The sequence below is a fragment of the Eschrichtius robustus genome, chromosome 2 (assembly GCF_028021215.1).
Source record: "Eschrichtius robustus isolate mEscRob2 chromosome 2, mEscRob2.pri, whole genome shotgun sequence".
In the NCBI taxonomy this organism is placed as follows: domain Eukaryota; kingdom Metazoa; phylum Chordata; class Mammalia; order Artiodactyla; family Eschrichtiidae; genus Eschrichtius; species Eschrichtius robustus.
This window is the reverse complement of record NC_090825.1, coordinates 53,038,942-53,327,299: the sequence shown is the minus strand read 5'-3', so window position 1 is coordinate 53,327,299 and position 288,358 is coordinate 53,038,942. Positions and strand designations below refer to the sequence as shown.

Sequence of the window (288,358 nt, the reverse complement as noted above, 5' to 3'; positions counted from 1 at the left end):
GCTAGAAGGCTCATGCTAAGAGTCTACAGTCTTCAGGCTGAAGGTGAAGAAGCATTTCTTGCAGGGTCTAGAATCCTTCCTGGGACTGTTGACATTGTTTTAGTCTGTCTGGTTTGAACCAAAGCCAGCTGAATCTCCTCCAAGTTCCAGTCTTGGTCAGATCTCAGCAGACAGCCTGTCTGGTTGTTCAAAAAAAATATCTGCCTGAATAGCCACCCCAACCTGGAGTCATAGCAGATCACTGATGCCTTGTGAGCCCAGCAAGTGTCCCTATTCATGGTGGAGGGGAGGGGCAACAACATTAAATCCTGCAATCTCCACATCTTAGGTTACTGAAGCCTGAATAAGAAGCCCTATGAGCAGACAGTGAGGCTTCAGGGCCCGCTTCCATCTTGCACAATCAGCCTCTCCTGCCAGGCATCTATGTCGTCTTCATTTTTTCCCCTCTTTACTCATGGGCATCTCCTCTCAGGGCCTCAGAGCACTTTTGATTGTCCGCCACTATTTAGTAAGCATATAAAGGGTCTGACCATGATCAGTTCCCTGAAAAGATAGGAGAGAACTAGAAAAGAGGTCTCCACTCACAAGGAGCTTATAATCCGGAGATGGAGATAAAAATGAAAACATTAAAAATGGATATGGGAGTTCCCTCCCTGTTGGTTGTTTGGCCTGAGATGACCCAGCTGGAGCCTGCAGGCCCTTTGGTGGGGTTAATGGTGGACTCCAGGAGTCACACCAAGGAGTACTAACCAGAACTTCTGCTGCAGGTGTCCTTGTCCCTGCGGTGAGCCACAGCCACCCACTGCCTCTGCAGGAGACCCTCCAACACTAGCAGCTGTGTGGCTGACAGGGTCTTGGTGCTCTGGCCGGGTGTCAGGCCTGAGTCTTGGAGGTGGAAGAGCCGAGTTCAGGACATTGGACCACCAGAGACCTCCCGGACCCACGTAATATCAATCAGCGAGAGCTTTACCAGAGATCTCCATCTCAACGCTAAGACCTAGCTCCACTCAATGACCAGAAAGCTCCAGGGCTGGACACCCCATGCTAAACAACTAGCAAGACAGGAACACAACCCCACCCATTAGCAGAGAGGCTGCCTAAAATCATAATAAGTTCACAGACACCCCAAAACACACCACTGGACACGGTCCTGCCCACCAGAAAGATAACATCCAACCTCATCCACCAGAACACAGGCACCAGTCCCTCCACCAGGAAGCCTACGCAACCCACTGAACCAACCTTACCCACTGGAGGCAGACACCAAAAACAACTGGAACTATGAACCTGCAGCCTGCGAAAAAGAGACTCCAAACATAGTAAGTTAAGCAAAATGAGAAGACATAGAAACACACAACAGATGAAGCAGCAAGGTGAAAACCCACCAGACCAAACAAATGAAGAGGAAATAGGCAGTTTACCTGAAAAAGAATTCAGTGTAATGATAGTAAAGATGATACAAAATCTTGGAATTAGAATGGAGAAAATACAAGAAACGTTTAACAAGGACCTAGAAGAACTAAAGAGCAAACAAATGATGATGAACAACACAATAAATGAAATTAAAAATTCTCTAGAAGGAATCAAGAGCAGAATAACTGAGGCAGAAGAACGGATAAGTGACCTGGAAGATAAAATAGTGGAAATAACTACTGTAGAGCAGAATAAAGAAAAAAGAATGAAAAGAAGAGAGGACAGTCTCAGAGACCTCTGGGACAACACTAAACACGCCAACATTTCAAATTATAGGGGTCCCAGAAGAAGAAGAGAAAAAGAAAGGGACTGAGAAAATATTTGAGGAGATTATAGTTGAAAACTTCCCTAATATGGGAAAGGAAATAGTCAATCAAGTCCAGGAAGCACAGAGAGTCCCATCCAGGATAAATCCAAGGAGAAACATGCCAAGACACATATTAACAAAACTATCAAAAATTAAATACAAAGAAAACATATTAAAGGCAGCAAGGGAAAAGCAGCAAATAACATACAAGGGAATCCCCATAAGGTTAAAAGCTGATATTTCAGCAGAAACTCTACAGGCCAGAAGGGAGTGGTAAGATATATTTAAAAGTGATGAAAAGGAAAAACCTGCAACCAAGATTACTGTACCCAGCAAGGATCTCATTCAGATTGGAGGGAGAAAAAAAAAGCTTTACAGACAAGCAAAAGCTACCAGAATTCAGCACCGCCATACCAGCTTTACAACAAATGCTAAAGGAACTTCTCTAGGCAGTAAACACAAGAGAAGGAAAAGACCTACAATAACAAACCCAAAACATTTAAGAAAATGGTAATAGGAACATACATATCGATAATTACCTTAAATGTAAATGGATTAAATGCCCCGACCAAAAGACACAGACTGCTGAATGCATACAAAAACAAGACCCGTATATATGCTGTCTACAAGAGACCCACTTCAGACCTAGGGACACATACAGACTGAAAGTAAGGGGATGGAAAAAGATATTCCATGCCAATGGAAATCAAAAGAAAGCTGGAGCAGCAGTACTCATATCAGATAAAATACTTTAAAATAAAGACTATTACAAGAGACAACAAAGGACACTACATAATGATCAAGGGATCAATCCAAGAAGAAGATATAACAGTTGTAATTATCTATGCACCCAACATAGCAGCACCTCAATACATAAGGCAAATGCTAACAGCCATATAAGGGGAAATCGACAGTATCACAATAATAGTAGGCGACTTTAATATCTCACTTACACCAATGGACAGATCATCCAAACAGAAAATAAATAAGGAAACAAAAACATTAAATGACACATTAGACCAGATGGGCTTAATTGATATTTATAGGACATTCCATCCAAAAATAACAGAATACACTTTCTTCTCAAGTGCACATGGAAAATGCTCCAGGATAGATCACATCTTGGGTCACAAAGCAAACCTCAGTAAATTTAAGAAAACTGAAATCATATTGAGCATTTTTTCTAACCACAATGCTATGAGACTAGATATCAACTACAGGAAAAACAACTGTAAAAAATACAAACACATGGAGATTAAACAGCATGCTACTAAACAACCAGGAGATCATTGAAGAAATCAAAGAGGAAATCAAAAAATGCCTAGAAACAAATGACAATGAAAATATGACGACCCAAAACTTATGCGATGCAGCAAAAGAAGTTCTGAGACGGAAGTTTATAGCAACACTATCCCACCTCAAGAAACAAGAAAAATCTCAAATAAACAGCCTAAACTTACACCTGAAGCAATTAGAGAAAGAAGAACAAAAAAAAAACCCAAAGTTAGCAGAAGGAAAGAAATCATAAAGATCAGATCAGAAATAAATGAAAAAGAAAGGAAGGAAACAATAGCAAAGATCATTAAAACTAATAGCTGGCTCTTTGAAAAGATAAATAAAACTGACAAACCATTAACCAGACTCATCAAGGAAAAAACGGAGAAGACTCAAATCCACAGAATTAGAAATGAAAAAGGAGAAGTAACAATTGACACCGCAGTAACACAAAGAATCATGAGAGACTAAAACAAGCACCTGTATGCCAAAAAAATGGACAACCTGGAAGAAATGGACAAATTCTTAGAAAAGCACAACCTTCCGAGACGGAACCAGGAAGAAACAGAAAATATAAACAGACAATCACAAGCCCTGAAACTGAAACTGTGATTAAAAATCTTCCAACAAACAAAAGCCCAGGGCCAGATGGCTTCACAGGCGAATTCTATCACACATTTAGAGAAGAGTTAACACCTATCCTTCTCAAACTCTTCCAAAATATAGCAGAAGGAGGAACACTCCCAAACTCATTCTACAAGGCCACCATCACCCTGATACCAAAACCAGACAAAGATGTCATAAAAAAAGAAAAATACAGGCCTATATCACTGATGAACATAGATGCAAAAATCCTCAACAAAATACTAGCAAAGAGAATCCGACAGCACATTAAAAGAATCATACACCATGATCAAGTGGGGTTTATCCCAGGAATGCAAGGATTCTTCAATATATGCAAATCAATCAATGTGATACACCATATTAACAAACTGAAGGATAAAAACCATATGATGATCTCAACAGATGCAGAAAAAGCTTTTGACAAAATTCAACACACATTAATGATAAGAACTCTCCAGAAAGTAGGCATAGGGGGAACTTACCTCAACATAATAAAAGCCATATATGACAAACCCACAGCCAACATCATTCTCAAAGGTGAAAAACTGAAAGCATTTTCTCTAAGACCAGGAACAAGATAAGGTTGCCCACTCTCAGAGCTATTATTCAATATAGTTTTGGAAGTTTTAGCCACAGCAATCAGAGAAGAAAAAGAAATAAAAGGAATCCAAATTGGAAAAGAAGAAGTAAAACTGTCACTGTTTGCAGATGACATGATACTATACATAGAGAATCCTAAAGACACTACCAGAAAACTACTAGAGCTAATCAATGAATTTGGTAAAGTAGCAGGATACAAAAGTAATGCACAGAAATCTCTTGCATTCCTATACACTAACGACGAAAAATCTGGAAGAGAAATTAAGGAAACAATTGCATTTACCATTACAATAAAAAGAATAAAACACCTAGGAATAAACCTTCCAAAGGAGACAAATGACCTGTATGCAGAAAACTATAAGACACTGATGAAAGAAATTAAGGAAAATACAAACAGATGGAGAGACATACCATGTTCTTGGATTGGAAGAATCAACACTGTGAAAATGACTATAATACCCAAAGCAATCTACAGATTCAATGCAATCCCTATCAAATCACCAGTGGCATTTTTTACAGAACTAGAACAAAAAATCTTAAAATTTGTTTGGAGACACCAAAGACCCCGAATAGCCAAAGCAGTCTTGAGGGAAAAAAACGGAGCTGGAGGAATCAGACTCCCTGACTTCAGACTACACTGCAAAGCTACAGTAATCAAGACACTATGGTACTGGCACAAAAACAGAAATACAGATCAATGGAACAGGATAGAAAGTCCAGAGATAAACCCACGCACCTATGGTCAACTAATCTATGACAAAGGAGGCAGGGATATACAATGGAGAAAAGACAGTCTCTTCAATATGTGGTGCTGGGAAAACTGGACAGCTACATGTAAAAGAATGAAATTAGAACACTCCCTAACACCATACACAAATAAATTCAAAATGGATTAGAGACCTACATGTAAGACTGGACACTATAAAACTCTTAGAGGAAAACATAGGAAGAACACTCTGACATAAACCACAGCAAGATCTTTTTTGATCCACCTCCTAGAGTAATGGAAATAAAAACAGAAATAAACAAATGGGACCTAATGAAACTTAAAAGCTTTTGCACAGCAAAGGAAACCATAAACAAGATGAAAAGACAACCCTCAGAATGGGAGAAGATATTTGCAAATGGATCAATGGAAAAAGGATTAATCTCCAAAATATATAAACAGTTCATGCAGCTCAATATTAAAAAAGCAAACAACCCAATCAAAAAAGGGGCAGGAGACCTAAATAGACATTTCTCTAAAGAAGACATACAGATGGCCAAGAAGCATATGAAAGGCTGCTCAACATCACTAATTATTAGAGCAATGCAAATCAAAACTACAGTGAGGTATCACCTCACACCAGTTAGAATGGGCATCATCAGAAAATCTACAAACAACAAATGCTGGAGAGGGTGTGGAGAAAAGGGAACCCTCTTGCACTGTTGGTGGGAATGTAAATTGATACAGCCACCATGGAGAACAGTATGGAGGTTCCTTAAAAAACTAAAAATAGAACTACCATATGACCCAGCAATCCCACTACTGGGCATATACCCAGAGAAAACCATAATTCAAAACGACACATGCACCCCAATGTTCATTGCAGCACTATTTAAATAGCCAGGACATGGAAGCAACCTATATGCCCATCGACAGACGAATGGATAAAGAAGATGTGGTACATACATACAATGGAATATTACTTAGCCATAAAAAGGAACGAAATTCGCTCATTTGTAGAGACGTGGATGGATCTAGAGATTGTCACACAGAGTGAAGTAAGTCAGAAAGAGAAAAACAAATATCGTATATTAACACATATATGTGGAACCTAGAAAAATGGTACAGATGAACCGGTTTGCAGGGCAGAAATAGAGACACAGATGTAGATAACAAACGTATGGACACCAAGGGGGAAAGTGGTGGGGGCGGGTGGTGGTGGTGTGATGAATTGGGAGATTGGGATTGACATGTATACACTGATGTGTATAAAATGGATGACTAATAAGAACCTGCTGTATAAAAAATTAAATAAAATTAAATTTAAAAGAAAAGAATATACAACGGAGAAAAGACAGCCTCTGTAATAAGTCGTGCTGGGAAAACTGGACAGCTACATGTAAAAGAATGAAATCAGAACAATTCCTAAGACCATACACAAAAATAAACTCAAAATGGATTAAAGACCTAAATGTAAGGCCAGACACTATAAAACCCTTAGAGGAAAACATAGGCAGAACACTCTATGACATAAATCACAGCAAGATCCCTTTTGACCCACCTCCTAGAGAAATGGAAATAAAAACAAAAATAAATAAATGGGACCTAATGAAACTTAAAAGCTTTTGCACAGCAAAGGAAACCAAAAAGAAGATGAAAAGACAACCCTCAGAATGGGAGAAAATATTTGCAAATGAAGCAGCTGACAAAGGATTAATCTCCAAAATATACAAGCAGCTCATGCAGCTCAATATCAAAAAAACAACCCAATCCAAAAATGGGTGGAACACCTAAATAGACATTTCCCCAAAGAAGATATACAGATGGCCAAGGGGCACATGAAAAGATGCTCAACATCACTAATCATTAGAAAAATGCAAATCAAAACCACAATGAGGTATCACCTCACACAGGTCAGAATGGCCATCATCAAAATATCTACAAACAATAAATGCTGGAGAGGGTGTGGAGAAAAGGGAACCCTCTTGCACTGTTGGTGGGAATGTAAATTGATACAGCCACCATGGAGAACAGTATGGAGGTTCCTTAAAAAACTAACAATAGAACTACCATATGACCCAGGAATCCCACTACTGGGCATACACTCTGAGAAAACCATAATTCAAAAAGAGTCATGTACCACAATGTTCACTGCAGCACTATTAACAATAGCCAGGACATGGAAGCAACCTAAGTGTCCATCGACAGACGAATGGATAAAGAAGTTGTGGCACATATATACAATGGGATATTACTCAGCCATAAAAAGGAACAAAATCGAGTTATTTGTAACGAAGTGGATGGACCTAGAGTCTGTCATACAGAGTGAAGTAAGTCAGAAAGAGAAAAACAAATACCATATGCTAATGTTCATATATGGAGTCTAAAAAAACGGCACTGATGAACCTAGGAACAGGGCAGGAATAAAGATGCAGATGTAGGCAACAGACATGAGGACACAGGTGGGGAAGGGGAAGCTGGGACAAAGCGAGAGAGTAGTATTGACATATATACGCTACCAAATGTAAAGTAGACAGCTAGTGGGAAGCAGCCGCATAGCACAGGGAGATCAGCTTGGTGCTTTGTGACCACCTAGAGTGGTGGGATAGGGAGGGTGGGAGAGAGACGCAAGAGGGAGGGGATATGGGGATATATGTATACATATCGCTGACTCACTTTGTTATACAGCAGAAACTAACACAACATTGTAAAGCAATTATACTCCAATAAAGATTTTTTTTAATTATTATACTGTATACACATATTTGGAGCCTTTTGATCATTAAGTTTTTCTACAAATGGCTGAGATCATCTTCAGACTGTCATTTAAGACCTGTCCATGAAGGGGGCAGAGGTGGAGTGGGATATGATTCAGTACTTTAAATAATCTACTTTTAAGACATTTTAAAACACTGTGGAATTGAACTATAGTGACTTCAAATATTTTTCATTTAATTGCAGTCTAACTTTTAAATTTACTGAAAAAATCCTCATCAAATTTACCATTTCAAATTTATGTTTAAATGTGCAAAAATATACACATTTTATTAACACAGGCTTTTCTCTTCTCTTTCTCTCCTTATTGCTATCTATTATCTATCTACATACGTGTGTGTGTGTGTGTGTGTGTGTGTGTGTGTGTGTGTGTGTATGTTTCTCGTTCTACCAGGAAAACGTAGAGAAATTTTTAATGCTGATCTCCAAACACTAATATAACTGAGATATCTGGTAATTAATATTACAAACAATTTAGTAAAGAGACAGATAAGTGTGGTAGAAAGAGCTTAGGCACTGGAGAAAGGAAGCATCAATTTAACCTGCTCCTTTCTCATTATATGGACTTGGAAAAGAATAATAATCCTTATCTCATAAGGTTTTTTATGGGGGAAAAGGATTAATGTACATAAAGTATCTAGCACAGTATTAAATATGCTGTTTTAAGCTGCCTTGTATACCTTTGGGAATTAGGTATAAACCATTAAAGTCCATGATAACTTAACTCTCTCTTTTTAGAAGTTAATAAGCATTTATTAATTAACTGTATTATCTTCAATAATGAAATCATGCTTTCAAGCCTTATCTGGAAATGTGTGATAACCAGGACCCCTGCACGTGGACAGTTTAATCAAAGTCAGGTTAAGGTTTACTTAGCAATAGGAGGAGTTGTGTGTTAAATGGAGGTTTAATTAGAAGGTATACATTCTGACAAAGGGAACGGAGAGGAGATTCTGCATGAGGAGCACATGAGTGAGAAAGGAAGAACAGAAAAAAGCTGGAGACAAGAGAAATCAAATCCATCAACTGAAATAGAAACTCTGGAGTCCCTGTGGAGTGACAGCGTGATCTAGTGGAATGCTCACAGGCTTGGCAGTCAGCTGGTTCCAAATTCCTAGTCAGCCACTGGTAGTTGGGTGACCCTGGGCAAGGCATGTGACCTTTCCGAACCTCCACCTCATAGTGGCAAAATAGGTAAGATATTCCCTACCTGGCATGGAAGATTAGAGGTGATCTACATAGAACGCATGACACAATGCCTGTCCACAGAGACATCTAATAAGTAGCTCATTATTACCTCCTAGTTATCACCTGCTATTGTCATCGCCTAATGCCAGTGCGAAGCAGATCCATAACATAACAAGCTAAAACTAGTCAACTATCCAGGTAAAATAAGAGCAGATACTGATGAGCTAGAAAACAAACAACAGACAACAAACAAAAAATCTTTTCGTAGCACTAGCAAGATCAACCAAGAAAAAAAAAAAAAGAAGGAATAATAATAGTATGAAAAACAAATGTTTTGATGTGCCTACAAAGAATGAGGTTTTAGAAGACCTGGTAGCTAAATATCAAGAAACCAGAGTTCACCAGCTACACCTTATCACCTTCAGTAAATGCAGCCATGTTCCAGCGCAGAGTTGCCCAGGTAGAACCAGAAAGAAAGAAAGCTTGGCTAACAAACTAGAATTGCAGACATCGGATCAAGAAATTCAGTATGTACCCGATGGAACAGCACCGGGTGATACCCTTTCTGTGGAGAAGATTAACATGCTGATTTGGGAAGTGGGATTCTGGCCCTTGGAAGGGGGAGGTGGAGTCAGAGAGGTTTTCTTTCTCCCAGAGTTCCCCGACGATGGCTTCCAGTACAACAGTGATCAACAGTAGAAGGACAGTGCTTAGAGGCTGACCGCTCCAAAACGACAAGGGAAATAGGTAAAATCCCAACAACGGGGACCCACGACATTCCTTAAGAATTTCCCTGCAAAATTTCAGTTCCTGCAGGGGCCAAAGAGTGGGATCATTTTAGGAAAGACACATCCTGCTCGTGGGTCCTGGATGCCAGAGCCTGAACAGCAGCAACGGCATCCCAGAACACACAGGAAAACAAAGGAGCAAAAACCATAAGCTCCAGAATCCTTTAAAGTAGTAACACCATATCCTAAATCCTATAAAATAAGAATAAATATATTGTATGCACTGATTATACAAGGCCTCCCTGTGTTCTCTAAACAGCTCTACCGTGTAGCTTAAAAATGTATATTTTAGTTACAAGGAGCTTTAAACATGTAACTGACAATAATTGTCTTCTTGGAATTCAGAAGAGTCTTTGAGGTAATGCTACAAATGGCCTAGCTCTCCTAACAAAACTAAACAAGTACAAACTCCAACCCAAGAAGTCTGTGCTGCTGCCTTCTTATTCTCATCACATTCGTTAAATTAATTAAACAAGGAGGCCATTAGACCAAGGTGACTCAAATGCTCCAATACAGCTCTAATGCTTGGCACCTACATAAGCAAACCAAAATCTAAGCCTGTAAATGCCTCAGGGTTAAGAAATCGAAACCTAAGTAGAACCAATCACAAACAGCCGACTAGGCTTTCCCAAATGAGGCAACGGCTTAAGCTACAGCCAATCATATAATTTCCTTGCTTTGCTTCTAAGTCTTCTCTATGAAAGTCCTGCCTCTAGCCCCTAACTACCTCTGGTTTGTCTCTGCCTGATTAGCGTCCATATTTGCTCAGGTAAACGCTTAAACATTTTAATATGCCTCAGTTTATCTTTCAGCACACTGAAACTCAGTCCTAACTACCATCCTGGCTTATTGTCATGTTCTCTGACATTTAAAAGAGATCACCTGGCCCACCTCACCCCCACTCTCACCCCGCCACAGTTTAAAATAAGGGAAGTAAGACTCAGGGAGGTTGAGGGACGGTCACAATCATAATGATGCCAGCGTTTATCCCTCCATGAATGCTAACCAAATCATTTTAATGACACCTATTATATCCACGTAGATTGCCAGTCCTCAGCATGCATGAGTGACTAGTGTAACTCAGTTATGACTGATAGAAAAACTAAAATGAAAATTAAGGTGAGGTATCTTGTTCAGTCACATGAGAAATTATTTTGAAGGTTGCCACAAATGCACTGCAATTTGGATGTTCATATCAGACCAAAGACAATTTGGAGTGTTCTTAGTCATGTGAAGCTTATAGTGACGGTCAGTCCTCCAAGCAATTCACACATTGCAGAAATGCATTTTTAATCATAATTTTATAGGGCTGTATTTTTAAAAGCAACTTTAAAGATATTTCATTGAAACGAATATGTCACTAAAATGACTAGAATTCTGAAATCCAGTTACAGCTTGCTTCACTTCCTCTCCTTCCCCACTCCCTCCAAGCCACCATCAGTCCACACTCGATTCTGACCCCACTTGCCTGACATAAGCCTGCAAGAATCATCACTGCGACACCCTGCTGGTCTCCTGAGAAAAGCATTCTGGTCTCTCCCTTTGTCTCTCTGCCACAAATCTGCAAGTCCCTCCCTAAGTCTTGGTGGTCCTTTTGTTTGTCTTGAATAGACCTACTTTCACATCCACTATAATACCAGCAGCAAACTGATTCCATATTGCAGCCTAAATCCTACCCAAATCCACAAGAAGGATTGGGCCATCCAAGCACCCATTACAGATACCAATTTATTAGGAACGTGCACTAAGCCAACACAGGAATGTCGGCAACTTGCTGCCAGTGAACTCAGCTGTCCACATGAAACTTTTCACATAACTGGCCAGACATAAGCCCACTCCTGGCTCCCACCAACATATATATTAAAGCATCCTGCAAGGCACTGCCTTTTCTCTACAGTGCACTTTAGCAAGTTAGATGGTTTGCCCGCAGAGTCACAGATCTTGAGATCAGCTGATAGAACAGCCGAGGCCAGCACCAAGGGACCAATGACATGCTGAAACTACAGGATGCAGATTGTAGTATTTATCAGTAACAAGTGGTTCACATTATTATCTCAATTTTAAGACTTCCATGAAGTTGTCTGGTTCAGAAAAAAAAAAGAAACTCAAAAAAAAAGAGAGAGAGAGAACTAAAGAAAAATGAGATCTGTTTTGCTATCATGTAAGTCAGGAAAAGAAACTTTTAAATACATTTTGAACTACACTTTACTACTATTCATGTATTCAATACATGAACAGTACACTTCCCCTATACTTAGTAAACAGGAGTACTTATCACTACAGAAAATATGTGATGTGCGAGACAATTTCAACTAAGTGTAAATGTTATGCTACATCTGGGTCTGTAATAAACCCCAATTTCTAAATATAAACATAGGCATGCAATTTTTTAAAGAGAAAACCAGCTTCTCTTTGCCATAAAAAAATGACTACTAGATAAGTATTTAAGGAATACCACTTCAAGACTGCCAAACTATTGCCCTGCCCCGAGAATTACCCCACCGCCCCATAACATGCTGGTCTGGCCCTGACCTCAGGCCCATTTTATTAGCCCACCCACACATAACATGAATCCCAGCTCTTCTCCTGCAATCCCTCCTCTCCCCCGCAAAGTTATCCCCCTTGTTATTTCTGTCTGTGGCTTCTATTTCAAAAGCGGAGAGGTTCCTTTTCTTTCCAATCTTGCTTCTTACTCAGTTCCCACATATAATTTTGGTTTTATCAATCCCTTCCTCCCCCACCTCTTCAGTCTCCTCTTCTTTACTTCAGTCCTTCCTCTTGGGTCACACCAAAGGGAGCGCGAGTCTCCGTTACCCTAACACACCCATTCTTCTCCTCCCTGCTCCCCTGACTAACCATCCCGTCCTCTTCTGCACGTCATCTCCAATCTTTCAAAGGAGCATTCTACTTGAAAGAGTAAGTGACCTCTATTTCCTCACCAGTTCCACGTGCCTTAACCAAGTGCAAACACACTGACAGCAGAACTGCAACAAGGAGGCTGGGGGCAGCTGCGGCAACCTGGAGGGGGCAATCCCGCCCCCCCCCCCCCCACCTCTCACACTCCCTCCACTGCACCGCCGACACAGGGCCTCCAGCCAACATCCAACCCAAGAGGAATGAGGGCTATGGGTGGTTTGAAATTTGGGATTTTTATGTGAAATCTAACAATTTCTAAATATCAGCTATTAATCTGATTTTTTTAAACACTGAGGATGAAATGAATTACCTTCTTATGGTTGGATTCAGCCTACGGCCCTGAAATTTGCAAACTATGCTTTAAATCTAAAAACAGTTTTAAAAGTCATCAGTGACCACTTAGCTGCCATAACCAATAGCCTTTCTCACCTCATTTTTCTCACCCTTCCGTGAGTGTTGGTGGGGGGGGGGCGTTTTATCACCAACTCCTGTGTTAAACTGCCATAGCCAAGATTCTGTGACTCCATTCTTTCCTTACTGTTCTGTCGTCACCTCTTTCCTTAGCTTATCTTGCTTGATCATTTTCTTTTTTCTCTTTCAAAAACCCCTAATTGCAAAATCATCTAATATCTGGGATTCAACTATTCCCACTACAGAGCTCACTCTCCCCGAAAAACTCCAGCTTCTCCCCCAAGCTCCAGTCTCAAACTTCTGTGTATAGGGTACAAGAACCCCCCAAATACCCCCTAATTCTCTTCCTTAGCATTGTTGCCACCAAATCCACTTATTCTATCCCTTTCCTTTTAGCCAACCAGCCTCAAAACTCCACCAACTGCTCCCTCACTCCTGACACCCAATCAGTCATCACTTCTCTTCTGTGCCCTTTGCAAAATCTGTCATGAATGTCTCCACCTTTTCTTTCTTCCTCCTTGACTCTCATTAGAGAGTCACCACCTCCCAGGCCCAGGTCCTTCATCTCTTCACCTCCACCCTGCTGCAAGATTCATCTTCCTGAAGGACTCACGTCCTGGCACTCCTGTGCTCAGAACAATTAAACTGGTCCCTGTCGCTTACCCAGAATGGAACTCATCACCCTACCTGATATTTTCAGACTGCTCCTCCTCCATTTCTTTCAAACCCTGTGCATTTCAACCAAGCTTACTCACCTGTTCTGCAAACACACCTCACCTTCTTTACTTAAGCCACTCTCCTGCGTGAAATATCCTCCCTTCCTTCTACCAAAATCCTAAGTGGCAAGCACAGTCCTTTTTATAAATGTTCGGACTGCCTCCTGACTAATGTAATCCTCTTTTCTGAAACCCCATAACTCTGGATCTATTCCTCTGGTGGACTTAACACAGTGAAGCCTCCATTAAGAGCTCATGATTCGTGTGTTATCTCTGTAAGATGATGGGTTCCTTGGAGTGGCAGGTTTGGCGTCTCATTTGTCTTGGACCACTCACAATGCTAGCAGTGACTTCCATCTCCGTATTTGAGGACCAGATGACTGGGCCAGTTTCCTGACTGCCTGTAACAGTAATAATAATCACAGTATAGGTTTTCACAGGCTGGGGTGGAGCCTAGCAGTATGAGAGAGTTGAGGACCGCCTGTCTTTCTGGCTGAGGCAATTTTGGGATTAGGATGATATATAGTGGCATAGTGGGCCAGTTACAGGTTCAATCTCATATTTCTTACTTTAGCTTGACATTGGTTCCTATCAAGTGAACTTTAACTGCTATTTCCAATTCTCCTTCCAGTTTGAGATTAGAGCTGGTGTTTAGTCACCAAGATAGCAAGCTCCTCTGTGGCCAACCAGATCTCCTCAAAGATCCCCCCTCCAGGGCTTCCCTGGTGGCGCAGTGGTTGGGAATCTGCCTGCCAATGCAGGGGACACGGGTTCGAGCCCTGGTCTGGGAAGATCCCACATGCCGCGGAGCGGCTGGGCCCGTGAGCCACAACTACTGCGCCTGCGCGTCTGGAGCCTGTGCTCCGCAACGAGAGGCCGCGATAGTGGGAGGCCCGCGCACCGCGATGAGGGGTGGCCCCCGCTGGCCGCAGCTAGAGAAAGCCCTCGCACAGAAACGAAGACCCAACACAGCCAAAAATAAAAAAATTAATTAATTAATTTTTTAAAAATGGATGCCATTATTTGGCATCTATATTAAAAAAAAAAAAAAAAGATCCCCCCCTCCATCCTGTCCCCTGGTTCTCTATCCACTGTACTACCTTGGACTTGTCCTTCTCCAGGATTCAGCCCACAGCGCCTGATCCGCAAAGTTGCCTTGGACTACAGGGTTTTCATTTCATTCTCCTAAAAAATAAATGTAACATTTTTTATTGAAACATCCCAAATGGCTAAAAGAATTCAAACAGAACAAAAGTGTACTAAATGAAAAGTCTCCCTCCCACACCATAGTTCCCCAGTTGAGGAGTCTCTCAGTCTCCTAAGGACAACTGCTAAACCATTTCTTTGGGTACCCTTCCAGAAGTTTTCCCTCACCTGCAAATATATATAACATATAATCACTTTTGCATAGGAACAAAAGAACACAACGCACCCTAGTGTGCTACTTGGTTTTTGTTCTTCACGATATTCAGCAATTGCAAATATTCAGTAACTTGTAAATCTAAGTTAATACACAGAAAGCCCTTCGAACAGTACCTGGCCCCCAGTCAGTGCTCAATGACCCTTCACATGGAACCTAGCAGCGGACATTCCAAGATTCTAAAGTTCATACCAGTTAGACCCTAGGAGCACACAAAAAACCACTGCAGTTCTGCTGCACGAGAGCTCAGAGGTGCTTCTTCCAGCCCACATTCCAGAGACAGGCTCCTGCAGACTTGGCTGTCACCTCTCACACTGCCACCAGAGCTCATGCTCCTCTCAACGGAGACACACCTCCCTTCCTCGGATCCCACCAAGTCTAAGCAATCCATGCAAGAATAAAGGCCTCATAATGGGTTTCGCTGCAACCCCTTTCAGAAAAGTGAGAAAAAGCCGCTTCTTGCCCTTTAATTTGATTACATGGCGACGAAAGATAAATTCACCCGTATACTATGCGCCGTGTGAAATCAGCACCCCCGGTTTTGCCCAGGCTGGCTCAGCCCCGCACCCCGTCACGGTAACGTGGAGCGTCTCCGGCCTTCGGCTCCTGTCCCAAACCTCTCCCACCAAGTCCTCTGATTAGAGCAGAGCTCCCAGGAGGTGTAAATTAAGAAGTTAACCAGGACCAGGGCACAGAGGCGGGTTGGAGCGCCCTTGGGAGACCACCAGAGAAGTCTGTGCTCCCCTCAAAAGCAGTTTTCAGTTTAAAGCTCTGAAAAATTTCTCCCCACCCTCTCATCCCCGCCGTTTTCGCCATTTTCAGTCCTCCCCTCCCCACCGCGGAGGCCTGCAGGACTTCCCGTTGTTTGGTTCACACACCCGAGGCGCCCCTCACTTCTGCTGCTGCTTACAGCCAGCCTACCCAGCATGCACCGCGGCAGACCGCGCACCCCCGGGGCCGGGGCGAGGGGAGGGGGGAGGGGAGGGGAGGGGGGAGGGGAGGGGGGAGGGGAGGGGCGGGGGGAAGGGCAGGGCCAGAGAGTTTGGCTCTTGAGGTTTTGGGGGTGTCTGTAGAATTGGGGAGAGCTTGCGTTTAGGGAGAAGCTGGTGACCACTGCTCCTGAACAACGAGTTGAGAGTCCTTTTAAATTCCATCCCCCCTAGAGACTTTTCTTTCCAAGTACACGCGGGTTTATGGGCTGGAGGACACAATGTGCACACACAAACGGGGTCCCCCAGCGACTGAAAGTGGGGAGAAATGCCATCACGGTGGCAGCTTGATTCTCATTAGGGGAAGAAACATGAGATGCTTGACCCTTTCATGTTACTTGCTGAGAGGCTTATGTAGGGTGAGAGACTGGGTCAAAACAGGCCAGCCGTAGACAACTGTTTTGCCACTGACTTTGCAGACATTTCCCAAAGCCCTGTAGCACCCGATACCCGCACCGGCATAACTGCACACACACAGGGAGAGTGAGCCTTCTTTCATAACAGCTGCAGCTTCTTAACGGAATGGCCTTTCCACTGAACCTGTCATGGAGACTAGCCCAAAGCCCCTGCCAACAAGAATATTAAAAATTCAGGAAGAAGTTGAGTAAACAGGGCACTGTTACTTAAAGTGGCACTTGGTCAGGCCACCCCGCCCAACAGAGATCCAGGGGCTACTGAATGACCTCAACTGTTCTGGACCAGAACAAATGAGGAGAAACTTCTGTGAGCAAAAATAATAACCAGGCCAACCTCCTAGAGCCCTGGGTGTGAACAAGAGGCTAGGGTCAGAAGGGTACCCCAAGCAGTGTGTCAAGGCTCAGAACAACCTCGAGAGGAACATCCAAGGATGCCCTGGGATTGTGTCACGGATGGAATGTGGGCTGCAGGCTGAGCATTGTGCTGAAGGCAAAGCGACGGAGTCCCTGTGCACGGGTGTGAGAGAAGCGCGGGGCGTACGTTTAGGGGAGGGACCAGACACTCTCCAGGGGAGGACGGATGGCAGCTCTGAGCAGCTGTCTGCAAAGTTCAGGACTGCAGAGCCGTTCCAGTGGCTTTAGGGAATTAAGATGTTTGGGGCAGGAGTTCCAGACAAAACTCTGAATTTAGTCTAGCTTCCAGTTGCTTCCAGCCAAAAACCTGGGCGTCATTCTTGGCATCTCTCTCTCTCTCTCTCTCTGGCCCCCACCCCACGTCCAGTCTATCAGCGAATCCTACTGGCCCTGTTTTCAAAATATATCTCAATTCTGCCCAGTTCTCACTACCTCTGCTGCTATCTATCACCCTGGTCCAAGCTATACCATCTCTCACCTCAATTACTGAAGTAACTTCTCCAGGGTTCTTATTTCCACCTTTGCTCCCCTGCAGTCCACACAGCAGCCAGAGGGATACAATTAAAATGTGAGTCAGACGGTGTCCCTTCTCTGCTGGAAACCCTCCAATGGCTCCCCATCTTACTCAAAGGAAAAGCCAAATCCTTCCACTGTCTTACAAGGTCCTGCACAGCCTGGCCCCATGGTCCCTTGGTCCTCATCTCCTCCTGCTCTCAGCCTCACTCCCTCACTCCAGCCGTACTGGCCTCCTCATCCTCCTTGAACTGACCATGTCCACTCCTGCCTCAGGGACTTCCTCCACTGTACTTCCCTCGGCCTGGGAAGCTCCTTCCCAGGATATATTCATGACTCACCCCTCAGCTCATTCAGTCTTTTCTCAAATATGAAATTCTCAGAAAGCTCTACCCCATCCAAAATTACAAGTGCATCCCCTTTGAACTGCTCTATTATTTTCATATCATTTATCACTTTCTAATGTGATATATAAGCACTATATATAGAATGCATTTATTACACATTTATTATACATTATCCTTCCTCACACTAAAATGCAAAGTTCCATGAGAGCAAGGAGCTTTATGTAGTTTGTCATTTGGTGGATTTTTTTGAGGCTACTAGAATGTCTGGCTTACAGATGGCTCTCAATACAAATAGTTTAAATGAATAAGTAAAGTAATTTAGGGTTGAAGCCACCGAATGGCCCCTTCACCAGACTAGTAGCTCCTCTATGGCAGGAAAGGTACCATCCATCCATTCATACATGTGATACATATTTATTGAGCACCTAACCTATACAAAGCACTTTGCTAGGGTCTAAAATATAATGGTGAAAAAAACATATACGGTCCTACCTTCAAGGAGCTTACAACTTAGTGACTGGAGACAGATATTCAACAAATAACCCTGCAAATAAGGAGATAATTACAATTGACATAACTGTACTATTAAAATAGTCCAGGAAAGACATTCTGTTTTGAGTTAGGTTGGTAGCAGAGGAAATGGAAAGAGCCGAACTGATTCGAGATAACTTAAAAGATGGAAAATACAGGCGTTGTCAATGGATTAGATGGGGTTGGGGAGAATTTTATGACAAAGGTGAGTCCTGAATTTCTGGTTTAAGAAACTGGGTGGATTAAACTGCCCTTTGCATGGGTTAGTGTAGGAGGCTTGATAATGGACCCTCAAAATATATCCATGTCCTCAACTCTGGAACCTGTGAATGCTACCTTATCTGGAAAAGGAGTATTTACAGATATGATTAATTTAAGGGTGTTGAGAACGAGACATTATTCTGGATTAACTGGATGGGCCCTAAATGCAATCTTCCTTATAAGAGGGAAGCAAAGGGAGATTTAAACACACATGTACAAGAAGGCAATGTCAAGATGGAACAAAAAGAGATTTAAAGATGCTGCCCTTGAAAATTGGAGTGATGTGGCCACAAGCCAAGTCTGATAATTAATTTTCTGTGTCACCTTGACTGGGCCATGGGATGTCCAGACATTTGGTCGAACATCATTCTGGGTGTGTTTGTCAGGGTGTTTCCTGATGAGATTTTGTTTGACTCAGTCGACTGAGTAAAGCAGGTTGTCCTCCCTAATGTGGGTGGTCCTCATCCAATAAATTGGAGACCTGAATAGAACAAAAAGTCTGAGAAAGAGGAAACTTCTCCTGCCTAACTGCTTGAATCAAGACAGTCCTCTTCTCCTGCCCTCAGACCGGAATTTACAGCATGGACCCTCCTGAGTCTCTAGCTTGATGACTGCAGGTCTCTTCTCACCCTCCATAGTTACATGAGCCAGTTCCTTATAATAAAACTATACATACACACACACAAACACACACACACACACACTACTGGTTCTGTTTTTCTGGGAAACCCTCACTAATACACCAAGAAATTTTGGCAACCACCAGAAACTGGAAGAATCAAGGAACAGATTTATCCCTGAAGCCCCCAGAGAAAGTGTAGTCCTGCTGACACCCTGATTCAGCCCAGAGGAACTAATTTTAGATTTCTGGCCTCCAGACTGGGAGTATAAGTGTGTGCTATTTTAAGCCAATCCATTTGTAGTAATTCATTACAGAAGTCACAGGAAACTAACACAATGGGAGGCAGTGTAAGAGGATCATCTAAGGGTAGGGGGACATCAAGATTCAGTTTGGAATATGGGATCTGAGATGCCTGTCACACACCTAATGGAGAAGCAGGCCAAAAAGGGATTTGGATACGCAGGTAGGAGACTGATGGAATGGTCTGAGCAAGCATTATCAGCCCCACGGTCCCAGAGCCTGGAAAGCATGAGAAGTAGAGTGAAAAGGAAAGATGGCCAAGCACCATGTCCTGAGGAACTCTCAAGATTGAGAGGACAGGTAGAAAGGTAGCCTGAAAAAGAAACAGGAGAACATGGAGTCTTTGAGGCCAAGAGATATGAATGTTTTTGAATGACAAGAGTGATCAATTCTGGAGCAGAACCCAGTCTGGAGTAGATTTAAGATTGAATGGTTGATGGGAAAGCAGAGAGAGCCTGTGTGGGCAACTTATTCTTGAATTTTGTTTGACTTGGAACGTACATAAAGAGAGAGGATAGTTGCTATGGACAATGGATCCAGGGAGGATTTTTCATTCTTATTTTCAGATAAAAGAGTTTCAGGCATTGTGTATGACTTGGAAATGACCCAATAGAATGGAAACAAATAGAAATTCAAGTGAGGGTGAGGTTACCTGCTGAAGCCTGAGAAGGGGAGCATACAGAGATCAGGTCTCAATCCTGGCTGTAGTTTAGGTGTCCCTGAAGACATTTTAAAAATTCCGATTCCCAGCCTGCACTCAAGACCAAAGACATCAGATTTTCTGAGTTGGGACCCAGACATCAGTCATTGTTAAAGCTTCCCAGGTGATTCCTATGCGTGGTCCGTGGGATTCAGAGCACATCTGGAAGGAGTGGCATTGGGTCCAAGGAGGATCAGGTGCAGGTGCAAGTACGTTTGGAGGTTTGGTGGGTGTAAATTAGAGACTTCCCAACTTCACCTTTATATTTCCAAAATTCAAGACAAGGTCAAGTGCTAAGCATGTGCTGAGTGTATAACGGAATAAGGAGAAGACTGAGAGCTGAAGAAAAAACGACATTGTTCATACTGAGAGTGGAAAGGGGAAGATGCCTCAACTGGAAAAATGTGGGAAGAGTGTGGAAAGGGCTGTGAGTTTATAGCTATACCTTCCATCCATTCATTCAACTGGCATTCGTCAGACAGACACCAAACCAGGCTGTGGGGATAAAACATAAGCAAGACATTGTCCCCAACCTCACAGCTTTCACAGTTCAATGGAGGAGAGGGACATACAAGGAAACAGAACATTCAAGAGCTGTAATAGAATCAAGTACAAGGGATAGTGGGGACTTAGACCTTTGTAGGGACAGAAGTCACCTCCTCCCATCACAGTACTTGGCACACGCTCTTGAGACATATTCATTGTACTCCAAGCACCTTATCATTCCGAGGAAACAGAGGAGGAAATGACAGCTCAGCTCTTATTCTGCAGGTATGACTAAAGCAGCCCTAAAACTGTAATGACATGTCAGCTGGTCAGTGCCACACGGGGTCTCTAAGCAGGAGAAAGTCTCAGCTGTCAGGCAGGGTGGTGGCAATGCTGAGGTCAAGATGGGATGTTCTACATCAGGGGTCGCCGACCCCCGGGGACGAGGACCACTAGCGGTCCTCAGCCTGTTAGGAATGGGCCCCATTCCCACAGCAGGAGGTGAGCGGTGGACGAGCGAGGGAAGCTTCATCTGCTGGTCCGCATCGCTCGCATTACCTCCGGAACCATCCCTCCCACCCCCACCATTCCCCCGCCCCCGTCCATGGAAAAATTGTCTCCCACGAAACTGGTCCCTGGTCCCAAAAATGTTGGGGACCGCTGTTCTACATGGTAATCTTCCAGGTGACATTCAGAAAGTGGTCACTAGGTGGCAGGGTTAACATTTGCAAAATAGCTGCCAATAGCAGTCACTACTAGCTGGATACTCGCTGGAAACATTTTTTGTTTCCATCCCCAAGGGAAAGTGGAGCCAAGTCCTGGGGGCATAGGATGCTTGGGTAGAGTTTCTCGAATTTCACCCAGAGCTCCCTCCATATGCAATCCCTCGCTTCTAAAGCTGGACCCCTCTCTGCTTTAGGGACACTGGCCTCAGTACACACCCTGTCCTAAAGAGCAGTTTCAGAGTGGGGCTTGCGGTGGGGAGGGGGAGGAGAACAGGCTGCAAAGTTTTCTTCAAAACACTGGGGGAAACAAGCGCCTCTGATGTTTTTTTTCCCTTCTTCAGATTTCCCTGTCCCCGTCTTTCTCCTGTTTTATCTGGTGCCAGGCTCCCTAGGTTCAAGCCCTACCTCAGCCACAGAGCCAAATGACCTTGAGCAATTTACTTAGCTTCCTTGTGTTTCTTTACCCAGAAATGACAGAGTGTAGTCATAAAGATTAAATGAGTTAAAATCTCTAACTTACTTAGAACAGTACCTGGCAATAAACAGTAAGCACTATGTACTAAATATTATTATTATTTTCTCGATGAAAAAAAAAGAACTTTTTTCTAAATTCCTTATGAAGATGGTAAATAGTTGGCACTCTAAGTTGTAATTTAAAAACGTAAACAACTTCCAATCCCAATTTTTCAGATGAAAGTATAAAGAAAAAAGTGACAACACAACAAAAGGTACATCTATTCTGGAATGGTGAACCATGGTCGGGCTCTTTTCCTGGTAGAATTCTGGACTGGAAATGGGCCACCTTCTGCCAGGGAAGCATCTAACCCTCCAGGTATCCAGCTTTCCACTCCCTTCCCTACAGAAAAACAAAGCCTGAGACCCCAGTGTCAGCAGGTGCTTTACAACCTGTCCTAGGTCTTGACCGTGGTGGTGGTTCTCTCATTCCCCATGTGAGCACAAAATTCTGGCATCACAGCCAGCCTCTCCAGACACTCCAAAACTGCATTGCCCCACCAAGCCTATACATTTTTTTTTTTTCCGAAAAAAAAAAAAAACAAACACAGCTTGGGATAGCTCAATTTCAACCTTGGTTATGACCTTATCAACTCATATAAAGCAAATTTTTTTGTCATTTGTTTAGTTTCTAATTGGCTCTTGAATAGTGACTGTGCGTGTGTTTAAAAGCTACAAGTCAGCCTCATTTTTCACAGCAGATAGACATGTAGTTAAATTTTGAAAAATCTGGTCATAAAAACTGCACGAGATTTGGTTACAGGAATTCTACGATACAGTGTAGTCACAAATAAACTGAGTTCTTTGATAAAATAAATGCTTGTATTTTATCAATCCTGCAATTTTAAGTTTTTATGCTTGATTTGTTTAAAGCAAATTCAACTCTATTTAGAAAGTAGTAAGTTTTAGAATTTCTTCCTTCTTTTTTTTTGTTTGTTTATTAATAACAGACTACAACAGGAACAGACTGTGTTCCAAAGAGGAAGACTATGCTAGAATTGAAGCTACAATCTTATAATTTTCCCATAATTAGCCACTGCTGATTGACTCTCCATGTAGAGACTTTTTCTCTTAACTTGATGTTAATTTATGGAGAGTCTTATCACAATATATGTTTATTCACAATACAAAATGGATTTTTCTCTCTCTTGTTGAAAATCCCAAGATGCCCCAGTGCTTGGCTTCCTGTTGTCTTCCCCCAAAGACTCCACATATTTGCATCTCATATGAAAAAAAAAAAAAAAAGGCCAAAACTAGATTGGTACCATCTCAGAGGTGAACTGCCTACTATGTTGGTCAATGTCAGGGCTGTGGGCTATGACACACGCCAGGTGTTTAGGGCTTCCCACTCCATGACTTACCTTCAACCAGGCACATCCCATCGACCAGGCTCAACTGACCACTGGGTCCCAGTCCCAGAAGTGAAGGTAGCTCAGAGCTAAGATCTCCAACCATCCTGGCTGCTGACCCGATAGGCACCTGGGCAACCCCACAAGGACTTGGAATAACTGGCACCCACAAAGTTCTAAGAGGAAAGAACAAATGCATGCTGCCTGGGCCCTCCAGAGACCAAGAAACACGATGATCCTACAGAAAACAAGTTTTGACAAGTAAGGGACAAAGGGGGGTGGGTAGGATGATGAACAGCCATTGCTAAAGGTGAGGTTCAAAAATAAAATATGAAAATCAGAAGGAAGAAATGTTAGAGAGAGACACAATTGAAGCAAGAACCAAATGCTAACAAAACAGTGAGACCTGACAAGAAAAAGATTTTCAGAAAGGAAATGCAATAGAAGTGAAATGGGAGATAGGCAAGGAAAGAAACGCAGCCTATAACAAAGCCAAGGAAAAGAAAGAAGAGGCCTTTTCCTGAGCACAGAGGCCAGGGAGATTATAAGGTATGGACCAGCTCTCCAGCTATCTCCATCTGAACAGACCTATTCCTACCACTGGGGTTGGTTTGGTTTGGTTTTTAAGTCAGAAACAATAGTAACTTGGTAAACACTTATAGACACAATTTTTTCATGATTATTAAATTAAAAACTCTCAAATGTCAATTGTCCCAGACTAGCAGATCTTCCCTCCAAACCCCAAAACCTTCAATATGTTCCAACTATGCAGGAGCTAAAAAGAGAAGTATTAGGAGTAGGTTTTATTACTGCCATTTACGGGCATTGGGACTTCAGGAGTTTACCTGGGGCAAATAGCACCTCTGTCAGGGGGAGGTAGAGGGAGAAGAGTTTGGTTCCAGCTGTGCAGAATTCAGTGGCTTATTGGAGGGACCGTCTCTGCTTTAAAACAGACAGAAGCTGGTGTGTGAAATTCAAGCCATCTCTAGAAATGTGTTTAGAAAACGTGTTCTGATGTTGCCACATTATAAAGGCCCTCTGTGCAGAATCTTAACCTTTTTCTTCTAATTCCTCAGCTTTTCCCCAAACCCCTTCGTCCTCCACCCAGGGATGGTTCAAGAACTCCTGTGACTTGAGAGACCCTCCGTCACAGGAGGAAGCAGCAGCACTAAGCACAGATTGGGTATGCAAACCCGGTGAGCCACCTTAATTATCTTCTTCGTATGTACAAATATTTCCTCTCATCCCTACTTAACAATCAGCAGTCTTGGTGGGCTCTAATTACAACGATAAATTGGGCCTCGGACAGCCACCTCCTGCTCCATCGTTAAAGGGGACTATTTACCGGGGCCTTTGCAGTCAGTCCATCTCCTTAGTACTGGAAAGACACCACGGCTCACAGTGGTCACTGGTTCTGAGCAGGGAAGCACTCAGTGGCCCCAGCAGTAGCTCATAGCCATGGATTCTGTACAATTAAGAAAACACATCTGCATGAAATGAGGAGTGGACCAGGGGCCTGGGGACCAAGTCAGCATGTCCTTGGCATTTACTAAGTCCAGATGTCTTTATCTTCTGGGCTGGAAGTCAGAGTCTGTCCAGATGGCATCGTGATTGCTTTCGGCTCAGCTAATTAAATTTCTAAGGCTGACATCTCTTCCAAATACCCTCTCCATTCTATGAAAATGTGGTTGTCAGATAGTGCCAGGAAGAGTCATCTGAAGATGGCAGACTGAGAGGGCCCAATTGAGAACCTGAGTGCCTGGGACATAGAGCCAGGCAAATTTCCTGCCACATGTCTGGGACTCTGGGATTCTTTCTGCTACAAGCAAGGGAATTTCTGGAGAGGCAGTGCTGAGGGGCAAGATCGTGACTGGATCAGAGATCCAGTTAGGAGTCCTGGCTCCTCCACTTTCTCACCTGTGACCTTGTGCATGTTCCTAAGCCACTCTGGCCTCAGTTTACTCACCTATAAATCTGGGATAACAAAAGGAATCACTTCAACAAGCTGTTCTGAAGATTTATGAGATCATGCACATCAAGTGCTTATAAGAGAACCAGGCACGTGGTAAGGGTTCCCTGCATACATTTTATTAGTACATTTGGCCCTCTGTATCCACAGGTTCTGCATCGATGGATTCAACCAACCATGGATAGAAAATATTTGGGGAAAAAAATTCTAGAAAGTTCCAAAAAGCAAAACTTGAATTTGTCACAAACTAGCAGTTATTTACACAGTATTTACATTGTGTTAGGTATTATAAGTAATTTAGAGATGATTTAAAGTATAGGGGAGGATGTGTGTAGATTCTTTGCAAACACTATGCCATTTTATATGAGACTTGAGCATCTGTGGATGTTGGTATCCATTGGGGTCCTGGAATCAATACCCCACAGATACTTGGGATGACTGAAGTCTTGTTAATTTTTGTCCCTGGCTTTACTTTGCCTTCTGAAGAGGTGCTCCTTAAAAACACAAACCTGCATGAGGGCAAGGGACCAGCCTGGTCACTTGCACATGCTTTATACCAGAAATAATAAATAATTCTTTATAGTCCTTTGTGGGTTACCTTTCTTTCACAAGCACTCTTGAGAGGTAAGCAAGGCAGACGGTATTTCTCTTCTACTGAAGTTGAGACTCTAAGAGGGTAATGACTTGTCCAAGGTCAGTTCGGTAGCTGTGTCTGAAGATGGAAACCCATAAAGGCTGTTGAACTCCTATCTGCTACAGATCCTACTCATACGAGGAAGTCAGTGCTGCAAATGGAGCAGAGGAATGAACACGCTCCCCTCTGACCACCACCATCCCACCCCCAACAAACACTTCTGGTCATGCCAATGGGACACGCAGGGCATCACCAGGATGAAGAAAGGAGGCCATAGTGATATTTACAGAAATTGCTGCCTACATCTGCTACTTTAGAAACTCCTTTCCTCCTATGCTTCCTTCTAAAGGGCTGTGGGAACTTAATCTAATACTATGTTCACAGGAAGAAGCCTGACAAGAGACAGGATGTGGAAAATGTTCCAGAAGGCCTAAAAGTCAATGGCTTAATAATAATGTACATAATCTCAACTCTTAGGATGTTCGACTCACAGTATTCGTTTACATTCTTAAAGGAAAAAAGATGGCAGGGTTGGATTAGGTTATTTTAAAGCTTATTTTTAGCTTTAAAATTTTTGATTTAATGGACCACTATTAGGAAGGACCCCTTTATTTCAGAGTGGAGAGTTTATCTGAGAATCCCAATTCCCAGTCCTGTGCCCCCATATCTGACTGCCTGTTAATATCATTAACTTAAAGCTTGAGAGAAAAGCCCTAAGGATGCTTTTAAAATGTCTGCCTTTATAAAATACACCAGGTGAAAGAGAAGTTAGTAGATGGCACTTACCGTATGGTTAATTAGAAGTTAAAGCTGGACAAATATTCTATTTTTTTTTTAGTATAAATTTATTTATTTATTTATTTATTTTTGGCTGTGTTGGATCTTTGTTGCTGCACGCGGGCTTTCTCTAGTTGCGGCGAGCGGGGGCTCCTCTTCGTTGTGTTGCGTGGGCTTCTCATTGCGGTGGCTTCTCTTGTTGCCGGAGTATGGGCTGTAGGCACACGGGCTTCAGTAGTTGTGGCACTCAGGCTCAGCAGTTGTGGCTCACAGGCTCTAGAGCGCAGGCTCAGTAGTTGTGGCGCAAGGGCTTAGCTGCTCCACGGCATGTGGGATCTTCCTGGACCAGGGCTCGAACCAGTGTCTCCGGCATTGGCAGGCGGATTCTTAACCACTGCGCCACCAGGGAAGCCCCAAATATTCTATTATGTTACTCATATTTCCAGAACCATATATGTGTAACTGGATGACCACAGAATAGTGAAACCTAGTTTGGGGGAAATGTCCCAAATCTGAGAGTTTTTAAATTGTTATAACATGGGCCCCAGGGAGTGGATATTTCCAGTATCAATCATCTTGGGAAGAGGGTAAATCCTGGGGCAGGAAATGCAAGGAAGAACCCCCCATTTCCCTGGGTACAAAGCCAAGAAGGCTTGGACTCTGGGATGTGAAAAGGGCCGTAGTATTTTTTGTGATGGAGAGGAGCTGGTGATGCCATGGGAAGACACTGTGTCTGCTTTGATGGTGGTGGTGGCAGCAGTGCCATCAATTACAGGGCAGAGGAAGAGCCGGTTCTGGAGCAGCAGGATCAAGGCTGGCCTCTTGAAGCCGTCAACACAACTGAGTTTGAACTCAAGCAGGACATGAGAAGAACCATGTCCCCTCTCCAGGTGGAAGAGGCCCGTTAGCATCACTTGCTCTGTCTAGCCCGGGGACCTCACAAGAGCCATCAACTGCAAGGCAGCAGTTAAACAGCATGGCAAGCAGGCTTGAGGGCTCTGTTTACGTGTGCCCACAGGGTAGCACACCCTCAGATAGAAGTGGGGACAACTTCCGGCCTTTATGGCTCTGAACCTTGTGTCATAATAATTTGGTAAAATAAATAAACAAATATGGAGAAATACAACGATAAAGAGGAAAACTGGGGGCTTCCCTGGTGGCGCATTGGTTGAGAATTTGCCTGCCAATGCAGGGGACACAGCTTCGAGCCCTGGTCTGGGAGGATCCCACATGCCGCGGAGCAACTAGGCCCGTGAGCCACAATTGCTGAGCCTGCGCGTCTGGAGCCTGTGCTCCGCAACAAGAGAGGCCGCGATAGTGAGAGGCCTGCGCACCACAATGAAGAGTGGCCCCCGCTTGCCGCAACTAGAGAAAGCCCTCGCACAGAAACGAAGACCCAACACAGCCAAAAGTAAATATTAAAAATAAATTTTAAAAAAAGCACAATACAACGGATACAGTCAGCCCTTTGTATCCATGTGTTTCGTATAAAATTAAAAAAAAGTAAAACTGACCGTAAAATGCATTTGAATATTCAAGTTAAAGTAGCATTTTAGATGCAAGTAGATTTAACCGTCTGGAGACAGTGGGGAAAGCAGGCGTGACCCAAAAAGCAGAACAAAAACTAAATGTACAAGAAGGAAAAAAAAAAAAAGGACAGTTTAATACCAACCAGTGCCCATAAGCTAGAACAGATATTAAACATCTAGTTCTTTGCTAAAGTTGGATCACGAAAGCATATTTTGGTTTGCACACCCTTGGAAGAAAACAAACTAGCCATTGGGTCATTGCTAAGAAAAGGCATAAAGAGCCAGACAAGGTATCCAAGGACCTCACATCGCTCCCCAGACTATAATCGCCTTGAAACACAGAAAAGTGAGTTCACAGGTCTCCCAGACATGAAATTGGGGGTTCTATGGAGTCACCCATGGGTGACAGCTGACCCTAGGGATGAACTGCATGGAAACCTGGTGCAAAACAAAACAGAATACGACAACAACAAAGAATGGTTTGGGGTTTGTATGTAAATATGTAATATAAGGGTCCTTGAACTTTATGAAAACTTCTGGGGTCCACAGATCTGTTGTTTCCCCACTGACATGGGTACCAGTCTGTAGAAATAAATGAGTTACCGGTGCCTTTTCTCATCTTCTCCTTTCCCTCTCTTTATCTCTGCAAGACCTAGTCCTTGTAACAGGTAACAGCAGTCCATCCCTAAATGGCACTGGGAATGAATTAAGATTGCAGCAGTCATGATATGATGCCCATAGCTCCAGCCAAACCTCTCTCTCTATTTTTTATATTTGTGGAAGGGGTAAGACCACCTCCGTTAGTAAAGAAAGAACGATTGTCAACAAAGAACCAGTGTAACTCTATTTTATTGGCTCAAGCCAATGACTGTTAGATAAGTAAAATGGAAATCATTGCTTTGAAATAGAATAATGGGATTTTTAGATGAAGAAGTGCCTTATAAATAGTTCAACTCCATCATTTTGCAGATGAGGAAATTTCGCAGCCACACACAACTAGTTAATGGCAAAGCTAGGAACAGAATTCAACTCAGTGCCTTTCTTGGGAGATTTGGAAAATATTCAGATAAAGAGACTGTTAGGGACTATAATGCATGAACTTGTGACACAGCTGAAGGAACTAGAGATTTTTAACCTAGAAAGGGGATAGTTCAGGTACATAATAACCATTTTCAAATACCTTAAGGACTCGCAAGTAGTAAAGGGTCTTGAACTTGTCCTGCTGGACTGAGGAAACAAGGACAATTGTGGGGAAGTTAGAGAAAGACTTTAGCAGTTCAGCATAATATAAAACCTTTTAAACGGTCAAAATTTGCCAAAATAATTCATTGGGAGATAGTAAGCTTTCTGTCACCTGAGGCAGTTCAGGAAAGACTGGAAGATAATGTAGTGTGTATGTTTTGTCCACGGAAATGAGTGGGGTAAGAGGTGTGGAGGAGAAAATTCAGGAATGAAAATCATTTGGATGGGGTGACTTTTAAGAGTATGTGATTCTTTACAACCTGGGATCAAATAAGGGTTTCATTCTTGCCTCCAAACTCGACAACTTATCTTCCCATCTGTTTGCAATAGTTTAAATTTTAATCTATTTCATATTTCAGGGTATTATGCCCTGAATATTTGATTTGAATGCTGTGGCAGAAGGTCACTCATATTCATTTATTTTCTTTTACTCTTATACACTTGCAGTGAGTCTTTTGAATTCATTATGCAAACATATGCAAATCATATGCAGAATGTGTGCCCTCAGAAAATGACATAATCTTATGGCCTTAACTGAGCCATCAAACCTTTCTTTAAGAGGGAAAGTAATATGCCTTTTGAATGTCTCTGGAGCAGGAGACAATTTCCTGAGAGTGATATTTACATGACGTTGGAATTGGTTACTCAGAGGAGTCTTTGCCTCACATTCTTCACATTTATGTAGGACTTTGAGGTTAAGAAAGTATTGTCACGTAAATGATCCCATTGGATCCTCATAATTACCCTGTGATGTTGGCAAGACAGGAATTGGAATTCTTGTTTTATTATTCAGATGGGAAATAGACTCAGAAAAGTCAAATGACTTGCCCAGGTTTGCTCTGTTGGTAAATGATGGGTCTGAGGCTTCAAAGTAGATCTCTTTTCAGTCCGAGAACTCTTCCATGGCACTGTGATGCACGTCTTCTTCAAAGCAAGGTGGTTGTCATCAGTCTGGGTTTGCTTGGACGGCGTTTTGCCAAAAGCATCTTTGAAGGTGTTTTGTTGATGAGGATGGCATTTTAAGGGTGACCAGAAAAGTCTAATTATTTGTAGTAGCCCTAGCACAGTGCCAACTACATAGTTTCTCTAACCACCCCCTGCTTTTTCACATCTGCTCTGAAATCTCCAGATGAAGAACTTTCTTCACACCGTACACTCTTCAGCTTTTTCAGGAGGCAAAATTCTTTCTTAAACTATCGGGAGTAATAGCACAGTCTCTGCAGTGAGACTGTCTGGATCTGAAGCCCCAATCTACTACCTTCTACTTGTGTGGTCTTGGAGAGGTCATTTATTCCTCTAAGCATCAGTTTCTACATCTATAAAATGGGGGAAATAATAGCACCTCTTTGATAGAGTATATGATAAGGAGATATCTATAAAACAAAAGAAAACCTACTTAGACACATAATATGTGCTCAATAAATGGTAGCTACTGTAATTATCATATTAGTGGTTGTAACACAGTAGTGGTAGTAGTATTATTATCTCAAGGTATTGTGAACTCTGATGCTAAGAATTGGCTCTTGGAAATGAAATGGGAGGACAGTAATACCAAATATCTCCTATATGTCAAAGGACTGGAGGACAGACAATGTCTGAGGTAGCCAAATTCAGCCCAGTGAGGAATACATGAACTTTAACTTTCTTTAGTCACTACCACACCTTGCATCATAATGAGGGTAGTTGCAATCCTGTTTCGAAGGTATTTCTAAGAAAAAATAGAGCCAAGGCTGGCACCCTTAACTCTTCTCTCTCTTAGTCAGACTGCTCTGTATATGGCAGTGGCCTCTACTTCCCTGGGTCACCTTGGGTGGGAACAAGAGGGGATTCCACTCCAGCCGCTTTAGCAGGCCTGAATCACGGGGTCAAGGGATGGATTCGTCCTCCTCCTGTACCAAGACCGGAAGTGGGTACTGTGACGGTGGCCAAGGCAGCAGCTCCACTCCCTTTATGGGATGACCATGCTCCCTCTTGCCCTAGTTCCCAGCTCCAGCAGGTGCCCCTGCAGGGCACCTTCCCTCTGCCCCCCACAGAGTGCTCTGCCCTTCCAGTGTGCCCCAGCACCTCTCCTGGTCACTCACCTAGGCCAGCTAACAAGGTGGCCTCCTCCGTGAGGACAGACTCCTGCTCCCACAGCCTCTCCGATGGAAAGGGACCAGAAGCTGTTGCTGGCCAAACCGTTGAAGCTCGCCTAGGGTCACTAGGAACCATCACCCTGAGAGTCCATGTGACCAGCGCAAAGGAACTGCACCACTGATTCATGTTGGCCAGGAAATGCACTGGGCCATTCTGAGGCTGGGTGCTCAGCTATTTTTGGCAAGAATGGGTACTATGCAGAAGTGACTTCCCCTTTTTTGCAGCAAAAAGCCACCAAATGCTGAGCAGTCAACAGCATTTCTTGTTCTCAGATTACCCTTCTGAGCACTCTCTGGCTGCCAGATTATCCAGGCCATCATAGCTTGATTCGATTTCTCAGCTCCAGGCAGTAGCTAACCCTGCCAAGCTGGGTTGCCTCGGTCCTGTGATGGCTCCCCGTGTCGGCTGCTTCCTGTTGGCGGTGCTGATTTCTGCCAGCTGTGAAGTCATCACCTCCTCAAATCCAATGTGCACTGAGGTGAGTCCAAACTATTTGTCTTTGTCCAGATTAAACCACCTGGAAATGTTGAGATTCAGCATGCAGTCCTATCTGAGCCTTAAAAGGGCAACGAGGTGTGTAGGAGTTTTTCTTTAGAGTGAAAAAGGAACCAAAGGGCTCAGCCGGGGAGATGATCTTACTGATTCATAGTAGGAAGAAGTGAGAGTTGTTTTCCTCTGCAAACAATTTCCCCCAAATAATCCCAGTTGGGACATAAGATGTCAACAGGGTCCCAGTGCAAAGAGCAGACCTCCAAACCTGCTCCCTAGCATGGAGGAGCGTTTGTCCAACCTCCCAGCACATGGCCACTTCCCCAAAGAGTCCTTCAGTTTCCTGGCATTCAGGACAGAGACTAGTAAAGACCACCTGTGCCAGGCTTTAGAGCATATAAAGATCACTCTGAATGAGTCTGGCTTTCTCCTCGAGTTCGACAGCCCTCCATCTGTTTCACTAACCCACAGGAGAAGCATCTGAGCATAGAGCCAAGTTGCACCTTCTGTTTTGGACCATAACAGTATTTATCAACCTGTGGGAAGTTCTTGGGGAGGGTGGTGAGAGAGAGAAAGGAGAAGGGCTCATTCTCTTGCCATCCTCCTCCCATTACCTCTGATCCCAGCTGGTATCCAGCACCATGTGGCCTGTCGGACAAGTGCTGTAAACAGGAAGGACCATCAGTCTTGGTGGCTGAGTGGGCTGCTTTCCTAGGTTGGAGCTGAATGATGACAAAGAGGCAGGAGTAGCAGGATGGAGAAAGGCAGGGCTTAGGAGCCAGGGTGAGGAGAATAAGGGAGAGCGGAGCAAGGACCCACCAGACAAGAGCAAGAATCAAAGCTAGGACTGGAACAAGGCCTAGAAGCAGAAAGCAACAGAACCTTGTTAGTCTGGTACTGGGATGGAATCAGGATGCACGCTCAGACCAAAAGGAGGTACGATGCCCAGGGGAAATTTCTCAGTCTGCTATAACAAAGTACCACAGACCAGGTGACTTCAACAACAGAAACTTACTTTTGTACAATTCTGGAGTCTGGAAGTCCAAGATCAAGGTGTTGGCAAGGTTGGCTTCTTCTGAGGTCTCTCTCCTTGGCTAGTTGATGGCCTTCTTCTCCCTATGTCTTCACATCATTTCCCCTTTGTATGCATCTGTGTCCAAATTTATTGTTCTTATAAAGACACCAGTCGTATTGGATTAGGGCCTACCCTAATGACCTCACTTTAACTTAGTTACCTCTTTGAAGACTCTATGTCCAAATAAAGTCTCATTCTGAGGTACCGACGTTAAGACTTCAGCATATGTATTTGGGGGAGACACAATTCAGCCCACAACAGAAGGGGGCAAGTAAAAGGCTTTTATCAGCTCCAGAAGGCTGTATCCTCATCATTCAGGTTGAAAAATCAACTGCACAGAGGCCTGTAGGTAACATGTAAGAGGGTAGGAGTGGAGACACCATCTCCTCAGTAATCAGGTAGGGTATGCCATCCACCTTCTAGCAACATCCTCAGATGGGATAATATTACCATTAAATTCCAGCTCATTGGGAATCAGTCCATGTTAAACATCTTACTCTTAAGTCTACCAGTTCACTTTTTAAATCCCCACATTGCAGCAAAGTCTGTGCAGCCTTTCTGAAGCCCACAAGGGCCCTCACTGCTGGGAGATTTTGGAAATCCCTGAAAATATTGGACCAGTCTAGATTCCTATTGAAGACACCAGGCCCTAGAGTCACCAGTTGCTTTTTGCAAATGGTACCTGCTTTAGCAGAGGGAAGGAGAAAGAGGCAGGAAGAGCTAGTCCTTTTGCTGCCTATTCAGAGGACTTCCATGCCATTCAGGTGGCAGGAGTGACACTGAGCATCCCAGGACCTCCAGGCCTGCCCTATGCTACAGTGAGAGATTTCCTTTTTGGAGAAGTCAGGTGAGACTGAAACCTTCCAATATCACATCCTCCCTGCAGCCCTGCCTCTGAAAGGACTCTGATTTTAAATGCCTTGGGACCTATTCAATTAATAGTGGGTCTATATTTTCCTTTACCTCTTCTATCATGTTTGAGTTCATGATAGCAGGATTCTAAGGCTATTTATAGAGCCCTCACTTCTATGTCAATACTGGGGAGGGAACTGGGAGATACGACTTGTTCCTGAAGGTAAGGACCGTCTAGGCTTCAGAAAAGTGGGATAAAGTAGAAGTGGTAGGAGAGGATGCTTTTGATTTAACGGTTTGGCCCTTTTTCAGGTGAAATTCACTCCAGCTTGCCCACTCCTTCCTCTTGTTTTCCTTTCCTCATTCATTCTTCCTATTCCATTTCAGCAAAATTAACACATACTGTATATATGTTCATGTGACCACCATGAATTTATCAGGCCCTATCCTGAAAACAAGGGTTTGGTTTTGTTTTGAGTTCAGTAAATTTTTTATTGAAGTAAAATATACATACAGAAAAGCTCACCAATCCTAAGTGTAGAGCTCAATGAGTTCTCACCAAGTGAACACATCCATGTGAACAGCACACAGATCAAGAAACAGAACTTTCTCAGCACCTCAGAAGCCCTCTCATGTCTCCTCTCGGTCACTAGCCCCCAAGACCATCCAGTACTCTCATTTATGTCACCAAAAATTGACTTTGCCTCTCTTTGAATTTTGTGTACATGAGACCATACAGTGTGTACTCTTCTGGGTCTGGCTGCTTCCGCTCAATATCAAACACGTGATATTTATATATGATGTTGTGTGCAGCCATCATGTGCTCCATTAATCGCTGAATGGTATTCTGTTTTATTAGTGAAACTATTTATTTATACATTCTACTGTTAGTGGACATTTGCATTGTTTTCAATTTTTTGCCTATTATGAATGTTGCTGCTTTGGATATTCTTACCTAGGTCTTTAGTAAACAAATATTTATTAGATGTATAATAGAGAGTAGATGTATTTGGTCATAGGGTACACATACGTTTAACTTCAGTAAATATTGCCAAACAGTTTTTCAGTGGGTTGGTACACATTTATTCTCACCAGCAATGGATGTGAGTTCTGATTGCCCTACAGCCTCACTAACATTTGCTATTGTTTGTTTAAGAACATTAGCTCTTCTGATGGATAGGGGTATTTCACTGGGATTTTTTATTTTCCTGATAAATAATTAAATTGAGTATATTTATGTAACCTTGTGTGTGTTTGTGTGCGTATGTGTGTGTGTAAGTGCCTATTTCAAGTCTTTGGCCCATTTTCTCTTATGTTGTCTGTATTTTGGTTTTTGTTTTTTGTTTTTGTAGTGGTTCTTCATGTATTCTGGATACAGGTTCTTTATCACATTACAAATATCTTCTCCCACTCTGTGGCTTGCCTTTTCACTCTCTTGACATTTTTGGATGAACAGAAACCCTTAATTTTAACATTGCTTGATTTATCATTGTTCCTTTATTTATTTTCAGTGCATATCTGTTCTGTTTAAGAAATTTTTGCCGGGACTTCCCTGGTGGTGCAGTGGTTGGGGGTCCACCTGCCAATGCAGGGGACGCAGGCTCAATCCCTGGTCCGGGAGGGGCCCACATGCCGCGAAACAGCTGGGCCCTTGTGCCACAGCTACTGAGCCTGCACTCTAGAGCCCGCGAGCCACAACTACTGAGCCCACGCGTGGCAACTGCTGGGGCCCGCCCACCTGGAGCTCGTGCTCCGCAACGGGAGAGGCCACAGCAGTGAGAGGCCCACACACAGCAGCGGAGACCCAGTGCAGCCTAAATAGATAGATAGATGATAGATAGATAGATAGATAGATAGATAGATAGATAGATAGATAGATGATAGATAGATGATAGATAGATAGATAAATAAATAACTTAAAAAAATTTTTTTGCCAACACAAGGCCATGAAGATATTATCCTATGTTTTCTTCTGGAAGTTTTATAATTTGGTATTTATTTCTAAGTTTCACATGTAAATTTACAGTCCACTTGGAATTGCTTTTTGCATATGATGTGACGTAGGAGTCAGGATGAATTTTTTAATAAAACTTTTTGTTCGAAAAAAATGTCAAACCTTGACAAATTCTAAAATATTCTAAAAATATTATAACGAACACTCGTAAATACTCCACACAGAACCTTCCATGCTTAAATGCTCTGTGTGTGTATTCATGCAGGTGTGTGTATCATAAGTAACAAAATTAGATCTATGACCAGGTTTTTGGAGGCTGACCAATATGCAAAGAGTAGCTGGAATTCAGTGTTCTGTGATTCGGACTCAGGTAACATTTTACATGTGCTCTTGAATAATTGCTTGGGACTGTAGGCATGCCTCCTCATTTCAAATGGGCTCATCTTGACTATTCTGTCCCCTTAAAACCACAGTAGGAGACAGTCTTTTGGGTCTAGGTATGGGGAGAGTGTTTACGTAGAGCTACGTTTTAAGAGAACTCCAAGTTCATGGATACAAGGGCTTCCCAATAGCTCTAGACGATGACAATGACGTTTTGATGATCCAGGGAAATGCTAACTTTTCTTGTGAGAGTGACGTACATTACCTCATTAATCCTCAGAGTTGGTCTGTCAACAGGGGTTATTACCCTCGATCTACAGCTGGGCAAAAAAGGAAGCTCAGAGAACACAGCTTGGTAGTTGAGAGCTGGGATTTGAACCTGGGCAGTCTGCCTCAAGACACAGGAAAAGAACCACTTATAATTGGAGTGCCCTTTGCCTGGAGGAGTTAGACTGACAGCAAAGTTTTAGGGCTGTGACCTCTTGGGAGTGTTTTGTTTCATTTTCAGAGAGTAATTATGACTCTGTGATTTGGCTCAGTCAAATTGCTATCTCTGGATAGAGGAGTGATCACCGAGGGAGGGCTGGGGTTCAGTGTCCCAGACTCCTCGTGCCTGGAGGAGCTGGCTGCTGTGGGTACCAAGTGCAGAGGAGACATCCCAACAAGTGGGATCAGCACTTGCGTGAAACTCAGAGAATTTGAAATCAGAAAATGATCTCAGCACTTGTGAGGAGAGAAAATATTGTGGAATGGCAGGGGGTTAGAGATGCAGCAGAAAGAAGCAAAAGAAGATCCTGATTGAAAAAATGCAAATGAATACCTGGAGGGAAAAGGGATTGCAGACACAGATGTAGCACCTGGGAGTCCTGCTCTGTGTAAAGGCACAGCTCTGTGGCGGAGCTGGAGATGAAGTGACCGGCACAGGTCCCAGTGCAAATGCCCATGATATGGAATAGGGACGGGCATGGGGCAGTTGTCCTGAATACCAGCTGGCTTTGTCTCAGCCCTGCTGGCTGCATAAGTTCACATCCAGAAGGGTCCTGTCTGCGATGGAATGGCCAAAGCAGAAGAATGAGAAAGTGACTTTGGAAACTGACCCTAGACTGAGGTCTAGCGATGAAGTCTGGGTCTATAAGAAGTGGTCATGTGGGGCTCAGAGAAACCACAGGAGCTGCAAAAGCGGTGGTGGGTGTCTGCCTAGAAAAGCAACTGAACCCGTGATCCTCACAGCTGGCCCAGCCCTGGGCAAAATGGCAGTGGCTACACAGTCAGGACCCAGCAATCCTCTTTTACCCCCTGTCCTTTCCTGCTCCGTTGTATTATCATTCTGCTGCCCGGGAATCCTGTGCTATGCTATCAGAACTCACCCCTAGAAAGTTTTGCTGTGAAAACTGACAGTGAATAAGATACAATCTCATTGATGTAGTTCTATGAAAAATGTATAACCTGAATCAAATCATGAGGAAACATTCAAACCCCAAAGGAGTAACATTCTGCAAACTATGAGCCTGGATTCTTAAAAAAATTAATCAATGCCAGGAGAGACCAGGAAAGGCTGAAGAATCATTTCAGATTACAGGAGACAAAAGAGACATGGAAATGAGATGCAGTGATTGTACGGGAGTGTGGCTGTGAAAGCCGTGGCAGAAGAGCCCAGAACAGTCTCTGAAATGTGTTTGGTTTTCAGATTTTCTCATGAGCTGCAGTTCTTGTCATTTGCGTCTTTCTTTAGGAATCAAGGGCAGAGAGCTCATTGCAGTTTATGTAACTAGAGATTATTGAGTGTTACGACCCAGGCTCGTGGTGGTGGACTTCTCAGTACTCCTGGGAAGTGTTATGCACTGGTTCTTGGGTTTTCACTGGGTTGAAATTGAGCTATTCCTTTCCATTTGCTAGGCGCTCCCTCAGGCCACTGGCTCAGGGGAGCTAGTGTTCCATTCCAACTTTGGGAATCACATTAATGCAGTGAAGTGCTTAGTAAAGCATACAACTTAGTTGTCACGGGCACGTTATATTCTGCAAAAAGGAGGGAATTGCCAGTGTCGAGCCTTTTGCTAAAGGACCAGAAGAGAGTGAGATGAATTGAGAAAAGGCCCCCTTTCTCCACGTATATATGACATCAGCTATGCCAGTGGAGACCAGAAGAGAAAAATGTGTCCTCAAAGCGAATCCAGACCTTAGCAGCTGCACATACATCTTCTCTCTAGGTCTTCCATGTTCAGGGGGACCAAAGAGGGGTCTAGCACCATGTGTTTCCCCCACCAGTCAATCAAATATGTTTTAAATGCAAAGTGTGCATTTCAAGGGCATTATGTAGATTTGTGGCAGTGCCTGAAGGGCTTTGGGTCTATGAAACAATTATGGATTACAAGAAAATATAAATATGGCAATTTCCTCAGTGACTTTCTTAATATTGCCACAATATAGAAGAAAACCAGTGATTTCCTGTAAATGAGCATGCTCACTGTACCTACAAAAAAGTGCCCAACTCAGCAGAAGTTGGAGTGAATAAAGGAAAAAGCAGTTAAATTGGCAACACCTCTAAAATGTCACACTTCAGAACAAAGGCGGATGTGTGCCATCTTCTGTTTCTAACTAAGCAGACCTGTTTGCAACTCAGGATGAGGACAGCTGCTGATTTATACTTTCATGGGGCAGGTCTTTCCCAGTCCAGGGCAGTCTCAATGGGGCGTCTAGTGAGACCAACTGTGTGGCCCAGAGAAAGCAGGGCCTGAAAGGTTGGATGAAATCACGTGGAGCCTGAGATGAGCTGAGAGATGGCCTATGGTTCTGGGATGTCTTTCTTCTTTGTATCCCCAAGTGTACTTTTCTTGGAGATCATTTCTTTCTTTCCCCGGAGCCTCCCCATGCAAAATAAACCCCAACAGACCTTCATACCTGCCCCACTATCCTTTATCCTAAGGCATCATCCAGATAAGTTATGAGCCCACAGTTCTATAGGCTTCTAACTAACCCCTTCTCATTTTCACCTAGTTAGTCCAAGATCTATAACTTGAGTTTGCACTTCTAGCAAGCAGTAAACAACAGACGTCAGAACACTTGACTCTCCTGGGGACCCAGAATGAGGAATCCTCTGAATTTATGTGCAGGGCTGTGCCCAAATGTTAGGTCTGGTATCAGCAGCCTGCAGTTCCAGAGATTTAAAACTCAGTCATTCTTCAAGATTACAAGACCTATGACCTAAGATCTGTGCCATGCTGTTAGTTCTTTTTAAAAAAGATTGTATTAAGAAAATTTCTAAATATGTACAAAAGCACTTAGTTACAGGGAACCTTGCGTGCATCACTCCACATTCAACAACCATCAACGTTTTGCCTACTAATTTCCGCTATCCACTCCTTCCTTTCTTGCCAAAGTATTTTAAAGCAAATCCCAAGCATCATGTCATTTTGCCTCTAAATCCTTCAAAATGCAACTTAAAATAAGAACATTTCTCCTACATAACGGCAAGGTCATTATCATTAACAAAAGTCACAGTTTCTTAGTATTCTCTAATATCCTGTCCTCATTCAAAGTTCCCTGATAAAATGTCTTTTCCCAAATGCTTTATTTGAATCAGCATCTAAAGAAGGGCTACTCTATGTCATATGATCCAGAAATCCCACTCCTGGGCGTATATACAGACAAAACTATAATTTGAAAAGACACCTGCACTCCAATATTCATTGCAGCACTATTTACAATAGCCAAGACATGGACGCAAAATAAATGTCCATCAGCAGATGAATGGATAAAGAAGATGTAGTACATATATACACAATGGAATACTACTCAGCCATAAAAAAGAATGAAATAATTCCATTTGCAGCAACATGGATGGACCCTAGAGATTATCATACTAAGTAGATCATAAAGAGGAAGACGAATACCATTGATTTCACTTACACGTGGAATCTAGAATACAACACAAATGAACTTATTTACAAAACAGAAACAGACTCACAGACATAGAGAATAGACTTGTGGTTGTCAAGGGAGTGGCGGTGAGGGAGGACTAGAGTGGGAGTTTGAGATTAGCAGATGCAAACTATTATATATAAAACAGATAAACAACAAGGTTCTACTGTATAGCACAGGGAACTATATTCAATACCCTGTGATAAACCATAATGGAAAAGAATATGAAAAAGAATGTATATATAAAATATATATACACACATACATATATGTATAACTGAATCACTTTGATGTACACCAGAAACTAACATGACATTGTAAGTCAACTATACTTCAATACAACATTTAGAAAAGAAGGGCTCTTCTATTATTTGTTGGTTATGTCTCTGAAGTAGCTTTTGTATCTGTCTCTTTTTATAAGAGCAGCCTCGTCTCTCATCTCACCCCCTTGCTCTCCACGTCCGCCAAGCATCAGTCACATTTTGATAAAACGAAGTCAGTCATGCTATGGAATGCTCCACCTTCTGCCTTTGGCTGACTGCTGCCTTGTGGTGCTGTTTACCTGAAATCCCCCAAATCACTTATAGACTGAAAGTTAGGCCTAAAGTCTTGACTGGATTTAAGGTTAAACTTTTTTTGGCAATACTTCATAGGTGGTGCTGTGTACTTCGTACAGCATCACATCACAAAGTATGTAATATCTGATCGTATTCTTTTGTCGAAGCTAATCTAGAGTTGATTTGTTTGTTTCAAAGTGAAAGAGAACATTTCCATGCGTCCAAAATCAAAACTATAAAACAAATTGCGTTCAGAGAAGGCTTGTTTTCATCCCCGCTCCTCCATCTGGTTCCTTCCTTTCCCTTAAATATAACCAGTTTGTGGTTTTCCCCCAGGGTTTCTTCTTGTAAATGTAAGAAAATACACACATACCTTCCTTACACAAAAGGTAGCATACTGTATACCATATACCATATACAATATATACTAATAGACGTTCTGCACCTTGCTTTTTTCACCTTACAGTAAACCTGCATATCACTCAATTATCCGTTTATGGAGATCGTGCTTACCCTTTTTTCAGCTACACAGGGTTCCATTCAGTGAATATACCATATTTTGTTCAAGTGGTCCTATATGGATGGAAAATCTGATTATTGCCAATCTTTTGCTATTGTAAAAAAATACTAAAATGAATAATGTTATGCATAAGTCATTTTGCGTTTTTCCAAGTATTATATTTGGTGAAGATTCCTAGAAGTAAGACCGCTGCTCAAAGGATAAAACATGTAATTTTGCTAGATAGTCAACCATACACCATATACTGTCTGATACTAATTTACATTGTTTCTCTCATCAGAAAGAAGCCAACAAGACATATAACTGTGAAAATTTAGGTCTCAGAGAAATTCCTGACACTCTACCAAATACAACAGAATTTTTGGAATTCGGCTTTAACTTCTTGCCTACAATTCAAAATATAACCTTCAGCAGGCTCATAAATCTTATCTTTTTGGATTTGACCAGGTATGTATCTGAGTTCTTTGCGTGTGCTTGATGTTTTACTTAGGTCAAAACACAACTTGCATTCAAATTGTTTCCACGACCTTCTTTTGGGGCACAGGGACAACATGCTTATTCTGCATGTTTACCCTTTCCCATGAAATATTTTTATACAGGTAAAATATAATTTAAATAAGCACCAATCAATGGAGAGGAAAGTGGCTTGTTCTCAAACTAGATTGTGTCAGCAGTGCCGTTTATGAAGTTCTAAGGATTATCAATAACAAAACTGAAAATAAATCCTCTACTAAATCGGATGCCATATCATACTATATTTTAGCACAGTTGACTATTAATGGGTGTGACATTTTAAGAAAAAAATTATAGGAGAAATACATGCCATCTACTAATTTTTTCCTGAAACTTGGTAAAAAAAGAGTTCCATTATTTGGTTTTAGAGGCAGAATTAGGATTCTAAATGCTGAACCAGTGCTTGTGAACCAGCAGGCAGAAGTATCATAAGAAAATAAGGAAGAGAGTGAAAGAGAAATGCAGCTGGGGGGTGTGTGTGTGTGTGTGTGTGTGTGTGTGTGTGTGTGTGTAATGGGGGAAGGGCTCCGTATGTGGATGAGGTCTGCACCCCTTGCAACAGCTCTACTTCTTCTACTTTGGTCCTTCAACTTAAGCTTCTACACAGCAGGAGAGTATTCACATACATAGAACTGTACGTTCACATCTGCATAACCACCACTGGGAGGTACATACTGCCATCCCACTCGTGTTGGATGGGAAAACAGAGGTTCAAGGAGATTTTATGAGCTTGCTTAAGGTCACACGGGAAGGAAACTGGGACTCTGCTCTCCTGACTCCCAGTCCAGAGTCCCCCAAATAACCCTAGGCTACCTCCCAGCCAAGACTCCGTGAGATACAATTGAGAGAAAGCCTTGCCCTTTCAGATCTTTCTGTTACCTACCTAGTTTTGCCACAAAGAAATTTACTTTCCCTCTCCTTTATCATTTCTCATTTTCAGATGAGATGAGTTTGACCACATATTTAAGAAGTGTTGGGCCAGGATAGCTTTTGTAGCTGAAAGACTTTTAGTTTCCTCTACTGCTATTTTGAAAAAGTGATAAAAACAGGACCTCATACTTTCTAAAATCCTCCTCCTCTGCTGCCCTCCCCACCTGTAATCTGGCTACAAATGAGGCACTGTTTTTATTACTTAACACAGTCGTGGTTTCCTTAGCTTTACCAACTTGCTTTCTATCCCCTTTTCTCATTCTTCTGTCTTGCTTTTCAGACCTTCCTCTCTGGAATCATTTTCCTTTCTCCTAAAGCACCTCCTTAGACATTTCTTTAGTGAGTGTCTGTTAGCAGTCAGCTCCCTCAGTTTTTGTTTTTCTGAAGATATCTTTATTTCACTCTGATTCTTGAAAGATAGCATTTTCTGGCGTATGATTCTAGGTGGACAGTTGTTTTTTTCTCGGCCCTTTGAGTCTATCATTCCAGTCTCCCACTGTTGCTGTTGGGAGGTCATCTATCTGTCTAGTCGTTGTTTGCATGTTGGCAATCTGTCTTTTCTTCTCTGGACATTTCCAATAGCTTCTCTTGGTCCTTGGAATTCTGTAATATCACAATGATGCACTGTGTAGATCGTCAGGCTCCTTGAATCTGAGATTGGCGTCTTTCATCAATTCTAAAATATTCTAGCCACTATCAATTTGAACTCTGGTTTGCCCCCATTCACTCCTGTATCTCCTTTGGATTTCTGATGAGACTTATATTGCATCCTCTTATCTGTCCTTTATATATCTTAATCTCTCTTTCTTGTTTTCCAACTCCTTGTTTTTTGGACTACATTCTCGGTAATATCCTCATATTTACTCCTAGTCCATTAATATCCTCTTCAGCTGTGTTTAATCTCCTGTATAAACTATCCATTGGCTTATAATTTCAATTATTAACTTCCCTCATTTCAATAAGTTTCACTGATTTTTCATTTTACAAATATATGAGATCACTTTTAATATTTTTTCCTTCATCATACTTTTGGTTCTTGGTGTTACCTTTAAACATATCAAACATATGTTTGACAAAAGCATATTTATTATATGTTCTGATAATATTCAATACATATAAGTATTGTAAAATGTATATCTCAGAAATAACTAATTTTCTTGTCAACTGCATTATTATGAACTTTCATCAAATCTTTGACTGTGGTCATTTTTAAGTCTTTTGTCATTTACAGACAGTTCTGGGTGTACTCTGATGCTTTTGCAAATATGTTCCTATAAAAGGGTTTCATCTTCAAGAAATTCATGGAAAAGACTCTGACAAGTACAGGTTTCTGGTAACTGACGGTACTGCTGAACTGAATGAATAAGCATTTTCAGAACTCTAATGAAAAACTGATGAACTCAAAAAAGTGCTAACAAAAGATCAAGATGAAAAAAAAAATTTAATTACATGGGACTGAGTGAACTGATGAGGATGAGTATAATTTTTGTGACTTTCTGTCTGAATTAAAAAAAAAAAAAATCCCACAAGGACTCAGAGGCAAAGAATATACAAATCAATTTTCACTGCAAAGTAAAGGAGCTGTTACAGTGGAGGATTACTGGACTGAATGTCAATATTATGACACAGTATGAGTGTGTTTCAGGTTTGGTAATTGCAATCATTGTTGCTTTTGTTGTGGTCATCCATGTACAATGCTTCGTGTCAGTCTATTTATCTCTTGTAAAAATAAAATACAGTGTGTGTGTGTGAAAAAAAAACAAAACAAAAAAAACATGTTTGACAAAAGCATATTTATTATATGTTCTGATAATATTCAATACATATAAGCTATATAATATATTCTTTATATATCATAGATATACACATATATATGATATATATACATACACATTATCAGATATATCTGATAACTCTGGCATCTGCTACCTTTTTTTTTTTTTTTATAAATTTATTTATTTATTTATTTTTGGCTGCGTTGGGTCTTTGTTGCTGCACACAGGCTTTCTCTAGTTGCAGCGAGTGGGGGCTACTCTTCGTTGTGGTGTGCAGGCTTCTCATCGTGGTGGCTTCTCTTGTTGCGGAGCACGGGCCTAGGTGTGTGGGCTTCAGTAGTTGTAGCACGCGGGCTCAGTAGTTGTGGCTCGCTGGCTTAGTTGCTCCGTGGCATGTGGGATCTTCCCGGACCAGGGCTCGAACCCGCGTCCCCTGCATTAGCAGGCGGGTTCTTAACCACTGCGCACCAGGGAAGCCCATGCTACCTTTTTTAATCTGATTCTGTAGAACTTTTTTTTTTGGTTGACTTAAGCTATGTGTTTTCCTTATGTGTTTAGTGAATTTTATTTTGAGCTCATTTATCATGTGGAACTTTGTGTAAATCTTTGTTTAAAATGTTTTCCTGGAACTAGATAATACCAATGAATTATTAATATTTTCATGTGTGACAATGGCATCATGGCTGTAGAAAATAAACCTATTTTTTTGGAGATGCATACTGAAATATGTATGGACACCTAGGATTTGACATAAAATTATTTAGGAGAGAGAAGTAGGTATAGATGAAGCAAAGAAGCATATATGGCAAAATTGTGAGAATTGTTGCATTTGTGTGAAAGATATATGGAAGTTCATCGTACTATTCTCTTTACTTTTATGTAAATTTGAAAGTTCTTCTTATAAAAATTTAAGTAAGTACATGACTCCAGAAAAGGTTTCTCTTTACTTCTGCTAGTTACCTGAAGTCACTACCATCCTGGAACTGTTTTAAGCTAAATTTTCCACTTGGGTTTCTTTGGGGAAGTCCACAGAGGTAGCATAAATTCAGGCTACAGTTCTCATAGGTGGAAGCTTCTGGTTAAAGGATCTCAGAGGAGACTTTTCTTGTTGTTCTTGTTGTTGTTGTTCTACCCAGAGCCAAGGCCAAGACAAAAGCATATCCTAAAGGTCTCCCTCTGTGAGTTTTCTTTTTTAAGGTCACCCATTGAAAGGATCCTTTGAGGGTATTGGTAGTTTGCAGGTTTTGATAAGACCTCCTATCCTGTCCCCAAGTTTGTCTCCTGACACTGGTCCCTGTGGCTCATTAACACCCAGGCTCTAGGCCACTAGGGATTGGCAAATATTGGCAGATATGACAAAACTAGCTCCAGAATTCCCTTGGTTCTACGGATTCAAGCTTCCCTTTGACAATGCATTTCTAAGTAATTCCCTTACTGACCTTCAGGGGAGCTCTGTGTGTGTGTGTGTGTGTGTGTGTGTGTGTGTGTGTGTGTGTATAATCCAGTATTTTTAGGTGTACTATCAGGATGGGTTTCTCTGAACCTCTAGTGTTCCATATTCCTATGGGGCATTTTCATATATACCATTTGAATCACAACCATTCTACAAAGTAATCATTGTTACTATAATTTAGAGAAGAAAAAACTGAGGTTGAAAAAAGTTGTGACTTGCCCAGGATGGCACAGATTCATATTTTACATAGCATATGTTATATATTATGCAGTATATAAGACATATTTTATATCACTTATAATAGTAAATAATAGTTTGATTTTGACTACAATCAAACCACTAAACTGTTCCAAACACAAACCTCTGAGAGTTCAATCTAAAATATCTGGAAAAAAATTCTAAATCAGAGTGTTCAGATCTGAGGCTAGTCATTAACTCAACAGGCCATCTGTGGGTACTAAAGAAAGTTTATTATGTTTTACTTTGAATAATAATGTACACTGTTTTTACTATACACAAAAGATGGCTTTGTTACTACAGGTCACTGTGACAGAATTTTTTTCTTTTCCCTAATTAACTCTTATTAAATACTGTTATCTTTTTAAGGTGCCAGATTAACTGGGTACGTGAAGATACTTTTCAAAACCATCATCAACTGAACACCATTGTGTTAACTGGAAATCCCCTGATATTCATGGCAGAAACATCACTTACCGGGCCCAAGTTGCTGAAGCATCTTTTCTTAACCCAAACAGGAATATCCAATCTTGAGTTTATCCCAGTGCACAACCTGGAAAACTTGGAAAGTTTGCATCTTGGAAGCAACCATATTTCCTCTATTAATCTCCCAGAAAACTTCCCAACACAGAATCTGAAAGTCCTGGATTTTCAGAATAATGCTATACACTACATCTCTAGTAAAGACATAAACGGTCTGGAACAGGCCACGAACCTAAGCCTTAACTTCAATGGCAATGACATTAAAGGCATTGAGCCTGGGGCTTTCAATTCAAAAATCTTTCAAAGTTTGAAATTTGGAGGGTCTCTCAACTTATCTGTTATATTGAAAGGTCTACAGAACTCTACTATTCAGTCTCTTTGGCTGGGGACATTTGAGGACACTGATGACCAAGACCTCACTTCAGCCACATTTGAGGGACTTTGTGACATGGCTGTTGAGAGCATCAACCTACAAAAGCACCATTTCGATGGCTTCTCACCTTCTACATTTCGGTGCTTCACTCGACTCCAGGAGTTGGATCTGACGGCAGCTCACTTGAAAGGATTACCCTCTGGGATTGAGGGCATGAACTCTCTCAAGAAATTAGTTCTCAGTGCAAATAGTTTTGACCAATTGTGTCAAATCAATGCTGCCAGTTTCCCATCCCTTACAGACCTCTATGTCAAAGGTAACATGAAGAAACTTGACCTCGGTGCCAGGTGTTTGGAAAAACTAGAAAATCTTCAGAAACTTGATTTAAGTCACAGTGACATTGAGGCTTCTGACTGTTGCAATCTGCAACTCAAAAACCTGCCCCACTTGCAATACTTAAACCTGAGCTACAATGAGCCCCTTGGTCTCGAGGATCAGGCATTCAAAGAATGTCCTCGGCTAGAACTCCTGGATTTGGCATTTACCCACCTGCTTGTTAAGGCTGCACAAAGTCCCTTCCAAAACCTCCATCTCCTGCGGGTTCTGAATCTGTCTCACTGCCTCCTTGATACCAGCAATCGGCACCTTCTAGAAGGCCTGCTGGATCTCCGGCATCTGAATGTACAAGGGAATCACTTTCAAGATGGGAGCATCTCAAAGACCAACCTACTTCAGACAGTGAGCAGCTTGGAGATTCTGATTTTATCCTCTTGTGATCTCCTCTCCATAGACCAGCAAGCATTCCACAGCCTTGGGAATATGAGCCACTTAGACTTAAGCCACAACAGCCTGACAGGCGATAGCATGGATGCGTTTAGCCCTCTTAAGGGGCTCTACCTCAATCTGGCCGCCAATAACATTCGCATCATCCCACCCCATCTCCTCCCTGCCTTGTCTCAGCAGAGCACCATTAATTTAAGTCACAATCCCCTGGACTGCACTTGCTCAAATATCCATTTCATAACATGGTACAAAGAAAACCTGCATAAACTCGAGGGCTCGGAGGAGACCGTGTGTGCAAATCCCCCACCTTTAAGGGGAGTTAAGCTGTCTGATGTCAAACTGTCTTGTGGGCTGACGGGTATGGGCATTTTCTTTCTTGTAGTATTTGTATTCTTGGTCATCATTCTGCTCATTTTTTCAGTTAAATTTCTTCTTAGGTGGAAATACCAGCACATTTAGTGCTGAAGATTTCTAGAGATCGAAAATAAATATGTTTAGCAAAATTGCCCTCAGTAAAGGAACTGTTGTTTGTTAGTGACCAGACTTTTCAGATGGGTTCCTGGAGCCGGGTAGGGATTCACTGTGCTTTTCTGAGTCCCAGAACTAATAAGCCTCCTGGGAAGGTAAACTGACTAGGGCCAGAGGGCCAGATGCATCTGTGAGAGACACAGAGCCTTTTCCTCACATGGACGGTGGCTAGAAGTTGAGGAGGACCCATGGCAGGGAAAGGCCAGGAGAGTAACCTACTAGGAGGCCATCACTTCCATTCATGAGCATCCTTTGAAGCACCTCCCACCTTGACCCTAAAAGGAGGTCATCAACTCCCACAGCTTGGCAGTGCCAAGGACCCCAGCTCCCCAGCTCTCTCTCCCACAGCTCGGGCATTGTGCTTGGGTCTGAGTTCTCAGTAATGTAGCCATTTGGGAAACAAGTTGGAGACAAAGTCTCAAAGCTTATTTTAAATGACAAAGAGAAAACAAAGAATTTAAAAGAAGAGGCTGAAAAATGAATCTTGCCATCAAATTGACTTCGTTAACCTCCTTAATCCTTACTTCTCCAAGGATTCTACAATGCCTCTGCAGTGCAAATAGCTCCAAGGAAAAAAAAAAAAAAAAAAAAAGACACCCCTGCCAGGATGCCCCTCCCCCAGGGTTTAGGAGTTTTGCACATTGGCCACCCTCACTTCAGAACCAAGGAGACTTTTTCTACCTACCTGGTGTTCTCGCTCTTATTATGTTACAGATCCTAACTTACAGGTGGGCTGTGGTCCAAATGCTCTTCTCATTTGAATGTCTGGTCCTTAGAAGCTTCTTTCTCACAGGAACCGTGAGATAAATGGTGGTTTGGTTCCCAGGCCAGCTCTCAAAAGCCTATTCACCGGGGATAGCAACTGAGATAGCACATTTACAACGAAAAACTAGTGGAAGAAGGAAAGCATCCCGGCACACTCACCGCTGGGAACACAGTAAGCTGCCTTAGTGAGCAGTAGTTTCTGTTGAGGTTGGGGGTACTGCAAAGATTACACCAGCAACAGAGAGGGGGCAAAATCATTAAATGCAGATAGACAACAGGGAAGCTGGCAGTGTAATGACTTAGACCTTCTTCTCAAGGTCCAAAGGGTGACACCCATGCAGGGCTTGATCTTCTGAAATCTGCATTGGCAGACAAGAGAGTTGAGCTCTTGTACTCAGGCGTTGCATTTATAAGGCCTGGATTAAGCTGAATAACCCATTTTAGGCTAGAGATAGTAGCTTATAGTTATATAAAATTCTGATTGGATGCCAAAGTAAAAATTGATAAACATCCAATGAGAATTGACTAACCCTTAGGTTGAGGGCATATTAGTGGAACAGAGTAGAAATTGGGGACCAACTCTTTACCTGTGTACCCCCCGGAAAAGCAGGAAAGACAAAGGAATAGTGAAGGAAAGCCATAAACCTTCACTGCAAATGCTCTGTCAGTCTTAGGGGATTTTTTTGTGTAATACTACACAGGAGCCTAAGTTTTCCCAGATGTTCTTGGTTAAGGACACAAGACAGGGGCTAGGGTAAGGGGAGTGAGGCACTTGATTTGGGTGCAAAATTTAAGGGGGAACCAAAAAACTCAGTAATCAGGCAAAAAATTACTTTTAAAACTTTAAATTAATGCAAAAAAAAATCCATGATAAATATCAAAAGTTTTTAAACATAGCCAGGATCCACAACGGCACCATGCGGAACCATATTAGAGCCTGAGGCAAAAGGAAAATCACTAGTAGCCGTCCTGCCTTTGTTTAAAATTTTGGTATTTTTGTTCATTGTGGACATTTTACATTAGTTTTGATATCTTAATGTTGCATTAAAATACTATTGTTCTTTGTTACTGAGTTTTTGGTGCCCCCTTAAATTTGGTGCCCACGGTGGGTGCCTCACTCACCTCACCCTGTCCCTGCCTTGAGGACCGGGAAGAAGTGGGGCTTCCCAGCTAACCCAGGCCGCAGTTTACTGAAGGCCTATTAGCAGGCACGTGACCTCAGTTTTACTCCAAAATGTCCCATCTCCTTCCCCTTTAGTTTCTGGAAACAGGAAGAAGTATTCAAGATTTTACACCTTGTTCCCTCATCCTCATCTAACTCCCAACTCCTGGGCTCAAAGGCATCCTTCCTTCAAAGCCAAGAGAGGTGGCACAGATGAATGGGTACCAAAGCCCTCTGAGCGCTAGGCGGCCTGGGCCTGGTGAGAGAGGGCAAGCAGAGCACACTTTACTGATGAAATGAAACATCACACAATTAACTGCTTTAATTATCTTGAATACCAGCATTTGGGAAAACAGGTGGCTGGGAAGGGAGTTTTCTTCGGCTTTCCTGAGGGAGCGTTAGTAAGGCAGTCATTTAAGGATGTGGGTTAGAGGGAGAAAGAAAGTGCCTGGAAATATGAGGACATCGTGACACACCCTTTCAGCCACCTTCATTCGTTCCCTAGGCCTAGGATGGTAGGGCATCACTCTGAGAAGGCCAGTCCGAGCCACTGCTGGGTTGTTATTGGCCCCGAGTCTAGCAGTGACCAAGGCCTTTTCCCCTCGAGTTTTGGGCTCAGAAGGGACCTAATGCAGAAGTGGGCACAGCTGCCTTGGCCTGTGCCGAGCAGGTACTCTTCTAGGAAGCTTCCTAACTGCTGCTACAGGAAAGGCCCCTCATTGTAGGGACCCTTCTGAAGGCAGGCAGCCAACCCTCCCAAGTCAGAGAGCACACATCCCTCTGACTCGATGCCACCCATGTGGCCCACTCTCGTGGTGCAGGAAGCATTCACCTTTGGGAACTCAGGCAGGAATGTAGCAGGACACACAGTTACTTCGTTTTGTTGATTTTGTCCATTTGCTTGTAGCAAATTCGATGATCAGCTCTGGAAACTTTGGGAGATATTCCTGGTGGTGACCTGAAGATGCCAAAACCATGCTCACTGGTCCCTCCTTCCCTTTTCTTTTTCTCTTTCCTTTTTCTTTCTTTGATGTTTCTTCCCTTCCTTCATTCCTTAACTCTTTCTCTCCCTCTTTACTTCCCTCCTTTCTTCCTTCCTTCAATCCTATCAGAGAGTATGGAAGTCCACACTCTTAAGGGAATCCAGTCTGGGACTTCCCTGGTGGTGCATTGGTTAAGAATCTGCCTGCCAATGCAGGGTACATGGGTTCGAGCCCTGGTCTGGAAAGATCCCACATGCCACGGAGCAACTAAGCCCATGCGCCACAACTACTGAGCCTGCACTCTAGAGCCTGTGAGCCACAACTACTGAAGCCCATGTGCCACAACTACTGAAGCCCGTGCACTTAGAGCCCGTGCTCCGCAACAAGAGAAGCCATTGCAATGAGAAGCCCGCGCACCGCAATGAAGAGTAGCCCCTGCTCTCTGCAACTAGAGAAAGTCCACATGCAGCATAAGTAAATAAATACATTTATTTATTTATTAAAAAAAAAAAGAATCCAGTCTGATAGCACCAACCCACTGAGTTCCCTGTGCATTCTAACAAACTTAAGCTCCTTTCTGCCTTAAGGAGTTAAGCTGCAGATAGGAAATACTAATTGCTAACCTACCACTCCCTAGCCACACTGTCCTCCATAATATTTAATGTGTAACTTGGAAAAACAAAAATTTCCTGTAGAGCATCTCTGATGTGGATTGCATTACACTAAAGACCGTAGGGACCCCAGCCCTAGCAATACGTAATTGCCCATCTTGCTTTCATGTATCAGGCCCCTTCCATGCGATGCCATGTGCTACTACATAACTGAGCACTGGTCTATCTAGGGCTTTGTGACAGCTCCTGTTTTAAGCAACAGTCAATTCACCCTACAAAGTCAGAAAGGGAGTTTTTGATGGCTGCTGTCAGTTTTATTGCTTTATCCTGGTTACTAGGATAGACTCTGCAGACATGGTGTGTTCACTGGTTTTATGCATCGCATGTTGTGGCTGCTATGACAAGCTACTCCTATAAAAACGTGTTATTATTGCATATTGTAGCTCAGCGAGCTGACCCTGCATTTCAAAGTGTACTGAAGCAAATAGCGTTGAAGTCCATAAAAACCGACTTGGCCTCCATCACAGGGGACTCTCCGCGTGAGCTGCAACTCCTACAGTCTGGGAGCACGTTTTACATTTCCCCCGTGCCAGCAGCCATCACTGTTAACTGAACGCAGCACAGACCCAAACACAGCCGTTATCTATGTATCTATGTAAAATTTCAGGGCAGGAAACTGTCATTTTATTTCTATCCATCTAATTCCCCAGTAAGTGCCGCTTACAATTTTGAAGTTTACAAAAGCATGAAATAAATGACTATAATGTTTTCATATATTAGTATAGGAGGCAAGAGGGGTGGCTGACATTGCTTTCTATCTGCCCTGAATGTTAAAGAGAAAATTAACTTGAATTACAGCAAGAGAGGATGCAGTTAGTTCTACGCAAGTCACGACGGGGTGGTCCTGGGTGTTGAGTTCGAATCAATTGCCCGATACATCAAGAGCTAGGATGCCTGGTGTGGCAGGAGTTAGTCTGAAGGCTGCAGAGGAATCAGCAGTCCAGTGTTTCTCCCAGAGCTCCCGGATACTGGTTTATCATTAGAATCATCTGGGGAATTCTTTACCAAACAGATTCCTGTGCCCCACCTCTGGATACTGGGATTCTGTTAGACTAGGGTTGGCCTTGGACTCCCAGCCAAATGATTTCCCTTTTCTTAACTTTATCAAACAGTAACAGAAACCTGTGTTAGGCTCCATGAGTCAAATGAGCTGAAAAACTATGCCGTATCCTGTAAGAGGAAATTTCCGAACAAAATGGGAAAAAAGTGTTAAGGAGCCTTCCAAGCCAAGGGTGAGACATCTGGGCAAGCAGCTCATTAGTCTCTTCTTCCATCACTGCCAGGCCACAAGCCTCTGCTCCGCAACTACCCTGCTCTCCCACCTACCCCCACTCCATCCCAGCTGTTGACAATTTGAAATCACGTATGGAATACTGTGGGTCTTGAAAAAGGAAAGGACTAATCTATTATTCTTAAATTTGGTTTTTAAAAGCCATTATTGCTCATGAAAGATTAAACAGTGAACTGCATTGAACATTCAACTCCCGCCACCGCTCCCCCCATCTTTAGATAATATTCTCTAAACATTTGGCTGTTCGAGACATGGTACTAGATCCTGCAAAGGTAAGTAGAGGACAGGGGTCACCCGCGCATTCATCTGTCTTCCCCTTCTCCATTTATGTCGGTTCATGGGCTTTCTAAACAGCTTGGGAGGCCCTTTTTCTCTTTCTCCTGTCTTTGGAGACAACCTAAATATCCAACAAGAGATAAATGATTAAAGGCATTCTACGTTCTTGGGTGGGATGACAACATAAACTTGCTGATACTACTAGGAATTAAAGAAAAACAAGTTAAAATGAGATAAAGTTTTATATCAGTCTGGCAAAAAGAGGAAGCTGGATAACAGTGTAGGTGGGATGTGGGGTTACAGGAACTGCAGTGCACTGCTTATGGGTGTAGACTGGTGCAGCTATTCTAGGACCGTGAGGCAAAAATTCATCAAATTAAATATGTGACCCACCAATCCTGAGCTGGGTGTGTATCACAAAATTTCACAATTCCACAACAATATGCAGTACAGCGTTATCGATGGAGGGGGAAGTTCAAAGCAATTTGAGAGCTCATCACTAGGAAAATGGGCAGGTAAAACGTATAAGACGCACACCATGGGGTATCATACGGTAGCCAGAAGCGATGGATTAGATACAGCTGCAGCAATGTAGTTGAATCTTAAGCATATAGTGTTGGAGGAGGTCACAGAGAGGACATGATCGCCAGTTGAACCAAAAGCTGGACCCGGGCAATTGGAGTCCTCATCTCCTCCCCTGGCCCTGTAAAGCATGTGTGGTGTTCCCACAGTGGGAGCCATTTTCAAGGATGCGGCCTTGAGAGAGCAAGGTGTTGCTGAGACCATCTGCACGGTATACACAACTGAACCCCGGTAAGGTTTCTATATCAACTTTTAAGATCTTGGCAGGTGGGTGCGGAGATCTCCTCGTCTTGTGGCAGCCCAAGATAAGCCTCATACGTAAGTTCCCTTGCTTATTAAACCTGCCACCTACCACTCTGGAGTGACTGCCTCTTTCTTCGGTCTCTCCTTGTCCTCTATGTATGAGAGTCATTTTGTGAACCAACAGATAGAGCTTGATGGAAAAAAAAAAAAAACCCAAATGACATATTAACATGATTTTTATCAATTAAAAATACATGTATACAGAACAATGATACCTATGTTTTTTAAGAACACAAAACCAAACCATTAACAAAGTTGCCTGTGGGGTAGGAGAGGCGGCTGGATGGGAGCGTTGGGATAAGTTACATGAACCTTGGCGCCAAGGTTGATGAGCCAAGAGCTGAAGAGTAGGATGACCTCAAACATCTGCATCTGAGCTTCTCTACTTGTGCACGTGTGCGTGGGAGAAAATAATGCGGCACGTCCTTAACATGAAATGCCATGCGGCCATTATAAATAATATTGCAGACGTATATTTATAGACATTGAAATATATTTTTGATTTCATACTAAGCAAAAGAGGTTACCAAACATCATGCCCACTATTATTTCTTTTTTTTTTTTTTTTGGTAACATAAAAATCCATGTAGATTGAAGAATGAAAGTGGCTGGGGAATTGCAGTAATTCAAACTTTTGTTTTTTGCTTTTCTGTATTTTTAATTTGCCTTCAATTGATCATGTATTGTGCAATAAAGAAAAAAATCCGAATTTTTCTTTTTAAAGATTTTTTTGTTTTCCCAAAGGCACAAGAATAAAGAGGTAGTGAGAATTTACAGGTAGTACTGAGACAGGAGCAGCCTTTTCCTAAGGCTTTGTGATTTCAAATGCAAATGCTCAAGCCCAAGCTTCCTGGGTTGCTCTTTCCTTTTCCTTGAGGACAGAGGGGGCCGTAGTTGTTCTAAGGATCTCCACTTGAAAGCGGCAATAGGCTGAGGAGCTAGGACTCGCATTACTGGGTAGCACTGAACTGATGGGCGTGGGAGGCTGTCCACAGGAACTACCCTCTGTCCCGACAAAGGACCGCCTCCAGCCGAGGAAAGTCACTTCAGCCCAGTACTGTTTCACACAGCATATGTAGGCCAAAGGGACAGAACTTCCAGGCAAAAGATTTTTATTTAGACAGGTTAGGGCTGGAGGATATGGAGACGCCAGCTGACATACGAAGGCTCGGTAGCTGCAACATGCTTGCTTTAGGCCTTGTAAATAGCTTCATCCTTCACCTCCAGGTTCTGACAGCCTTCTCCGGGCAGTGCTTCAGTGAAACAGCAGATGACTTTGTTAGAGTCTGTCAGCTTTACAATATTAAGAGACTTTCTGTAAAGCTGCGTGGAGCAATTCCTAGTAACCATATGCAACAGATCTTCCTTTTCCCCACATCTGAACAGATCTGATGTTCAGTCCGTCTCGGTAGCAGATTCTCTTTTATTGCCTGCATCCAAGTATTGGGCTTGACAGTCCCACGGGCAGCCTGTGATAAGAGACGGTGACCTTGTCTTTTGGATTCCCAGGAATCCAGGCGATGCTCCTGCATGTTTTTTATGACGAATGGTGCTAATGCTTCCAGCACAGGGTCTGAGGTGTCTGAACTGCCACACGCCTCAGGCCCTGAACCTGGGCCAAGTGACTGACGTTTAGTATACAGAAAGTAACAAAACCAAGGTTCAACAAAGCTGTGGCGCTTCCCTGGTGGCGCAGTGGCTGAGAATCTGCCTGCTAATGCAGGGGACACGGGTTCGAGCCCTGGTCTGAGAGGATCCCGCATGCCGCGGAGCAACTGGGCCCGTGAGCCACAACTACTGAGCCTGCGCGTCTGGAGCCTGTGCTCCGCAACGAGAGAGGCCGCGATAGTGAGCGGCCCGCGCACCGCGATGAGGAGTGGCCCCCGCTCGCCACCACTGGAGAAAGCCCTCGCACAGAAACGAAGACCCAATGCAGCCATAAATAAATAAATAAATAAATAAATAAATAAATAAATAAATAAAAATGTGCATTCCCTTTAAAAAAAAAAACCAAAGCTGTGGTCATTTCCAGCTTTCCTAGATATATGAGACGCATACAATACGAACTGGGGTAGGAGGTAGGAAGAAAGAGGAATAACACAAAATGATGACTTTGTGGAAAGTGTTAAAAACATACAGGTAGGAAGGAAATTAAACTGAGTGAACTGCCCTACCACTGAATTCCTTAATGTCTGGCCTATATTGAAGTAAGCAAATTTCCGCAGTTAACAGAGCTACACTTTTTCATGTAACGTTTGTGTTGTGAACCAAAAATCTAGGCGGGAAATTGCCTACTGATTAATTAGTAATTAATTAGGACTAATAAAGGAGTCCTAACACAGAGAACGATTAGCTTGCTTGGCTCATGGTTTCCCGGCAATCATCAGGTTTGTAATTTTGCACCATATGATTTTTTTGCACGTAAACTTAGAAAATGAGATGGCTTAGATCATTCACAGAGGGCCCTGGGTCTTGAATTCAATTGCATGATACCTGGTAATGTTTAGAAAGGTCAAGAGCTTTAGAACCAGAAAAATCCACGCTCTAATCCAAGCTCTCTTTACAGGGTATATGTTAAATAAGTCACATAGCCTGTCTGGGCCTATTTGCTCATCATTAAAATGGGGATGCCACCACCATCTGGTCTGAGGCTTGTGTTGGGGCTCAAATAAGACGGCAGATAAAAAGCATCTTGCCCAGTACTAAGGGTACACATATAGTAGGCAGACAATAAACGTTAGGTTGCTTCCTTCCTTCCTGATGGTCTTAATGCTTTTTAATTATGAGGGAGGAGACAGGATGGGAGGAAGAGAAAGATGAGAGAACACAACGGTAATTGATGGAGCAAGGTTTGGGGAGAATTGAAGTAGGTGGAGTCATGCAGAAAGGACACTTCTTCCTGAGACTGCAGGGAAGATGGTGAGCATGATGTGAAAGTTGGTAAGTTCTGCAGGAAAGGAAGATGGTTGGTAGAAAACAGAGGAAGGAGTTAAAGGAAGACTTAATCTCAAAGAATGGAACATGTTCGTGTGGGTTAAAAAAAATTAGCAAACCATTCCACTCACCAAAAGGAATCTGCAGAAAACCATCCTTTCCGTAAGAGAGAGCTACATTCAGTAATGTTGTAGAGATGCTATGTATGTGTGTATATGGGAAAAAACTTAATAGTCATGATCTTTTCATGCTAAATTTTTATTTCAATGTTATGCAACTGCATAAGTATAAATATTTGTTCAATATACAACAATTATGACATCCATAGGGAATTTCTTAGAGAAAATAAGACTGCAAACACTTTATTGCACAGATCCTAACAAACTTTTAAGCTGGTAAATCTACAGCTGGGAATACTACCGAGGAGCACGTCTTACAATCACAGGAGACCGACCAAATAGAACACAGGAGAATTCCTACCAGCTGACTGGAGAGGTTTACAACAACAAACAGGTATTACATGAATGCAACCTTAGGTACTCTGTAGCCATCCAAAATGCAAAAACATATTTGGCAAAAATGATAATACACTATACAAAATATACATTAAAAAATATCATTTGTAAACAAGCAGCTAGTTGTGCTTTAAAGGAAAGTAGACAGTTAAAAAGCAAAGGTTGTAAACCATAAACTACCTCCCCGATAGGCCTGTCTAGATGTCTGGGTGCAGAAGGATCGGGTTATGACAACCACCAAATGCACATATGAATTATAAATGTTGAGACCATTTTTGAAACACATTCAAGATCTTTCAACATATTTGTTTCTTCTACAATTCACAACATAGTGATGGGGAATGGCTAAAACCTCATGGGAAAAAAATTCGGAGCAAGGAGGAGACTTTTTTCTTTTTTTTTTTTGCCATTGCCAACTCATTTTACAATGAAGGACAACCGAGCAGTTTAAGTTACGCCTTTGTTTTTGGAGCGGAGTTTACAGCCTCACTGAATGATTTATAATCCACAGGGCTGTAAGATGAAGCTGTGCTTAGGTGAACAATTTTATAGCCTGAAGATACTAAGACATCCCCGAGGGGGGTTGGGTGCTGGATTAGTATTTCTTGGTGATTTTTTTTTTTTTTTTTTTTCTCTTACAAAACAAAAAATCCTGCTACGGATCCCAAGCATCTTATAAATACTTATCTGTGTGTATTTTCTCTTAGTGCCTTAGTACTTATGTCAGCAAGTGCTGTCTTACAATATAAAACAATCCACCAGGAAGGAAAACTGCAACAAAAAACAAACAGAAAGACCCCCTCAGCACTAAAATGATTGGACAAATTCTACATATTCCATGGTATACAAAATTTAAATAAGGCTTAGCAAAAGTAAAAAGGACAGTCACATTCAAGCACCAAATAGCTCCAACAAGTCTTTTTGTTACAAAAATGCTGCTCTTTATTAATACAGTGTTTTTTTTTTTGCATACAAATAAAGAGATCATGTTATGAAATGTATGGAGCTACTTGATGCATCAGAAATGAATGTGAAACCCAGGAACTTGCTAAAAACAGCAAGCTTCATCTACAACATAAGGCCCCAGCTATGTATTAAAATGTATCTGATGTCCTGATTATTCCTTAAAATATATGCTATGATGCCAAAATCCACAACCCCACCCAGTCCCCCGACTTTTCCTCAAAAAAGCAAACTGAAAACCTCTTCCAATGCCTGATGCTTATTACTCAGCCTAAGTACTAGCAGATTTGTGTGCGGCCAGCAACTTTCCTTTATGTTCAACAGCAGGGCTGGTGCAGAACTACTATAAAATGTGTGCTTCTTAGACTAGTGACTCATAGCATAAAGGCCTGAGTTTAAGAGCATGAAAAGGAGAAGCGAGAGAACAGAAAGGGAAAGCAAAAGAACAGAAATAAAGTCGACATGTGTCTATAGCCCCCGCTCTACCTATGGTGAGGAGTCGACATACACACCCACACACAAGGACAACTGGCCTTTCAGACAGCTGGACCCAGCATCAAAATGGCTATTAGGATGACCGTGAAATGAAAATGGCTAGCTCCATCTGTTGTGGCCATTTCTGATGGAGGAGGATTCCAAATGCAGTGATTCGAGCAGTTCTTTAGATCTGGAAGTATAGGTAGCCAGATACAGTACTATCAAAATCACTGGTTAAAAATACACATGAAAGCTTACAATCTGTAGTGTATTTTGGGCTTTCTTTCACCTTCAGCTCGACTTAGAATGTTTTAACGTAGAAAAATGTAGCCTTGAAATATTCTTTTCAACCACAGACCAAAACACGTGGGTGGATGTGTATATACACGAATATGGGTGTATCTATACTTTTACATATACCCAGGTTTAACCATTTTGCTTCATTACTGCATTATGATCAATGGTAGAGCAAAAATCTTATTAAAAAAAAAAAGTTGTGGTAAATGACGCCATCAGCAGCAAAGTATCGACTCTATATCCCCAACCAAACACATTGCTAGGTATTTACAGAGAAAATCTCTTTCCTCAACAATCCTCAACCTCAACCGAAAAGATTTTTTGTTTTTTTATTTTTATTTTTTTGTACAAACACTATCTGGTAACAGTTTACCGGTTCCAATTGGGAAGGCATTTGGAAGAAGGTCCCTTCTTTTCCTGTCTCTTCTCTCCCCCTTCTTCGGTGAGGCTCCAGGCTCTGCCTGGGGGGGTTCCCACAGTGCTGGTTTCCAAGGTAGTCAAGATGCAGTTACACACGCAGGCTGGGTCCCCCAGTCCCGCCGGGGGCCTGCCCCATCACAAGGCCTTTTTGTGTGGGCTGCCGCGCAAACTCTCTTTCCCCCGCCTCTGTCGCACCCCGGAGTCCTTCTCAGAAGGAAGGGCGATGGGGCGTTCCGTGCTGGGAGCGGGCAACGGCTTGGTCACCTCTCGGACCACATTCTGCTTCCTAGTCTGAGCTGGCTGGGCGGGGGCTGGCTCTTTCCCTTTGGTTTCTCCTGCGGTGGCTGTTCCTGAGAGGGCCCTGTCCCGGTGGCTGGCGCCCTCCCCCACGCCTGGGTTGGGGTGATAGGACTCCAGAGTGATGGCTGAGCTGCGGAAGGATGGCAAGGAGTCGCTCTTTGTCATTTGGGTTCTGCCATCCCCCCCAGGCAGGGGCTTCCGGTGGTCCCTGCCGCTGGAGGCTGGGGGCTCAGCTGTGGCCCTGCCGGCCTTGGCAGAGAAGATGTCGCTGCAGGTTGTAGAAGTCTCTGGAGCTACTGATCTGGCCTCGGGAAAGCCAGAGGAGTAGCTCAGAGACTTCTCGGGGAGGGCAGCGCAGCGGAAAGAGCTCTGCGCCGTGGCCGAGGGCGACCGTTTCATGCCGCTGGGCTTGTCCGCCTCCGTCAGTGGCTTCTGGGAACCGGGCCCTTTCCCCTTGGCCTCCGGCCAGCTCTTCCCGGCGGCTGCTGCCGGCCTCTCCGTGCCCTTGGGCCCAGCCTCACCTTGCGCCGGGGAAAGGCTGGCCCCCGGCTTCCCGCTGTCCACAGGGGAGTAAAGTGCTTCGGTGCATTTCTTGCCTTCAGACTTCCCGGCGTCAGCGCTGGCAGCCAGCGGACTCAGGCTCCTGTCTGTCTGTTTGCACAGAGGGGGATAATCTTTCACAGTGGATGGTTTGGGGGCCTTTGGAGATGGGTTTTGCCTTTCCCCGACAGTGGGAAGTTTCTGGTCCACCGACTCACTGACCCCTGGGGGTCCTTGCCGCGGTGGATGTGCGGGCTTCTCCAGCGCCTCTGGGGGATGCCCACTGCTGGTGGGTCTCAGCTTGGTGTCTAGAGGACCCCATTCCGTGTGTAGGGGGACCGAGGGCCCACTTGCCCCCTGGCCAATCACGTCGCGGGCTGTGTTCTGGGGACCTGGGAGGGCAGGGAACTCCTCTGACACACCCTTACTGCTGCCCTTCCCCTCTTTGCCGGGGGGCTGAGCACCAGGCTGTTTGCCCACTGCAGCCTCAACGCTCAGCTTCTGGGAGGAGAGGGGCCGGTCTGGGTGCTTAGACTTTGGAGGGTCTGTGTCGGGGCCAGACCTGGGCTTGCGGCTGCTGCTTTCACAGAGCACAGCAGCGGGCTTGGGAGGGTCCTGGAGGCCCAGGCTTGAGTCTGTAGTGCAGGGCTTGCCCCCAGGCAGAGAGCCAGCAGGGTAGCTTTGCTGAATGTAATGCTGCTGAGTGGCCAGGCCAGGGAGCTCTTTGGTGGTGGGCAGGGGCTGAGAGCTACTGGTGAGATGCTTCTGCAGGGGCTGTTCTTTCCTTTCTGGTTCCTTGGGACCATCTTTCTGCACAGATCGGACACTGGAGAGCTTTTCACTCTTCCCACTCTCTGTCCCGCGTGGCTCCAGAGACCACCTGGCAGGAGCGGATGCCGGCTTAGATTCCGGGCCACTCCTTCCCTTGCCCAGCTCCCTCTCACAAGGAGCCGCTGCAGAGTGCAAAGAGGGCTCTTCTCTGGCCAGTGGCCTCACCTCATCTCGGCCGTCTTTGGGGTTTGCTCTCCCACAAGGCCCGCATGCTTTCTCCAAGGCCTGGGTCTGGGTGGAGACATCTGGGCGGGTCCTCCCCACAGCGGGGAGGGTTTTGGAGGTGTCACTGGTTTTAGCAGCTTCTAGTGGATACAGCTCCTTGGAGGGGTCTCTGCGGATGTCGGCCCTCAAAGCCAACCGCTCACTTCTGGCTGTGGAAGGGACCCTTTCGGACGACTCCCTCCCGCTCGGCTTCTCCCTCAAGGGGGCACCTTCAGGTGGGAGCGGGCTGTGCAATCTAGACGGCTCAGCACCTTGGAGGCTCTGCCCCAGGAGGGGAAGGAGCCTAACGTCGGGGCTGTGGTCTTGCTGTTGGCTGGGGCTGCCCTCTCCCCGCTGGGGGTGGCTTTCCACGATGGTCGCCGGGGTCCTGGCTGCGTGGGAAATCTTCCTGTCCAGCTTCAGCTCTGCGTCAGGCAGCGGTGCCGCCGGTGAGCCCTGCAGACCCCGGCTGGGTGGTGGGAACCGAGGCCCGAGCAGGTAGGATTTGTTCACCTTGAAGCTGGCAGGGGAGGACTCCCTCTGACCCGCAGTTTCACCCTTCCTCCCCACGCTGCCGGCGGGAGCCTGTGGCACCGGGGGCCCTACGTCACTGCCTGGGCTGGGGCTCTGGGCAGGCTCTGGTGAAGGCAGCTCCGTCTTGGAGGCCTGCGGTCCAGACAGAAGAGCAATGTCCAAAGTGCCCTCAATGGGCTTCAGGCATGACACAGACCTCCCTTCCAGCTTATACTCGGAGGGGCTTTTCCGGACAGGCGACTCTGGAGCAGCCAAGCCCGGCTTCTCCGCTCCGCTGTCCACCCGGCCAGAAAGGGCCTTGAGAGGGACAAAGGAGACGGTGCTGAGCTGAGCCACGTGGCCGCTGATGAATGGCGCGCGGCTCTCGGAGGCCGGCTGGGCCTCCTGCTGCCCTCCGGCCGGTCGGCCCGCGTTCCCCGGCAGGCCCTCCTGGGCACCAGGTGTCATCTTGGGCTTGAGCACAGGGCAGAGGCCATCATCTTTGTCTTCAAGGGACATCTTCTTTCGGAGGTAATCGATGTTGGCCAGCTTGCTGTCTAACTTCTCACACCGGGGACCCTCCTTGGCCTGCGGGGCCTTCTCTGTGTAGTCGCCCTTCCCGGAGGTGGCCCTGTGGGTGGCGTGACAGAGGCCGTCTTGGAGGGTGCTGTGAGCCGAGGCGCGTTTGAGGTCACCGGTGCCCTGGCTGTGGTCCCTGGGAGCTGCCGCCCCCTCCGAGGTGACGGCCTCGCTGGCCCGCACACTGGCGTGCTTGTGGAGAGCATCTTTCAGCAGGCTGCCCAGGGCCTGGGCCTCCTGCACGGCTGCTTTGTTTTCAAAATGATTTGACCTTTCCGAAGCCTTTGGATAGATTTTCTTCTCTCTCTCTTCTAGCCTAAAAGCAGAGAGGTTTTCCACATCATTGCCAAGTCCATGGGGTTTCTGGCGGGATTCCTGTTTCTCCGGGAGCCCGTCGGGTTTCTTCACCACCACCTTGGCCTTCAGCTTCTCTCGGTCCAGCTCGTCCACAGACTCCTGTCGGCCCAGCTTCCGGGACACAGGGCGTTTCAGGCAGCCTTGCTCCACGGGCCTGGCCCGGCTGAGGGCAGGCGCGTCGCACACGTTCTCCTCCAGGCTCTGCAAGGTCACCTCCCGCTGGGACTGCTCCCGCTGCACCTCCTCCTGGGTGACCTCCAGGCTGTGCTTGCGGGAGCACAGGTGCTTCTTGTCACTGCCGTAGGAGGGAGAGAGCTTCTCCTCCGACTGCACGCGCTTGAGCAGCGGGGACCGCGGGGGCTCTGCGCTCTTGGGCCTCACGATGTGTCTGACGATGGTCGGGGGGGAGTGCATTTTGCTGGGAAAGGCTTGAGAGATCTTGGAGTTGCCAAGTGAATGTCCCAGCAGAGGGGACGGTGACCGCTGAGGGGAGGGGGGCTGTGGAGTTGGAGAGGGCGTCCGGGCCAGCGGGGAGAGCGGGATGCTGCCCGCTGACTTACGTCTTCCTGACCGGTATCGCTGCCCGCTGAGTTTGGGGGCCAGACCGTGGAGAGTGCTGGGCCGGATGTGTCCTGACCCCGCCGGGGAGTTGGGGGCACTAGAGCTTGGGGAGCTGCTCTGGGAGGAGTTAGTACCTGTGGGTGGAAAACAGGATGCTGTGAGCAACGGCCACTTTTCCTTTTCTTTCCATGCTTCCAGACCTAGCTGTTTTAGATAAGGTCAGGTAAAGGTCAGCAAATTGTCTCAGCATCTACGTCTAGTGAATAAATGCTTTTCAGATAAACCTCCCCACACCAAGGGTTAACCCCGTACTTCCCGTCTTTTTTAATGGACCCAACAGCTGTATCTTCTGACCTTCCTATAAATCCTGATCTCTGTCAATTACATCCTCAACCTTCTTTCCTTAAGCAGGAATAAGCCTCTCTTCCAGGATCTCAGATGGTGACCCCTCAACTCTTGAGAGGCAAGGAGACTCACTCACCTGATGGGAAGTCGGGGGTGGAGCGGTAGCTGGGAGTAGGAGATCGGGGAGACGAGCTGTGAGTGGGGGACCCCGGGAGGCTCTCCCCTGATGACAGGGATCTGTTCAAGCAGGAGAAACTTCGGCTGGTGTGGAGTAAAGGAGAAGGCTGCTTGGCTAGTTTTTTGAAAAGGGATCTTCTCCTAGAGTGAAAACAGGAGAAAACTGATCAGATTCTACATTCAGAACCACTCCTCCTACCCCATAGCACCAGTGCATTCAGTACACGCCTCTGTGCCAGAGACGGTGATAGGATGATGGCAGATCCTTTTCAAGAGAAGGATCCCACTTTTATATTCAGAACTTTTTTATGACTTAGAAAGGAAGAGGTTTTGATAATACACAATGGAAGCTCTCTTCTCTTAATTTTAAGCACTTTAAGAAGAGTTGTGAAAATAGGAAAAATATATAATAAATATACATTCATTTATTTATATGTCAGGTTTTTGAGGACACTGTTTTTTGCCTGAAAGCTTCTGAGTACATAGCCCCAAACACACTGACACAATTTAATTAATTAAGAGATAATAAAAAGTAAATCCCTGGAAGAAAAATCATCATCTTGGATACAGAATTCTTTGATGGTGATACACTGGGTAGAGGCTTTATCTCTGAGGGGCTGTTTGCTGTGCTTATTCCATTGTGAGCTCTTGAATATTCCTAATGACTGTGCAGGCTGTACATTTACATAGAAAAACTGAGCAAGGTGAAATGAAGCTTATCACATCAGCAGGGCAGGAGACACCACGCTGCAGCACAAGCAAATGTGTAGTTAGTGTCCAACGAGCACATCTGAAAGCTAAAAGCACAGCTTCAGGTGGCTTCGAAGTGCAGGTGGCTGTACAGAGTCCCTTCACCCCCAGGTAGTTTACACTCTGCTACCCCTTGAAGCAAGTGTGTTCTATATGACCTAAACCACAATTAAAATATAAAGCTCACATGAAAAAAAAAAGGAGGATCTCAGAATGTGTATGTGTGTGTGTGTGTGTGTGTGTGTGTGTGTGTAATTTTAATCACAGTAATACATGTACTTGGGTTAAAAAGTCAAATAGTTTGTAATGAAAAATAGCAACTCCCTGCTCTGCCTTTTTCCCAATCCCCTAGAGAAACCACTTTCTAGTCTTTTAGCTGTTTCTTCTCCTATTTGTCTGCATATTGTTATGAAATGTGCTTATGCTGTTTTTTTAGTTTTTCGATTTTAGAAATTATCCGTTGATTTCCTACCACAAAAAATGAGAATTAAGCTCTTATACAACCGTTTCCACCTTCTAACCGAAAACACTTCCCTGTTTCTGTTCCTCCTAGTATAGCTAAACCAAAAATTTTTGGTTAGAAAAAAAAGGCTGGTGTTTTCTTTATTTTACATGATAAATACTGTTCACAGCTTGGCCATAATTCTATTTTCCTTCCTTGTATAACTTTGTCTTTCCTAGAGTCAATAATCATTCCTTTTTCATTTGCTTATTTTTCTTTTCTATCATCAAAAATCCTCATAATGTGATCCAACACACCAAATCCAAGTGGGTAAAGTAGGGTTGCTGTGGCATCGTGCAGGGAGCACATCTAGACAACTGCCTGGCAAGAAATACCCTCACCAGAAACCCTCACCAGAAACTCACACACACACACCTTGCCAGTGCCTGCACGGGGCACAAAATGGTACTCACGGTACCTCTCACAGTGCAAACGTGTAGCCAAGTTAGGCTTTCAGTCAGTAAAACAAAGCCTTTTTATTTCTAGGCTTATTTGGATGCTTTAAAGATCTAGTTATCTTCAAATATCTGGCATTAAAAAATAGCAACTGTTTGTTTCTAGATAATGTAAAGGACATTATTAAATATAGATATAATGCTAAAAACTGCCTGAAGTTTCAGTTCCTCACATCCAACTCAACTGAAATGAAGTCTAGAGGCTTAAGAAAAGGCAAAGGGCTTTTCATGGTTCTCACACATGAGAAGAAGCAATATAAATTCTTCTACAGTGTAACTACGTAAGTCTTTTCACTATGAAAAATAATGCTGTTACGAAGGAATATAAACTCTAATGTATAAATACATGTGAGCCACGGGGCAACATTTCTCACAGAGAAATAGATCCTTCTCATATGCATGCATTTAAATTAAGTAAGGAGTAAATTTCCCTCAGTGTGGGAATGCACCAAACCCATGAAGGGGACGCTCTAACTCACCTTTCTAGACTTTCCTTCTTCTTACATTTCTTGCTCCGCCTCACCATCCGGCTCTTATAGCTGTTTCTCCTGGCTGGTCCCGTTTTGATTGATGTGTTTTCAAATGGGGTGGTCGTGATCGACACCTTATTTCCACTCTATAAAAAATGATGTGGTATTAAAGCGAAATGCTGTGATGAAACAAGACCAGAACAGAGATAGGAGAGCCAAAGACAAAGAAGGATGCATAAGGACGGACATACAAAAGGCTTCCATGTGTCAATGACCCTTCAAGCAGTGAAGTCCTGACAAACTCGGTGGAAAAAAACTGTGAGGTTTCCTTAAGAGGGTGGGATCTGGAACTCCACAGAGCTGAGTTCAAATCTGAGCCTGTGACCTGAGCACTTGCTTTCCATCTAACAGGAGAGTCACAGCTATCTCATAGGGCTCGTCTGAAGATCAAGGCGATAAAGTCTGTAAAGCCTTTAGCACTGAGGGTGACACATGGAAAGGACTATATAAATAACGGTTATCCTCATCCATACGTATTAAGTATAAAGATGCCCAGGGGCTCTCTAGAAATCACAAAAAAAATCATAAAGCAGCAAAACTGAATGAGACTTCTATTTTAAATTATTTTTAAAGGTTCCTTTTCTATCACCAGAAAACCTGTCAGCATGCAGAGCTGGAAAGTTTATGCCAGCAGGTATGAAACAGCCTCTGTTTTGCCAGGTGAGGTCATTCCTGGTGGGTTTCTGTGCCCTTCCACTTGAACCTGGGACAGGGGCCGGCTGGGCAGGCCCTGGGGATGGATTTGAGAGCAGAGTCAGAGGGCAGGCTGAGGTGTACCCTGGGCAAGTGGGCAGGACCCTCCCCCTTCACTCCCGTATCAATGACCTCTTCTTGAATTTCTTAATAACCATAACCAGGAGACAAACATGTCCTTTCAGAGTCACAGATGGCCCGGATTACCTTAAAAAGACAAGAAGCATATGGAGAAGGGCCTTTTAAAAGGCCTATGCCTGGAAGATGCCTAGCAACTCAGCTCTAAGTGGTATTAAGAGATGGGGAGTTGAGTATGATGGGGGCTGGGGACTGAAAAAACAGAGATTGTTTTAATATCAACATCCACCTCGCCTCCCAACTTGGGAAATAATACATGCCATTATAAGAAGAAAAGAGTAAAGCATATATATATATAAAAAAATCATTGAGGGGCCTACCGCCCAGCTAACGTCAGTAACATTTCTGTATATTTCCTGCTGGTCGCTTATCAGGCATGTATAAAGTATGTATATATAGAGACACACTTGATAAATAATTTAAATCTTAATTAAATATCTCATATTTAGTTTTAGGTTTTTTGTTCACATTTCCTAACTTTGAAAAACTTGCCCTTCGTCATTGAATATTCCTTAAGAACGTGATTTTTACTGGCTATTTAAAAATATTCCATGAGATGGGTGAATCATAATTTAACTATTTCCCTACAGCTATTGTTTTCTATTTTGCAATTCTTGTAAGGGTTGAAATAAATACCTTTACCTCTAAATTGCTGTCCGAGCCTCTGACATTTCCCTTAGATTACCTAATTAGACCCAATACACGTAGCAAAGGGTCTAGGTGGACTTCTTAGCGACTGTTGGTGCCTGGTGATACACTAATTTCCAGAAGGGTTATGTCACCTCATGCTCTTGCCAGCAGTGCACAAGCAGCAGCCTTAGAACGGGCTTGTCAGAACTGAGTATTAACATTAAACAGATTACCGATTTTACAGGAAAAAGTTATATCAAGTTTTAATCTTTGTTCTTTGGCTATTAACAAAGCTGGACTTTGACTCATTTATTTTCGATCATTTCTATTTCTTTAGAGAACGATTTGTTCATGTCTTACATCCAATTTTGTATCAGAAAGTCTTAGTATTATTGATTTTAGAGTTCTTTATATATTTAAGAACACATAATCCCATACTTAATGTCAAATTGTAAACAAATATTTTAGGGAAATGAGATTTGAACTTGAACAAGAGAAAAACTTTTTCTTCATTCTGAAAGAATAAATTACGTGTTTTATATGCAAATGCCAAAACTTTAAAAATAAACCTTAACCTGATAGTAGAGACTGACATTCAATTTATTCTTTAAACTGAAAATTCAACTTTTAAGTATGAAAGGCCTACCATTGAAGGTTGTTTGGTATGGGATTTTCTCTTTACAAATTGAGTGAGGCCAGGCTAACTGAGTGAGGCCAGGCTAAAGTTTTAGTTTTTCCTGCATGTCTTAGGGGAAGGAAAGGGGCAAGAAACATTATGGGAGTTCAGCTTTCATTGAAGTTCCTTCCGTCCTTTTCTGCATCATATACAGAGTGGACACAGAGCCACAATGATCACTGGGGCTGCTAGAGCCCATGAGCCATCTAAGCTTGAATCCACTTCCACCCCTTCTAACACAATTCAGCACTGACTTTTATATCTTTACCTGTAAGAGGCTCACAATGCCACTGAGCATTTTAAAAGCACATTGTGAATATTAAAGCACTTTTCACATATATTCTCTTACTTTATTTTCACAACCAAGTCATGAGGGTTTTTTGGTTTTTTTTTTAAACCCTATGAGGTAGGAAGGGATTATTATTCTTCGACTAGAGGTAAGGAAAACAGATTCAGAGATACTGAGATTCTTCTTTCCCAAGGCCACAGAGCCCAGTGGGAGAGCCCAAACCTGGCTCTCCCGCCCCTCACCGCACACTGCCCACTCCTCATGGGCAGGGCACGCCCTGATCCCTTCCACCTCTTGCTCCCAGCAGAGTGCACAGCTTGTACTTAATGAGTGGTGGTGAGGGAACGAGGCACTGGATCCGTATAAGGAATGATCAATGTATCAGACTGTCAAGAAAAAATTTTAAAAATATAAAAATATCATCAACATTATATGAAAAAAATATAATATAAATGCTGAACATTCCTCACCAGAAAAGTTATGACCAGGGTTTGCTGAATCAGAGCACGTCATTAAGTTCTGTACAAAAGTCCCTTTCCACTACAAAACCAAACCCAGTTTTCTTTTTTTGTTCCTACATATGGCTGTTCCAGACGACAGTTCACTTGACTTATGAAAATACACAAAGAGATAACTCCCCTAAGGGGAAATACAGACACAAAAAATGCAGAGTGCAAACATTTGGTTGGAAACGTTAATGATTACAAAAATGGTAAGTAAATGACTGAAAAATATTATAATTTTATGGAGAATAGGTGAGAATTGTGAAGCCTGCCATCTGGTGGATCCATCGGCTATAGCAAGTGCTGCCAGAACTCGGCACACTGTGTTTTACCGGGTCCACTGACCTCAACAAATTCTTTTGAAGAAGACGCAGTCTCTTATTAGGGAAATTCTGCGGCACTGTTTTAAAAAATAACAACAATGAAATCGGGCCAGAAGACTGTTAAATGTTCTACTAGTTAAGTTTTACTTTAAACTACTTGTGTGATTAGTGCACGGTGGGAGGGAAATTATTTTAAGCTGGCTGAACTGAATACAAAAGCAGAAGTCAGGCTATCCAGCCTCTTCTCTCAGTCTGACTCCACATTAGTTTATCAGTTGGCCTTGGGTACTTCACTGAGCTAGACTGTTTTTACATTTCTTTCTCTGCAAGACGCACATGGGGAACAGCACTCTTCCTGCATACGTGCGTCCTTGCCCTGACTCAACCCTCCATGATCCAGCCCCAGCCATCTTGCACACTTCATCCCAGATGCTATGAACTCAGGCTCCAGCCACACTGGTTTACTCATGCACCTCAAGCACTTTGAGCTTCCTGTCCTTGTGGTTTTAAGCATCTTCTTTATTTTGCCTAGAAGGGCCTGCGCTCCCTTCCCATACGCTAAATGTCCACCCATCCTTCACAGCCCTGCACAGAAAACCCCCAACTCTTCACCCCTGCCCACCCTGGTGGAAAGCTCTCTCTCCTTTAGAACTTGGGCCATATTTACAGTTTGTTCCTTTTGTCTGACACTCTGATTATAGCCTAGTATTGCCACTGTTTCCCCTGTGAACATTGGACTGTAAGTTACTGGCAATCAGAAGGCTTCATGTACAGAGCACAGTGGTGTGCTGGTTGAAAGCACAGGCTCTGGAGCTGCATTGCCGAGATGCAAATCCTCGTCTGCTCTTTCCTAGCAGATAACCTTGGCTGCTTTGCTAACTTCTCCCTGTTTTAATTTCTTTATCTGTAAAATGGGGACATCTATATTTATAGCACCTATGCACAAGGTATGAGGATTACCTGAGTTTATTCATGTAAAGGCTCTCGATTACCTATTATTCATATGTGTCATTTGTTGTGTGACTCTTCGGTACCTCGCACACTTTTGCACATTTTGGGGGCCCAGCTAATATGTGAAGATGGTAATAATGATGCTATTTGATGGTCCCCATTTTAGTTTCCAGAGGTTCTCCAGAGTTCAGGGAAAGGAAATTTTGAGGCAGGGGCTGGTGATATTTTAGGGCTTCTCTTACGATTGGGGATTTAAACTAACGCTGTCCTAAGAAAGCAACCTGGTTGAACAGAGAGTTTTCTGGATTAGGGAGGCTACACTGGGCAGGTAATTATGTGAGCAGGGGATATGACTGGGTCCATGTGGCCTCCACCCCTCACTACAGTGGCTGGAGAGAGATTTCAGCGCTTTGACAAAGTTCTTTTTTAACAAGCTACTTGCAAGCTGGATGGAGGCGATTAACTCCTTGTGGCAGGAGAGGTTTAAGGCGATGCTGAAGGAGCACATTTACAGGGATTCACAGAGCTCTGGGGAACTGAACCGGATGACCGTGACTTTCTATTTCCTTGTGCGTGTAAGTCAGTGCTTCCATAGCAGGCTCATTTTGAAGTTGTGAGGGTAAGTGAGACCAAAGCTGCAGCCATGAAACACGCGATACGCTGATTAGGTTCACAATCCGAAAGATAAATAAGTATTGCACATGTATCTCTAAATATACATACAGCCCTACGTAATGGCTCTTCCACCTTTTTCTAAGGATGCCATGAGATTTTGTGAAGTAGTTTGCAAGTATAAAACATCGGGTAACAAGCATCTGAGAATACCAAAATACAGCTACTACCCCGATGGTCCGCCAGTGACGAAGCCATCAGGGAGCCCAATAGTATAGTATGCATTTGTGAGAAGGTTGACTAGAGTTAGGGGAACCACCTGTAGGTATGGAGGATAGCAAAGCCCGGCCTCAACTCCAGTGGGGACTGAGGCCAAGACCAAAGTTTCATTAATGCTGTGAACTGATCAACAGCAATAACTTTCCTACAATCTGCCACTTCACAATGGACCTTTGAATATGCATGCTGTTACTCTTCCTGGAACCTAGGCCAGACACTGAATCATTTGAAGAATACACTTGTGTTGGCTGGGGGATGAGAGAAGGAAGAAGAAAAGTCATTTAACTGCACTTACTTTTCAAAGGCTTTGTACACCCACCTACCTGCACTACCTTCCAAATCCTAATTTTCTTTCAAGTTCCAGTTCAGTGTCACTTCTCCGTGATGATTCTCCTCATTCACAGAATCTTCTCTCCAAAAGTACGGGATTCCTCCCCCCGCTATGGCCCTGGTTAATCAAGTTGAACTTTATCTGCTTGCATACCTCTTCTATGTCTCCCATAGTCCTCGAGGGCAAGGACCATACCTGAATTCCTATGTTGCCAACATCTACCATGGTACCTGCCTCAGAGCGAGTGCTCTAGACACAGTCTGAATGTACCTTGTTTAAATGACACATATGTGTTTATATTGTGCCTCTCAATAGGCTGCAGGTGATCTGAGGTCATGGCCCACGCCTCTCTGATAGCCCCTTATAGCCCAGCCCCTCCCAGTGCTCACACAGCAAGAAGTCATCCGTAAACATCTGTTGACTTGTAAGATAATCCTACAATTAAAGACTGTATTTTTGATCACAGATAGTCTTCTTTCCTTGAAAAAACTTAAAATCAAACTCAAATTTATCTTTGTTTTAACCAGATCCATATCTGGAGCTATAACTTTATATTCTGTAGTCAGCAGGTGGCAGAGCAAATAACCCAAAAGAAATGAGAGGATCAGTATAGACTGTCTCTCTCTATCATACTCATGCTTCTTGTGATCTTCGTACTCCATTGGCTTGAATCAGCTTACATTCCAAGTAGAAACTGATCTACATTCAAATTCATTTGTACGTATGAATGGGAAAAGGCCTAATGGTCGCTAGAATCCCTTCTTCCATTACCACCTATTTCTATCATTTATAGTGTATGTTATATATTCACAGTTCTACCTTTCAAAAGGAAACCCGGCTCTCAGACTCAACCTTCAGATCTGACCTCACAGTTTAATACTACTTTGTCTTCTGCTATATAGAATAAAATTTACTGAAGAAAATCACCTTTAGGATGGACGATTTCCAAACAGATTTTACTATGTGTAGTACATAAACAAAGAGAACTCTATTTGTAATTTAGGATAAGAAGCAAAATTAAATTAAGAAGTGACTGTGCAGATATACGAACGTGTATTTCATGATATAAAACCAAAAAATTCATGTTATTTTTGCCTTTACATTAAACAGACTACCGAATATTCTCTCAGCGACGAGACTGAGTGTGTATGGATGTGCCATATAGAAGAACTCTAGACCTTGAGTAAAGAACTCTTGGTATTAGTTCTCTCTGGCTACCTCCTTCATCTGGATGGCCGTGACATCAAAAAGATAGTACCTTTAGCAGGAGCTCTATAACTTCTGTGTGGACGAGTCCATGCACTGGCTCTCCATTGACGTGTGTGATCAGATCCCCAGCCTTCAGTCCTGCCTGGCAAGCTGGACTTCCTTCTTCTACGTTCTAAAGTCCAAGAGGAGAGTATATATTAGTTAGCAAACAAATGACAACCCTGACACCTACTGTTTCTTGTGGCTCAGTGTTCTGAGTTAATCAGCAAATGATCCTGAGCTCCTAAGAGGAAACCAGTAAGACATGGTTTGCTATTCTTTTTCTGTCATCACCCTAAAATAGGGTAATTCCTATGGTTCCTTAAACAATTTCAGGTGATCTGAGAAAGTACTTAAAAAAAAAAGGAAGGCCAGGGAAAAAAACTAAGAAAAGAAGGATAAAAACAGGACTATCTTTGACTATTTCTACCAGCTTGGTATGCAGAGTGGATAATCAGATATGAAGACTAACAGAATTACGAGAAAGAATTAACTTTTGCTAAATTCAATCCCACCACATAGATAAAGGCAAGCGTATGAAACAGGTCCCAATTGCCAGCTTAACAGAAAAAATCATCTGCTGTTAACTACGCCTCAGCTGACATATTTATTCTCCAGTTTGGCTGGGAGCAAAAACTAACCAGAAAGAGAGACTGTCGGTCTTACCCAAACGATATGATGCACTGTGTAAATGTCGCTGTCTCCCACATACACCCGGATGGCTCGGATGGTGAAACCATAGTTCTTCCCTGAACTGTGGATCACGACGGGCTGGTGCAGATTGGCAGAAGCGCCTGAGGAATCTCGGCTGGGAGAGGAATCCCTCGAGGAAGAAGGGTCCGAGGACAGAGAATGCGGAGACATTGGACTTCCCAGTGGAGAAACAGCAAACATATCTGCAACAAAGAAGCCAGTCATCACAGCTCATTCTGGTCCCACAACCTGCTCGCAGGTAGCCCTCACTAGGTAGCCCTGCTGGGATTGGGAGCACAGTCACAAAACAAATCCATTCCTTTCTAATAAGGAAGAAATAATATAAAAATATTTATACTGGTAACTAGCATGGATTTCAAAACAGAAGCCTGTCAAGGAAATTTCAGAAGTGTCTCTTTTTAAACTAACTTTTAAACTCACATTCTGAAGTTATGACTTCTTAGTTCTCTACACAAATTAAAAAACACACAGAACTTCTCTGCTACCTGACTGTGATCTTTTAATACACTCTCTTTTAATTAAAGAAACAGGAACTTCCCTGGTGGCGCAGTGGTTAAGAATCTGCCTGCCAATGCAGGGGACAAGGGTTTGATCCCTGGTTCGGGAAGATCCCACATGCCGCGGAGCAACTAAGCCCGTGAGCCACAACTACTGAGCCCGCATGCTGCAACTACTGAAGCCCACACGCCTAGAAGCCCGTGCTCCGCAACGAGAAAAGCCACCACGATGAGAAGCCCATGCACCACAATTAAGAGTAGCCCCTACTCGCTGCAACTAGAGAAAGCTCGCATGCAGCAGCGAAGACCCAACGCAGCCCCCAAAATAAATAAATAAGTAAGTAAATAAACAAATCATAGGTGCACAAATTTCAGGTATACCCTCACACAGAGAAGGCTGTATGGACTATAGTAAAAGACACTCAGGCTCCAAATCTTGCCCTAAATAACTTTAACGTGGTTCTTTTCAAAAAAAACCTGGCCCGGAAAGCAATTCATCAATTTACCTCTGCTTTTTTGTAATATTACTGAACTAGTACTGATTAAACAATTTTGATCAAGAAAACACTGTAATGTTAACTTCTCTATAAAAGAATCATTCCTTATTGCTATGATTAGAACTGATTCTCTTCATATATTACCTGTAATTCTAGCAAGGTTTCTGAGAGGATAATGCAGGTGGATAGAGAAATTTTAAGAAAAACTCACTTCATATTCTTCAACACCAATACTATTCTGTTTTCCTTGTTTTATGAACAAACACACTTTTAATTTATAGTTCTTATCACTGTTTCACCTATGTGAATCTAAACAGATCCTAACTGGTCATGTGAAATTGTGTGTGTGTGTGTGTGTGTGTGTGTGAGTGTGAAAAAGAATAACCTACAAAAAGATGCTGAGGTTTAAATGTGAGCTCAGTCAGGGCCAGGCTACAAAGGCCCAGCGCAACTGAAGGCTCCCGGGGAGCGGTGAGTAACAGCGTGGCCACAGCAAACTGAAAGTATCCAGACTATCTTTTGCTCTAATTCTTATGTCTGTCCAAAGGAAAACAATTAGCTAAATGTATCACTATCCAAGCTCCTTCACTTTCTGACTTCATGCGGCATCCTGACCCTTTCTTCCTGGCTACCTCTGTCTCATCCAAAGGCCAGGCGAACAGATGCACACTGGTGGGCAGGGAACTTCAACACATGCAGAGGCAGGAAGAAGATAGAGTGGATACACAGATCCAAACTGCTAAAAGAGCCAGGCCCCCGACCCTTTACCTCAGTACATTTTACCTTGTCTCCTCAAATTGAATAACTGACCTACATTCACCAAGATGTGGGCTTTCTCATCAGCTCTCAAAGCGGACTGGACCACATCCCACTTACCTTCCTGACTGCAGCTGCACTGGGGCCATTGCCTGCTGGTTATGAATAGTCACTCAAACTAGGGAGATAGGTGTTTGTTTTATGGTGCTACACAGACATTGCCCAGAAAACAGAATATGCTACAGTGAGCATTACCCGCCAGGGAGCTTTTGTTTTTACCCAATTTCTTTCTGCACGAATTTGAAATTTCAACAATGTAAACAATCCCTTTTATACATGGTCTGTATTCTTCCAAACGCAAGCCATCTGCAATATAATTCGACTGCCACTTCCACTCTCTTACTGTCATTTGAGTGATAAGTCATAACCACCAGGGTATATATTTTCATCTCAGCCAGTGAAATTACTGTAGACTTTGTGATTAGTAGAGGCAAAACTAGGTTGTGGAAACATACTGCAATTGAACAAAACCACAATTAAGCCCAGTTTTTTAATATAGGGTAGAAAATAATACCAGTAGGAGGAAGCATAACCCAACAGACAGGGCTGGTAAACCTTGTAATTTCAGTGCTGTCTGTGACTCTGCATCCCCAGAAACGAAAAACTTATGTTCTCTGTGTCGATTTCCTCGTTAATTAGATGAGAAGAACTATACTTAGCTTTCCAGCACAGGTGCTGTAAACAGCTCCGTAAAGGATACAAATGATGCATAGTCTAGGGAAGGAAAATTATTCAGAAGAGGGAAATTTATCACTTAACTTGGGGGGAGTGGGAGACAAGGAAAGAAAACAAATAAAAGAAATAAGCCTTTGTGGGAAGGGAGCCTGCCTCATCTCCTGCTGCAGAAAGAAGCCAGAAGGAATAAACCACATATGCCCCTGGGGGCTCTGGAGGTCTTGCGGGGAGACACTCTGGAGGGCTGCGCCAGGACACCCCCCGCTACTGTTTCAAGCCATCTTGTATGTCAATCAGCATTGCAACCTGGGGGCGGGGGGTGAACATGCACAAATCACACAATTTCATGCAAGTAGATGTCTCTCTACCTCCTGGGATCATGAGGGACAGAGCACTGGCAGAAAGGGACTTGGTGACTTTCCCCGAGATTTTCTTTTTCTCTGTGCTTTCTAATCGCTGCCGAGCCATGTGAGAAGCGGGTTCACTGGAGGGCTTTGAGGAATTATCTGTACTGTCCACACACTCGCTTCGTCCATTTATCTGATCCAAGTGCTCTGAAAAACTGCCAACTGTACAAAGAAGAAGGGATAAACATGTTCAGGAAAATCTGGGATAGGAGAGGTGGGGAGAGGGGGAGAGAGAGAGAGAGAGAGAGAGAGAAGGAAGGACAAACGCTGGGAAACAGATGCCCATGTGGTTCATGAGTCCATGTGGTGTCCGGCAAACATGAAAATCATGTGACCGGTTTGAGAAAAGTGACGTGGAGGAGGAAGAATGAAAGAGGTGTCCATTCAGATTTCGTTCTACTTGTACACAAGTCCACTAACTCTCAGTTGACTCCATTTAACTAGGAGAATAATTACTTTGTAGAATCTGTCTTTTTACAACCCTAGTAGAGACAACTCTTCCCCCCGACCCCGCCATGAAAGGCCACGAACCAAACATCAGCTTATGGACCACACAACGCCCACCGTATAGTATGATCATCCTGTGACACAAATGATCATCATTAGCAATGCTGTTAATATTGGTTTTTGCTATGTGGACATCATTTAGTCACTTCATGGACATTTATGCCCATGTCATCTCCTACCATCTTTCTAGGACACACCTCACACTTAGGCTCAGGTTTGTAACTTACAGAAAAGTGCCTAAGTGTCGCCTTTGACTTCCCACACCTGCTTTCACTCTGAGCTCCTTGTGAATTTCACAGGACAAGACAAAGGGTATGCTTCACTATGGTACCCAGTGGTTCCCTACATCTTCTTGCCTTTAGTCTAGACAGTGCCAAATGCTGATCTGCCCTGAAGTTACTGGAAGTGAAAAGATCCGTCCCCCTCTAAGCCAACCATCACACCTTCTTTATTTTTAATTTTATTAATCCTCAGTATACACTGGAGAGTTTTGGCTTTTTTTAAAGTTAAAAAATTAGGACTTCCCTCAGCAGAGGAACATAAGAGAACATGTAACCACGTAGAAGGATTCAGAAATGGAAAATCACTGATACCAGTCTGGTAATTGCACACGCCCAGCGTAAAGAAAGTTCTTTACTCTTGTCAGAAGTGACATGTTGAAAAAAGTCAAGTGACCATCCCTTTTCCCTATTCTTTCTTTCACAGGCTATCAGTTTTCTGGGTTCTTTTTCTTTCTTTTTTTAATCACTGATAATACATCTTTGTCTAGAAAAAAACAATGCTTATCTCCTTTTTCCTTCTAAACGCTATATTGTAAGCCCCCTGTGCTTTAAAAATCATCAACACTATCACCACATTAAGATATACAATCCACACAGAGAATTTAATACCATTATAAATGATCCTTTGAAAGACCAACCAGCACATTTTAAAGTGCTGACCATGACATTCTTTGCCTAGAGAAGAGGCTTAATCAGACTTAACTAACATTTCTGTTACAGTGCTATATACACATCACTCAATTGCACGGCAGGTTTGGTCCTAGTTCACAGAGGTGGCACAGACCCACAGGTGGGGTCCAAGCTAAGGGAAGCCTGGGACTTGGGACAGTGGGCTTGGGCATAGCACAGCTCATGGCCACCTACACTGTGCTGTAGGTACAGGGTAAGACTCACAAACTTCCACGTGACACCCATCTGACCTACTAAGGAAGACGATCTTAAGGCAAATATCAACAACCTTTCTACTTCTATATGCCAAACTCAGTCCCACATAACAGCAAATCTATTCTATTCACTCTAAATGAAGAAATCAACTGCTGAGGGACTTGACAAAAACTGCTTCACAAATCAAAAAAATCTTATCTCAAAAACGTCTAGTTTACTTTGGGGTAAGTTACACACTCCCTTCTCCTTTCTAATTTGGCTTGGATGGGATCACTGACAAGCATGAACTGAAAAGCTGAATCTCTTCACAATGAATAATTTGTTGGATGCATTCAAGCACTACACCTAAAACTTCAAGACTTACTTTTCACTGATTCAAATACATCGTAGTCATGAAAAAAGAAACAGGTATAAAGCTGCACTTCCCTAAATGCCAGAGTGTGAATATTCAATGTTCTCTTTTATCATCCCTCCCTCTTGCCTCCGCCATTTCATCCCGCCATCTCATTTCATAGCACTGTATATAAACGTGTGTTTCTTTTCTGCCAGTGGTAGATAATGTCACCTTAATGTTCTGTAAATGTCAAGGATTCTTTCTTTTTGATGGTGGAGCAATATAAAAATCAACAAATTTAATTTTACTACAGTCATGGTTTTCAGATTCCCTAATTACCCTTGGCTGTGAGCAAATCAGTTCATCTCTCTATTCTGTACGGCCCCCAAGGTCTTCGATTATTTTTAGTGTGTGATGGGGGAGACAGAGAGAAAGGTGGTTTGAATCTATTAATCATAATGCATAGCAGGATATAGACAGATTTTTTTTTTAATTGTGAAAGTAATCAATCAAATGCTTAGACACCATTCCCCTCCTTTTACCTCCTACCTTTCTGATAGTGAGTAGGCAGAAGAGACCAAGAGATCATAAACAATTCATCATATTAAGAATAAATGTGAAGTAGAGGTAACTCTATTCAGAGTAAATAATAACTAAGAAACAGATGAGAACTTAGTAACCAGAAATATAAAACACTTGACATATCTACATTTGATCTGACTACCAAGATGAACTAAAAATGGTCAGGCATCTTAGACTACCAGCTTGTTTCTACAATACTCCTTCATTGCTCTTCTCTTGGCTCTCTAGATTTAGGACAAGTGGAATTACCCTACATGGAAACAGAACTGAGGTGAAGAGAGAGAAGGAAAAAACCCAATAGCATTCTTCCCCACGATCAACTGTAAGCTCATGTGAAAGCTCCACAGAACCAGACTTTATAGTGAGGCGGAAATAAACCCAGCCTGTAAAACTTGTAATTTTGAAATGATTCAAAACAAGATGAAAACATTACACCACGAATATTCAGTTAGTTAAAAAAACGTTCATGAAAATTCTTGGAATCACTCATGGTTATCAATATAGCATACTGGATATGGCTTGATGAAAACATTTATCATAGCAACCTTAATCCATATCCATGTTTTTATTTTTTAAAAGCATAAATACACATTGCTCTGTAGAAGGACATGCTGTGCATACAATTTTTATACACCGAATAATATTTGAAATGCACTTCAAGGACTTGCTCTGAGGGAAGCACGAGGCTGATCATCTAATGAGGACACCTCCGTGATTAAAGGCCCCAAGTATCCATGATACAGTAAGCATTTTAAAAACCTGTGGAGATAGTGCACCTGGTGTCAGGAAGGTTTACTTCACACAAAAGTGACACCATAAAGCGCCCCCTAGGGAAGGCCCAAGCCCCGCTGTTTCTCACACACCCAAAGATGTCTTAGGGTTATCTGCGTCACTTATCCAGAGGCTGGGAAGGCAGCTTGTGTGCAGCGGGGTTGTTTCACAGGCGCACGAGACACCGATTTGAACTGTGTCGGTGTTTCTGACTCCCCTCTGCCCGCTCCATCCGTGAACCTCAAAGAATAAGCATCTTTTTTTTTTCCCCCCTTAAAGAAACTTTATATCCAAGTTACTTTTGAGGTAAAACACTTCAAAAGTATAGATCGAGGTGTGAGGTATTTTTTTTTTTACCATCAAAGATAACAAGATGTTTGCCCACCTAATTTCTTGCTTGTCTTCTTTCTTTATGTGTCCCTGAGATTCTCAACAGCCTCTGTTTCTAGCCAGCTGTGCAAACAGAATAAGCATCTTGCTGCACTGACTGAGGCTCTCACGTGCAGACTGCTTGGTTATTGGGTATAAGTGGTCCCATAACAAAACCCAACTCCTCCAAAGAAACACCCACCCGTCTCAACAGTAGAAGGAAAACTGGCTTACACGGTACCTTATGGGTGGTGATTTAGGACACTGTTGAGGGTAATTTTGACCATTTGACTATTTAACAGGGTCGCTTACTAGTAACTTGGAGTTAGATGCAAGTCCACGAGGCATGCCTTTGTATCCACAACAGAGAACACGCTCCCTTACTGTGTTCTGACAGCCATCAAAGGACGCCACTGAAACCCAGCAGAGGATGTGAAGGCTACAGGTGAAGCAAGAAGGATCTGCCGTACAGCCATGCACTAAGGAGGGGTCTGAGACATGTGATCTCAGTTCTGAGGAGCCCGTCGCCCAAGCTCAAGGAGTGGGGCTGTGGAGAGAGTCTAGTGGCACAAAATGCCCATCGTCGCTGCCTGGCTGGGCCAGGCCTGGGGCTCCGAGCGCCAGCGGTCACTTCTCAACGTGGTGGGCGATGCCTGGATGGCAGGGGCCACGCCCAGGGCCTTACCTGACAAGGTGGAGCTGCTGATGGTGCTGGCCGGAGTGCTGACCTCGGGCTCCTCCTGAGCACTGTCTGCAGCGGGGAGGGCTGCCTTTCCCGGCTCCTCATGCAGCTCTCTGGGGTGGGGGGCAGCCTCATCTTGTTCTGCCTCTGCCGAAATAGCCAGCTTGGGAAGCAGGCCAGAACCGAGTTTATGTCTGTTGCTTTCAGTATCCGAAGAGTTGGATGTGGATAACTGTTGCCTTAATTAAAAACAAAAACAAAGTCACGCATCTATACATGCTATGAAACTGTGTTCAGGGTGAATTTTGGAAGAAACCAGGTAAAAATGGAACTGAGGTAGCCTAACCAAGACATGTCGAGGGCAGTGATTCTTACAGTGTGGTGCCCAGACCAACGGAATCAGCATCCCAGGGAACTTGTTAGAAATGCACATTCTAAGCCCCTATCCCGGATCTCCTGAGTCAGCAATCTGCTTGTACAGGCCCTCCAGAAGATTCGGATGCACGCTCATGTTTAAGAGCCACTGTCCTAGTAGCTGCTTTTCATGATATTTGTTAACAAGAATTTCACATACATTTCAGAATACTCTGAACTCCAGCTTAATGTTTCCGTGGATGGCAAAGTTGTGCTTTTGGTTTTGTCCCCAGGGTCTTCCTTCTCTTCTCCTGGATTCTGAGTACCTCGATCTATACTGCTGAAAACCTGCAAGGCAAATAGTCAGTGCTTATTAATACCTTCTTGAAAGGGATTGTCAGCATAAAAAAACAAACAAATCCTGGCAGAACAACCTGAGACTATGACCGAAGTTTGAATTGGGACTGTATTCAAAAGGTACTTTCCAATGCTGTTTACTTGAGTCCTGAGGTGAGTGGTCAATGTACAATTTTTTCCTTTTGGAGTGGGAAGCTATGAATTCATCACCCTTTCACCGTATCTCACTATGGACTTTGTATCTGCAAACAAAATCCATAGATGCATTGCGGTTTCTAGGCCTGGGATCGATGCACATGTTAGATTACTTTTTAACCATGAAGTCAATCAGAAAAAGAAAATCACAGAGAAAAAGATTTAATGGCCCCCAGTCAGGGGCGGGAAGGAGAAAAATGAATTGGAATTGAGGGCGAAGAGAAGAATAAATTACCTGTTTCAAGGCATGTTGGGGGGAGATGCAGTGCATATTTGGTTAGGAGTCAGAGGTACTTGTTTGGCTTATAAATCTCATATACAGACAGGCAGTTTCATATGTTGGTACCAGGATTACTGAAGGGGAACATAGCTTAGGCAAACTCAGATCTCTGCTGTACCACAGGGAAGATGGAAGCTAAAATAGGGAGCTGAGAGCCCAGCCCAGGAAGCGCTCACTACTGCCCAACCCAGCCACTTGCTGCTCTCATGGGAATAGACCTTAGACCTCCTATAATCTCCTGGGATTTGGAGGAAGGTGGCTAAAGAACAGGAGACAGTGGGCAGGGAACAGTTTAGGGGCTGGCTTTGATGGGCCAGAGAACAAGTACTGGGAAAGCCCACATTCTGTGTTATCAAAGCTTCTGTCCCGTCTCTGGGCCAGACCTGCGCCTCCCCTCCAGGGAAATCCCTACCTCTCCATGTCCTTCCTATAAATGGGGAGGGCAGTGCCAGCCAATTTGCAGATGCACCCTGGGCAGTCACTCAGAAAAAGATACGGAACACTTTAAAATCACTCAATGCTATAGAAAAGCTACACAATAATCATGCAAAATGCCATGGCAACAGAAAATACATCGCTACTGAAAATAGCAAAAGGAAGGCAGGATGCCCTCTAGGTTCATTTCTATCTTCCTAGGGCCCTGCCCCCATCTCAGGACTATCAGGTGTGTCTTTGTTTGGTTTGTCTTTTAAATCTTACCACTACCAGTGAAAAAGCATCTTTCTCCAATGTCGATTTTATCTTCTACCGTTTCCAAAATTCTAGCTTGGCTTCCTACTGCCCCTTTAATATAATAACTTACACTTTCTATCATCGGTTAAGAGACTTTCTCATTCCGCAATCAACTGTCCCCAAGTGTCTGGGCTTATGTCAAGGACCAAGCTTTCTCCTTTGTGTTGTATTCCGTGGGATACTAGAAGAGGGCTGGCTCTGCACACAATGAGCTCAACGTCCTTCACTATAAGATGAAAGAAATGGAAGGACGCCTCCAGGGCCCGGCAGCACTGAGCTAGACCAGGGTCAGCATGTAAATGGTATCAGGTACTCCAATAATGACTATGAATGCAAGTCTCTGCCTCCAAGAAAAAAGATACTCATCTTTGGATCATGAAACAGAGAAATATACCCCTGCAGGGCGGTAGGGACTCTGGATTATCAAGATGGTGGGGTCATTACCCACCCCCCCAAAAAAATCTCAAGCCCCAAAACACTGCATGGGGTTGTTACAACTCTGTGCAGCTGTTTAAGGCACCAACTATCTGACCAGTAGGAAATTCTCCCAGAGACCTTCTATGTTTATGCCATATTTTACTTACTTTAGAAAACCTATGTGAACATGAGGAAAACTGCCTTATTTCCACATTAAAGTCTTCGTCATTTGTGTCATCTTCTTCCTCAGTCTCCATATGATGGTACTTCTCTGACCGCGCTGCAGGGAAATGTTTGGAAACAGTTCCAATTATTCAGAATTTCAGCTTTTAATTTAGATATTTTAATTATGAGTTTTTATATCAAAGCAGCATTATGTTTCAGAACCCATGCGCTCAAGACTGGAAGGTACTATCAAAAGTAGAGCTGATTTTCTACAAAGTAAAGGCCAAATAACGTTTTATGTCAGATAATGCACGTACTATCAAAATAACTTGTGTCATCTTCAGATTCCAGTTGGGGAATGAATTCTGCCTTCTGTCTCAGCAAACTGTTCCAGTCTAAGGAACGGAAGAATCGATGCTGTTTGACTTCATACGCACCACCTTGGGGTAGGGAGTGGAGGGGAAGGACAGAGGGAAACGTGTTAAATGATCCTCCCAGCAAAGGTAAGAATCAGTTTCAAAGAACAACCAAAAACAAAGAAAAACAAAAAAAAAGTTCTATCAACAGAGAACTAAAGAAGTCAGAGAAATCTTTTTCATTCTACAACCAAAACCTCCAAAAATTCTTCCATAATTTATCAGCAGGAGATCTGATTTTGCTAACAGCAGTTGTTACAGCACAGTTTTTCTTTGTTAATTCTTCCATGACTTCCTCCATTTTTCAAAGGTTAATGATGCGGCCACTGAAAATCCCATTGTGCTGAACCTGGGGATGTGGACACACGCTGGCCCAAAGCAGACTTGCTCGTTACAAACCCCCCAAAAACCTAAGAAGGTGCAAAATGTGTTCACAGCAATATTTCCTCTGGAGGTAAGGTTTTAATAAAGATGAATTTTCCCTAAATTGTATATAATGGTTAACATTTGATTTTATTGGATTGCTCATTAACACTGGTAGGAATTATATTCTGTGGATTACAGATTCTTAAGTAAGAATATTACTCAGCCATAATAAGAAATGAAATTGAGTTATGTGTAGTGAGGTGGATGGACCTAGAGACTGGCATACAGAGTGAAGTAAGTCAGAAAGAGAAAAACAAATACCGTATGCTAACACACATATATGGAATCAAAAACAAAAACAAAAACAAAAACAAAATGGTTCTGAAGAACCTAGGGGCAGGACAAGAATAAAGACACAGATGTAGAGAATGGACCTGAGGACACGGGGAGGGGGAAGGGTAAGCTGGGACGAAGTGAGAGAGTGGCATGGACATATATACACTACCAAATGTAAAATAGATAGCTAGTGGGAAGCAGCCGCATAGCACAGGGAGATCAGCTTGGTGCTTTGTGACCACGTAGAGGGGTGGGATAGGGAGGGTGGGAGGAAGACACAAGAGGGAGGAGATATCGGGGTATATGTATATGTATAGCTGATTCACTTTGTTATAAAGCAGAAACTAACATACCATTGTAAAGCAATTATACTCCAATAAAGATGTTAAAAATAAATAAATAAAAATAAATTTTAAAAAGGAGAAAAAAAAAAGAAACTGGCAAACCTGTTTGATAGATTTATAATGCATGTGATGAACATCAATCACAATCCCTAAGTTTTAGGCTTCTTTTTGCCAAGTTAGCATTACAGCACAATTCAGTGAAACAATATTTTTAATTCAGTTCATGATTTTAAAGAGAGATTTTGGAAGGGCAGGCCCCATCAAAATATTACACTATGCCTCATGTAAAGAGAAGAAGGTACACATTTTATTAAATCCCAGCATGAAAATCAGACCTCCGCCCTGCCACCAACATGCACACTATTGATGGGGGAGATAAGGAAGAATCAATCTTCAAACAATTCCAGGAAGAGAGATTTCTCGCAAGACTAGTGCCAGGGTCTAATCAGCCTCCCTACCAGGAGATGCCCCTCGATGTGTGTTGCAAATGCCTCTTTAATACAGTTGTCACTCATGCTTCTCACCCTGTCCTCAATGGGGTACAAAAGGAATAGGATGAGAAATGCAAGCTGAATGAAAAATGGGCTTGGATCTTGGGGCTGGGGAACTGTCTGTAAGCTTCAAAGACGTGGCTCTGTCCCCAGTGGGTCCCTTGAGCACAAGGGGCAGGCTGGCTAGAGCTCTAAACCCAGCCAGGGGAAACCAGTGTTCTGAAGACAATGGAACAGAGAGAAAAAAACAAAGTGGAAAAATCACCCCCCAAAAAGGGAGAATGGGCTCTTTACAAAGCATTTGATTAGAATCTTCATATAGAATTCCAGCCAGGCTTTTTCCATGTTTATAGCACAATACTCAAGTCTGATGTTGATCCCAACAGCAAAAGCATTAGCAGCTGTGATTTGAGGGCCAACTTTGACTAGTATTACACTAGATGCTAGAGGAAGTTGCTTCTTTTAATTAAACCATTGAAAGTAACCCCACGCAGTAGGTATTGTCAACCCCATTTGTGGATGGGGAAAGTAAATAAGCAGTAAAGCATACCGGACCATGATTACTAGGTGAGTAAGGGTTAGAGGGGCTGAGCCGAGGTCTGTCTAAAAACACCCAGGCCCATCCTCAGTGCCACAGCGCCACAGGCCATATAAGGGGGAGGCATGTTTCAGTTTGGATTCTACCCTGCCATCTTTCTCGCATCAGTTTACAAACGGATTCTCGACTGCCGATCCTGGGGAACACAGCCAAACAGCCAACTCCCAGCACCTCTGCCCAGTCCAACCCCAGTCCTCCATGTATCCTGGTTCTCTTCTATCCCAATCAACATCCTCAAACACAGCTGCCAGGGACATTTTCTTCCAGTGGTCTTTTCTTGGAGAAGTTAAAAGGGCTTAAGTATTTATCTATCCAACTCCCTCACTGAGGCCCAAAGAGTCAAGCCCTACTTAGTGGCCCACCACGCACTATCCAGCGATGACTATGACTTCAGCTGCCACAGCAAAGGACAGCTCTGACACGCCCAGGTCGTTCAACTTTACCCAGAAAAGCATAGTTCTCTAGACTCAAAGGCTCGAAAGACACTTCCAGACAATATCCGGAGTTTTAGCTCCCCGACCTGCTAACCTTTGGGACCCACCCACGTCGGTGAGAGCGTTCGCTTCCTCTCTGTAACGAGTGCCAAATGGGTTCTACCCAAGGAGCCCCAGCCCACTGCCGACCCAGTGCACAGTTCTCACCCTTTGGCCTTTGTGCCCCACTGAGAAGCAGTTGCTTCTCACTGGGTCATGTTTCTCATGCACTTTTGGAGAGATGGGGAACAAAAGAATCAAATGGACACATTGGTGAAAAATTAACTCTGGGCTAAACCGTTGGTATAATATAGATGATGGCTTTACGAGCCAAATACAAATCATCAGACACAGGAACTCATGCAAATGTCAGCTCTCACTGTAAGAATTCACCAGGAAGGGAAGGGAAAGTGACTATTTCTTGAGCTCCTATTATGCACTAGGTTAATGTACCAGATACCTTCATAAACATGCCTGCACTCAATCCTCACAATAATCCCTCGAGGTGTGTAACATGCCCATTTCCATAGATTAGGAAACTGAGACTCCGGGAAATGAAGAAATGACTCACGACCTCCCAGCTGGCTCATGGGTGGGAGTCAGTCACATCTGAGCAGCTCTCAAGTCCAGTGAGCCTGGCTGCCACTCAATACTCTGCAAGTTCAACAGTCGAGTTCAAGTACGACAAGGTCCCAAACTGCAAGTTATGCTTTGGCACTAATGTTCTCCTTTGAGCTTTCCTCTCCCTTCATAGAAGCTTCTTAAACATCCATTATGTTCTTCACACTCCTTTTTCTCAGTCTCTCTAGTCTCTCGGGCAAATGCGCACTTGCACATTTTCACGGTGCATTATTTTGCCCGCTAAATATGCATTAAATCCAAAATGCTGTCACTGGAAGCAGCATGGCAAGCCTGCGAGATTCTCAGCCTCATTCTCCGGGCCCTACTGGGACCTGTCACGTTGGACCTGCCTGTTTGACAAGCTCTCCTTGACAATGCTAAGAGCTTGGGCAGGGTCTTTTAAATGTCTCTTTTGAGCTTCTGCTAGAAGATTTGTTTCTCAATCTGTCAAACCCTGAAAAGACCAAAAGCAGCGGTCAAGGAGAAAATGTGCAGAGATAACTTGCAGCGTATGATATATAAACATGGATGTACTGACCACCATCATAGTCCTGTCTTGTTAAGTAAAGCCGAATCAAGTGTCCACATATTCTTAAAGAGGACAGAAATGGGCAGAATACTGAGGAGGAAAACGCTCCAAAGTGACACACAAACACTGAAGGGAACTCTTTAGGGGGTGTGCTGATTCCAAGATATTTTTAGCCCTACCTTAGGACAACACTCCCCTGGGACAGCTGATTAGGATATACAAATAGATACTTGTATTGTTGTAGGACAATCTTAAAATGCCACTGTTTCTCATATTTGGCTCAAGTGAGTAAAATCACCCCTCAAAACTCTGCCCCACACAGAGCCTTGACACCCATTCTGGGACAGCTACTCTTATCGCTTGAACTATAAAGCAAATCTAACTGCAGGTCACAGATGGTGGGAAATAACCAGTTTGCTAGTCACTTCAGACAAAAGGAAAACCAAATAGGGCGACAAGAAATATAAAGGATTCTGTTCAAAGAGTTCAGTCAGCCCAAAAGTAGGGGCACCACCACAATTTCTAAATCTCACATGTCCAAAGGGGAAAGCAAGAGATTATATACGCAGAAAAATAAAAATGATAATACCGCAGCAGTGTCACATCTGGTCCTAAGAGCCAGAGTCGATGATCTTTTATCCTCACAAAAGTCCTGGGATATAGTGCTACTGTCAGCTCCATTTTATAGATGAGGAAGTGAGGCACACAAGGGAAAACAACCTGCTCATGGTCACACAGCTGAGATTTAAACTCAGGCAATCTGACTCCGGAGTTTATCCCTTTAAGTCCCATTATATTGCCTTTCCTAGTTAAAGGCCCACTCATCCACTGAAAAAGGCAAAAAACACATGGTATTCCAGTATGAAACTCAAAGCAGTTTTGCCAACTGAGTCCTGATTTTAAAACTTCTTGGGAATTCCCTAGCGGTCCAGTGGTTAGGATATGAGCTTTCACTGTTGTGGACCCGGGTCCAATCCCTCATTGGGGAACTAAAGAGACCACAAGCTGCACAGCACGGCCAAAAAAAAAAAAAACCCCAAAACTTCTTGGATTCTCTAATGCAGGGTCTTCAAGAGTGTTCTGTCAAGAGCCACAAAGTAAATGTTTTAGGCCTTGTGGGCCATGCAGTTGTTCATGACTATTCGACTCTGCCAGAGTAGCACGAAGGCAGCCATAGACAATATGTGACTGAACAGCATCGCTGTGTTTCAATAAAACTTTATTTACAAAATAAAGGTTGGGCCCAGGGGTTTTAATGCATCATCATAACCTCTAGGTAGCACAGCATTCCATACTTAAGCAAGAACTGGGCTCTCCAACTGGGGAAGCTGTGAGCAAAAGTGGAGAACAATATAAGATATATATTTGGAGCTGTTGCAAATGATTTTGGCCTTGGAAAAACTGGGTGAGAGAATGATCTCGTCAGTATTTTCTGATCTTTCTAGCAAAATGAGGTGGAACGAAACAGCTCAGAGTAAACAACCCATCAAGTCAACAATTTTCAAGGATGAAAATTTGTATCGACACGGTGTGCGTGTGTGGTGTGTGCTGTATGTGTGTGTGCATGAGTGTATGTTATATGTGTTTATTATTTAGTCTCATCTAGATAAATTCACATACTGGGGTTGGCTAGGACTCTGTATTGGGATCTCTAAGTCTGTCTACTCAAAATATAAGGAAGAAAAGGAAAAAGAGCTGGCAAAAACAAAAAACTGGTAGCAGAACAGTCAGGAAAAATAATCAGCAGGAAATAAATCTACTATCTCCTTAATCTTGAAAGTCAGTGTTTTTTAATCCTCTTTCTTGGGCCATGGTGCTGATCAACCCCAGGCACTCATTTCCAATAATTAGTTCAAGTACTGATAACCTGTTTCAAAGCCTGCAGATAGTAACTGCTGGGTCAGATCCTTCTAGGAATATATATATATATTTTACAACCCCAAACAAACAAACAAAAAAACCTCCACATCCCTAATCCTCTGTTTCAAATTGTTAAGATTCATGCTTTTCAGGACAGAAGAGTTACATGTGCCCTTGAGGTTTTCTTCCAGAGAAATTTTATTTACTGAAACAAATTAAGAATAATTTCTGCTTTGCAAAACAGAAGAAAAACAATAACCAAAAAAGACAAACAATAGCCACCAACCCTCCTAGCATACATACTACTCTGAATCAGGAAAAAAAAATCCAAAATATTATTGTTATAACATACTGTAGTCATATTCTACATCAACCAACAGATGTTTCCTATGAAGAAAAAAACAAAACAAAAACACAAACCTCTGAGTGCTCCACATTGACATTATTTCCTGCATATTAGCAAAATTAAAACGTATGTGCTCTAACCTGTTCCCAGTCTCTCCAGGGGATTCTGCCTGAGAAGCAAGGTAATCAGATCCTGGGCATCAGGTGGTGGCGCCTCATCCTTTTCAGGCCAGTTGATCTCATCTAAAAGGAAGAGAAGTAGTTTACGACTTCACTGCTGAAAGGCTGGTCCACATCCCAACAGCATGGACATCACCCGGGAGTTTGTTAGAAATGCAGAATTTCAGGCCCCACCCCAGACCTGCTGACTCAGAATCTGCATTTTTAACAAGACCTTCAGTTGATTCCTAGGCCCAGTCAAGTCTGAGAAGCACTGTTGCACAAGATATGAATAGCACAGCTGTCAACAAGGCAGGGAGAGAACACTTCAACGAGCAATACCTCTCATCTGCCTTTTTGATTCACTTTTCTTTGGTAGAACTGGGTCACTACTAATTGGTCCTCTAGTTATTAAGAGGGCTCAATACAGCGGAAGCTCTAAACTTCTGTGTTTTAGGCGATCGCCCATCCAGGGATCGTGGGGAGTCAGGGTTTCTCTTCTACCATCATCCTCAACTGAGAATCTGGCTACAGCCCCAGAGTTCTTCAGCTCCAAGAAGCAAAAAATAATTTTGTAAAAATAACCATTTCCAGAGACAAAGGAAAGGTCAAAATGCTAAGACTGAAGAAGAAGAAAAAAAAAAAAACCCCAAGGAATTGTAGTAATGGAAGTACTTAAAATCTGTCATAAATATTAGAATATGTTCTACATTCTAAAGGAGTTTGCCTGAAGATAGGTGTGCATGCTTGTGTGCATGGGAATGCAATAAAAACATGAGTTATTTCTGCATGTGCCCGCCTCTAGCTTCCTCTGCTGCAGTTTAAATCTGATTTGGAAAATAAAACATGAATATGCATCTGAGCCATAAGGCATCGACAGAACAAAGCCAGCATTTGCTGCTTGTGTTAATTAAACAGTTGATTCCTTTTGCCATTCATCCTTGGTATATCAGAAAACAGCCTAGTTATAAATCCATAAAGAGCTCAGATATTGTATAAAAGGGTTATACACTGCAGGCAACTCACAAATCTACTTTGTTAAAGTTTACAAATATGCTTGGCTTGCAAAGTCAATGATGGAAAATAATGCTGTGATTAAGAGGCTCCTCATACCAAAAGGAATTGTCCGCCTATTTCCACTGTTGGACACTCTAAGCACAGTCCAGAATGGACCAGAGGTAGGTGATGAAGATGTGAGTGATGACTGACAAACTTTGAGGAAGAGAGGCCTTTTTGATCTCTGCTCCAGGGAAATTTATAAAAACAGCAGGTAGGGTAGTAATAATGCCTATTTAATTATCATTTAGTTTTGCCACAAGCCACATAACAATAGTTAGGGTCAGCTTGCAGGTTAAGATCTAAAGGTTATTGAATTTAAATGAAAGATGAACAGCCGTTAAGAAATAACATTACACCGTTAACAACTACCAATGAAATCATTAACAATCTGTGGATTAAATTTGCTTCCTCCCCATTCTCATTATTTATTATTTGGTAGACATTTGTTTTAGGGTTTATTACATTTGTGTTAATTTCTTCACCGTGCCAATAGCCATTTTTCCCATTTGTGTAAATGTTACCCACGTTAACCTTTTCTTCCCTGGTGCAACTTTCCTACTGTGGAAAGGAAGACTGGACAGCAGTGAAATCATTTGCAAATCCCACACCAATTTCTTCTGCAGAAAAAGTACACCATAAAAATTGGTCACATTGCTAGTACATTTCCAAATTCCGTGTTAACAAAACTTCCTCAGATCAATTCCCAACACAAATTGCTCTCTTGAGATTGTGAAAGTCAGTTATGTGCTATGATGAGTGAGTTCTTTTAATTTGTTGGCTAAACCCTCTGATAAAGGTTAACATTTTAGTAAAAACATTGATACTCCCCAGAATTACATTAAATAGCTGCTTCCCAACAGTGGCTTAGAGGTAACTGCTGACAATATTTACCACTGATGACTTGTCCAAATAGCTCTTCTGGAGTGTCCCCAAAGAATGGCACGCATCCAACCAGAAATTCATAGAGGATAATCCCCATGGCCCACCAGTCTACCGGCTTCCCATAGCCCTGCCTCAGAATCACTTCCGGTGCAATGTATTCAGGTGTGCCACAGACCTAAAAGATGATTGCAATATTAGAATAATTAGAATAGTAGACATGAATTAAAATGAGCAAGATGGCTAAATATCAATTATTTTGCCTAGAGTGCACCTGCTGAACCACATGGAACCACATGGACAAAGAACTTAAGAACAGTGATTCTAAGTTGGTATCTATCGTACCAAAAGCAATGAATTACTTAAAATACCAAAAAAAGCAAAGTTTAAAATGCTGCTCTAATGTGAAACTGTGTGTAATGTCTAATTTCAAATTTGAGTAGTTTTACTTACTTTACAAAAACATTTGTAATCCTTGGATTTAAAATAATACTGCATTTTTTCGTCTGTCACTATCAGAGAGAGTTTTAGTATTTATATGACTGAAATATATTCACATCCTGGTTACTTCATAAAAGCCTGACAGTTGAGATGTGTTCACCTTAAGTAACTGTACAATGAACAGATTGTGGGCACATGGTAATGAGGCATGCTTAAAGGGAAATGGGCCATGGCTCGGAGTTTGGCACCTGTGATTGTACAACGCATCATGAGTTTCATGAAGGCTCTACTGAGACTCCCAAATTCCTTACAAAACCAGTTTTTCCATTTGTCTCTCTCACACTCTCACTTGTGTGCAATTAGATCGTTCATCTTACTAATAGACCATAATGTCGAGGGAGGAATGTGGAGGGACCGACATTTCAAAGAGGCCCAGAGAGAAAAATGGAAGCAATTTGCCCTTTATTAAACGTTAAGGCTTATACAGACATCTAAAGCCCCAGCACTAATGTCAAGATGGCCTAGGCGAGCTGATTCTGAATTCCACTGTCAACCTTGCACTTTGTATTTCTCTCTGGAACCAAACAGCACGCAAGCTTACCTGTTTGTCCAGGAACTCTCGAGCATCCTTCTCAATATGACCCTCATAAAGATTGGTAGTCATGCTCATTAGTCCCACCTTGGATAATCCAAAATCTGTCAGCTTTATGTGCCCCATGGAGGTGACCAACAAACTGTGAAGCAGAAGGACATATATTACAACACTCACTTTGAAGCTCATTTCTTGTTTTTACTTTTCTCCCTCCCACTGTGAATTGATAAGACTATGGAATATATAGGTATCAATCTTATCACAAAACCCAGCCTGCAAAGAGGTGAAGTCACACAAAGGTGTTAAATATGTGTATCTGGCGGCCGAGAGTAATCCACAAGGGAGGGCCAGAGACCGGGCTCAGCCCATCTTCCTTGGAGCAGTCACATACAACATCATTTACAACTTGAAGCTCCCAGAAAAATTCAAGTATGGGACTCTGACACCTTTCCATTTCCAGAATAAGAAAAGAGCTGAGAAAGGGCTACTGATAATCCCACGTCACACATCAGCAACTAACATAAGCAACCAATCTGTGATTCAAATGAGACAAAAGATAAAGAACTTGGAAGAAAAATGTAGCATTGTTCCAGATTTCAACTTCTGGCTCGAACTTAAGTGTCTACTCACTAAGCACAAGACCTACATGTCTTATACATGCAAAGAATTCACATTTGAAAGCTTTATGAATTTACAGTTACATTTTTTTCATTTTAAGTGGCAAAGAAAATTTTAATTATTTTAAAAATTAAAGGAGTGGAGGAGTTAAAAAAAATAAAGCTATTGGAAGGATACATGCCAAAATTCTAATAGTTGTCTTCGTTTGGGAATGTTGTGAATGAAGTTTTTTCTTTTTGTACTTCCCAAATTTTCTGTAATGAGCATAAGTTAATTTTATAAAATTTCGGCACACTTAAAATCTTTACATATTAATAAGAAATACTTCTAGAGGTGTCTCAGATTAGTGGAGAAAGCATGGAACATTTAATAAATGCTGTCAAGATGAATATTTAGTCATTTGGGGAGAAATAGTCTATCCGTATCTCAAATCAGACACCAAAATGAACTCCACATAGACTAAAAATTAAATAAAAAATTGAATTGTGAATAAAATAGAATAGAATATAAAGGATATCATCTTGGGGGAGAAAAAATTATCTAAGTATGATTCTAAATGCAGAAACTATCCAGAAAACAACTCATAGCATTCTATGTACCTATTATTTACATAATAAAAAAAACTAAAAAAAAATTAACTAACCCTGGCTTAATACTCTTTGTTTGTTTGTTTGTTTCTTATAAGCTGCTATTGTAAACACCATAGCCTTTAAAAAGATTATACAAAAATCATCATGTATACTGCTAAAAATAACTCATTTGGGAACATTATGGGAGAATTTAAAAATGTACAAAGCAGCATTAAAAGAAAACATTTTTATAGACATAAAAATTTTTGTATTGTGTGATAAAAAGATGTATTTCATCAGTGTACATACTTGTCTGGTTTCAAATCCCTATGTACAATTCCATAATTATGTAGATATTCCAAGGCCAGGACTGTCTCAGCAAAGTACATCCTGGCCATATCAACAGGGAGAGGACCCATGTTCTTCATTAAGGTAGCACAGTCACCTCCTATAAAACACAAGAAAAAGACTTAGCAGGTATAGTATCAGCTAGGATTAAAGACCGCCAGTTTAGATTGCAGAATTTCAAAGTAGAGTGGTATCTATCCATAGACATAGTCGATCGTGTTCATAAGTGGAGACTGTGTTAGGTAATCATGTTTCTACTTATGATGTGGTGTGGAGAAAATACAGACTTTTATTTAAGAAGCGCTGCTCATGAGAGAGCAGATGTGGCCTGAAGTGAAACTAAATGTTGAAGAACTGATGATGTGTTTTAGGAACAGTGTGACGATTTAAAATAAACCATTTTAAAACATGGATTCTGGAATCAGGCTGCCTGAGTTCAAATTTCGGCTCTGACTCTTACAGGTGGGGACATCTTAGGCAAGCTGGTCTTGGTTCTTTCAGGATATGAATAGTGTCATCCCTTTTATTGTGAGGATTAAATGAGGTAATCTGTGTAAAGAATTCAGGATGCTGTCAACACATATTAAACATGTGATAAACGTTAGTTATTGTTGTTAAAATAACCATAACAAAAGTTAATAAAGCAAAGTACTGGTGTGGTGAAAAGAACAATGGGTGGAAATCAGGCAAGTTATGTTTTTGTCTTGTATCTACCACTAAATACCTAGTGAAACCCCTTCTTGGGTTTCAGTTCATTCATCTGCAAAATGAAAACGATATTTAACGGTTCTTCAAGTTATAAGTTTTGGGATTCTGTTCAAACAATCACAAGGGCTTAAATTCGATGCTTTGAAAATTGTTTTGGAGACTGGGATTGACATATATACACTAATATGTGTAAAAGAGATAACTAATAAGAACCTGCTGTATAAAAAAATAAATAAATAAAATAAAATTTTTTAAAAAAAGAAAATTGTTTTGGCCCTTGCTTATCTATTCATTTTATTAGCTTTATTTATGTCAATAAGTCATGGCTATGGAAACACTCAAAAATTTCATGTAAAATTGATGGAAATAAGATTACCTGGAGCATTTAAAAGGTAGACCACAAACTTCCAAAAGAAAAAAAAGTTAGTTTTTTAAAATTAAACTATAGTTGATTTATAATATTGTGTTAGTTTCAGGTGTACAGTTTCAGACTCTTTCCCATTATAGGTTATTACAAGATACTGAATAGAGTTCCATGTGCTGTACACTAAATCCCTGTTGTTCATCTATTTTATACATAGTGGTGTCTATCTGTTAATCCCATAGTCCTAATGTATCCTCCCCCCTTTCCCCTTTGATAACCATAAGTTTGGTTTCTATGTCTGTGAATCTATTTCTCTTTTGTAAATAAGTTGATTTATATTATTTTTTTAGATTAGAAGTTAGATTTTCTTGAATGTATCTTTCTCCTAACTCACCTTTAATTTCATACCATACACCAAAAAGGATATATTTTTCATACTTTCCTTAAGAAGATCCATTGTAATGAATGTTTTCATGATATGTGATAAAAATAAGTAGGAAAAAGCCCATCACCTATATTCTAACTTTAATGACCAATTGAGAGGAGGTACTTAGGATGAAAAGCTATTAAAAAGGGAAAACAACCTTTTTCCAAATAGCACTAATTTTCCCTTTGTTATAGTAGAGCTGGCACTTTGCAAGCAATTATGAGAAGATAATGACTGGGAATACAGCCATCTAATTGCCTGGCCTTGGTTCCTACGTGGATACAACCATCGTATGGCACAAGTACAGAAAGCGTCAGCTGCACAAATGAGCCAGTGGTTTCTGGGTACAGGTGTCATGTTCTCTGTGTCAGAGTGACTCACCTTCGACATATTCCATGACCATGCACAAGTGGCGCCTGGTCTCAAAGGAGCAATACATGCTGACAACAAAAGGGTTTTCTGCAAAAGTCAGGATATCCCGTTCCACAAAGGCCTGCTGGATCTGGTTTCGGAGGATGAGGTTCTGTTTATTAATCTTCTTCATGGCAAACCTCTGCCGCGACTCCTTATGCCGAACAAAATAGACTGCCCTGAAAAGGAGCACAAGAGTTGGGGTTCAAAGGAAGAGGGGATGTTTCTGGGTACAGTACACCACTTTTTTTTTTTTTTTATGTTCACGTGATAGCCGGGATTCAGCCCACATAAGCTATGCTGGCAACTACAAACATTCCATTCCAGGCCAAAGTCCTTTGGCTAATTGATTTTTTTAAAAAATTCTTTCAATAAAAGTTACAGGTCACACATAAGGCAAATTCATTTCATTGCTTCATTTCACGGAAGAAAATGGACAGTCTCCAGAGTGAGCTACTTTCCAGTAGCTAGCTGTTGTTTTCAGTTTTTCTATAACAGAACAAAATCTGATATATAAGTTAAAACAGGAAAACAATGAACAAAAGTACATAACATATTCTGAGCTAGATTCTTTCTAGCATTAGATATCTATTAGGCATTTTTTCCCAACTGACTAAAGCAATAATTTTCTATATGATACTCATGGGATCTACAAAAAGGGACCATAGACTATAGCTTCTTAAAGTAGCTGGCTTCCAACTTGAGAGTAATTTACTCCCCATGAACTTTCTAGATAAATAAGAAGTACGTAATAGGTCATATGAGGCTGCCATCCCTGCTACAAAGAGTAGCATATTTCTTCACTACAGACCTCGGCATGAGTTACACCTATGCCTGTTTCAACAGGAAATGCATTTCCCAACCTAAAAGGGGGTCCAGAGTACACTGCATTTCTGGTCCATGTGACCCACAGCTGAGGTGTCTGGCAACTGTACTGTAAAATGAGCAGGCCGCATGGAATTTCTGCCAAAAGCCTCACCCAAATACTCTACAGAACCAATTCTGTCTGGGTAAAGACAATGGACTCCCTGAAGCTTCAAATGATGTAGAAAAAAGAAGTAATTCGGAGGAGGATCCTTCAAACCCCACCTGGAAATGATGAGCAAGAAGGAAAATGTCTTGGACGGGCTCCTTTTCTCATAAGTTACTCCTCACTTATCTCATTATTAAGGGACAACAGGTTTGAACTCTCAGGGTAGACAATTCTCAAATAATTAATAATTTACCTAAAGAGCCATCATCATTAGAAGTGTGTAATAGGTTATACGAGGCTGTCCTGAAACAAACGCAATGATCAACTAAGTAATAATTTACCTGAAAAGCTATCAGTCATAGTAAAGTACATCCAGTAGTCTGTTTCCTAAACAAGGGGTTATCTGAGATGCATTTTTCACTAGTGATTTTCATTGTCTCCCAAAAATGAACTCGAAGGGGACTAGGACACCCTATATTCCTGCTGGACCAATATGTCAGAGTGATCCACTTACATAAATCTTAAGTATATTCAATCTCAGTTTAACCAATATTCACATTTTCCTCTTAAGCGTTCAACTAGGAATTCATCTTTCTTTGAAGTGTGTACGTCTTTGTCTTCTCATTGTATCCATCTTTTCCCTTCACTCACAAAATCACACATTTGTGGGGTCTCTGGTTAAACATTCTTTTTTTTTTTAATCCTTACTCCTTTTTCTCTCTCCTCTTTTCTCTGGCCTTCTAGTTCTTCCTTCCCTGTATAGTAAAAAGCTGTCTTAGCCACACTCCACATAACCAACTCGAGGAATAACCTGGTACTCTTATTCCCACTGTACAACAAACTGACAAGGGAGCTGGCTGGCTGGATGCCTACTGCTTTCCGCAGAGGCTGGGCATCCTCTTCAGGATTCCCAGACACTTGGGCTCCCACCAGCTGGGTTAATTTCTACACCTGTTCTTCTGGCTAGGCTTGATATCATGACTGACTAATTTAAACAAATATTTAAACTGATGAAACACGAGTGTGAAAAGAGAAAGCACTGTTGTTTATAAGAAAACTGAGTGGAATGCTTGGGAAAGCACTGATAAATGTGAGTTACTAAATAAAATTCCTATTGATTTAGTATGAGTGAGAAGATTCCAAACGTTGAGAAAATAATAAAAATCTAGGCAGACTGCTTCCAGTTCTTGCTTCACCTGTAAAAAAGCTAAAAGTGGGAAACAAACAACATAGTACAGTCAGCCCTACATAGCCACGGCTTCTGCACCCTCAGATTCAATCAAATGAGGATTGAAAAATATTAAAAAAAAAAAAAAAAAAAAATCCAGAAAACTGCATGAAGCTAAACTTGAATTTGCCACACTGGCAACTACTGATATTTACACAGCATTTACATTGTATTAGATATTATAAGTAATCTAGAGATGATTTAAAATATATGAGAGGATGCCATTTTATATAAGGGACATGAGTATCTGTGGATTTCGGTATCTGAGGGGGGTCCTGGAACCAATACCCCTCGGATACCAAGGAATGACTGTATAAGTATTGTTTATACTGGCTGTCTTATAAAGGGCTTACATCGAAAGGCTAGTCAATTTACATACATTTAAGTTAAATTAAAATGTTTAAAGTACATATCATTTTTTGGTGATTTCCTACTTCAACTTTTTCATTTACCAACTACTCATTCTTTCTGAATCAGATTAAAGGCTACAACAATTTTTTTCTTTTTCCAATTACTGATTGGATAAAATCAAGATCCAAAGACACTTGAGCTTCTCCTAATCAGAAGCTGATAGCAGGACAGAGAGATTCAAAGGGAGCACAGAAAAGAACTTGGCCTCCCCTTACATATATGAGGCAAGCATTGGCAGATATTGTCATGAAGAGGGATTCTTGAGATACAGAATCTGTTTTTTAAAATGAACTTTAGAATCGAAAATGTTAAAAGGAAAAAGCCAGAATCTTTATATAAGCACTTGCCTATTCTTGAGAGTCAACTGGAATACAGCTCACTTTCTATCACTTCTTTCAATATTTAATATTGAGTAAGTTTAGGGCTGAGGACCTCCAGACATATGATATTGTGAACTTCACTCTTAGACTATCAGTAGGCTGCCATTTTGATTTTCAACCAAGCTGCACCATTTCTTACATAAATAACTGCTCCTCAATATGTTTGAGAACAACAGGAAGTGAAGGAAAAAGAATAGGGTTGTACATGATTTTATGAAAGAACAAAAGAGAAAGCTACCTCAGACCCAATTTGACCAGTACCTACACTAGGTACTGTGTAAAAAAGGCCTTCAATCTTTATTCTTAGATTTTCAACTCATAAAATTTGATTTGACTTTGTTTTCCCTTGCTATTGTACTTAAAATAATCAGGTAATCCTTAGGGAAATTTACCTAAACCAGTTGAAATTAATCCTATAGGTAGCTTGGGATACCATTTCCTCAGGAGAAACATATCTCGAACAAGTTGCAAAAGTCAACTAGACTTAATTAGAATTCCCTGTAGCTGCATTTTTGTTTGTTTCGTTTATGTTATGTTTTTACATTTCTGTACTGCTTTGGAAATATTATTTCTAATGCTGAGATGTGTTTATTTAGTAATACGTGTTGTCTCTCACATACTCCTGTCCTCCCTTCTTATAAATTGCTGTTCTAAATCTACTCAAGTCAGCAGAGAGTGAGGCAGAGGGAGAGAGAGAGGGGGAGGGAGAGGCTGAAAAAGAGAGAGAGAGACAAACAGAGCGGGACAGACAGACATCTAATACTGCTAAGCAGAGCTGCAAACTGCCCAAGGTTATAAAACTAGACTGAACTGATTTGGCCCCCATTTCTCTGTTTTCTGGCCTCAAGGGTTGTTTTCTTTGAAAAGGCTTCTGTGTCTCTTTTCCTACACTGGCCCGCCCTGTGAAATAGGAAGACCCAAGGGTGGGAGGTGATGCATGGGGAGAGGCAGCCAGCGGAGCCAAGCATCACTCCACTCATGCAGAACTGAGGCGGGGGAAGGGAGAAATGGAATCGCAAGCAGGCAGGATCTAGAGCAGAATGAATCAGTCCTATTGGGAGTGTTAACGTCTCATGCATATAAAATTATGCATGAATCTGAGAGCCTGATACATGAATCCCTGTGAGCAGATCCGCATGTGGGAAGGAGAGTGCAAGTGTTAGGCGGAAGCTGAGGGGAAAGGCTATCAAGAGGGAGCGTCCGTCAACTTGCACACTTTGTCTGTCTCTCAGGTAAATGACCCTGTCCTTTGAGGGTTAAAAAAAGCAGAAAGGGCAGCAAGGCTAGAAAGCAATGTGAAGTGGTGAAGAAGCGTTGTGCCTCTCAAATTTAGCTTTCTTACTTTAAAAAATTTTAGGTCAATCTTATTCTTCTACTTCGAAAACATTCGAAATTGTTATTTAAAAATCTAGGTGGAAGTGCTCAGTGGAAGAAGGATTTCTATACCCCAATTAAGATGGCTAAAAGTTATAAATGATATTCAGAGGGAGAAAAGAGCTCTGCTTGCAGTCAGAGTATGTGTGACCAGGCTTGGGAGCCTCTTTCTCCACATCTAAGTGGAAGTGACATCAACACCTCACAAGGGCTTGTGAGAAGAGAACAAATAAAGAGAATAAAGAGACTAGTCCAGTTCCTGGCACACAGTAGGTGTTCGCTTTCTGCAAAGTGCTAAGTTGGCATGAAGGGAGGTGCAACTTCCCGTCAGGATCTGAAACCTGTTAAACAGAGAAGGAAATTGGGTGCTTCTCAAATTGGCAAATTGGCTTTATATCATGAATTGCCACTAAGTAGGATGTTGAGAAAAGCATGACGTGTTATAGCTCTCTCGAATGAAAGGGTTAGTTTCCAGCATAATCAGTATTTGAAAAGTCACAGAACGGGTATCACTATAAGTCACTGATGTGAGCGAGGGACTCGGTTACAGGGATGCCCAAGAAAGCCTCGAACGGCTCCAATTCATGGACCTACGTGATCCATCTGTTCAGCCAATTCACAGAAGCCCACTATCAGCATCCTCATCAGGTGGGCCAATGGGCGTAGCTCCATTCAAATTTTAAGTTAAAAATAATTAAATCGTAGAGGAAATCTGTCAGAAATGTAATGAGAGATTAACTTGGAGAAGAGCAAAAGAGAAAAAAAAAAGTTTTGGCTGATCGGCAGAGGCTCCCACAGGCAGCTTGTAAGCCCATTAATGACTTGGCCTGCATCCTGGGTGTTTACTGATTCACAGCTTGTTTAACTTCTTGTATATTCCCAACCATTCCCCGAAGTGTGATATACCTCATCTACTATACAGTGGTTTAATTGCACTACAAATGAGTTTACTCAACCAATTAGAACTCCAAATACTGCTAAGATATATGCCCAAATTTTATAAAAGTGGTGCTTCATAGACAATCCTATGCCAGAATTCCACCGGCAATAAAATTCAGCAGTGCTCAAACCCACAGACCCCTTAAATCAAAGTTCAGTCTTTTCCCTAATCAAACAAGAAATCCTCAGATGATTTCCAGAACTAAAAAGGACTAAAAGCCAATAATATATAAACAAAACCCACAAACAACTGCATGCTAAAACAATCTTCTTAGGTAGAAGAGTTTCAGTGAGGTCCTCAAAAGAAATAAAATATTGTAAAAATAAAACATCAGAAAGCATTTATAAGCCACATCAGGAAATATGCCATTTGACATAATCCTGAAAACAAATCAGTGAAGCACAGAAAGCACTCACAAATATTTAAGTTCCTCACTAAGTTAATGGTGTGGAAAATGTTAGAGGTGAAAAAAACACCATAAGGAGAAACATCCCTTGTGGCGTAACAAAAATCGATTCTATCTCATCTGCTGTGTGTGTTATAAATGGCAATAAATGTCTACGGGATTGTTTATTGCTCTCCACCTACAGATGGAATTGGGATTAATACTTAATTAAACTAGAGTTCTGGGCTGTCTAAAATGGATCAGGACATAGTTTGTGTATTAATTACTCTTCCAAACTATTAGTAACTCAGAGGGATCTTGTCAGTATTGACCTTATGCCCTGAGAGGGAAACCGTGTATCTATAAAAATGAATCAAGGAAGGGGAACCACTAATGTGGTCGGACTATAGCATAGAGTTCAATTGAAAAAAAAAAAATCCTGGTGTTATATAAAGACTAAAAGAAGTGTATTGCTTTACATTTTCAATCAGCCTTCTTATTAAAGTACTACTCTCCCAAGGTTGACTGCTGGTCAGACAGGAAGTACTGGCTAATTCTCAAGTAGAAATGCTATAAATGAATTTATATATATTCAGATATATATATCCAGATGTGTATGTGTATCTACATAAAAACAGGCATATACAAAAATTTTCCCTTACTTTAGAAATTTTTACTTTATAAGGTCTTCCTCTCCCACGCTCTAAAACAACCCCCAGGTCACTTGAAATGTTTTCTGATTGGGTATCCAATGAAAAATGATTTGGGCTTCACCTGATACCCATCAATGAAGGAGCAGTGACCTGAAAACTCAAGTCCCCAACAACATCTATTTGGCATAAGATCAATGTGAAGAATATATTTCTCAGGTGTGTTAAAATATAATAGAGAGTTTTCCTGAATTACTCACCCATAGGCTCCATTGCTAATCAATTTAATCGTCTCAAAATCACTTTCCCGAGGTTTCCTTCGAAGTTTCAGGGAAGCATTAGAGCTCTTGGAGACAAAATATGGATGTTAAAAAATAGCTCAGAATTTAAGAAAATGATTTTAGCAGCAAAATAACTAATATTTGAATTGCATGCTCTATTGTTTAATATGTTAAAGTGCAGTATTCTAGCCAAAGGAACCTGGGGGACAGCTTTAAAGCTCAATTTTCCACAGCAGTGCTGATAAACTACTCCTCATGACTGGCTCAGTTTCATTTAAGTGAACATCATTTCCAGGAGATAGAGGCACCACGTTTTTGAAAATTCCTGATTTTTAATTTACCTCCGTAAACTATTCAGGTGAGCCTCACCCTAGTCTTTTAAAGTTTTAAGATTTAAGTCCAAAATGCCAAACCTTAATTCTAGTTTCAGTCAATCAGAAAAGAATGGGCTGGAGTGGCTCTATACGGGTTGGTGGATCATGTGGCTTCTCTGCCACTGACCAGAGCATGTCTGTTTCATTCCTGTGGCAACCTTTCCCGTTTGGAAAAGGTAGCTGGCAACAAATGAGACAGCCAGGCAGAGCATGCCTGTCTTTCTTTACTTCCATCCACCGTAAGTCTTACTTACCGTGGTTTAGACACCAATTTTCAAAACGATAGCTCTTTAAAAAGTTTAGTTCAAAGGACACGAATAAACAAAATTTTTTCTTTTTTTTTTTTTTTACAAAATTTTCTCACGCCCCATGTATCTTAGCACTGAGAGGGGGTTAACAGTCATTTTGCTCCCTCTGCAGAGACCAGAATCCCCTTCCCATAATTTTGGAAGAAACCCCGTGACTCTGAGGTATGTGCCATCCTCCCCCACTCAGTGCTGGCACCTGCCCACTCGGCTGCCCCACCACCTTTGGAAGATTTAGACCGAGCTTCCCACTGTCCTCAGTGCCTGCATTCTCTCACCATCCTGAGTGACTTCAGTATCTACACAGATAACTCAGCCAACAACCTGGCCTCTGGGCTACCTGACCTCCTCAATTCAACCAGCTCCTTTCTCTGTTTCTCTTTGGCCTCTGGCCATAGGACCTGGGTCTTCTCATCACCTGCCAACACCCCACCTCAGAAAACATAATCCAAGACTGGGCCCCCTTACTTCTTCAGCCACCCCACTCTGACTGCTCTCCACAGCTCCAGCTACAAGGCCCTGAACCAGTCCTCTTGTCTCATTAACTCTTCCTCACCCGAGTGACCTCACCTATGCCTATGGATGACCCCTAAGTCACCTAGACCATCCACCAAAAACTCTCCCTCTGAGGGCCGGAAGATCCCACACCTTATGTACAATTGACTGCTTGATGGCTCTCCTTGGATGTCTCAAAGGAACCTCAGCTTCAGCTCATTCAAAATTATGGCAGTTATGATGAAACTAACAAAAACAGCTATCCTTTATTTAGCATATGTGAAGCTGTCCTAACCATTTTACACAGACTACCTTACTTAATCTTTTATATCTATTTTACAGTTGAGGAAACTGAGGCACAGAGAGATTTTTTTTCCCCCAAGCTAGTAAGAAGTGAAGCCAGCTCTGAAATCTGGAAACCTGACTCCAGAGCTTGGGTTTTTAAGCCCCCAGGCTACACAGCTGCCCCTCTTTCCTGACCACCCCCAATGCTGGGGGTGGTCCATCCTGGTTCCTCTTCTGCTATTCACAATTAGGAAGAATGGCACCAGCATCCAGGACCTCTCATCTGTGTCACTGCTGCAGACTTTCAAATGGCCTCCCCAGGGTCACTCCAGCTGGTTTTCCTCACCCCATCTACTTCCTACACTGCAATCAGTGTGATTTTTTTTCACGTCTTTACTCTGTTTGGGTCATCTCCCTATCTACTCCTCCTCATCCTCCACACACATACATTTCCTCCACAGTTCAACAGCTTCCCACTGTTCTTTGAAAGAAACAATTTGACAAAGATGAACAGCAAGCACGTCTGTGTCCAGTTTTTACCCGAGCTCTCTAGGCTGCACGGTCTCCCTCACTCTTAAGCCTTCAGATATACTCTCTCCCTTGTGTCACATGATGGTCCCTTGGCCTGGAATGTTCCCTCTGCCCCTTCTCATCCTAGTAACTTCTCACATCTCGAGTGTCCTTTCCTTAGGAGATCTTTCTGGACTGGTAAATCTCTTTATGTTATGAAGGTAAATCTCTTTAATGTTATGTTCCAGGAGCACATGGCCCTTTTTCTTTATAGATCTTATTCAAGTTTCTCATTTTGATTTTTTTGTGCATGATTTGTCTTTATTAATTTGTTTCTCTTTGAAGAGAGGGGCTAAAACTGTATGCCTGGTGCCTTGCATATAGAAGCACAATAAATATGTGTTGAACAAATAAAGTAATTAACACAGCCAAAATCTCCAGATGCTAATAAACAGAAAAACCAACATCATATTTCATCGAGAAAGATACTTACATTCACTGATTCGTCTGTTTCTGGTGTTTCTGCTGTCCCACTATCATAGTTTCCCAGCTGAGCCATTTCTAAATTTAAAAAAAAAAGCTAAGTTTAAGAGAAATAGGACAATTGTAACTAGACAAGAGTACTATGCTAAAATTCAAAAGAAGCACAATTTCTCCAATATTAAAAAAAGAAGAATTTACTCTATACTCCAATGTACACATGAGAAAATCTTAAATCCAAAATGGCAAGAACCAACAACTGATATCGATATTTTGAAATTGTTCATTTCATGCCCTTTTTCCTAGAACTCCATTTCTTATGAACACATAGACACAGCTACTTAGAGCTGGGCCTCTGCTCATGTTAGCAGGATTCACTGGCTGACACAATCACCACAGCTTGGAAAGGGTTTGGGGGCTCAGTGATTATGCTTGTAATCAGATACTCAAGAGAGGTAAGTTTCCCAGGCTCTGACAGGCATCAGAGATGCACTGACTACAGCTCAGAGATGAGTCTCAAGTTGTCATGAGCATACCTTGCCCCATTCCTTCACGTCCACTGAGAGCTAGCCCTCCTAGTACATAAGAATCTGCAACTTGTCAGAAAGGAAGCAATAGTAGCTGTTAAGAGGAGTTTGGAGTTGAAAAGACTCGAGTTGCCACCACTAAGAGCACTTACTAGTGGCTTTTTAACCTTGGGTTCTTCCTCTGTAAGATGGGGACAATATTGTTTATCTCTTGGAGTTTTTTATGAGTATCACATGTGACAATGCATGTAAAGCTCTTAGCATGTTGACCAACAAAAATTAAGTGCTCACTGAATGTTGATTGTTATTTATTACCATTAATTATATCATGTAAAGTAGTCAGTGCTAGGCTGGATGCTACATGCTTGACACCAGGTAAATTCTACCCTAGTGGTCTAGTTAAGAGACAAAGCATTTCATTGTTCAACCTACATTGGAATGCATTCTTAAGTCTATATAAGTAAATGAGAAAACCTAATTATTTTACTGTTCATTTTGATTTTTATCAAACAATGCACACTTAAGAAAAAACAAAACATGTTTTATTAAAAAAAAGAACATGAAAAAATTTTCTCCAGAACTTTAAAAGGGGGTTATCGCTAAGTGGCAGGATCACAGGTAATTTGAGTTTTCTAATTTTTGAAAATCGAACGTGTATAATAAAAAGTTAGAGTTTTTAGTTACATATTTTTGTGTGCATCTAATATTATTTCTTAGGCTCTCAGAATTTTATGTATTCATGTTCTTATAAATATAATCATCCTTTTTTGGGAGAGATTACACATAAAACACATGAAGCAAAGCAACAATGGAGTGCTGTCTTTAGAGAAAAATTAACTCCAGAAACTAAAATAACTGGAGATTGACACTATCCCAGTTTACTTACAGAAGAAGTTCAGGAATTAAAAATGAGCTCAGTACAAACTGTGTGCTTTCTTGGTGTCATTCAAATGACCTCAACGTCCTATGTGACTAGCACTTTAGATTTATAGACTAGGAGGTAGACTATAATGTATTCAGTTGGAGGGGCTCAAAGGGGCAATTTTACTATTATTTATTTATTAAGCATTATTACATCTTAGGTGCAGAGGTGAACTCATATAATCCTAAAAACAACCCTATGAATAGGGACCATTATCCAGTTTTTATGAAGAACACTGAGGCACAAAGTAGCTCATCACAGTGTGATCAAGGTCACACAGTCTGCACTGACACTCTGGGTAGTCCCATTCTAGACTCTCACTCTTAACCTTTCAAAGGTCAGGCTTTAGGTCTGCTGGTGTCCATGATGACAAGAAGGGAAACAAATGTAGATCAGAGTTTGTAATAATCACATTTTAAGTGATTAGAGCAAACAGATTAAAAATTACCCTCAGATCTGAATCAAGAAAATTAAGTGTTCAAAGTTAAAAACAACTCCCAGTGATAGATTTGTAAAATTAAACATGAAACTTGTCAAAAATCACTATTAAAATGTTTTAAAGACAATAAAGGCATATAAATGGGCCTCAGATTATTCACCTACCAAAGGTTCAGCCTACAGTGATATTTACTACCAGGTAAGAAATCTGTGAAGAGCTCACTCAGTCTACAATTCAAAGGCTGACACAACTAACTCTGCTGGCGTGAAGAGTCACCGTAATATACTTTGACAGTCTCCCCCACTCCAATTACTTTCATAAAAAAACAAATTAAAAGATGGTTCTGTTTTAAATAGAGTTTCTGCTAAATAACTATTATCTGGGAGATACATATTATTTGTAAGCAGTGGGTAGTAATGGAATGGAACCGAGAGTCAGCTTTTGAAGCAGGAAGCTAAGGCATCATTTTGTAATGCCTGAAGAGATTTTTAAAACTCATCTAAATACCATTAAACATCTGCCCTTTTTATTTCAGTGATTTAAACCATTTCTGAAGACTCATGATTCAAAAAGGTAAAGATGGTAATTTAAAAGCTATGGGGAAAAAATCTCTCCCCAGGGAACTTTTCAGAAAAGCAGCCACCAGACTCTGATAAGTGATGAATTTGCTGTGGTATTGCTTTCAGTACAGTATAAATTTATCTGGCATTATCTCCCAGTAAGGCATGCATCATTTCACTGGAAGCAAAGATTCGATGGCCATAAGAGCAAATAAAGCAGGGGAAATAGGAGAGCAGGCAGAGAACAGCAGGTTCCCTGGCTGTAGATGGGAAAATATCTGCCAACAGTTAGCCTCATCACAAACAATTTAGCATATAACACTTTGCAAATTCAACTTAATGAACCAGGAAGACAGTTTGGAATAAAGGAGCCTATGATTGTTTTTGAGTCTTTTCAGGCAGTATACAACCTAAGTGTTTTAAATGGCAATCCCAAACAATAATGAACAGGAAAAGGTGGTGGAAGGAGTGGTTTCCCAATATCACATTTGAAAAAAAATCACTAACAGGGTGCTTCCTCTTCTCTGCATTTAATAGCATTAGACCTATTTTTTTTTAATTTGAATCAACCAGAAATCCTTGTATAAGTTCTAAAAAGCATTTCCCCCCGACTGGCTCTCCAGTATATTACTATTTTTCATACCTTTTTGAGACAAGTAAGTAAAAATAGATTTACACACACTGAACCTGATTTAAAGTTAATCATCAGTTATCAGTTACCTGACTCCCAAATTACATTTAAATGTCACTTTTAAATTAAATGTAATTAATTGATTTACCAACATTTTCAAAATGTGCACCCTTGAGAAGAATCCAAAGGAGCTCTGCAAGAGAAAAAATACCCCCAGAAAAGATGGAAATCTAAACCCTTCTTGGATGCTCGGGCATTGTTAGGCTGATAAGACTCTAGGATTTCAAGTTCTCTTCCCTACTCTAGTTAAACACAAAATTCAACACATAGTTCTTTCCTTTAAATCACAATTGGTCCCCAAATTTGGCCTTTTCAATAGATAGAGCCAACACATGAGGAAAAAATAAAGACTTGCCACTAAGTTTTTCCATGAGGTCACGGTGCCTAAGCAAGTAAAAGTTTAGCCCAACCACGGTACTCACCTTCCAGAGGATCCTTATTGAGACCCAGCTGGCTAATGATGTACCTGGGAATGTCAGTTTTAATACCCTGTCCTTCTTTTGCATGGCCTTCTGCTGCTTCCAATAGGTAGTAAAATTCTTCAGGATCAAATTCCTAGCAGAAGACAAACAGAGATGGATACTTCTTCGAGCCAAAATTGTCTGCGGTTTTATTACATAAACCCCATTCACAGTAAAATTGCTGGATATACATGGTAATAAGTTATTTATACAGAAAGAAGGCAGATGGATTACTTCATTTAAAAAGCATACAATTTTCAGTTCATATTCAAAGCCTAATCATATTCTAAGACAATACATTTAAATACTTGGTAACCCAAAGATAATTTCCATTTCCAACTTCCTTGTAAAGTGACTTTGAAGGTACTAGGCTCCACTTAAGATATCTATCTTATTGAAAATGAACAGGTTGGAATTTTTGATTGTGCCTTTTTAGTAAAGTTTAAAAAAATCTGTGAATCTCATCCAGAAGATTCAGTTTCTCTATACAAATAGCCACAAAAGAAGTAATGTTAGGATGCATTTTTCTCAAAGGTTTTGTAGGAAACTCCCTTGGTACAGAGGTGTCCAAAAATATTAGAAAGAAAAATCCCCAAATTTTATCACCAAGCTCTAAAATTAAGTTATTAATATTCACATAATGTGAACATTAAGAAAGAAAAATATGAAATTAGTACTTCCAGTTACCTCTGTCTTCAGTAAAAATTTGGGAACATGTTTTTCCTAAGCATTTTACTTTATTTTGCTGTCTGTTGCTTCTAGTATGTAATAAAAATCTTAGGATCACATCACTCTAGACAGATGCCACGGATTTATGTGTTGTAAACAATTATAGATTTAAAGCACAGTTACTGTTTTCAGTTATATTTCCTAGATCCTCCCATTCCCAGAATTTTTCTCATTTTGATTAGTGCCCCATATAGGCAACTGTGGAATCTCAGTATTTCACCTGAGAATTACTCAAGTATTTCTAAAGGCCATATGAAAAAGCATGCTACAAAGGGAGTAAAGCCAAACCAATGTCCACGCTCAGTACCCTTTATATAAACCTACAACCAGAGACAAGGCAAGCCTGGGACTACAGGCCTAAGATGACTGGTTGGGGGAAACATTCCCTAAAACTCTCAAACTCCAGTTTCATTTGAGCTTTAAACATCATGGAAAGCAGCAACATCTTCAAATCTACTTCTAAGCTCACTTGTTTCTATCTTTGATAGGCTACATGTACTTTTACTGTTTCTCTTCTGATTAAGAGTGATTACCGTAAAAAAAAAGTCATTTCCCCTTTTAAGGCAACATCTCTCTTAGCATGTCTTCTGCCGTCCAGAGAAGCAAGTTTTGATGCTAAATGGTATTTTCCCCCAAATCGAACAACTGCAGGGAAGTACAAGCCTGTGGTGCATAATTCAAAAGGTACAACAGGAAGAGCAGGAAAAACTCAGTCTTCTGCCTGCATCTGCCAGTCACACAGTTCTCCCCCCCAAGAGGCATCCTGAGTATTCTTCTTTCCCTTTATCCTCCGGAGACACTTAGTGCTGAATGATGCTTTTGATTCTGTGATTCCAAGGGTCCCGGCCATTGATGGAAAGCCTTCCTCCACCACACACCTGCCTTTCTCCTCCAGACTCACCTTCCACCACATCTCACTCTGCACAGGTATATGTTTACAGGGCTGTGAACATTTCACTGTTATAGAAAACTATGAATCTTAATTAAAATAAGAGCAAAACCAAAGCAATATCACCATGTCTGTACATATGTGTACGTAAAATTCTGAAAAGCTGTATTGTACTCAGTGTTATAAATAACTATTAGCGAAACTTAGAAGTGAGTTTTGACACTACATTAAGCCCCATAAAACTATTCTTATGTTCGAAGCTTCGTCTTTGTTCAGTGTTGACTGAAATCTCAATCAAAATTACGTAAAATAAAGCAAAGATTTTAAAACCGGAAAATGGTCACTGACTAAAGAAAGTATAATTGATAAAACAAACTAATCTTGGAAAGTCTCATTCCTTTAGGTCTGGATAAGGCCATACTGTATGCTCCAAATGGACTGCTGACTAGCACTTATTTCGAACATGCCACATTTTAAAAGTAACAATTATAACCACAGGTCACCGTATATCGTATCTCTGATTTCCCTCTCTGCATCTTGGCACCTCCAAAAAAGTGGGGTACAGCGAGTGTTCTAAATGAGCTACAACATAGAAATTATGCTGAGATAAAGTCAAGCACATTACTCCATGATCATTTTGTAGGTTTGACCAGACTGTGATACAACTATCTCTTAACACAACACAAGTCCTAGAACTTTTACTGAAAACCAGACAAGGAAAAGCACACACGGCTGTTGTCATCAACCTTCACGTGTTGCTGTTTCTCTTGACTCTTTCTATTTAGCTCTGTCTTTGGAGCCAAATGCAATTGGAGCTTTCTGGTGGACCCTGCTTTCCCACAGTTAACAATAAATAACAAAATCACCTCGAGGGGCAACTCACCAGGCACTCTAATAACCGAGCAGGACGGGCAATAACAATTAGGATCTTTCGAACTAGCTGTTTAATAAACGCCAATTCTCCACTTTCTGAACGATCATGAGCCTACGAGGAAGCAGTGAAAAGAATGATGAGAGAGAGTTGCTCCCCTAAATGGGAAAGAAAATCAGCAAAGCATGCTAATCAGCTAACTGCAAATATCCAAAAATTAAGTGACTTAGAAAATACTTTTAAAAGATTGATAAGCAGACATTATCTCTACATAAATGGACACTATTAAACGTCTATATCTATCTACAAACAGGTCTATCAGCTAAATTTTAATTGCCAAACTTTGATTTATTCTCTGTGTTAAAAATCAAATATTAGGGCTCTCAATGTGAACCATGAGTGAAGTAGACATTAAAAGTTTATGACACATTGAGTACATGGCACAAGTAGAGTGGGCAGCTGATGAGGAACCTTGATTTTCCAGACGTAACTTCTTAAATGTATGAAATGGCTAACATAGTGAAGGACTGATTTTGTTAACCTGGGCATTTAACACATTCATGAAATATGTTTTATATATACAACACTATTAGCCTGTAAGTTAGTTATTTCATAATTTGTAAGAAGTTGTACACTGCTTATTTCAAATGTTAAGTGAATACTGTTTATACTTGGATACATACATATGAATTTGATTTCACATAATGAATAAATAATACCTAGATACTCAACTCAGTAAAATTTAACTGACTCAAAATCTTCTAAAATTTTATTTTACGTGTTGCCTAACATGTGAAATCTAAGCACAAAAGACATCCTGAGGACAGAACTTAGTTTATTAACAGTCATTTTAATTTTCAATATTTTTTGAAGAAGTGAGGTAAATCTGTATCAAGACAGATATAAAACCAAAGGTTTAAAAGTTTAAATATAAACTTCTACACATGCTCACTTTCAGGCTTTCTTAATTTTTATGATTTGCTTTCCTTCAAGGATTAAAAAAAAGTATCAAGGTGATGTTGGTGCAATAGAATATAATTTCATAGATATGGTAATAAACATTTAAAGTCATTCTTGAAGGTGCTTTATTCTGCCAAGAACTAGCCTGCCCATAAAAAGTGTCAGACCAAATCTATGAAAAATGACTATACTTAGAAGTAGTATGTTTACTAAATTTAAGTCATTAAATCAAAGGCAACTTTCCAAAATGTAGGTAGAGAAACCACATACAGGAAAAGCCAAAAAGCTAACATGTAAAAGAAAAAAACACAGAGAAGATGACCATTGGTGAATAACTGTACAATAGAATGTGTTTAAAGATAACCAACTGTTAACTATAACTATAGGTTCTAGTAACCAGTAAGGATGTCAGGACACATACGAGGAGACATACATAATACTTGAACTGTCTTTAAGTTTTCTTTTCATTTTTTGTTTTGTAACAAAAACGGATTTAGGAAGATACAGTGAATGCCAAGAAATAAGGTTATATGTCTTTTTTATAGTTTATCCTTAATCAAAACTAAACAGAAAACCTTAAAGATGCAGCAAAAAAACCCACCTAACTTCTGGATTGATAATCCTCTTACTATAATAATTACTGCTTTATAAATTAAGGCATATAAAGAAAATCTAAAAAGCCTAAACATGTTTTGGTGGTCTCTTCAAGGAGAAACAAGATCTTTATATCTTAAAAAATTAAAAATAGCTCAGATTATACAAATTCCATTTCAGAAATTGTAAAAATAATCAGTTCATTCCAACTTCTTACTTCTGAGAATTATCAGCTGCAACCAAGGCCAAAATATACAATGAGTTATACTAACACAAATACTATTTTGTCTACTATCAATAGGGGAGATGGGAACTTTGTTAAAACAACACCAAACAAAACCACACACTCAGCATGAGAAGAGAAATAGTTTAGTGGCTGCCGGCAGCAAGCTCCAGCATTCCTGGATTCCCTGTGTTTGTACTTTAAGTGTTGGCCAGTATAAAAAATACTGAGACTAAGATTTGAGAGTAGGTTATAGCTTCCTGTGCATTTTATTTTCTTTGGCTAAATACACCTAAGTGAAGAAAAGAATGGAGACATAAAAGCTTTCCTCTGGAATTGACCTAGACCTCAGGACTTTAAAAAGGCATCAGTTAAATCAAGCTACTCAACCTCAGGGGGACTTGGCCTGAGTGTGCAAAGGATTGACAATGGCAACAGTGGCGGGGAGGCAGGCTAGACAGGCACACAATGTCATGGCTGGGAACTGACAATAATTGCATCGACGGGAAGGCAAAGCCAGGCCTCACAATGTGATTCTATCCAAAGGAGCAAGTTCCCCTGCGACCTGTTAGCTCCAAACTCTGGAAGGACATTGTGAATGTGATTCTGAAGACAGTTTTAATTTTCACAAAAGGACTGAAGGAAAATGTCTATCTGTGAAAATAAACAAGAAAACATCCTTATTCAAACCTGACAATGCTCTTTATGTTACACACGTATACATGCTTCTCTGCCCAAGAGAGAAATTTCTCTAAAAGTCAACAATGTTAATCTATTACATGGTGCATTCAGATGATTTTTGAAACCCTAAGTTTTTTTAGTTGCCATGAAGCAACCTGCCAAGTCTATCATACAGAAACAAAATTAAGTGGGGGATTTCAATGTAAATAGCTTCAGCTTTGGGTTCTACCCTTTTCAGGGAATGCCTGTGAAGGAATGAACCACAGAACTTAACCAGTAATTATGGTAATAGCCTGGGACTGAACTATGGAATTAAGGAAGAAGTATCTCACAGAGGTAAATTAACTTTCATCATAATTTATAGTAGAATTGGTCCATGACAAATTGGAAATTGACAACAAAACCTGAAGACAATGTGTTCATCCAAAGACAGCCTGAGAAACATTCCCTTAGTGAGCTGCAAGAGGCTGAAATGTGAGAAATGGGAACGGAGCACAGAAAACTGTTGGGAGGTTTAGAATGGGAAAGGGAGGAAGAATGGGGGCTGCTAGTGAGAGAGGGATCACCTCATCTTGCCACAACTAAATTCAGGGTGCGCAAGGACAGATGGATTTCTAGAAAATTAGGATGCCAATATTTTCCTTCAGTTCCATGCAATTATTTACACAGTCATGCTTAGAGAAAACCACCTACGATTTTATTTACATGGGCATAATGTACGCCGATGGGATACAGAAATACAATATATCCAAATATATTGGCTAAATAGGTTTTACTTGTAGGCTGTGGCTGATCAATTTCAGTCGGGACAGCAATATTATGCATTAATTGCATTCCACTATACACACTCCCTTCCTGTCCTGGGTGTTATCAGGAGCTAGGGCTGCAAGTGTTAGGCCTGGAAGGGGCCTGTGTTTATCTGTCATTTTAGAAATTGGATATTTTGTTAGAAGAAAAACTGACACTAATGAAAATATAAGTTGCCGTTTACTACCCAACACCACCTGCAGGTTAATTAACAGGATACATGGCCTGGAAGAAGCCAGCAATTTTCCATTTAGCTTTTCCAGATATTAGAACCAGAGAGCATCATCAAATAATGTACATACACTCAGGCAATTTCTACCTTTACGGTTAAGGAGGGAAAAAAAAAATCACTGCTTCAAAATCCTTCACAATCCACTTATCCTAGAGTCATAGATTGTTGGGACCCAAGGTTCCTGTAAAGGTTATTAACATTAACTTTCTATTACTCTAAATGTTGACCAGAATCAATTCACAGCAAGTAGCGATCAATTTTTTTTTTTTTCTTCTTCCTCTTCGCTTCCCTGGAATATGAACTCTGTCTCATGGCTAAAACTTGCTGAGCAAATGCTCTCATAAAATTTTTCTTGTTTCAGGGGAAAAGCAAAACAAATCAGAAAACGTTATAAGGTGTAGGGTCTATACCTCCTGTAGCAACTTATCTAATTTGTGCTGTAATTCAACGAAGTATCGTGAGGTGATGAGACCCTGGTGGGATTTATCCAAGCAATCACGAGCCAGTTCAATAATCTGATGGTGAGTGAAACTAAGCACTCCATCTGCGAGGGGGAGGATGTGGTCTGGAGAGTAGTTGGTGATTATTTCCTTTAGGCGCTCTTCCATCTGAGCTGTAGCCTATTTAGAGATGACAGGCACACACGGATGTAACACAAGGAAACATATATGTAAACAACTCAGTAGTCACATTTATCTAGCATTTACAGAGACCTCCACAAGTTATTAAATAGAATTCTAGAAATTAAATTTAAAAGAAGCCTCCCTTCCGTAAGATACTATAATGGTACATATATATCATTATACTTTTGTCAAAACCCTCAGAATATACCACACAACAGAGAATCCCAATGTAAACGATGGACTTTGGGTGATTACGATGTGTCAGTATAGGTTCATCGATTATAACAAATAGACCACTCTTGGGCTGGGGGTGGGAGATGTTGATGGGAGGGGGTTGTGCATGGGTAGGGTCAGGAGCATTTGGGAACTCTGTACTTTCTGTTCAATTTTGCCATGAACCTAAAAAATAAAGTCTATTTGGAAAAAAAAAAGAAAGAAGAAGAAGCAGCAGCAGCCTCATCATGTGGGAAAAAGATCTGAGGTATATAGGAGAAACTGAATCTCCCAGGGTGATAATTACTTTTTTCCTCTGCCCTATCAAATGTAAAGTGCTACATGTAAGCTTCTCCAAATAACTCAGTATCTGTGAATTGCTGTGTTCTCATTTCAGATCTTGGGCTCTTTCAGATAGATTGCCAAAAGTATCAAATATTGTAGCTCTGTTTTTACCTATTCAAAAATCAGGATCGTTGCTGGAGTTCCACAGGGTGGGCCAAGAGTTTGTTCCTTTGGCTGTGTTTTAATGTACGAGGAACAAGCATCCTCTACCATCTTTACTCACACCTCAAAAAACTACATCATGGGCAAATGGCCAAGGGGATCCCCTTGGTAACATAAATCTAAAATTTCCTTCCCAACTTTTATTTCATTCTCTGGGATCCCCGACTGCCTAATCAATGTTCCTTGCCTGCATTAATTGTATATGCTGGGAGACTCCTTCTGCCTCCTGTTCCCTTCTAAAATCCTAACCAGTATTAACTAGTATAGTCAGGATCTATTTCCCTGGTGAACAAGTGACATGTGATAAATGGCTAAAATGGCTGTAATCAATGATATCAATGTTGGGTTCATTACAAATAATAAGTACTCTACTCCTGATTTATGAAGCCAAAGATTTCCTTTTGCTCTATTGCCTAGGGTTACAAAGGTGATGGGGGAGGGACAGGAACAGAATGGAGAAATTACTTCTCCCACACGTGTAGGAACACGCTGGTGGAAAAGCTGTGGAGACGAGGTGACGGGAGCTCCTTGCAGCCAGGGCATCCGGCAACAACCCTTCGCCAAGACCTCTCTGGCTCAGTCCAAATTGCTGGTCTAACAGGGAACACTGCAACTGGACCTTTCCTTCTAAGTTGAGAGGGTTAGACGTATGATTGCTAAAGAGATTGGAAGCCACAGAAAAGAAAAATCAGGCGAAAAAAGTAAAAGACTTTCATGACACATACCAATTTACAGGCTTCTGAGGAAGAAAAACAATTTCTGCTTGACCATACAGCAGCAGGCCTAGAACACAGGCAGAAGGAGAACCAGGGTCCAGAGGCCTTTCAAAGCTGACGCTCTCTGGAGTACCTCACCAGACTCACCCAGTGGGTAGGACAACCAGCGGGATTCACGTTACAGCCAGTTCAGCCCACGGACTGTGTGGCTAGTTCTTGGCAGCTTTTAAAAATGTTTAGTGATTTTATCTTTCTAAAGAAGGCTATGGTGCTATTTTATAAAGAGAGTCATGAATGGACTGGACCATTACTCCCCACGACAAACACCTTACAGACGCTAAACCTAGGTTGCCCGTTTGTTTAGATGGTAGGCATCTTCAATTCAACTCATTACCTTTGGGAATCTTTCCTTGTAGACATGGTTCATCATAATTATTTCATGGTCACAGCAGGCGGGAGAGCGTCCAGGGCTGCAAGCAAAGCAAATTACCATTTTAAACTTGCCACAGCATGAAATGAAAATAAGCTTTTCATTTATAAACAATTGGTTGCATCAAAAGTACTATGCAGTCTTTGTAAGAAAAGTATATTAGGTAATAAACTACAAAATCAGTCATTAGCACACATGCACGCATACATACTCACGAACGCACAGAAACCCCGAATAGCGTTCATAAAGAAAGCTCCAGAAGTGGAATGCTGCAAATTAATTATAGCTACAATATAAAGGTTCAGAAAACGTTCTTAAATTGCGATTATATTTTGTATGTAGCATGCGTTTGCATGGTTCTAGAAACCAATTAATGAACTGCAACATAAAAGAAGACAGGGTAGCTACAAACAGCAACATCTAGGGCACGCTGAACTGTATAATTTCACACTTTCATCATACATCTGCGCTCTGCCACGTACCACTGAAGAGGTTTAAGAGTTTTCCACGGCACAGGTGTCACCACTGAAATCCATTTTCTGGCCTGGCAAATATTTATTTGGGATGCTGAGGAAGGCATCGCGTACAGTACAAGACACAGGCATACAACTCTGTGTTTTCCCTATTCCAACAGTAGGTGCCTGCTCCTTCCTAGTGGTATACAGTCAGGCAATTTCAGTGTGAGTTTATATATTCCTCAGAGGACACAGCTGCTTACGGTAGATATCCCAGGAACTCCTTTCATAAAACCAAAAATGGCACCTATTTTGTGGTAAAATACGATGAATGAATATGTGTTGAATGAATACAGCTCTAAATGAATTCGTAAAATTGGTCTTTTATTCCATATCTCAAAATAATCTAACACAGTTATGCCATGTAGCTGCACTTACTATATGACACTAAATAAGAAGGGTACAAAGGGAAAACCCTTCTCAGAAAACTTTGATGCTCAACTGAACACCTGACAAACTATGTTTTACAATAAACCTTAATATGTCAAAGCGGACCAGTTCTACAGCATGAAGATCTCATACTGTGGAGGACCTGAAGAAGGACCACCCTGCTTCCCTTGCAGAAGAAGGGCCTGTTGTCCAGCTGCTGGGATTGCAGAAGGCTTCAGCTGCCAGTTCCTTCAGGGATGGCCTCAGCTACAGAGCCCCCTCCCCCAAGGCCATGTCCTACCCAGGGTACCACATCCCAGGACTGAGGCAGGGATACAAAGGAAGGGCCATTTGGCCCAGAGGGACGGCTCTGATGGGTCGTGTCATCCCTAGAGCTTCCTGTGGGGTTGGCTGCAGCTGTCGGGTCTGCACTGCAGCTAGATTTCTCCCTCTGCCCAATCCTGCTTCCTCCCCACCTCCCACAGATTTACTTCCCAAGCACTCCCTAATAAACATCCTGGTCTCTGTGTTAGAGTACGCTTCCTGAAGAGCCAAACTGTGACATACGTAATTTTTTGAGACAAGGCCAAAACAAAACTGGCTCTGCTCAATGTCAAATGGACTACATATGGTACCCACAAAATACAAGGGATACAAACTCCTAACAATTTGCTCATAATCCTGGAGAAAGTAAGACTTGTGATGGGAAGAAAGAATGAAAGGTCTGGGTGGATTTTTGTAAAGTGGAATCTGAATTCCACATGTGAACCTGAACGTGCTGTCCTTCCTCTTCAGCCAAGCCTCTTCCTCGTAAAATATTAATTGACGTAGCACCATAATTAGATGGTCTTGAAATTTCCAATGGCTCGAAGTTTCTCTAGGCGGTCCCTGCAGTCCATCATGGTTACTGCTACCACAGCAATTAGCAAATTGTAAGAATTTAAAAGAAAAATACTAAGATGTCTTTCAATGGTAATTCACAATATCTCGTGTAGATGGAAAACTACATATAGTAGTTCATAAATTAATTAACACATATATGAATTACAGGACCAAAAGTCTTCCCTTGAAATGGTTGAAAAGAGATTATCCAGCTCATTGAAATTTTTCAATCAGGGCTACAAACCTCAGACTTCGGGAACGGGGGCGCATGGGTGTATTCCTGCCTCTGCTCTCTGTGGCGATGCTTTCGGTGGTACAGAAATGTTTTGATAAGAAGTGCAATTCATCTGGTGTTGGTTGATATGGTAGCTGATGCAACTTCTCCTGGGAGGAGCAGGATGACTGAAACAAACGAAAGTGAGGTTTTACGACTATCTCAAAAAGAAATTCTTTAAATGAATAGGAGATCGCAGCGTTAAATTCTGTTATATCACCATTTTATACTACATCCTTTCCACGTTATAATTACAATAGCTAGTGCCTCGATGTATACCTTGATGTTGTCTCTGGGAGGTCAAAATGGCTTCCATATTTCATCTCATTTGTCTATAAGATAGTTTCCCAAAACAAAGCTTACTCTCTGGAGAAAACCCAGGCTCCGAAAATGGATAGGACCCAGTCAAAGCCACAGCAAGAAAGTGACAATTGGAGTAAGAATTTAGGTTCATTAAATGACAGATGAGTTCACATGGTACCCTTGCTTCTACCACTCGCCACAAACACTGTGACTTTTAGGTAAGTAACATAAAATGAATTCTGTGATGTATGGTCATAAATAGGTAATGGGATCTCTCTTTACAAATCATGCTATCCTTTGATGCAATTTCCATCAGTATGTGTCCTGGGTAAAAAGGGGAGGGGATAAAGAAGATACTTGTCTTACTAATGCCATTGTTTTAAAAATTGGAATTTTCTCTTTCTGTCTTCTTTGACTTAGGCTTCTTATGTTAAAAAAAATAAAAACCTTCAATGGTGGTGAGTTTTTCATCCCTTGAATATAGATTTGCTCTTTGAAAATTGTCACTCACCACTTGGAGCAAAGTAAGGTAGAAAAGGTGAATGGCTAAATAACGCTGTTTTTAATCAATCTGAGAAATATAACTATAAAGCAAAGTGATTGCTTTTTTTGTTTGTTTTTATTGAGAGGTGAACTCTTTTAGCATTCTAACAAAAGAGATGAGAAATGTCTGAGTAATGGAAACACAGGTAGAATAAGCATATTTTGAAAGATATCCCTCATTTGAATATTCCATTCTAGCAGGGTTTTTTATTTAAAAAAAACAAACAAACCTGCCACACTAAGAGCACACTTCATAAACACTGCAGCACCACAATGCAGTAACTAGAAATTAATGACTAAAGCTTAAAAGTATCCTTATACCTTGAAATTATAAAACACCTTCTAAGTACATACTGAGATAAACAGGACTTTTTACAGTGTAATGAGATTATTTTATAAAATATAAAAATGAGAACACTACTAGAAAGACTTATGAGGTAAACCAAAGCTCTATTCACAAAGTACAGGTATAGTCTTAAATACTGTCACTACAAAGAAAGAAATAAAACACACATAAACTAAGTCAACTCAAGAGATCAGTAAAAGAATAAGAAAATCAATGCCAGCAGAAGAGAAGCAGCAGCGATAAAAGCAAAGATGATGAAATGAGCAAATAGAAAAACAGAATTAAGGATTTGTACATATGTCTCAAAGGTAAAGCAATGTCCACAATTCTGAATCCAAGAGTTCAAAACCCCAAAACCCAGAAGTTTGTTCATAAGTATACAGTAATCCTTTTTGGTGGCAAAGCATTAACTGAACTGATGGAAAGCTATTTAAAATATGTATTTAATCCACTTAGTATGAATGTTGATTCAGGTTGCTGTAGAAATATTAATGTAGTTGATTCTGAGCTGCTGACCCAGTTGCTGCTGGGCTGTAATGTACAGTACAGGGAGGATCATGTTACCTTTCTAAAATGTGAAAGTTAATTCCAAAAACACACCAGGCTCAAGAGTTTCACATAAGGTACTACGGACCCGTGCTTGCATGGCAAGGACACAAGCTACTTCTGGAGGGTGGTTCCCTCTGTGGAGTTAGGGAAGAGAAAGGGAATGGGTGCGAGGGACTTTAGTTGTATTTTAATGTTTAATTTATTTTAAAAGTTTATTTAACAAAAAGCTGTAGCAAATATAACAAAATATTAACACGTGCTAACTCTAAGACTAAAATTTTGTGGTTATACCATATACATAACCATATAACTGAACTCCATAGGGAATGTGCTCTGGGCTTACTGATGGGGATATGTTAAAATGAATGAGGAGGTGGGATAAGTAAGTATTAGAGAAGTGAGAGGCAAGGAGCTTCTCTGGGGAGAGAGCTTCTCTCCTCTCAGTTGGAACAAACAAGGTGTAAATGGGAAAAGGGTGACACCGAACCCAAGCGACGCCGAGATGAGTTTATGGAACTGGGAACAACTGTAGGCTCTCCAAATGGCCCGGGGATTCAAAAGGTACCAAACAGGGCCCCAAAAGTGAGTCAATAACGGACAACAGAGAAGTCCAGGGGTCAGTTTCAGCAGAGGTCAGGAACTCAGAGGAGAACTTGTGAGTCCAACAGAGGCTGCAGGTGTCATCCTCAGGACCTCATATACTTACTGAAAAGATACTTCCGCTGGTCAACGCATCCTTGGAACAGCACTTTTACTAGAGTTTCAAGAATTAGTTTGGGAATTTCCTAATAAACTGAGTCCCATGACTTTATATTTCTAGTATGTTCTCTAAGTGTGGTGCCAGTGAGTCTCATCATCCAACTAGTTTGCGTATGACTTCTGACTACATCAAAAATCAAATCCACTTTCAAAGAGTGAAGATTTACAGAAAAAAACTGTGCTTCTAGTTCTCAAGGCAATTAGAAGAGTTCCCCCAAAATGTTCTGAGTAATGGTATCATTCAAATAAACATTTAGTCTCTCAAGATAACCATTTTGCAAGGGACAGTATCCATATGCATGTGTAATTTTCCACTTGTTATTTATTAAAAGTAATATTATTTTATAGTCATACCTCATATTTATAGGTATTTATTTTCGTATTTCCATTCTTTCCCTCAGCAGAAAATAATTCATCTGGTAAGAAATACATGGGAGATGTCCTCCTACTGCTTCAATTCCATATTACTTATATTCAAATTAAAAATTATGTTCTGAATATTATCTTGGAAAAGCTCCGCAAATTAATTTTAACTACAAAATTTGAAGTTAAGAGAAGCTGCAATCGTAAATATTCTGTGGAAGGACTGATTAACTTCACATAGCCAAATCTTTCCAATTTCAGAACAGAGCATTTTAACACTTGCGAATTTTGCAGTTTCCATAATATCCAAGGGATCAAGACATGGCGTTTACTTTTCAGTGTTAGCAATTCTGGAATTCAGCTAACAACGATTATCTGTAAAACTTAAGCTGCATTTTCAAAGTGTTTGTAACTTATTTGTACATATTCTGTGTTTTCATCTTAAGAAACAACTAAAATGCATTTCTAATTAGCTAAATCACAACCAGTTAACCCAGAAAATGAGACTCTAAGAGTGATTCAGGTTAGATTTAGAAAAGAAGAAAATGCAACTCCTAAGCAGATTTGCACAATGTTCGCCCTAATATTTGAAGGGCAAGAACATAAAGAAACTGGGGGAAATGAGAAGCAGCATTTTAGATTTTCAATTAGCATTTTTATCAATAACCAATAAGGAGAAAAAATAGCCGAACTTCTGGGCAACAGAACCTACACTCCACAAATTTAACAGTTCCTTTGGTCTTTTGGTAAAAAGGTTAATTTTGAAAGAAAATTCAAGTTGGAAGGGAAAAATAGGAATAAGAGATCAACAATTATACGATACTACCTTCTTCAATAAAATAAACACTTAAGAGAAAAGCTGCCCTACCTCTGGGCAGAAGCTGTTAGAAACACAGAATACACGTGTGCGACTAAAAATTGTCTCAGGAAGCTTTCTCTTTAGGCATATATGCAAGTCAGGTACAGCAGTGATTCCATTATGACAGATGGCCAGGTCAGATTTATTAATTATCAGGTTTGTTTTAAGAAATACCTTGTAAATTCCTTAAAAAAAAAGCCAAGCGCCTAGAACCCTTACTTGTACTCTTATTGCTACGACAAGGGGGTTAGTAGACAGCCCTTCGGCTCATTCTCTGTGCCTCAGAGTTTTGATCCATAAAATGATGACAATAATGACAACCACATTATGAAGTATGTTTCTACAATTAAACAAGCCAATGCGTTGTAAGTAGTGAGACTAGTACCTAACACATAATAAGTATTTATAAAAATATAATTTCCAAAGTAATTTGTACCAAATGGGGTCCAATTCTACGTAGCTCACCTTTGCTTTTTAGATTCACTTTTTAAAATAACGTATGATTTACTAGAGATGGAAAGAAGAAAGATCCTGTGCTCTCCCCTATTTTTCTTGCAAAAGAGAAATTTCTGTATCCAAACTATAATAAAACTTGACTGAAGGGCAAAGCAAGGTGATACAGTAAAAATAAAAAGGATTTAGAGTCAAGGAACATGATACACGTTTGGGGCATGGGGAGGATTCAATGAGAGTACGTACGAGTAAGCCACAGACCAAAGAGACAAGTACTCTGTTTACTGGTGGTTGGGTTCTAATTGGAGACACTTAGGAGTCTAGGGAAGAACACCACTTAAAATTTGAAAATTATTTTTTTGCTTTTTGGTCAATCAATTTCAGCATTCATTTTCACACTGTGGCGGCCCATGCTTTCAACATCTAAAATATGAGCAAAGTGAGTCACTTTGCTGTACAGCAGAAATTAACACGACATTGTAAATCAACTATACTTCAATTTTTAAAAAGTAAAAACAATAAATAAATAAAGCTCTGTGGAGACAAATATCCCACAACATCACTAATTTAAACTGAGAAAGCATGTATCTGACCCACTGAATCACTTCTAGTAATTGCTAGGGCTCCTGTTGAAATGTTGTAGTTTGCAGCAAGAGTATCTTTCTTCCTCTATCCTATTTTCATGGTTTCATCTTGTCTCTTTATTGATCTTAATCTACTACTAAGTTCTTTTTAATCTCTCCTTAAAAGAAAGTTCTTATCCAGAAGGCACAGATTTAAGGCTTGCCATTTTTTTTCCTTTGAATGAGAAAAACTAAAAAAACAAAACAAAACTCTGCATCTAAGCCACACAAGAAAAAAACGACCCAGGCCATCAAAGTTTAATGGCATTTTCAGTACTAATATCACTGGCGTGGAACCAAAGCAATGAAACCAGACTGTGTTTCCTCCTCCCACCCAAAACACCAAATGGTATGAAAAAGAAAGCTCCCAGTCTCCTCCCAACTGGTGATCCGGGGACTCACTCAACTTGTGCATCATAGTTTAAAAGCCTGCAGCAAAAAGTATGTCCTTTTAATGTTTGTCAGCTCATCATTTGATGCGTTGCCTACTCTGAAGGGCAGACATGCAGAATTTATCCTCTCCTTCCTATCAGGAAAGCACCCAGAGAAAGCACTGCCTATGTAAGAGCTCTGGGGTGTGAGAGAGGAAAAGTCGGGCACTTACAGAGACCGTGGAGCTGGGCGTGTTTGTCCCATAGCCAGAGGAGGGGAGAGAAGCCAAGGACCAGCGGCGTCCATCAGTCCTGGTGAGAAAGTGAGATTAGCTTAGGCCAACACTGGAGTACGGTTACATGGGAACCCCAGGGAAACCGAGTATTTTTAGTTGAACAAATGACACAAACACAGTCAGTGAGGATGTGGAAATGTTCAGCAAGGGCCAGAGTAAACAAACATTATACAGTAGGTTGACTTTTATTTAAAGTGAATCAATACACCCGAACAAGTAGAAAGTGAATGGGCTGATCCATATTATTGATCTCTCACTAATACACTTTGACAAAATGAATACCAGGGATAATTACATCAGTCAGACTCAGCAGATTCAGATGACTAAAAACAGAAAGGGAGAAGGAAAAACACTCTTATCTGGAAACTGATAACCGGGGCCATGATCTTTGGAAGGGCCTGAATTCCAGCATGGTACAAGAGCCTGTGGGGACTTCCACTGCATCCTCAAGACTTCTGCTTATTATTTTCAAGGGAGCAGTCCTACTCATCACACCGAGGGGAGAAGGGGTCAGGGGGCTCAAGACTGGCTCAAACCTTAAGTGGCAAATAATTTTAGCACTAAGAAAGTGACTGACCTTGTGCACAGAATCTCTTAAGAGTTATTATACCTTCTGACACGACCTGGCTTTATAAAGTGTTCCAGCAAAAGCCTCTTGCAGGGTTTATGAGTATGCAGCCCAGCTCTAGCCAGTGACAGGGAGTGAAGAATGAAAATTCGCCACTAGTGATAGAACCTAATGCAAAGAGTAGGGTTACCTGCCCTAATCATAGAGGCAAAAGCTGTCAGGAGTCTTAACAGAGTATGGTTTTTATCTCCAAGTCGTAACAGGATGGATAGCTTCTGGGTTGAACTCTGGCTATGAATTATAGTCATTATAAGGGTCTCAGATGAGTTGCTGAAGTAGTAAAGACAACACTGTTGCTAAGGCAAGGGGACACCAGAAAGTCAATCTTCTGAAATCTCTGGCATTCCAGAACCATTAATTTACTAGCAATTGTGAGTGGACTATGTCTTCAAAATCACATAACAGTGTGAAAACAAATATACACACATTTGCCACGAGGAATACAGGAAACACATACTTTTCTAAAGAGCTATACTGCTTTCTTAGATGCAGGATCATATGTAGACTTTTTGTAACACATGATTTGATTAATTTACCAAATGAGAGACAAGAGTAGACCAAATTTACCACAGACACATTCACAATAAGTTGAAGTCAGGGAATTCATCAGCATTCGACTTGACTTTGAGAAATGTCACAATCAGATGTTTATATAAAAAACTGACATTTTAGCCTAAATTATAGTCAAGGGAGAATACAATCATACGCCACCAGGGATGTTGCCTCCAATAAATGCAAATGGTCCACAAAGACAAAATGGAGAAATTCAGGTGGACAAATCACAGAAGTAGTACAACGTTAAGATTTTAGTAAAATTTACCTGTCGTTTCTGTGACCACGATTGGAGTACAATTGAATCAAGTATGTTTTTTTTTTAAAAAAAGAAGCAAAATAAGATGTTTGTAAATATACCAGATAAAAGGAATGAAAAGAAATAAATCACATGTTCTCTAGAAATAATTTTATACTATTGAAAATGTTAAAAGAAAATAATTCTAAAAACATGCTTATAAAGACATCTGACCATCAATTAAATGGACACAGGTTGGTTCTAGTTTACTTGCCTAATTATTAAAGACTTAACCCATTCCTGGACTTTCTATTTTAAACACCTCCAATTTTTAAATGGATTTGTTCAGTCCGTTTAATAGCAATTATCAGAAACTAATCTCTGGAAAGAGTGAGGGACACAATTTCCCCCACCATGATCTTGCTTTGTGATTCCTTAACTCTCCTTTCCCTCAGGTATCAATGAACATATTTCAGATGAATGAACAACTCCAAGAGGAGACATGTTCTTATTAGTTCTGAAGCATAAATTACATTTGCTTACTCTGGAAAACACACAACTAGAAAGATGTTGAAACAAGAATATGCTCAGTACTCTGTTCAGCCACGGACCAGAAATAAGTTATGTTTCATAAAGTTCCCTAAGTTGTCCGTGTCTATTTACTCAAACGGAGCACAAAGGACCATTGCATTTTCATTACCATGACAACCGCACGTCAGAAATTCCTATATATGCTATATACAGTGCTTAAGAGAGAGCATGCCCTTTTCTGAAGAAAGCTATCACACAAGTATAATTTGGATCCTACTAACAATGTTCTCTTTTCTTTGCAGCAGCTACCAGTAAAATGTTACCTGAAAACAAGAGTATATTCTTGCCAAAGCAACAAGGCTTTTTTGAAAAGAGTGCTTTCTTTGTGGGTGGAAACCTTAATGTTACACTAAATGAAAAAGTAAGAAGGGAAAAACATCTGATGGGAACACAGGATACAAAGAGATTGGCAAACAAAAAACAAAAACAAAACCCCCCAAAACCCAAAAAACCCACATCATTTCAACACTAACCACAAAAGGTTAGATTAATATGGTATACAACAAAGGAAGAAAGGAAAGTCCCTATTACAACTGTATGAAGAGGAAGAAGATTTCTTTGTTTATTTGTTACAGTCATCTGGTGTGAAACGTTTTATGGTCTAGCTGATATTGGAACAAGATGAACTATGCCAGTATAATGCAACCAGAGTAACTCTGCCCACCAGTGCTCAACAAGTGCCTCATGACCTGACCGCTCAGTAGGCAGGTCTGTTCCAGTAATTTGCTTACGGAAATATATTCTGAGATTTAACCTGATAAATAACAGCTAGACAGCTAGGAGACATCCACAACATTTATTCAGGGCTCTCTCTATATTTCTTTTTTTTATTTAAACAAATTTTTTAAAATTTATTTATTTATTTTTGGCTGCATTGGGTCTTTGTTGCTGTGCACAGGCTTCTCACTGCGGTGGCATCTCTTGTTGCAGAGCACGGGCTCTAGGCGCATGGGCTTCAGTAATTGTGGCACGTGGGCTCAGTAGTTGTGGCTCGCGGGCTCTAGAGTGCAGGCTCAGTCGTTGTGGCGCACGCACTTAGCTGCTATGCAGCGTGTGGGATCTTCCCGGAGCAGGGCTCGAACCCGCGTCCCCTGCATTGGCAGGCAGATTCTTAACCACTGCTCCACCAGGGAAGTGCCTCTCTCTACATTTCTAATGAAAGTGAAAGCAACTTATGTTACCTAAACCTCTACAACTTCTGGGGAAGGCAGAACAATGTCATTACCTCCATCTTACCACCACCAAGGAATAAAACGTTAAGTAACTCCACAGTCAGATGGATTGTAAACCAGCATCATTACAGTGATTAGCAAATTACACAATATGTTTCCTTGCTCCAGACAAAATCTACTACACTACGATGCTCATTTTCATCCTTTTATTTTAACTCAACACTAAAAAACTAACTTGATAATTTTGCTCTCAAACACCTATTAGATAATATGGAAAGCAAGTGTGTGTCATCCTATTTCCCAGTCTGAAATTCAACTTTACAGGGGATGTCTACTGGGGGGTAAATTATCACGTTATAAGTAAGATCAGAAAAGATTAACAAGTCTGACTTTTATCCTGTCACCCAAGAATAATTTTTAAAATAGGACAATCTCTCCCCTCTGTTGGACTGAATATACAAAATGATAAAATGTGGGACTCCCCAAATGGCATTACTTCCTAAAGGCTCAGAAATGCATGCCAAATGGTAGGGAATGGAGACCCATGGAATTTCCATGTTTCTTGAATGAAAAATCAACTTTAAAATGGAAGAGAAAGATGCCTGATGTCAAATAAAAATAGGCCAATTTGAGTTTGCATAGCAAACAGAGGGTTCTATTTACTTGAATAAAAGTTCAAAAAGATGATCACTCATGTCCTAATCTAAATTAATGCTTTTTGAAGAGTGTGGAGGGAGTTCCATCTGGAAATTCCTGCAAAATGAACCAGAGGTCTCCTGTGATAATCTTCTGTTACGGTTTATGGTTTATTTGTTGAAAATTAACATGCCTAGGGGTTTATGTATTTTTTTTTATAGCATAGAAACCAGATTCATCTGTCCTCCAGTCAGCCACTTAATTATTAGATTATCTTCGTTTTTATAAATCTGGCAGGATTAAAAGACTGATTTCAGTCACGTTTAAATGCGGGCTATAATGAGATTTGCATTTTCTTTCTACTTGTAATTAAAGGCATTCCCTTTTTAAGAGAAATGTATTTTAAACTATTTTTTTTTAATCAGTTTTTATAAGATTTCCCTTTTCACTTAGAATGGTACCACCACAGTGAATTAATATTCATTGGGCAAACAAACACAGGCTTTGTGGGACCAGTTAATTGTCACATTTTCTTTATGGTGCTTAAAATGAGCACCGAAAGTATCAAAGTTGGAATTGGGGAAAATCGGGGTATCGGTCTCAGGAAGTCCCTTGGAGATCACATCTTAATTACTCTTGTGTCCTCCCTGTGGTGGAGGCCTGGTACACATAGGCATTTACCATATGGTGGGGAATGTGTGATTTTACAAGAGAATCTTAATTATCAGGAATTCCGAAAATGCTGCAAGCAGATCCTTTTCTCTGGATTTAGTTATATAAAATGCATTGAATGCTGACAAATGACAGTGAAGACGCTACAGGTTTTGCTCGTTAGTAACACGCGTTAAATCTATTTTTTTAACCTACCTATGTGTCTTAATTAAACGCTACTTTTATTCATTTCAAGGTATGATTAGGTCTCTGAAGAAAATTTAACAAATATCTAGGACAGGGACTTCCCTGGTGGCGCAGTGGTTAAGAATCCACCTGCCAGTGCAGGAGACACGGGTTCGATCCCTGGCCAGGAAGATCCCACATGCCGCGGAGCAACTAAGCCCGTGTGCCACAACTACTGAGCCTGAGCTCTAGAGCCCGTGAGCCACAACTACTGAGCCCGCATGCCACAACTACTGAAGCCTGCACGCCTAGAGCCCGTGCTCCACAACAAGAGAAGCCACCGCAATGAGAAGCCCGCGCACCGCAATGAAGAGTAGCCCCCGCTCGCCACAACTAGAGAAAAGCCCACGCGCAGCAACGAAGACCCAACGCAGCCAAAAAAATATATGTACATACACACACACACATATATATATATATATAAACAAATATCTATGACATGCAGACCATAAAATGAATTCATTCTGAATATGCAGAAACCTAGCTAAAGGGGCAATTTTGTTTTCCGTGTGTTTTTCCTGGGTGGAAGAAGGCAGGGTATATACATGTTGAGAGGGATGACGGAACCCAGGAAGGTGAAGATTTGAATGTGACAGGGTGAAGTACACTAATTCCACACACAGAACACAGAAGAGGTGGCTGTGTAGACTCCTCTGACTGGGAGAAATCACAGTAGAAGATCCAGAACTGAAAAGGTTTGATAACAGATCATATGCCCACTGTCCTCTGAGCAACAATACTTTCTCATGACTCACTGACCCAGATATGAGACATATAACTTTGATATTTGGTGTCCAATTCTAACTAAGATAGGAAGAGAAAACATAAAACATCCTCATGGCTTTATCTCAGGGAGATCACTAAATTGCTGGCTTGGTGTCCTCAAGGAAAGGCGTCTTAGAGTTTATACCTTGTGATGCCAAGTAACGTCATTTTTATTTAAAAAAAAAAAAAAAAAAGGTATTTCAACAACAACAAAAACAATTGCACCAAGACATATAGGTGAATCAAGTCCTTATAATATAAGCTCAGATAATTCAGTAAAAATCTGTTGATCATCAAAAGCATGTATGAGACACTGCACTGGGGATGGGAGAAAAGGTGGAAATGGTTTTCTCCTGCCCTCAGTGAGAGCCCACCATCTAGGAAGGACCAAGAGAGGTACATATAGCTCTAAAGGGTAGTGGAGGGAGTGGGGTGGGGGGATAGGATTCTCCACGTAACACTTCATTATTCTACTCACAAGAAGTCCTTACCTCCGTGCAAATGAAAAATGGGCAGAGGCACTGGGGGAGAAGTTTCTTGGACTATCTTGAGGGCTATTTCCTGTAGAGAGAAAGAAGAAAAAAACTTGACATCATGACTTTGTTTTTGTATCTTTTTCTACATCCAAAACCTTCTTCTCTTTAGCAGTAAGTTTCTGTACACCTTTGTAAAATGTCCATCTCCTCAAAAAATGTTTTACTTTTACCTGGAGCAGAGACAGGGGGTCGGCTTGAGTTCCAGCGCAGCTTTCCAAGTGTGTAATATATGAATAAACAAACCTACATCACCAACCAGCAGTTTTCCATATATGTAACAATCTAAATATTTCAGTCCTACAGAATAATGAATATACAAATGTCCTGGTTCCTACTCTTCCGGATGTAAACATTTCCAACAGCAGGATGGATGGAGAAGTATATGCTTCAATTGGGAGGGTGAGGCTTTCCATTTTAAGGAGGCAGTCTTGATATTTTTATTTACAGAAACCGAAATACAATTCTGAGTTCTCAAAAATGAATCCTCATATTTCAAAGTACATATTTTAAAGGGAGAAATGTCAGAACAAGTCATAAAATACTGGGGAGAACCCAACAGTTCAGACCTATTCCTCAAATGATCCAGCTCTATCTCAGCATGGCCTAGTGGCCCAGCAGGACTAACCCTTATCAGTATTTTCTTCAATAGTCTCTCTGCTCCTAAGCAGCTGGGTGGTGACTGGCCAGGCAGCCTTTAAAAGCCACAGTCACACAGAGGCTGGCAGAGGGTGTCCTCCCCAAGTCCTCTGGACGCAGGTGGAACATGGGTTGCTTACTGTAAAGTGGCAGCTCCTGGGGGACTCGCTACTTTCCCCATCAGAACATGTAACCTGCTACTGATCACTGAGAAAGCTTGGCAGGCAGCAGGTGAGGGGAGGTTCAGGGCACTCCAGACCACCCTGCTTCCCTCTGCATGTTTAATTAGGTTGGCAGAATTTCCTGAGGACCGGATGGGACTGTAGCTGGTGTAAATAAGGAGGTTAGGAAAGGCAGCAAACTAATCCTGTATGTTCTTGAAACACAGAAAATAAATCAAGAAGACATGTTTAATCCTTAACAACAAGCCAGTTGCCACATTACTGATTTCTTACCAGAAGTGACAATTGTAATTAGGGGTAAGGAATACAAAACGGCACCTTCAAGTCAGTACCTAGCTATAAAGGTTAAACAATTTATTACCTGTGTGCAAAAAGAATAGATTAATGCATTAAAGTGGATAATTTCAGTGTTACCTTGAGGACTTCTGGACTGGCTACACCTCTACCGAAATTTTTCAATTAAAGTCGCAGATTTTATAGTGATGGCATCAACAGATGCCATTAAGTTTATGACAGACAGCACAATTAAAGCCATTTCACTGGGAAGCACTGAAAAGCCCATTTCTTTAAGGACAGAGAATCAGGAAGCATTTTCCCCCTGCAGCAATGAAATTTATCATGCCTTTGCATCTGTTGTTCCTTGGGCCCCCGGAGAAATGGATTCTGCATTTGCCATCCAGTAATCCAGGACTCTTTTTGTCCATTTATCTACACAGCTAAATTAAGTTCTTTGAACTTTTCCCAACAGCCTTCATTCCCCCTGCCCCCCTCCCAATTTAGTTTGTGCATCACTCTTCATATTCCTTAAAAGGTCTTGATTTCAAGATGGCGAGAAATCTTGTTTCTAAAGGGAAACAAATCAAATGCCAGAAATCTCCATGTCGATTTTGTTTTTATTTGGGAAAAAAACGTTCGCTTTGCTCACACCCCACATAGAGCAAACTACCAGTAAATTATGAGGAGAAACAAAACAATTGATTGAAGCCAAGGCATTTTGAGAACAATCCCTGCTACCCTATTCACTGAGAATAAATAATAAGGCCAGTGAAACTTGGCACCAAATTCTTAGCCCTGTGTTCTTTGTAAAGAGAACACTATATCTGGAGATTTTATGAGATCAACCAGAACTAGAGAGAACTTGCTGAATGTTTTTAAGACTCTGAAGGAGGGAGAGACAAGGAATTATCTTAAAAACCTTTTCACTTTTAGAGATTTTAAGGAGTGGTCCCCCAGGAAGCTGTGTAACATCTTATAATACATGGCGGACCATCACTTTGAGGATGAATGGGCAGAGATAGAGAGAGAGAGGTAGGTTAATTTAACTCTGCTCTTTAAACAAACAAACCAACAAAAAACCCAGGGCTACCATTAACCATTTCTCGTCTTTGGGTTTTGCCTTCCTATTCTATGCTGCCTTTCCAGGCACTTCCATTAACAATGTTCCTCAACTCCAAGCTATAGAGCCATTCCTATTATCTTACTAACCACAGATCTTTCTTGTTTCATGTCCCACTGAAGAGCTAGTTGACATGCAAATACACGCCCCCACATTATCACAAAGGCCCTTAAGTGCAATGGGATATTGGAGAAAATGAAGGTGGCATGAACTAGACTGATAATTCCTTAAGGACAAGAGACTATAGCTTAATGTGAGGTCAGTTCAGCAAGCTGGAGATAAAGAGAAAGAATGGAAGGACTTCAGGAAGGGGACAGAATCAACCCAAACACAGCGGGGCAATGCAGTGGAAACAGGCTCTCTACAAGCAGGGAATTCAGACTGGTAAGGCCAATGAGTTGTGAACTACATGTATTGGTACTACCTAGTGGAAGGCCTTAAGAGATGTTTGGATGCAAGAGAGATGCTAGAGATTTTAAGCTGGCATGAGTATGCCGAGTGGACAGATGTGTTGCCGAGGAGAAGGAGCTAGATTAGGACATGGAAAGCCAATAGAAAGGATATTCTGGTGAGCAAACCAAGGGTAATTGGTGATGGATTAGAAATAAGTCATGAAAAAGATTACAGACTAAAAGTGACTGAGGCTTCCAATGTGAGTAGACTGTCCCATTAACAGGGAACTTTCAGAGAGAATTGGGGCGGTAGTAATAGTAGAAGAAAAGGGTAGATGAGTATTCTAGACATTTTTGTCATTTGTTACAGAAAATTCCTCTATTTTCCTTAGGGAGAAATTAGAAGATTAGCAGATTAAATAGGCAGAAGTCAATCTTTGAGGTCTTTGTTCTTATTTGAAATAAAAATTGATTTCTATGTTGTCTCTTAAGTCTTAGGGGTACTATTTTGTTACACAAAACAACACTAATTTAGAACAGATTGAATTATAAAGCACACCTTATATAGTCTTAACTTAGAGATGAGGACCGGACTGTTGTGGATACACACAGCACTTCCCCAGGACAAGAAAGTAAGATGGATTGAAACCAGAGTCCTATACTTGACCTTCACTGCTCACAGCGCTGCTCTCTGAATTCATCCACCCATCTGCAAAGCAATACCTGAGAGACGCTCAAACGAAAACTGGTGCCAGTTAATTCTCTGCCCATATGTGCAGCACTTGCTTATAACTCAAATCCAGCTGTTCCCAGGGATTTGCTGGCTCTCGGATGTTTGAGTGCCATGACACTTTATAGACTACTGTTTCTGACCTGGTAAAGGAAACCTTAATAGTGGTCAGGCGTTGAATAGGTAATTAACTCCAGGATCCCCAGGGGCAACTAGCGTTGCTAATACACAGGCAGTACAGCAAAACAGTACTTTACCTAACGGAGCTACACAGGGTGCCTCATTTTAGAGGCAGTTATTGTTAAGAAAGTGATTTCCAGATTAATTAAATTGTTTGATTGCTTTGTAATTAGGTTGGAGAAGTCCTGTGTCTTTACCACAGAGAAACAAGCTGCAAATCTTTTTAGAAGGCATATGCTATACCCACTATAGATTATTAATGTGCTTTTAATAGCTGTCTGTTCACAAAATGATAGTTTCTGGTTGCCTTGATTTTCTATCAGGACTTGAGGGATCCAAGAATTAATGATAATTGCCATTTGAAACTCCTGGTAGATCACAAGAGTAAGCCCCCACTTGAATCCTTGTTATCATTACTTGGTGATCGGCTTAAAAAAGTTGTGACTTTTTCACACCATAACAACCAGCGCTGTGTTTCTTAATCGTTCTGCAGGAGATTCTCAGCGACGAATTGACACTGCTGAAAAACCTTAAGTCCAAACTTCACAGGACCAAACCTAGGATCCCCTCACAAGATGTTATGGCAGCAGATAAAGAGGGCAATGGAACAGTTATGCAGGGACCTCAAGCTGAGTGGACTTTGAAAAATAACAGTTCAATTTCACGTGAGAAGCTTAAGTCTACGCTACCAGATCCAGCGGACGCCAGAGGAGAGTTAGAAATCCTCCTTTCACTTAGCTGTCTCAGAAACTGGCTCCTCTCCAGATATAACTGCAGAATATTAATTAAACCTGGGCAGCTGTTTAGACTCTAAGTGGACGGAGAGAAACCTTGATTGGCCTTCGGTGGCATTCTCTCAGGGTAAGCTGTGAAGTGTTCACAGCAGGCCAATAAATAGACTTTTATGCCTGGGTTTTCAAGTAAAGAGAGAATTATGCACAATAAATCAAGCCTTTCTTAAAATCTGGCCTCTCTGAACCTCTTTTGGTTTTCCCATCCCTGCCACATTGATCCTTCTTACCCAGCACCACTACTCACTGTCATCTGATTAATTCATTCAACAAATATTTATCAATAAATAAATGGTGTGATTTGATTTGCGTTTTAGAAAGAGCCTTCTAGCTGTTCTGTGGCCAACGGGCTCTAAGCAGGCACAAATGGAAGCAGGGAGATCAGTAAGGAGGCTACCAGCATAGATAAGGTAAGAGATGATGGTGGTTTGGACAGGATGGGAGTAGATCTCAGGTATGTTCTGGTTGTAGAGCCAACAGGATTTACTGAAAAACTGGACTGAGTGGAAGTATGGGGGAAAGAACACAATATTGCCATTTGCAACAACACGGATGGACCTGGAGGGTATTATGCTGAGTGAAGTAAGTCAGACAAATACTATATGATACCACTTATATGTGGATTCTAAAAAGTAATACAAATGAATCTATATACGAAACGAAACAGACTCACAGATATACAAGACAAACTTATGGTTACCCAAGGGGAGAGGGAGGGGAGGAGGGACAAATTTGGTGTATGAGATTAACAAACTACTATATATAAAATAGATAAGTAACAAAGGATTTACTGTATGACACAGAGGATTATACCCAGTATCTTGTAATAGCCTATAATGTAATATAATCTGTAAAAACAAACAAGCAAACAAACAAAAAAACCAAAGCACTATGCCATATGCCTGAAACACAATCTTGTAAATCAACTATACTTAATTTAAAAAATGCGAAAAGCCCCTGAAAATCTGGGTGAGATTTACGCTCTTTTATTTACAGAGGCACCACCTCAAATAATTTTAAATATATTAACATGTACTTATGTTCCATATTATATGCAATCACATGTAACAATGTTACACTTCTTAGATGTAGCATTTATATTACTCAATTAAACATTGAAAAGTTCTATTATAGTTTTTTATTGTACTTGAGAGCAAATAACATTTTTCCAGCTCACATTATTCAGTACCTAACAGATTTAATAGCCCTATCTGTTTGATATAGCCAAACTAGAAAACAGTGCTAGTTAAAGGTTTACAGAGAAGGAAAATTCTATAGGCTAACTAGTGAAGTTTGAGGAATGATCATTTCAATCATTCTGTATAATGTCACCATAGGTAAAACGGAATGAAGTGTAATGACAGGTATACTGTATTTCATTTCTCTCTTCTTCTCACTAACTTATAATTCTAAATGCTGGTGAGGGATAAATTTTGGTTATACATGTAGACACACAAAAAGCGTATTTTGAATTCTCAGTGCCTAAGCTAGTCCCTGTTACACTGTAAACTAGAAATGTATTTTTTTCTAATTCATCAATTATGTATTAAGTTCTTTTTATATACAGAGCTTTGAGTTACCTGCTAGAATAGATTAAATAGGTAAACAAGACCCAAAGAGCTAAAAATCTACTGACAGAAGATCTGTACAGCACCAACTCTAGACTCATCTTGTGAAACCAATTCTGGATCCTTATTCATGTGAAAAAGAAATTTTCTTAGATCAAAGCCCTTAAATGTGTCAAAATTACTCACTAAAAACAAACTCTCAATGATGATACCACACAGAACGCACTATGTCACCACAGACACTTAAAAAATGGACACGCCCTGCTTTCTAAGGAATGACTGATGAGCTTATAGGGTGGAAAACATGTAGGGAGTAAGAGAGATATCCAATAACAGGTCAATTTCTATGTCATAAGACTCTCACAGATGCCTATTGCCTCCATTTCATGAAGCCATTCCTCTGAAATTTGTGTAGTGTATTTGAAATGCTGTGTCATTGACACGAATCTCTTGGAGATGTGTTATAATGAGTTCTTGGGAATGTTTTAGCTTTTCATTGACCCCTCCTTATTACTCTGAATTGATGTCATATCTCAAGGTGATCCTAAGTAAAGACTGGTGAATGTCAAGAGTGACGAAGAAAGTTGATTTTTAGTTGTATGTTTTCCTCCCATCTACAGTAATTCATCTTCCCAGCAATAGAGAAGAGATTACTTGTAGCCTTTGTTTAAATTTACTGAGAAGTGTCTGTAAGGTCAAGGTAGGGGAGGTAAGAACGTAGCTACTGTAACAGCTATTCCTAAGTTTCATGCAGTTTTATGAAATGTGATGTATTCTATTAATCTTAGATAATTAATTAGTCTCTGAGTGTGGATAAAAGACTGAGTTAAAGAATGTAATCTAAGGTGTGCATATTTTTTTTTCTATCTTACATGAAGGGATTTCAATTCTTTAACATAATTAGATACAAAGAATTTCCATTTTTACCTAGAAGAAGGATGGACAATATCAGGAAATTGGTTCCTCTCGGACTGTTTGCTTCAGTTGCTGAGTAATTTCTAGTCAAAGAGGCAGTATTTAAATGAAACGCTGCACATCCATATAACTTGCTAGAAGTAATCTGAATGTACTCTCTATTATAAATCTCCTCCTTTCAGCTCCCCTTAAAAATATAAATACTAAATTTAAGGTGGTCCTACTTAACAAAATGGTAAATGTTCCTTTGGCTTTTGATACAAAGGCATTCATTCCATCTGAAAGAAGCAAAATAACTGTTACGTATTTTTTTAACAGTTAATTATGTTCGGTTTCTAACTCCAGAAATATCTTGAGAGTTAAAAGAATTGAAGACATTCAGTTCTATTGTTTCATAATAAAATAATATGTAATGTGCCAAGTATCTAATAAATCAGAATGCTGACTTTCAGTTCTCATAAACCATTCTATACAAGATCTTAGAAATTCCCTGGCCCCAAGACTCTCCTCTAATATTTTTCTCCCACTCTCCTCTTCCATACCTTTAGATCAATAAACAGTTCTCAATATGAGGTGCACAGGTGGATTACTTGGAAAGCTTTAAAAATGCTGATGCCCCGGCCCTAGTCTACCCCTTTTAAATGAAGTGACTCTAGTCAGCTGCCAGGGCTGAGAACTACGGCCTTAGAATTTCCTTGTACTCCGTAAATCATACCCAAGACTTCATTAGCCATTTAGAGTTCTCAACCAGGAAGTCTTGGATTTTTTACACTCCCCCCCCCCTTTTCCTTCTATAACTCAACTTCCCTGCCTTCTTGTCTCAGCTATACTAATTCAATGTCCCTAGTATACATTTACTTCACTCTGACCTCCAAGTAGTCTCAAAACAGGACTCAGACTGGAAATTCCTTCTCCATCAGCCCAAACAAAGAGTATCCCACCATGTCAACACTCCAGAAATCCCACCTGCCTGCAGGTGTCCTCTTAGGTTAATCAAGTAAGTTATTACACTTCTTCTACCCGAGTTCTATTGCTATTCTCCTCTAAACTCAATTATTTCCACAATTTCTCCTTTCCTCTAAAACAGGAACATTCCCCAAGCTAAGCTGTGTATCATTCCTAGGTTCCTGGGTTAAGATTAAAAGTCTCTGTATAAGGAAATCATAGGGAAGAAAACACTCATAAACCATAACCCTGTTTATACTTTTACTATCAACTTTAATCTTTTGATTGCTCAAAGCTGAAACACCAGCTATCGTTATAATCAGTATCTAACAGTATACGAACGAGATATTTGCCTTAGAACTGTACATCTCATTCTTTCATCTTTTTAATAAGCAGAATGCCTAATATTTGGCCAGGTAATATCAGAACATGTAAAAGTATTAGAAACGTTAAAATCAAGACATGGGGGGCTCAATTCAACCAGTGACTATCAGAAGCAAAACTAAAATCATTCTAATTATCCTAATCATTCTTCCTTGCAGAAAGCATGATTTGCCCTTATCCATGATAGGGATGTGTCCATTCAGGGCCTTATTCTATTTATGGTCTATACAGGTATCCATATTTTTAGCATACAATCCTAAGTAACTGATGGGTGGGGTGAGAGGAGCTTGTTTCAAACCACATGCAACCCTGAGATTCTGTATACACAAATATCAACCTTCAGGGAATCACTACCCTAAGGAGCCACAGATATTAATTATAACGTTTTGAACCCTTCAGGTATGTTGGGGTGTATTGAGGCAGGGAAACAAGTTGTAATTACTCTCTTAAAAAGCACAACAGGGTCCTCAAGGTCCTCTGAATGAAAAATTAGGTATATAGCAGGTACATAATTTGGCATATTAAATCATTTAATAAATACTTATTTATCTTACTAAATATAAGACCTGATACTATAAAACTACTAGAAGGAAACGGAAAAAAACTTCCCTGGTGGTGCAGTGGTTAAGAATCCACCTGCCAATGCAGGGGACATGCGTTCAAGCCCTGGTTGGGGAAGATCCCACATGCCACGGAGCAACTAAGCTCATGCGTCACAACTACTGAAGCCTGCGTGCCTAGAGCCCGTGCTCTGTAACAAGAGAAGCCACTGCAATGAGAAGCCCAGGCACCGCAACGAAGAGAAGCTCACACACCCCAACGAAGAGTAGCCTCCGCTTGCCGCAACTAGAGAAAGTCTGCGCTCAGCAATGAAGACCCAATGCAGCCAAAAATAAATAAATAAAATAAATAAATTTATATATAAAAAAAAACTTTAAAAAAATTCCTTGACATTGGTTTTGGAAACAATTTTTTGGATATGACAGCAAAAGGGCAAACAACAAAAGCAAAAATAAACAAATGGGACTACATCAAACTAAAAAGCTTCTATGCAGCAAAAGAAACAATCAGGGCTTCCCTGGTGGTGCAGCGGTTAAGAATCAGCCTGCCAATGCAGGGGACACAGGCTCGATCCCTGGTCCAGGAAGATCCCACATGTCGTGGAGCAACTAGGCCCGTGCGCCACAACTACTCGCCTGTGCTCTAGAAACCGTGAGCCACAACTACTGAGCCCATGTGCCGCAACTACTGAAGCCTGTGCACCTAGAGCCTGTGTTCCGCAACAAGAGAAGTCACTGCAATGAGAAGCCCACACACCGCAAAGAAGAGTAGCCCCCGCTCGTCACAACTAGAGAAAGTCCCCGCACAGCAACGAAAACCCAACGCAGCCAAAAATAAATAAAACAAACAAATTAAAAAAAAAGAGAAACAATCAGTGAAATGAAAACGCAAACCTACTGAACGAGAGAAAATATATGCAAACCATGTCTCTGACAAGGGACTGATATCCAAAAAAATAACACAATTCAATAGCAAAAAACCAAACAATCTGATTAAAAATGGGCAAATAACTTGAATAGACATTTTCTCAAAGAAGATATACAAATGGCCAATGGGTACATGAAAAGGTGCTCACCATCACTAGGCATCAGGGAAATGCAAATCAAAACCACAATGAGATTTTACGTCACAACTGTCAGAATGGCTATTATCAAAAAACAAGAGACAACAAACAGTGAAGATATGGAGAAAAGAAAACAGTGGTTCACTGTTGTTGGGAATGTAAACTGGTGCAGACACTATAGAGTCTCCTCAAAAAATTAACAATGGAACTAACATATGGTCCAGCAATTCCACTTCTGCGCATTTATCTGAAGAAAATGGCATCACTATCTCAAGAAGACATCTGCACTCCCGTGTTCACTGCAGCATTATTATTATTATTTTTTTAAATTAATTAGTTAATTTATTTTTGGGTGTGTTGGGTCTTCGTTTCTGTGTGAGGGCTTTCTCCAGTTGCGGCAAGCGGGGGCCACTCTTCATCGCAGTGCACGGGCCTCTCACTGTCGCGGCCCCTCTTGTTGCGGGGCACAGGCTCCAGGTGCGCAGGCTCAGCAGTTGTGGTTCACGGGCCCAGTTGCTCTGCGGCATGTGGGACCAGGGCTCGAACCCGTGTCCCCTGCACCGGCAGGCAGACTCTCAACCACTGCACCAGCAGGGAAGCCCTGCAGCATTATTTACAACAGCCAAGACATGGTAATCACCTAAGTGTCCCTTGACGGATGAATGGATACACACACACACACACACACACACACACACACACACACAGTGGAATGTTATTTGTTCATTAAAAGAAGGAGATCTTGCCTATTGTGACAACATGGATGGACCTTAATGGCATTATGCTAAGTGAAATGAGACAGAGAAAGATAAATATTGTATGTTCTCACTTATATGTGGAGTCTAAAAAACTCGAGCTCAGAAATAGAGAGTAGAGATCTGGTTGCCAGTTATTTGGGGTGGGAGAAATGGGGAGATTGTTAAAGGGTACAAATTTCTAGTTATAAGATGAATAAGTTCTGGGGATTTAACGTATAGCATGGGGACTATAACTAACAGTATTGTATTATATATTAAAAGTTGTTAAGAGAGTCAATGTTTAATGTTAACACCATACACACAAAAATCGTAATTATGTGAGGGGATGTAGAAGTTAACTAACCTTATTGTGGTAATGATTTCATAACACATACATGTATCAAATCAACACGTCATATGCCTTAAACTTGCATATGTTATACGTCATTAACATCTCAGTAAAGCTTGGGGGAGAGTCAATATATGCTGGGTACCTTGCTAGACCTATTAAGTCAAAGGTAATTGATATGGGGGGGCTTCCTTCAAGTGATGTTGGCAGTGATGCTGGATGAAATGGAATACTGTCATTCTGGAGACTGTTTAAGCTAGAGCTCTGTATCCTGAGAACACTCAAAGGGTCAAAATAAACAATCACTTTGGGTGTCAGGTCAGTGTGAATGTAACGCAGACCAGTGCTTAGCAGTTGGACAGGAAAGCCCTGCCATATTTCCCTCCTTTTTGGCTACAATGTGGCAGACCCTTGGTAGCCTTTGGAGGAAGTTAGATGAATCACACCATCTCTGACAATGCTCTCACCCACCAGGCAGGAAAGAAAGACCCAACAGAACATAATGGGATACTGCACTCATGGTGATATGTATACATAAAGTGAGGAAGCCACAAATTCAGAAGACAGAAGAATGGATGGCTGCAGAGAGGCAACCTTTCATCTGAACCCTGAAGGAAAGTGGTAACTGAAAGGAAAGGAGCCTTTTGAAGCAGAGGAAACTGAACAAAGGGACAGAGTCTCAAAAGTGAACAGCACATTTTTACATGTCTTAATTTTATTACAAAAGCAATTATATACATTGTAAAAAAAAATTCAAATAGTTCAAGGAGGTATAAAATAAAGACTGAAAATCTCTCCTAGCCTCTGACTCTCATTCACTGATTCTTTCAAACACTTAATATGAACTCATTATGGGCCAGGCACCACAACAAGCTATGGGCCACATGCTGCCTCCTCACCCCCAGTTCTACTCTTCAGATGTATGGATTTATCTAGAAATACATGTAGATATATAAGTATATATTAGGTATATTTAAAAATTCCCCAAATAATACCATGCCATATATATATATATATTTATACATATATACACACACTTATATATACAGTTGAGCCTTGAACAACACAGATTTGAAGTGTGCGGGTCCACATATATGCAGATTTTTTCAATAGTAAATCCTACAGTACCACATGTGTTCAGCAGTTGACTGAATGTGCGGATATGGCCTGCGAATACAGAGGAATTGTGAATCAGAGGAACCTCAGGTACAGAGGGACGACTCTAAGTTATACTGAGATTTTCAACTGCGCAGAGGGCGGGTACCTGTAACCCCTGTCAACTATTTATATCCTGTCAACTATTTATATATATATTCTATAATTGCTGTTTTTTGTTAATAATCTAGCTACAACTCTCTATATCAGTTCATCTAAATAAATCTCTGTCATCTTTAGAATCAAATAAAATTCCAATATGTCTTGTACCATAATTTACTCAGTCTTCTATTAATGGATATTTAGACTGATTTCAGTGCTTTGATTATCCAATGAATATCTTCTGAATATTTAAGTGATTATATCCAAGAGCTAAATTCCTGGAAGCAGAACTACTGGCCCCAAAAGTGATTTCAGAAACCTCTTGCATTCCTATACACTAATGATGAAAAATCTGAAAGAGAAATTAAGGAAACACTCCTATTTACCACTGCCACAAAAAGAATAAAATACCTAGGAATAAACCTACCTAAGGAGACAAAAGACCTGTATGCAGAAAACTATAAGACACTGATGAAGGAAGGAAATTAAAGATGATACAAACAGATGGAGAGATATACCAAGTTCTTGGACTGGAAGAATCAACATTGTGGAAATGACTATACTACCCAAAGCAATCTACAGATTCAATGCAATCCCTATCAAACTACCAACAGCATTTTCACAGAACTAGAACAAACAATTTCACAATTTGTATGGACACACAAAAGACCCCGAATAGCCAAAGCAATCTTGAGAAAGAAAAAAGGAGCTGGAGGAATCAGGCTCCCAGACTTCAGGCTATACTACAAAGCTACAGTAATCAAGGCAGTATGGTACTGGCACAAAAACAGAAATATAGATCAATGGAACAGGATAGAAAGCCCAGAGATAAGCCCACGCAAATATGGTCACCTTATTTTTGATAAAGGAGGCAAGAATATACAATGGAGAAAAGACAGCCTCTTCAATAAGTGGTGCTGGGAAAACTGGACAGCTACATGTAAAAGAATGAAATTAGAACACTCCCTAACACCATACACAAAAATAAACTCAAAATGGATTAAAGATCTAAATGTAAGGCCAGACACTATCAAACTCTTAGAGGAAAATATAGGCAGAACACTCTATGACATAAATCACAGCAAGATCCTTTTTGACCCACCTCCTAGAGAAATGAAAATAAAAACAAAAATAAACAAATGGGACCTAATGAAACTTAAAAGCTTTTGCACAGCAAAGGAAACCATAAACAAGACCAAAAGACAACCCTCAGAATGGGAGACAATATTTGCAAATGAAGCAACTGACAAAGGATTAATGTCCAAAATTTACAAGCAGCTCATGCAGCTCAATATCAAAAGAACAAACAACCCAATCAAAAAATGGGCAGAAGAACTAAATAGACATTTCTCCAAAGAAGATAGACAGATAGCCAACAAACACATGAAAGAATGCTCAACATCACTAATCATTAGAGAAATGCAAATCAAAACTACAATGAGGTATCACCTCACACCAGTCAGAATGGCCATCATCAAAAAATCTACAAACAATAAATGCTGGAGAGGGTGTGGAGGAAAGGGAATCCTCTTGCACTGTTGGTGGGAATGTAAACTGATACAGCCACTATGGAGAACAGCATGAAGGTTCCTTACAAAACTAAAAATAGAACTACCATATGACCCAGCAATCCCATTAGTGGGCATATACTCTGAGAAAACCATAATTCAAAAAGGGTCATGTACCACAATGTTCATTGCAGCCCTATTTACAATAGCCAGGACATGGAAGCAACCTAAGTGTCCATCAACAGATGAATGGATAAAGATGATGTGGCACATATATACAATGGAATATTACTCAGCCATAAACAGAAATGAAATTGAGTTATTTGTAGTGAGGTGGATGGACCTAGAGTCTGTCATACAGAGTGAAGTAAGTCAGAAAGAAAAACAAATACCGTATGCTAACACACATATATGGAATCTAAAAATTAATAAATAAATAAAAATAAATAAAAATGGTTATGAAGAACCTAGGGGCAGGACAGGAATAAAGATGCAGATGTAGAGAATGGACTTGAGGACATGGGGAGGGGGAAGGGTAAGCTGGGACGAAGTGAGAGAGTGGCATGGACTAATATATACTACCAAATGTAAAATAGATAGCTAGTAGGAAGCAGCCGCGTAGCACAGGGAGATCAGCTCGGTGCTTTGTGACCACCTAGAGGGGTGAGATAGGGTGGGAGGGAGACGCAAGAGGGAGGAGATATGGGGATATATGTATATGTATAGCTGATTCACTTTGTTATAAAGCAGAAACTAACATACCATTGTAAAGCAATTATACTCCAATAAAGATGTTTAAAAAAAAAAAAAGGGAGTTCACTTTTCACTTTGGTGCATATAACTAAATTGTTCTCCAAAGACACTGATGTAATTTACACTGTCACTAGTGGCATCTGGAACACCATCTCCCCTCAGTCTTGCCAACACAGAATTTTTTCATATTTTGGTGGTATCATATTGTTTTGATATGCATTTCTTTAGGATGAGTGAAACTGAGCCTCTTTTAAAATGTTAACTGACCATTTGTTCTTTTTTGTACTAACCACCTGCTTCACACTTTACTCCTCTGAGTTATGTTAGTCTTTTTTTGAAATTAATTTGTTTTTTGTTCTTTTGTACAATGAGGCAATTCTGTCAATACACTGAAGATGTTTCTCCCATTTGTGCTTACCTTTTAATGTTGCTTATGGTAACTCATCTGCAGAGAAAATTTTATGTAATCAAATTTATCAACCATTTTCCTTTATGGCTTACAAGGTTTTGTACCTTGTTTGGAAAGACCTTCCCCACTCCCAAATTATTTTCTAAATGCAACCATATTTTCTTCTAGTAGTTTTATGGGGTTTGTTTTAATTAAAAATTTTTTCTGTATCTACATGGGATTTATATGATTTAAGGAGTAAGATATAGCAGTCCAGTTTACTTCTTTTCCAAATGGCTAATCAACTGATTCAAGACCATTTATTGGCTTTAATAATCTACATTTTCCCCAATGATTTAAGTAAGGCATATTTAAGGAATGCCAAGTAACAGGATGCCATAGAGGGGGAGCTGTAGGAAGTTAGGACAGAGCACAGTAAATGATGGGGAGCATAGAGAATGGATGAGAATCAAACTACAGAAATCTGAAGACCAGTTGGAAATATCCTTTAGGGCAGTATTCCAGGTGATTTTTGACCTGGATGGGACCGTGGAATACCTATTTGTATCAAGTATTCCAGGTGATTCTTAGGCACACTAGAGTTTCAGGATGGCTTTAGAACAGTCATTCTTAACGTTGGTTTCACATACAAACAGCCTAGGGAACTTTAAAAAATCCAACGACCAAGTCACACTTCAGTCCTATTCAATCAGAATGGGGATTGGGGTGAGGGAAGTTATCAGTCATTTTTAAAGCTTCCCAGGTGATTCCAATGTGCACTCAAGTTGGAGAAACACTGCTTTAGATTCTGCTAAAGAAAGTGAATTTTATAGATTAAGTTGTTCTCTAACCTAACTATGTATCAAAATCCCCTGGGGAGCTTTTAAAAAGATACACACTGATGCCAGGCCAGACAGATGAAGTTTCTGATTTAATTGGTCTGGGACCTGGGTATTTTTTTTAAGCTCCACAGGTGATTGTAATGCGCAGCAAGGCTTTAGGACCTACAGTACAATCATTCTCAAACTGCAGAGTGCATCAGAAAGAATCACCTTGAGGATTTACTGGGCACCACCCCCATAGTTACTTAATTAGTGAGTATGGGTTGGAGCCTGATAGTTAGTATTTTTTTTTTTTTTTTTTAGCCACAACGCTACTTTTTTTTTTTTTTTTTTGGCTGTGTTGGGTCTTCGTTTCTGTGCGAGGGCTTCCTCTAGTTGCGGCGAGTGGGGGCCACTCTTCATCGCGGTGCGCGGGCCTCTCACTATCGTGGTCTCTCTTGTTGCGGAGCACAGGCTCCAGACGCGCAGGCTCAGTAGTTGTGGCTCACGGGCCTAGTTGCTCCGCGGCACGTGGGATCCTCCCAGACCAGGGCTCGAACCCGTGTCCCCTGCATCGGCAGGCAGATTCTCAACCACTGCGCCACCAGGGAAGCCCCAATAGTTTGTATTTTTAACTAGTCTCCTGGTGCTGCTCGTCAGTGGATCACACTTTGGGAACCACTACACTCATGCATGTCATGACAAACCATGGGATGTTTTTCTTTAGTTAAAAGACATAATTAAGTTCCTGTCTTAAAAAATAATAGCTTCAATGTTGAAGAAAGATTTGAGAGGCAGTGAGAGTATGCAGGAAGATGGAACCCGGTTCTCATTCCACTGCAAAAGCCCTGAGCAACTGGCTGGGGAAAGGAGCCAGGTGTAAAACACATTTCAGGGGAGACTTAGCAGGGAGGGTTTAACGAAAGATGATGCTGAAGTTGCTAGCTTGGGTGACCATGTGGATGATGTTGCCAATAGCTGAGAATAAACAGCATTGGTGACAAGATACTGGGTATTGAATAACAGCTGGATTTAAGGTGCTGGTGGGACACATTCAGATGGAGAAAGTGCCAGTAAGTACAAACAGGCATCTGCGTTCAGGAGAAAGGCCCAAGATAAAACTGCAGGAAAACTCAGCACATGCATGAATCAGAGGACCTTGGGCAAGAAGTGACTGTCACAAGTAAAAGGGTGACAAAGGATTTAACCCAAGGGATCCCAAGAGTTAAAATGGATGAGAAAACAAGAAGGAATCATAGGAAGCAAGGGAAGAGGTAGTCAAGACGTAGAAAACTGTTCCTGACGTCAAATCCTGCAAGGGTGCTCACACTGAGTAATATTATTTTACAAAGAAGTCATTGCATTCGACCACTGGAAGACCATGGTTTTCGTAGAGCAGTAGGACAGGAGTGGTGTTGTGCCTGGGTCCATCATCGGTGAATCCTGGCCAATGTTGGACCTGAACGAGTTTCCCAAGGGAACCAGAGTAGGAATATTTGGCTTTGTTTAACTGAGACATTAAATGAAGATAACAACATCTACACTTGGTTATTAATTTAATCAAGTTATAATTTTTAAAAGACATTTCAAATGTTATAATAGCTCATAATTTCATAGAATGATTTAAAACCTAATATTAAAAATGTGCTATCAGGTGGAAAATCAAGGAGGTAATACCTAAGTGAGGGGTTGGCTTTCACATTTTCTGACAGGAAGCTACAGCAAACCAAAATGTTTCCTTTATAGTCTAGAATATCTAATTGTCGAACCTTAGTACAGAACAATTTTACTCAGGATATTTTTAATTAACAACATCTCTTTTACTAGAAAATATCGGAAAAAGTTCTGCTAAATAGTTTTGTAATGTCTTCCAACAGCAATTAACTCAGATAAAAAAAGAAAGAAAGAAAGAAAAAAGACATTTTTATTCAGCAATGTATGTCATAAAAAAGCAATCTTCACCCAGATCCTACACTACCCTTCAGCAGACGTATGCTTTTCTAAGTGATGTTAGGGTAGAATATAGTAGCATATGCCCATCACCCCCATGGGGCTGACTAAGGATAAATTAGACTGAGGGGATAACTTTAGTAGTACTACTAATATTGGAAAATGCTAAACATAAAACTGTTTAACTGCTTTAAGCTGGAGGCAGATGGTGAGGGTGGAAGCAATATGCACATAGGATCTTGCTGGTGAAACGTTTAAAATCCGTAGAAAAGGAACTGCTCACTTTTAAACTAACCTTAAAAAGCCTGAGTCTAAAGCTAACACACACTCATGGTTGAGGACCTGAGAATACCTAAAATTATAGAAATGAAATTGGTAATTCTACAAATGTAATGTGGGGTTTTTCTTTGGTCTGTTTTTATAGTGTGTACTCGTGTACACGAACATACTTTTAAATAGGACCATGCACCATATTCAGCTTTTGTATCCTGCTCTTTATAATTAGATTATAATTATAATAATATTAATATTAATAATATTAATATATTATATTAATATTATTATATTATATTAATAATACAATTATTAATTGTGATTATAATTTTCCTATCCATTAAATATTTTTAAAAATCTGATGATTTTTTAATGGCTACACGTTATTTATTATACAGGTGGCCTATCATTTAAGCATCACTCTTCTTACTATTCAATGTTTAGGCTGTTTCTATTTTTGTGCTATACAATGCTGCAATTAACATCCTGAAATATGTATTTCTGAAATATGTATTTTCCGATTTTTTCCTTAACTTATATTTCATGAAGAGCAAACAATAGTTCAAGGGATATGAACTATTTTTAGGGCTCCTGACATAAAATATCACTCTGCTTTCTAAAAAGACTGTAAACTTACATCAATGTACTGAGAATACCCATCTCACTGTACCATTACCAGAAAATGATTATTACCATGTATGCTTTTAATATTTGCAAATCAGGTGAAAACTGGTATTTCATTACTTTGATTTGCATTTATTTGATTAGTGAGAGATTGAACTTTTCATTTGTTCACTTGTCATTTCCATTTCTTCCTTTGTGAGCTGTCTGTTCATGTACTTTGCCTATTCATTTAGTGGGATATTAGAATTTTTTCTTACATTATTTAAAAGAGCTCTTTATGACTTAATAATACTAAACTTCTGCCCATTATATTTGTCGCAGATATTTTCGGTTATTTGTTAGTGTTTTCATTTTGTTTATGATATCTAACTTACAGAATTTTAAACTCTTAATATACTCATATTATCAATCTTTTCCTTAGCAATTCCTTCCACTTTTTTATGCTCAGAAATTATTTCCCCATCCTAAACATACAAATATCCAACTGCATATTAATTTTACTTTTTAGGGCTTACTTTTTTGCAGTAAGTTAAAATACATACAAAAACCATTTTAGTATATAGTATGGAGGAAGCTCACCTCACATATTTTCATACAGAGAGCCAATTTTTTCAATATCATTTGCTGATTAAACTTTTTCTTTCTCAGTGGTGTGTGATGTTTCCCTCATCATATTGTCTTCAAACTCTGTCAATTTTTATTTCATGTGTAAATGGCTGCTTGCATTTGTATCATTTTATGATATGTGTTAATCTCAGGTAGTCAGGTCTGACTCACTGAATTCACTTGGCCAACTCTATCGACCCAGTCTTCCAAATGTGCTCTAGAGTCATCATGCCATGTTACCACAGTGAGCACTTGTCATCTTTATGGTCACCCAGTATCTTCTGAACAGCCTCCCTACAGGAGAGAAATTTCCCATATCATGAGACCGGCCTCCTCAAGCTTGGTACTCTCACCCACTTTTCCAGCTTTCCTTGTATCTAGAGCAGGGGTCCCCAGCCCCCGGTCTGTGGCCTGTTAGGAATCAGGTCGCACAGCAGGAGGTGAGCCTCATCTGCCACTCTCCATCACTCGTATTACTGCCTGAACCACACACCCCACCCCGCCCTCGCCCTGGGTCTGTGGAAGAACTGTCTTCCACAAAACCGGCCCCTGGTGCCACAAAGGTTGGGGACCGCTAATCTAGAGCACAGGTGAGGCTTTGCCAATTAAGTCTACCTCAACTTTAGCTTGAAAGAAGGCAGTATGAGGAAGGAGGTGCCAGAGGAATGAATTTTGGTGGCAAAGGTGGTGGTGGAGGCATCCCTCTTGGGTGGCAACAGTGTCAGAGTTTCTGGAATCCAGATATCAGGGGGAGCAGTAGCCATGACTTGCACTGGCACAATGCCAAACTGTGGTTGGGCACCGTGGCCTGCAGGCTATGTGGCCTTCAGTGCTCACTCTCTGGCCCTTCTGACAGTTCTGTGAGCTACGTAATACACCTTAATAAATTCCTCTGCTTAAACTAGATAGAGTGAGTGTGGTGCTTGTAATGAAGGAAACGGAGTTACACACCACACACACACACACACACACACGCGCGCGCGCGCAAGGATTCTGATGGGAACTACCTAAGTACTGTAATATAATTTGGGGAAATTATAATATTTAGGCTTTTTTAACCTTTTCTCCAATGAATATGGCGTGTCTTTTCATTATGCAAAATCAGTTTAGATTTCAAATAAAGTTTTGTTGTTTCTTTATAGCAATCTCTTTCAAGTCTCTTTCTAATTACTTCAGAGGCATGATATTTTATGACCTTTTTTGCAGGGGAAAGGGAGTGTGGGAAAAGAGAGTAGAATGCTATCATGAATTGATGCCTTTCTTTCATTATCGTTTATAACTGGTTAAAATTGATAATATACAGTAAGATTAATTTCTATATATTCATCTTATATACAACCTACTTAACGAATGCTTTTGTTAATTTTAATGCACATTTTATTCTGTTGGATATTCTAGGTTATTTATATCATCTAAATTAAAAAATTTTTTACCACCTTTCAGTTACAGATTTTGTTTCAGTTTTAAGTGTTGCTTGACTGCAAAGAACCTCTAGAATAAAGTTAAATATTAATGGGGAGAGATTTTCATAGAATTCCTCTAGTATTTTACTTTAGTAAAGTAAGATATTGACCATTAGTCTAAACTAGATATGTCTCTTACTACGTTATGGAATTCTTTGTTCATTCTCAGTCTCTAAAGAGTTTTTAGCGGAAATGGATGTTTAATTTTATAGTGTACTTTCAACATCTTCCGATGAACATTTGACCCATTGCTATGATGTATTAGTAGTGTTCATACTATTAAACCAATCAGTATTCTTGGGATAAACCTCAGAAGTTTATTGTAAATAATTCTTACAGTATTCTATTAAATTTTAACATTTCTATTTCAAAAGTGAAGTGGGTTGGTGGTTTTTTCTTATTTTGTGCTATATGAGTATTTTCTTCTGTGAGGTACAAGGAAATCACTGTTTTTCACGCTAGTATGTTATTACCTTTAAGTCTTTAAAACACACACCTGAATGCATATTTTACTAATTAATAAATTCAAAAGGAATGCAGTATAACTCTTGTTTCCTGCCCCACTCCCCAAAATCAGTCAAGGAACTTAGTGTATGTGTACTTCTGCCACATCTCCATCGCTCATCTTAGTTGATATGAGTTCCAGATCTATATTGCTAATGGTGAGTCATTATTTATACTACTACATTTTTAAAAAACCTTTTCAAGCTTTCATTTTTCTATTAATGCTCACCACTGTACTTCTATATTTCATTTATCCAATTCTTTAATTCTTCATTTTAATTTAACTCTCAGTCATCTTCTATTTATCTTTAAGTGAGTTTCTCAGGAAAGATATGGAAAGTACATTTTATGTGACCTCGAACATATGAACATACACATATATATGTATAATATCTTAGCAAATAGAGTTCTTTGAGTACAACATCATTACACAGCAATTTGCGGAAGGAAAGTCTGAGGCCAGTATGAATTTTATTCCTTTGTAAGCAGTTAGTTTTTTGTTTTTTTGTTTTTTCCTGTTCAGATATTTTTCCTTCATTACTCAAAAATGTAAAAGTCATGGGACTACATTTAGGGCAGAGTTTTATTTCTCTGTTTCTTTCTTTTCTTTTCTTTCTTTCTTTCTCTTTATCCTTTCTTTCTTTCTTCTTTCTTTCTCTTCCTTCCTTCCTTCCTTCTTTCCTTTCTTTCTTTGTTTTTTGTTACTCAATTTTTCTTCCAACTTGGGAAAGTCTTCATTAATAGTATCTTTCATTATTGTTTTTGTTCCATTTATCTGGTCCCACACCAAAAGGATATATTGCTATAAATTAATTAATGAATTCCCAATTTATCTGGTATGGATGTTTAATACCAGAAAGTATAGTCTCTTAAATCTAACACAGAAAGATGAGGCTGTTGCGGGGAGGTGGGCAGCTGATGTCTCTGGTCAGCTCAAAAAGCAGCTTTCCTGTTTCCGGAAGTGACTGCCAGATATTTTGGTATAGGAACTAAGTCTCCTCTGTTGGGGTAAGTAGTGTAGGAGGGTGAAATCCACCTTTGACTTCTGCCTATTGAGTTGTCATACTGTTTCTGAGATCTAGCCATGAGTTGACTGTTTTTGAATCATGAGATTTAGTGTTGTACACAGGGGTAGTTCTTCCTAAAGACATAACCAATCATTGGTGTATTCTTAATCTCCAGTATTACTGCAGTTTTACAAATTGGGGATGGTGGGATATTACAAATATTTCAATGAAAAGCATGATTAACTACCAAACACTCAAGGGTTGACCCGTAAGTTAACCATTCACTCTGAGGTATGTTAATGTCACTGACTAAAATTAGGTTTTGTAACTTCTATCCTGCTAGTTCAGATAACAACTTCTATCTTGGCATTTCAGGAAACAAAATGGTAAGTAGGAGCAGGTTAGATAGAACATATTCATGACAGAAATGGTTAAGGCGTCACATCACCAGAAGAAATAAATATCCATCATTTATGTCAACAATAAGAGCAGGAGGGATGAAATAGAACAGCTTCACAGAAGGACCGACAAAGCAGACTGCTACTGGTTATGTGAAATTTGTTGCAGGGGAAGTATCTACATCTCTTGTGTTAAAAGTCTGCCTGGGTCTCCAGAGGAGGGAGAAGAATTTGCATTTGGCCTTTCTCTTTTGAAAATCAAAACTGTCAAATGAAATGACTAGTGATAAGCTTAAAACCCACATTTCCCGAATTCCACTGAAATAATGGCACAAAAGAAAAAAATGTGAAGTCAACATATTTTTTTTTTCTTTCAATTTCAAGGATGCTAGAATGTGTCCATTCCCCAGCCAAATTACTGATCCCATAAGGAAGCAGGCTTTTTTTTTTTTTTTTTTTTTACCAATTAAGGAACTTGCTTCATTTCCTGCATTTGGCCTATTTAAAATGATTTGCATCTCTTAACATTGAAGTGGGGCATGTTCTTTGCCTGAGGATCTCACATACACACACACACACTCTCTCTCTCTCTCTCTCTCTCTCTCTCTTTCTCTCTCTCTCTCACTCACTCCCTCTTTCAAAACCTTCAAAACTAAATTCATTCCTTTAATGACTGGTTGGTCACTCCGGTAACTATTGTAGAGTTCTGGAACATTTCCACATGTGCAAAAGGAGGCTTTCAGGCCTAAAAGTTCCAGTTTATAGATATACCTACCACTAACTGAGATGTAATGTTACACCAAATAATCAAAGGGGATAGCCTTCAAAGTGTGCCTGGGAGGCCCAGGCAACAGGACAACCAATTTTCCCATCGAAAGTGCAAATGGAACACCATCCTCATATGATGATAAAATGAAAAAAGTGACCATATCTAGAACATGCTTGTGGGTCATTCAGGCATGTCCCCCTCCCTCCATTTAGGTCTGTAGAGTCCAACCTGCTGTCCCGCCCAACTCTTTTCCTTAATATTTTAGATGCTGACAGACCATTTTCCTTCAGACCCTAAAGCATGATCCCAATGAAGAACACAAGGCCAATGTGAATTAATACTGAAAACACAGGGTGAAAACAACTCCTTTAAAACAAACCAAAAAAAAAAAAAAAAAAAAAATCTGGGAATATGGAGTTATAGCCTTAGAAAAAGTACTTCAAAAGATTATTAGAAAAAATACATGTAATTCAATCTCCTCCTTTAACAGAAAAGGAAATTAAAGCCAAATAAAGAGACTTGACTGACAGCAGACCACCATAAAGCTTTAAGAATATTAACCTGAAATATCACTTCTTTTTATCTAAGGAAAAAAGATGAACATAGTGCATGTAATCAAATGCTGGGTTTTAGTTCACACCTGATACCTTAAGTGATGGACCACTTTGGAATGTTTATGCTTTAGGGGAAATCCTTTGGTGCCCCTATATCAGAGATTCTCCACCAGTGAGGGGGAATGTCAGCATGAGATTCAGCAGCAGTATAATTAATGGATGCACAGTTTTCATAAAAATGGGTAGGGATTTCCTCTCTCAGCCCACTTGTTTACTAGGTAAGTGCCATTTCCTGCTGACCATCCTTGATCTGATTTAGTCACACTGAGGGTTGTTAATACACTATTATCCTGCTCATCTCCTGACTACCAGTTACTCTTTTCATGTATCAGAGCAATAGTTCATTCCTAAAATAATCTGGGGTTTTTCTCTATCCTCAAAACACACCATGAATGATAACTGTAACAACAAAATGCCTGTAAACCTATGTGTTTCTTTTTGTAAAAAGTGAGCTCCCCCCTCCACTTTGGGGGAGGCGGGGGCAAGTTCTTTGACAGAGTAGAAGAGAAGAAACAGAAATGCAGAAAAACATTGATCTAGACACTGTGTCTCGCCCAGGAGAAAAGAGTGGATCAAAGCTCACTCTGGAGGGCAGATATGCTCACCACGACTTGGGATTAACATATACACACTACTATATATAAAACAGATAATCAACAAGGACCTACTGTATAGCACAGGGAACTCTATACTCTGTAATAACCTATATAGGAAAAGAATCTGAAAAAGAATAGATAGTATATGTATAACTAAATCACTTTGCTGCACACCTGAAACTAACACAACATTGTAAATCAAATAAACTCCAATACAAAAAAAATAAAACATAAGATGTGAGGTTAAATAAAAGAAATAAAATAAAATAAATAAATAAATAATAAATAAATAATACTGAAACTGGGGCGGGGGGGAGCTCACTCTGAGGATGTCCCAGGTCTTCCCTGATCCCTCCAGAAGGCATTTTTGGGGCCAGATTCCAGAGCCTCTTCTGGGAGGGGTGCAAGAGGCAGTGACTGGGAAGCAGCGTTCCAGACCTGGCTCTGACACCAACAAGCCATGCGATCCTCAACACTTGGCTGCAGGGGGTCTCAGTGTCCTTAAAACAGTTTTCAAACCTGAGTGTGTATGTGTGCGCGTGTACACGCTAAATCTTTAACTCAAGCAAAAGACTACTTTCTATCCTCAAATGTGACAAAGTTTGAGCTTCTCTGGCTGAAGCAAAGGTGGAGTGGGGGACTGCAAAGCCCACTTCCACATCACCCTTCCCGCTCCCTAACCCTGAGGCAGCTCCTCTATAACTGCTGTGGTTCTGACCCACTGGAGTTGGCTCTTTTAAAAAAATGCTGTTCATTTCCCAAGTCAGCTCTAAACCAGAGGAAGTACACAGCAGAGGGACCTCCAAAGGCTGGTGTGCCAAAACGAAAATATCACAGACTACTACAAATGTGCCCCAGCAGAGACTGCTACAAGGAGAGGAGGCCACATTCCATTGCCAGCACCCCACTTGCAGACTGCGACAAGCCTGTGCTCTACTTTGTTTTGTATTTACACACTGTATTATCTTATCATTTTAACTACATTATGAATTCAAATTGGTCATAATAATACTTTGACAGTTTCTTCAAACCTCACACTGTGTGGCACTTTATCATATTGCAAATACTATCACATTCAGGCAATCATATGAGACTACAAGGGGAAAGTTCTATTATTTCCGTTTTATAGATAAGGAAGTTGAGATCTAAAGAGTGACTTGCCCAAATTAACGCTGCTGATACATGGAGAGCTGAGGTCCGGTGTTTATTACATATACCATTTAGTACGCTTATCAATTGTTCGAGATCTCAAAATTAAAAGGGTTTGGGGAGCATGATTACTGAGTTACATAGTAGCTGGAGGTTTCTACACTAGAGTCTAGTCCTCAATGCCTGGGAAAGCAGGAACACAGTGTGAAGTGTTAACTCCACAGCTTTGTGTAATAGTTCCTTCTCTATTTACCTCACTAACTTCACCAGGTCACCATGATGTTAGTGGGTGCAAAGTTCCTGGAAGTTTATAGAGCTAGCCATTGTTTCACCTAGAGAGAACACGCTTGAGATGTACTTGGAAACGCGTAAAGTTGTTCTGGTGCCTACATAACACATTCTTGATCCTTATTAAATGTCATCTGCAGCAAGCATTAAAGAGCATTTCCTGTGGACCCAATCTTTGACTCTTAATGACTCAAAAATCTCAGTCAGACAACAATGGATGGCCCAACGACACAAATACAAGACAATAGAAGGCCAGGACTTTAAAGAATACCTTCCCAGATTAGGCTGAGAAACTAATCAAAGTTGATCACAAAGATTTATGTACAATGCTATTCACCATAATATTACTTATAAGAACAAAAAACTGGGAAGAGCCAAAATACTCATTACGGGGAGGTAACTATGGCATATTCATGAAATGGAAATTCATATATGGAATATATCTACTCATTAAAACCAAGTATTTGAAACAACAACGAAAAGGTATTTAATGGTATGTAAAAATCTCAAAATAGTACCAGAAGAAAATGATCTAGATACAAACTTATATCTGATCCCATACTTACATATATATATATATATACAAAGCTATGTGTACATATGTAATTTTATGTTTGTATATACAAATTTACAGATACATAAATGTTATAAACATTATAATAGATGTAGATGTGTAAAATCTACACATTTAGACAAGTACCCAATTGTTAAGTAGTTAATTCTGAGTGGTAAATAAGAATATAAATGATGTTTATATTCTTCTTTATACTTTCCTGTATTTTCCAAACTTTCTATAACAAGCACGTACAGCTTTTGTGAACAGGAAAAAAAGGTTTTTAAGGACATTTTTTAAAAACCTAAAATTTCTTTTTTTAAACAAAAATGATCTCTTCTTCCTAAAACTATATGACTTTTCTTGTATGTATGTATGCTCTCCTAAATTTTCTCCACCTCTCTCTTCCCTAGTCTACAGAAACCAAATCTGCTATCAATTCTAATGTAGCAGTGTGGATGGGCTCCTCTTCCCACAGCTGAACCCTCTAAATTGGTGATAGTTAACAGATTGTATGTACACCTTAACATCCCATGACAAGCTCTGCAATTACCCACTGTTACTCCTAACATCAAAGCTTAGAACTTGAAAAGCCTGCAATTTGCATGGCTTTGTGGAGAAGTGCTCACACATTACCACAGTAAATACAACAATCTGCATTAAAGCATCATTAAAGCTGAAATTGTAATTATGCCAAGGTAAGTTCAAAGATAGAGATGGCATTGCTAGACGTGATATTTAAGAAAATGCTCTTTAGTGTAGGTACTTGAATTTAAAACACAAACTTTTAATCCTCCCTTACAGGTTGCCCAAGAGGGAGCATCTAGCCTTCTACCAAGGGCACGGGGCTCTTAATGAAGACAGCTGGCTGATCCCCAGGCTAACAGGACCCTTACCTCAAGTTCTTTTATCTCTATGGAACAGTTAGGTTTCCTGTGATACAAATCCACACACTCTCACCAGCCTAATGGGCTGAAGAAGACAGTCTGTATTTACATATAGCTGAGAATTTTTCACTCTAGTTCAGAGATAACTTGGGAGTAAGCTAGTGAAGAGGGTGCCAGAGTATCAAAGTGCCAGAAAAACCGAAGTCACTGTGACAGTCACCAAAGCAGACCATCAGGTAGTGAAAACCTCAAGGGTGAGGAGAGAAGTGATTCAGCAAGGATTTTAAATGTACCTTTTTACTTTCTAGGTCATCATTTACTTATCATATATCTTAGAATAAAAGCAACCCTAAACGTAAGGCAATCCCTTATTTCTCAACTAGCATATAAAAAAGGTTTTTTGGGGGGCCAATTTGAATATATAAACTTCCCAGAGATTTAGAAGATATAATAATACATGTCATTTATATATTTTAAATCAATGAAATACATAATTATCATACTTAAGAGATTTAAATCTGAAAATGTTTAATCTTAAAGACAAAGTTGATAAACCAATTATTTTAATATTCATTTGTAATATTTTATAGAATTTGAAATTAAAAATATTCTATATCTCACTAACTTTAGAGAAAACTGGCTATTTGAGACCTGAGTTTCTTAAGTATTCTTATCCATCTAAAATTTTTAAGAATCTCTTTTCTCAGAGACAAAATAACTTCAAGAATTCCCAATGTCTTTTCTCTATCAGAAAGAGAACATTTCAGATTTCCTTAATTTCAGTGAAACACTGCCTTGTTTGATTGCTCTGTGGACTTGGGAGGGGGTAAAGCACCTTAGCAACCAAACTAATAAAGAGTATAAAAGGCAACAGCTCCCTCTCAGCTTTTAGCAATGGTTGAAACAGATTATATTATGGACAAGGCAAATGAAAGATTTGCTAAAATGACTTTCAAAATAAAGTTATTAAGATAACGCACTATAATGCGTGGGGCTTCGTAAGTACTCAGACAGATATTTCAGAGGACTTTCTCTTTGCAGGGAAAACAAACCTTGCCTTCGATCAGAAGTTCGGTGCATTTTTAGTCAACAGAGTAAAAATGACCTCTGTGCATTTCTTTATAAACAGTTATTTACTCTTTCAACAAATATTTGTTATGTGCCCCATAGAGATTACTGACTTGATGCTAAAATTCACCAGTCCCTCTCTGGGAGCCCTGTCTTCTTTTGGCATCTGTGACACTACCTTCTCCTCTTTCCCTCCTGCCTCTCAGTTTGCTGCCTCTCAGTTTCTTGTCAGCTACTTGTCTTCTCAGAATGTCTAAATGTTGGCCTTGTAGACTCAGTTCAAAGTTCTGTCTTCAGAACCTCCAAAACGCTTTCCCTCAATGATTTTATCCCCTCCCCACGTTTTAAATACTGTCTATAAATGCATGGTCCAGACTGTTATCACCAGCACAGACTCCTGAGTTTCAGGCCCATGGAACAACTGTTTATTTACATCACTTACAAGTCTCTTGGGCATCTTAAATCCGATCAGCAGCAAAGTGAACTCTTAAGCGTTATCTCAGATCTGTTCTTGTCTCCTGTATCTTGGGAAGCACCCCTTCCACTGACCCCTGTTCTCAGCAAGGTCTCTGGAAGCCACCCTTGATCAACTCTCTCTCACCCCACAAATCCATCAGTAAATATTGTCAATTCTAACTTGAAAAATATGTAATGAAGATCCAATTGGTACTTAAGGAACCAAACCAAGCCAAAGAAAATCCACAGTTGATGCATAAACACAAAAAAAGTTGCCAAATTTTGATTTAAAAAAATAAACAGAAAGGAATAGCGCTTCCCAAAGGATGGAGGAGCAAAATCTTCCTAAGTGGCTGCCCAGGGGACCCATCTTCACAAACAAAAACAAAAACAATACCACTTTTGTTAACACAGGGGTGCATTAAGATTAAATTTAGCAGTAAGCTTCCAAAAGCTTCAATTTATAATAAAGGAGAAACCAAAAAGCTAAATCAAAGACCATTCAGGTTAAATTCTACATTTAGATTTAGGGGACTATCTAGAGATTAGGGGAAAGATGCCAGTCTTTATCTATCTATGTATCCATCTATCTATTTATTGATTTATTTATATTTAGAGATTAGGGGAAAGATGCCAGTCATTAAATTATCATTAGGAATATACTACATGTAAACATTACACTCTTCTCAAAGAACCAAAATGATAAATGCAGGTCACAGGACAGATGGAGCTGCATGAAGGAATTAACAAATACTAATGATGTTGGTATATACCCCTGATTAGTGACTCAACACAAAGCCATACCCAAAACTAAGAAAACACAATGACTGACGTCAGTTCATCTGATTTTATCATCCTTTTCCTTAAGCAGGAAGGGCAAGATGTGTCATTACTCAAGCCAACAATTGGCAATTACACAAAGGCTAAGGATTAAAAAAAACCCAAAAAAACAAAAAACTGTGGGTACAACGTGAAATAAGAAAGATGTATTCTCCGTAATTCAGAGAAACTGATTTATGAAATACTTGAAATCACAGAACAGTTGCATTGCAAAATCATACACCGTGGACACACATACTAGATTAAGAACTCTGGTCTTGAGCTCATTTAAGGTTTTAATAAAAGCAGATGATTCCAAGGTAATGTTCCACCCAAGGGTGACTATGTTCAGCCATATGATTTGCCAATTTTACCTACATAAAATGAAACTCTATGAGGAGGACATCAAGGTGCTCTCACCTGAACACAATGTTTTACAAGTTTAAGTTGATTTTGTTGAGATCTGCTTATAAATAGAAAAAAATAACGAATGACTATATCAGAGATTGCTCTTGAGTAAAACAAGAAAGTTTCTATCACTTTAAAGAAAGAGTGGTTATATGGGACATCTGCAAACTTAATTTGCATTAAGGCTAGCCATCAATTTGCTATGACTCTAGAAGCACACAACCTTGCTTTGTCGTATTCCTCAAATATAAAGAAGTAAAGCAACCATCTGTCTTGTACCATGTCTGTGTAGCCAAAGGAGGTCACTGCCCTGCTGATTGAACATTTTTATTAAAGATCTACAAATCATATTTAAACAGTCTGGCAAACAATATTTCAAGCACAGAAAACCTACTGAAAGCTTGAATGAAAGTCACAAAACAAAATGATGAAACAAAGGCACTCTTACGCTCAGGGCTATGTCCCTAGTCTCACCTTATCTAAGGAGAAATCTTTCACTTATACCTAAAGATCATTCATCTCTATTGACTAGGTTGTTCCCACCAGCAAACTAAAATTCATGGTAACGGCTTTCCTTCTGTGTGCTGCATGCAAACCTGATGGGGCCACAAATATCTGAGCAGAAATATGTAAGTGTACCGTCTCCCCCTAGTCATCTAGGGGGTTGAGAGAAACTGTCCTAATGCCTTTTTTTTTTTTTTTTTTAATACTGCTATCTTCCTCCCTTTGTAGGCTAGCCTATAAGGTTTAGGAAGAATTCAAAAAAGACCCTGTTCCTCAAAAATTCACTCACTGCTTGGGAAAACCATCACCCTAAATGGCAGACTAAGAACACGAGGAGGTAAAGAAACACTTCACTGATATTAAGCTTGTCAAAATTAAGAGGCAGGGGAAACAGTGAGGTCAGAGCAGCGATTCTTAGAGGAAGACCAGCTTTGTTTTTTAAAAAAAACAAACTGTACAACAACTAGATAAGACAAAAACAAAAATGGAAGAAATCCATTTTATTTATATAAAAAAAATGGAAGAAAGAAAAAGACAAACTTGATGACAAAATTAAAAATAAAAACTTGCATTCATCAAAAAACAGCATTAAAAAAATCGCAAATCATGGGGCTTCCCTGGTGGCGCAGTGGTTGAGAATCTGCCTGCCAATGCAGGGGACACGGGTTCGAGCCCTGGTCTGGGAAGATCCCACATGCCGCGGAGCAACTAGGCCCGTGAGCCACAACTACTGAGCCTGCGCGTCTGGAGCCTGTGCTCCGCAACAAGAGAGGCCGCGATAGTGAGAGGCCCGCGCACCGCGATGAAGAGTGGCCCCCGCTTGCCGCAACTGGAGAAAGCCCTCGCACAGAAACGAAGACCCAACACAGCCATAAATAAATAAATAAATAAATAAATAAATAAAATTAGCAAATCCGAAAAGAGTACCAGTGAGATGACAAAAGATAACTAAAACATGCACAAATTATTCAGCTCACACCTGCTAGAATAGCTATTATCAAAATGACAAGAGATAACAGGCCTTGGTGAAGATGTGGAGAAAAGGGAATCCTTATACACTATTGGTGGGAATGTAAATTAGAGTAGCCACTGTGGAAAATACTATGGAGGTTCCTTAAAAAATTAAAAAGAGAACTACCATATGATCCAGCAATCCCACTTCAGTGTACATATTGGAAGCAAATGCAATCAGTATCTTAAAAAGATACCTGCATTCCCATGTTCACTGCAGCATTATTTACAGTAGCCAAGACATGGAAACAACCTAAGTGTCCTTCAACAGATGAATGGATAAAGAAGATGTGCTGTGTACGTACAACAGAATACTCTCCAGCTATAAAAAAGAAAGAAATCCTGCCACTTGCAACAACACAATGAATCTTGAGGGCACTATGCTACATGAAATAAGTCAAAGAAAAATACTGTATGATCTCAGTAATATGTAAAATCTAAAAACAAAACAAAAACAAAAAAAAACAAACTCATAGATAGAACAACAAAATGGAAGAAATTAAAAACCACAAGACTGGTGGTTGCCAGAGTTGGGGGGTGGGTGAAGGTGATCAAAAGGCACAAACTTCCAGTTATAAGATAAATAAGTTCTGGGGATGTAATGTACAGCATGGTGACTATAGTTAGCAAAACCGTATTGTATATTTGAAAGCTGCTGAAAGAGTTAAATCTTAGAAGTTCTCCTCCTAATACACATATATGGAATCTAAAAAAAAAAAAAAAAAAGGTTCTGATGAACCTAGGGGCAGGACGGGAATAAAGACACAGACGTAGAGAATGGACTTGAGGACACAGGGAGGAGGAAGGGTAAGCTGGGACGAAGTGAGAGAGTGGCATGTGCATGTATACACTACCAAATGTAAAACAGATAGCTAGTGGGAAGCAGCCACATGGCACAGGGAGATCAGCTCGGTGCTTTGTGACCACCTAGAGGGGTGGGATAGGGAGGGTGGGAGGGAGATGCAAGAGGGAGGGGATATGGGGATATACGTATGCATATAGCTGATTCACTTTGTTATACAGCAGAGACTAACACAAAACTGTAAAGCAATTATACTCTAATAAAGATGTTAAAAAAAAAAAAGTTCTCCTCACAAGGAAAAAAAAGTGTAACTATGTGAGGCGATGGACATTAACTAGACTTACTGTGGCAGTCTTTAAAAAAAAAAAAGATATATAATCATTGTGTTGTACATCTTAAATACAGTGTTACATGTCAATTATATCCCAATAAAACTGGAAAAGGTACTATGATATTATGCTTGGCCTCTGTCAACAGAACCTGAAAAACTTTAACATTAGTGTTGGCAAGCGTGGAGTAAAGAAAAAGTTACAGCATATGCATTTCAGTCACATGTACAGATGTACAGACACATACACACACAATACGTACAGGAAAAAAGGCAAGAGATACAATAAAATGTCAGCAGGGTTATCTTTGGATAGTGGGTTTAAAGGGGATTTATGGGCTTCCCTGGTGGCACAGTGGTTAAGAATCTGCCTGCCAATACAGGGAACATGGGTTCGAGCCCTGGCCGGGGAAGATCCCACATGCCACGGAGCAACTAAGCTCGTGCTCCACAACTACTGAGCCTGAGCTCTAGAGCCTGTAAGCCACAACTACTGAGCCCACGTGTCACAGCTACCGAAGCCCGCATGCCTAGCGCCTGTGCTCCGCAACAAGAGAAGCCACGACAATGAGAAGCCCGCGCACCGCAACGAAGAGTAGCCCCCGCTCACCGCAACTAGAGAAAGCCCACGCACAGCAACAAAGACCCAACACAGCCAAAAATTAATTAATTAATTAATTAATTAAGAAAAAAAGGGGATTTATATTTCCATATAATTTCTCATGTTTTCTACAAACTCTCAGCTTACTGTTACAATCAGAATATCACATTTTATTTTTTAACTGTATCAGCCTTGAAGATCAGAGTCATGGGAACAGAGGCTGCAAAATATCTTGTGAGATTTTATCACACCTTAAAAATGGCTCAGGGTCATGTGGATATTGGTAAGTGGATTAAGGACTTGGTTGGCACAAAGTGCCAACATTTCAGGTTTTACTAAATCTCTTACTACCCAGCTACATATCTTCCAAGCTTATCGTTCACATTCTTGGGGCAGTGTGTTATAATGAAGTTCCTCACCAACATCAGGGATGCTCTCACGTATGTCTCTGGCACCCTGGAATGTTGACTAATCCTGTTCTATCCCAGACTCTCTTCGTTGAATTTATTATTCCACCTTGTGTATTTTTTCTCTTATCTCCACTTCACTGCTGGACTACTGACTTTCAATTCTTTGTATCAGCGTGCCTGTCTACAAAACCACTGCCTTTTACCCCCATCCTATTCAGTGTCACATCTGAATAAGTACAACTGATACAGCAGAAATGCAAGGAGAGCAAGTTGTGAAGTGGTGAGACCAATGCATGGCTCCAAAAGAGATGCCAACACAAGTTCAAAAGAGGAAGGGCCTCACAGTTTTCTGAAACAATAAAAACGTTATTGAAAAAGTGTACATGATGTCTCATAGTTTCTATTTGGTAACCACCTTAATTTATACTCTTGGTTGTGTTTGTTAAGCCAAGGCCCCAAGGGTAGAGGTGGGGAGAAGGGAAAATAATGAAGAAATGCACATAGAAATGTTCTCAGGGTGTCTTGAAGAGTGGGATTCGGGATGTTTCATTGCCTAACCCCATGTGTTACACCAATACTTTCCTGAGTTTTGCAAGTTTCCTCTTGGAGTTGTATTGTTCATACAATCACTCCAGTTCTCTGATTATTTTCACCTGGATGGGCCTCCTTTAGCTCAGTTATATCTTTGAAGAGAGACTTGGTGAGTAGAGCAGCAAATACAGTGGTAACTAATCCTTCAGAAATGAGGTCCCTATATATGACAGATAGATAGATAGATAGACAGACAGATAGACAGGTAGCTCGATAGATAGGTACATAGATAGTAATTTATACAAGTTTTACCAAGTAGATACAAACCTAATAGGTTATGTGTACTTAGTGGTTTAAGAATACTTCCTGTCTTTAATAACTCCTAGAGTTGTCCAATAGGAAAGTGAGGCTTTTTTCCACCTTTCCATCCAGAAACCCTTGTATAAATGAATCTAAGTAGCCAGCTGCAAATTCCCAGTAAAACAATTTTTGAAGACACCAAAGGTTAGGTATTTTGACCAATGGGACAACATCTGATTCTAGGACTCTAGAAGTTTGGAGTCAGTGGGTCTCAGTTATTTGACTACATCTAGTCTGTGGCTCATCCTCTGTAAGTATCACACTTAGAGCTCAGACTTTAACCATTTGAATCAAAATACAATATTGAACTGATATTGTGCTAGGCAGAATTCTAAAAATGGTTTCCTCAAGATTCCTGTCTCCTAGTTATCCTAACCCTCATCTAGGTACTACTATGAAGGGATTTTGCAGACGTAATTAAAGTTCCACAGCACCTGACTTTAATATACAGAGACTGAGTAACCCTGACCCAATCAGATAAGCCCTTTAAAATAAAAAATTTTCTTTGACTGACAGCAGGATAAGTTAGAGATATGAAGCATGAGAATCACTGGATGTGCCAGTGCAGGCTTGAAGATGGAGGAGGGCAGCTTCCTGCTCACAGCCAGGATAAAATGTGGATCTCAGTCCTACAGCCACAGGGATCTGAATCTGTCCACAATCTGCATAAGCTTGGAAGTAGATTCTTTGCCAGTCTCTAGATAAGAGTCCAGCCCAGTGTGAAAATAAAGAAAGCCTCATTTTAAATGGAATGGGGAAGCCCTGAAAGGGGAGCTCTCACACACTACCACTCACACCCCAGCAGGGGGAAGGAAGACTTTCTCCTGGTCCAGCAACAGCTCAGCCACTGAGAACCAACCACCGCCCTGGACTCTCCTCCCAACTTCCTCTTTTCTTCTGTAAAAACAAAAGCCTCTCTTCTCTGTTTTTTGGACTTACCTACGGTTTGCTGTAATTCTCTGCTATTCCCAAATAAACTCATTTTGCTGGTAAAATAACTAGCTCTTTTTCTTTTTTTTTTTTTTTAAGGTCAATAACTGACACTGACTCTGGCCTTATGATACCATGAGCAGAAAAAGCAGGTGAGGGTTCCTACAGAAATAGGAGCTTATCCTTTCTACCTTTCTTTGATTTTGGCCTTGAGATACCTTGAGAGCTCCCCTGAAGGCAAACAAGTCAAGCCTACCTAGACCTGTATAGAACTGTAAGATCAATAAATGGATATTGTTTTAAGCCACTAAATTTTTGGTAATTTACTGCATAGTAAGCAGGTATTATTTTGTTTCCTTTACCAGTTTTATTTTTAGAGCCTTATTTTATTATAAAACCACTACACACTAATTTCCCTACTTTCCTACTCTACAAAGATAAACACTGCTTTCTCTTTCCAAAAACTCCTTATGAATATGCATGAATATACAAGTATTTATGCATGTCTATATGCACTCAAACACACACACACACACACACACACACACACACACACACACACACATATATAAAATTACACAGCGTATTTTTTCGCTGAACAGCCTATCTTGGGCAGCTTTCTAACATCAGAACATAAAAGCCTACCTCATTCTTTGTAACAAACATGCAGTCTTGGATTATATACCTGAATTATTTTCTACTAAACCAGCCGCTTAATGAAGGGCATGTTAAATAATAAAGTGGTAACAACTTAATTTTCCATTTGCTAGTTACAAGCAATGCTAGATTTATTATTTTCTGTTATTCTGTGAGATATCAGTAAGATAAATTCCTAGAGATGGATTTGCTGGGTGCAAAGGATAAATGCAGTTGAAATTTTAACTGATACTGCAAACTAACCAAAAGGGTTGTACCAATTCACATCAACACTTATGTGATGTGAGAGGGACTGTTTCTCCACAATCTTGCTATCATTGGATTCTATCAATTTTACAAAATTTTTGACAATATGCTAGGTGAACAATAGTGTCTCATTATTCTGGTTCATATTTCTCTTATGATTGCAATGAATCATCATTTCAAACATTTTTGTTGGCCAATTTAATTTTTTTCTATGACACGCCTTTTACATCCTTTCCCCATTTTGCTCCTGGTGCATTCACCATTTTCATATCAAGTTACACAAGCTCTTTGTATATTAAGGCAATCAGACATTTGTCAGTTATGGGCATAGAAATATTTTCCACACTTTGTTTTCTTTTGATTTTGTTTATTACACAGAATTTTTCATTTTAGGAGAGAGATACTAGTCTTTTCCTTTGGGGCTTCTGGATTAAATTTCATGCTTAGAACTAGGAGCCTGTGATTTTTACCTTTCTTTTTTTTTTTTTTAATGGGACTGACCTGTTCATGGTTCGTTTAGGAATGCCTGGCTGTCAACAAACACTATTTTGTCTGTGGAGATAAGCTCCAGAACATGATGCCAGTATCTCTTCTTCCTCAGGGTACCACTGACACATCTACACAAATAAATTAATGTTCTCGTTTCCACCGATCCATTCAATGGGTATAAATTCATGTGTCAGTGATGCATGGTCTGACTCACATAATCCCTACCTAAGAAAAATAGAAAGTGTATCTACTGGGTGACTAACCACTGAGAGATGGCACTTATTCTTTCTCTTGTTTTTCATGGGGACATCAAGGAACTGTCCCCCTGGCCTCTGTGTACCATACGCAGTAGAGAATGTAGCAATAGTAAGAGGTAAGAGACGCAGTGAGTGAGAAAGCGTTTCGCATTATCAAGATGTGAGGGCAGGTCCTTTATTTAATTTACATTTTATTCTTCTTTTATATAGAAATAGGAACCTACCAGACTGTGATAAATGCCATTTCTCACAAAAAGTCGACAGACTTTTCTACAGCTTCTGAGTGAATAACAACCTGTTATGTTCCTCCATGACATAAGGGGAAATGCTCTCGGAACCTGAAAGACAGGCTTCTCTCTGCCCATTCCTCCGATTAAATACAAAATTATGTTTTGAAGGAAAAAGAATTCTCCAAAGAGAAAAAAATAATAATTAAAAGGATCATTAAAGTCTTAACAACACTTTCTTTAACCTCAATATTAGAACTGAAGGAAATAATGGCAATAAAAGACTAATCAACAGGCACATCAAGTATGATGCAATTACTACAGAACACTACAAAGAGGAGTAGGATTAAATCTGTTTAATCACAACTGAATTATATGTAAGAAATAAAATTTATCTTATACTTAGCACCTTGTATATACTGCTGGGCACTCTGACAGAGGAATGAAAAGATAAGACAAAGATATAATTCCAGCCGCTGAGTAAAGTATTTGGCCTTGCTTGACCCTCTGGTCAGCTTTCACTATTATGACAATGATATAATAAAAATCTCCAAAGTATAAAGGTAAGAATATAAATAGTTGTGTATTCACCATTCAGCTTTGGAAATATAATATTGCCAACTGCTTACCCCTCTCCACAATTATACCCCCTGACACCTTCTCAGACGTAACTACTAACACAAAATGGGTCTTTAAAATGACCATATTTTCCTTTAGACTCTTACTATAAACGTACATACACAGATACATATTTATATGTGTATGTGTGTGTATCCCTAAACAAAACATTGCACGTAGCATCACATTAACCTTATATGTATGGTTTAAGTAAGATTCTTTTGCAACTTGCTTTTGTTGCCCAACACTCTCTTTGAGTGCTAGTTCATTTGTTTTCTAGGCGCACGGTGTTCCGTAGATAACTATGCCACAATTCATTTATCTACTTTCCAACTGATAGACATTTGGGCCACATTGCTTCAAACGTTTAGCTATTACAAATGATGCCACTACGAGCAGTCTAGAGCACACCTTCTTGCATACACGTGTAGGAGTTTCTCTAAAGTTTTCCCTCAGAGTAGCATTTCAGGACTTTAGTGGTCTTACTATATACAGTATCATAATTATATGAATTTGTCCTTTGCCTTTTTAACTTTACCATCTTTTATTTATTACTATGAGGAAAATAAAATTTATTCCAAAGGGGCAACTACATCTCTCTCTCTCTGTCCCATCTTGTCCCCAAACATGTTTAGATAACTTCCACTCTCAGCTGGAGAGCCCCCCTAAGCAAAAGGACTGCTTTCCGGGGGCCAGTCATAGCCTAGTTTATAAGTCAACACCACCTGAAAGCCTATCGTGTGACAGTTTCCACAAGAGTATAACAGAGGTAGGCCTTAAACACTCATCCTTTCACCCCATCATCTTCCATATCTCGAACACATCTTCCTACAGATCCTGCTCAAAATCTGTGAAAGGCACTCAAAGTCAAAATTCATTCTACTTTCTGACTTTCATCTCTCTTTTCACCTTTACATTCTTGTACAATCAAGCATGTACATCCCACACTCTAGCCACACACTAGAAATTCCCCCATCTCTCACCCCTGCCAAAGTCTTGCTCATCTTTCAACATCATGAGCAAGTGGCTCCTTCAATATCTCCCAAACTTTCCTGATTGCAATTAACCCTTCTCTCCTTTGCACCATCTTAGATAGAATTCAAACAAACAAACAACAAACACACAAAGCAGTCTTCATTGCATAGTTTTTGTAATATGGTTCTACCATCCTTCTAAGTAGTTCTTGAGGCCAAGAGTCTCATCTCTTGAATCTTCATTGTCCCAACAATGGTTCGGGATGAAAAGATAAGTTATATCGACACCACTGGCAGGTAAAACTTTAGATAAACTCTTGCCCACGTTACAAGAGGAGACATGTTCTAGACCGCTCAGAGCAGCATTGTTTGTGCTAGCTAATATATACAATAGATAAGTTCAACTTTAGGGAGAAAAATGCTGAATAATTTTGACGCACTTTAGGACATGAGACCCCAAAATATGGCGCACTGGCACATTGGCTATTTTAAGGTGAAGGGATTTGAGAAACAGCATGTGCAGGAAGGGCCTTCTGACCTGCCCCGTAAGCAGGTCATAAAACCTTCTTGTGAGAGGCACCCTCCCTACACCTGGAGGAAAGGAGCCTTCTTATCTCTGAAGACAAGGGACACAGAAGAATCTGAACAAACAGTCCTTGCTAACTTTCCCCCAGTTTACTACAACTAGCTCACCTTTGTCCTATACGTCTTTGCACAACTCCCCTCTCTTCACCAAACTACTGTAAAAACAATCCGATTTAACCGTTCCTTTGGGTTTTCATTTCCTCATGAATGCTCCCATGTTCCGTAAAACGTATGTTAAATAAATGTGTATGCTTTTCCTTTGTTAATCTGTCTCTGGTTACTGGGTCCCCAGTGGAGAAGTTAGAAGGGGAGAGGGAAACGATATTTTTTCCTCCCTTACAGTTCTTGACACTAATCTCTTCATGTGAACTGTCATGGCCACGTTTCCCGAAGGAAATCCTAACATGGGAGCGCGACTTGCATCATCCACAAATTCAGATGTGGAGAAAAAAAATAACTGGAATAGGACCCCATATAAAAAGGATTTCTCCCTTTCAGATCCGAGCGCTCAAAGAGAGGATAAGGTTTGGGCTGACTGATGAGAAAGAACAACTTAGTGACAAAGCTACAGGGAAACCAAGATAACAAGGTGGGGAGATGCATCTAAATTTCAAAATGCCTGTATTTTAAAAACTAGCAAGAGGAAGTAAAACAGAACTCAAGAAAAGGTATTTCATTACCTGCATGAGCAGAGAGAGGTGAGTGAGGCCGAGGCAGTGCTGGGGGCTGCCCATTACCTATCAAGCTCTTCCGGTTGCTGGTTCGGCAACTGTCCAAAGGAAAGGAAAACCACTTTTAAAAGCAATAATAATAATAACGTTCAAGTATGTTCAAAGTAGACATAGCTTAGGTTGAACAATCTATCCGCGCATGCTATTTCTAAAATTTTTGCAAGTCAATATGTACTCACTAATATTTGAAGGGCGGCTGTTTCCTGAATATTAGAAAATATAATGTATTCATATCATATATAACACCATCAATATTCCTCACCACCAAGTTGTCATCAAATGCCTTCTTTTGGCTCTTGACTGCAAATATGTGATATGCCATACACACAAGTGATAAATTAAGGATTCAAATCAGCAAACCAGAGGTAGCATCTTTGTTGACATGAAATTTCTAATATAAAATTACATGCAATGAAGAACAATGACATTAATCTTACAATGATGCACTAATTAAAAATCTAATTATTTAGACAAATTTCATAGCTGTGCCTTTTGTCAATAGAACAGCCAATGCCTAAGATAAATGTATTTCACTACTCATTCATTTTTCATCTTCATACTGCATTCAAACTCCTTATTAAGGTAAATATTTTGGAATCATAAAAACAGATTCCAGTTTGTATTAAAATAACAATGAAGGCCTTTTCTCACAGGCACACTACCTACTGTTTTTCATCCTGGTACCCAGTGAGTAGAAATAAATTGCTACATATGGGCACAGGGTAACTATTTTTTTCCTATTTCTGCTACTAGAAAGTTAAAAAATAGCTAATATGATTGCAAAGTAACTTTCACAAGCCTCAAAGAATAACATAAATGCAAAACTGGTTGATGATGAAGTGGATGTTATCTTACTTTCATTTGCTTTTCTTCAGTACTGACTGGTACTTCACAATCAGTATAGTGGTTAGAAAAGGATAATACAAACCAGCAGGTTACCTCATTGAATTCACCTATAATAAGGTTCAGGGCACTATGATTCCATCCTCCTACACTTGGTGCCCTTATCCACCATTAAAGATTTATTGTAATGTCTTCTTAATTCAGAATATACCTGTTACAGCATTCTTGAAACAGGAATTTTCACCTAACTTCTAAATAACATATAGTGGACATAATTGAGAATTTGTATAAAATATTTGAAAGGAACATTTCTAAATATGATTCAAACAACACATTTCAAAACCAAACCAAATTTCTTTCTCCAATATTGACTTGGGAACCAATCCTCTCTCTTAGATGTTTGCTGCTTATTATCATTTGTCAACATTCCCATATTTATAATTTCTTAAGGTCAGGCTGCATCATTTTATTTTCCTTACTGGAGCAATCAACACCCCCTAGCATTATCCGTGAGTTTAACTAAGATCATGTTTACTCAGCCTTAAAGAAGTTGTTGAATAAGAATAGACCCTTGATAATTATGAAGATGGAATGTGGTATTATCAACTCATCTATCAAGAACCATTATTTGGCCTATTAAATTCATAACCGTTAAGTCAGATCGTGTGATTGTTTTTTAAAAAAATATTGTACAATGTATTTAGTGTTAATTCAAATTAATGTCTCCTTTAATTTTAATATAGGAATATTAAATATATCAACTTGTTGATGTTAATAAGAGAAATTATAAATGACAGATTTATATCCTGGAACTCTCAGCAAAGTTATTTGCTAATTTGAACAAGTTAATTGTAATACAGGTTAGCTTACACAAAAATGGCTATTTGTATTATTTTTTACATTTAGTATTTGATCTAAATCATTTATGAAAATTTCCTATTGACATTCATTTATTAATTTTTATATATGTAAATCAAATAAATAAGAAATATATATCAATAGAAACAGTAACCTAATGAATATCTTACATAAGAATTTCAGTGAAATATGCTGGCAAAGCTAAAATTTAGAAAATATTTCTTAAAAACATTTTAATTGAATTTTCCTAAGAAACAAATAGAATGACTAGTACATTACCACAACAAGTCAAATAAGTAGCCAATAATTTGTATTTAAAACAAAGAAAAACACAAACAAAAAATTCTCACAATTGTATCAGTTATTTAAAGTCTACCGAAAAAAAAAAAGGGTGGAAAAGTACTGATGTGATTAAAAAAATGTGATTAAAAAAAAAAAAAATCAAAAAAAAAGTGGGAATAAAACTTGATGGAATCTGCTTGGCCAATATAAAAATATAACAATGTAAAACATAAAAACAAGAACAAAGTTTATATTACATTCATCCCATGTTTGCCCACCATCTAAAAAGATTTGTAAACTTTACAAACTGATGATTATGAATGTAATTAATGGTGAAAGAAAACATAGGATTCTTTATCTAATAATATAAAAGTAGGTTAGAAGAAGTTAAAAACAAGTTGCCTCAGAATTTGAACAGTTCACCATAATTAAGGTACTGGTATTATGTTACACAAATCCTTAAATAATCGGAGGGATATCTTATTGACAAATGTGATGAACAATCAAAACTGAAAGTGTCTTCTCTAACTTCTATATGGCTCTTTAGCCTGAAGCTAGTGAGAGTAGTAAAATTTTTGAATCTCTCAAACAGGAAGCTTTTAAACATGAAATGTTCCTCAGCATGGCAAAACCAGACTTTACAAAATACAGACCAAGACAGAGATTTACATATGTACACAAATCTCTACACTCCGAAGTAGGGTCTTGGCCTCTCAAAGGAACTTATTTGTTGCTAACATTCTTAAGGGTAAAGGGGCATATTTTTTTTTACTGTATTTAACCTTAAAATACCTAGATCTTGATATATATATTAATACTTTAAAAATACTGGGACCCTATTGAGATATTCTGTATATAACTTTTCAAAGTTGGAGGGGAGGGGTGGCCATCCAATCTGACTATCATCTACTTCTGGTATCCCTGACAGTCACTTAATCTTATTGTTCTAGGTACCTGATTCCCAATAAATGAATTAAAATCTGCATTTAACCCCACAACAAGAGAACTCCTAATGGGCAGGACCTGTGAGTATTTACTACCTAGACTGCCACAGCACCTGGCACTGCCGGCGTTAATAATGACACTGGTGTAAAATGCTGGGCTGACCTCTGTTGTCATTATTTACTCATCCAGGTATCACACTCTCTTCTGCTGATGAAAGGAGAAGCTCATGAATAGCAGGTGTGAGGAGGCTCCTGCGGTGCTGGCGACCACACCATACTCATTTAACCCATAAAGTGATAAAATAGCAGAAACATCACCACCTGAGCAAACTCAAGGTCCCTTTTCTTTCACCAGCATAACGAAGTTGAATCACCCTTGCTTTTTCTCAAGCCATGTCACCCAAGGAAAAAAACAAGTGCCATCCTACCAGGTAAAATAGGAACATCATTTCTACTCTAGCAAGAATCTCTTGTTGAAAACTTATCCTCTTCTAACCATTTGAGCTTGTAAAGAGTTATCTCTAGTTCAGCCCTAGGAACCTTAAAGGTATTTGATTGCAAAAGTGAAACTAAAGAACTGTTATGAATTCAAGTTCCAGCTATCCATCCCCAAAATGCAATCTTTCTGCTTCACTCTTTAAGAAGAAATGGAAGCCATCCACCCTGCCCGTGCTTGCTTCTGAAAGCTGAAGCCAGGAACAACCATTGCCCACAAAGCACCTGCTCCTCTTCAGGCCACCCAGCTGAAAAAACACATGGGGACACAGCCTATGATGACATGCTCAGTCTGTTCTCTCAGTTGGCAAGGTGACACAATGGCACAGATTCTTTACTTGGAAAATCTGAATTTAGCCCAAGAAGACAGCCATATATAACGTGAGACAGAGGCAAAGGTAAACGATGGATTAGAACAGGGGCTGATGGTTCTAAGTGAGCTTTCCTTGTTACCTCATTCCTTTGGTTCCTGCCTAGAAAGATCCACCTACCAACAGAAAACACACACACAAACACATACACACACACACACACACACAGAGTACAATAAGTACTGCTGACTGTGGACCTGTGATCTGAGAAGAATGGGAGGGTGAAAGGCAATGACAGTACTTCTGAGTCAGTAGGACTGTCTGGCCCCTGCGGGCCGGGAGGCGAGGCAGGTGGGGACAGAACCCTCTCTGAGTAGAACGTCACAGTTGGAATGGGCACTCGGTTGGAGACGCTTTAGCACGAAAGGAAACCACCACCAGGAAGTGTTTTATTTGCTGGCGTGGTGTTTTGGCTCAGGCAGGTGACCTGGGATCACACAGGGTGCCGCTCTGCTCCCTGAGTTCACTGTTCCCGCTCACCAAAGCAGTTTCACAAGCAGCTTCCCCATCTCCTAACGATTGCCAAGAGCACCTTCCATTTGTCAGGAGCATAAAGAGACAGATCACGCATGTCATCGTGTAAGTCAGGCCTGATCAGAGTGAGGGACAAAGGAACGCGGGCCACTAGCTGAGGGAGGGGAGGGGAAGGCGGTGTAAGGATTTTTGGTCCAAAGCGCCCATATTCTATTCCTGCCTAGATCGTCCTTATGCTCAGAGCTCCGTATGAAGGGCGTGGCGGGACCTGTAAAAGTCTCACAGCTGGATCTGTCACATCTCTCCTGGCAGAAGAACCTGTTAATTATCCTCTACCAGGTCTGTAAAAGCTGTGAGGCCCACCAGGCTGTGGCTTTCTGCAACTGTTCTGAGAAGCTGAAATGCAGCTTAATTTTAAATTACAATCATTTGGGGACATGAATACTGATCATGTCTGATCGTGGTAGGACAAGCTGAGAAAGAGAAACCCAAACAGGCAGTAATTTCTAACAGTCACAGCCGACTTGAAAGGTCAACACTCAGTACGACATATGACTGACCACAATTGAGGGGCAGTGAATTGCCTAAGAAGAGCTCCAGGAATTCTGAAAAGCTAGCCTATAATTTATTAATTCATCTTGATGAAAAATTTGATAAATCTGCACAGGAGGCCAATTATAGACCATAGCTTTACTGAATGTGAACATCTGCTAACTATTTCCTGATACCTTAATAGAATCTGAACACTGAATATTCCTTGAACAAAGAGGAAGGCAGAAGTGGAAGAAACTGGGCATGAACAGGAGGCAGAAATTGTCTAGCTAATGTGGTATTGCTGAAAACATGTTATAAAACAGGCAGGCTTCTGTTTCCTTATCTTTACAATGAAGGGGTTACACCAGATTAGAGGAGTTATTAACTACTTTTGTTTGGTTTATGAAATTGTAAAAATATAGAAAATATAGAAAAATAATCAAACAATTCCCACCACGTGAAATGAACAATAGTATCATTTTCTGATGTTTATTCTCAATCTTTAGTATATATATGTCCTTTCAGTGGCTGGGAAGGCTTTGTGCAGTGAACCTCCCGGGGATTATCTGGTTCTATAAGGGTGTACACCTTTCACTGTCTTTCTAGTGACTAGGCTACTTTAAACGCTGTAGGGGTTGCAGTTAAGTTGGAGAAAACTAGTAGTAATACAAGTGATTCTTGTCCATAATAATGTAAATGAATTTTGTCTTGTGCAAATACAGTTAATATCCACCCACAGAGAGATGACCCCAAACATTTAATATCATTCTCCTACGAGACATTAACTGGTTTTGTATCTATTAGCAAATTTTATTTCATCATTTCTGATTATATGTATATAATATATACATTTATATATATTTTAATATATTTATATATTTCATGTATATATATGGTTTTCAAAATCTCTTACTGTTGTCCTCACTAATAAGTTAAATAAAATCTCTGACACATATTTATTTTATATTTGTATGACACTCATGTTTTTGACTTTTTGGATAAATTGCACTTTAGCACACACTATATATTATAGATATTCTGTAACTTACTTTTTTTTCCATTCAACGTTATATTTTTGAGATTTAACCATGGCAACATAAATATGGGTTTAATTCATGCCTTTTTTAGATTATTCATTTGAAGCAAATTTTAGGATTATTAAATGCACTAAAATTATGTATATCATGGACATTTCTTTTTTCTTTGTGCAACATTAAATATCTAGGCCTCTGTGTATTTGCAAATCTGATTGTAAAAGCCTTGGAAAGTATCTTCGAGACTGAATTTGAAAGAAAAATTATATCATGCAACATAAAGCAAGTCTTCCTTACAATTTTCTTTGGACACTTCTCCAAATCCTTAATTCCTTCAGATGCTGCCTTGCCCTTCTCTCCATGTCTGTCTTCATAGTATTGTCTTCTGCAGAAATAACTTTTTTGTCTTTCATATGTAAATCAATCTACCCTTCCTCTGGGCCTCTTGTCTACAGCTCTACCCCTTTTCCTGTAGAGCACAATGAGGCCACAGCTGGTAGCTGGCTGGATAAGTTTTAGTGCGCCTTAGAAGGCAACAGGAAGCAAAGCGTTAATATTCTTGTCCGTGACATACTCTGTTATTTAGGTGAAGTTATGACACTGCCGATGTCTTCCCTATGGCCCATGAAATCAGGGCTCCCCGCAAGGTTCCACTGATTCATTCAACAAATTACTTTTCGAGCTCCTAATACATGCTAGGTACTACTCTAAACAAACAAATATCCCTGCTGTCCTCTAGAGACCTGTATTCTAGAGAAGGAAGCAGATAATAAACATAATAAACTAGTAAGATAGTATGGGAGATGGTGATGACCTCTGTAGTACGAGGGATGGCGATGGAGAACAATGACGCAGAGGGTAGGACACGGAGCACGGATGTGGGAAATCACAATCTTAAACAGATGGTTAGGGAAAGCCGCATGGGGCGGGGGGCGGTGTCTGAGTAAGATGGGAGGATGAGGGAGTGAACATTCAGGAAGAGCAAAGGCCCTGGTCAGGAGTGCTCCAGGACCAGCAGGCAGGCCAGCGTGCGGGAGGAGAGCCGGCCAGAGGCGAACAGCCAAGAGGACAGTGGACAGAGCCCGGGGCCACCTCTGGGGCAGGTGCAGGCCACAGCACGGAGACTGGTTTTACTCTGGGTGAAAAGGGAAGCTGCTGGAAGGTTTTAAACACCATCCGAGTTTTGGTTTAAGAGAATCATTCTGGCTGCTAGATCGCAATAACCAAAGGAGGCGGGAGAAAGGCCAGTTAGGGAGCTAAGCGGACGGGCACGCCTAGTGCACCCCATCTCCTGTGACTCAACTTCAAAACACAGCATTTTATTTTAAAAACTCATGCCAAAATCGCCCCCAAGATTCAATGCAGGTATGAGAGCAGTCCATGCTCTTTTGTACAGCCTCTGAAACACTGGAGAAAGAGCAGGTAGCTAGAACTGTGGTGACTGCCAAGCAGAGAGCTTCAGCCCTCTGCACGTGGGCATCAATGCAATGACCTAGTTTATCGTCATCCGGCGTATATTATTGTGAATGCTTAGTATTGACACTATCGGCTTGATACTTGAACTTAACTTTTCCATTAGTAGAAAAACTCCTTTTAAAAGGCATTAATTATAATGGAAATGAATGACTGCTCATACTGCTTTCACCTAGGAGCAAAAAAATTAGGCTGGTTATATGCCTAGAGGAAGGTATAGGTCTCCAAGCTTTCAAAAATTCTGAGGAAAATATATATATTACTGTATACAGTACTTCCTGTAAATATATCTAATCCATTAAGATAAGCCCTTGGTGAGGTCTAGCCCAATTTTCTGTCTTTGTACAGGAAGAGAGAGATGGCTGAACATACAGATATTGGCAAGATGCTATTCAATGTAAAAAACATTTATGGGCAAGTACGATGGGCAATAAGAAAATGAAGAAAACACTCTCAAAGTGCTTAAAGTATAAAAGAAGAGCTAAGAATGATTCACAGATAACTGTATTCTAAGGCAGAATCTGGCAGAGTTGTACAAACAAAAATGTGTTGCTATCTAAAGTATGAGATAAAATCCCCATCAGCTTTGAAACGTATTTTCATAACTAATAAGCACTGGAATTTTATAGTATATGCTAAGTATGACAAATTGTCCCTCCATTTCATAGGTCTTCCCTAAATAACCCCTTAATCTCGGTGATCTGCCTGACACAGAAACTTTTTTAAACCTATTTCGTCTCAGTTATTCCATTTGTGGCTATTTCAAAGTGAGATACATGAACACAGCTATCTCTATGTGGCTCACATGGTGAGCCCTGATGTCGTATGTGAGCATGTGACTGATTGGGGGGCTGACGTGCACCATGTTGCACCAGAGTGACCCTGGCAAGCAGAGCATCCACTCTGTGGTCACTCATTCATTCAGTAAACATAACCAGGGATTCCACCTGGAGCTTACCATCTAGGATAGGGCATAAGATCCTTGAGGTCGAAGATTATATTTTCTATCATAGTGAATCTCTTTGGATACCCAGAAAAATACAGAAAACACAAATGACTTGAATAGAGATTCAGTAAATATTTTTGAATAACTAACTAAATATGGCTCCTACCATTAAGGAGTTTCTAATTTAACTTGGAGGGCAAACATAGTCTAATCTACAAGACTAAACTGATCTAAGACGATATTATAGTCTAATTCTACTAGCTTGATCAAGGCCGTGTATAACTGAGAAAACACAAAGAGCTGACAGGTTTATATGATGTGAAATATCTTAATGAGAAAACCTACATACACGTCATTCTGAATAAAATTACAATGAGAAATCAGAGGAATTAAAAGAGGGGCATATCACAATGGTCAAAGTCAAGCAGGAGCTGGTAATAATATGGGATTTATAGCAGCAGAGTTAAGTCCAACTGCTGAAAAAGTAAAAAGTAATTAAAGTGAGAAGGCTCTCAATACCTGTTAATTTTTTTTAGTGCAATTTATCTGCAACATGCATTATGGGACATACCTAGCCTGCACATCCCCCAAGAATCCTAAGACATCAGGGCAGGTCATCTATTTGAATGAAGACACTTAAGGGCTGGAACAGTCAATGATGAGATGAATTCTGGACTTTTGACTAGTCACGCAGAGCATAATAGCTCAAACCTCACACCAAAGACACGTAATAAAGATTGTTTGTACTTGAGATGAGGGTGTGGAGAAAGTGCTGCAAAGGTAAGGTCATTAACTCTGATCCGAGTTGAAGGGCATGTACTGTAACTTGGCAAACTGCTTCAAAGGCTCATTTGGCCAAACATTGCATGGAGTCATTCAAAAATATGGTCTAATCTGTCCTGCAAGGCTAAGAGCTGTTATTACCTGGCTGGGCTGACCTCTGGCTGGGCTATCAAAGTGGCAGTGAGTCAGCTGAGGGAGGGACCAAGGTGGTGGCCCCAATTTTATAACTGGCTAAAGGGTTTTAAAAACAAACACCTATGAGACTGACACACAAGCCTTTGGTTGTTCTCAGGGCAGCTGTAGACAGTGACCAAAGATAAGTCTACAGACATGTTTGAGAGTTAAGGAAAAATAAACAAAATACAAACTAATGTTCTTCTAAACCTCTACTTTACAAGTGTGTTTGTGTTTTGGGGGTTGGGGGATGTGTGTGACATTTTTTTTTAAAACTTCCATGTTTCATACTCAATATGGAGAAAAGTCACAACTTGATACATTTTTTTTTTTTTGAGTAGTAGAAAACCAAGTTCAAAGTCCAACTGCAAAAATTACCTTTAATGAATTTAATTTAATAGCACTGGATTTTTCCCAGTTGGCCAGTGCTATGCAAAGAAATCTTTCCAAAAAAACTAAGTGGTGGCGGCATCAAACCAGAGCAAACGTTAACAGCTTAAATCTAATGTTCCACTCCGCCTTTCTAGAAATACTATAATGAAACTGTACGATTAACTTCTTTCCCCTGTACCTAGTACCTCCTGCTTTATTGCTTTAAAGAAATGGCCATCAACTTTATAAAGCTGGATTGGAAGATTTTCTTACATTCAAATCTTATTTGAACAAATATATATAACAGCTGAACTGATATAATATTGTTTTACCCACTCTGGGCTTCTCCATACAGAAATTAAATCTCAGTTTAACTTGCTACACCTAGAAACATTTAATTGGGTGGATATGTTTTACTGTAGTAGGGTAATTAATCTATAAAGCTAAACACGACCCATACGAATCAAAAGCTCTGCTCCCTCTTTCTGGTTCACAGGATTCTGGGGCCGCTCCAATCTGACCCACAAAAAGGGAGGGGGAGCTGACTTCCGTAACCACCGGATCTCCTTTTATGACACTCAACAGAAATTTATGTCAAGCCCGGGATGAACAGCATGACTATTTAACGCCCTCCCAACTCGAAAGCATTTTGCATTCACAGCAATTTGGCATAATGCTTTGCCCACAAATGACCTGTCTCTGATTCCCGGGCTTCCACAGTCAGAAGACAAACAGACACACATGGAAAGCCCACATCCGAGCTCCACTTCGTGCTTTTCTGTGAGGAAAAGTCACGTGGCAAAAAGCCATCCTCTTTCTGGTATGTTTTGTTGCTAGCTGCGCCCAATTCAGAATCTTGCAAAATGACATTCTGCTAATGACAGGAATGTCAAAGCTGTGATAATGGGCACAAGTAGAAGAAAATGTTTCCTAAATGGAGAAATAACAGGAAAACTGCCAAATGGATATTAAAATGAGTTGTGTGTTCCTCCCATACTTAAGCACTTAGTCCCCTACTATTTGTGTCCAACGTGAAAGGGAAGCAGACCTCTAAGGAGGGAAGAATAGCCCACCTAGGTGAAAAGCACAGAAGAAACAAGACGTTGAAGGACTGTTTTCCCTTAATTAACTGACAGATGTCTTTTCTCTTCCTCATTTGCATCCACTGATGTTTTCTTAGTCAGTCTCTCATTTTGCAATGATGAAATTGGCCACAAGGAACCAATTCTGTTTCTGAAGACAGGAGGGCTGGGGTGATACCAGAAGATGCTGGTCTTTAAATTGCTCAGTATTCAGTCTGGGTAATGAATGCTCCTTGCTCTTGCCATTTGTGGGCTGAGCCACAGAATTTTAGCTCGGGAAGATGAAGTAATGACTGCCAAGGCAGCACCACCAGCTAGTGGCAAATAGGGCTTAGGAAGGGAGGTCATGTGGGCTCCCACAACCAGGGCACATTCGAAGTTAGAAATATCTGCATTAGACAGAGAAATACATTTAACTACATCTTATATGAATGTATTATACATTCCACAAGGGAAAAGGTAGTTCTGTTTTAGATTTCACTGACTGGCTATTTCTTAGGAGAGTACAGTTACAAAATACAAGGACTTGCCATTGGCACACCTGGCTTCAAATTCCAATCCCCTTAAGCCTCAATTTACTGATCTGTAGAATAGGAATAAGAATATGAACTACCTTGGAGGGCGAAGTACAGGTGAAATGAGATAATGCAGGCGAAGAAATTATCACAACGCTTGGCACAGTAAGTGCTTCATAAATATTAGCTGTCAGAAGACAACATTTTGGTCTTTCTTTCTTGCATACATTCTTTCATGCATATATGTCTTCCTATTTAGAATGTTACACTAAGGCTTTCCCTCAAGGATCCTGGAACAAGAAGCACAAGATTGCCCATAGAATTAACTTCTAAAATCAATTCAATGAATTATGCAAGAGCTAAAGAGGCTGGTTCTAAGGCAGCAGACTTGACAGTAAATGTAAATATTAACACAGTTATAGAAGGAGTATAACAATAAGTAGGGCAATTGGTTGGCTTCAGAAACAGAGAAAAACAAATGCTGCAGAACCACAAGTTCAAGTGTTCATCCAAGGGCTTCAAATTGGCATCCTCAAGGTGAAGGACATGCAAGGGACTGCACCCAACACAGACATCAAAGTTTCAGATCAACTGTCAAAACCATGTGCATCTGTCCACCTTTGCCCAATGCTGTGGATCATTTAAGCCATCTAATAAGTCTTGCTCTGCTACCATATTCCCTAAGCCACCTTCTGACTACTTCATGGAGAGGTCTGCCCAAATGTGAATAACAAGAACAACAATAATGACAACTGCTAACTTTGACTGTTTTTTAATACACGCCAAGCAATGGTTTAATTTGCATGAGAATCCCAAGGTAAGACTTATTTTTATCCACATCTTATAGATGTGAAAACCGAAGACCTGAGAAATTCAGAAACCTAAGATCACACAACTAGTAAGTTGTAGAACTGGAATCCAAACCCAGGCAGCATGCCTTCAGAGCTTGTGCTTTTAACCATTTTGTTAAAATGTCTATAAGGCAGAGAATAAGAACTTTGAAGAGTCTAAGCCCCATACTGATTATTTATCCTCCCTGTAAATTAATGTCTCAGCATTCTGGCCCTGTACGTAAATCAGTGAGCTTGCTAACTACAGACCCATGCCTAAGAGAAAGGGCTGCTCTTCGGATACCAACCAAACTGGATTTCTGAGTCTGTAGCCTGGCAGTCAGACACAGGAGGTAGGTCAAGTTAACAAGCTTCACACTCAGATTGTGAGGTTTTTGTAGAAGCAGCAAGCCTGACCCAGGCAGACAGACACCACAGTGTCACCAAGTGGGGCATGCTTTTTATCCTGTGATATACTTGTACACACAGTTATCAGGCTTACAGACAGACAGGTAAGATGTCACGATTTGGACATTCCTTCCTGCACAGTGTATTCTTGAGGATCCAAAGGCAGATGACCCAGCACTTGGATCACACATTTCAAGCAGGCACTTCCTCCTTATCCAGCTGCCCAAACCAGCTGGTCTAGTCAGACACAAGTAGGAAAGAGACTTGTGTTTAAGCATGTGTGATTCAGATTCTTTTAGTCCACTGTTTCTTAATAAGATTTTAAAATAAATCCAAATCTCTGGATCATATCCTCCTTAACATGGCTTTTTTATTTTTATTTTTTTTTTTTGCTTTTTGATATCTAGATATCTGACTTAGAGAACACAGAAATCAGATATGTGGTGTGAAGCCTCTTTGTATGTTCTACTGGTTTTAGAGAAAAGGAGGACACTGTAATATGCATTAGGAAGTGAATCTGGCCAGCAGAAAATCTAAAACATATATATTGACCGTATTGAGACAAGCTTTTTTTTTAAAGAATTATTTACAAATGATATATCTCAAATGATATACAAATGATATATCTCAAAATACAACAAACTCGACATTATAAAATCTATGTATTTACAACTTCTATAAACTTGTGACCCCAAGATTCTTCTCTTGTACTTATTCTTTCAGGATGTCAATCTTTTAGTCTGGTATCTCCCCCCATTTTTTTTTTAAATTGAAGTATAGTTGATTTACAATGCTGTGTTAGTTTCAGGTGTACAGCAAAGTGATTCATATATATATATATATATATATATATATATATATATATTCTTTTTCAGATTCTTTTCCCTTATAGGTTATTAAGATATTGACTATAGTTCCCTGTGCTATACAATAGGTCCTCGTTGTTTATCTATTTTATATATGGTACTGTGTATCTGTTAATCCCAAACTCCTAATTGCATCTTCCCGCATTCTTGCCTCCCAAAGACCTCCCAGACTCTAAGAGAGCGTGTATGAGAATGTGTCTGTGGAAAGAGGTTTCACTGAATTGTGTGAATTACATTAAAACTATGGCAGGAGTTCAGACAAGGCAGAGTGCCAGGAAAGCGTCAGTTCCTAAGGAAAAGTTTAATGCTGGCTTCACTCACCTTCAAATCACCAGCCTGCCTCTTATGGGCATGGCCACCTATTTCTCACAGGGCCTGCCCTGTGTTCAAAGAGGTGACCTCATTCGTCCTAGCCTGGAATCTGGCCCTTAATGAGTAAGTACGCTGAGCCCCAGAACAACACAGGCACTCCGCCTCTTCACCATATTCACCAGGCATCCTACCTCAACTCATACTGCATTCCCTGCATCTACTCAGAGAGCTCCTCTTCGTTGTGTTCCTGGATTCCTGTTTACTAAAGTTATGGAATTCCTGACCTTCACACGAAAACATTTCTAAGTAGAAATTCAAAGGTATAGAGAGATGGCACCCTACTGTGTAAAATTTCTATATCCAAAAGGATCCAGAGTAACATCGCCCCGTGAAATTAAATTGCATATCATGACTAGAATTAAGACACTTAATTTACTGAAAACAAACCAATTGACACTATGAAAGAAACGAATGTGAACTCTTCCACTGGCAACTTCTGCTTTTCTTTCTTCTAAACAGACCCTAAATCCTATTGAAAGAGCAAAATACATGTGAAAACAACAATGCAGCTAAACCGTCATGAAAATAAAATCTGTCAATAGCTACCAAGTGAGTCATTCCTTTGGCTTTGTGGTCACATCATATTTTCATTCACAGTATAATCATAAAATTGTAGGGTTTGCTTATATAACAAAGAGTGTTTTCTGCCTGGGTCTTCAGATATTAGCTACACTGACTATTTAGTACAGGAGGCCCCAACGTTTCTGAACTCACAAAGTTATATGGTAAAAAGCAAAAACACTTTGTGCTATTAGCCAATCTGCCTCAAGGACAGTACATCAAAACTGTGATGCTATGTTCTTCAAATCACAAAAACTGTTTTTCATTTTACTTAAAAAAAAAAATCACACAAACACTTTAGTTATGCGTTTTGCATCTGAAAGCATCAATATTCTAAAATAATGTATAAGACGGCCGATGAGTGGTAAGCAATAGGTCGTATCATCTTTCTACAAACTGGGGACTAGCACCTGGAGATCAACAATTTCTCAAGACAAAGTCACCTCCTTCCCCTCCTCCAACAATACCATCATGAACTTGGTTTTCTTGTTTTATCTCAACTTGTTTTCCTGATGTGCAGCTTGATTACCCCACCAAAACCCCCCAGCAGTTTTTAAAGAGTGTCTCTGCCCCAGGCAGAGGGAAGACAGTTACCAGGACCCCAAAGAAGATGTGCTTATGAGTTTGCAATCAGGAAATCTGGGGAGGGAGACATTTCCCTAAGTTTTTAAATAGCTCCATTGTTTAGTTAGACGACACTGCATATTTGAGAGGGAAAAAAAAAGGTTTAACAGAAACTAGGCAGTCATGCTTAAAAAAATAAAAAAGTGTGAAGACCAAAATGAAATAAACATATAATCCCCTAAATTAGAAATGCAACTGTCAAAGCTTTCAATATCCGGGTAGGCAAATTGTTCCTATCTTAGGCAGGCGAAGACATTCTTCTCAAGTAAGTACTATAGAGAGTAAAGATTATTAATGTGGGAATATTTTTATCCTTGAGAAATAGGAAATAGGAAATAACTGGGTAGGGGAGGTCCCAGGAAGATTATGTAATGTGTCCATAATACATTGTTAAACTAAAACATATAATTCCATTTATTAAAAAATTTTAATTATTTTATTACAGTAAATACCAGCAGAACCAATAATTAATATTTGTGTTCTAGTTGTTAAAAAAAAATACTGGCAATGAGTCTGGCCCCAAAGTTAGGAAGAATTAATGGTATATTACTTATAAATAACTCTATCTCCCAAATCCTCCTGGCCCTCATCGTCACAGCCTTGCTTCAGAGATTAGTCATTTTTCAACTGTTAAAACTTCCTTTCAGAAACGGAACTTTGATTCGTTTTTCACCTCTTCCTGTAACATGATTTTTACCTCAACAAGATTAACCTCTAACTCAACTATGTGAAAGAGTTAATCAATTTGTAAAGAGATGAAGAGAACTACTTCCCTACTCTTTTAAAAATGTTTTTAAAAAATTGATAAGACTCAGGAATAGAAATAGGGTTGGCCGCTTTTCTTAGGATAGTTCATTTTTGGGTCGTTCTGTCCTCCAAATGCTTTTTAGGTACTCAATGAAATATGTATTTTAAAAGATCTATCCCACAATAAGGACCTACTTCTGCCTGGGTCACACTAGCCTGACATCAAACGACAAAAAAGTCCAGAACTGAGGGAAGAAAAGGTGGCCCAAAGAGGGCCAAGGACTGAGGCTGACAGAAAACTGTCTTTTTGCCTGAGAACCGCAGAGCTTGAACCTGCAACAAAGGCTCTCCGCTCGCCCACCCACTTCTGTCTTCTCTTAAGATCACTAACCACCACCTAGAATTAACTGCCTCCTCTCTGTGAAGTTTTTTTGTTTCTAATCAAGCCAACGGACGGCCACCCCTCTCCCACCCCATACACACATCCCTTTTTTTTACCTTTTTCTGAGCCGGCAGAGAACAAAGGATGATGTAGAACAAATAAATGATCAGTGTTGCTCTCCTAAAAACCCTGAATGAAGTAGTTAAATAAGCTACGCTACAATCACAAGATGGGATATTTTTCCCAAAATGCTTACTTACAATGGTGAAAAGCGTAGAGTCCAAAGCTTGATAGCAAACATGCTTGAAAATACATAGAATGCAAAGAAACTGGACTGGAAGGAAATGTACATAAACAATAACAATGATTACTTCTCAGTGGCAGGAATATGGGAAAATGTGTGTATACTTGTGCTTTAGTTTACAAAAAAATTAACTATGAATCCTGCAACCTCTTAATCTGGAAAAATGTGTGTATGTTATAAAGAAAAACAGAAACCTTCTAAAAATACTGCTGGGGGGCTTCCCTGGTGGCACAGTGGTTAAGAATCTGCCTGCCAATGCAGGGGACACGGGTTCAAGCCCTGGTCTGGGAAGATCCCACATGCCACGGAGCAACTAAGCCCGTGCGCCACAAGTACTGAGCCCGTGCTCTAGAGCCCGTGAGCCACAACTACTGAGCCCGCGTGCTGCAACTAATGAAGCCCACGTGTCTAGGGCCCATGCTCCACAACAAGAGAAGCCACCACAATGAGAAGCCTGAGCACCACAACGAAGAGTAGCCCCTGCTTGCTGCAACTAGAGAAAGCCCACGCGCAGCAACGAAGACACAAAGGTAGCCAAAAAAAAAATAATAAATTAAATAAATAAATAAATAAATAAATAAATAAATAAAATAAAAAATAAAAATACTGCTGGGAATTTCCTGATGGTCCAGTGGTTAGGACACCGCACTTCCACTGCAGGGGTCCCGGCCCAGGTTCGATCCCTGGTCAGGGAACTAAGATCCCACAAGCTGCGCAGCGTGGTGAGTAAAATAAAATAAAGTAAAATGAAATAAAGTAAAATAACATAAAATAAAATATAAAAGCACTGCTCATCACGATTCCCAGGAGGAATGGAGAGAGGTAGAGAGTGATGACAAAGTACCGCGTGACTGGATAGTTTACTGAGAGATTAATTTGCGGTATTCCTTCTACTGGAGGAGAATGAAAGGTATGTTTCCTTCCCTCATTCCAAGAAGTCTTTGTGTTCAGAGTCTGGGCTCCTGGGCCTTAGAAGGTCTTCAATAGGCTTTGGTTTCAGGAATGGAAGCAGAAATTAGGAAGAGCCAGAAGGTAAGTCTCACCCGGACCCTTCCCCCTAAGAACACAAGAGCCTGTGAGTGACGCTCCTACAGGAAATGGGTGGCGAGGAGCTGCCTGAACCTAGAAGACAGGGGTGAGTTTCCCTGAGACCAGGTGGGGAATGGGAGAAGGCACAGGTGTCTGGTGGTGTGAATGGCTAGGACCTGTGTCCACTCCTTTCCAAGGCAGGGCTCCAAGAGGTACATGGTGACAGAGTTAAGAACAGGAGCCATGCTTGCTTTGCCAGTGCCACTTAGAGATGTTCTTGCCCACTACAGTACAGGCATCCCGAGTACCCACATCCCAGCTCGGGACAGGCCTCCTCATTTCACGTGGGCTTTGACTAGAAGTAACGCAGATGAGTAGGAAGTCACTGCTGGTTTCCACGTCACTTGACCATATCAGAAAGGCCACATCAAGCAATGTGGTGGCATTGACTGTGGTGATGGTTTCATCGGTGTATACTTAGCTCCAAACTCACCAAGTTGTATACATCAAATATGTACAGCTTTTTGTATGTCAACTCTACCTCAGTAAAGTGATTAAAAACAAAACAAAACAGTTATAGTAGAAAAAACAACGCACCAGATCCCCTTTGGCTGGGAAGTACCAGCCAGTCCTAAGTCACAGCAACCCAAAGTATCAGCTAACTGTCTCTCTCAGGAAACCATCAATAAATGCCATTTTATTATTTTAGCAAAAGCTCAGCCCTCTTCAGAACCTGATTTAAAACACGAAAACAGAAACAAAGCATGGAATGTTGACCATACAGTTTGCTAATGACAGGAATTGTTCACACCCCTTTAATTACAATCCAGTGGCTGCTGGTTGTATAGTCACAGTGGTGCTAATCAAAGCCGGGCCAGGCCCAATTCTAATAGTTATTAATGATGTGGGGAAGACACAGCTAGACTTTGGCAGCCTTGGTCAGCTCGACAAATAGCAAAGCCAAAAGGAGTAAGGTCTCCTTAACTTAAAATGCCAATAAGAGCCCTACGTATAACCCTAGAGTTGCAGAGGTTTGAAAGTGAATGCAGGTCATCTCAATGGTTCCCTCTAAACTAGCAGTCCTTCAGAGGAACCTTTCTTTTGTTTATAAATTCAACCCCTGGAGTTAGAGGAATACACTCATAAATGAAGATTATCCTTTTAGAATATCCACACAGAGCACACAATTTCTGTAGTGGTACACATAATCAGCTACTCTAAAACAACAAAGAACTCTATAGACATCATCTTTTCCCAGCATTTATCGTTAAATATATTCACTCCTCTTAGAGCTTTAATTACTGAATTTATATTCCGGTGGTGGTTACCGTATTGCATTGGAATATTAAGTGTCCCACATTCAATTTGCAGAAAATCTGCAAAGTTGAAGCTGCAGTGCAAAACTAACTAGAATCATACTGTCACATGTCAAGAAAGCATAAAGCTCCCAGTATTGGGGTTAGTGATATGGAACGAATCATCTGTTATTACATAGCCTGAGATTTTAGGAAGGTCACCTAGTTCTCACTACAGAACTTGTGGCCACAGACCCGATGAGGGAAAAAATGTAAATTAGGAATCCAGCACCACGGGGAGAACAGAGGGACCTGTGATTTTGCCATCACTGTTTCGTAACACTCAAGCTCCACCCAAATGCCCACAAGTATCACTGGGCATGGACCCCATCCATTTCCCTCCTGAGCCTTCTCCAAAGGTTGCAGAAATGCCATACTTCTGCGGTGACAGGGAGCATTTCAGTCAGGTTAGGAGTTCAGGGCCCAGAAAGGATATGTTGCTTTTCAACATCTTACATAAAGCAGCTTAGCAGAAAACATCTGAATAAGCTCTAAGGAACAATTCTAAATTCTCAGGTGTGGCTTCTGATGACACCACAACAAAAGATATAAGCCTTTTAGGTAAGTGGTTTTAAATGAAGAGATTACAGGAAGCCAGATAAGGCACTGTATACTTAAGTCACTGGCCAACTGAGGCTTATGCTCTAATCTCTGGTTGGAAATGCGGTCTGGTGTGAAGAGTAAACTACTGTGAAGGGCCTCTTCAATTGAGAACCAAATAAACAGGGTACACCTATAATGAATGGCAATATAGTGTAAAAACCTATTCTTAGACTTCATTGTTTATATGCATCTCAAGATGAATATATATGTAGATGAGGATTCACAATGTCATATTATTTGACAATAAACTGATACTTTCCTTTGAAACAAACTTATTTTGCTTATCACAGAAAATGGCTGCAAAAGCAAAGATAAAGGTGACAACTGTTAAGGAGAAAACGAAAACAGGCAGACTGTCTTCCCACAGTAGAGTCAAAGTTAATCAGTTCATCATATAGTAAAATCTAGATCATTCTAACATGACAAAATTCACAGGGCACCACGCATCTTTGCTGCGGCATTACAACTTGGCTTAACCAACGTTCATTTATTTTAGAATTGGTTGCTTCACTTATGACTTTGACCAGAAGCTTCTGTTTCTTGGTGGAAAAGCACAGAATATTTTCTAGAATATAACACCACGTCTATGTTGCAATGTATCACAGCAAACTAGCTCAGTCTGATCCTGAGTTTTTTCTCTATGTGTTCTCCCCAAAAAGGAGAGGTATCTGCAACAATCTGAAAAAAGCACAAAGAAATTAAGACCCAAATAAAGTAATGTTCACAACTCCAACAGTTAGCAGAGAACAAAGCTCTACTTTGTTATTTTAGTGTTAATAGCTGCCACTTTTTAAAAAGTGCTATCAAGTCAGCATGAGTTTCTTTTTTTAAGGGTGAGTTCACAGTAAAAACTAATTAACTGCCAAGAATGAGATAGGTTTCAAAAATACAATTCTACTCATCAAATGCTGGTTTCCATTTACTTCCTCTATACATTAAGACTGTTCATTCCTAATCTGAGAATCTGTAAATATGGTTAGACTAGGGCAAAGAATATTTAGGTATTATTTTAAGACACACAATGATTATCTTAAATAATGCTGAATTGAAATTTATCTTGTTTAAGTTGTAAATATGGTCTATCACTTATAATACTTTGAGGTCTGTGCAATACTAGACATGAAAAAAACAGCAATAAATCTGAGCTACTATATGGTGTTTGTCGTTGCTACACATACGTGTGTTTCTGTATCTGTGCTTAATAAAATATATAATACACATTGCTTTCTTTTTCTGCAGTTTAGAATTGTATTATTCTCAATAAATTCTTTCACCATCTGCATGAAGTTCTATGGTAAATACCCATTTCACATACTGACATATATGAGTGTGGAGTGAGTAAACCCTCTGGACGGGAATGACAAGACTAAAGCTGAAAGCAACAAAGTCAGGTAAGAAGTAATCCTAATTTTGGTGTTGGTGTGGAATGTTCTACACTACCCCACAGTTAAAATGATGTTTAAACTGGGTTACTCTAAAATGACTCCATGTAGCTCTTCTACTAGGGATTGTAAGCTCCCTGGAGCAAGCATCTTATTCTTTTTGTGACCCTAGTACTATACCTGGCAGAAGGGCACACTTGATTTTAAACCTTGTTGGATAAATGAATAATCTCTAAGAATAAGCTAATAAAAATGAGAAAAGGAAAGCTTTGTTGAAAATGGAAGAGTGAGGAGTTTGATCACAGCAGACCCTGGCATAACAAACCTTCCTTTCTTAAATTAGTAAAAGTTACCATTTTACAGTTTCTCCTCAAAAGCCAAGAATCTTCATTAGAAAGCAGAGATCATGGGTCAGGACGTACTGAGAGCTATACAAAAGTCAGATTCTATCCCTGGCCTCCAGGGCTGAATCGAAAATGAACTGCATGTACAACAGAATAATTGACAGATTTAGGTAACTGTAAATATTATAAAAGAACCTATAGGCTAAGGGGTTAAAGTGGCAATGGAGCAAGAGTTTCTGGAAGGGGGACAGATCGCTTTTGACAAATAAGCACACTTTCAATGAAAGTGACAGAAGTAGGTCACAATGAGTAAGTGAATTTTCCACTGACTCATTTCCACTGTATCATGGGGCAGCAAAGGATACCAGTGATCTAATTCTCCAACTGGAAGAGCTGTACAAATCAGTACTCTAACAAAAGAAGTTGGAATTAATACTGCCTCGGCAGGGAGAACCGCCATCCTGACCTAGGAACAGGTTAGCAGGCAGGAAGGTCAATAGGCCTGACAAATAATATGCACTTAATAAAAATCCTCATGTATTCAGAAAAATCTAACAACTTCGATTGTAAGCACAGGAGAGTAAGGTGATTCCTGTGCTTTCTCCAGCTAAAGATCGATTCAATCAGGTTTAATGGGATTCCACCAATTAACATGTTCAGCAAATCTTCACTAAGTCTGCATGCAGTTTTTCAGTTTTTAACTTTGAATGCAAAAAACCTCTATCTTAGGTTTGATAGGAACCCACACTGGCCAATTATTTTTAAATACAAATTCATTTATTTCAGTGCAAATGGAGCATACCATTGTAAATGTCAAACAGTCACCATCCATTATGATAATAGGGCCCAGCCAATCTTACCAACTTATTCAAAGTTCACTGCATGAATGATCAGAGCTCTCAGTCCCCAGACAGACCTTAAAATATGTCCTTATTAAAAAATTCAAAAGCAATAAATCAGGTTAAAGAGGTGACAAGAGATGACCCTCATCTGCCATCTCTTCCAGGAAATGCCCAGTGCTTTCTGCTGGACCAGCCAGAAAGCTGACGGCTTCTCTGCCCGTGCAGAGGACACCAGGATGGGATATGCAAGTACCATGGAGACTGATGGTCTCCATCTACCAGGAACTTACACTGAATTGAAATAATGTGTATATTTTACTCTAGTGGGAGATCACCCATAGACAAAAGTAAATGCTTTTCTTCACACAGGAAAAAACACTATCCCCATCTGGTAAGAATCCACCCGATGAACATCAGTTTTATTTTTTCCAGTACAGTTAATGAGTTAGGTAGCCTCATCCATACTTTGAACAAAAGTAGTCAAATATTATCAGCCAGTTCTGAAGCACCAGTTGAAGCTATAGGAAAAATAATTTTCACTGTAAAAGCTGACTGGCTTGGGATCAACACTCACGACCTCGGTCTCTTTAGCACAATGCTCTACTGAACCAAGATACAAAATTAAAATATAGCTATTGAGACACCCAAGGCTCTACAAAACGAGACACTGTAAGTGAGTGACACAAACACCAAAGACAGGAAAAGGCTGAGGCAGAGAACATTTACACATTAGGTGCTCCAAATATATAAAGATCATATGGTTTTAATGTTGCAAACTAAAGCCACTTGAAACTACAAAACAGAATGGAGGGGTTTAAAACCACAATCTCATTACCATACACAAAACAGGTCTTATTCCAAATACCATGCCTGGGACTCTGACGACACTACTCTGGAATGCAGATTTACAGTAATGAAAACGTATCTTTTCTGAAATAAAATGTCAATCAGATGATGTGCTTCTGCCCCCAGGGCTATGATTACCCCATCAAGAAGCAAACGGATGAACACATCATTTCATAAGGCTACCCAATAACCATCAGGTGGTCATCTCAGGGCTTTCAATCACTACTAGCCTGGGTCAAGCTGAAGTTCAAAAGGAAAAAACCTAAACCATCAAATATTGCCTCTGAGACTATAAAACAAAAGAGAGATGGAATAGAGGTATCATGTCATGAAACTACTAAATTACTTGGGCTTTAATATTGTATTGCCCTGGAAAATTATGTGTTAAATGAAGACCTATAAGTATGTGAATGAATGATATTTATCCACACATACACAAAACATTTAGATAAAAATATACAGTTGACCCTTGAACAACATGGGTTTGAACTGCACAGGTCCACTCACATGTGGATTTTTTTCAATAGTAAATACAACGGTACCACACGATCCCAGTTGGTTGAATCCAGAGATGCAGAACCTTGGATCCAGATGGTTGACTGTAAGTTACAGGTGGATTTTCAACTACTTGGAGTGACGGTGCCCCTACCCACTACCCCTGCATTGTTCAAGGGTCAGCTGTATACTTAATTTGGAATTTGGGTTTACAATTCTCTACTGTTCCTAAACATACACAGCATTTCACAATGAATTGTGAAATCATAGTAAATTCCACTTTAAACATGTCTGCATTAAAAAATTTTAAATGTAGTACAAACAATTTCAAAATGTATAAAAACAATGTATGTCTTATTTTCGGATTAATTAGGAACTTTGTACAGACCTGTACACAGCACAAACTTTAAGGCCATTTCAACGATGTGGTTAACAGCAGATTTTAAACTTAACAAGAACAAACATCCTTTTCTTACTCCTACCCTTTTCCCCATATGAGGAAACATGCTTGCCTTCTAAAACTTCCACCACTCTGTCCACCTCATTCTTCCTCTATGTGGACCTAGAAATCATACTGCCAACAGAGCACTTTTAAATGGAAAATGCTTTTTGTTTCTGTCAAGAAAAATAGAACAAAAAGGCAAAGCAAAACCGAACAATCAAAAAACACTATCATTATGCCATAGAATTTTGCAACTTCAATTTTCTACTCAACTCCTATTGTCTCTTTCCATCCTTATTTCTTTTGTCTTAGAGATAGAATACACAGGATGGTGAGGTTCTCCAAAATACTTTTTTTCTTCCGGTTTTATTGAGATATAACTCACACACAGCACTGTGTACGCATAATGTGTACAGCATAAAGATTTGACTTACACATATCATGAAGTGATTATCATAATAAGCTAAGTGAACATGTGAACATCCATTATCTCACATAGGTACAAAATAAAAGAAATTAAAAAAATTTTTTTCGTGTGAAGAGAACTCTTAGGCTTTACTCTCTTAACATCTTTCATATATAACATACAGCAGTGTTCATTACATGTATCATGTTGTACATTATGTCCTCTTAGTACTTATTTACCTTATAACAGGAAGTATGTACAGTACACTTTGACTACCTTCATCCAATTCACCCTCCCCCTACTCCCCACCTCTGGTAACCACAAATCTCATCTCTTTTTCTGAGTTTGTCTGTTTGTTTTTGAAGTATAATTGACCTATGTTAGTTCCTGTTACACAACATATTGATTAGATATTTCTATACATTTCAAACTGATCACCATGATAAGTCTACTTACGATGTGTCAACATACAAAGATCTTACATAGTTTTTGATATTTCCCACACTGGATATTTTATACCCGTGACTCATTTATTTTGCAACTGGAAGTTTGTACCTCTTAATCTCCCTCACCTACTTCTTTCCTCATCCCAGTCCCCTCCCCTCTGGCAACCATTTGTTTGTTCTCTGCTCTCTATAACTCTGTTTCTTTTTTGTTCATTTCTTTTGTTTTTTAGATTCAACACATAAGTGAAATCATACAGTATTTGTCTTTCTTAGCATAGGAAACTATCAATAAAACAAAAAGGCCACCTACTGAATGGGAGAAGATATTTGTAAATGATATATCCAATAAGGGGTTTATACCCAAAATACAGAAAGAACTCAACATCAAAAAAACAAACAGCTTGATTGAAAAATGGACAGAGGATCTGAATAGATATTTTTCCAAGGAAGACATACAGATGGTCAACAGGCAAATGAAAAGATGCTCACCGTCACTAACCATGAGGGAAATGCAAATCAAAACCACAATGAGATACCCCCTTACACCTGTCAGAATGGCCATCATCAAAAAGACAACAAATAAGAGTTGGTGAGGATGTGGAGAAAAGGGAACCCTCGTGCACTGTTGGTAGGACGTAAATTGGTGCAACCACTATGGAAAACAGTATGGTGATTCTTCAAAAATTTTTAAAAGAACTATCATATGATCCAGCAATTCCACTCCTGGCTATTTACCCAAAGAAAACAAAAACACTAATTCGAAAAAATATAGCATTTCTATGTTCATTGCAGCATTATTTACAATAGTCAAGATATGGACTTTATACAGCACAGGGAACTATACCTTTAAGTTTTCAGAAAAGAATCTGAAAAAGAATATATATATATATATATATATATATATATATATATATATATATTTATATATAACTGAACCACTGTGCTGCACACCTGAAACTAACATAACATTGTAAATCAACTATACTTCGATGAAAATAAAAAATACGGAAGCAACCCAACCTCAGTGCCCATCAACAGATGATAAAGAAGATGTGATTACATATATATATATACATATATATATATATATATGTATATATATATATATACACACACCATAAAAAAGAATGAAATCTTGCCATTTGTGACAACATAGATGGTCCCCAATATATTTTTTTAAAAAAATAAATTTATTTATTTATTTATTTATTTATTTATTTATTTATTTATGGCTGCGTTGGGTCTTCGTTGCTGCATGCAGGCTTTCTCTGGTTGCGGCGGGTGGGGGCTACTCTTTGTTGCGGTGCGCGGGCTTCTCATTACAGTGGCTTCTCTTTGGTGTGGAGCACGGGCTCTAGGCACGTGGGCTGCAGTAGTTGTGGCACGTGGGCTCAGTAGTTGTGGCTTGTGGTCTTAGTTGCTCTGCGGCATATGGGATCTTCCTGGACCAGGGCTTGTACCCATGTCCCCTGCATTGGCAGGTGGATTCTTAACCACTGTGCCACCAGAGAAGTCCCCTCTACTTTTAACTATAAGGAAAATTCCAGAATTACCATGAAACTTCAGTAGTTATGGCTTCTCCTATGACCAAAGAAACTTAGATCTCAAACACTATTCCAAAGTAAAAGAAAACACACATGTCTATGGAAAAGATAAATACATGGTTCTGTGGCTTGTCCTGCATAGAAAACACTACCTAAACCATCTACAAATCATCTCCATTTTGCTTGGGAAAAGACAGGGCCCAAAAGATTAGATTCAGTCCCTGGGTCTAGGCAGCTCTAAATACTTGAGACTCCCGGAAGAGAAATACTCAACACTAAGTAACTTTGGCTCTTGTCATTAATCTTTCTGTGGATGACTCTCAATCCCCAACCTGGAACTCCTTCCTAGTTCCAGACTCTTGTATCCAACGGTCAGCTGCACATCTCCACGTGGGTGTCTACAGAAGCTCCAATTCAGTGAGTCTCCAACTAAAATGATCATCATTACCCAACCTGCCCTGCTTCCTGTGTCTCCAATTTCAGGAATTGGTACCATTACCCAACAGCCTAAAGCAGAAATAAGGGCACAAACCCTTTGGCCTTCCTCACTCTAATCACTCAACTGGTCATCTGGTCCTGTGGGTTTCATCTCCCTTCACCCTCACAGCCCCCAACCTGGTCATGGTATCGTCACCATCTCTGACCTGGAAGCTTGCTGAAGCATGCTCTAACTGAACTCCCAGCCACCTCCTTGTCCAATTCCAACTCATCCTCCACTGCCAGAAATCTTCCCAATGGGCAAAGGTGATCTTATCACCGCTCTGTGTAAAACCCTTCAGTGGTTCCTCCTGCTCGCAGAGTAAATTCCAAGCTTCTAATTATCACGCTCATCAAATTTTTCAACTCTCACACCAAGGTCTCTTTGTACAGGTATGTGTCTCTTTGCCTGGAATATTCTCTTCCATCTTTCACTAACTAACCAACCTGCTTAACTTTCCTGAAAGCCCACTCTCTGTTACATGTCCCTGAGATGCTCTCAAAACTCTTGTATTCCCACCACCACAACATGGCTAAGAGTGGGTAAGCACAGACATATAATCACACACAGGGTTGTAAATCCTTCTTAATCCTTTGTGTCTTCCTCTCCCTCTACCCACCCCACTGCATTCCCCATGAAACTGCAAGCTTTCAAGAGGGCTGGAACCACCTGCCTCCTTCACCATTGCCTCCCCGGCACAATGCCTGACATAAAGAAGGTGCTCAGCTAATATTTACTGAATTCGTGAACAAAGAGATGCAGAGGATGGAGAGCAGACTGCACCCAGCTCCACAGTCCAAGCCTCATCTCCCAAGTGAAATCTCCCCTGCTTCCAGCACATCTTAAACTCAGACGTCACCACGACAATAGGTCTGACACTAAGGGGTGGCTTCCATGAAGTAAGGATGTTTCATACCTGAACTGCTTAAAACAAACTGGGAGTCAAACAACTCCTTCATCCAACTCTCTACTCATTGACAATCCATAAACCTTCTTTGGCCCAAAAACTCTCATGCAGAAAAGGCTTATCATTCTTAGGGAGTGTAGAGCTTCTACTTTCCATGCTGATAGGTCAAGTTTTTATTTGGAATGATCTAAAGAAAAATAGAAAGAGGTTCCCTCATCTTTCATGCAGGTCTATGGGTAGAGGCAACTATGCATTCAGGCACCATATCTAAGACCCCATTACTAAATAGGGTTTCCTTTTGGAGTTATACCACTGGCCCATACAGACCCCGTGATGTACACAACACATCTGCATTCATCTGTGGGTGTGTACAGGGATATGCATACAGCTAGAGTTAACTTTGCTTCCATGGCACAGTTGGGACTCTGATGAGAATAAAGCATACATGTATGAGCTACTGGTCAAGAAAGATATATTTTACTTTGTTTTTGTTAATAACTATATATTTCAGTTGAGTTCTGTACTACAAATAAATGTGAACAGTAGTCAAACCATCTATCTTAGTACAACATTAAAGTAAAAAACTGCTATATTCTATACTAGTTATCTGAATTATATCATTAAATATGTAGATAAATATCCTTACACTTCTTCGGGCAATAACTCTGATAATTTACAATAATTACATAAGCATGCCTTTCCTGATGAAGATAATTTTTAATAATCTTATGTACCAACATTAAAATAGGATATATTATAGTTATTCTACTTTTCATATTTAACACGATCTATTTGCATTTTCACAAATAAAGGTAACTGGCTAATTTAAACCCAATTTCTTTTCACAGGGAGTTCATTTGCATTTGCATTCAGAATTAAAATAAAAGGTGAAGTCCGAAGATAAGGAGGGAAGGAGTCCTTACCATCCACATCTGTGTCAACTCCGTGAGTCACTGAAAAATGATGGATTGTTTTTCTCATCTCTTTTGAACATAATTCTGTGGTCTCAAGTATTACAGGAGGGAAAAATGTGTCTAAGGGGCTATGATTTACAATTATTCTGTTTCATGCTGATTAGCATGAACGACCATGAGAGAAAATTGCATGCAAACCCTAGAAGTCAATAAAAGATATTGATCCACAGCAACACCTGAAGGAGGAAAAATAGCTCACTGCCTATGCTTCAAACTTCCTATCTAATTTGGTAGAGGATCTTTTAACCTGAAAATGAGTCCACGTTTACAAAGCATTTTTATGGTCACATGAATTACCTTTCACACAAGTAAATGGACAAATCAAATGACAACACTTCGCTCTACTCCTAGGTCTATTAGACTAAGAGTTCGAACCCAGATTAATGCAGAGGCATTTATAATGCAACTGCAAAGCCAAAAAGAATCTCCCTTTCCATCTGCAAGCAATACTGTGAAATGATGCTGAATTAGGCAAGTGGTGTGACATGTAAAAGCATTTATAGTTCTCTTCCCCCCCCCAAAAAAATAATTTTCTCTCCAAAATGCAAAGTTGAAGGGGGTAGGTAAGTAATGAGAAGAAATGGCTTCCATTTTCTGAAAGAATCAGGATGAGTTTTGCTTGCCACTCCTCTTATGTAGAACATACTTAGACCTTCATGATGAAAACACTTAGAAAGTCTAGGAAAGAAAACAACTTCAAGACAAGTAAATGAGAAGTGTTTTATCACTACTATTCCTTAACTTCTTTTTATTTCAAAGATCTTACTTTCCAGCTGGGCAATACAATTCCAGCCTGGTAAGTAGGTAGGCGCAGCACACGATTTCTGTGTGTTCATGCCCTACTTAATTAGGGGAAGATGTGTGGTTATGACAAAGAGATGGCGATGCTCTGATGGCAAGATGCTGGAAGATACAGGTTCCTCTAATGTAAGTAAAGGACACAGCTTAATACACATGGAACGGGGATACAGTCGCATTCCCACAAGCCCTGGTTTTTGGGCCCCTCCAAAGGGAAACGACCAGGGTGACAATTGTTTCTACTACTCCCGTGTTATTGTTTCCTGAGCTTCCTAGCTACATGCTAAATAAAAGCAACATATGAAACACAGGGAACTTCTCACTGCTTACTTATCACGTAATTACTAGGTGAATCAAAGGTTACTTTTCTGGCATAACATCCCCTTAATTATGCCAGTGCCCCAAATCAGTGTTCTGATAAACTCAAGAGACCATCTGGGTCAGCCTTTCTCTGTACTACTAGAGTCTAAGCTGCCAGGGATGGCAGTGAGCTTCTGGATCTAGCTATTCCTGACCTCCACAGAATACATGGACATCTAAGAGGCCTATGAATAGAATTTAATGGGTCTACAAACTTGGACTGTTTTGTGGTTTTCCACTAACCACAAACTGAAATGTATCATTTCCTTCATGTACATTCACAGCATTAGCATTCCTTTTGATTTTGTTGCCAATAGAAATCACATATGTTTTCATATCATGGTACAGTTACTGCAGATACATTAAAAAATCATTTATACTCATTGCCACTTCAAAACTATGGTATTTAGTAGACTCACCTCTAGATCTTGATATCTGATGTGCTAGTAAAGAATCACAAAAATCCCCAATATTTAATGTTTTAATGATGAGTTCAATATAACTGGCTTCCTTTATAATTCTATACATTTTATTTTATGCACTTAAAAACATTATTCAGAAAAGTGGTTCAAAGGCTTCATCATACTGCCAACGGAATCCAGGATTTTAAAAACAGGTAAGCAGTAGAGGGCCCAGGAAATCTTGCTAACATCACACAGCTCATTGGTGGCAGAAATGTGACTAGAAACAAGATCCCGTGACTTCATTGCTCATAGAGTCCTTTACAGCTGCGGCTTGAAATGACCCAAGTGTGGTCACGTGCCACCATGTAATAGTTGGCTTCTCAAAGATCCTCCTACAAATGTCTAACTAGATCAAGGCCCAGAGACTGTAGTTTGCTGGGAAAGATGAGGGATATTTGCTGAAATCCAGATCTATCATATAGAAGTTTTTCTAAGTCTTTTATCTCACTCTTTTTCCAGAGACTGAAGTCACAGCTCTGAGTATGGATGGAAGCTGAGCTGTTAGAAAATATATACGCAATGGAATATGGAACACAGAACACTCATAAATCCTTTAGAATATCTGTTGAACCTTCGTATTCACGAGAATCCCTAATCTCCACACAGGACATTTCTAATTGAACGATGCCCTTGCTCTATTCAGCCTAGTCCCCACAAACTTTGTATGCCATCTATGAGGTGGCATTTAGGTGACTCCAGGGGTTCATCAATAGCATACTTTGTACCAAAGGGTAGATATGGCTATTTATCAGTGGTCATTTATGAGCCCACCAAGTACTAGCTGAGGGAGGGGAAATTATCAAACTCAGAAAAAGCTAGTGCTGCCCAAGGTCACAGCATGGAGACGCAATCTTATTTCACATACAAATCAGATCAACTGAAGATGGAAATGCATAATACATTAGACAAACAGTTTCAAACCTTGATAAAAGTAGACCTTGGAATGTGCATTAACAGCAGTTTTGCAGTAAGTAATGTTTCACATTTGAACATTAAATGTGTTGAGGAGAGAAAACAAATAAAAAAATATCCAATTGCTTTCCTGAAATACTGATGACAGCACAGTAAAAGTTCAGAGCAGTAATAAAACTCCAGGAGTTATTTGCTCCTGTAACAGTGTCTTTTACCCTATACCTCGCCCCTGCTGCCTGCCTCCCTCTAATTCCCAAGTTCCACAGAAGGAATTTTGATTCTTTTAGAAGCTTTTCATCCTAAAGCATATGCAATGTTCATTCCAGACCTGAATCTGGCAATGATATACCCTCCTGTCATTTTTTTTTTTTTTTTTTGGCTAGAGAAAATATGGAACACCAGCCCGCCAATCTAGCAATAATGTACCATGTGATATGAGAGTCACAAACTTGGAAGGAACCTCAAGTAGACATAAAAGCTACTTGGCACTATGTATCAAAATTCATAAACATGTTCACGTCACTTTGGCCTAGAAATCTCTCTTCTGGGAATTTATCCTAAGGAAATAGCTCCAAAAGACAGAAAAAGTTGTATGCTCGGATATGCTCACTGTGGAGTGCTTTCATTCAATAAACCTTTATTAAGTGCCTATTATGTGCCAGGCACTAGGCTGGCACAAAGTCTGTGCTTCAAGGCGTTCACAATCAGCTGGGAATTCAGAGAAGTATACACAGAATTATGACATGTTGGGATAAATGCTAACGGGCCTGTACAGAAGCACTAGAAACATTAAAATGTGCTGGAATAGGAAGGCAAAGAGTCAAGGAGGACTTTACAAAATTTTAGATCATGCTTTTAAAATTTATTCCCCATGTTATTTTTAAAGACACAGGGAATGTTAAAATGTTTTAAAAATCCCCTTACTATTCTGTAAAAAATTCCTCAATACATTTTTAAAAATAAAAAATAACAAGAAAGCCTAACAGCCCTTAAGAGCTTTTAGAGGCCCTCAATCTTTCTCTCAACCACATGTGGGAGGTGGGGTGTAGCCATCGATTGCTAAGTCCTCACTGGGCACATGCCACCAGTCTGTTCCCCGTCTTAGTCTTCTATTACACACCAGGGTGTCCCTCATCAAAACTGCAGAAGAACCCTGAGTTCATTTGGCTTAAAACACAAAACAAAATAAACCCCAAATTTTATCACCCCTGTGAGAACTTTCTCTTTCAAACAGCCCAGGGTCGCTGCAGAAAACTCCTGCTGTAGGAATCCAGAAGGTCCTTTGCTAAAGACAGCATTTATAATGTGTTATGATTTTTAGTGTATTTTGAAATGAAAACAATTCCACAGTTTGAGGGGCTGTGTTGGGAAGCTTTTGAAGAAGTGTAGGTTGGACACACCTACTAATTCATTGGGCGAAATAATTCAAACTAAATTGGACATGCTGCAATCCAAAGAGCAATGACTTTATTTACACTTGGATTAGAGAAAACTCTATTCCTGTAACGTGCGCGACACCCAATGCAAGTCCAGGCACGCTAGATCCACATCAGGGTGTGGGAGCCATGGAGATGCCTCTCTCAGCATGTTCTGGTCTGAGTCATGGCTCAAGGTTTGGCCATACTCCAGAAGTGGGCAGGGGCTTTAGAAGAATCACTAGAGAAGGCCACCCCAGAACCGCCTTTCTTTAAAGCGTGCCACAGGAAAAGATTGCAGTTGAAATAATCCATGGAAAGAAGGTGAAATGAACATTTATTGAGTGCCTATAGTTGCGAGGCATTGCCCTAGGTCCTGGTCTGGTAAAGATTTTCTGTAGAGGGCCAGATAGTACAGTACATGTTTTTTGGCTTTGCAGGCCAGAGTCTCATGTTACAACTACTGGATTATACTGTTGTAGTACCAGCAGCCATAGACAATATCTAACTGAACTGGTGTCGCTGAGTTCTAATAAAGCTTTACGTATAAAAACAAGTGATAGGCTGGATTTGGCCTATAGAAAGTATCTTGTCTATCCCTGATCAAAATGTTTTACAATTTATCTTATTTAAGGCACAAAAAAAGATTTGTTGGCTATTCTTCCTACTTAAAGATGAGGAAACCAAGTATTAGAGGTAAGTTTACCTGCCGAAATCACATGTCTAGCTTGTCACAGAGTCAGAATTCCAACCAAGGTCTCCCTGCCCCAAAGTCTGAACTCTTTCTACTATATGAACAGAGTCTGTTAGGATAAATACAGATAAGGAAGAACAGCCAATGTGAAGGAAAGAGAAAAAAAAGTCAAGTCTAAATCCTTTCTTTCATTTAACATTAACCAATCTATGCCCGACTATGACAGCAAAAATGCTGGTAGACAGAGTTACAGGTAAAACATTCCTCCCAAGAGAAGCTTCTGGAATATTCAGTACTGAACTCCTTCATAACCATAAGGGAAAAGGAAGCAAATTCTGTATTATAATGTGTCAGATTATGGCAAAGCTATAAGGTGGTCACACTCCTAGAATTCCAAACCGTCCTGAGAGGATTTTGTAAAATAACCTCACTGATATTCACATATTCAGTAATTCATTCATTCCATGCCCAGACAGCACACTTTATAAGTGCTTAAAAAAAGGACATGGTACTTGGTACTTCAGGAACTTTGAGTTGGAGGCAACACACAGCACTAAATAGTTAATTACCTGTTGATATCAATTGCCACTGAGTATGAAAAGAAACTATAGGCGTGATGCACACAGCTCAGTGCCTGAAAATCAAGAGGAAACAGGCGATAAATATGAGTGTGCTTCTTCTCCTGGTTGAACCTTATTCAAGGGTTCTCCCTCCTTTTATTCCCCTTGAGAAATGAAAGATTCTGTTTTTAACACCGTTGTCCTAATTTGGAACCTGGAGACCAGGTTCCAAGTTGCTGACTAGCTTGAAACTTTGGTACCTAAGCATCAACTTCCTCATCTGACAATGAGGGGGGTTGACTAGATGTTTCTGAAGCCTCTTCCAAGTTAAGGCTTCTATGAATCAGTTTTTTAAAATATGATTCTGTAATGTCCAACTTAAAGTACCCTGGATGAAACTTAGATGTCCAGATATTTTAATCCATGACATAGGTTTTTTTACATCCTTTGAGTAAGAAAACGTTTCAATTCTAAAACCACCTCCCTTAAAAAGCAGAAAGTGTCACTTAGAGAGTTGCACAATTTATTTCTGAAAATTAAATGATGATTTTCCCCAAAGGACAGAGGGGAAAGGAAGATGTGGAGCAGATGGGTTCATTGTTCCCCTATGGAGAAAAAAATATTTCTACACCTTGCAAAAATATATTAATTGGCCTGCCATCTGGCAAGCCTGCTCACACACATAAGGGATAAAGTTTAGATCTTGAGGTTTAACATTTAAGCCTGTGGGGAGATGTTAATTGGAATCTGAGTTAGCAGGAATATTTTTAAAGGGAACATTTCAAAAGAGATCTGAATATAGGTGGAAAAAAACAGAACCTAAAATGTGAGACCATCCAAGGTGACATCACAGGTGCCCATGGCCTCACTCCCACTCTGCACCCCAGTGAGCCGGTGTGGACACTCCCACAATTAGGTGAGGCTGTGCATTAGCAGGGCAGCTTTCACAGCATGATTTTGAATGCTTCCCCACAACTTTACAAATAACCCCCCACCCATACCTTCTTGTACATTACAAATATTTTTCAAAATTTCCGGAAATCTTATCATTGTAAAGGTGGGTGTTTAAAAGAACCTCTTTAAGGGAAAAAGAAAGCTCATCAAACAGGAGGTTCAATAAAACATGAGTTTTGTGGTTGTACATGCACACGTGTGCACACATACGCCCAGAAAAAAACACGTGGAAGGATAACCCCATATTTTTCATGGTGGTTATATTTGAGCACTAGAATTTGGGGTCGTTTTTTTTACGGCTGTTCATATTTTCTCCATTCTTTGTCTTAGGCATAAGTTTAAATTTTCTTCTCAAAGCTATATATATTCCACTGAAATTAAAATATAATGAAAAGACATGATAACTTATTTTACAAAGCAAATGAAGTATCTTGAATTTATCTTTTGTAAAATGCATGTGCTGGTCTGTCTTCACTTGCACTGAAAAACTCCATGCTTCCTTCTGGATCTCTATATTTTCCAACAACCATAATCAAATGTCTTAAATCACACAGCTTCCACATCTTCCACCTCATGGCTCTGTTTCCTACCCCAATAAACAACCCCAAATTATTTATAACCATTTCCTGCTAGTAGAATTTGTTTATCTGGTTTCTTAAAACTTCTTCACCTATGTAGCATCAAAGGGACTATTATACACTAAGACTGGACCACACAATTTACGTAGTTTAAGCTTCTCTTTCGAGTATCTCATTCCGATGCCTTTTCCTGGTACCTACTTGACATTACCAACCATGTCATCAAACTATGTGTTAACCATCTTCCTCATCAAAATGATTTTTTAAAAGGATGACACAATGTAACACCGTATCCTGGCTGGCATCCTGGAATAGAAAAAGGACACTGGGGCACAACTAGGCAAAACATAATAAAATATGGAGCTAATTTTTAAAAGGCAGAGGGTGGACAAGGGAGAGCAAAAGAAAACATCTTATTCTAACCCTTTATTAGCATGATCAAACAATCAAAAAGGACCTAAAACTTTCTAAGGTTTCTAAGTTTCTAAAACTTTCTATATCCTAATTGTGGTGATAATTTGTCAAAATTCACAGAACTGCACACCTATAAAGGATAGTTTTACTGTATGTAAACTGTATCTCCACAAACCGTGTCAAAAACAAAACAAAACAAAACAAAACAAAGCACATCTAGCTGCCTGGACTTTTTCTAGAGTGAGTAAATTAAAGTGGTAAACCCTGTGTCAGTACGAATCTGGATTAGTGGCCGTGAAAAACACCTTCTTCAATATTTAAAAGATAGCACCTGAAGGAAAGACTTTTTTTTACTCCATCCTTAGTAAGGAGCAGCCATTTCTCAAAAACAGCTCACATACTGCACCACTGAGAGCTAAGACGTGGCCAGTGAAGGATTTTTGTGGTTTAGAGAATTCTGGATGCAATGTTTATGTCTTTTCCATGTTGTAGATTGTTCATACTTTATTCTCATACAGTTGTTTTAAGCATAGCAAAGCAGTCTTAGTTCTCTAAATACAATGATCTTCACAGAGTCTTAAATACTTAAATATGTATTTAAGTCTCATCAAACATCTCTCTAAAAATGTAGTTAGCATTAGCATATTTGTAGTTAGTATTAGCATATTCAAGAGAAATTACTGTAGTTTTAAAACGTGAAGAAGAAGCCTGTAAGCAATTCATCTCTAAAATCCCAACAGCTCTTTCCTGGCATTCACACTGTACCGCCATGTAAGATGCAAGAACTTTTGTCCCTTCTATGAAATGAACTATATATGCTCTACTACAAGATCGGCAAGGATTTTGAGATGAGTGCATAATAAATACACTCATGTAAATGCACAGGATTTCATAATACGTAGAGAGAAATCTCAGCAAAATAAGCATGGGTGCAGTGTAGTGTTATTCATTCAAAAGGCCTGTAAGATAGCAGCTATTCAGAGCTACACCATAAGTGAAACCTCAATTTCAAAAGCACAAGCCCACTCAAATACCATTATAAACTGTGATACTTTACGATGGGGAAATTACAGGAGAATACATATACAACTTCCACTAATGGGAAAGAGAATCAGCAGGTGGCATTTTAAAACAAAGTAAAACCTACTTCTGTTTTTCACTCTCTTCCCTCAGACAGCAGGTGGCATTTCTATAGCAAAGATCAAGATTATCAGGGTTCAATATTCCACAAATACCTTTGAATTGCCAGGAGGCTGCTGTATGATAAAAATTAAGTGACTAAAATCTTACTTTACAAATATTATTTTCAATAATTAGAATATTGTTGGAGCTGTATTTCCTTTGGAGGTAGGATAGTGCAGTTACATCTTTATCTGGATTTACCATGTACTACTGGTAATTTGGGGACAATTAATTAACTTCTCTAAGCCTCAATTTTTTCATCTGTATAACAGGTATTACATATACCATTAAATGAGACAACATACACCAAACTACCTCAACAGATATTCTTCCTCTCCCTCCTCCTATGCTGATGTTGGTGGATCTCTTACTGGTTATTACACGTTACCGTAATTATCTGTCAACATCACTTTCTAACCCCATTAGATTGAGCTACTTGAACAAAAGGACCATGGCATATATATCTTTGTTTCCCAGGTGATAATCATAGTCCTGGTCACATAAAAGGTACTCAATAAATATGTGGTACATAAATGAATAAATAAGGCAATGCGATAAATCCACAGGCTTTGCCCACAGAAGTCAGACAGAGTCAAACTAGGTTATGAGGTTATCAGGTTCCAGAAGGTGATTCAGCCTCATCCATGAGCCACAAAGCAGGAAAAAGGATCACACAAAGATACATAACTCATAAATAAGCCCCTCCAAGTATTTTTAAATGTAATCAACTTCCCATGTTTCAGAGGTTAATCCTTCTTGGCTTCTGGTTTCTCTATTTTTTGGCCCAGTTTATAAACATTTGACTTCTCTTTAGTGCTTTGAAGGCAGCCAAAGACAAGGAATTGAAAGAGAAGCTGCATGGCCTTCAGGACTGGGGGCTGCCCCCTCTCAATCCAATCCCTAATACATCTTATGACTAGAAGGCAAAAACAAAGCAAAGCAAAGCAAACCAAAATCATTCCAGTCTAGCATGCCTTAACATAGAGTTTAAGATATATATACACACCTGGAACTTCCCAACAAAATCCATAAATGTTGGGCCATGAATCCCCTCCAAACATGTTAGTTTCTTATTAAATAGATTTGAAATCAAACCTGTTAAGTGGCTGAAGGAGCAGCTACAAGCCACTGCTTGTGGGACACACCTAAAAGAATGGAAGGTTTGAAAAGCGAAGCTTGTTTCCTCGGCTCCAGGCTGGGCATTTCACTTACATGGGAACTAGAAAACTGGCTTAAAATGAGAACTATAATCTTTCTGGAACAATAGGTCATGACGAGCTTCCTTAATGCCAAAATAAGTGTTCAGAAATGACTTCTGCTAACTGAAAGAAAGTGTAAAGGGCATATATATTTACTCTGGCTTGAATACAACATTTCTGAATATGTCTATCAGTGCCAAGAGTCAGAACGCTTTTCTTTATGAATTTCAAACCTGGGACCCATTAAATGGAATGTTTGTATTCCTCCTGAGGAATGCCATCAGAAAGTTGCATCATATTAATATCTAACCAGTTCAAGTATTTGTACCTTTTGATCCCAAGATCACCCTAGGTCTTACATGAAAAGGTAGGATAATTTTAAGGTTAAGTCTCAGAAGGTAAAATAAACCACAATTTCTCTTGTTTAAAGAGTTTTTTGTTTTGTTTTTAAAGAAGCCATCAAATGATAAGTAATCAATAACAATTTCAGAGAAAACTGAAGTCTGCCTGCCAAGAGGGCATCTTGGCAGTAGCGATGCTGGTAAAAATGACATCAAAGTCACTAAGATCCAAGAACTGCACTGAAGGAAGCAGAGCTCTGATCTCGAGCCTGGATTCCTACGTTAAGGAGGCTTACAGAAACCACTATTGATTTTTCACCTTAAAAATCCTAGCTTTCCACGGCTAACTTATCTAAAATTGACAGGAGTCATCTATTGAGAAAGAATGGTACATACAAAGTTCACAGGTCATACAGTAAAAATGAGGTAACTTTTATTCCTTACTAATTCTGTGGTCCAAACATCTAACCCCAGACATCAAATCCTAAAACATACAGGAAATTATAATTCATAAACATACTGGCTCATTTTGCAGAATCCTCATCAACTATGACCTAAAGCACCCCTGAACTATCCCATACTCTACCTGTCCTACCATGGCCATTTGAATCAAAAATTAAAAATTCCTTTGCTTGGGGACCTATCGTTTATGGAAAATGCAAATTCACAGCCATCCATTCAACCTGCCAAGTCAGGTGAGTGTGCCTATCAGCTGTCTTACCACCTGTCTGCCCTTTGGAGCAGTTAAGCAAGGGTAGGCTAATTTTACAGTGAACTATTTTTTGGATTAGCAAATAATTTGTGTTTATATACGTGGGTCTAGAATGGAGAATACCAAGAGGATAAAATTAACCTTTACCTAGAAAAATAAACTATCTGACGTGGCTTCTATATCTCCAATGCTCAGTGTCTGACGTAGGTAATCTACTGGGAAAAGTCTTCAATTTTTGTATCAGAAATCTTGACATTAGCCAAGTGAAAGTAATATTTGTACAGGAGTTATATCTCAAGTTCCAAGATCAACAAGCCACTCCAGATCAGACTTAAGAAATAACATTACATAATAGTCACTTAATGGCCATTGTTTTACAGTAACAAAGGTTTCATTTACCGTATTTCCTAGAGTGCTTTATTCAGCTAGCAGCTTTTCCCATGACAAACATACTTTTTCCCCTTAACCCCTTCATCTACCTGTAAAAGTAAAACATTTAATAACTATAATTTCTAATTAAAAGATACCCATCATATAGCACTTTAAAAGATAAGAATATTAAAGGGACATCGGTGATTTTTACGCAAGCCACAGGTTCAGTGATATTCTTCAGATCTAGTGGTTAAGAAATCTGGCAGTGGCTAGATGATGTAATAGTGACTCTCAAGAGAGATGTCGTAAGGTCCAAGTCAGGGTCCTGAGACATCAACATGCAGTGTAATGTTTAAAATTAGACAGAATAAAGCATGGCAAGAACAGCTTCAGCAAACACTCACAGGGCAAAATGGGCCTGGTGGATCCATCAGTTTTCCTCCCTTTCTGATTCTACCACCCTAGGAGACTTCACCAAGTTTCACCCGTTCCTCATTCCCTCCACCCAGGTGATTCACTCAGAACCTAAAACATTATCTCCAAAAGCTATCTCCTATACGAATTTCCATGTCAGGTTAGAAAGTTTCCAAAGACATGGAGCTCCATACATAGATAGATAGATAGATAGATAGATAGGTAGATAGATAGATAGATAGATGATAGATATAGATATGGATTTTGCCTGCAATTAGTTTCCCAAGAAACCCCAAACTGTAACAAAATCAGAATCACTGATAAATGTAAATTCCGAAGTCAGCAGATTGTAGAAAGTCCCCAGGTTCTATAATAAAGCAAGTGATGGAGGAGCTTAAGATAAGATAAACATTAATGACTGTCTATTCTTCTTACCAATCTACTTTACCTTCAAATGTTGATCAAAGCCTAAATCCTCTGCTTGGGCCTTTTTTCTTTAAAACAAAACAACATGATGTTTCAGTTTGATATTGTTATAATTACCTCTCTAACAAACATATCCAATAACCATTAGTGTAGCTAAAACTCCCACTGGTCTTCTCATGCTATTAATAAGATTTAAGGTCAATATTTTCAGAATTTAAAGCCAAGTTCACAAGGGAACTTTCCTAACTACCAAGATAGAGGAAAGAAAATAAAGTATCAGAACGAGTATTAATAACCACGTGAACTTCTTATTTAGAGATATTCCTCTAGTTACAAAATGTGCCACGGGTCACTAAAACCAAGTGTGCCGCTCGACATCCAAGGCTTCTACCAGTGGAGGTTGACTTTGCTTTTAATAAATGGTTTTACACACACCCTGTGCCTACTTTCATCCAGGTAGCCCCAGGACCACTTCATTATCTTGGATCTCCTATTAACTTTCAAAGGGATTACTCAGTTACCATGATGTCACTCCCAAATGACTAGGTTACACGTAGTGAAGACAGCTCAGATTAAAAATAGCTTTGTGCGTGCTTACTCGCACTGAGAGATGGGTGTGCTGGAGAGTGAGGCAGGGGCTCAGAGCCTCTAGTCCTGAGCTCCCTGAGAAACCAGCCTATTTCCATCTCAACCTATACAAGGAGGACGCTCCCAGAGTCTTCCGAATAAAGCCCTACCCCAAGCCTTCTCCTCCGTGAGCTGTCTCCACACAGGGGAGATTTCTCAACCCCAGCGTCTGTCAGTTTTTAGCCCAGAAGGCAGATGGTCTCTATCTTGAGGCTTACGAGTCCCCTGTTTTAAAAGTATCACTTGGGCTTCTGATAACAGGATATATGCGTCAAGAGAAGCAAACAGAGCCATAAAAGCATATAACATTCACCCTCCTCACTGTGAACTTACTGACACACATATACCCCTTCCAGTGTCGACCAGGTAGAGCAACCAACAGCCCATGCGTCCCCAGGGAGCATATGCTCCATATTCTAAAGCTTTGTTTTTAATGGACTTCTTTTGAAATCTACTTTTTAAGGTCTCACACATTTTTCTCTCTCATTCCTTTCCTCCTCCCTCTTTCTGCTTCTCTCTCCCCTCACAAAAGACCTACAAATTCAAGGGGCAAAACAAATGATCTGTCACCTCCTGTTGTAAACCTCCCACTAGAAGCTTAAAGCAATATTTCTGAGATGCGCATATTCCGGCTCACATCCTGTGCATCTGGCCAGCCTGAAGACCCGGAGAACACGCTGCTCTGGTGTGGGGCAGCCAGGCTCTGCACACAAGTCACTCAGAGAGCTGCTGGGAGCTCCTAACCTGGGGTCTCAGCGTTCTCCTCTCCCCCAGGGGTCTCCCTTATTAGGCTGGGGGAGGGGTGCAGGAGTGAGGGCCTTAGGCACCAGTGCCGATGTCAGAGCTAACTAGAGACAAGATGAGAGGATGACAAGATGAGAGGATGGAAGGGCGAGCCCCGCAGTGACGGGCAGGCCTGTCCCACCTGCGGAAAATGCAGTCCAGAGCATGAAGAAAGGAGAAGGATGAAAGGAAGCAGTTATGAAACAGGCCTGGGCAAAGCAAGGAGTGGGAGGCAACGGGTGCAAAGACTCGGGGAGGGGCAGAGCCTGCAGGTCAGGCGTAGAGAGGATGAGAGCGCGGGGATGTGAGTGCCAGATTTCCGCCGCTTGTGGAATAGGCTGGAGGGGCGGGGTGGACCGCGTACCCTCCCTCCATCTGTACTTGGCTCAGGTTCAGGCTCAGGCAGAGTCAACGAGGGGGCAGGTAGGGGCTAGAGACACTCGAAGCAGCTCCAACTGTAAACATGTCAGAAAGGAGATACTCAGGAGACTGGGGAAAGAACTTGAGCTTCCAGAGGGGAGGGGAAAGGAAGCTGCCATTGCCTGTTTGGGTGATGAAGCAGACAGTAAAGTGAGCAACACTGAGTAAGGGGATGTGATTCAGGGCAGAGGGCTGACAGGCCAGCTGCGAATGTGCAGAGGCTGGTACACAAGGATGTGTCGCTGCTGTGCTTAGCTACCCACAGAGGGTGGTTGCCACCCATGGTCTCCAATGCCTCACTTCACTCCTGCTGTCCTGGCTCCTCACGCCGCCCCGACCCCATCCCTCTGCTGCCGGGGTTCACGCTGAAGTCACCAGGACTCCCCAGTCGTCAGACACAATGCACACCACGGTTCATCTCTGTGGAGCGACGGTTGATCATTCTGTCGGGATCTCTGTGAGAACAGTCTGCTGGCTTCCTTCCCTCTTACGAGACTCTCCTCCACGTCTCCCTTCCGGTTCCTATCTGCATCTCTGCCCACTCCTTAAATGGGGCATCTTTAGCTCTCCCACAGATTAATCTAACATATTTCTCATGGTCCTAATGAGGACTCCCAAGCCTATTATCTCTGGTCCAGCCTCCTCGAGTGCCCCGGACCTACCATCCAACTGCCTGCCTTGAGGCTCTTTCTTTCTTGCTGCAGAGCCTTGGCTGTTCCCAGATGCCTGCTCCCAAAGTCTTCCCGCCGACCGCTCTTTCTCATCCTTTAGATCTTCTCTTGAATATTACCTCTTCAAAGACCTTCCCCGACCACATGATCTAAAGCAGCCCCCGCACTGTCACTCTCTCTTCTCAGCTCTTGCTTACAGTCTTCAGAACACAGTGACCACCACTTGACTTATTTAGATGTTGGTTTATTTGTGAGGCCCAAGCATTCTGTCGGGTTTACCTCTATATCCCTGGCCCAGCACAGAACATTGGTGCTGTGGGTACCGGCTGAATGAAGGAATGGATGTTCCACGGTACTCAGCACACAACAGGTGCTCAACAAATATGGATGAAGGAGCCTCTGGGGACACAAGGGGCGAGTACAAGTACTTGTGTCTTATATGTACAGGTGATTCTCCATTTCCCTGGTTCCCCAAGTAAAACCCCCAGGGCCATTGTGGTATCTTTCTTCATCCCTCAGAGCCAATAGCTCATCACCTTCTCCCAATTTTATATCCTTAATATCTCTCAAGGCGTAATCTCACCACATTCTTTGCTCAGGCCTGCAAAACCCTTTAGAAAGGCTACCGCAATAACTTATTCATTGGTTTCGAGGTCCCACCCTCTCTTCTCAGACCTAAACTCCCCAAGTGCTGCTAGACGTGTCTCTCTCCCACTGGATAAAGGCCAAGCTCCCACAAATATCAAGTGTCTCAACACTCCTCCTCAGTCATTACCCACTACTCATCCCCTTGCTGTAATGACAGTAACCGTATTAATAGTTAGGGTTTATTAAGGCTTTTCGATGTGAGTCATTGCATTAAGCATTTTATACATATGAACATATTTTAATCTTTATACCAATCCTACGAGACAAGTAATTTACTTGTCTCTACTTTATAGACAGAGCAACTGAAGTCCAAAGAAGCTAACTTACTCAGTATACAATATCACAGAGTTAAGGTTCGAACTCAGGTAAACTGGCTTCAGATCAACCCTCTTAACCATTGTGCTCTATTATATAGCCTCTTTAAACTTTATGCTTCAGCAGCACTGAGTTATGCTTCTGGTTTTTTATGCTCCAGCAATGCTGAGCTATGTATAATCCCTTGAACTCTGTTGTTGCCAAGGCCTCCATGTCTTTGTACACACCATTTCTTTCGCTTCCTGGGAAGGCCTTGTCTTCCTGTCTGATAAATACCAACGTACCCTTCAAAACTTCCCCAAGGTTTTCTATCTGGTGCATCTCCCGGCTCCTTTGTACCTGGTATATACTTCTTGATTGCCCTGGTTTGCAATGATTCATCTGCATGTCTTCACTGAAGGCATGCCTATGGCTTTCAGCTTTGGGTCACAGTGCCCAGGCAAACAATAGATGCTCAATAAACGTGGATTTAACTGGGCTTTCTGTAAAAGGGGTAAGTACGGGTTAACCAATACCTAACATGCCAGGGCAGGAGAGAAGCATATTCCATGCTTTTTAAAGACATATATTCATGCTCAAAACAAAAGAAAAACTCACCAAACACTACAGATGTTTCTGAAGAGAAGATGCAGTGTGCATAAAAATTCAATGCATTCTGACAAACTACAGCAGTTAAAGATCCCTGAATGTACCTGCAGTTCATTGCAACTGCTGAGTAATATGAATTTAGCAAAAAACAAAGCAAAACCAAAATAACCTTTTATCCCAAGGTTCTCAGAAAAATACATTTGGAACCTCTCTCAAAGTGATGAACTGAGTCACAGACTACCCAATGGCCTGGGTAGGATTGTATTGACTTAGGTGTCACTGAGGTTTGGACATTATCACTTAAGCCCAAAGAAAACATGACAGATTTCTGACCACTGAGGTTAAAAATCAAGCATCTTCTAGAGTCTCTAGACTTCAACAAAACTAAAAGCGCACTTCAAAACTAAACAGCAACATTTATAAATCAATGGTAGTCCTTTCTTTACAGTGAGACATAGAGGAGGTATAAGTCAAAGAGAAGTTTGATCCCTTCTGCCTCGAAATTTTTAATCCAACGGGAAAGGAAAAGATGTTACAAACAAATAGTAACATAAAGCAGGCAAACTAATTCCCATCCTACCTTGCAAGGGGATCCTGAAGTGAATGGAGAATCTGCAGGTCTATGAAACTCACAGCCTCTAAAACATGCAATTCTTACTTCAGTTTAAAACAACACATTTTCGTTTAAATACCCTGTTTATTCAGCCTAGATTTCTGTCCCTCAAAGCAGCAGGTGAACGGCTGTATTGAGACTACCCTGAGGAAATGAAGGAGGGGGAGAGGTAAGCAAAGCCCATCATAAAAAAGGAACCATTACCAGTGGAAATGTGAGCTTTACAGCAAAACAGCAGACAAAGTCAGCGTGCATCCAGACAACGCAGTGTCTGCCGCAGTCCAGGCAAAAAGGAATGAACGGAACAACATTATCATCGTTGGGATGCGGCACAAGTAGGCCAGGCTTTCGGTGCATCAGGACCTGTTTAAGAGTCTAGGCCTGAGAGTCAGTCTGTAGGTGCCTTTCCCCAAGAACTCAGGGAGTTATGGGCCCATGCAGGGCTTTGAGTTGGAAGGGAAACCTTAAAAGTGTTCCCATGAGAGGGCAAACCAACAAACCAGAGCCATGCTAAACTGGCAAGGTAGATGCGATGCAGCAAAAACCCAAAGTCCTCTGCGTTGACAATTTCTACCATGATATGGATTTAAGGGAAGAGTCTGAAACCATTCAGCCTCTCTTTTGTCTAAGTGGTACCAAACATCCTATCCCTAGGAGCTCCAAGATGCTCATTCACAGGCTCAAAGCTGGATTTTACTCTTTGATAGACGCAAGAAGCTGATATAAAGAAAAGGTTATGATGAAGTCCTCTGGGTTACAATGTAATCAGAACAAGCAGCTGGGATAAAATATGCAAAATGAATGATCTGTCGAACAAAGTCAGCAAATGTGCAGAGAAGCAGCCAAGCTTGGGCAGGAGAGCTGTTCCAAGGGCTCAGGCACGTCCAGCTGAGGATGAGGGCAAGGCACCCTCCCCTGGACAGTGGGTACACCCTCAGTGAGGCTGGCAAAAGGATCGGGCTACTTGGGAAAGGAGAGGTCCTTTTAAAAGGGCAGATTTAGGGAAACTGATCAGTGCTGTAAGAAACAGTTAATGTGGCACTTAGAGGAGGAAAAGGATGTAGAGCAGTTAAGGGAGGTCACAGAAGGGGAAGAGTCATACTATAAGCATACACTTCATGTCCTTACAAAAGGACACAGAGCCAGAACTGTTCACTGTATAATAAGAGAAAGCAACGGCCACGTACACTGACCCAGAGAGAGGGACACCTGCTCTTCACCTTCCTGAATCTACCTAATAAATAGAAAGCAGTTCCAGCCCTGTGAGACCTGTAAGTAGATGTATCTAGAGATGATCTTCAGGATATATATTTCCAAACTCCATGAATCCAGGAAATCCCCAATAACAAACAGGCTGTGACAACCTCTACTCTGAGAAGGGAGGGAAGAAATTCCACCTCCCTCTCTGTATCACTCAACTGAAGATACGGGCCCATGACCTGGGGAATGGACACAGCCCTCCCACACCCTCATTTGGTTGGGAAGAATCCAAGTTCCTTCAGAACCTAGGCTCTCTGCCAGTGTGAGCTGTCTAAAATGGAATGTTCTGGGGCTGGATAGATATTGCCCTAAGGCCATGGTCAGACCAGCCTGAGAATTCTTTATGCATTTGACTCAATAATACTATCAAACAGGTAGGTGCGGGAAAGAAAGATTCCAGATGCTTTTCAGTTTCAGACACACAGGTGTGATGCCAGAGCAGACTTATCTCCCCAAGAAGTGGTTCCAGGTGAGAGTAGCAGCTGCATCACCGCCAGGGCTACATCCCTTAGACATATTTAAGGGCTCCTGACAAACAAGTTATAGGATTTACTGCCATGAGGAGTAGGGGCCTGGTTCAGGAACAGTAAGTAGCTCTTCAACTGATTCGTTGTTTGGGGGGTTTGGTGCACGGATGACACAGCCTGTTAAAAAATGACCAATACCAAGAGTGTCTCTGAACATTATAGCAGAAAAGCACAGCCACCTTATTTAAAAGGCACAACTTTAGAATCATACGGTTTAGTGGCACCAATATTGTTCAGGTTGCATTAAAAGGTAAGTATAACTTAAAAATCGATGCAATCATGCTCTCTCTCTCTCTCTCTCTCTCTCTCTGAGACACATACACACAAACACACACACATGTTTGTGTATGTATAAACAGCATATGTCAGGGTATTCCAGGACGCTTCTGAAAATTAAGAAATACCATGAGAAATGTCAAAAGCAAAAACTACTAAGTTTTCCAAAGTATTACGTATTTGCACTTATGCTACAAAAAGTTACTGGTATAACCAAACACAATGAACCATCTTCCTGTGTTCTTTAAACACTGGAGCATAGAGATGAATCTCCCAATCTGATAGCCAAGCATCCTGTTTATTTGACTACACCCTTGCCCTCATGCATGTTCACGTGTATGTTCAAGGCAAGTTTTGAAGAAAAACAAAGAATCTATATTTACACAACTCAAAGGGTGTGCCCCTCTAAAACCAAAATCATGCCACCTGTCTGTGCTGGACACAAATGTGGAGAGAGGAGAAACACCTGCTTTAAAATCATTTTCTCTCACCCAAGTGTCAGCAACTAACTCTCAACTGTCTTGCACTTGTGGCATGAGCTTCACCTTGATTTTAAGTCTTTCTTCTTTTCACCTATTCTAACAAATATATGTTACAAAATGAAATGGCCGGTCTATTTTTAGAAATAAATGTCAGCAAATCAATTTAAAAAAATGCAGAGTTATGCAGACTTTTCTCTTTAAGCAGACAATATGAAACAGACAAACTTGAGCTCTCTTTGAATCGTACATTTGCATCGTATAAAGGTTAAATATTTCATAGAGGGAAGCATCTGAAAGGCTCTACACAGAGTAGCAGAAACACCAACGCCTGAGTGAATGAAACGGATAAATGATCAGATCAAAGAGAGGGAGAAAGTATCTCCTCCCCCTTCCCTTCTCTCCCCACCACTCACAACTCGAGGTCTGATTCTCCACATTTCTGAAGAACTCCGAAAAGCACATTCATCAGGATGACCCAGGAAAACCGCAGAGGAGGGAACACCTGAACCAGGGCCCCCCAGCAGAGTATAAACTTTTCAAACTGTCACCCAATCAACAAAACCCCAGTTGCTAAGGGGGCCCAGGCAGCCGGGCAGCCTCCTAAGCCAAAGCATTCATTCCCTCTCCAGGCTAAAAGGACCCCCAAGTTTTTTACCTTTGTGTTCGCCGAAGCCTGTTCCCACTCCTCAAATGAGGCAAAGTAAAGTTTGAGAGCACAGTCCAAAAATTGGGGTCAGACATATCCATTTCTTTCTCGCTTCAATTCACTGTGGGTTCAAGGCCATAAGACCAAAACGGAGAGAGGAGGGGGGGAAAAAAAAAGACAAAAAAGATCCCAATTATCTACTCACTGCCTCCAGAGGAAACGTGCTACGAACTGTGATCTCGAGAACAACTTGGAGCGTGAGTGAGAAGTACCCGTCCTAGCCTTTAATCAACACACAGCTATTTCTCCAAGGTTCAGGAAACTTGTTTCCTCCTGGGTTTGCCCTCTCCTGGTCAGCCTTGGCCAGCTATAAACAGTAATTACAAGAGTTGGGCCGTGCGTTCGGCTCAAAATGTTGTCTGCGTGTGATTCAGTCCAAGGTACTTTGTCATCTGTTTGGCAGATACCATTTGCAGCTCCTGCGGGGGGGGGGGTGGGGATGGGCAGGGGAGAGGACTAGTTTAAGTCTTTGGTTCCGGGAGGCTGGTGCTTATCTGCAAAACCATTCAACATCCGAACATGCCCAGTGCTGAGTTTCCTCCCGGTATCTACATACAAGGAAAGGAATGTAAATGGAAAAAGCTCCTCTTCTTCGCCCCTCCTCGAAAAAGGGAAACTTAAAAGCACTTATAGAAAGCTGGCCTGTTGGCGGACTCCAGCCGGACACCTTTGTGCAGCCTCAGCGGGAAGGGGCCAGGCGGCGGGACCGGTCCCCACCGCAGACACTCCCCATAGGAGGGGGGCCTCATGGGAAAGGGAGCAGGCGGGACCTGTGCGTGAGCCCAGGAGGACCGGGACACCCTAGCATCTCCCGCCGCCGCGCCCCCAGCGCGGAGCCCCTGGTGGATCGGTCCCTCCAAAGAAATAAACCCAGCGCGCTCCGGAGACCGGTGGTGGAGAGTGCAGAGCGCACACCTGGAGGCTGAGGCGTGATTCACTGAAGACTGGATCACCAGGAAAACACTGCCAAGAAAGTCAGTAATGGCTCTGCCGAGGGACGCTGTTTGTCGTGTAGGAAAAGCACGCCGAGGGAATGCCACACTCACCTAAAACCTCAGTAAACTGAATTTATGAGTTTACATCCATTTGATGAATTGCTACAGCGCACACCTGTCTGGCTTCACCCTATCTAGGGACTGGTCAACCACTACCTGTGAAGATACAACCTGGCACTTAGTTAACCAATGCTAGAATCATTTTCCTGCCATGAGTGTTAAGACTTTGAAAGGAAGGAATGAAGGGGAGGTTGAACCAATGTTACTGTTATTCATTTCGAAGAAAGCCACAGGATTCCAATAACTCCCCAAACCCACCAATGCTTATGATTAAGTACATAAAGAAAACACTAGAATTTAAAGTAGCTACTTTAATCTGGTGTAATATGGCAAGAGATAATAAATTTAAAAAAAATGTTTAAGCAAAAATAACGTTTAAAAAATGGTTTAGTTCAACCAGTAAATACTGGGAACAAACTTGCTTATAGAAATATAAGGGTGAGGAAAAAGGGGATGGGGGGGTCAGCTGACAAGGGATGGGGCTAAACAAAGAACAGGAGTCTACTTTGAGATGCTCTTTAATTCTGGAGACCCCCAGAAATATTTTCACCCCAAGCACTCTAAGAATTTCTGATGGGCCTCCTCAGATCCTTGAAATCTACAAAGGTAGACAAAGAAGACAATATTTTCTCAATTTTACATGGCAAAATACACTTCACCAGATACTTAGGGACTTGGTCCAATATTTTTTGCCCCATACTAAGCCATGTCTTCTCTTAAAAAAATGCTTTTAAATATTCAAAAAAGTATTTTTTAAAGGCTGACACAAAGATAGTACCATACTCCAGAGCAGAGCTTCCCAACCTCAGCACTGTTGACGTTTTAGGCTGGATAATTTTTTGTTTGGGGGACTGTCTTGTGCATTGGAGGATGTTTAGCAGCCTCCCTGATCACTCCCCACTAGATGCCAGTTGCGATCATCAATAATGTCTACAGACATTGCCAAATGTTCCTTGGGGGTGCAAAATTGCTCCTGGTTGAGAACCACCACTCTAGGTAAAGGCTTTCTCTGAGATAGGTAGTATAGAGCATTGCTTAAGAGCAAAAATCTTGGGTTTGAATTCTGCATCCAACACTTACTGTGACCTTAAGCAAGTCACTTAGTGTCTGCCCATTTTCCCTATTTTTATGGGGTCCATGATAGGACCAACCTCTAAAAGGTTCACACACATAAATGAGATGACATACATAAAGCCCTTCATGCAGTTTCTAGAGCACAATGCACATAAATGTTGGCAATATGTAGAAGCTAAAAGAATACCATGCAGAGAGATGCAAGACTGGAGCAGAGGGCATCCTACATCATACTCTCTACTTTCATGGCACTCTGAAGATGCCTCTACGGGGGTGCTGGTCACACTGTATTACAATTGACTGTTCACTGCTGCCTTTCCTGTTAGTCTATGAGCTTCCTCAAGGCTAAAGTCATGTTTTATTGATCTCTGTACTTCTACAATCTGACAGTTCCTGATTTATGTAAGCGTTCAAGACATGCTTTTTGGATGGAGACACTTCAGATGCTCAGGTATCTATTCTTTCTTTTAAGATGCCCTGAAATTTATCAGTTTTAGCAGGTCAGTTGAGTTTCTCAAAGAATCCTGAATTTTTAAGAATCCCATGAGGATATTTTTAAATTCTAAAGACTTTCTCTTATTGATTCATTTTTATCTATATTCTGTAACTGGAAACAGAAGTGTTAGGCTAACATTCTTCAGGTCTTAACATGGCTTTAAGAAATGTCACAACCAAATCCAGGGGAAACTCTCTTTGAATCCTACCCCCTACCCCATCCCCAAAGATAAGCCCAGGGAAAAAATTTTTGTGCTCACTTTTTAGGTATCCAGATAATTACATATCAGAGGCTGCTCAGAGCAGAACAATGAAGCTGGTGAAAGGGGACTTGAAAGTGTGCTATATAAATTGTGGGTTGAAGGAACTCTGGTGAATGTGGAAAAGAAAAGATTTAGGGAACAAGCAACAGCTGTCCTTGAATACTGAAATAACTCCCATGTGGAAGGACCTTCAAATGCAAAGATGAAAAAGGCTGAAACAACAAGAAAGGACTTCCTGTGTGGGTGTTTGAGCAGAGGTAAACTGTAGCGATAAAGTGGGTGAGAGTCAAGTTCTGGATGATTTAACTCTGGGGCAACTCTGCACCGCCAACTCTCATATCCTCCATGGTCCGTCCAGAAAAGCCTACATATGTGGGCAACACCCATAAAAATGATAGCAATAAAATGGATAAATCAATAAAACATTAATTTCTTCTCTTGACTGAATAATACATATTTTGGTCTGTGGGCAGCAGATGTCATAACTCTCTCCACCCTGTACATTTTGGGGGATCCACCGTGCAGATTCTCAAAGTGCTGGGGAAAGACCTGAGTATTTTAAACTACTTCAGTGTTTACTTTAAACATTTAATGTTTACTTTAATGTTTTTTGCACTTCAAAGGCTTTGAGAATTGGGGTTGTATCCAAAATGAAAAATAAAATTTGGTAAAGTGCGTGAAGAGCCGGAAATGAATTAGTTAATATAGTGAAAGTGGCTGATATATTCCCACACTCCTTTAAGAGTAGGAGTAGGTGTGACACTGAAGTGTAATTGTCTTCTAACCTGTTTGACTTGATTTGGGAACTTATGATTCAGAAGGTAATGCAGTCAGCAAATACAAGAATTAAAATTGTCAGAACTGCTGACATTTTTCTACAGACAAAATAATTATATGAGCAGAAACTATATTTTAGCTGCAAATGCAGTAAAACTCTGGCTACGGAACTAAGAAGGAATTGAGATTATTGGAAATTCTTAAGACTACAGCTGATCGAGGTCACTATACAAATACCCAGTCAGATTTTCTACTTATTGCACAACAACTAAGCCTATACAGCAGTGGACAAGTTTTGTGATCTAGAATGCTCATTCATTTAATCAGGCTGATATTATCAGTCATTGTTTTCATGAGAAAGGTGAATGAGATTGAAAAATAAGCTTGTCAAGCTCCTGAAATGCTAGCTCAAGATGAGGTAAGTATTTAATGAAGGGTCAAATTCTTCACTATTCACCCCTCTCCTACATATACAAAATTCCAGGTTCTTTTCACTGACTTGAATTCTCCTGTCTACGTCCCATCCGCTGCCCCATGCTTATTCAGTAGGGTTTCCTTCACCCTACACAGGACAGCATTAAGGATAATATCCCTGGAGCCTCACCTTGAACTTAGACACTATAGGAGATTAAGTCTTCTAGTGTAAGCGTGAGGCATGGGAAGCTGTCAGCTCCCTGCACTGACACTCTTGCCACGAGGCCGTGTCCAGTGAAAAGATACGAGGGCAAGTGGAGTTAATATGGAGTTTCAAAATGTATTCTGATCATGGCCTGGACTGGGGATTCTGCTATAAATTTACTTTGATCTCTGTCTACTCTTGTCATCAGAGTACCCAGAAGTGACTACATCCCCAAGGCTGTCCATACCTACAAGTGTACTTTGGTCATCTTCTAAATGCTGTCTTGAGAGTTTGCGTATAGTAGTGTGAAGAGCACATGGCCCATCCTGAATGAGCAATGCTTGTAATCACTGTATACCTTAAGAAATAAAGCTCAAAAGCTGGGCTAGAAATGTAAAGAAAGTTGCATCAATGGGAACGGGTTGTAAGAAAGCTCTTCTAGAATTACTAAGCAAAATTTTTTGCTTACACTGCTAAAATATGAAGGAAGATAAAAAAAGATCAATGAAAATTAACTTGTAGGGCTAGATCTGAATGCTGAAAAGCTAAGAGATGGATAATAAGTAGGGTTACAGCGTGCTGGGAATATTAAAAAAACATTTTTAAACAATATCATAAGGCAAGAGAGATTCAGATTTCTAAAGGGAATAGATAAAACAAAGGAAACCAAATAAAACTGATTTCTCTTTCCTGATAGGTTAAGTAGAGAAGTACATAATCCACAAGGGCAGGTTGAAGGACAAAGTCCGAGAGGGGAAAGGACAGACTAAATACGAGCCAGAATGGGAAGAGAATGTGATATTTTCCTCAGGTGTTCCCTGGATCCCAGGAGAATCAGAGGCTCAGAAAATGTAGCAAATAACCAGTAACTTCACAAAATCAAAGAGGAGAGAACAGATAGACATGGGAAATGAAGCACTTTTCTCTCAAATTAGTGACTCCTTGATTTGTACAAAAGATAAGTAGATTAGAACATATGATCGTGCCATTTGCAGCGAAATGGATGCACCTAGAGATTGTCATACTGAGTGAAGTCAGACAAAGACAAATATATGATTATCGCTATATGTGGAATCTAAAAAAATGGTACAAATGAACCTATTTACAAAACAGAAATAGAGTCACAGATGTAGAAAATAAACTTATGGTTACCAAGGGGGAAAAGGGAGGGAGGAATAAACTGAGAGATTGGGACTGACATATACACACTGCTATATATAAAACACATAACTGTATAGCACAGGGAACTCCACTCAGTACCCTGTAATGACCTATATGGGAATAGAATCTAAAAAAGAGTGGATATATGTATATGTATAACTGATTCACTTTGCTGTACAGCAGAAACTAACACAACATTGTAAATCAACTATACTCCAATAAAAATTAATTAAAAAAAAAAAAGAATATGCATGGTGGCAGCCCAGCTCACAGGACCAGGGAGGGTTTCAAAATCACTGATTGTAAGCATATTACCCTACCACTCTATCTACCCAATCATTGACTCCCAAGCAGGGTCCTGGGAGAAGCCCCATAGCCTAATTTCCGCTGGGAGAGGAGTTAGGCTGCTAGACAATGTGTCATACTTACAGGGCTGGAGGGGGTCATCCTGCAGGAAGGAGACTACTGGGAAAGAAACAGAGAAAAGTGTGTCTCTCCGTTTGAAATCAGCTGTCTGCAAGAGCCATCAATAAACCAAGCAGAGCACTGGCCTCTAACAGAGCTAAGCAATCCAATTATGGAGCAGAGAGCAATGCTTCGAGACCAACGCCAACATCTGACAAATAGGAAGGCTAACTTCTAGACTGCTTTAAGACCAAACTTCCTTGCCACTTACTGTAGACGAGCCTCCTTACCCCTACTGGGTTAGGTATCCCTCTATTGAGCTCTGCTCCTGAGAGCTCCTGCACGAAAAGTGTTCCCCCACCATATCAGAATCTATATGTTTGCAGATCACTCCCCCTTAGAGTAAGAGCTCCGAGAGGGCAGGGGCTGTATCTCCATCTTTTAATCCTCAATACACCATTAGGATGAATGTTAAGACAAAGGGTGAAGGGAGGAAGGATTTGCTCAGGGTTAGAAAGATACTTGAAAGCAAGTATTTTTAAGACGGACCCCTGACCTGTTTTAAAAAGCCTTTTCTGTCCATTCCTCTTGGAATTTCATGAGCCCATACCATTATTCATATACACTGCACCTGTTAGACAGGTCTACTGCCTCAGATTTCAAAGTCTCAGAAAAGAGAACCACGCACATGTAGCTGTGTATCTGTAGACACATGTAAATATATGTCTAACTAGTTTGTATGAAATCCAAAATGCTTTTTGAGTAACAGTGGACCTCAGACACTAATCATTACATTAGACTCTCAATCTGGAGTTAACTTCAAGGACATGGTGTTTCTTGATCCAGAAGCTTGGTCTAAGGTACATCATTTCTCATCCAGCTCCTGAGCATGAATTACAGTGCAATTATAAGAAGTGTCAATTAAGTGGGTCAGTGTGGTTATATTTAGCCCTTTAGTAGCTGACACTAAGACCTTTCTGTAATATAAGATGAAGGTTAATTTATCAGTTCTTCTTTTCTTGAATATTTTTCCAGGTCAGGCATCTAAAGTTATTGAAAATTATCCCATTAAAATAAGAGGTAAAAATTTCCATTGAAGTACCACATAGGGAACATATACAGACAGAGGTAGAAACCATGTGCTTCTGTAGAAATCAGAATTTTATTCCATTCTTAAAGTTGACTCAAATTATTCCACAAATCAGAGGATAATGTGTCAGTGAAGACATAAAGTTTTTTAGCCAAGGATTTCTCAAGCAAGCTTCAATCATTGGATTTATTAATTTATATCATTTTTATAACAACAACAAATTCTTTCTGAATGTTAACCTTTCATTGTGTTTCAATTTAGGTGTGTTTAAACTTTTGTTTTTTACATCTTTATTGGAGTATAATTGCTTTATTATGTTGTGTTAGTTTCTGCTGTACAACAAAGTGAACCAGCTATATGTATACATATATCCCCATATCCCTTCCCTCTTGAGCCTCCCTCCTCCCATCCCACCCCTCTAGGTTGTCACAAAGCACTGAGCTGACCTCCCTGTGCTATGCGGCTGCTTCCCACTAGCTATCTATTTTACATTTAGTAGTGTATGTATGTCCATGCCACTCTATCACTTCGTCCCAGCTTCCCCTTCCCCCCAGTGTCCCCAAGTCCATTCTCAGTACCCTTTTTTTAGATTCCTTATATATGCATTAGCATACGTTATTTGAACAAAATTTTTAAAGAAATATTAACTCATAGGAGAATAAATATGATGTTAAGCATAAAAAGTGATAATATTTTCACTTTTCATAAATCATAGAAATGCAATTAAAACATCAAGCAGATATTTTTTACCTATTTAACTGGCAAAGACTAAAAAAAAGGTAATACTCAATGCTAGTGGGAGCACAAGGAGATAAATACGCTTTACCAACTTTCTGGAAAGTAATCTGGAGAATGAAAACACACACACTACACATATGCACATGCATATAGATGTATGTGTACATATACACAGATATTTACATATAAATGTATATGTGTGCATATATACATATAAATAATATACACACACATATATGTTTGAACTAAGTCCGCATTCTAGAAATTACACAAATCTAACTGAGTAAATGCACAAAAATCTATGCATATGAAAATTAATCTTAGAATTCCTTATAATAGTATAACATTGGGAAAACCCCAAAGGTACAAGACAAGGGCAACTGTTAATAAATATTGAACAGCCATAAAATGAAATATTATAAAACCAATAAAGACCATTGTGGTAGAAAGAGTAATGCATTCCAAACATACGAGGTTCTAATTCCTTGAACCTGTAAATATGTTACCTTAATAGGAATTTTGCGGATGTGATTAAATTAATGATATCGCAACAAGGAGATTAATCTTATATTATCCAGGTGGGCCCTAAATGTAATCACAAATGTCTTATAAGAGGGAGGCAGAAGGAGATTTGATTATAGAAGAATGTAATATGACACTGAAGCAAGATGCTATGCTGATGGTTTTGAAGATGGAGGAAAGATCCAGAGTCAAAGAATACAAGGAATGCAGCTCTAGTAACTGGAAAAGGCAAGGAAACAGATTCTACCTAGTGTTTCTAGAGGGACCTCAGCCCTGCTGACACCATGATTTCAGCCTAGTGAAACTGACTTTAGACCCTACAGAATTATTAGAGAATAAATATATGTTGTTCTAAGCCACTTCGTTTGTTGGTATTTGTTACAGTAGCCATAGGAAACTAAAACAATGCTTTTTAAAAATATGTAATAAGTGGTAAATGCTCCTGAAATATTTTTTTTAAAAAGGAAAAAATGGAGTTCTATGATCTAAATTATTTACAATGTAGTAAATATGAATGTACATGAATAAAAGAGATGGAAGTAAACAAAGCATTTTTAGTGGACATTTATGAGTATGGGATTATGGTGATTTTATCCTCTTTATACTTTTTAATAATAAATCTATATTATTTTTAATTAGGAAAAATCCCTTAGTTTCCATTTGACAGTCTTATCAGGACCTGAAAGTTCAAGTGCCTGAGAACTTACGAATAATTAGAAGCGTTTACAAACTTAAGACACACACCTTAACCCCAAAATCTGATAAAATTTGATTGCTGTTTTTTGACAAACAAAATTAATGCATTATGTAAAAGCTCTACAAGCCTTAGAAATATATACTAAAATTGCTTTAAAAAAGAAATCTTCTCTACTCACGGGAATTTTATAAATAAAAATGAAAAATATCTCTTTTCCAGACATAAATCCTTACCTGTCTATGGCAACTGGGCAAATGGGTACTTGCAAAGCTGACTGGGCTATAAATCCATACTGAGCTTTGTTTTGGGTTGAATATATATGTTATTACTTGCAGATTGGTCAGGCTGTGCATTTTATGTGAGCAGTTTTGAATTCCAGACCTGCTTCCCTCCACTGAGCCGCAGATGAAAGCTGTCTTCTTTCATTGCTCAGAAAAATCATATACTCTTTAAAACAAGCTCAGTTTTAATATTAGCCAAATATGGGTGCAGTAAAAAGTGATGTTCTTAATTTCCAAGAATTATATTAGCTATAATTTGGGATCACCTCCCCCCAACACATAGAAACATTACTCTATATGAGGCTAGATAATTCAGATTTTACTACCTTTACTTAGCTAGACTCTGAGGACTGAAAGGCTGCGACCAAGTTTCTGGTACCAACCATGGAAATATTCTTTGAACCAATGTATTGTCATACATGTCACAGAAGACAAGCATATTAATCTTCAAAGGGATCAACAAACTTTCAAAAATAAGTTATTCCAGTTAATAAGAGCTACAACAATAGCCAATCATGTCATCCATTATAGTGATAGATGGGAGATGGATGAACATCTATCAACATGAAACAAGAATTATCTCTACCAGTGGCTCTTAGGACACAGAATTCTAAAGAATGCTAATATATCAAGGTTAAAGAAGAACAAGGGCAGATGACATATACATGGCAGAAATAGAAAACTGAAGAGAAAAGAGAAAATCCCGCTCAAAAGTGGCAGAAAAATACACTAGTTTGGAAAATTAGAAAATGGGAGAAAAGTAAATTGGGAAAGCTTTTACTGTATATAAAGTGATAAAAGAACAATGGTTGTTCCGGTTTTCTCCCTACTGGCTTCACCCTGGTCGTGGCCTCTATTACCTCCTGCCTGGGTTAATTCCATTCTCTCCCTGCTCCCCACTCCAAATTATTCTCCCAGAGCTGCCCAGCTCCATCGTATGCATATAATCATTTCACTCTCCTGTGAAACAAGATTCAGTAGCTCCCCACTGCTGCAGCAACATTTCTTCAAGGATGGTTTCTGTCCTACTATCCTTGAATTACCCGGAATGCTTGTTAGAAATGCAGATTTGGGGAGGCTTCTCCAAACCCCCTGATTTAGGATTTCAGAACGTGAAGCCCAGGAATGTGCACTCTACCAAAGTGCCCAGGGGATTCTTATCTATATTAAGGTTTTAGAGGTTTTTCATAGGAAAATCAAAATCTCTTTAAATGGAATACTTGATAGTGCAGTCCCTTGTTATCTCTCCTGCCTCACCCTTTGACATGTGCCCCTCTGTGTTTACGCTCCAATAAGAGTAAAATATGTACTTGTCAGAAATATTGAATCACTTGAAGCTCCCCAGACACAGTAGCTCTGCCATACCTCATTGCCTTTGTACATCCTGTTCCCTGTTTCTAGAATTTCTACCTCCTCTGCCTGGAAAACTTCTGCTCATCTTTCACGTGTGAACTGAAAGGTCACCCCTCAAGCACAGTCTGCCTAACTTTCTCTCGCATGCCTGAGTGTTTTTTCTCCTGGATTGCCAAAGAATTTTATGCATATACATTCCTCTTTTATAGCATTCATTCTACTGCGCACGATGATGTGTTTATAGGTCCAACTCTCCACTAGGCTTTAAGCTCTCCAAGTACAAGGTCAGTTTTTATTCATCTGTGTATGCCTCAGAGTACACAGTATATACTCAGCAGAATGTGTGGATGCACATACATTATTTTCTAAAGTTAGTTTAAAAAAAAAAAACTAAACCGATTATTTTTCTTTCTCCCTAATAGAAAGCTTGTGGACTTCTACCCACAAGCCCTGGGGGGATGCTTCCAAAACCATGTTGCCTTTTGTCAACTGGTTGGATGATTTTTCTTTTTTTTTTTTTTTTAACATCTTTATTGGAGTATAATTGCTTTACAGTGGTGTGTTAGTTTCTGCTTTATAACAAAGTGAATCAGTTATACATATATACATATGTTCCCGGATGATTTTTCTTTTAAAGCACTGCCATTATTGACAGCCTTCATGATGATTAATAAAAAGAACAATAGAAATTTAAGTCTATGATTTTTAGGCAGATTTTAATGACTCACTAAGAAATGAATCAAAAAACACTATCAGCTTTTTACTTTTCCTTCACAACAAGTATGCCTGAAGTAAAGTGTTACTTTGTCTTCCTTGAAAAAAGTGACTAAAATCTGGAACTCAGGCAGGGTGACCTTTATCTGAGGCTGGAAACTCAGTCCTACTGGGGACATTATCAGCACAAACAACTCACTGCTGTGATCAGAGGAGAACCGAGAGCACCACAGCAGTGGGGCTCAAGGTGTGCAACCTGCTGACGACGACCTCGCAGCCCGGGGGCCCCGGCTCAGCTATGTCAGCTTCCACAGCAAAACCTTCCGTCCTGTTTAAAAGGAGCTGCAAAGGTGAACAGACACAGCCGATCCGAGCAACACTGGACAATCAGCCTCCTCTGTCCATCTCCTGTCCTGGCACCTCTATTCCTCTGGCAAATGCCCATTCCTACATCTCAGTTCTGCTCTTATTCCACAGTCAACCAATCCCATCTGAGGGTTTAGCTAAGAATTAATGTTTCCGTTGATAATACTGAAGATGCGACTATTTAGCTGGGTTTATATTTTCCTTTTTTTTTAATTGAAGTATAGTTGATTTATAATGTTTCAGGTGTACAATAAAGTGATTTAGTTCTACATACATACATACATATATATATATACATACACACACACACACACACACATATATATATACTTTTTCAGATTCTTTTCCATTATAGGTTATCACAAGATACTGAGTATAGTTCCCTGTGTGATGCAGTAGGTCCTTGCTGTTTATCTAGTTTATATATAGTAGTGTGTATCTGTTAACCCCAGATTCTTAATTTATCCCTCTCCCCACCCCTTCCCCTTTGGTAACCATAGGTTGGTTTTCTGTGTCTGTGAGTCTATTTCTGTTTTTAATTTGTATCATTTTTTTAGATTTCACATATAATTGATATCATATGATATTTGTCTTTCTCTGAATTCACTTAGCATGATAATCTCTAGGTCCATCCATGTTGCTGCAAATAGCATTATTTCATTCTTTTTTATGACTGAGTAATATTACATGATGTGTACATACATACTTATATATGTCACATTTTCTTTATCCATTCATCTGCTGATGGACATTTAAGTTGCTTCCATGTCTTGGCTATTGTAAATAGTGCCTCTATGAACACTGGAGTGCATATATCTTTTCGAATTCGAGTTTTCATCTTTTCTGGATATATGCCCAGGAGTGGGATTGCTGGATCATATGGAAACTCTATTTTTAGTTTTTTAAGGAAACTCCATACTGTTTTCCATAGTGGCTGCACCAATTTACATTCCCATCAACAGTGTAGGAGGGTTCCCTTTTCTCCACATAGCTGGGTTTACATCTTCAAGAGGATTGAAAGTTTTAGAGAAAGGTACAAGGAGTAGGTGTGGGGCAGAGTCCACCCTTGACTGCAGGAGTCTGAGTTCAGTGGATGAGGGTGCCAATCAGACTCTGGAGACAAGCTTCCCAACGAGAGGTGGCCATCATGCCATCTCCCCACTGCTTTTCATTAGAGAAAACCAGAAGTGAAGGCGCAAAACCTTGCCCTGATATAGATTCTACCGTCTCTTAGTTTCCACACAAGCATCAAGGGTAGAAGACTTATTTAATAATTATGCAGCCACCAAAAGTGATCATCATAGATTATATAAAAGCATGGTTATTTGTAACTTGAAAAAGACAAGAGAAAAAGTTTAACTACAGTATGATTATAATCATATGAAATCACGTATGCATACAGAAAAGGATTTGTAGGCATCATAGAAAACTGAACACAGTTCCTCCTAAGTGATTTATTTCAGTCTTTTATTTCTGCTATTGTTGTTTTAATACATATGAAAGAACACCGTAAATTTTAACAGTTATTTCCTGGTCTTTAGCAACTTGCTCCACGATTATATCAATTTGCCTTGCTGCCAACTCATCTTCCCCGAAACAACTCTAACTACCTTCAAAATAACACCGCCTGATGCAAAACACACAGAAAAAGCAGGAAGGCTTGGGCTGTCTCTGGTGGAGGCTCAGGGAGGGATAACCTTCAGTTGTTCACAAACATTAAACTATAAATTGCCAGGGGCTAAAACTGAACATCTGAACATCCTGAGTGGCATTTGACACTATCAAAGTCCTTTCTCTCCCCTTCAAAATAATCTTTTCCTTCTATTTATCCTTTATTAGAGTCTAGTACCACAGCTTTAAAAACATAACTGCAGAATTCATGGCTCTCATAGATCCACCTACTGACTCTGTCCCAGAAATGGGATCAGATATAGCCCGCTCTCTAGAACCGCTGTTTCCCCATCCATGGATACAGAGGGCCCACCATCCTACACCATTTAATAAAAGGGACATGAGTGTCCACAGATTGTGGTGCCCATGGTGGGTCCTGGAACTAATCCCCTGCGGGTACCGAGGGATGACTATATGTAATTCAGTGAGTTGCCAGGTATCCATAGAGTACGTAAAACATGAGGTATTGTTTGTCACTTTCAGCTTTTCTGGGGAGCAAAGCCTGCTGCATATAATTTTCATAAATGGAAAGCTCTGGCCCAGTCCCACAAATCACAAAGGCCCTTTTAGTATGTGTTTTAAAAATACTGATATAAGTCAAGGAATGGAAGTTCTGGGTGGATCTAATACCCACCTGTCAACAGGTGATCAATGGGTTGAGCCTACCGGCTAACCTAAGTAGGCAAACAAGGACAATTTTGGAAAGGAAGGAGGAAAGAAGTCTTTGTGATGTCTCATAAGTAAGTGCCACGCCATAAATTATTGAAGTTTTCAATGTGCTACTTCCAAGGGAAGCAAATGAAAGAACAAGTGGGAAACAATGAACAGATGAAGAGACCCGAGTATGTAAACCAGACAGCCAGGTTTTATAAATGCATACTAAGTACCACAAAAATGTGTCACGCCTGCAGTTTGTAACATCCCTTCTCCTATGCCATTGGTTACCTCAGAGGAGATTAGGGCATAACTGCTTCTTTGAGTGATATAGGAATTTAAGGTCCTACCATTTCAGAGTCATCATGTCTTGAGAAGCTTTCACTGCAACAATTCTGAACCTTGTTTATTTTTACTTTTCATCCAAAGACTTGGCATTTCCAGAGGGAATAACTAAAATCTATGCTATTTTCCTACAAATAGCCCAGTAAATAAAATAATAACAACATCTCCTTCGCCAGTGAAATCATATCTAATCTACCTGTCAGATTCCTGGAAACTCTAGGATAGATTCATATCTCAAAGTTCCCAAGAATAGTTAAGTAACTTTAAAAAAAAAATCTCATAGAGAAATGTGACCACATAAATGTATCACCTGAGAGATGAAGGAATATAGAATAGTTGTGGTCACATGGCTCTTTAAATTTGGGTGTGAAAACTGACTTCATAAATAGAATATACTTCTAATTAAAATTTATTATGGATTTCAAAACAAAACTCATGGTATTTCCAAGGCCATATAAAAATTTATTTTTCTTTCTTTGGTTAAAGAGAATAAGCAAAGCATGAGTAACAGAAATTCACTGACAATCCATAAATCTCACCTTATGAAATTATTTTAACTTCTTGTCACAATGAACCTTCCACAGAGCTGTCAGCAACTGGCAGACTCAGTCTGAATTTCACTTCTTATGCTTCTCCCTATGAAACCTGTGTGGACTTGCCAGGTAGCAGAGAAATGCCCTAAGGTAGAGATCTAGAGAAAAGCGACAAAAGCAAAATTCTCAGCTTGTGTGTGTGTGTGAGAGCCTGTGTGTGTGTGTGTGTGTGTGTGTGTGTGTGTGTGTGTGTGTGTGTGTGAGAGAGAGAGAGAGGGAGAGAGAGAGAGTCAGCCTGACTTTTCTGGCACTGACTACAGATGAAAAAAAAAATTAATGAAAATGAGACATGGAATACAAATATCATTGAAAACATATTTAAGATAAACAGTATAAAAATTCTTTTATGTTTTAAGTAAAAATATTGATCATATTTCACTTATTCTAGAAAAACAGTTCCTTCTTTCTTGGTTGAAAATGCTTTTACTTAGTGTGAATGTGTTTAATTGCAGACTCTTGGGAACTCTGTTAAAAAGTTTCTCTGAAACTGTATTCCTTTCCTTAAAGGAGCTGGTTTCAACATGTCAGTGGGGGAAAACAAATAAAACTTCACCATATAAAATAGCATTTTCACAGGGCTATGCTTGTGTGCCAATATGAGTTTTAACCAAACCCACACACCTGCATTGCTGTTGTGTATCTATTTCCAAATATTAAAGACTCTGCCCAGTTTGCTTGAATGACTCTGGGCTGACACATACTTCAGTGACGCAGTGAGAACCTCAACTGATCAATGACGGGGCAAAATCACTCTGAAGACAAACAGCTTTCCCCAGATATTCTATACTGTTGCTATTTTTAAAGACTTGATGAGCTTATCTGGCTTCCTAAAGGGAAAATAAGTAGCCTTAACCAGATAATGTATAAATAGGGGTGGGGGAGAGAGACATGGTTAAAAGGTGCTTCTGAGAGTCCAAGAAGAGAATTCAGGGCCATTTAAAAAACATCAAGGTCCTAAGAACTCTTACCTTTGGAAGTCACAACTGACATACTACCAAATGTATTGAAATACACCCAAATCACATATTAAATCTTTTTTTCTCCCCTGTGAGATATGTTTTAAGTATTTCACATTTTTGCTTTATAGCTAAACAGTCATCACACGTACTTGAGAATTCTCATGAAGTGTGAAGATCTAAAATAGAAATTGTTTTCAAAGATTACAATTTTATGAATGTTAAATTTAACAATTAATAAAGTGGATATGTTTTGTTGACAGACAAATATTCCTCTAATAAAGCTGTAAGCAGAACCTGACTTCAGACATAGAGTCAGGTTAAAATGTGGAAAAAATGTATGTTTTCATGGATAAAATATGGTATAAATTTTGATTCTGCAGTTTTCTTTTTGTGTTTTTTGAACAAAAACACCTTTCCCCTTTGCATCAAACTTGGCATAATTCTACAAATGTCTCTTCGTGCTCGGGAAACTGGGTATGTACAGAGAAGTGATCTCCCACAGGGGTGAGAACACGAATTCTGGAGCCACTGCCTGGGTTTGTAATTACAGCATTGATCCTTATTAGTTCTGTGATCTTGGATAAGTGCCTTAGTTTTCTATTCTATAAAATGAGAATAAGAGTACTTACCTCCCAGGACCGTTGCTAGGATTATGTTAGTATTTTTCGAGTGTTGAGAACAGTGCCTGATATTCTAGAAATATTAGTCATGTTATTGTTATTTCAGACCTAATGCATGAAATGGTTCTAGAGGAATCACTCACTTTCCCCAACAAAGCTGCTCATCTACTGGGAGCTATGTTGAAGGAAGTAGATGGACCCCAATTTTCAGGCAGATATATCCAGATGCCAAGTCCTGGACCAGTGTCCTTATCTTCCTTTTCCTTCCCAGAGATTGTTCTCCACGCTAGGAGCAGGAATGATCCCAATGCTAAGGATAGGTCCTTCCAGGTTAAGGGTCAAGGAATAGGCACAGGATCAGAGAAATTAAACACCTTCTCTCCCCAGAATAAATACTAGAGTCACCTCCCTCTAGGGGCTGAGATAGTCAATTACAACTCCCCCAGCCAATTGTAACTTTTTTTTTTTTTTAACATCTTTATTGGAGTATAATTGCTTTACAATGGTGTGTTAGTTTCTGCTTTATAACAAAGTCAATCAGCTATCTGTTGTAAAGAAAATAGAGACCATGGTGAACTTAAGTGAAAAGTCCATTCTAAGCCAGTGGAGAGCAAGGCACAAAATAATAAACCAATTAAGTTTTTTCATAAAGAAATATTGAACATTTGCACAGTGTCATAATTATTAACCGTAGCATCACAAAAAGAGCAACTTTAATTAAATGTAACCCCATTGTAGGTATTTAATACCTACTTCATTGTCCTCTAAGTACAGTCAGTGTAATCCACATGATAAATAGCTTTTTCTTTCCCTAAGTTTTTTCTAATGGATTGGGCTCATTAGTTTACATAATCATCCCTAAAACTAGGACAGTGCTCCCACTGTCGCTGTGTAGTAAAATATTAATCCTACCAAACCAAATATTTGACATGATCTGTTAGGCTTGGAGTGTTTTCCTTAAACCATTAACTTCTCAGGGGTATGAGGAGACAGGGAAAAAAAGAAAAATACCACATCTTTCACTACAGTTGTGTTACATAAGGAATATATAACAAAGAGAACTGGATTTTGTTGAAAAGTATTGAAATTATTTTTTAGCAGTTTATGTCCTAAACCATTGCAGCCACTCAGACATCCAGCTCTTCTGAAAGGTTCTGATTTTAAAAACACAATGCACATGGTTCATCAGTACACACTATGTGCTGTATACTGATGAAAGAAGGTTACAGCAAATAAAATGTAAAACTGTGACTACTTTTTCATTTATAAATTCACTTAAGGAGGCTAAAAAATGTCAACCTACCAGATAAAGAAGATCTTCCTGAAACAAAGCTCTCCTGTTTTTTTCACATAAACTTTATACACACACATACACACACTTGACTTTAAAAAACTTTTTATAAAATACACCCAATTAAAGTGTATTTCATTTTTATTTTTGTTTGTTTCCTCCCACCCCTAAAGAGTGTATTTTTTTCTCTCATGCTGTTAAATACACCAACATCAAGAAATATTTTTTTAGCACATAAAGTACCATGAAGAATCCAGTAAATCTACATAATTTCATACTCACTTAAGATAATTGAGAGGTGTGTAAGAATACATACATGTGCATGCATATTTGCATGAAGCAAAATATTGTGTTGGAGAAGGAAGAATATGAGTTTTAGAAATTTTTATTTGATGTGGTGTCAATTCATCTAAGGAGCGATACTCTCTCAGCATTTGGACCCACAGGGCTAGAAATAAGCCGTGGAAAAGAAAAACTGATAGGCACATTTACAGATTCTCTTTCTATACTAAAGATCAATTATTTCTCTGTTTAAAAACCAATGATCCAGACAAATCTAAACATACTCTTACCATACAATCCCCAGCAATGGCACTCCTTGGAATTTATTCAAAGGAGTTGAAAACTTGTGTGTCCACAAAAACCTGCACATGGATGTTTACAGCAGTTTTATTCATAATTATCACAAGTTGAAAGTGATCAACATGTCCTTTAGTAGGTGAATGGATAAACTGTGGTATATCCAGCAATGGGGTATCATTCAATGCTAAAAAGAAATGAGCTATCAAGTCATGAAGAGACATAGAGCAATCTTAAATGCATATTACTCCGTGAAAGAGCCAATCTGAAAAGGCTACATACTGTATGATTCCAACTAAATGACATTCTGGAAAAGACAAAACTATGGAGACAGTAGTGATTGCCAAGGGCTGGAGGCTGGAGGGAGGGGTGAAGAGAGGCAGAACACAGGATTTTTAGGGCAGTGAAAATACTCTGTATGATACCATAATGATGGATACACGTCATTACACATTTGTTCAAATCCATAGAATGTACAACACCAAGAATCAACCGTGATGTAAACTATTATGGACTGAGGTGATAATGATGCGTCAATGTGGGTTCATCGATTGTAAAAAATGCACCACTTTGATGAGGAAGTCAGTAACCGGGGAAGCTGTGCACGTGTGGAGGAGGGTGTATAGGCTGTATGGGAAATCTCTGTACTTTCTCCTCAATTTTGCTGTGAACCTAAAACTGTTCTGCTTTAAAAAAATAAAGTCAATTCAAATTTTTTGAAAAAATTTGGCCTATATTTTAGGCCAAAGGATATCTATGACGATCGATAAATTATTCTTTTTAAAAAGACACAAAAAAACCCCCTATTATCCCTACAGCCCACAGAAATAAAGCCCAGCTTGGTCCAGTCTCCCGCTCCTGTCTCAGCACTTAACACGTTTTCCCTTCCGCTCAGTTCCCCACACTGTGCTCACCAGGAACTGTGCTCCCTGTGCTGTAACCACAACACAGGCTCTCAGCCCGCCCTATCTGCCCCTGCTGTGCCCTCTGCCCAGGAGGGGCTCCCCTGCGAGCTCCTCTTCTCTTCCTGATTGACATCTTTTCATCCTTCTACAGCCAAAGAGCATCTCCGCTGGGAGCTTCCCGCTGAAACCGAATCAGACAGAATTAATCCCCTCTCCCCTTGTCTGTTAGCTGTTTTCAGTTAACTGTTTCATATGACAGTTAACTGTTTTCATGCTGGTCTTCCCTGAGGGAAGGTCACAGATCGTCCATCTTGGTAGCCCAGCCTCTGCTGTGAGGTCATTACTGGCAATCAATACGTGTTTGTAGGATGAATGACGGGTTCTACAATGTGTGTCTACACGTAGGTGGCTTCAAATCTCTTTGAGCAGGAGGAGGTACGTGCGTAAAAAGTGAAGCCCAGGCTCCCCTTGTTGCTGTACTACTTACTGGCGTTTTCACTACCATGTTAATACAGTGCTGATTTTTTTCCTAACTGGATTGTTTCTACTCCCCTCCCCATACACCACACCCTTATTCCATCTACCCAAACCTTATCCTTCCTCCAAGCCTGGCCTCCTATCTCACCTGCCCTGAAGGCCTTTTTCAGTTACACAGACATGCCCAGGCAGGCTCCAGGTTGAAGGAAAAGAAATAGGTTCAGTCGCAAAATCACTCCAGGGCTACTGCTCACGTTAAGGCTGGCACTAAAGAGAAAGCTGATTTGGTAACAGGGAAGGGAAAGGCCTCAAAACCGATAGTTCTCAGGGATCTTGCCTTGACCAAGAGCTTGATCTTTCCAGGAGGAAAATCTAGTGCCCCTCAAGCTGTTGGAATCATAAAGGCCTTTGTCCTTTGTCAAGCGTCTCCTCTGGCACCTGTATTCTACCTTCTCCCACCCACCTGTCCCCACCCCGGACCCCTTCATTCCACGGCCTCTGCCTGGATCACCACTGGCCTGCCAGCATCACCCTACACAGGGAAGCTGTTTTGTTTTCTCCTGTGAAACCGCTCACCTGGTTTCCCTCCTAATCTCCGGCCACATCTCCTCCAGCTCCTCCTCGACCTCTCTACCTGCGGTTTCTCAGGAGCTGTCCTGGAGCCTCTTTTCACTAGCTGTCTTCATCACCTCCCCTTATATACCACCTACTGGCCTACAAGTCCCAAATTTGCTTCTCCAGACCTAACGTTTCTTTGGAATTCGGACTCCACGTGGGTATTGCATAGATATCTCAAATTGAACATAAACACAACGAAACTCTTGTTTTCTGCCACAAGCTGCTCCTCCCCAAGCCTTCCCCACCTTGGTAACCAGAACCACCGTCTACTCTGTTACTCCAGGCAACAATCAAGAATCTGTCCTTGATTTTGCTTTTCCTTCAAACGCCCTCTTCCAACTCATCTGCCAGCAAGTTCTGTGCATCCTCTTCCAGAACGTGGCCTGACTACAAGCACTTCTCTCCAACCTCACCACTCACACTCTGGGCCACCCACCTTTATCTCTCCCCCACACACCCCCCAGTGCCCCTCCCTACCACACCCTCCTCCCCTTTGCCCGTGTGGCTCTTCCTTAGATTGCTCTTGCCCTGGGGGTCTCTCAACTTGGAATGCTTTCCCTTTGGTATTCTCATGGCTGGTGCCTTCTGGTCATTCTGGTCCAGCTGGAACTTTCTGCCTTCAGAGAAAAAGAAGCCACCAGACCGCCCTATTTAATTTCTCTGCAAATCACTTGTTGCTCTCCGGTGGTTTTTTTTTTTTTTTGGCTTTTATGCTTATGGTAGGCGTTCTTTTCCCTTGTCCCCATACCTTGCTAGGATATAAGCTTCCTGAGAGCAGAAACCGTCTCCATCCTGTTCCCTGCTGTGTCCTCAGAACCTAGAACACAGCCTTGTCAGGGGCTGATGCTCAAAATGAATGAGTGCTGTATGAATGAAGGTCAAGTCCAATGCCTACGTCTCCCATGTGCCCCTCAACACTTTTGGCCAAAAGACTTTGGGATGCGTAGTTCAAGATTTCTCTGTTCTCTCCCCATTTACGCTTAATGATAATCTACACTCCATGCTCCATAATCTGATGCCATGAGTTAATCTTTGTACTTCTCCAGGATTTCTATCTTTAGTAAGACTTCGCAGAAGGTATACCACTGGAATAGACCATCTGTCAATAAGTTGCAACATTACATTAAAAAATTACTCTAAGCCAGCCTCCCCCTCATCAGCTTGATAGCTGTTATTTGCTAATCATCTTCTCTGTACTTAATCATCCCCACCACTGAAAGATAAGCATTGACTTCTTTATTATATAGATGAAGAAACTGGGGCTCAGAGATACTCTATAACTAGAATCAAGTCCCTTAAAGCAAGTGAAAAAGCCGCATGAGCCTTGAAAATGGTAGGTTAAAACATCTCAGAGGGAGGTCTAGATATATTAAATGAAACAACTATCTGTTCACCTTTATATCAGCGTCCCAAACTCCAGCTTCTGTCAAAATCATGAAAAAGATCAGATCCAGAGTCACACATTCAGATTTCTGGAACAAAGCTAAGTGGCAGCCATCTGTGATCATGGGGGAGCAGCACTACCACAACAAGTGACATTAACATTAGTGTCTCCAGAACTAAACCTATACATTGGCTTAACTTAGGGTCTCACCCACAAACGCTGACATTTGTGACAGCACTAGTGACATTTCACATCCTCCTAATGAAGAAGCAGCATAGAGGTTTCCCGAGCACAGGAAAGGCTCACTGAAGGCTAGAACTTTAAACTGTGTCTCCACTGCTCCTATGAAATGAAGTTGGCTACACAGACACAGCAATGCTCGCCACCGAACTCCCTAAATAAAAATGCTAAATTAAAGCTATAACTTTTTGATGAATGGGGGAGCATTCCTCGATACGTATTTTAGTGTACTGCAAATTGATAGTAAAACTAAATCTAACTAGGCAATGAACCCTGTGTAGTTGGGGAAATTAATCACCAACCAAAGGGCACCACAGCACAACAGTGGTTGCAGGCTGGCAACCCCCTTCGAGCAAATTGAAGATAGGCACTTTAATGAGGGAGAAAATACGAGCTAACAGAACTGCAGTCAAATCAGTTCCTACAGGGGGGAGAGCACATTAACTGATGTGCTGATACTGGCCGCCAAAAGATCAGCTAGAGAGAACAAAAGGCTGTCAAAGCAAGATGCCATCACGAAGCCAAGACAGCCTGGGGTGTGGGCTTAAGCTGCAATATGACATTCTCAAGGGGAACATGAGTTTTGTTCTTCATGTCAGCTCTTTAAGTGATTTTTATTGATATCATTTTTTTAGGACCTGCTAGTTCTCCCTGACTACCAACAGGAGATTCCAATAGATTGTCATGATGTCTTCAGATACACACACTTGGATAAATAATAAAAATTTCCTGTCATCCTTAAATACTCTTTTTTGGACATAATTTTCCTACCTATGCAGGTAATGGTGTCCAGACACATTCATATCACTCGACTGCATCTCTGAGTAACCCTCACACCAAGAGAGATGCTTTACCAAACCCTGATTAGAATCAACTTCGGCCCCCTTAAGACAAATGGAGATTCTTAAGGTGACAGTGCACACATACACATGCACACATACACAGTGACGTCCTGGTACAGGATGGGATAAAGATGATGCTGCTAAAGGAAAAAGAACATTTCACCTGCAGAAAGGTGAGATGTACTCGATGATCATACAAGGAGAAACTAGGTCCTGGCCTTGCCATTTTCTAGTTTGAGACACTCTGAATGGTAACTTAACCCCTGTAAATCCTGATTTCCTCACCTATAAAATGGGAATAACACTGCTGAATAACTCCACCTGTTCTACCTATTCCCACAAAGTGGCGGCCTCAAATTACGTGAGGCTGCCTCAAACATTACAAAGAAATAAATGATGGGATAAAGTTCAAACAAATAAACAGTAAGAATGACCTCACTGGGCTTTTATGAGGAACCAAGTAGAGTTTGTATGTGAGAAGTGTCCTTAAATTGGAGAGCTCTGTACAATTACTGAGCCAAATTGATCTTGGCAGAGACACGGAGTTTTTAATGCTTCTCCAGAAGCAATATCACTGCACAGCCCTCAGAACCAAAGTGGGTCAGAGAGTCTCTTGAAAAATGAAATCCCAAAATTAGCTGGGGCAAAAATGAGGCTGGCCCTAGACTCCCTTATCTTTCAAAAACCCAAATCAATTTATAGGGTGACAGAATGCATGCTCTCCAAATACAAGTCAGGAATTTTTTTTTTTTTTTAAGAAGCATCTAAAGCTTCTGGCCAATTTCTATCAAAATGAACCCAATGCTACTATGCCAATTTCACAACACAGTTTCCATCGGCAAATCTATGGCATAGGTGCTGTTGCCACCCCTATCCTATCCTCATTCCTATCATTACCACGGTAAGTACTGCTGACTGATTACATAGTTTTTAGCCACTAAGCCCCCAGATGAGCCTCAGAATCCTTCTTAACACGGAGTTCTGAGTGCCTCTTACACAAGAGTAGTTGAAAAGAAGCATTCATTATTAGCCACCTCTAGAATAGAGAAGTGAGCAAATGACATAGTCAAATGGCTTTCCAAAATGAAAATTTCTACGTTGGGCTGATAACTTCCAACAAATAAAAGTATCAATATTAAATAATTTCCTTCATCAAATCAATATATTCAGCTATTCTAGGTAACATTTTGCAAGTCCCTCACACTAGAAGGCTTAAAAAATAAGCAATGCTCCTCAAAGTTGCACGTTCTGTTATATTATGTAGAAAAGGCAGCAGGTTACAAAATTTTCCCTTTAAAGTTTCTCTGCCCCAATGATCTTTTCCTTACTCAACTGCACAGAGCTTGGGGGTCTCAGTCCAGGGCTATTTTTTCTTTAGTATAGTCCTTGTTCTTTCTTAAGAAAAGAACAGTAGCCTGGCCAACAGGTGCCCCTGCAGTCTAACTCCACAGGTGAGAGGGAGAGACACTTCTGTCACTGTTAGAGCTCCTCAGGTCCTCACTGGCACCATAAAAGAAGGAACTTTTCCACGGGCTTCTGGGGGCATCTCTCCGGGATCTAGAGGCTGGGGATCCAAACTGGAACTTCAGGCTGTTCAGATGTTTCTCCATTTGGAGCATTAGGCTCACTGTCGGTTAGCTGGACTCAAGAAATCTCGGTTGCAGGTTGCAGCCGGAACATGTCTCCTCAAGGTCAGTCCTTGTTTTCCTAACTGCGAACTGCTCGCTGTTTTTCCTTCGTTGAGACCCAAACCACAGGGACACGAAGCAAGGCAGATTCTGCAGAGCGTCTACCTCCCACCAGCAGCCCGACAGAGGCCTTGGTGACTCAGCCGATGTATCCCACACCGCCATGCCCATCACACACCGAGTCCTGGAAACAAATCACAGCTCCAGGATGCTGTTCCTCCAGCAGCACGCAGGATGTTTCCACTCGGCCGTTACGTCCTCATTTTCAGATTCGACGTAACTACACACACCTAAAAGTGAAACTGTTAACTCCCCAATTGATTTTTCTCCTAATTCCCTATTTCTCTCTGAGCTACCACAATTCCTTCGGTCCGCATCCCAGCTGGTCCTGTTGACTCTTCTTCCATAACGCCCGTCACATTCTTCCTTCCCTTTCTCAATGCCGTCTTTCTAGATCTGTTCTTTTTTTAAAAAATTTATTTATTAATTTATTTAATTTATTTTTTGGCTGCGTTGAGGCTTCGTTGCTGCGAGTGGGTTTTCTCTAGCTACGGTGAGCAGGGGCTACTCTTCGTTGCGGTGCGCGGGTTTCTCATTGCGGTGGCTTCTCTTGTTGCGCAGCATGGGCTCTAGGCGTGCGGGCTTCAGTAGTTGTGGCTCGTGGGCTCTAGAGCGCAGGCTCAGTAGTTGTGACGCATGGGCTTAGTTGCTCCGCGGCATGTGGGATCTTCCTGGACCAGAGCTCAAACCGTGTCCCCTGCATTGGCAGGTGGATTCTTAACCACTGCACCACCAGGGAAGTCCCTCTAGATCTGTTCTTGATTTTTCCTTTTTCTGTGCTTTGCTTCCTCTCCTATATTCATACTATGCTTCTCCAGTGCAGAAATCTTACTGAAGTCCCATTTTCCCGGTTAAAAACCTCAGACATGCCCCACATTGAGAAAAATAAAACCTAAGTCTCGTAGACTGGCATGTGAAACGCTCTACAGTCTGTGTCCAACCTTCCTTTTCCAAGAAATTCCTTCTATCCACACTCTAGGTAACTCAAGCTCAAAGACAAGCTGGCTTATTCCCCTTTCCTGATCACATCTCCACCATCCCTTTCACTCCTATTCCTGGCTCATCCCTGATGACCTTCTCTCCTTTCACTTACTTTGCTCCTAATCGACTTTCTTGGTCCAGTTCAAACCCTGCTCCTGAATTCCTAAATCCTCTGGCTGTACCACTTATGTGACCTTCGTAACATAACCCTTTACATTTACAGGTGTCTAGGCTGAACTAAGTTGTTACTCAAAACCAAAATAAGTTCCGAGAAATTCAGAACACCTCTTCTTGATATCTCCCATGGCATTAGCAGAGCAAACCAACCAGAGTTGGTTCCATTTGCTGACTGACTGATATGCTGCAACTTACAAATAATTTTAAGATGACTTCCTAAGGACTGATTTTAGAATACAGAATAAACTAGAAATGGGTGCACTTTAGGTCTTGCCTTCCTTTAATAAACCTTATTCTCATTACCATAACTCACCCAAGGGCTACCCAACCTCGGACGAAACTCTTAAGAAACCACCATTTTTGAAGGGAAGAGGAGAACAGGTAGGTTCATTTTATGTAAAATAAATGGAAAAACTATTTGATTTTAATACTGTGTTACACTGATCACAGTAACTGCAAAGTATATCCTCTCTCATGTTCATTCATAACCACACTTACAAACGTGTACGTATCATATAATAACATAGTGTCTCAGAATAAGCAAGCAATACAAAAATGCGTGCGCTTTTACAGGAACCTACACAATGGATTCTATAGTGAAAAATAAGATCCACTTGGAAGCTCCAAAGAAGCAGAGAATAGAAGTGAAAATGCCTTTGGAGACAGGACAACCACAGAGTTCAAGTGCTGAGTTCAAATCCTCTGCAGTCACTGCCATTTTACTGGAACGCACAAAATTAAGCACACACCGACAAAACGATAAAATACATTTTCTGTCAAACTCTTTCGGTTCTGTTTTCACAAAAGAATGTAACATCAAATGGAATCTCACCTATTTCAACAGCTGTCGTGAGTTATAATCTTTTTTCCTTCTGGAAAGAGACAATGCCCATTGTAAGCTGGGCATATAACCTGATGGATCATGAAGGTGGAGGACGGTGACTCATACCCGTGAAGCTATCATGAGGGATCTGTGAGTCCCAACACTGCCAAGAGCCTGAATAAACAAAGCCACACACAGAGGCACTAGTATTTTTTTTTTTCCCAAATGTCTGTAGCTGTTGTCGTGATCAATAAATTAGAAAATATTAAATGTCCTGAAATTCACAGTCACTTTCTGCTTTCTATCTTTTCTTAATCAAGAGATACGTTCAATCAAGGGATTGTATGGGATGTTCTACAAAAAGCCTGACATTAAAAAGGATCCCCAGAGCCATAAAGGTGAGACCATCTATACCAGATCCCTGATGCTGTCATCCAATGCCACACAGATCTGGGGCTTTTCAAGCTCTCTGGCTGCTGCTGGGCTCTGTGCCAAGTCTATAAAAGTCAGCTCCTTTTATAACTCCCATCATGATAGAAGACTATAGATGCAAATGAGTTGAGGATGGTGGTCAGTGGCTACTAAAAGAATAAATAGGGTGTTCATGTATCCATACTCTATTTATCTCACACTGAGCTAAACAGAAAGCCCATACAACCGAGGTTCCTAGGTAGCGCTCTAAGGTAACAGGTAAAGGATGGATAAACCAAAACACGTGATAATCATCACACACAAAATAGCCGGATCTACACCGCAGGGGTGCTAACCATTCAGATCCCCCTGCCGGATGCCACGGTCTAGGGACTCCCCGCCTGGTTCCTGAGCCAGCCCGCAGGGTCCTCTTTATTAAACACATGGCTTCGTTCTCCTACTGTCTCTGCGCGGGGAGTAGCGTGGGATTATCATCGCCCTATTATTGCTGTCACACTTCAGTCGAGCTGTTTCCTTGTTTGCTTCCCATACACAGCTGAGAGCTCCCTGAGGGGAGGGATGGAATCCCACTTATTGTCATCTTCTCCCGACCACGCCTGGCTCTCAGAAGCAAAATGACTGTTGAACGAATGAAGGCACATAAAGCCCCATCATCGGGGTCAGTAGCAGGAGCAGCGGTGCAGGCCAAGACCCCTAGAGCACAGATCCGTAGCAGGGCGTCAGAGAGGAGAATTTTAACCGATGCCAGGGAGAAAAAGCGAGCCAAAGCAAGCACTTTGCAGTGGGCTGGAACTGCAGATCTTTCTGCGGCTTTTATCTGGAGCCTTGTGCAGGCTTACCCAGATCCCATTGCCTGTAACGTGTCAGGAAGCCACCACACACATGAAAACTGAAGAGGGAAAGATCCATGAGATGGGACTAAAATGCACCGTCAACCAGACAGCAAGGGATTCTCTCCTCCATGTAAATACAAACACATGGACACACATGCTCAAAGGCATCCACAGTCTGGAAGGCTAAAACAGCACTTGAAAGAGGGAATAAGTCCCCTGGGCTGTGGGCAATAGGCTGGTCATCGTCCAACTCTTTAAGAATCTTTACCCTTTAAGGATGCCCTTGGGGTTGCACCTCTCTCACATCCGTCCCCGATCTCTCTGGCCATGGTGGTCTGTCTCTTTTATGAACTATCTTCACGAGCAGTCTGTGCTGTTCGCTGGTTATTAAGTGAGGCAGGTGCCAGAGTGAAAGGAGCCCTGGACTGAGAATCAGAAAAGCTGGTCCGAGTTCCATGACTCCCTCAGCCCCTGGTCCTTCTTCAATGAAACGGAGATAGAGGGCTCCGATTCATGGCTCTCACAGGGTCATTTGAGGGTGAGAGAATATACAGTTTACCATCATATTTGGTTTCTATGGCTGCAGTAACATTACCACAGACTTGGTAGTTTTAAACAATGGAAATGTATTCTCTCATAGGTTGGAGGACAAAAGTCCAAACTCAGTATCAATAGGCCCAAATCAAGGTATCAGCAGGCCATGCTCCCTTGGGAGGCACCAGGGGAGAGTCTGTCCCTTGCCTCTTCCAGCTTCTCAGGGAGTCAAATCTCCCTCTGCCTCCCTCTTAGGATACTTGGGTTTGGATTTATGACCCACAGGACAATCCAGCATAATCTCTTCATCTCAACATCCTTAAATGAATCACAACTGCAAAGGCTCTTTTTCCAAATAAGATAATATCTACTGGCTCCAGGGATTAGGATCTGATATCTTTGGGGCCACCATTCAGGTCACTACACCCATCAACTACACTAAGTGTTAAAGTACAATTCTTGCCCCATATTCTTTTCTGAATTCTCATCATCACAGCTAGGACAGAAATTCTTTGAGGATAAGAACAACTCATACTTTGCAAGTCCCATGAAGGTTTTTAAGGTATTATTTGTTCATATAGAAAATAAAGCCCTTATTCTATTTAATTTTTAGTTCCCAGCATTAGATCCCATGTAAAAATTCTAACATAGTGTCAAGTGTCTCATTTTTTATTTCTAAAATAGCCAGACCTTCTGTTCAGAGAAGCTGGGGAAAAAGGAATGGCATTGTAGATGCTTCCACTGTTACTGCCAAGTGCCTTGCATTGAGTGTCATTTGTGACGCACTGTTAGTGAAAATCGTTCTGAACTATCACCAGAATCCAAAGGCGGGAGAGCTACTAGAAGTAAAATTGCCATAAACGCCAGACGAATGAGTGTGAACTCCACGCAGCCTGATCTGTCTCAGTGTCAAGAGGAGAAAAGCAGCAGCTTCCAATCTGGAAGAGCTTGATGCAGGCTCAAGATGGGGGTAAATCCATTCACTCATTTTTTTCCAACAAATATTTGTTGAGGACGCACTATGTACCAACACTAGGGACCCAGTGGTGAGCAAAATAGGCAAATCGTCGTCAATTTAAAAGTTTCGTTCCAGTTGGGTAAAATAAACAACAAACAAACAAACAAATGTTATATATTGAGTGGAAACATCATGAAGCAGGGTTGGGGGAGCAGGCTGGGGCTCTCCACGAGGGGTGGGGAAGGCCTCTCTGTTGCACTAACATTTAGTTCAGACATTAAGTGAAGGAGAGAGCAGGTGACTGGGGACCAGGAGGGGCAGTGTTCCTCTAGCTGTTCCGATCAGCTAGAATAGCTTGTTGTACCAGAAAATGCACTGCTCAAAGACCAATAGGATAATGTCTAAAGAACCCAGGAGTCAGCTTGAAAGGCTTCCCTCTGATTGATCTGGGGACAACCTGACCAACAAAAAGAGGAATGGTGGTCACATATCATTACACACCAAATATATGTTATCTATTTTATTCTTCAAAAAAATGCATGAATTAAAAATAACATTCCTAAAGATAGGGGGAAAGAAAGGAGGAAAATTTCTTCTGTAACAGAAAAACACCAGCTAATAACAGAATTAGAAAATTGCCATTTGACAAACGGCAATATAATAACTGAGTTAAGCAAGGTCACTGATGAATGTAAAAACCATTGGGTAAAATTTTGTTGAGAAAAGGATATTCATGTGAACTCAAAATGCTGCTCCAGAGATTACTTAATAAACCAAAAGGCATAAAACCACAAGGGAAAGGTCTGGGAGGCACCAGATTTGGGGCTTCGCAATATGATGCTATGGGTAAGACATCTTCACCTGATCTTTTCAAGTATGTTTAACCTGAATCTAATGATGAAGAAACCATCAGACAACCTGAGATTGTGGGACAGTCAACAAAATAGTTGTCCTGTATTCTTGAAAAATGTCAATATTATGAAAAGATAAAAAAAAAAAACTCTAAAAGTGTTCTAAATTAAAGGAGATTAAAGAGATATGACAACTAAATGGAATATATAATCTTTAACTGGATTCTGGATTTAAAAAATACAACTCTAAAGAACTTTTAAGGGGATAATTGGAGAAATTTGATATGGACTGCATATCAGATAATATTGTAATCATTTTCAACTTGGGAGTATAATAATGATATAATGTTTCGATTTGCATTTCTCTAATGATTAGTGATGGTGCTTTGTAACCACCTAGAGGGATGGGATAGGGAGGGTGGGAGGGAGATGCAAGAAGGAGGAGATATGGGGATATATGTATGTGAATAGCTGATTCACTTTGTTATACAGCAGAAACTAACACACCAGTGTAAAGCAATTATACTCCAATAAAGATGTTAAAAAAAAATAATGATATAATGATGTTATGGTTATTAAGGAGAATGTAATTGTTCTCAGGAGATAAATATTGGAGTATTTAGGGGTAAAATGTCTGAATGTCTGCAAATTACTCTCAAATGGTTCAGCAAAAACAAACAAACCAACAAACAAACCCCCATTTCTTTTAATATATATATGGGCTAAAAGGGAAGGAAGCAGGAAGATAAAGCAAATGTGGCAAGTGTTAACTGATGAATCAAGGTGAACATGGGTCTTGACTGTACCATTCTTCCAACTTTTTTCATAGGCTTGGAATTTTTTTAAAAGGGTAGGGGAGAAAACTCTAGGAACAGGAGACAAAAAGGCCGTGACACAGACACGCTTGGAGTGGTCACGAAAAAGCAGAGTCCAATGCAGCCAGCAGGGAATGAGTGAGAGGCAGCAGGAAGCGGGTCATGGAAGATGGGAGGGCAGCCACTGGAAGGCTCTGAGCAGAGAAGTGACTGACACGACAAAGACCAATCTGACAGCTTGATGGAGAATGAGCCTAGGAGGACAAAAGCTGAACTGAAGCCGGCGTGGTGGCGGTGGGGGGGGGGGGGGAAAGATAGGAGGCTGCTACAGAAATCCAGGGATATGACTTTTTGACTCAGAACTTAAGATTGAGCCAAGTTCATATTTTACATAAAGAGGAAAAGAAAAACAATTCCAATACCATTTTAGGAAAATAAATGTTCTCTCACTTTGGAGTATCCCCATATTGTTTTACTGACTGGACCCAGTAATAGTTCACATTGAATAGTAGCAGTTCATACTGTCATGGAAAAAGTAGTAGAATAGCATAAGAACCCATGAAACTGAGCTCATCTCCTGTTCACCTGGGATCACGAGTACAGCTGTCCCATTTTCATAATATGTCATCATTGTCATGTTCATTAGCATATGCAACATCCTCGATACAAAGGTCAGGTTTTGCAGTTCATTTTGAATGCCAGGTTTCTAAGAACAATATGAAGATAATAATAACAAAACAGAATGCTCAGGTTGGAACTTTTCACAAACGTTATCTAATTAATTCTTATAACACCTCCAAGAGGTATTATTATTATCCCCATTTACTGCTGGAGAAACCTGAGAAATTTTTTTTTAATTCTGCATTTGTATCACTCCTCTTACTGAGACGCCTCTGAGCTTCACATTGTCATCACCATCTTTCGCTTTCAAAGAATATCACAACTTAATTCTCTTATCAACAGGGTGGGTCTTAATGGTTGTAGCCACATTTTAAGTGTAGGAAATAAGTTTTGAAAAATGACGTGAAATGTCTTTTTCCTAGTCTCAAAGCAATGCAGTAACAAAATGGAACATACAGCAGCACTCCCCATACACACACACACACACACACACACACACACACACACAGCAAAGAACTTTTTTCATTTGCCCCAAGATGATCTAGTAATTGAAAGATAACTGCTATAATTTCAAAGTATTCTAAAACCAAAATTCAAAATTTGGTTAAGTAAAGAAGTCACAATATTTGGTCCAGGAAAACTATGCAATAACGAATACTCCTGAGTGATGAAGGCCAAATGAGTCTCTAATGGTGGGTGGTACAAAGGAAGTTTCCAGGCTCCTTGTACTTGGGGTGGGGCTGAAGAGGCACATCTCCTAATAGGGCTCAAAGGGTCTGAGACCGTCACAGCAATGGTGAGACACTGTCTCCCCAGGGCAGAAGCAGGCCAGCCCTGGCTGAGGGAACTGGGCAGAGACTGCTCAGCATAGAGCAGCGGTAGATATCAGTGCCTTGGGGGCCCATGGCCTGATTTCCAAATGAGATCAATTTAACCTTCATTGCATCACTTAAGCTCTGTCTAAAATAAAACTTTTTAAAAAAGAGAAATATAGGGCGCCACACTTCAAAACATGCTCCCCAGCCCCATAACCACACTCTCAACAGAGGACTGAAAAATTTACTTGTACGGTGAAGCAAGCAGATGAACTCCAGTCAGAGTAACAAAATCACCTTCCCTGTAAATAGCATTCTCTACTTGGAATGCAAATTTAAAATGACTGCAAACTGGAATGCATTCAAGTAAAGTGTAGACAGTGCAACCTTATGCTGTGGAATAAAAGTGAGGGCTCTTCCCCCAGAAGCCTGAGTTTGAACCAGATCAAGCCTCTTTCTAGACATTGGCAAGTGGCTACACTTTATTGTTCAAACATGGAGGGCTTGAAAGTGAAAGGGGACACTTTTGATAATCACACTGGGCTAGGAGGCATCAGCTGAACTGAACCTGGGCAAACAGAGATGTGTGGTCACTACAGATACGTCTGTTTCTCTGGGCCTCAGTTTTCACATCTGTCAAATGTGAAATCGTCTTCCTGGACTCAACGGGCCCGGTGTGAGGACTACAGGAGTTAACGTATGGGAAGCACTAAGAACAGCACCGGGCAGGCAGCAGAAACCAAGGCCCCTGAAAGGCTCTCAGGGCCTGGCCATGGAGGCACCTACGCCTGCAGAAGCGAAGGCTTTGAAAGGACTAACGTGTTCCAGGGACCCAGGGGGGCGTGAAAGCTCTGTTTGCCATCTGACCTCATAAAACCTGATCCCCTAGGCTTGATAACTTTATAACAGGTAAGTTTGTATTATCAGTTCAGAAAATAATAAATTCCAGAAAAAAAAAATCAAAGGAAAGCACCTAAACGTCTTCTGCAATAAGTTTATTACATTCACCCTTCCCCATTACTGCACATCAGTCTACTCCCTGCCCCCTCACCTATCCCCCACTTGGAGTACCACAGATGCATCATCTCATTCTCCCTTCTTCGGATTCTTCCAAGAAACAGAAGCCTCCAGCTGGTGGCACCTGCAGAAACCACGGTAGCCGAGAGGAGCGCTAACTGGCCTGTCCACGCCTCCCCTGCCACCCCTCCAGTGACACCTGAGGCCCCAGTTTTCCCACCTGTGCCCAGCCCACGCCCACAGGACCAGCAAAGTGTTCACAACTGTGCTCATCTCTGCTTTGCAGAGCCATTCCGTGGAGTGCCTACACTAAACAGACCCGGTCCTACACAACAATTCAAAAATAAAACTCACGGATGCACGAGGCAGTTCATTAAACCATCACATTCACAAAAGCACCGGAACTGGTGTCTGCAGACTACGAAAAAATTGCCATCTGGTACCAGCTTCTTCAGATTTTTTTCAATACTCTTCACAAAGTGAAGTGGAGAAAACAGAATAAAAAAGACAAATGGTCCTGCTCATCCTACAAAGTCAATGAAACTAAGAGGGTTTAGTAGTCAGTTGACTTTCCCGCACTTACAGGAGTCCCATGAAAAGGAGACGCAAATAAATTCATTTGTATCCTTTTTTAGATTTCACAAATAAGTTATATATGATGTCTTTCTCTGTCTGGCTTACTTCACTTAGCATGATAATCTCTAGGTCCATCCATGTTGCTGCAAATAGCATTATTTCATTCATTTTCATGGCTGAGTAATATTCCATTGTATATATGTACCACATCTTCTTTATCCATTCATCTGTAGATGGACACTTAGGTTGCTTCCATGTCCTGGCTATTGTAAATAGTGCTGCTATCAGACTGGGGTGCATGTATCTTTTTGAATTATGTTTTTTCTCCAGATATATGCCCAGGAGTGGGATTGCTGGATCACATGGTAGCTCTATTTTTAGTTTTTTAAGGAACCTCCATACTATTCTTCACAGTGGCTGCACCAATTTACGTTCCCACCAACAGTGCAGGAGGGTTCCCTTTTCTCCACAGACATAGAAAACAAACTTATGGTTACCAAAGGGGAGCAGTGGAGAGGGATAAATTAGGAATTTGGGATTAAAATATACACACTACTATATATAAAATAGATAATCAACAAGGACCTACTGTATAGCACAGGGAACTATAGTCAATATCTTGTAATAATTATAACAGAAGAGAAAGTAAAAAAAGAATATATATATATAATATATATATAAAAAAACTGAATCATTTAACTGTACACCTGAAACTAACACAACATTGTAAACCAACTATATTTCAATAAAAACTTAAAAAAGGAAGACATTAAAAAAAGGAGGCACAAAATCACAGCATATTGCCATGTATTTGGTAAATGCTTATGATGTCTGCCCCTCACCATGGCAACAAGTGGAGTGAGGGGGATTCAGGCAGCTGTGGACACCCAGTAACCTTTCCAGCAGCAGCAGGATAAATGGACAAGCTCTTGGCAAAAATTGGACTAGGTGACCATCATCCCCAATGTCCTCCTCTGCTAAAGAATCCTCTACCTGTCCTTCCTACCGACTTTAGGACCACCACAGGTCCCATTCTTGCTGATAGAAATTTATCCCACTAAATGCCTATAAGCTATTATTCTTGGGCAAGGTAGGTGAAGACAGTGAAGGTCCATGAAGTTCATGACTTGCCCAAGGTCTCAAAGCTTGTATGTGCTGGGGGCAGTGATCAAGATTCAGGCACCATACTGCTAGTATTTTGGGGTCCCATACTCAACTCCTCCAGGGCCGGTCAGGTAACAGGAATGAAAGGAGCCAGCCAGGTGGGGTCTGCAGTAAACTGGGGAACAGGAGCCCCACAGAAAAAGGGCAGCAGTGGCCCAGCTCTAGGCAAGACTAGAATCACACCATGAGAGAATACAGACTCACGGAAGGGCTTCTGTTTTTACAAAGCAGCCCCCGAAGTCCCCAATTAAAACTCTCTTGCTGCTTCAAAGCACCTTCAACGACAATAGTTAATTGATTTTATGAAGTATGTGCTATATACCAAGTGCTGTTAGAGGTGTCAGGGAGATGGAAGTAGCAAAATAGACAGGGCTCCACTCCGTGGGGCTTACATTTAACTCTCTTTCATTAAAGAGACTTAGCCTCTTCAGCATGTCATCTGCCGTGACTTCGAGATCATTTTCTCTGCCCCTCACCATAGCCAGGTACAGTTGCTAATATACTCTGAGGTTTACCTTTCTATAATAATGCCTTTCTACTCTCTCCTTGAACTTTTATTTATAATTAATACCTGGTCAGTTTTTACATTTTGAAGGTTATAATTTAATACTTATGGCAGCATCAAAATGCATGCCCTACCTCTCAAGGTGTCAGCACCAGTCCCAAAGCATACATCCTATGCAAGAGTGTGCCATGTTGTGAGCACAGGTAAAAACATCAGACCAGGCTGGAGTCCCAGGGAATCACATTCATTCCATCCATACACACTTAGGAAGCCTCTACTATGTGTGTCAGGCACTATTTCAGGCTTTGTGGATACATCTGTGAAAAAAAAAAAATAGAAATCCTTGTCCTCGTGAAGTTTATGGCACAATGGCAACAGTCTTCTCTGAAACTAGTACTGAATCCTACCACCTGTGTGGTGTGTGTGATTTCAGTCCCAGCTGAAACAGGGAGATGGGGATTTGGGAGGGGAAAGGAGAAGGAATGGAAGAGCCACTCCACTGCTACCTCTGGTCTAGCTGTGTGTCCACCATCTCAAGACTCCAGAAACCAAATGGGGAGGTGAACAAAAGGATGGATTAAATAAATAGAAGGAGTGCAGGAAGTGCAGCAGATGCTCTAATGGTTGCCATCCACTCAGCAGTTGGGGCATGTGATGAAAATGCAAAAGAACATCGCTCTATCTACAGCAATGTGGTCCCTGAGGGACGGTAGCCTGCCTCCAGCTACTTACTGGTCCCTACTGAAGGCGAGGCCTGCCAGGTGCCAAGAAAGAGCCCGAGAACGTAAAATGAGGGAGCTTCCTTTGGAATCCTGCTACCTAATAATCACAGCCCAGATTATGAGCTGGCCTGGGTCACACTCACATTACTCATGAAGCACTGATGTCATCATTATATGAAACAGACACTAAATTGAAGTAAATTTATTAAGTACTGGGGATTGTGGAAATTCTGAGTGGCTGTGGTTGCCTCAGAAGGGAGAAAGGGAAGGCATATATAAATTCCACTCAAGGTTTTTAGGATGTTTTCTATCACATTGGTATGGATAAATGGATATTCGGGCCATGTTTTTTTTTTTTTTTTTAAGCTTGTGGACAAACTGTTTTGCCTTTCTCTCTCCAGCCCTGCTGCAGGACAACAAGAATGGCAGAATTTCAGGATGAAAGGGCATTTGGGAATAATGTGGTTGAATTCTCTGTTCTACAACTTTCCAGGTAAGTGGGAGCTTGGCCTTCCTGGGAGATTTCCAGTGGTGTGAAACTGATAGTCTGGTGATCCGGCCCATTCTACACTCTGAAAGCTTTCTTAGAAAATTCTTCCCCTCATAAGGAGCCAAAAGGTGCCTTGCTGTAGCCTCCCCGTAGCAGTGTAAGGTTACACTCCTGAGACATACTCAACTAAATTTACATTTCATTCAGCAGCTGAGCTGCCCCAGAAGCTACAGATCTCTCATTTCAGGGCAACTCTCAGGAAGCCCATGGAGACGGAGGGTAGGAGGGTCACTCCCATCCCAGCACAGCCTGCCTCCAGGGCTTCACCATGAAAGGAACAGAATATTCCACTGCCGCATTTAGAAACTGTGTGTCAGCACCTCAAAAGGGCACAGACACTGTCAATGCTCACCACCATCACTCTCTCCGGACCTTCAACCCCCGCTCATAAAAAAGGAACAAGAAGAAATCTGATCCATCACAATCAATGGAAGAAAAAAAAGTCTATGTGGGGATGCAATAAATGCTTTTCTGTGGTAACAGCATGAACCTATTTGGAATCTCTACCATGCACATTAGACCATCATCTGGGGGCACACTATTGGAGACACCCAACTCCAGGCGGCCAGCCAGCTATCTCTACCTAGAGATGTCTCAGTGTGGTCAAGACCAAACTCATCATTACTGTAATTTTCCTCCCTCTCCAATTCTGCTCTCTTGGGTTCTGCTCAGTTAATGCTAGAAATCTCAGTGTCAATCATTCATTCAAAACTATCCACTGAACACCTACTGTGTGCACCTTTCTTTCAACCTCTGTAACAAAGATTGTTATCTATTTACCAAACTCATTTCCTCTGTTTCCTGGCCACAAGGAAGCTGTATTTTCCAGCCTTCCTTGTCCTTAGGTGTAGTAGAATACTAAATTCTAGGCAGTGGAATGGGAGTGAAGGTAATGCATGCCACTCTCAGGTCTGGCAATGCACCATCTCCCGTGCTCTTTCCCTTTTCCACCAGCTGCAATGATGGCCAGGGCAACCTTAAAGGCCATGTGTTGAAGACCCCGCCCCCCTACCCCGGATCCCTAAATGACTGTGTGGAGTGGATCCTCTCCACACTCTTGTTCTGTGAGTGAGAAATACAATTCCATTGTATCTGAGCCAACTGTACGGTGGCTGATTTATAAGCAGCACTGTAATCAATACCTCTTCTGTTTCCGATTCACTCATTCATTCATTCTTTAATAAACATTTTGCAAACACTTAACTACATTCCAGGCATTGAGAAAGGCACCGGGGAAATAAAAATGACTAAAGGAGGTCACAAAGTCTACCTAAACTGGATAATTTAAACCCCATATAAATGATCCCATGGCAATGTGTCTGTCTTAAGTTAGTCACAGTGGAAAGATTTGAGACTTCATTTTGAATCCTAGGCTAGTTAAGCCAGTTAAATATCTAAATGTGTTGGCATCTTCATCTATAAACAGAAGCAATATTCCGTCCTGCCTAGTCTCAGGTGGATTACATTGAAAGAGATAGAAAGCTTTCTGTCAACTATCAAGTTCTCTGCAATTTTTAATTTAATTCACTGCAAATGTCCTAATCCAGGACCTGTTATTCATGAAATGTCGTACCAGCATCCTCATTGGAGTTTCTACCTAAAATCCTATCTATTCCTAAAGAATAGATTGGTAAAGGTAAATTTTCCCAGTCTGAGCTTGGATCGGTCATTTCCTTTTTTCAAAAAAATCTTCCAATACTCTGGAATGCTTACAAAATGAAAGTCAAACTGTTTAGCTCAGTGTTCAAGGCCCTACATAGCATGGTCCCAAATTAATAGTCCTTATCAAACTCTGTACAAGTCCATGCTTTTCTTCTACCTCACCCACCCTATCTTCTAGCCATACACACCATTTCTACAATGTGCCACACTCTCTCACCTCCTTGCCTTTGTTTTATTCTTTGTCTGGTTTTGTTCTTTACAACCATCTCTCCCCATTGAAACCCCCCATTTTTCATGGTTCAGCTCCAATATCACCAGTTCTAAAAACATCTCTTCCCAAAAACAGTTTTCAGAACCTCTGCACTACCACATCATTCACTCTGAGTCTCTCTTCTCCACTACTGATAACACCTTTATTTCGAATAGCCTGTTGTCTTCGGGAAGGAAAAAGAAGAGGAAATGTGAGCATTTAATAAAGTCATGTTACACTGAAGAAAAAAGTTCAGAAGACAGTCCAATTACTTGTGGTTGGATTACCAAAAATAGACACATTACAAGAGTGATGGAATTCTCTGGATTGTCAGAAAACTCTTCCTATGCTTTAGGATCTATTATATTCAGGGGGTGCTTTATAAAAGCTATTAGTGGAACCTTCATGTTGAAAGTCACTTTTAAAATAATAAATATAATCCCATCGGCAGAAGAGTAGAACCAAAGTTCAAAGTCGTTCGTTCATTTCCCTAGTCAATTCTTCAGATTTTGGTTCAGTCTTATTTTAGAAAGATGAGCGAAACAAATTTGTTAAGTTGTCCCACTGATATGTAAGCATAAAGCTTGTAAGTTAGTACTTTTAAGGAACTGGTCATGCATGGCGAGTTCTTCATTCATTTGCATATATGAAATAAAAAGTATTCATTAATGAAAAAGTCATTTAAATCACTCTTTCCATCAACTGAGAGTTTGCGTCTACTTTCTCCTTTAGGATTAAAAAAGGGTGAGGGGAAGCTGGATACTCTGTATTTTTTCTGGTTAGATACAGGGAGACCAACTCTACCCACAGACACTAAATTCACGAAAATCCTAATAGAGCGTATGTACTATACATACAATAGTAACAGCATTTTCTCTTATGTACTCTTGTAACAAACTAGGCTAAAATGCAAATATAGTTCCTTGAAGATATTTCTCTAGGGAACAGAGAAGAATGAATTTATATCAGCCTATGAGTGAGAGGGTGGGGTATGTAACTGGGAATTCTAAAAAAGATTTAAAAATACTAATGCTTTTAGACAATTCAAGTACTTTGTCCTGTAAATAACAGGATATAAAATAATTTGTGGCAACAGATATGATACTCTAACGTGAATTAGAAAATGTTTCTTAGAGATTGTCCTAAACGGTATCATTATAAAAGATGGATCAAAATTCATGAAATTCAGTGCAGACCATTTCCTAAGGAAAGCCACACGTAATACACACACACGAATCAAACAAACGACTAATCACTGGACACTAAGTGAAACATTAGTAAGATAGGCTCAATGGGACAAGCATAGTACATTTTCTCAGTGTTCCTGTAAGTCATCAAGTAAACAGCTCAACAAGTTTCCTTACTTTATGTTAACACTAAGAAAACAGTTAAGAAAAAACTGTTTATTGCGTATTGTGGTCCAAAGTGTTACAAATACTCGTGGTGGGATCTGGGGGAAGGGAAGGGAAGACAAGGCAGCCCCGGGCAGGCACTGGAGCGCGCTTACCTCCAGAAGTGAAAAGCGAAGAGAGGACTACAGGGACTGCCTGGGCTGGATGGGGTTGGACTCAGGCTCCTTGGGGTGAGACTGAAAGTTAAAAGAATGTCATTCCAAGTGGGAGAAAGGATGGCAGTAAAATTAGCACAGCTCATTGAAGGGACTGTGTTCCCTTTAGGCGAGAATGTTCACGGCATGCCTATCAGTACCACTAGGTAATCATCTAATCACGTGCCCCTTCTTAGCTCTAAAACAGAGAACAGGCACAATGCTTCCTGCTGAAATTTACATGCTCAAAACTACCGCTGCCATTTTTATTTGTGCCTCTTCTTTGTCACAGAGCAACTTGGCAGATATGTTCGACATGTGATTTTTTGCAAAGTCAAGCCAGTGCTGTTTTTTATATTGAGTCTATTCTACTTCTGATTAAGAACCAATGGTGAATCTGTAGCAGAACTATAGGGAAGTAGTTATCAGAACAGAAATGAAAATTCAGGTTAAATACTGTAGTTTTTAAAAAGCAAAGCAACAAACATTTCCATATTTTTAAGTGCTTTGCAGTGAAAAATATCCAACAACATTCTGTCTAATTCTCATGGTAAAAAGTGTTCTTATGCTTATATTCATAATAAGTAACTTCAAAATTTCTCACATATGGTTATAAAGTGTTTTACTCTCCAAAGAGGTTTTTTCAAGTTCATCTATCAACGGACCATTATAATTCCTACTCCCAACAACCCATCCAAACCACCAAGCATATTCACCAGCCAACTCTCAAATATTCAGCATGGGGTGGTGAGCTTACAGTCCCTTTATCTTTTTTCCCTTTGGCCTCCTGGCTCTTCTCTTTTAGGGAGGAAAGGAAAGAAATTTGTCAGATATCTTACTTGCAACAATTTTGCCAACAGATCTATCAAAATATGAAGTTAATACTAGTCAATTTCTAATTATTTTCACATGGCAAAATCAAAATAAGAATTAGCCAAGTGTTCTAGTACCAACTCTTAGGCTGAAGTGAGCCCTGGAAACTCCTGCTATACTGCAATGAGTTTCTTTACACCCTTCTGCCTCTCCTTTGGTCCATGACTCTACATCGTAACCGCATTTTCTTACCTCAGGCAAAGAGGTCTTGGAACTGAGCTACGTATTGGACGTATTGGCTAATTCAAGCTGGTTGTGCCCTTCACTGAACAGAGAAGTGGCAACAGTGGCTAGAATCAGATTTAGGCTTCCCAAATTCTTAATGCCATCCTTGTTTCCCATTATGTGGATAATTGAGACTTGGCTGTATTTGTTTTAAACCAAAATGTAAATCACTGCTCACAATGCTCCAATTTGTTTAATAAAATGTTTTAAGAGAGTAACGTTTTATATCTGTTTTATATCTTCTAAAACCATTCTCTGGTTTGGTACCAGTACTCGGTAAACTAAGGAATTGGTTTCCTTATACATTCAGAGCACGTTCAAAAAGCTGCTGCTCTTAAGCATACTGTACTCTAACTTAGCAGCTCATTGGAAAGCCCTCCTGAATGCCCACTGATACAGCCATCATTTGGTCTAAGTACAGTCTTATCTGTTCCTTCTGGTCCTAAAATAGGCACGTAAAGGCACTGAAGCCACTCCATGCCTCCAAGCTGAGATACGTTATCACGTGTGCTATGAAGTACCTGTGAACCTAATTCTATACTAAAATTGAAAAAAGGAAGAAAAAAAAAAAGACCCAGTTTCTCAGAAATCGGAAATCCAGGCATAGGCTATCTACATGCCAGAAATTTCTGAATAAATTAGTAAATCCATTAATTTCTGAAATACTTATATATTTGCTGTCTCACATCCAGGATTCCACTTTCTGTAATAGGAATCAGAAACTGCCTCATGTTATTGATAACTCAGATGGAAAATTCTGAATTGCCTCTACAGAGTATAAAATATGCTACTGTAAGAGTCTGTGCTGCAGTCCCTATGGAATAAACTCTCCTGAAGAAAAACAGAAATACCTCATGAGAGAGAACATCCAAAAGCTGTTCTGCAGAGTTACTCTGTTAAAAGGTCCCCAAATAAATAAAATTATATACACTAAATGTGCGCTTAATAAAATCAATGATAGGACTTTCCATTATAACCATTCTCTGCAGTGTCAAGAAACTGAATTTACTCAAAGACTGCAGAATTAGCTTTCTCCATGAATGAATGTAAAATCAGCTATGTCTACCTAAGAGTAGTTTTACATTTCAAGGTAAACAAAACGTTCAAAGTGAATTTCATGCTAACACGACAATGACACTGAAGAGTGATACTCTAATTCTACTGTCTCAAGCTCCTCAGGTAAAGGATAAGTTATTTCAGATGCACAGTAACATGTACCAGGGTAGAGCCTAGACTGAGGGGGTGTGGCCTGGGATGAAAACAAAATGCACGGAACCCCCTGTGTTGAGCTGACCTTTATGTCCTGCATCATCATAAAATTTGTGGCATACCTCAGTCTTTCAAATTATAGATGGAACAATGAATACAACTGAGTTTGTATTTTACAGAGTAACTTTGAAGCATCTCCTGTTAATGTGGACGAGATACCAAAGAAGAAAGAAAAGGTGTAATGTGAAATGGTATATACCAAGGCCAAAGAAGACAACAAGGAAGCAGCACAATCAGAAACAGAGGTCAAAGTGAAGCTGGGGGTTAAAGCTAAGTTCCTGGGCCTGGCACACAGAGCCATGGGCATCTGAGCTGTGCATTTCCAGAATGCTAGAGAGATGAGGGTTAAGTAGAAAAATTCACGCATGCCACTAAAATATTCCACATAGGTGAGGAAGGCTGAATGCCAGCGTGGAGATGGGGACAAAACAGTAGGCAATGGGTAAATACTCTTTGCATCTCTATTATATTAAAAGCCACATCTAGCAAGAAGGTTGTAGGAGCCCTCTAACTTTTGTAAGTGAGCACTTGTCAGTAAAAAATCAGTGTATAATTTTAGAGCAAGAACTGATTGAGAAAGTGCTCACATCACTTCAGAAATGTCATGTTTTTATTCACTTATTAACCAAGGAAACAGTTTCCCTCGTATGACGCATCTACAGGGTTCAAGAGGAAGAGTTGCTCCTCAGAACTGGGTACAGGTCTCCCCTGCAGTCTCCTCCTGGAAGGAGTCCAGTATGAGATGATTTGGGTTGCACATATTTCAATGAAAATGTAATTTTATATCTGTACTGCAAGTTAGAAGACATATTTATATTTTTCTAGCAGATTTCTATTGTACTGTTTATTATTTTAAGTGTGCCAGCACAGACTAACTCATAGCTGCTGCATCTTTGACAAACAGATTTAAAATAAAAATTTGCTGACACTTCCTTCATCACAGATGTTTACCTTCGCCACAAATTAGATGTGGGCATTTTACGTGGCTGCGTCAAATCAAAAGGCAGTCAGATGCGTTAATGGGTTAAAAAAAAAACAACAACAAAAAACCAGCTAAGCAAACACAGAGCTCAACTAGGTAAACACACTGCATGCGGTGGCTGGAGACTCTGCAGAGAGGATGCAAAATGTACTACAGTTCATTACTATTCTGTTGCACAGATAAAACATGGATCACATCTAATGAGTGTCACAAATAACCCTTCTTTTGCACTCTTATCCATTGTAATGTCTTCTGTTATTCAAGACAGACAGAGGCCCTTCTTTAGAGCAAGGCAGCATGGGGATAAACAAACAGTAAGAGAGAAGAAAAAAAAAAGACAGACACACCACAGGCCTGCTGATACATTCTTTCACAATGAGCTGTTAAGATGTTTCCAGCACTGAGGTTTAGTAACTTTAAATATGCAGCAGCTCTCTTCCTCTGACTGCAACGCAAAATGCTGGGTCTGGGCTTCCACATCAGCTGAAATCAAATGCCATACATTTAAGACATGTTCCTTCCAGCTCACACTGCAGTGCTCTGAGGCTGTCAGTACAAACAAATGCTAAATAGCTATTGGTCGCAGGAAAGCGAGTGCCATGCAGAAAGCATTAAAATATTAAAGAGAGACAATACTTACTCCAAGGTCAGCCCCGGAATCTGTAGCCTTTCCCGCTGGGCTTTCATGGTTGTTCTATGTTACCACACTCTATTGTAACCATGACACACATATTCTCTGCTAGCGTCCCGGTGATGACAGAGAGCCGAAACGAACCTCTAGAAAGGGCTGGACTAACAGTCTCTCGAGGGGGAGGGGAATCCTGCAAGTTTGGGTCCTTCCACCTCCGGTCGTAATCAAGGGATGTCAGCCGCCTTCCTCAGGTTAACGGCAGTGCACACTGCACTGATTTCGTTAAGGGAATGAGGCTTTCGGCTCTGCATATCAAGTGATTGGTTTCTGGTTGTTTTTTTTTTTTTTTTTTAAGAAAGTCGCTCCTCTCACAGACCCAGTTTTCACCTCAGTGAAATGAAAAGTCCTTTTCACCATGCAGACTGGAAAAAATAGTAACAAAGCAACAGTATCATACTTGTAAAAGAGTTTATCTCCGCAAACCTCAACTATTCCCCGCCTCCCGGGGCTGCTCCTGAATAGAACGTGGCCGCCCTGAGGAAGTTCTGCTTATTCTTTCCTTGGTGGAGTTAACAGAATCAGTCATGTTCCACAAGAAAGACACGGGGATCGGTGCCCAATGAAAATAAATAGATTTTTTTTCTATATATGGCAATCATCAGAAAGAGGAATAAACTAACTGCTTTAATTTGGGGGAAGTTGAACTCTGCTGTGAGGCAAAGACTTGTGTGAACAGGCAAAACCCTACGGTGGGAAAATACCAACTGGATACACAAGAGATTGGAGCTTGTATTCTTATTTTGGAAAGCTGACTTTTAAGAACGTCACAGTGATACATACATACGTTAACGAGCAATTAAATACAAATAAGGAAAGGGAGAACATATATTCTGGAAGACTGAAAGTTTCATCCTGTATTTATTCAACGAACACAATTTTTCACAGTATTCATAACTTGGGACTCAGTGTACTTCCACTGTCGTGTATGAAGAACGTATCTGACTCACTTCCTCTAATGCATCTTAAAATGTTTTAAAATTTGGCAACCACTGGTTTGTTGAGAAGAAATACTAGAACAAATTAGGATTTTATTTTAGCAAGATTTCTCATTTTCAAGCACTGCAAGCCTACCCACACATAGCCAAGCTGTGGTGAAACAACTGTGTTCAAGTGGTTACATTTTAAAGGCCATGAAGTCAAACTCCATCTTTTCACAGATGACGAAGCTGAGGGCGCACAGTTGGCGGCAGTGCCGGAATTAGATTCGGGTGTGTTTACTCCTGTCCCAGGGGCTGTCATATGCAGGGATGCCGTGTGCAGTTGTTCAGGTTGTGCCCTGCACAAGGGTGCTGGGCAGGGAGGGAAGTCAGGGCTGAAATCCAGCCTGCTTCCCACTTTGCCAAGCCTGCACCAATGCTCTGTGCTGCTTCCACCCTATTATTTCTCATTTTCACAAAGTCACCCTCAGCTCTGCACCATCTAGAGGGTCACCTGTTTCTAAACCTACAAAGGTGCCTGTGGGCCAGAGGAGGTTCACGTGATCTTCCCATACCCTTTCTCTATATCCTAACCTGCCAATTTGCTCTGGGGCATCTGTTAATGTTACTTCTCCTTCTGTGTGAGCTCACAAAACTAACCAACCCTCCTCCCTGTTAGAGGCAACAAATCCACACCGGGAACACAGTCATTGGTTAGTGACCGTAGGGAGGCAGACAGAATGTAAACAAATATCTGTAATTAGCATAAAAGCATAACAACAAGAAATAATAAAGACACAATGGCATACAAAAGAGGAGGGATCATCTTTGCTCCCCATTCTACCCTTCCCCCCCCCAAATAAGCTTCTTTGCTAAAATACCCAGAATCTCACCATTCTTTCACCCAAATCACAGATGATCCAAGATATACCACGTCCTGACTAGATTACTGTAATTTCCTTCTAACTGGACTCTCTACTTCTTCCCTGCTACCCTCCTACCCTTTGTTGGCCACACAAACTCCAAAATGATCATTTCCACAATATATCACTCCTCCGCTCAAAATCTTCCACTAGCTTCCCTCTTATTCCAAATAAAAGCCAAAAATCTAGCAAACTTGGCCAAAAAAATGGGACAACTGAGCATCAATAGGATTGACAATAGCAATATATTAAAGTGTATCCAAAGTTTGAAATCATGAGTTCAAGAAGATGAGATAGGGAGGAAAAAAGGAAGGAAGGAAGCCAGCCAGCCAGCCAGGGTCACCTTCGGAGGATGCTGGAAAACTACCCAATTAATTTTGAAAACTGGTAAAGGAAAAAAAGCAAGCACTTATCCTGCTTTCCCTATAAATTCCACCTCATAGATGGGAAATGATTCTCTTCATAGACATATTCCAAGTGGTAAATAAAGAAGGGGTGACAAAATGAGATTATCACCATCTTTCAAACCCTAAGCAATCAACAGATCTCGGTCATAACCAACAATGACTGCTGACATCACAAAGAGACAGCTGGGTATTACGTGCTGCTTGATGCAACACCTATGAAGTAGTTTCACCAAAAAAAAGCCACATCACCCCGGACACAACCAAGCCTCTACTTCAAAATATCATTTTATAGGAAATATAGTGACAAAGGAACATGTTAATACCACAGAAACACGATCAGCAAAAGCTAGACTGTGAAAGCCAGAACAAATGATCTGATTTCTTAAACATTTTCAAAGCAGGAGGGAAAAAAAAAAAAAAGATGGAAAGAGAACCTCAACATTAAAAAAGACTTAAGAGATATATTGACTAATTACAACATAAAAACTATTTTTGGAGTCCTGATATCAAACACATAATCAAACATTTAGAAAATAATCAGTATAATAGACATATACACACAAACACACAAATACATACACACACACTGGGTATTTGTTAATAGTAATCAATTATTTTTAAGAATAACATTGGGATCAGGATCATTTTTAATTCCTCACCTTCCAGAGATGCACCCCAAAATATTCACAGATAAAATAATATGTCTAGGCTTTGCTTCAAATCAATCTGGAGAGGGATTATAAGATATATTGGGTTGGTCAAAAAGTTCGGGTTTTTCCACAGGTTTTTTTCCCGAACTCTTTGGCCAACCCAATAATATATATAAAAGAAAACTATCCCTGAGTTACTATTTAGTAAGCCTGGGTGACAGGTAGATAGAGGGTTCATTATACTCTTCTGTCTAGTACATGTTTGAAATTTTCTGTAATAAAAAATTGAAGAAGAGTTCTTACCAGGCCTGAAAAGCTCCATGTGACATGTACAGGCCCACCTCCCTGGCCTCTTCCCCTACAACTCCCGCTCTCACTCCTGGCTGTTCTTCACATACACCAAGCACACTCCTACCCCAGGGCTTTTGCATTTACTGCTTCCTCTGCCTGAAACTCTTTTCCCCTGAGGCATCCAAACGTCCTCCCTATGTGAAATTGCAAGCCTTCCCCACACCTAGTGTTTCCTTATCATCCTAATGTCTTTCTCTCCTCAGCACTTATCATCACTGGACATATTTTATATTCATTTTTTGATTATCTGTCTTTCCCTATGAGAGGAGGCTCCTAGAAGGTAACTGGGTCGTTTGTATCTCCAGTGCCAAGAATAGCTTACACAGGTATCCAATACCTATCTGCTGAAACATGAATAAATGTCCCTCCCTATACTGCTGCAACCACCAACCAAAGAGACTTACCCTCCTTTTTCTTATAATTATAGATCTCCACAGCGTTAGATAACTTAAGTGCCAGAGCCATGACCTCAGAGAGTAGCCTCCAAGAAACTGGAAGATCAGGACATGTTCAGATACCACATGGAGACCCAGAAGGGCCCCCACTGGCTGGAAGGCACACACCAAGGAGCAGCTGCTCACATGTGCGTGCAGAGAAAACCAAGGTCACACTAGACTAGGGGGCTGCGTTTTGACGGGAGATGAGTATTTGGGGAAGAGACTGGTTTAAACTACTTTGGCATCACTAAGAAGACATGCACACTGGCTGCAGCTCAGCCGCCTTCTCTTCTTACGTACGGGAAAGGAAACCACGCAGCCACATTAATGGTGGCAATACATATGGGTTTTGAACAAATCCAGTGGCATGGCTTAAGGCAGGGTTCTTCTATGTATTACCTAGAGTAGTAGTTCTCACCTAGGGCTGGCAGTGTTTGGAGACATTTTTGGTTGTCACACCTGGGCAGAGGCCAGGGACGTTGCTGAGCACCCTGCAATGCACAAGACAGCCCCACAACAAAGAATTACCCAAACCCAAATCAACAGTGCTGCTCTATGGACTTCCCTGGTGGCGCAGTGGTTAAGAATCTGCCTGCCAATGCAGGGGACACGGGTTCGAGCCCTGGTCTGGGAAGATCCCACATGCCACGGAGCAACTAAGCCCGTGTGCCACAGCTACTGAGCCTGTGCTCTAGAGCCCGCGAGCCACATCTACTGAGCCCGTGCGCCTAGAGCCCATGCTCCGCAACAAGAGAAGCCACCTCAATGAGAAGCCACAGCAATGAAGAGTAGCCCCTGTTCGCCACAACTAGAGAAAGCCCACGTGCAGCAATGAAGACCCAACGCAGCCAAAAATAAATAAATAAAATAAACTTTAAAAAAAACTAATGAAAAATTGCAAAACCTCTATTTAAAAAAAAACAAACAAACAGTGCTGCTCTAGGAATCCTGCTGTAAAGGCAAGCGTCAATTTCTGCAGGACCCTCGGCATCATTAACCAGTTTCAAACATTTTGGTTCTCATTTCCCTGCATTCAGCTTAGGGGGAAAAAAAAAGAGCAGTCTTATTGTTTCACTTCTCAGTGGATATTTCGTCTCTCAGCAATATTACTAACCTAAGCGTAGGCAATGCTCTGTCCTGTTTTCAGGGGGAAGGGCTTTTTACAACCAGAGCCCCAGAAGTATCTGTAATCACAGAAACCTAATTACCAGGGTCTCTATGCCACACCCAAGCAGTAACCTAGATACGGAAATCTGCAAAGCAAGACATCCCAAACTACAGCCAAATGAGCTCCACCGTGATTCCGAGGCCATGGATGAAGGGGTGTCTCACACGTCTGGCCGGGTACATTGACCTGAGGTACATAGGCAGACAGGATTTACACATAGGGTTTGACTTCTTAGACGAAATTCAAGCGGCAGATCTCCCCAATCCAATATTTTCTGATATTTTGTCTCTCTAGGTTCAAGAAAGATACAAAACCTTAAGGCAAGAGTGAAAATGAGTATCACCCTGCCTGAATGTTCAATTATTTATATATTCTTAAAAGGTGAGCATGGTTGAGGAAAACGTTCAAAAAAGGTGTGTATGTGTGTGTGTGTGTGTCTGCTCTCTTCTTTTACAACTCACATAACCCAATAATAGTTAGACCATATTATTAACATTTTCACTCTCTCAATAGCTGATATAATTCATAATCACGTTATTGTATACCTGAAACATTGCAAATCAACTATACTGCAAAAAAAACCTTTTTTTTAATAAAAACAAAATTTTATTTAGCAGTCCCTGTTCTAGGTATGAGAGATACAGCAGTGAATGAGATGGAAAGATCCATCTGTGGAGTCCATTTGAGTTGGGGAAACTAAATAAAGACATAACTAAGATCATTTCTGATAAGGACGGGTATTGTGTAGGGGCCACCACAGGTGATATGACCATCAGTGACTCAGGGAGTAGACAGTGCTTTTAGATCGGGACCAGGAGGACTCAGTGATGTGCAAGCTTCATTTGCAGAATGAAAAGGAACCAGCTCATGAAGAGTCGGGAAGAAAGTACCACAGACAGAGGGAACAGCAACTGCAAAGTCTCTGAAGCTGGGACAGGCTGGCTCATTTAATGGCCTTAAAGAAAGTCATGTGTCTGATTGTAGTAATGCAACAAACACTTGTTAAGCATTTATATAAGGCACGGCATTGTGTGGGATGTAAGGATGAATCATATAAAAGTTTGATCCTTAAGGATTTTATCATTTAGCAAAACAGGAAGAAGGATAGAATAAAAGTTAAAGGAGGAATCAGTTTTATGTTCTATATGCCATGGAGATAAAGAACCAGGTTTTGATTTTAGTGATATCTTTAATAACGGGTATTGGTTGTTCAAGCAGGCCTTTTTGAGAAGCCAGTTAATGACCTCTAAGGATTGTCCATCACTTCATAAAGCAGGTAACATAAGGCTGTCCATGTGTGTTCATTCATTGAAGGACATATCTCAACTGCTTCCTATGGGCAAGACATTAGAGAAGCACGATGACTAAGATAGGACCCCTCCTAGTGGGGCATGATGAGGAAAGATCAGGGCAGAAGCATCTTCTACTCTTTCTCCCCTCCCTGTCTCCTGCTCTCTCCTGTTCCTCTTCCTTCCCCAAACAAAATGAGATCCTTTCTCGACAGAGAAGGCTTATCACCATCATCTACATAGTTTGCTAAAGATAGCTTAAGACATATAAGGTACCAAATTAACCACCGGTACACTTTTTCTCAAGAAAGTACTGGGGGATACACTAAACAATGAAGTAAACCATTTAAGAGAAATGCATAAGATCAAGGAAAGGACAGTGCATGGAGAGAAGTGAAGGGAATTACCAGGATGAGCGTAGTGATGGTAAAAGGAAATCCCAAGAAAATAGCCTTGCAGCAGACCTACAGAGCACACAGACCGGTCTGCAACAGAAAGATGGAGGTGTCCATCGATGGATAAACCAAATATGATATACACATGAAATGGAACGTTATTCAGCCTGAAAAGGGAAGGACATTTTGACATATGCTGTAACGTGGGTGAACCTTGAAGATATGTTAAGTGACATAAGCCAGCCTCAAAAGGATAAATATTATATAATTCCACTTATATGAGGTACCTAGAATAGTCAGATTCCTAGAGACAGAAAGTAGAATGGTGGTTGCCAGGGCTTGGGGGAGGGGAGAATGGGGAGTTAGTGTTTAATGGGTATGGAATTTCAGTCTGGAAAGATGAAAAGGTTCTGTGGAGGTAAGGTGGTGATAGTTACGCAGCAATGTGAAGGCACTTAATGCCACAGAACAGTACACTTAAAAACATGGTAAATTTTGTTATGTGTATTTTACAATTAAAAAAAAAAAGAAAAGAAAAAAAATGTATACCTATCCTGTGACTCTACTTATAGGAAGTTCAAAATCAGGCCAAACCAATCTATACTTTTAGAAGTCAAGATAGCGGTTATGGAGGTAGAGACAGGAAGTATGAAGGGGGCTCCTGAGGGACAAATAATGTTCTGTTTCTTGACCTAAGTGCTGGTTATATCGATATACACAGTTTATAAAAATTCCTCAAACTTGTGAATCTGGGGATTCCTCTAAGTCTCAAGCTGCATCTCTCATAAAAGCAAAGAATCTATTTTAGAGGTTTTACAGCTTTCTCACACACTTCTCAAATATACTCCCTCTTTTTAAAAACTTATTTATACTCTACATCATTCCATGCAGGATTTGGGGCAACATATAAGAATACATACATACACTACTCACTATTTGTTAAATTAATAAATGAAGCAAAGTAAAAAAGCAAAAGTACACACACATACACAAAGGTACAAGTACATTAGGTCAGAACCAAAGAAAATAGAAAACTAGAAAATGGAATAAAGGGACAAATCCACAGGAAAATACAAACCCAAATATTCAGAAAATACAGAATGCTAAAGTAAAGGGGCAAATTTTATGCGGGTATCTGGGACCAAAATAACTAATTATTCACTCAACATTATACAGTTAGTAAGTTGGATTTTTCTGACCTCAACTACTTTGTTCTTTTTATTAAAGTACGCTACACTTTTCCAGAGCATAAAGTATAAGCATTGACATTTACTTGACAAAATGATTCCAGGAGCATTTTTCTAGGTAAGATATTCAACATACTTGATTCACCAAAAATTGATTTTCAGTAGCATTTTGGACAACATATTGCATAAAATCAGATATATTCTGGATACGTAACCCAAAAGGTAAGCTAGTAAACTCTATTTTTGGACAGGTAAACTGTCAAAAATGGCCAACAAACAAAAATTAAATTAAATGACACAGGACCTGGGAAAAAGCTTCACAAACTACAAAGCACTTTCTAGAGGTGATAACTGATAAAAGACCTCTTCTGTCTCCACACTCAGCAACACCATAGTTATCTCCTGTTTGGATAGATTATCAGGGGCAAAGACTATATAGCACCATCCTTACTATTTTCTATTTTTGTTAACTGCTGACCCATTAACAGCTACACCATCATCTTTCAAGAGCTCAACCCACATTAGCAGAGTTCCTCATTAGAGAAAGGCCCTCTTCAATTCAATTAGGTTATCCTAATGATGTCTAATTTTTTAATATATTAAAAATTTTTTTCACACTGTGAATTACACAATTAAGGCATTTTCCACAGTTGAAGCTATGTGAAAATTTTTATAAATAATAGATGCAACATCTATAGAGACCTAAAACGGTAACGTGAAGATTGACAAATGAAAGAAAAACCTTATCTTTTAAATAAGAGGGGGAGAATGGTAAATTCAAACCAGTTAAAAGAAAGAAGGAAAAATTCAGAAGATCATCAGTGAATTTTAAACATAAAGGGCCATATGCAATAGTTAAGCTCTTTTAGGGAAATGTCATCATCAACATGTATGGACACCCCAGGTTTTGAAACCTGGGGAAGACAATGTGTAACGAAGAGGCACAAATGTTTGCATCATCTTTGAAGATCTTTAGCCTTCTTTTAAAAATGCTAATCTTTCTGAAATTTCTGGCCCCAACATATCTTGCATAATTCCAAGTCAAGCATATCATTTAGTTATTATGAAATGCTATGACGATCTGACAACCCGTAACAGATGACCCAGATGTGTGTGTCGCCCTGCTGTTTGAAGTCATAGTAACAAAAACACCAAAATTACATGACTAGGTGCAATGCACTCGACGGAGACCAGCAGAGCAATGAAAAAACAAATGCCATTTCTTTATATTCCATGTTTGATAGCTGCCAATCCTTCAGCGAACATTTACTGAATAACTATTATGTGCACCTTCCTGGAAATAATAACGAAAACCAGTATTTCCTAGTTTTAATATAAAATGTTTCCTTGGCTTAAAAATAGGATTTTATGGAAAAGGTTTTATTGGCTATATTCTGGGGGAGGAAGCGGGGGAAGGAAGGACAAGTTGGCCTAAACTGGTTTGCCTTAACAACAGACTTTATATTGATTTTAACCCTGATATTCCAAGTTCTACTAAACAATACAAGAGGTGAAATTAAAGTCTGGAAAGACTAATGTTGCCTTTGTGGTCATAATATCTGCTCGGACTTCAAGCATCTTGTTTGAGCAAAAGAGAAAATGAGGGCTCACGCCTGTCTATTTCAATTAGCCAAGCAACACAAAGAGAATTACATGTTGTTAGTGTTGTATTTTCCATCTTCATCAATGTGTATTTTTAAAAGTTTTTTAAAAAGAGTGTATCCTATCTCATCTCCCTCACAGTCAACTTTTTTTTTAGCTTGTAAGAGCTGTCCCTCAAGTACAAATAAGCTGGGCCTAGGTGGCATCATGAATCCATAGAAGAAAACCAAAAAGAGAATGCAGTCTGAAATACAAATATCACTTTTTTGTAATCTGAAAATCCTTCTCCAATTCCCATTTCTTCCGTTGAAAATTACAGTCTTTCGATGCAAATATAGGACCTTTTCAGGACACCAGGAATTGCTGAAATAGGCATCTTATAAAATCAAAGATCAATGAATTTTGCAACAATATCAAGTGATTGCTGAGGTATATACATGGAGATGGGTCACCTGAAAACACAAAATGCTTTCTATATGCTGAAAAACACATTTTAAACTATTTTCTCCTGAGCAGAACTTGAATTTTTAAATTTGTAATATTTTGGTTGATCACTATTACCCTTTCAAGAATTTCTAATTATAATTTTTATGTTTTTCTTTTAGTCAAATTTCATTTAGGAGAACATTCCCAAAATTTTTGAAAAATCTTGTTAATTTCTAGTATTATACTATAAAGATATCTAACTTGTAGCATTTGTGTCAATTTCATATACTTGAACCTATAGGCATTCTTACCCCATTTTACAAATGAGGAAAGGAGGCAGAGAAGTAGTAATTAACCTGTCCAAGGTCACCCAGCTAGGAAGAGAAGAGAACCTGTAATAGTCCGCTTTGGATAATTTATTGAGATTGCTTTCTGTAGCCTAATGAAGGATCAATTTGATGAATGTTCCTTAAGTATTGCAAAGTGCATTGGGAAAGTATAGTGTACATTTATAGCATATAACATTCAACAGGGATCCATTTAAATCCTAATTAACTTTACTTTTATCTTCTTGACCTAATATTGACAACATTATGTTAAAACATCTGCTACCTCCCCAAAAGCAAGTGCCTCTTAGACCAGTGTACTGAACATTTTTGGCTTTTAGGATTACTGAAGGACATCATCTGTTTCTGAACTAAATGGCACACTTGTGGTGGTTGACACGGCATCTTATCTCCTAGTACACACTCTGACACATCATAGTTACTCAGATTTGTTGTCTGAACTCAGACCTTTCCTGTTGCCAAAATAAGTAATTATCTTCATTCCCAACCCTCATTATTTCCATATTCAACCATTTTACCACAATATTTATTCTCTGTCCCCAATATTCTTCCCCTTAATAGAGATTATTATTTATAAACATTTTATACATTTTGAATTTTTTTACTTTTTTGGGGTTTTTTTGTAACACCTAAAGTTTAACACTTAGTTAGCACTGTAAGATTAAATATATATGAAGGATCTATGACTTCAACTGCTTTAAGAACCCTATGATAAAACAACTCAAATTTATCTTACAAAAAAATGCCTTTCTTCTACTTTACTAAATTAAAATATTTACCTCAACTTAAACGTCACTTGCTCAAAGGGGTCTCCCCTGACCTCCTGACCTAAATTAGACCTATAATTATCTTCACCTAGAATATTCTGCTCTTTTCCTTCGGAGCACTTATCACAAACAGGGTAAATTTTAATTAATATATATTAATATAAACCCCCTAAGGGCAGGGGTCATGCCTTTTCTGTTCACCGTTTTATACTAAATGTTTACTGAGCACAGTGCTCACACAGAGAAGGCACTCAATAAGTACTTGACAAAGAACAGTTAACAAAGACAACTAAAAGTATAGTCACAGGGGTGAAGGCATCAAATTCAACTTCTAGAGATTATTTCTAGAAGGCTTAGTCACCATTCTTGACTAGAGAAATCAGAATCACTCTGGGCTATCTTGAGAAGTCCAGCATGCCATGTTTTATTCAAGTCCATGCAAGCCAGTGATACAGATGGCATCATCTGTGAACAGCAATAATAGCCATGTAGCTTGCAAAGGGCACTAGAGAGCTACCTGGAGAGAGAGAGGCTGAGGTGGCTGGCCCTGGACCAGCCGCGGAGATGGGGAGAGCCAACAAAAAGGCTTTGAGTATCAGAGGGTAAGAAAGGAGAAGTGTAAAGCCACAAATTTTGATAATTCTGTCATGCCAAACAGCAGAGAACCACTCAAGAGGAATCTCCGATGACATGACACAGTTTCCATGTGAATATCAGCAATGCCTTACCCCCTCCCAGATAACCTAAAACTTGGAATCAGATTATACATCTCTCTTATCATGCCCACATTCTAACAGAACTCAGTCTTTGGTTCCAAGACAAATAATCCAAATCAGAAAATGACATGGGTTTTCAGCTTCACCTTTCCGTTTCTACCTGCTCAGCCAACTTGGGAGCTCAGTCTTTGAGCAGGTTTAAGCCCTATAAGCCACCAGTCCTCTTCATCACCCCACCCCCTTCTTTACAAATGTGGGATTCAGAATGGATGGGACCTGTGACACCTGCCTTGTGGATGAGAGGGACAGTCACTTCATATGTGAAGCCTGTCATCTAGATACTCTTATTTTCCTTCATATTTTGCATGGGAGAAGAATTTTTTTTTAAAAAGTCCCCAGATAGCACAAGATAATTAAATAAATGTTAACGTATCTTTACCAAGTTCAGTCCCAAGCTTCCTCACATCGTAGGCTGCTGCCTCTAAAAGAATCAAATTCTTGAGAACCAACATTAAGACACAAAATGTCTTATGATCTCAAATCCAAATTAAAATTCAACTTTCCTTTCCTGTGGGGCCTGAGCCTGGTTGGTACAAGCTTTAAGGGTTATTCTGTCTCCTGCCAGAGAAAATGCTTTGAAGGATGGAGAAGCATTACAGCAGGGAAGAGACTGTCCTATGGAAATTTCACTATAATAATTCTTCTAGAAAGAAAAGACTGCAGTGAAAATGGTATTGAGAATAAAGTGAGCGGGAGGTTAGCTTCCAATATCTAGATGGCAAAGTGGAAAACTTAAAATACTTGAAATCCCTAAGTAATCAGAGAACAATGTTAACCCATTCCCTCATGATTTCCATAAAAGTATAGACTGAAATTTGATGTGCTTTATGAGAAAATGCAGAAGACAGAAATGTTCATACATTTTTTTCCTCGTGTGGAGATGGATATGGTATAGGAATTTTAAAAAAAAGCTGTGTTCCTTTATTTTAATGTTCCTTTGACAGGTCAGGATCAGGCTGAAACTCACATCTGGTCCAAACCCTACAGGGACCATAAAAGTCATCCAGAAAAAAAAATATATCCGTTTTCCAGGGTCCTACTTCTTCTAAGGCAGAAACAACAATAAAGAATTCAGAGGTGAAAAGAATTAGTACATCATAAAAAATAGGAAAGAAAAATAAAATACTCTCACATTGACTGTCCCTAAGAGAATTTACTCACATACTTAAATTTATGCAGCAAGTTACCAGGAGCCTCATAAATACTGGACCCATAATCAAGCTGTAATCATTCATTTTATTTACATTTCATTAGGGGGCACTAAGGTAATGATTTTCGAAAGATTTCACTGCAGCCAATGCAAAAGGAAGTAGACATCTTAAAGGGAGAGGGTATAAAAAGGGAATGGCATTTGTCCCAATGGCACAGAACTGTTAAAAACAACCTGTTTAAAAAGTTACTGTGCGCTTTTAAAAAGTTACTGCTTCCCCACTTATGATCGCATTCTAAATTATTTTTACTCCACGCATTGCATGTGAGATAAGACCCAAATCTATCTGACTAAAGAATTTAGACTGAACTTTGAGTATTACATGGGAAACAAACAAATTTCCATGAATTAGGGGCTGCGACGGTAATTTCCAATACACCTAGAACATTCGCCGTATATATTACGACTTGTCATTTACCGCTGGCAAAATCCATGACAACCTTTCAGGCACTTCTGTAGCAATCTGAATAGCTGCAGCAAAGGCCAGAGCAGCAATACACTGAATAAAACATCCAAGGCCTGCATTATTCCTTTGAAGGCTGTCAGCCATACATTTTGAATAACCTGAAATGAAGATCAAAAGGGAACAGAATTCATTTATTTATTTATTTTACCTGAGGCAGTGAATGAAAAGAAAGTAAAATTTAGGATTTTAAAAAAAAAGTTTAAATGTAGGCAAACATCAGTACTTTGTTACTAAGATCCATAAAGTTCAATAATTTCCTCAAAGTCACAAAGCATGACACTGAGCTGTATAACTGAAGGCAAAGCAACAAAAAGAGTTAAAGAAAAAATAAAACCAGATATTCCTTCCTCTCTCTTCTCTTCTCAGTCACCTTCCATCTGACCTTCACCGACACAGTTCCCCCTGTATTCCGGTCATGGGCACCACCTCGGTTCTCTTCAATAATTTCAGCCTGAGAGTGGTTCCTTCTGTCTGTGGGGATTCCCTGGGAATCATTCACGTTTCTCTCTCTTTCCTCAAGCACGTTTTAAAGACAGGAAGAACGTGATAGAACTCAAGATGGGAAGGAGAGAGAAAGAGAGGCTGTGCTGTTTTGAAACGATTCTAGCTAACATGTAGATATTAGTTTGATACAAGCTTTCTAAGCCATTTTTTTAATATATATCCAAAAGAATATGGTTACAGAAATGTGAAGAGTAGAAATGATTGTGGAATAGTTTCACACATAAGATATGGCACAAGTTTAACGGCCCCATTTAAAAACCTGACATCACTTGCCAAATGATTCTGTACACAAGATAATTCAACTAACAAGATTCTGTATGTAGAGTCTAACATAATTACCCAATTGATAAACTAAATATGATCCCAATACTCAACGCTGGAAGCTACTCCCATGACAACAGAAGCAGATATTACTGTTGTCCCCATCTACCTGCCAGCAGGCACAAAGACAGCTGCGGGCAGCATCTCCTCCTGCCCTCCCTGGGTGGCCTGGGCCTCGGGGACTTCCATCACACAAGGCAGCCACACCAGCTGCACAGTGCCAGGACCTTTGATCGTCTCCATGGGTCTCAGGGATTAGGACCCGAGGGGTTCTGGACTACTCAGACAATTTGCCTGAGAGTACGTGTTCAGTCGGACTCTGTGGGGCAGCCTGGGAACTCACCCATCATTTCTGGCATAGCTTCCCTGGGGAAATGAGTTCAGAGGTCTCAAACAAGCATCTGAACATGAACTGTTCAAAAAGAGCTCATTTGAAAACCTGTGCCTGTTTAAGAAAAAGCAGCTAAAAATGAGGCTCTCCCTCAATTGGAGATTCTGCCTCTAAGGATTTTTGTTTGCCCCTTTAAGTCAGTGAGACCTTGAGCTAGTGATTTTGTTTCTGTGAGTCTAAGTTTCACTCGTTTGTAAAATGGAGGTCATAACACTACCTCACCACCAGGAAGTAGTCATGTTCACGTATCTCTTTCCTCAGAGAAAAGTTTTAAAAGCCCAGGATATGACAGGCAGAATTCTAAGAAGACCCCAATAACTTACACTCATGTATACTCCCCCCAACTCCGTCCACTGTGGCCAGACCTGTCAAGATGATGGAATACCACACCAGTGACTTGATTACTCATCAGCTGGCGCTGAGTTAATCAAAAGGAAATTATCCTGTGTGGGCCTGACCTAATCAGGCAAACACTTCAAGAAGGTGAAGCATCAGAGAATGGCTTCACTGGATCAAAGAAGGTGGAAGATACTGTGAACTCAGCAATTGTAAGGAGCTGAATTCTGCTGACCATGTGAGCTGGGAAGAGAACAGAGCTGAGCCCTGCCCAGACTTCAGATGTCCAGAACTAGGAGATGATAAATGGGTGTTGTTTTAAGCCATTAAGCTTATGGTAATTAGTTACACAGCAATAGAAAACTGGTACAGAACACAGCTATAAATTCATGTGTCTATAACTACTGGGAAAAGAGGCATCAGAAGAAACATAGTATATACATACTACAAAGAAAAAGGTATAGGGAGGGGAGAGATTTGAGATGTATTGGGCCAGACACTCTCATAGGTGCTTTACAAATGTTGTCTCTTGTAAAGAAACAGTTTTATTTAGAAAGAAGTTCCAGTGTCTTCTATTACTCTAAAATAAAGTTTCAAATTAAAGCCAAATTACCACCAACTTAAAAGTTTATCATGACAGAAATCTTTTAACTAGTAAAAGGATATAATCCAAAGATGGCTTTGAAGATTTTTATTTTAAAATCTCTCAGAGCAACCAATGGGTAGGTGATTGTAACCTTTAAAACAACTATACAAAATAAGGTTACTGCTTATCATATAGGTCATTCAGAACCAATATTCTCTATTAATGGGAAAACTAACCCATTATTTTAGAAATAGATGCAACATAACATACATGGCAATGCAAAAAGCAATTAACTGCACCAAAACCATTCAGAATAAAATATAAATTGCAAACTTGTTTTTTTAAATAGCGAAATCAGAAAATACCTCATAATGCTTTAAAAATAGGAATCATACTCATTTACAGAGGAGAAAGTGAGAAGAGGGTTACCTGTACCTTAAAAAAAACTCAACATTCATGTAAGATATGTAATGTTAATGTCACCAGAACCCTTGAGGTTCCTTGAAAACTGAAACTGACTTATCAGAGAAGACCAGTGAATGCAAAGCATATCTTTGCTACTTCAGAATCATTTTGAAATTTCTACCATTCTTCATGCTCTAACTTTGATTCTTTAAAAAAAGAAGAAAATCATATGCGTTCAGCATAGCCTCCAAATATTTCAGAATGCTACTATAGGGAAAAGACAGCACTGTTCTTCTGTAAGCACACAACTCTCCTTATTGTCACTGATAGCCTGGCATTCCAGGAGAAAGAATGGAAATATTCAAATAAATACTAAAAAGTCTTAAGTACTATCAGCAGTCATTTTGGCTTAAAGACAGAATTTGACCAAGTGATTCCACCATGCAACGCTATTAAACAAATCTGCCTCTTGGAATTTGTTACTGTCTTAATTTTATGTAAATATATTTCAGCTGCTGTGCTACAGCTTCCATGAGATAATGACATCAAGATCTACTTGGGCACGTGAAACTTCCCTGAAGTCACTGCTCACTTTTTAAAAGCAGTAACAACTTTAGAACACAGGGAAGAATCTTTACATACTCTTTAATCTCAGAGTCTGACCTCTGTATTTCAACCAAAATGTGAACAGGCAGGTTTTACCAGAAATGCTAACTACAGTTTCCATTCATAAGTGCTTGCTCTGGGTGAGCACTTGACATGCGTTATCACATTTAATTCTATGAGGTGATACTACTCATCAACCTCATTTCACTGGTAATGAAATTAAGACCTAGAAAGGTTATTTAACTTGTCTAAGGTTAAGTGGGGTGGTAAGTGGTAGAACTGGGATGGCCAGTCTTCAAAGCCAAAATAAGCAAGCAATCCTCAGGTCAACTATCTTTCATGACAGAATTACCCTTAATGAAACATTTGAGGTATGACATCTATCATGGCTACTTCACCATGACAGGGAGAAATCAATGGAAAATTTTTGTATGTATGTAAGCCAATAATCCAACAATTCTGGATCTACAAGGGAACAGCATACGTGCGCCCTCCCACTTACACACAGAGACACACTTTCATGCTGGTATCAATAACAGAGTGTTACCTTGAACTGCATGTAAGCTACTAGCTATTTAATTATACCTAAATAAATGTGTAATGTGCAAATTAGACAATAGTTATATTAATTTCTAAACATAAAGTAAAATGACATAATTAATCCAAGACCCAAAAGAAAATCATTAAGAAAGTTAACTGAGAACATAAAGTTATCTCCAACAGCTTTTGTCATACAAGCTAAATTACAAGGGTAATTATGAAATACGTGCACACACAAACTTGTATACGTGACAGCCTGGAATATAGAAAACAATTACTCTATTCTTACCAATGTAATTTAGAATCAATTGTGAAAGCTAATTTTTTTTTTTTATTAAAGTACAGTTGATTTACAATGTTGTGTTAGTTTCCAGTGTATAGCAAAGTGATTCAGAAATATACATATACATATATATATATTCTTTTTCAGATTCTTTTCCATTATAGGTTATTATAAGATACTCCTGGAAATCCCCACCCCTTCTCCAAAATAGTTGGAATAATCCTGCCACTTGTTAGCCTATGGAATTACCCAGCCCATACAAACTAACCACTCTATATTTCAGGGCCTCTCGCCTTCCGAGACAGCCTGCCCTCTGTCTGTGGAGTGTGTGTCTCCCTAAAAAAACCTGCTTTCCCACTTAGTTCTGCGGGTAGGGCCCCTCGCCTGCTGCTCGTATCCCTCGCAAGTGTCCTATATTAATAAATCTACTTCTTGCCTAAAAAAAATAAAAGATATTGAGTATGCTGCGCTATACAGTAGGTCCTTGTTGTTTACCTATTTTATATATAGTAGTGTGTATAAATTAATCCCAAACTCCTAATTTATCCCTCCCCCACCCTCCACTGTCCCCTTTGGTAACCATAAGAGTGTTTCCTATGTCTGTGAGTCTATTTCTGTTTTGTAAATAAGTTCATTTGTATATTTTTAGATTCCACATATATGTGATATCATATGATATTTGTCTTTCTCTGTCTGACTTACTTCACTGAAAGCTAATTTGTATCATTTTATATACACTTCCAGTATAATTGTCAGTATACAAATCCAGATTTTTTTGCTGCAAATTAAAATAGCATATTAATCAACTATTTTACATATAGATCTAGAAAACATGTTTGTAATGGAGACAACAAAAGGTTATATCTCATATACAAGAAAATGTACAAATTGATAAGTATACACTCCCAGAGACATAATGGCAAATATATGAATAAATATTTCTCAGAAAAGAACATCTAAACAGGAAAGTAAAACATAAAATGTTTTGTTAGTGAAATACAAATTAAAGTAACAATGAAATATCACTTTACACATAAAGTGGCAAAATATAAACAGTATTAAAATACCTATTCCTTGTAGGGATATGGAAAAATATGGTTCTTTTCAAATCATTAGCTAGTGGAAATACATGCATATATTATTTCTTCTCTCTGGTTCAGTTTGGATATTTTCTATTAACCTGTCTTCTAATTTATGAATACTGTCTTCTGCTGTGTCTAATCTGCTGTAAAACCTATTCAAAAAGTTCTTAATTTCAGACACTGTATTTTTCAGTCATAAAATTTTCTATTTGCCTTTTTTTCCACAAATTTCAATTCCTTGGTGAAACTCTCCAATTTTTTCTTTTTTTTTTTTTTTAACATATTTGTCATGTTATTTTTAAGTCCCTACATTCTATTCAATCTTTGGGGCAAAATTCCAACTATAAACTATGTTCTCTTTCTTTTCTCGTGTATTTTGGTCATATGGGCTTGTCTCTTAGGATACTTACAACTTTTGATTATCAGGTGTTGTGTAAAAAAAAATTGAAGAATCTAAGTCAGTGTTTCCCCCACCCCACCCACAGCATTTTAATAACACAGATATACTGTATACCTCTTTATGTGTTGTGACCTTTAAAAAACACAAACCACTGTAATAGTCAATATTTTTTCACCACTTAAGAACCAAGGTTTACCCTCTTGGGAGAGATATTACCCACCTTGAGAACACATGCTCTAAATAATGTCATCTTCTACCAAAAAGGGTTACTCTTCCTCTTCTAGACAGAGAATGAATCACATTTAATCTAATCATAGCCTGAGCTGATTCAAGGTTATTGCACTTTTGGAATGATTTAGCCTACTTCTGACTGGCCTCTGTTCCTACACTGCAGGCCCTCTAGGGCATTCAACTGATGGTTTGGTGGGTTTTGACCCAATTCCTCTCTAAACTCATGACTAGAGCATAGAAATTAGCATCCTCACTGTAGAACCAATCAAGAAAGAGTTCTGATTAAAAGGGATCAGTCCACTAAATTCAGGCAATATACTCATTTCTTGAAGATATTTCTCTTTCTGGATGGCAAGCAATTCTTCATTAAATATGAACAGAACACTATGTGACAAAATTACTATGTAATGTAAGAAAAACGTTCAGTTTTATGTCCCTTTTAACTGTAGTATTTCTTACACTAGAGAGTGTATTTTACACTAACAGTCTTTCACTTCACAAGGCACTAGAAGCATTCCAGGAGCAAACCATCTACCATGATTGTTATGTAATGCTTACTTGAGAATAGGGTTCAATGTGATATGACAGTTAAAAAAGAGATAAAGATACTGAAGAATAAAAATTGTTATTTGTACATGATATAATTTTATGTCAAGAAAGCCAAACAGAATCAATTGAAAACCTATCAGAGTTAATAAAAGAGTTAAGTAGCCTGGATAGATCCCATATAAATATATAAAATCTAACCCTTTTGCTACCAGTAATGAAAACAAAATGTGATTTAAAAAATTCTATTTATATATAAAAAAAGTTAAAAATACTTCAAGGTATCTTAATGAGAAAACTGTGATCTGTAATAAAAAGGAAAAAAAAAAACACTTTACAAAGAGAAGCTATTATCAGTATGGTTAAGCTGAGTATAATAAACATTTCTAGAATGAAAAAAAAGATACCATAAGATGACACTTCCCTCTAAATGAAATGTATATTTTTAATATTCCATTTAGGGAAATGTGGCATGGTGAGTGAACCTCAAATACAATTCTAACATTTACCTAGAACAAAATGAATAGGTGAAAAAAAAAAAAGAGATAAGCCTATCACATAAAAAACCTGAAGAAGAATAAACATGAAAATATATGTCTACAGTTGCTAAAAAGAGTGTGGTACTGGTTAAAGAAAACACAGAGCACAGAAAGAAACAAGATATTACGGGACATATATTAAATATGATGAGGTATAACGAATCAGCAGGGAGAGAATTATTTAGTAATGGGAGAAGGGAGTAACTGGATAGCAAAATGGGAAGAAAATGTTATCCTACTATGTACAGAATAGATTACAAATCCATTTAGACAAGAAACGTTTTGTGCCTGTTTGTGCAATACACTTAGGTATTGGAGATTCAAAAGTGAAAAGACAGTCTAGTAGTATAATAAATGAGGTAGCACATGTGAAAGTGCACTGAGGTCCCCCTGATCCCTTCTACTGGGAAATATTTTGCTATGCTAATTTGAGTAAGCACTGGTGAAACTTACAAGGTGCTACGTGTGTCCTATTACTGCATGTCCCAATGCCTTCACACCCAAACACACAGTGCCTAACACACAGTAGATGCTTAAGTGTTTACAGAATAACAAATTACAGTAAGTATTTTAAAATAATATGAGTACTCTTCTGTGTGTGTTTCTCTTAGAAAAGCCTGAGCTCTCATCCTTCCACTTCCAATGAGGGAAAGTCTACTGCGATTTGTCACTGGTAGAATGATTAGAGGGAAAGAAAGCAAGGGAGGAGATTTCATTAAAGAAAGACATTTTTCATGTTTTTCACTTTATGCCAAGCACTGTACTCAGAATGAGAGAGAAGGTCCAAGCAAAAGGGACAGAGTAAGTAAGAAATGGAAGAAAGTATTTCTGAGTAGCAAAGAAGATATTGCTAAAGATTGCGAGCATAAGACCAAAGACCCAAACACTTCAGTTTTGTGACTTTTTAAAAGGAAAGACAGGCAGCATAAGAGCTCAGAGATGAAGATTACCTAAGAAAAAGACATTTCTGGGAAAAGAAAAAACACTTTTTCATTTGCTTATATTATGAAGTCATTTTATTTTATTTGTTTAACACACCTACATCATGTTTCATAGACACAAGGAACTCTTCCAGGTGTTTTTACAAATATTATTTCATTTCATATTTCTCTATACTGATGAAAGACACTGAAGACACTAACAAATGGAAAGATACACTGTGCTCACAGATTGGAAGAATTAATATTGTTAAAATGACCATTCCACCCAAGGCAATCTATAGGTTCACTGTAATCCCTATCAAAATGCCAATGGAATTTTTCACAGAACTAGAAAAAATAATTTTAAATTTTCTTTATGGAAACATGAAAGACCCTGAATAGCCAAAAACAATCTGAAGAAAGAACAAAGCTAGAGGTATCATGCTCCCTGATTTCAAACTATACTACAAAGCTACAGTAATCAAAACAGTATGGTACTGGCACCAAAAAAAGACACATAGATCAACAGAACATAAAGAAGAGATAGCCCAGGATGAACCTACTTATGCGGTCAATTAATCTACAACAAAGGAGGCAAGAATATACAATGGAGAAAAGACAGCCTCTTTAATAAACAGTGTTGGGAAAACCAGACAGCTGCATGCAAAAGAATGAAACTGGACTACTTTCTCACACCATATACAAAAATAAACTCAAAATGGATTAAATAATTAAGTGCAAGACCTGAAACCATAAAACTGCTAAAAGAAAACATAGGCAGTATGCTTTTTGACATGGGTCTTAGCAATATATTTTTGAACATGCCTCCTCAGGCAAGGGAAACAAAAGCAAAAATAAACAAATGGGACTACTCAAACTAAAAAGCTTTTGCACAGCAAAGGAAACCATCAGCAAAACAAAAAGGCTGCCTACTGAATGGGAGACAACATTTGCAAACAATATATGAATAAGGGGTTAATATCCAAAAATATATAAAGAATTCATAAAACTCAACATCAAAAAAGTCCCAAACAATCAGATTAAAAACTGGGCAGAAGGGCTTCCCTGGTGGCGCAGTGGTTGAGAATCTGCCTGCCAATGCAGGGGACATGGGTTCGAGCCCTGGTCTGGGAAGATCCCACATGCCGCAGAGCAACTAGGCCCGTGAGCCACAATTACTGAGCCTGCGCGTCTGGAGCCTGTGCTCCGCAACAAGAGAGGCCGCGATAGTGAGAGGCCCGCGCACCGCGATGAAGAGTGGCCCCCACTTGCCGCAATTAGAGAAAGCCCTCGCACAGAAACGAAGACCCAACACAGCCATAAATAAAATAAATAAATACATACATACATAAAAAATAAATAAAAAACAAAAAAACTGGGCAGAAAACTTTAATCAACATTTTGCAAATAAGACATACAGATGGCTAACAGGCACTTAAAAATATGCTTGCTATCACTAATCATCAGGGGAATGCAAAGCAAACTACAATGAGATATCACCTCACACCTGTCAGAATGGCTATTATCAAAAAGACAACATGGGACTTCCCTGGTGGTCCAGTGGTTACAACTTCGCCTTCCAATGCAGGGGGTGCAGGTTCCATCCCTGGTCAGGGAGTTAAGATCCCACATGCCTTGCAGCAAAAAAACCCAAAACATAAAACAGAAGCAACATTGTAACAAAATTCAATAAAACTTTAAAAATGGTCCACATCAAAAAAATCTTAAAAAAAAAAATGACAACAAATAATGTGTTGGCAAGGAAGTGGAGAAAAGGGAACCCTCATGCATGGTTGGTGGGAACGTAAATTGGCACAGCTGCTATGGAAAACAGTATGACGATTCCTTGAAAAAATTAAAAACAGAACTACCACGTGATCCAGCAAATCCACTCCTGGGTATTTATCCAGAGAAAATGAAAACACTAATTTGAAAAAATATATGCACCCATATGTTCATTGCAGCATTATTTACAATAGCCAAGATATGAAAGTAACCTAAGTTTCCAACGGTAGATGAATGGATAAAGATGTGGTATATATACACAATGGAATAATATTTAGCAATAAAAAATAATGAAATCTTGCCATTGGCGAAAACATGGATGGACCTAGAGAGTATTATGCTAAGTAAAATAAGTCAGAGAAAGAGAAATACTCTATGAGTTCACTTATATGTGGAATCTAAAAACCAGATGAACAGACATAACAACAGAAAGAGAGTCATAGATACAGAGAATAAACAGGTGGTTGCTGCAGTGGCGGTGAGGAGAAATAGGTGAGGGAGATTAAAAGGTACAAACTTCTAGTTACAAAATAAATGAATCACAGGTATGAAATGTACAGTGTGGGGAATACAGTTAATAATAATATCATATCTTCATAGGGTGACAGATGTTGACTAGACTTATTGTGGTGATCATTTTGAAATGTATTGAAATGTATAGAAATACTGACTCACTATGTTGAACACCAGGAACTAACGTACTGTTGTAGGTCAATTATACTTCAGAGACAAGCAAACAAAGTCATAGAAAAAATATTAGATATGTGGTTACCAGAGGTGGGGGGTGGGAGAGGGGGAATTGGAGGAAAGTAGCCAAAAGGTACAAACTTCCAGTTATAAAATAATGAATGTTCACTAAACGTATCGTGGTAATCATTTCCTGATGTATATCATGCAAATCATTATGCTGTACACCTTAAATTTATACAGTGGTGTTTGTGAATTATTTCTTAATGAAATTGGAAGGGAAAAATAAAACATCTCTCATAGAGAAAAAAAAAGACTTCTAGAGGGACAAAATAATAAAAAGGTTCACAAAAATGTAAGCTCATTAAGATGAATTTAATTAAAGGACATGACAATGTAATGATATAAAAATAAATTTCATTTATGCAGCATAAAAAAATCACTAAATATTATTTAATTTAATCTTTATAGTAACCCATGATTTCGATGCCATTATGACCACGTCCACTTGACCAAGACCATGGACCTATTAATTGGTAAAGACAGGATTTGAATTCAGGCTGTTATAAATAAATTC

General features: G+C 40.3%; 2 protein-coding genes and 1 non-coding gene across 7 annotated transcripts; 2 read left to right on the top strand and 1 right to left on the bottom strand.

The window, feature by feature from the left end:
• The first annotated feature begins 32,040 nt into the window (after window positions 1–32,040).
• On the top strand, window positions 32,041–48,404 carry CD180 (CD180 molecule). The gene is made up of 3 exons (XM_068533218.1): window positions 32,041–32,130; window positions 41,679–41,845; window positions 46,676–48,404. Exons 1-3 carry the CDS (start codon window positions 32,041–32,043, stop codon window positions 48,402–48,404), a joined length of 1,986 nt encoding a protein of 661 aa, XP_068389319.1.
• Window positions 48,405–57,715: 9,311 nt separating this feature from the next.
• On the bottom strand, window positions 57,716–264,380 carry LOC137759326 (microtubule-associated serine/threonine-protein kinase 4-like). 5 transcript variants are annotated; one of them, XM_068535437.1, is made up of 27 exons: window positions 264,251–264,380; window positions 260,223–260,303; window positions 171,765–171,853; window positions 131,522–131,591; window positions 125,489–125,567; window positions 120,057–120,214; window positions 118,011–118,086; window positions 115,968–116,177; window positions 112,073–112,174; window positions 109,533–109,665; window positions 105,985–106,052; window positions 103,502–103,587; window positions 96,871–97,079; window positions 94,952–95,090; window positions 93,465–93,597; window positions 92,435–92,600; window positions 90,467–90,568; window positions 84,264–84,386; window positions 83,949–84,061; window positions 82,021–82,148; window positions 81,450–81,685; window positions 76,997–77,197; window positions 74,096–74,325; window positions 73,440–73,562; window positions 66,706–66,842; window positions 64,479–64,660; window positions 57,716–64,131 (listed from the first exon to the last, which is right to left on the bottom strand). In XM_068535437.1, exons 1-27 carry the CDS (start codon window positions 264,295–264,297, stop codon window positions 60,248–60,250), a joined length of 7,305 nt encoding a protein of 2,434 aa, XP_068391538.1. In that variant the 5' UTR covers window positions 264,298–264,380; the 3' UTR covers window positions 57,716–60,247. The 5 variants fall into 5 exon arrangements, with proteins under 5 accessions (XP_068391538.1, XP_068391542.1, XP_068391541.1 ...); XM_068535441.1 differs by lacking the exon at window positions 76,997–77,197; XM_068535440.1 differs by lacking the exon at window positions 260,223–260,303.
• On the top strand, window positions 188,707–188,784 carry TRNAG-UCC (transfer RNA glycine (anticodon UCC)). The gene has a single exon. It is a non-coding gene; the product is annotated as a tRNA-Gly (tRNA).
• Window positions 264,381–288,358: the final 23,978 nt, after the last annotated feature.

Bases quoted from the DNA above. Each gene is read 5' to 3' on its own strand.
- CD180 (XM_068533218.1), top strand. From the start codon at position 32,041: ATGGCTCCCCGTGTCGGCTGCTTCCTGTTGGCGGTGCTGATTTCTGCC. The intron at 32,131-41,678 runs GTGAGTCCAAAC...TTCTCTCATCAG, and splicing joins CAAATCCAATGTGCACTGAG to AAAGAAGCCAACAAGACATA. The intron at 41,846-46,675 runs GTATGTATCTGA...TATCTTTTTAAG, and splicing joins ATCTTTTTGGATTTGACCAG to GTGCCAGATTAACTGGGTAC.
- LOC137759326 (XM_068535437.1), bottom strand. From the start codon at position 264,297: ATGAAAGCCCAGCGGGAAAGGCTACAGATTCCGGGGCTGACCTTGGA. The intron at 120,215-125,488 runs GTAAGTGCCCGA...CGTTTGTTTCAG, and splicing joins CGCCCAGCTCCACGGTCTCT to TCATCCTGCTCCTCCCAGGA. The intron at 103,588-105,984 runs GTAAGTATCTTT...TTTGTCTCCAAG, and splicing joins AAACAGACGAATCAGTGAAT to AGCTCTAATGCTTCCCTGAA.